The 254,382-nt window shown below is 41.1% G+C and overlaps 4 protein-coding genes across 9 annotated transcripts in view; 2 read left to right on the top strand and 2 right to left on the bottom strand.

Annotated features, from left to right (window-relative positions):
- The first annotated feature begins 11,271 nt into the window (after positions 1-11,271).
- On the top strand, positions 11,272-36,984 carry ttr (transthyretin (prealbumin, amyloidosis type I)). Its single transcript, XM_059977211.1, has 4 exons — positions 11,272-11,410; positions 26,271-26,407; positions 29,968-30,103; positions 36,510-36,984. Exons 1-4 carry the CDS (start codon positions 11,330-11,332, stop codon positions 36,612-36,614), a joined length of 459 nt encoding a protein of 152 aa, XP_059833194.1. The 5' UTR covers positions 11,272-11,329; the 3' UTR covers positions 36,615-36,984.
- Positions 36,985-37,123: 139 nt separating this feature from the next.
- On the bottom strand, positions 37,124-140,562 carry b4galt6 (UDP-Gal:betaGlcNAc beta 1,4- galactosyltransferase, polypeptide 6). Of its 2 annotated transcripts, none has more exons than XM_059977197.1 (9): positions 140,062-140,562; positions 79,289-79,408; positions 70,975-71,088; positions 69,350-69,474; positions 68,272-68,388; positions 66,926-67,113; positions 53,054-53,176; positions 44,943-45,044; positions 37,124-38,311 (listed from the first exon to the last, which is right to left on the bottom strand). In XM_059977197.1, exons 1-9 carry the CDS (start codon positions 140,168-140,170, stop codon positions 38,230-38,232), a joined length of 1,080 nt encoding a protein of 359 aa, XP_059833180.1. In that variant the 5' UTR covers positions 140,171-140,562; the 3' UTR covers positions 37,124-38,229. The 2 variants fall into 2 exon arrangements, with proteins under 2 accessions (XP_059833180.1, XP_059833171.1); XM_059977188.1 differs by having other exon boundaries at positions 37,124-41,318; positions 140,062-140,560.
- On the top strand, positions 103,129-104,642 carry LOC132379935 (general transcription factor II-I repeat domain-containing protein 2-like). The gene has a single exon (XM_059948351.1). It carries the CDS (start codon positions 103,483-103,485, stop codon positions 104,314-104,316), a length of 834 nt encoding a protein of 277 aa, XP_059804334.1. The 5' UTR covers positions 103,129-103,482; the 3' UTR covers positions 104,317-104,642.
- A 54,782-nt stretch (positions 140,563-195,344) lies between the features above and the next one.
- trappc8 (trafficking protein particle complex subunit 8) overlaps positions 195,345-254,382 on the bottom strand; it is a 167,772-nt gene continuing 108,734 nt past the window's right edge. For all 5 annotated transcript variants that reach the window (XM_059977137.1, XM_059977153.1, XM_059977162.1 and 2 more), the window contains 16 exons: positions 252,382-252,576; positions 251,804-251,964; positions 249,997-250,062; positions 242,848-242,977; positions 242,346-242,474; positions 240,690-240,844; positions 237,174-237,616; positions 228,427-228,577; positions 222,951-223,047; positions 214,590-214,658; positions 214,435-214,493; positions 211,907-212,083; positions 208,666-208,767; positions 200,877-201,022; positions 199,380-199,469; positions 195,345-196,496 (listed from right to left, as the gene is read on the bottom strand). In XM_059977137.1, coding sequence (XP_059833120.1) covers positions 196,262-196,496; positions 199,380-199,469; positions 200,877-201,022; positions 208,666-208,767; positions 211,907-212,083; positions 214,435-214,493; positions 214,590-214,658; positions 222,951-223,047; positions 228,427-228,577; positions 237,174-237,616; positions 240,690-240,844; positions 242,346-242,474; positions 242,848-242,977; positions 249,997-250,062; positions 251,804-251,964; positions 252,382-252,576 — 2,405 coding nt within the window. In that variant the 3' untranslated portion in view covers positions 195,345-196,261. The remainder of the gene's footprint in view (positions 196,497-199,379; positions 199,470-200,876; positions 201,023-208,665; positions 208,768-211,906; positions 212,084-214,434; positions 214,494-214,589; positions 214,659-222,950; positions 223,048-228,426; positions 228,578-237,173; positions 237,617-240,689; positions 240,845-242,345; positions 242,475-242,847; positions 242,978-249,996; positions 250,063-251,803; positions 251,965-252,381; positions 252,577-254,382) is intronic.

Here is a 254,382-nt window from a genome sequence, read left to right as displayed (position 1 = left end):
ATATACATGTGACAAATAAAGCGAATCAGTTCCAATTCAACTTAGCGCCATCTTGTCCTGGGGATAATGACTTTGAGCAATTTAGATGTGTCGTCATTCCAGCCGCGCACAACACGAGCTCCAAATTATCGCTTTCTCTTCTGTTCTAGTCTTTCAAATTCTGTTGGTTAACACTTCCCCATTTTAGCCCAGACACATACACAACACACTTGCTCTCAGCCAGAACTACCGAGAATAGTATCTGATCTCTACACTTTGGCTTCTCTCTATGTATCTCTGTTCCTCACCTGGAGCACTCCCTGTGGGAATATGCTCGACGTTCATACCACTTCATAGGGAAGGGGGTTCCAACTGAGTTTCCCTTTGACTGTAGTTATATACTGACGTCCTCTGACTCTAGTGTCACCATGGAGAGCATTCTGACCAGTTGCATCACAGTCTAGTGTGCAGGCTTCAGGGCACAAGATCACAAGAAGCTGCAAAGGTTGTAGCCTCAGCCAGCTCCATCAAGGGTAGGACCTTCCCCACTACTGAGGACATCTTCAAAAGGCAGCGCTTGAAGAAGGCAGCATTTATCATTAAGGACCCTCATCATCCAGGACACCTCATTAGTACCATCAGCAAGGAAGTACAGGAGCCTGAAGACATTTTAGGAATTACAAGCATTCACCAGGATGTTCTTCAATGAGTACAGCTCAACATTATCATCCTCTCAAAATTGATCAATAAACTAGACCTAGGCATCGATACCTCCATGTTCAAATGGATCCTGAATTTCCTCACTTTCAAACACCAGTCTGTTCAGATTGGCAACAACATTTCCACAATCACCAACAGCACAGGTCCACCATAAGGCTGCGTGCTTAGCCTCTGTTCTACTCTCTTTATACTTACGTCTGTGTGGCTAAGTACTGCTCCAATGTCATATTAAAGTTTGCTGAAAATACCACTGCTTTTGGCCAGATCAAAGGTGATGATGAACCAGCATATAGGGAGGAGGTTGAAAGTCTGGCTGAGTGGTGTCACAACAACAATTTCTCACTCGATGTCAATGATGCACCATCAATAACTCTCGGAGACGGGAGGCAAACGATAGGTTTTTATTAGCTGCAAGAGACCACCACACAACATCCTGGAGACTGAGGGAGGAGCAGTGCCTCCAATCGCCTTTATACAGGGGTCTGTGGGAGAAGCCACAGGAGCAGTCAGCAGAGGGTGTGTCCAGACAGGTATATGTAGTTCACCACGGTCAGCAGAGGGCCGTGTCCAGACAGGTATATGTAGTTCACCACGGTCAGCAGAGGGGCGTGTCCAGACAGGTATATGTAGTTCACCACGGTCAGCAGAGGGGCGTGTCCAGACAGGTATATGTAGTTCACCACGGTCAGCAGAGGGCCGTGTCCAGACAGGTATATGTAGTTCACCACGGTCAGCAGAGGGGCGTGTCCAGACAGGTATATGTAGTTCACCACGGTCAGCAGAGGGGCGTGTCCAGACAGGTATATGTAGTTCACCACGGTCAGCAGAGGGATGTGTCCAGTCAGGTATATGTAGTTCACCACGGTCAGCAGAGGGATGTGTCCAGACAGGTATATGTAGTTCACCACGGTCAGCAGAGGGGTGTGTCCAGACAGGTATATGTAGTTCACCACGGTCAGCAGAGGGGCGTGTCCAGACAGGTATATGTAGTTCACCACGGTCAGCAGAGGGGCGTGTCCAGACAGGTATATGTAGTTCACCACAGTCAGCAGAGGGGCGTGTCCAGTCAGGTATATGTAGTTCACCACGGTCAGCAGAGGGGCGTGTCCAGACAGGTATATGTAGTTCACCACAGTCAGCAGAGGGGCGTGTCCAGACAGGTATATGTAGTTCACCACAGTCAGCAGAGGGGCGTGTCCAGACAGGTATATGTAGTTCACCACGGTCAGCAGAGGGGTGTGTCCAGACAGGTATATGTAGTTCACCACGGTCAGCAGAGGGGCGTGTCCAGAAAGGTATATGTACTTCACCACGGTCAGCAGAGGGGGTGTGTCCAGACAGGTATATGTAGTTCACCACGGTCAGCAGAGGGGTGTGTCCAGTCAAGTATATGTAGTTCACCACGGTCAGCAGAGGGGGCGTGTCCAGACAGGTATATGTAGTTCACCACGGTCAGCAGAGGGGTGTGTCCAGACAGGTATATGTAGTTCACCACGGTCAGCAGAGGGGTGTGTCCAGACAGGTATATGTAGTTCACCACAGTCAGCAGAGGGGCGTGTCCAGTCAGGTATATGTAGTTCACCACAGTCAGCAGAGGGGTGTGTCCAGACAGGTATATGTAGTTCACCACGGTCAGCAGAGGGGCATGTCCAGTCAGGTATATGTAGTTCACCACAGTCAGCAGAGGGGTGTGTCCAGACAGGTATATGTAGTTCACCACGGTCAGCAGAGGGGCGTGTCCAGACAGGTATATGTAGTTCACCACAGTCAGCAGAGGGGCGTGTCCAGTCAGGTATATGTAGTTCACCACAGTCAGCAGAGGGGCGTGTCCAGTCAGGTATATGTAGTTCACCACAGTCAGCAGAGGGGCGTGTCCAGACAGGTATATGTAGTTCACCACGGTCAGCAGAGGGGTGTGTCCAGTCAGGTATATGTAGTTCACCACAGTCAGCAGAGGGGTGTGTCCCGACAGGTATATGTAGTTCACCAGGGTCAGCAGAGGGGTGTGTCCAGACAGGTATATGTAGTTCACCACGGTCAGCAGAGGGGTGTGTCCAGACAGGTATATGTAGTTCACCACGGTCAGCAGAGGGGTGTGTCCAGACAGGTATATGTAGTTCACCACGGTCAGCAGAGGGGCATGTCCAGTCAGGTATATGTAGTTCACAGTCAGCAGAGGGGCATGTCCAGTCAGGTATATGTAGTTCACAGTCAGCAGAGGGGCGTGTCCAGTCAGGTATATGTAGTTCACCACGGTCAGCAGAGGGGCGTGTCCAGACAGGTATATGTAGTTCACCACAGTCAGCAGAGGGGTGTGTCCAGTCAGGTATATGTAGTTCACAGTCAGCAGAGGGGTGTGTCCAGTCAGGTATATGTAGTTCACCACAGTCAGCAGAGGGGTGTGTCCAGACAGGTATATGTAGTTCACCACAGTCAGCAGAGGGGCGTGTCCAGACAGGTATATGTAGTTCACCACAGTCAGCAGAGGGGCGTGTCCAGACAGGTATATGTAGTTCACCACAGTCAGCAGAGGGGTGTGTCCAGACAGGTATATATAGTTCACCACAGTCAGCAGAGGGGCGTGTCCAGTCAGGTATATGTAGTTCACCACAGTCAGCAGAGGGGTGTGTCCAGACAGGTATATGTAGTTCACCACGGTCAGCAGAGGGGTGTGTCCAGTCAAGTATATGTAGTTCACCACAGTCAGCAGAGGGGTGTGTCCAGACAGGTATATGTAGTTCACCACGGTCAGCAGAGGGGCGTGTCCAGTCAGGTATATGTAGTTCACCACGGTCAGCAGAGGGGCGTGTCCAGTCAGGTATATGTAGTTCACCACGGTCAGCAGAGGGGTGTGTCCAGACAGGTATATGTAGTTCACCACGGTCAGCAGAGGGGCGTGTCCAGACAGGTATATGTAGTTCACCACAGTCAGCAGAGGGGCGTGTCCAGTCAGGTATATGTAGTTCACCACAGTCAGCAGAGGGGCGTGTCCAGTCAGGTATATGTAGTTCACCACAGTCAGCAGAGGGGCGTGTCCAGACAGGTATATGTAGTTCACCACGGTCAGCAGAGGGGCGTGTCCAGACAGGTATATGTAGTTCACCACGGTCAGCAGAGGGGCGTGTCCAGACAGGTATATGTAGTTCACCACGGTCAGCAGAGGGGCGTGTCCAGACAGGTATATGTAGTTCACCATGGTCAGCAGAGGGGCGTGTCCAGACAGGTATATGTAGTTCACCACAGTCAGCAGAGGGGTGTGTCCAGACAGGTATATGTAGTTCATCACGGTCAGCACGACCGTGGAGACGGATCTCCTCTTGTAATCGTGAGCTAGTCCTCATCAGGAAATCAGAAGTGGAGAGAGTTAGCAACTTCAAATTTTTTGGTAGTATTATTTCAGAGAATCTGTCCTGGGATCAGCATGTAAGTGCCATTACAAAAAAGGCACGGTAGCACATCTACTTCCTTAGAAACTTGCACAGATTCAGTATGTCATCTAAAACTTTGACAATCCTGTATGGATGCACAGTGGAGAGTACCCTGACTGGTTGCATCATGGCCTGGCATGGAAACCCCAATACCCATGAACGGAAAAGCCTACAAAAAGTAGTGGGTACAGCCCAGCCTGTCACAGGAAAAGCCCTCCCTGTCATTGAGCACAACCACTAGAAAGCAGCAACCATCTTCAGGGGCCCTCACCATTGGAAGTGAGTCACAGGAACTTGAGTCCCACACGACCAGGTTCAGGAACAGTTATTAACCTTCAGCCATCCAGCATGGATAACTTCACTCACCTCAACACTGAACTGATTCCACAACCTATGGGCTCACTTTCAAGGACTCTACAACTTATGTTCTCAGTATTATTTATTACTTATTTATATTATTATTTGATTTTTGTATTTGTTCAGTTTGTCTTTGCTCATTGGTCATTTGTTTATCTTTGTGTATGTATTTTCTCATTGATTCTATTGTGCTTCTCTGTATCTACTGTGAATGCCTACAAGAAAATAAATCTCAGAGTAGTATATAGTGACATATACATACTTCGATAATTTTCCTTTTGAACCTCTGCCATCAGAGTACAGGTACCCATGAACAATTCCTCCTTTGTACTGTTTATTTATTTTATTGTCATTTATAATAATTTTTGTGTCTGCAAACAACAACTTTCACAATATATTTCATTGATAGAAAAAGTTGATTCTGAATGTCCCTGGATCATTAACTCAGGTCTCCGGTACACAGGCATAATCATTGCACACTAACCCTTCCTTTATATCAGCAAGGACTGGCTCAATATCATCTAGCAAGAGAAGAGACATCAACTATGTAGCTCCCAAAGAGATAGTAGCTAGTAGCACGTTTGAAACATTATCTGACTGTAATGTAAGCAAACATGAGAGACTATCTGCACAGAGCAAGGTCCCACAAACATTAAAGAGATAAATAACAGATAATCATTTGTTTTTCTGTGGTGCTCAGAGAATGATAAATATTGGCCAGAGTTTTTGAAGGTTTGCAGTGACACTTGTGGCATCAGCCTCCAAAAGCATTCAGGGTAACTCGGTTGGCTATGGGTCAAGGATAGGCACTGTGATCTACAACTTAAGTGGGAAAGTCACAGACAGTACAAGATGAAAAAATAGGCAATTAAAATTAAGGTGTGTTGGAGTTGCCTCTTTCAGAGGATGATGAGACCCTGGAACTCTCTGCTCCCAAGGGTGGTGGCAGCTGGATCGTTAGGTGTATTTAAGTTGGAGGCAGATGAATATTTGAAAGATTTGAGGTGTCTGAGGTCATAGGGCATAAATGAAGTAGGCAGCCAGAAGCCTTTTCCCAGGGTGAAAATGCTATCTAATTTCTGCCCCCTTTCCTTCCAGCCCTGATGAAAGGTCTCGGCCCAAAACATCAGCTATTTATTCCCTTCCATACATGGTGCCTGAGCTGTTGAATTTCCCCTGCATTTTGTGTGTGTGATGCTCAAGATTTCTAGATTTGCAGAATCTCTTGTCTCTAGGGCTATGAGGGACTAGCACTGAAGAGGAGCAATGCTGATCAGTCATGGGTCAGTCTCCAACAGCCTACTCCTACTCCTATGTTCTTTTGTCCTTGTGTCTGACAGTTTTCTCCAATCCAGCAAAATGGGCAGCAGGCACTTGGAAATACTACTGCCTACAGCTCCTCTCCAAGGCTCAACTCAGAAAAATATCTGTCATTCATCATCACAACTTGGTATAGTAATCGTTTTGCCTAGAGCTCTGCAGAAACTGCAGAGAGCTGTGGACACAGCTCAGTACATCATGGAAACCAGCCTCCCCTCCATGAACCTCTCACAGCCTCAATAAAGCAACCAATATGATCAAAGATGCCACCCACCCCACTCATTATTTTTTTCCTCTCCTTTCCATTGGGAAGTAGACCCAAAAACTTCAAAACATGTACTACCAGACTCAAGGACAGCTTCTATCCTCTTGAATATACTTTTATGATAAAGGTGAAATCATGACTTCACTGTCTATCTCGCCATAACCTTGCACCTTATTGTCTAGGCTGCACTGCACTTTTTCTGTAAATGTAATACTTCATTCTGCTTTCTCTTGGTGCTCTTCCCTCACACTGCCTCAATGTACTTACAGAATCACAGAACAATACAAATGGAAACAGGCCCTTTGGCCCAACTGGTCCTTGCTGACCCTACTAGTCCCAGTTGCCCACATTCAGCCCATGATCCTCCAAGCCTCTCCCTTCCATGTACCTATCAAAGTGCCCCTTAAATGCTGTTGTGAAATGAACTGTATGGACAACATGCAAAACAGCGCTTTTCACTGTATCCCACTGCATGTGACCATATTAAACAACTTATCAGTAAGCAATCACTACTAGGTCTAAATCATGGGACTCCCTCCCCAACGTCATTCTGAGGGCTCCTTCACCAGAAGGACTGCACTTGCTCAAAAAGGCAGCTCAGCCCTACCCTCTCAACAGTGTAGACTTGTGCTTTTCTATTGTTGTATTGTGTTACAACAAATTTCACAACTTAAGTCAGTGATAATCAATCTGATTCTGATTCTGTCCTTGCTAAGAGCACTGTCTATATTTTTCCTTGGAGAGTGGACATTTCTGAGCTTACATATTCCCAATGAAGTTAATCACAATTATAATTGTCAATAGGGAAACTATAGTGCAGGGGCAATGAATTCTGGCCCCACCATTGATATCCACACCCCATGATGTTCTGAGATGTGTAAACACCAGTGAAGAAATGGAGCAAAATTAATATAGAACATAGCACAGCACAACACAGGAAAAGACCCCTTGGCCCACCATGTTTGTACCAAACTTGAATTAAACTAAATCCCTTCTGCCTGCATATGATCCATATCTCCCCATTCACTGCATATTCATGCCTATCTTGAACATCACTATTGTATTTGTTTACACCACCATCCCTGGTTATTCCAGGAATCTATCACACTCTGTAAAAACTTACTCGACACATTCCCGTTAAACTTTCCTCCTCTGACCTTGAAGCTATGCCCTCTAATATTTGATGGTTCTACCTTGGAACAAAGATATTAGCTATCCACCCTATCTCATTATTGTATAAAATTCCATCAGGTCTCCCTCAGCCTCTGATACTTCAAAGAAAATAATGCATGTTTGTTCAACTACTACTTGTAACTCAGACCTTCTTCTCCAGGCAGCATCCTGGTGAACCTTTTCGGACCCTCTCCAAAGTTTCCACATCCTTCCTGCAATGAGATGACCCAATATTCCAAATGCAGCCTAATCAAAGTCTTATACGATTGCATCATTCTGACTCTTGTAGTCAGTGCCCCAGAGAAGAAGGCAAACATGACATGTACCATCCTACACACGTCTGTTGCCACTTTCAGGGGGCTGTGGATCTGGACCCCAAGATCCCTCATTGCTTTGTAACTGCACAAACTGTGAACTTTCCCCTTACATTTGACCTCCTGAAGTGTAACAGTTCACACTTCCCCTGATTGACTCGGTCTGCCATTTCCCTGTCCATAACTGTAACTGAGCTATATCCTGCTGAATTCTTTGATGGCCTGTTCACAACTCCACCAATCTTTGTGCCAGCATAACTCAAAAGAGCAGAACTCGTCCTGGACCTGCTCCTTCCCAGATTAATCTCCCTGGTACTACCCTATGCTTTGGAGCAGGAGCCAGACAATCAGAAACACCGAACACACCACAGGTGAGCCACCCCTCTCCCCCACCCCACCACCATTGGATGGCCCTGACATTTGGTGAGGCCACACCTCCAGGCTCACCGGCTGTGAAAACTCTCACAGAAATTGAATGTTCACCAACTCAATCCATGATCAAAAAGAAACTTGCATTAAACAAACTAAAAATAGTCAAGCATTTGAATGCTGTAAAATCCACTGAACTGAAGGAAGAGAAGAGGAATTGAGGTTCAGCCAGGTTGCTTGCTCAGTGCTGCAGCTTCCCATTGAACTGATGGAACTCAGAGGCTTCTGATTGAAAGTGTGGTTTACCACAGGTAATTGGCATTCATGACTGTACAGGGATAATTAATAAGTCTGTAAATGACAGGAAAGCTCGTGGTGGTTTTGAGAGATAATACGATGAGATGTCGACAGAGTGGACAACCAATGCCTTTCTCCCAGGGCGGACGTGGCTAATACAAGAGAGCAGAATTTTAAGATGACTGGAGGAATGTCGTGGGGGTGGTTTGGGAAGTCAGAAGGAGGTTTTTTACACAGAGCAAGGTGGGGGTGTAGAGCATGCACTCAGGACTGGCGGTAGAGAAATACATTTGGGACATTTCAAAGGTTCTTCGATAAGTATATGAATGAAATAAAAATGTAGGTTTATGTGGGAGGGAAGAGTGAGATTAAAAGGTCACAACAGCATCATGGGTCCAAGAGCCTGCACTGTGCTGTACTGTTCTATGTTCCATATTGTAGATGGTGAGGAAGGGTTTCTAAAACTGTAGAAGAAAATGGATTAGCTAGAGATGAGAGGAATCAGAATCAAGTTTATTACTATATCTGTCGTGAAATGCAGTGCAGTGTAAGACAGATAAATTACTATAAATTACAACAAAAGTAAATATCTAGTGTCAAAAGGAAGAGTGAGGTAGTGTTCATGGGTTCACCATTCTGAAATCCGATGGCGGAGGGGAAAAAGCTGCAGTCAGTTCAGCACCGAGGTGAGTAAAGCCTCAAAGAGAAATGAGCTGTACAGCTGTTCACCCTCTCCACCCTCAGCCTTGACGTTTCAATCTTTTTAACCGGCTCGGTGCTTAAATCAGCCAGACATCGGTTCGTTATCATTTTTTGGGCCTAGGCCCGCTGCCTCAGTCTGGCCTGAAGTTTCAGCCTAGCCCCAAGTCTGCTCCAGCAGTGGCCACCGTGGGTGTCCTTGCACTCACAGGCACTTTGCATCATATAAGCAGCATTCACAAATAAGCATCAATTATACACAATTCCTACAAGAAAAACACAATTGGAACAAGGAAATCCATTTTTAAATGTGTATAGTGTTTCTATACTCGGGTGTATGGGGTGTCCAGGGATTGGTAGCACCTCTGGTGAAGGAGCTTGTATTGTCCATTCTGGGGTGGCTCACTCATCTTTGGTCCTCACTGGACACTCAGCTCTCACCTGTGGCTCCAAGTAGCTGTTTGCATGTGACCCTGATACACCACTTCGACAGGTGGGGGTAGCAGACAGCCTCGTACCCCAGTGAGATGGGGGTATGCCTGAACTAAAATGTAAAAGTCAGCTCCGGCAGACTGGGTGGATGAGATGCAACCGCCAGGAAGACGGTACTGTAATGCTTGTAATGGAGAGCGAAGGGCATGGCAAGGTTAGTTATTCACACCACTGAACCCAGACTTGGGGTCGAGAGAGTAGAACTGCCCCAGTGCAACAAATTTTCCTCTTTAAAATCTCTCCCGCACTGTTTCCTGTCTTCATCAGACACAATGGACAACCACCACTGAGGTAGTGATAAGGGTTGTGCTAGTTGGTTAAGGAACTGAATGATTGAAAGGAAGTAGCCTTCCTGAAGCTGGTGGTGCAGGACTTAAGGGTTCTGTATCTCCTGCCTGATGGTAGCTGTAAGATGGCATGGCCTGGCTGGTGGAGATCTTTGATGATGCATGTTGCCTCCTGTATATCAATGGTGGCCAGGGAGGTGCCTGTGATGTTTTGGGCAGAGTCTAATACTCTTTGTAGCTTCATGCATTCTTGTGCATTTGAATTAATAGGTTGATGAAGAAGGCAAATGGCATGCTTGCCTTTTATAGTCATGGGAGGCAGTATAAGGATTGGGATGTTATGTTCTAACTTGACATTATCAGGCCACACTTGGAGTATTGTGTGTAGTTCTGGTCTCCAAACCACAGGAAAGATATGGTTGTAGTGGATTTGAGGACTTAAGTTAAATTTGATAGGCTGGGTTTGTTTTTCCTGGAATGAGGGATGATCCAATAGAGGTAAATAAAATTATATGAGGCATAAACAGGGTAGATAGTCAGAATCATTTTCCCATATTAGGATATCAAACACAAGTGGGCATTGTTCTAAGGTGAAAGGTAGAAGATTTTAAAAGGCTTTCAGGGATAAGTTTTTGAAACAGTGGTTAATATCTGGAACGTGCAGCTAGAGGAGTTGGTGGAACCAGACACAGTTTCTGTGTTTAAGAGAGATTTAGACAGATATTTAAATAGGCAGGCACAGAAGGCTACAGTCTTAATGTGGGCAAATGGGATTAGTGTACATGAGTAAAAAGGTCAGCATAGATGTGATGATCTGAAGGGTTGTTTCTGTGCCATACTACTCCTCTGACTCTGCTAAATTTGGCAGGACTTGGTGAGAGAATAAATCAGAGAAATATCAAGGGAGAGGGATCTATAACCTGTAATGTTACATCCTCCAGCAGTCTAGATCTGTTGGCATAAGAGTCCTCCTTTGATTTCAGAATCTAGCCTGAGACAGGCACACAGAATCCCAGGTACACGTCGACACTAATCCCGTCTTACTCTCCCCATGTTCCTAACAATGCCCCCCGATTCCTCCTCTCACTCACACACTCGGGGACAGCTTACAGCAGCCAATTTACCAATCAACTTTGGGGTGTGTGAGGAAACCAGAGCCCCAGAGGAAAATTACGTGCTCGCAGGGAGAAAATGTAAACACTGCACAGACGGTGCCCAAAATTCAGAATCGAACCTGGGTCTCTGGAGCTGTGAGACGGTGGCTAACTGTGCCAGTGTTGCATGCACTAATTCTATGTTACTTCGCTAGCATTTTAAAATAAAGTCATTACAGATTTGTTGGAAAAGCAACAACACCAAAAGCTGTTTTAAACATTTTGCATTAACCAACTGTGCAAACCATTTATCACAGCTTTGCCTTGCTAAAGCTGCTCTGAACTCAGAGGCTGCATTAAAGGGGGAGACTTTCGTTGTTGACCAATGAACACCCCGTTCCATGAGTTACTGATTTGCCCAGTGTTTATTGAGATAATAATCCGAGTCAGCAGTTTGGAGGTCAGTGATTAGGTGACCGCTGCCTGGGTGAACTATAAAGTCGGCCCTCAGACACAGTAGCTCCACCTTGTATTGATGTACAGAGCGTGCAAAATGCTCCATGCACTGTTGTTATTTGTGTTCGCCCTCACTGCCTCCAGTGCAGCCACAAGTGTGGTAAGTGTTTCCGATAAGGCGGTAAGTCTTTCTTTTAAGGGAATACTTATTGGTGATTGCATTGGTATTGGCAGAATTGGTTTTAATATTGTCATATGTCCCAGTGGAAAGTTTGTCTTGCATACTGTTTATTCAGATCAAATTATTACACAATGCATTGAGCTAAAATAAGGTAAAACAATAATGATGCAGAATAAAGTGTAAAAACTACTGAAAAAGTGCAGTAGAGCTAAATGATAAAGTTTAAGGTCATGTGAGACTAAGAGTCAATATTACAATACAAAAGATCTGTTCCCAGAGTCTAATAACAGTGAGATTGAAGCTATCCTTTTCTCAGGTGGCACATACTTTCAGGCTTTTGTGTCTTCTGCCTGACTGCATTGGCATCTGTACAGAATATTTTCTTTTCGGCTTCACCTGGGATGAAACAACAGTAATTTATGTAAATCTTGTGTACAGAAAGGAAAAATATGGATCTCATGCAGGCAGAAGTTTAACATTATTTGGCAATGTATTCAGCACAGACATTGTGTGCTGTGCCGAATTATGTTTTAGTTCATTATTGCCCAATGACTGACAACTAAAACCTGCAGCCAATATGTTCTATGTACTAAATTGTTTGAAGCCAAAACCAAAATTATTGTCAGATGCACAAATACATATGTGAACAGGTGCAATGAAAATTTCACAGCAGCATCACAGGCGTATACCATCAAATAAGCAGCATTTAAGCTGGACATAAATTATACACAGGTTTTGCAAGAAAGAGCAGAGTGGAGAGAGTAAGCAATTTCAAATTCCGGAGTCCCAGTATCTCTGAGGAACTAACCTGGACACAACATATTGATGCAGCTATAAAGAAGGCAAGACAACAGCTATTAGAAGTCTGAAGAGATTTGGTTTGTCAACTAAAACACTCAATCCTCTATACATGCACCATGGAAAGCATTCTGACAGGCTGCATCACTGTCTGGTATGGGGAGGGACTACTGCACAGGACCGAAAGAAGCTACAGAAAGTCATAAAACTAGTCAGCTCCATCTCGGGTATTAGCCTCCATAGAAAGGTGACGTCCATTATTGAGGACCTCCAGCACCCAGGTCATGCCCTTTCCTCACTGTTACCATCAGGTAGGAGGTACAGAAGCCTGAAGGTACATGCTCAGCAATTCAGGAACAGCTTCTTCCCCTCAGCCATTCAATTCCTAAATGGACATTGAACCCATGAACACTACCTCACTTTTTTTAGTATATAATATTTCTGGTTTTGCATTATTTTTAATCTATTCAATGTACTGTTACGAACCCCGTAACGGGGTCATTTACCAGCAAAAATAGAGAGGTCCATTGAAGTCTGATGGTACTATTTTTAACAGTATTTATTGATAAAGAGACACAGAAATAAGATCAATGCAATCATACAGGTAATATACATCATCAATACTAAATCTAAAAGTGCGGGTATAATAATAATCAATAAGAAATAGCTCTATCGTTGCCTAGGGGCTAATGTATTGTCCGATGGAAATATAAAAGTCACTGTTAGTTCGTTCAAACTGCAGCGTTTTGGGGTTGAGAGAGAGACGGGTTAAACTTACCTAGTTCTTTGATGATGCCAATCCTTCGAGTCGTGGGGAGTTGGTTTCCCCGTTGTTAGCTAACAGCTGTTTTTCTGTGGTAAAAGCCACCGGTTCCGGGGCAAATGGAACCGAACGCACGTGGCCTCCTCCCAATGGCTTCCGCTATTACGGGATCGCTAGCATTTCTTCTGGTGCATCTGAGGGGTTGTTCCCACAGACCCTCTTTTATCCTGACTCACAGGGTCTCAGATGTCAATCAGGTTGGGGGTGATGCAGTCCCTCCCTCAACCAGCCCACTTTGCCTGAGGGCTTCCACGTAGCACGGTATTGCAATACACAAGTTTGTCTTCAAGAGACAATGGCCGTGTCCCGTAGCTTTATATCGCCGGGGGAACGAGACATTCCGCACGTGTCTCTCTCATTTCCTGGGTCTCCTGACCCAAATCAATAGTGATCTTGCGATCCTCACAAAGGAGGGGGCTACCCCTCATCCTTCGGCCTCTCAGAGCTGTGGTACATGCATAACACCCCCTTTCTTCAAAGCGTTTTCACCAGCGGTGAAACAAAGTAGTACAGAGTCTTACAGGATTTTAGAATCTTAACACAATACAAAAGCTTTTCCTTTTCACTACAGAGTAATACAGTTATACATTCAGTTCGGCATCTAAACAGTTAACGATTACAGTGTCACTTCCTTTAATATCTTAACATCTTGTACCTTACTAAAGCCTTGTAGCATCAGACTTCTATTACTAACCACCTATTTTTATTTCTTTCCTTCTGCAAACAAAAACTAAGGAGTTGTGATCTTAGCTTACGTGTATCTACAGAAGTTCATGCAAATACTAATCTTTCGGTTGCTTTCAAACTTAACAGGCAGGCTTCCATGGGGTTGTCTTTATTATTCACATGCTTTGTCGAAATCCCGTAAAACCAGCTTTTGCTATTTTAAAAATGGCGTCCCCATTAACCGTCGCCTCTTTTCTGGTTAGTTCCCACGGGGGGAGCTTGGGTACCCTGGCGAAATAAGCTCTTGCTCGCTTCTTTCATAGGAGTTATTTTATCAACACCGTGTCCCAAACTTATTGGTTGATTGGTCCTATTCTCTCACGTCTTATCCTCTTGCTCTTCACATATTTGTAGAATGCCTTGGGGTTTTCCTTAATGGCCCCTTCTGGCTCTCCTAATTTCTTTCTTAGGTTAGCCTTATAATTTTCCAGATCTCTATCATTACCTAGTTTTTTGAACCTTTCATAAGCTCTTCTTTTCATGACTAGACTTAAAACAACCTTTGTACATCATGGGTCCTGTATCCTACCATGCTTTCCCTGTCTCATTGGAACATACCCATGCAGAACTTCACATTTGCCACATTTCTTCTGTATGTTTCCCTGAGAACATCTGTCCCAATTAATGCTTCCAAGTTCCTGCCTGATAGCCTCATATTTTTCCTCACTCTGGTTAAACGCTTTCCTAACTTGACTGTTCCTATTCCTCTCCAATGCTATGGTAAAGGAGATAACATTGTGATCACTATCTCCAAAATGCTCTCCCACTGAGAGACCTGACAACTGACCAGGTTCATTTCCCAATACCAAGTCAAGTACAGCCTCTGCTCTTGTAGGCTTATCTACATATTGTGTAAAAATACCTTCCTGAACACACCTAACAAACTCCACCCCATCTAAACCCCTTCGACATTTGCCAAATGCCAATCGACATTTGGGAAACTAAAATCTCCCACCACCGACAACCCTGTTATTATTACACCTTTCCAGAATCTATCTCCCTATCTGCTCCTTGATGTCCCTGTTACTATTGGGTAGTCTATAGAAAACACCCAGTAGAGTTATCTCCTCTCAAACTTCTTTGATCTAAGGGATAAAGTCCTAACCTCTTATGACTCAGGTCCTCCAGACCCAGAAACACACCTTGTAAATACTCTTTCAACCTTATTTACATCATTTCTGTCAGTGGTGTACCAAACGCTTTTTTCACAACCCTATCTACCAGCTACACCACTTTCAAGGAACTATGGACCAGTATTCCCAGATCCCTTTGTTCTACCACCCTCCTTAGTGCCCCCAAATTCACTGTGTAAGACCTACCCTGGTTGGTCCTACTGAAGTGCAACATCTTGTAATTGGCAGTATTAAATTAAATTCCATCTGCCATATTTTAGCCCATTTTTCTACCTGATGCAGATTCCTCTGCAAGCCATGATAGCCATCTTCACTGTCCACCACATCCCCAGTATTTGTGTCATCCATAAACTTGCTGTTCCAGTTAATCACATTATCATCCAGGTAATTGATACAGATGACAAACAACAATGGACCCACCACTGATCCTTGTGGCACTGTACTAGTTATGGGCCTGAAGTCAGAGAGGCAACCATCTACTCCTACCACTCTCTGGCTTCTCTCACAAAGCCCAAGTCTAATCCAATTTACTACCTCATCTTGCATGCAGAGTGACTGAACCTTCTTGACCAACCTCCAATGCGGGACCTTGGCAAAGGTCTTGGTAAAGTCCATATAGACAACATCCACTGCCTTGTCTTCATCCACTTGCCTGACAACTTCCTTGAAAAACTCTGTTAGATTGGTTATACATGACCTACCATGCATGAAGCCATGCAGACTATCCTTAATCAGTCCGTCTCTATCCAAATATATATACAGTCCCTTAGAACACCTTCCATTACAATTACTGCTACAGTTATGGAGAAAGTGTAGTGCAAGCAGAGAGAGTACTGGGGCCACGATGTGAAAGAGTGGGAGATTAGAGGTTCATTTTTTTTAATGTCTGATAACAATGGGATAGAAGCTGTCCTTGAACCTGCTGGTGTGTGCTTTCATGCTTTCCTATCTTCCATCCAATAGGAGGGAGAGAAGATAGAATATCTGGGATGAGTGGGACTTGCGCCCACGCTGGTTGCTTTACTGAAGAAGTGAGAAGTATAGACTAAGCCCATAGATGGAAGGCTGATTTCCATGATGTGCTGAGCTGTGTTCACAGCTCTGCAGTTTTTTGTGGTCATGACAGAGTCGTTGCCATACCAAGCTGAGGTGCATACAGATAGAATGCTTTCTATGGTATGTTTATAAAAATTGGTGAGAATCACCAGGGACATGCCAAATCTCCCTAATATCTAAAAATAAACATATCTACCTTTTCCTGCACTGACCACTTGGGTAGATAACTCCAGAGATCACCACCCTCTGGTTGAAGAAATTTCACCCCACCTCATCCTGAGTGATCAATCCTTTGCTTTAAGAATGTGACCACTGGTTCAAGGCCAATAAGCAAGAGGAACATTGTCCCTGCATTTACATAGATCGATGAGATCTATAAGATTTGTACACCTCTCCTTTCACAGTTCCAAGTTCTAGAGAATATAGGCCCAGTCTGCTTCCACTCTGCTTATTTGATGTACCCTCTAGCCCAGGAGTCACCCTGGCTGATCCAAGTCAACGTGTTGCATTCTTGATTATCTAAATATGACCAAAGATTTCATTGGCCTCCCTCTGTCTCTATGTCAAGAACTCAAGGCACCCAGTATACTGAGCCTGTTGTCTAGTAGATCAGGCATCAGCCAATCCACACACAGCAACTTACCACAAAACTACATGACCATAAAACATAGGAGCAGAAATAAGCCATTTGGCCCATCAAGTCTGCTTCAGCCTTCGATCATGGTTGATATATTTCTCCTCTCAACCCCATTCTCCCTAACAAAAGAAAATCTGTAGATGCTGGAAATCCAATGAATACACACACTCCCTGTAAGCTTTGACAGTCTTACTAACCGAGAACCTGTAGGCTTCTGCTTTAAATATACATGGCCTCCTCGGCCATCTGAGGCAGTGAATTCCACAGATTTAACACCCTCCAGCTAAAGAAATTCCTCCTTATCTAATGGGATATCCTTTTATTCTGAGACAGTGCCTTTTCATCCTAGACACTGCTGCTAATGGAAACATCCTCTCCATGCACATTCTATTCAGTCCATAAGAATGAGCACTGACCATAAAGTTTGCAAGTCCATAGATGCTTGAAAGTGGCAACTTAGGGATGCAAGTAAGGTGTACAGCATGCTTGCCTGCCCCAGTCGGGGTGCTGAGGATAAAGGTCAGGAAGTCATGTTGCAGTTGTTCAGATATTTAGTCAGGCTGCAAGTGGAGTACTGTGTGTGCAACACAGGAAGGATGTGGGGCTCTGAAGAAGGTGTATAAGGGGTTCTTCAGGAATTTGCGTGGATTAGTGACAATTATAAGGAGAGGTTGGGCAAACTTGGGCTTTTTTCCCTGGAACTTTGGAGGCTGAGGGGAGACCTGATGGAAGTTTAAAAAACTATGGGAGACATAAATAGGGTAGACAATCCAAGTCATTTCCCCCTGTGGAAATGCCAAATACTAGAGGGCATAGGTTTATGTTAAAGGAGACATACGAGACAAGTTTTTGTACACCAGTTGTAAGTGCCTGGAACCCACTGACAGGGGAAGATAAAACAATAGCACTGTTTAAGAGGCGTTTAGACAAACAAAGTCACTGAATTAAACAGCATGGTAACAGTCCTCTTGGTCCAACTCATCCATGCCAACCAAAAGTCTAATCCCTTTTGCCAACATTTGGCCCATATCCCTCTGCACCTTTCCTATCCATGTACCTGTTCAAATGTATTTTAAATGTCATTACTTTGTTACGAATTCCCGTAACTGGATCACTTACAAGCAAAGATAGAGAGGTCTGTTGAAGTCTGATGGTACTATTTTTTAAAAGTATTTATTGATAAAGGGCACAAAAATAAGATTAAGGCAAACATACAGATAATATACGTTGTCAATACTAAATCTAAGTGCGGGTATAATAATAACCAATAAGAAATAACTCTATCGTTGTCTAGGGGTTAATGTATTGTCCGATGGAAAGATAACAGTCACTATCAGTTCGTTCAAGCTGCAGCGTTGTTGGGTTTAAAAGTGATGTGGTTTAAACTTGCCCCAGGTCTTTTAAGATGCCGATCCGTTGAGTCAGGGGAGCGGGTTTCCCCGTTGTTAGCTAAAAGCTATTTTCCCGTGGTTCCAGCCACGGAATCAAACGCATGTGGCTTCCTTCAGCTGACTTCCTGCTGTTAGGTGGTCGCTTAACGTTTTTTCTGGTGCGTCTGAAGGGGTTGTTCCCCAGACCCTCTTTTATACTTCCTCACTGGGTCTCAGATGTCAATCCCTCAACCAGCCCACTCTGGTCATCCCCTGAGGTGCTTCAATGAATAGTACAGTACTCAATACACAACTTGGTCTTCCGGAGACAATGGCCATGTCCCGTAGCTTTACATCGCCAGGGAAACGAGCCAGCCTACACGTCTCTTTTTCCATTTCCTGGGCCCCTTGACCCAACCCAACAGTGATCTTGCGATTCTCACAAAGGAGGGGGCTACAGACGTAACAGTATCCACCTCTTCCACTTCCTCTAGCAGCTCATTCCATAAAACCAGCACAGTCTGAATGAAAAGTTTTCTTCTCAGTCTCTCAAATCTTTTCTCTTTCATGAACCGATGAACAAGGAGGATGGAGGGGGTGGGGTATATGGATCTTGCGCATGTAAGTAGGATTAGCTTTGACTGGTATCATAGTCAGCACAGTCATGTTGAGCCTAAAGGTCTGTTCCTGGTTTAGCATTGTCACATGGGCAGTGGAAAGCTTGACTTACATATTGTTCATACAGATCAGATCATTACACAGTGGCATGAGGTAGAACAAGGTAAAACAATAACAGAATGCAGAATAAAATGTAAAAACTACAGAGAAAATGCAGGTTAAAAAATAAAGGTGCAAGATCAATAATGAGATAGATTGTGAGGTCAAGAGTCCATTTTATCGTTCAATCAAGAGTCTGATCTCTGTACTTTGCTCTAACTTTCTTCATGAGAAGAAATCTGATCCTCTTTCTGAGTTGGTGTCTAGCAGATGCACGAGGGAAGTTTTTTCTCCTGTGAACAATTTACTTTGAAAAAGACAGCCTATGATGCTGTACCAACCACTTAGCCTACTCCAAGATCAATCTTATTCCCCCCCCCCAACAGATACAGTAGCCCTCCTTTTTTTTAACTTTTCATTCTTTCACCCATGTGCCAATCTAAGAGTCTCTTAAAAGTCCCTGAGAGAAATGATTCTTAAGGAATCCATTTAGAATGTGCTGACACAGAAAGAACGTGCAAAGCAACTTGCAGGGCAACGTATAAACCAATTTGCAAAATCAGGATGAAACAATAGCTTGCTGATTAAAGAAGCGATACGGGTAACGGGAAGACATGCTTAACGGTTGAACAATAACGGTGTTAATGCGCTGAGGCTGATAAGTGGGCCAAAGGGGTAATCACATTTGTAATTTTGTAATGAGATTAAAGAAGAATGTAGGGTATAAAAAACTGTGCAAAGTGTAATTCGGCACTCAATCTAGCAGGAGCTGGTTGGGTCCGACTCTGCAGACTCGAAAAATAAAGTTTACCGTTCTGCAAATTGCTGAGACTCAGTGTGTTTCTGACAACGTGGGGGCTCGTCCGGGATCCACACTCCGGCCGCGGTGGACACGAGGAAGGACATCGGAGACGGTGCACCCCGCCGAGTTTGGCGGTCCCTGACTCCTTGCTCGTCGCTCCAGCGCGGCTTGAGCGAGTGATATCCGGACAGCGCAGAGCGGTAAACGGGGAGAAGGGGACAGTACCTGGTACTGGAAGTCCCCAGGACGCACCGGGTAAGTGCCTACTATTATAGTAGAACGGTGCGGGAATAAGTAAGGACGGAGAAGACCGGGATCGCTACCTGGGGGTCCTCCTGATTAAGTAAGAGCGGAATAAGATGGGAGGGGGTGGCTCTAAAAAGAAAGAGGAGACGGAGAAGACCGGGACCATACCCGGGGGTTCCTCCTGATAGCCCCCTCGGTAGAATGTTTGAGAATTGGGGATGTGGAAGACTAAAAGGGAAACAAAAGAAAAAGGGTGGACCCACGCCGCGAGAATCAAGGGACCCGTAAAGCCCGAAGAAGGTGCAGAATGGACTTGCGTCCAGGGAGAAGACCCGATGGTGCTAAAGCTCAAAAGACGGACAGAATGAACTTTGGGACTGTAATGTATATACTGCTATTGTTGAGAAGCGCTGAAGGGGGATGTGATAAGTGCAGGACGACGGTAAGGGTGGGCATGACGGTTTTTCCAGGGTCCTTTGTGTCACACTCGCATGTAAACGAGAAATGTTATGACTACAACAAAAAGGAGGAGTATGTGGAAAGTTTAATCTAACCAACTGCTGCTTAAAGATAGATGACAACGGAAAGGTTGTTCAAAAAATATCAGATAAAATAAGGAAACTGGCCCACGTGCCGGTACAGACCTGGAAGCTGCTGGGGTATTGGGACTGGCTGGACGGATGGTTGAAAGGAGGCTGGTGGCGAACCGCTTTAGGGGTTATAGGAGGGGGATTGATGGTCCTCCTTCTGCTACCATGTCTGATCCCCTGCTTGCGGGAGCTAGTAGCTCGGGTGGCAAGACAAGTCATGCAACCAGGGGCCCCGGCTGATCCTGTTCAGGTACTCCTACAAAGGGAAATAGAGCTAGAGGAAGAAGCCTATGTAAACCCGTGGCAAAAGCCCAACTGATAGCACATTCTAAAAAGAAAAAGGGTGGATTGAGAGAAATGATTCTTAAGGAATCCATTTAGAATGTGCTGACACAGAAAGAACGTGCAAAGCAACTTGCAGGGCAACGTATAAACCAATTTGCAAAATCAGGATGAAACAATAGCTTGCTGATTAAAGAAGCGATACGGGTAACGGGAAGACATGCTTAACGGTTGAACAATAACGGTGTTAATGCGCTGAGGCTGATAAGTGGGCCAAAGGGGTAATCACATTTGTAATTTTGTAATGAGATTAAAGAAGAATGTAGGGTATAAAAAACTGTGCAAAGTGTAATTCGGCACTCAATCTAGCAGGAGCTGGTTGGGTCCGACTCTGCAGACTCGAAAAATAAAGTTTACCGTTCTGCAAATTGCTGAGACTCAGTGTGTTTCTGACAGTCCCTAATGTATCTGCCTCTACCACCACCCTGGCAGTGTGTTCCACATACCTAACACTCTCCTTAGAAAAATCTTACCTCTGAGCCCTATACTTTTATCCAAGCACCTTAAAATTATACCCTTTTGTATTAGCCAGATCTGTCCTGGGGAAAGGACAGTCCCTTTATCAATGCCTCTTATCTTCTTGTGCACCCCTATCAAATCACCTCTCATTTTCCTTCACTCCAAAGGAAAAAAAGGAGCTGGATGAACTACTGATCATTCAGGAGGCAGAGACAGAGATAGATAAGAGTTATCGGGAGGTAGTCACACCGAAAAGACAGGAGGTAGGCAAATGGGTGACAGTCAAGAGAGGCAGGGGGAGCAGACAGAGAGAGCAGAGCACCCCTGTGGCCGTTCCCATCAACAATAAGTATACCGTTTTGGATACTGTTGGTGGGGATGACCTACCAGGAACAAGTTGCAGTGGACCTGTCTCTGGCACTGAGGTTGGACCCTCGACTAAGAAGGGGAGGAGGGAAGAGAAGACAGCGGTAGTGATAGGGGATTCTATAGTCGGGGGCAGATAGGAGATTTTGTGGGGAAGATCGGGAGTCTCGGATGGTATGTTGCCTCCCTGGTGCCAGGGTCCGGGACATCTCAGATCGGGTGCAGGTTATTCTCGAGAGGGAGGGCAAGAACCCAGATGTTGTGGTCCATGTAGGGACCAATGACGTGGGTAGGATGAGTGAGGGGGTCCTGCGTAGAGAGTTCAGGGAGTTAGGTGCGAAGCTGAAGGGCAGGACCTCCAGGGTAACAATCTCAGGATTGCTACCTGTGCCACGTGCGAGTGAGGCAAGGAACAGAAGGATAATACAGATTAATATGTGGCTGAAAGAATGGTGCAGGAGGGAGGGCTTCGGTTTTTTAGATAATTGGGCTTTGTTCCAGGGAAGGTGGGATCTGTTCCGACGGGATGGTTTACACCTGAACTGGAGCGGTACTAACATTCTTGCAGGAAAATTTGCTAGTGTTGCTCGGGGGGTTTAAACTAAATTTGCAGGGGGCAGGGATCCAGAATGTGAGATAGGATAGTGAGATGAAGAATAAAGGACAGGTGGGGACTACACAGTTCCGGAATATTAAGTGTGTCGTAGAGAAAGGTGAAGCGGAACAAGTGATAAGGAGGACACATGTACAGAGGGATGGTCTGACAGAATGTGGAGTTAAATGTGCAGAAAGAATAAGTAAATTTAGGAAGGACAACAAAATTCAAGGGGCGTATAGCCCGATGGGAATTCAGGGAGCTGGGTTAAGCACTATAGGCAGCGATTTAAACAGAGAGAGGAGAAATGGGCAAAAAATTCTATATCTGAATGTACGAAGTGTTAGAAATAAGGCAGATGAGCTTGAAGCTCAGGTGCGAATAGGTAACTATGATATTGTTGGGATAACGGAGACATGACTGCAGGGAGATCAGACCTGGGAAATGAATATACAAGGGTATACGTGCTATCATAGGGACAGAAATGTGGGCAGAGGGGGTGGGGTGGCCCTGTTGGTGAGGGATGAAATTCAGTCGTTTGCAAGGGGGGACATAGGATCAGGAGAAGTAGAGTCTGTGTGGATAGAACTGAGGAACAGTAAGGGCAAAAAGACCCTAATGGTCTTTTAGCATGGATATTGGGTGCAAGTTGAATAGGGAGTTAACATTGGCATGTGGCAAAGGTAATGTCGCAGTAGTTATGGGGGATTTCAACATTCAGGTGAACTGGGAGAATCAGGTTGGTGCTGGACCACAGGATAGGGAGTTTGTAGAGTGCCTACAGGATGCATTCTTGGAACAGCTTGTACAAGAGCCGACCAGAGACAAGACTATCCTGGATTTAGTGTTGTGTAATGAACAGGATTTGATAAGCGATCTTGAAGTAAAAGAGCCATTAGGAGGTAGTGACCATAATATGATAAGTTTTCATCTGCAACGAGAACGATAAGGGCAGATCGGAGGTGTTAGTGTTGCAGTTGAACAAAGGAGACTATGGAGCCATGAGGCAGGAGCTGGCCAAAGTTAAATGGACGGATATCCTAGCAGAACAGCAATGGCAGGTATTCTTGGAAATAATGCACAAGGTGCAAAATCAGTTCATCCCCCGGAGAAGGAAGAATTCAAAGGGGGGAAAGGGGCCACAGTGGTTGATAAAGGAAGTCTGAGATTGCATAGCATTAAAAAAAAGTATGACAGAGCTAAGGTGAGTGGGAAGACAGATGATTGGGAAATTTTTAAGGAACAACAGAACTTAACTAAAAAGGCAATAGGGGGAGAGAAAATGAAGTATGAACGCAAGCTAGCCAGGAATATAAAGGAGGATAGCAAAAGCTTTTTTAGATATGTGAAGAGAAAGAAGATAGTTAAGAACAATGTTGGGCCCTTGAAGAATGAATTGGGTGAAATTGTTATGGGAAACAGAGAAATGGCAGAAGAATTTAATAAGTGCTTTAGATCTGTCTTCACTAGGGAAGACACAAGCAATCTCCCAGATGTATGGATGGGCCAAGGACATAGGGTAACAGAGGAAATGAAACAGATTGACATTCGGAAGGAAACGGTGATGAGTAGACTGATGGGACTGAAGGCTAACAAATCCCCAGGTCCAATTGGTCTGCATCCTAGGGTACTAAAGGAGGTGGCCCTGGAAACTGCGGATGCATTGGTAATCATTTTCCAATGTTCCTTAGATTCAGGATCAGTTCCTGAGGATTGGAGAATGGCTAATGTTATCCCACTTTTTAAGAAAGGAGGGAGGGAGAAAACAGAGAACTATCGTCCTGTCAGCCTAACATCAGTAGCGGGGAAGATGCTAGAGTCCATTATTAAAGATGAAATAGCGTCATATCTAGATAGCAATGATAGGATTGGGCCCAGCCAGCATGGATTTACCAAGGGTAAATCATGCTTGACTAATCTATTGGAGTTTTTCAAGGATGTAACCAGGAAGTTAGACAAGGGAGATCCAGTGGATGTAGTGTACCTTGATTTTCAGAAGGCATTTGATAAGGTCCCACATAGGAGATTGGTGGGTAAAATCAGGACTCATGGCATTGGGGGGAAGATATTGACATGGATAGAAAACTGGTTGGCAGATAGAAAGCAAAGGATAGCAGTGAATGGGCGTTTCTTGGAATGGCAGGTGGTGACTAGTGGGGTGCTACAGGGCTCGGTATTGGGACCACAGCTGTTTACAATTTACATCAAAGATTTAGATAAAGGCATTGAGATAACATCAGCAAGTTTGCTGATGATACTAAGCTGAGTGGCAGTGTGACATGTGATGATGTTAGGAGAATTCAGGGTGACTTGGATAGGCTGGGTGAGTGGGCAGATACTTGGCAGATGACGTTTAAAGTGAATAAGTGTGAGGTTATCCACTTTGGGAGTAAGAACAGGAAGGCAGATTATTATCTGAATGGTGTAGAGTTATGTAAGGGACAAATACAAAGAGATCTAGGAGTCCTTGTTCATCAGTCACTGAAGGTGAAGCAGGCAGTGAAGAAGGCTAATGGAATGTTGCCCTTTATTACAAAGGGAATTGAGTACAAGAGCAAGGAAATCCTTTTGCATTTGTATAGGACCCTGGTGAGACCACATCTGGAGTATTGTGTACAGTTTTGGTCTCCAGGGTTAAGGAAGGACATCCTGGCTGTAGAGGACGTGCAGCGTAGATTCACAAGGTTAATTCCTGGGATGTCCGGACTGTCTTATGCAGAGAGGTTAGAGAGACTGGGCTTGTACACGCTGGATTTAAGGAGATTTGAGAGGGGATCTGATTGCAACATATAAGATTATTAAGGGATTGGACAAGATAGAGGCAGGAAATATGTTCCAGATATTGGGAGAGTCCAGTACCAGAGGGCATGGTTTGAGAATAAGGGGTAGGTCATTTAGGAGAGAGTTAAGGAAAAACTTCTTCACCCAGAGAGTTGTGGGGCTGTGGAATGCACTGCCGCGGAAGGTAGTGGAGGCCAATTCTCTGGATGCTTTCATGAAGGAGCTAGATAGGTATCTTATGGATAGGGGAATCAAGGGATATGAGGACAAGACAGGAACTGGGTATTGATACTAGATGATCAGCCATGATCTCAAAATGGCGGTGCAGGCTCAAAGGGCCGAATGGTCTACTTCTGCACCTATTGTCTATTGTCTGTATAAAAAAGTCTTAGCTTGTTTAGCTTTGTTAAAACGTGCTCTCTAACCCAGGCAGTGTACTGGTAATTTTATTTGCACCCTGCTCTAAAGCTTCCACATCCATGTTATATTGAGGGACAAGAACTGCACAATTTCTTGTTTTTTAACTGTACCCTAGTTTTCAATCTAAACTATAGGACCCATTGTCCAAAGGCATCTTCGCCACACTAATGTAGCAATTCAGGAGACAGCCTGCACTGTCCTCCCAAGTACATTTGGGAATTGACATTGGATGTTGGTAATATTTGTGACTGCCAGGTTCAATAAATCAACAAGAAAAATAAAAGCACTTTGGACTTTGCCCAAAGCTGCAGTGCCAGCAGTGAAGGACTGCTTGCTTTCATCCAAAGCAAAACAATCAGCTTGATTGATGCACGATTCAGCAGTCAGGATCCTTAGGGGGTATCAAGATGAGAGGGTATAAGTTTAATGTGAGTGGAAGGTGTTTTAAAGAGGATTTCAGGGGAGATTTTTTTCTGAGATCTGGAACGCAGTGCCAGAGAGCATGGGTCAGATACAACGACCCATGAGATACAGAGATGCAGTGTGCAAGACCAGCTTTGCACTGTATCTCTGTACAGGTCACAATAATAAACCAATTCCAAATCCATTTCAGTTCAAGAGTCTGATAACAGCAGGATAGAACCTGTTAGTATAGTCAAGTACAAAGATTTCACCCAATCATTGTTGCAGTAGTGGGATCTTGCTATGCACATCTTGACTGCTGCATTTCCTATATAACAACAGAGACTGTTATTTCATTGGCTGCAAGGTGATTTGGAAACATTCAAAGGGCCTATAGAAGAGCAAGTTTTTCTATTAATTTCATTTACGTTTATCTTGGTTCTTCATTTCAATTTGTGACCAGTTAAATTGCACTCTTAAAGAATCCATTGATATTAATTGCATCTCCACTTCAGGATGCTTTTGACTTGAGGAAGTCTCAATTTTCCATCACTTGTCTGTTTCCTTTGAATGTAGAGTCATGGTGCCCATGATGACAAGTGCCCAATCCTCATCAAAGTTCTGGATTCTGTGAGTGGTACACCGGCTGCAAACCTGCACATCCAAATGCAGAGGCAAGGTGATGATCAAACCTGGCAGCAGCTCTCCACAGCGTGAGTACAATATCTGACCACCCCTTCGCAGGCCTCTGCAACCAATGCTCAATGTTTTTTTTCAAATATTGATTAGAGCATCTTTTGGGATAATTTATATAGGTTTATAGGGTCGGGGAGTTATACAGTAGAGAAACAGGCCCTTCAGCCCAAGTTGTCCATGTCTACAAAGGTGTCTACCTGAGCTAGTCCCATTTGCCTGGGTTTGAGCCAGATTCCTCTAAACCTTTCCCATCCGCCCTTCTATGGACGCAAATGGAGACTTGATATTTCTCTGACATGAAAAGATGGCTCCACACTTCCCTCCACAAATGCTGTGCTGCTGAGTTCATCCAGCTTTTTAGATAGGCAATTTGAATTCCAGGCAAAAGGTACCTAGATGTGGGAATGGACCAGAAAAGATGGACACGCATAGAGCTACAGAGCGTGACCCTGGGATGTGTGCCTCTTTAATTCTCATTCCTTCTCCTCATTCTGTTGGTGGTGCTGGTTTAATGGGCCAAATGGCCTGATTCTGCTCTTGTGTCTTATGGTCAATCCTACTCATCTGTGGCCTCCTCCAATCCCATAAGGAAGCCCAACCAGAGGAAGTCATCTAGGCACCTTGCAACCTTCTGGAACATTGTTTTTCCCAACTTTAACTTGCTCCATCTTCATTTTACACTATCAATCCCTTTCTCATCCTGTTTCCTTAAAATGTCTTCCTAGTGGTCAGTAATCATAAAGCCATAGAGTCATAGAAAAATATAGCGCAGAAACAGACCCCTGGGTTCATCTAGGCTGGGCTGAACCACTTAACCTGCCTACTCCCAACAATCTGCACCGGGGCCATAGCTCTCCACACCCCTACCATCCTGTTCCTACCCAAACCTCACTTAAAGGTTGAAATCAAGCTTTCATGCACCACTTGTGCTGGCAATGTTCCACATTCTCACAAGCCTCTGAGTGAAAAACTTTACCCTTGTGTTGCCCTTAAACTTTTCACCCTTAACCCATAATCTATTTATAGTCCCACCCAATCTCAAAGGAAAAAACCTGTTTGCATTTACCCTATCTATACCCTCATGATTTTGTATATCTCTATCAAATCCCCTCTCAATCTTCTACGTTTCAAGGAAAAAAAGAAGTCCTAACCTATTCAATGTTTCCTTGTAACTCAGATCCTCCAGACCTGGCAACATCCTTGTAAATTTTCTCTGTACTCTTTGTACCTTATTTAAATCTTTCCCGTCGGTAGGTGGCCAAAACTGCACACAATACCCAAATTAGTCTCTTGCATTCCTTTTGCTATTATTCCTTATCACTCAATCTGTCTTCACCAACCTCCAAATAATCTTGTACTTTACACCTTCCTGCCCCCTCCCCAGCTCTGCAATAAAAACTGAAGACTACGCTACCCCCAGCCCACTCTATCCCAGATCTGAGGAAGGATCCTTAACCTGAACCATTAACTAATTATTCTTTCAACAGATTCTACCTGACTGACCGAGGTTTCACAGCATTTCTGCTTTTGCTTTGGATTCCACCATTTGCCATTTGTTTCCCAGTTTGGACTTGTTGGGCCAAACAGCCGCCTTCTGTCCCATATCTTAGTTCACACTGACCAACTTTACAAAGCACTGGTTAGGCCACCCTTAGAATACCGTGCACAGTTCCAGTCATCACACTATCATAATGATATGTGAGGGGCAAAGAAGATTCACTTGAATCGGAGTATTTTAGTGATGGAGAGAGACTGGAAAGGCTGGGCTTGTTTTTTTCCCCAGCAGCAAAAGCAGCTGAGGAGTGACATGATAGATGTTCCCAGGTTTTGACAGGGCTGTGTTGCTGATAACTGTTGATAACAGACAGCACAGTAGCAGTGGAACTGAACCTGGGTTACTGTTTGTGTGTGCTCCCCATGACTGTGTGGGTTTCTTCTGGGTGCTCTGGTTTCCTGCCTCATTTCAAAGATGTATGGGTTATTAGGTTAATTGGTCAGATGGGTGTAATTGAGCAGAAGGGGCTCATTGGACCTAAAGTCCCTGTTACTGTGCTGCATCTCTAAATCAAAAAGTTCACAATTGCAGCCTCCTGCCAATATATTTAAATAAAAACAGAGCAATGTGCACTTAATCCAATCATTCAGATATTACCATGAACTGAGTTCCTACATGGCAGGATCTCCTTGCAACCCTTCAATACGTAACAGCCGCCAAGCCCATCCCACCAGTCTCCAAATGCTTGTACGCATGTGTAGGCTGTACATAAGTCGGAGGAAAACCTGAGGAGAACCTGTATATAAGATTACAAGGGGCATAGAGAAGATGAACAGTCAGAATCTGTTTTAGAACATAGAACAGTACCGCACGCAATGTTATGCCAACCTTTTAATCTACTTCAAAATTAGTCTTCCCTATTGCCCTTGATTTTTCTCTCATCCATGTGCCTATCCAAGATCATCTTAAATTTCCCAAATGTATCTGTCTTTACTACCATCACTGAGATCTCATTCCATGCACCAATGACTGTAAAAAAAAATGCCTGCCTCTGACATCCTCCCTATATTTCCTCCAATCACCTTAAAATAATGCCCCTTCCTTATATTAGCCATTTTGTCCTGGATAGAAGCCTCTGGCTGACCATTCTGTCTATGACTTATCACCCTATATACTGTGATGCTTTGGGCAGGGGAAGGGAGGTTCCAGTTGACAGCCTGCCCCTGCATTTCTAATGACCTGTTCTAATGAACTGTTTATTGTTCTTGTGTTAGAATGCTTTTGTGGGATAATGGTTCCAGTTAATTTATTGTTACATTTTAGCTTGGGTTATATAGCTATTTGCTTGTGTATTTGTGGGTCACCCTCATTGTAACCAGGATGTGTGATGGTCACCTCTCCCGTCGGTGTGAGACTGGTGGAGTTCACTATCAAGGTCATGGTGCCCAGTCTGTTTTCTGTTTATCACAACAAAATGGTTGTTAATGAGCTTCCTCGACTGTCGTTATGGATCAAATGCTCACCACAATATTTCTATCGCATCACCCTTACTCCAAAGAAAACAGTCCTAGCTCACTCAACCTTATCTTATACGACATGTTCTCCAATCGAGGCAGCATCCTGGCAAATTTCCTCTGTACCCTCTCTAAAGCTTCCACATCCTTCCTACAATGAAGGGACCACTAGTGAACACTAGAACTGAACTTATTTTCCATTGGAGGAGCACCAAAATAATGGGTGTAAGGAGTGTTAAAGGGGACCTAAGGGGTGAACTTGTTTTTTGACACAGTGAGTAGTTGGTATTTGGAAGACATTGCCAGAGGAAGCAATGGAATCGGATACAATGACTACATTTAAAGGGCACTTGGACAGACACAGATAGGCAAGGCATAGAGAGATACAAAACTAATGCAGATAAATAGGACTGTTGGAATAAAGGTTAGCATGAGAGTGCTGAGAGGAAGGGCTCATTGCTGTGCTGTATGACACCATGACACTAAAGAGCTGGTTTTTAACTCCATTTACAGCTCACACAATAGAACCATTGACAAGTAGTCCTTACTCCATTGGCTTCTTTTGTAGGGTCACAGGAATAAGTGGAGAAGTCCACAATCTTACTTCCGAGGAGCATCTACCAGCTGGTCTGTACAAAGTCCATTTCGACACTGGTGCCTACTGGAGGAACAAAGGAATTAACCACTTCCATGAATGTGCTGATGTAAGTTCCACTTTAATGAATACTTTATATGTAAGAACATAAGGTATCAGAGCAGAATTAAGCCATTCAGCCCATTGAGTCTGTTCCGCCATTCAATCATGGCCGATTTATTTTTCAAGTCCATTCTCCCACCTTCTCCAAATAAACTTCAATCCCCTTGCCAATCAAGAGCCTATCAATCTCTGCTTTAAATATACCCAATGATTTGGCCTTCACAGTTCGCTCCAGAGACGAATTCCATAGATTCACTCTCCTCTGGCTAAATAGATTTGTCCTTACCTCAGTTATGAAGTGATGTCCCTTTATTCTGAAAAAGTTCTTTTGGATCCTAGATCCTGATGGAAATATCATCTGCACATCAACTCCACCCAGAACTTTTTTAGTATCAAGTAGGTTTCAATAAGATCCACACCTCTTCTCCCCATCCTTCTGAACTCCATTGAGAACAGGCCCAGATGCATCAAACATTCTCATACATTAAGTCTTTCATTCCTGGGATCATTCAACTCCTGAGAATAATCTGTGCAAGAAAAATTGCAGGCTTCCATTCCAGTACAACCCATTTCACACAAAATTCCAGCATTCATCAATTCATATGCAAACTTAATAAAGAGAAATGCTGCATTTCTCCAGACACACAAGATTCTGCAAATGCTAGAAACCTGAACCAGCACATGCACAGTACTGGAGGAACTCAGCAGGTCAGGCAACATCTATGGAGAGAAATAAACAGTTAACCCATGATCTCAGCCTGAAATGGCTGACTGAGTTCCTTCACCATTTTTTTTTTGTCTCCAGTGACTTGGGAGATCCCAAAGGCATTTTTCAGCTTATGAAGTTGTTGAAATGTCATTTTTGGAATGCCACCAATTTTTGTGCAGTATGGTCCCACAATAGGTAATGTGATAATCTGGTTTACTGACATTGATTGGGAGAGCATGATCAGGTCCACAGAGACAGCACCAACTCACCCTATCCTGGCCTCAGAATCATACGGGCAAGAGTACAACATTAAATGCCTAGGACATGGTTCACCAGTTTATATGACCACAGGCTATCAACCACTTCACTCCATTATCGCCACATCCTTTGAACCTATTACTATCTAGAAACATATTCACTTCCCCTTTATCTATATTTAATAATGATATTTATGATCTTTAGGTGAATATATCTCTACTGACCTTTACCAAGATAATGAAGAGTAAGCCATTTGGCCACTCATGCCTGTCCCACCATTGTGTATAATATTCCCCAGGCCTCATCTCTTGTGCACTGGTTCCCCATCGCCCTCAGTCTCCAATCTTTCAAAAATGAACCTCCCAGTGCTTCCAATGATTCAGTCTCCACAATAGTCAGAGTTCTCCATCCGCTGAGGGCTGAGTTGCTGAGCTGTCTAGTTTTGGACACTCTATCTGGTCCCATTACAGGTGCAGTCATTCTATGAGGACACTTCTCATCCTTTGAAACTCCAGTTTACTTCAGCTGAATCAATGCAATACAATTAAGTTTGGATAGGTACATGGATGGTAGGGATATGGAGGGCTATAGTCTGACTGCAGGTCAATGGGACTTGGCAGTTTAAATGGTTCAATACAGATTGGATGGGCCAAAGGGCCTATTTCTGGCTGTATTTTTATAAGACACTAATACTAATGGTTACAAGTTTAGATCAGCTCCCTCAGAAATGCAAACATCACTACCACATCACTATCAACCATTGAAAATGGCCTTCAATGTTAAATGGTGTTAAAGTATTAATGTACCGATTCCTTGAAGGTTTATACACTATAGGTGTTGTTGCAGTATATTGACAATTATGTTTGATTCAGTTTAGTGAGCTGTGAATAAAAGATGCATTGTCTGACTACAAATCCTAGGGTTTAGTGGTTTATTTAGCTGGTATTCTCCAGTATTCCACTCTGCCATTCCACTGCCCACCCCGCCCCACCACCTGTGAATACTCTTTCCACTAATCTAGATAAGTTAGTGAAATAAAACTCAAATATAACATGCCTTGTACTGGGGCAAAGTTGAATGGAATATTACTTGTTTACGTCTTTATAAATGCTTCACATTGTACAACAACTTGTTACTCTTGCTTTCCTTTGTGCATAACCGATTGAACAGTTACCAGTGTAGGAATTTTGGCAAAGAACACTGAAGTCTATTGGCACACACAATGCAACTGCCAAATCTGCTTACTGATTAACTAGACTCTGATTCAGCAAAAAAAGTCCTCTGGGTGTAAGATGCTTATTAAGCATTCCCACTTTACTGAGCATTATTAATGAAACATAGACATGCGTAGCAAAGGAGAGCCACAAACTCCAAAGCCAGCATTAGCCATGTGGAATACTCATATAATTAGTCCCATTCCCTCTTCGTTTCCCCAGATCCCTGCTCTTCTCCCATTTTAAGTCAAGTTTCCCTACGCTTCCCCCATTTGTTTTCAGGTAATAGAGTACAATCAACACAAGTCAAATTTGAGATTGTCATGTGAACGGGGCATTGAAAAGCTTACTTGCAGCAGCTTCACAGGCACATGGTATCCGATAAGCAGCATTCACAAGAAAAACATAACTTAAAACATAAATTATGCATAATTTTACAAGAACATAATTGAAACCAAAAATTAAGTTTATTGTAGTGCAAAGGGGCCAACTATGAGTGAAAGCTCTGCTTTTGTATTGTAATGATGTATGGCTGATATACAAGCACTTTACTTCATTTAAATCTTTGCTGCGCTTTGAAAATAATTTTGCTTGTCCAAGGTGCAAAAAGCAGCAAATCAGAAGTTGGAAACATGCACTGATTTTCATTTCCATAAACTGCAAAATCTAACAGCCTCTCAATTCAGTCCAATCTCTTTTTACACAACTGCTCAAACTGCTTCATGGGTAAAGGCGACAAACATTCCTTTCATGTTCTGAACCAGTGGCCCAGTCAATATCATTAGTGCAGCCTCCCACTCTCACTACTTTGGTGGCCCTCATTAACATTGAGGTGCATGACTGAAGGCAATGATGTGACAAAAGTGAAGGCAAGAGAGAAAGTAGCAAGCAAGGAGAGAGTAGGAACTAGTGAGAAAGAGGTACAGAGGGAGAGAGATGTAAAGGTTGAATTCGAAAGAGGAGAAGGTAGATCTGAAGAGGCATAAGTTAGATCTGTAAAGGGGAGGGTAAAGAAGGCAAATGTAGAGAGAGGGAAGAGGTAACGAGAGGAGAAATGCAGAGAGAAGAAGGGTAGACAGAAAGCTTACAGTGAGTGAGTCTGCTCCACTGTTCAATAAGACCATAACTGATTGGAATTTGCCCTCCGATTCAATTTCCTCAGAATCAGAACCACTTTATTGCCAGTGTGTGAAACATACCAGAATTGATCATGGTTTGGTGCCAAGCATAAAGCACAGGACAAAAGAAATCAACAATTTGCAAGACAATAGTGCAAACAGACATGAGCAGTTTAATTTATGTAATCAAACTTAAACAAATGTGAACATATGAACAGACTAAATAATTATCAACAAGGACAGCAGGAAAGACCATTTAATAGAAATTGTGCAGGGACAGTTAGGGTATTACACCTGAGTGAGTTTTGTTGAGAAGCTGGATAACTACAGGGAAAGCTTCCCAGATGAAAAGCCCTGTCCATCATCACAACCCTCAACTCCTTTAAATTCCAAAAATCTATCTCAGTTCCGCATACCTGTCACTTGAGCCTCCAGAGCACTCAGGGGGAGGGGATTCCAAAGTTCAAAAGTCCTCATCAAAGCTGTTCCTCTCATCTCCCAAAAGTGACCTCTTACTCTTGTATTTCTATATCATGAATGGGAACATCCTCTTGCTGCTCAGCTTAACAGGACTCCATGTGCTTTGTGTTTCAAAAGGATCACAATATGCCTTGGTGAGTCTGTGGAATTTTGTCACAGGCAGCTACAGAGGCCAAGTCTTCATGTATATTTAAGGCAGAGGTTCATAGAATTTTGATTGGTCAGATCATGAAGGGATACAAGATTGGTAGAGGGGGGAGGGTAGGAGACAGAAGATTGGGGCCGAGAGGAAAATTTGATCAGCTATGATTAAATGGTGGAGCAGACTCAATGGGCCAAACAGCCTAATTCTGCTCCTATATTTTATGGTCTTGTTTCTCCAAGGCTCTTTATAATTGTAGTAAGACCTCCCATTGCCCAACAATCCATTTACCTTTTGGGAATGTGTTAAGAACAAGCAATAAAATTGGCGTAGGATTAGTAATTGGTTGGTTGATGATGGGTATGGATTCTGTTGGGCTGAAAAACTTGTGCCATCTCTGAATCATACACTTAATTACATGTACCCAGCTGGTCAATTGGTTTATTGTCACATGTACCAAGATACAGTGAGAAACTTGCCTTGCACATGGCTCATACCTATCAATCCATTACAACATTGCATTGCTGTAGACAAGGTAAAACAGAAACAGAATGCAGAATAGTGTTAGTTACAGAGAAAATGCAGTGAAGGTAGACAATAAGATGAAAGGTCATAATGAGCTAGATTGAGAGGTCAAGAATCTATTCTTCTTGTACCAGGGAAAGGTTCAATTGATATAACCATCTTCAGCCCAGTGTGCTTTCAGGCTTTTGGAACTTCTGCCCGATGGAATGTCATGGGGGAGGGGGTGTTGAAGAGAGGATGTCTGGAGTGGGTAGGGTCTTTTATTCAGCAGACTGCCTTACAGAAGGAACAAGAGGAGTAGACATGCTAACTGTGTTCCCTCTGCTCAGACACCTTTTGTAGTACACACAGCAGCTTGCTTTGTACGTGTTGATTTGACCACAGCATCTGCAGTGTACTTTTGTGTTTGCTTTGTACTGAGACTGCACATTGATCATTCCATAATCCAGCTAATATTTATTCACAAGGATCTGTTCACTACAGGGTCTGGAAGCTGCAGTGCACAAATTGACAGCCACCATCACCATTGTAATTCAGGGAATAAATTGTCAAAAGTACCTCACTGGTTTGCATAGTGATTTAGGATATCAGAGGGACATAGAATTCACCATACAAATGGCACACTCATTGAACAGAAAATGCTGGATTTACAAAGTCAGTCAGCTTCTGCAGGGAGAGGAATAGCTAATATTTCCAGCTGGAGATCCTTTAATGGGTGGGTCTTCAGACAGTAGTCTTCAGGAGTAGTCAAATATTTTAAGACCAAGATTTTGGAATCTAGCAGAGTCAAGGGTTTAAAGACAAAGTCAGAGATAAGATACTAGAGTCTGAAGACACACACTCAATGTTTTAGCAACTTCTTTCCCTCCATGATCAGATTTTAGGATGGACAATGAACACATTATTTATTTGACTGCTCTTTTGCTACTTAATTTTATATATTATAATCTTTCTATTTTTATGTAGTGTACTGCTGCTGCAAAACAAATTTGATGACATGTCAATGACAATAAGCCTGATTCACAAGTTAAATTTGTCATTAAGTACAGATGTAATGAAAAATATACCTGCAGTAGCATCAAGGGCACAGAGAACCAGATAGACAATATTTGCAAGAAACAAGACATTAAAAATATACAAAAATAACACCATTACAAAAACAAAATCCATTTTAGTGCAAAGGGATCAATGTGGCCATAGGGTTACTAGTGATTGGGGATGTGTAAGTTGTTTCAAGAACCAATTGGTTGAAAGGAAGTTACTGTTTTTGAACCTAGTGGTGTGGGGTTCCTGTTGGATAATAGCTGCAAGAAAATGGCACGGTCTAGATGATATAGATCTTTGATGATATATGTTACCTACTTGAGGCAGTACTTCCAACACGTAGTACTGAAGATGGAGGGGGATATGCCCAAGACAGACAGTCCTGTGATTGCAGGTTTGTGTGGGTAGGTGGGACGAAGAAACTGGGCTAACTTGCTGCTTTTGTTCTCTTTTTGATATTGTTGCTGATTGCATTGTCCTGTGAACATTGTGGACATGCAATGCTGGTGCCGAATATATGGTGACTCTTACAGCACATCCTTGGGTTGTGTTGGTTGTTAGCGCAAACAATGCATTTCACTATGTTCCAATAAATGAATCTGATATATTGAGCTGAAACCACTCATCTCTGCAGTTTCTTATGTTCCTGCACTTCAAAATGCATTACTTCAAAGCTGGAACTGGGTTTATGGGGATCACTTGTGGGTGGAGCAAGATAGTATCTTCAATCTGAAGTGTTCACTCTGTTTCCCTTCTAGATGTTAAGTGCTTTCAGGATATTAAATGATTTATTTCATATTTCCAGCATCTGCATGATTTAAAAAATTTACTAACCATTAGTCTGTTGGTAAAATCTCAAATGCCAAAGGCTGACAGGAAGAGTTCACATTAAGTTGATAATCTGTTGTTGCTTTTCATTTCAGGTGGTCTTCCGTGTACCAAGTGCAAGCCAGCAACACTACATTCTTGCAGTTCTTCTCAGTCCCTACTCCTACTCCTCTACAGGGCTGACTAGAAATCCACATTAGAATGAATGTGTGGCACCCAGTAAAGGCTGTTCACCCTTCATATGTGAAAATGATTCAGAAACTAATAAATTAAAGGTCAATGTTGTGATTTGTGCAAACAAAACTAAATTAAAACTTTGGCTTGCATTTTGAATATATTTCTAACTGATCATAAACTAATTAAAACATTGCTTAGATAAAAAATGTAAACTAACACTGATTTTGTACTTCAACAGGTTAGACGTTTTTGAATGCTATTCTTTTTAGCTTATGTTATTCTTTATCTCTGTAGACATCCATAAGGGAGTTTTTCTTCAGTATGTTGTACTCATCGCTTAAAGGCAGAGTTTTTTTTTAAACTTCTGCCAATTTATATTAGATGTTTATTTTACCAAGGATGGTAACCGAAACTGCTTTATGTAAAATCTGGAATCCTAGTTCATTATTGTTCCACCTTTCTATTTCAAATACCAGTGAACACCAAACTGCAAGTACACTTGCTTTAAAACCAAGGTAGAGGTACACAAAGATTAGAGGCTGGTATTGTTTATTTTCATAAAATGATACAAAATGTACAAATATTACCAAAACGTCACTAAATAGATACTTAAATCAATTAGCTGACTGTGCAATGTACAAATTAGCATGCCTTTTCATTCCTCCTGGAGCATACTACAATCAATTTTTGCCTATAAACCAATGTTTTTTGAAAGTAAATGTGATTTATAGCATCTTACATAAACGTATTATGATTAGCAACATGGACTTTTGCACAGAAAACAATTTCTGCCACTATTACAGGTTTTTAAGTTTTGAAATGAGGTTTACACCCCTCCAATTTAAAATCCAATACATATAGATTTAAATATATCAAATATATAAGAGATAATGTATAGATAAAAGTTAAAGTGCACAATACTTTCAGTTAATACTGAAAAATAAAAGATACAGGAGAGGGTTAAATTAAAATGTACATTGTTGGTTAAGTTTTACAAGGATAAAATCTCAAAAATTAGGATGCATCCTGCACAAAGGTTTCATTTTACTTTTTTAAACAACAGAACCAACTAGATTTCAGATATTAACTCTTTGGATAACCTGACATTTCTTTCAGTGACTTTTAACCAAATGTATGAGTAGACAAAGTGCAATTTCAAAGCTAAATAAGGCAGCAAAATAATAGCGCTAACTTGCACATATTTGGCTTAATTTATAGTGGTTGGATATTGCAGTTAGTAAGTGGTTAAATTTCAAGTCTTATTTTAGTCGTTACATTTGATATAATAACATGGCTTTTAATCAGAGGCATAAACCAATTGCGTACATCACATCATCAGATGCCCACCCGCTTCCCATCAAACCTCCACACATCTTAAACTCCCCAGGCAGGAGGATAATCAGATAGAATTAACACGTCCGTGTTCCTTCCGCTCTAAAAGGGAAAGAATGCCTCAGAAATGACACCCTGACTACTCCTCATTGTAGGAGAATCCTACATTCCAAAGACTTGAGATCTTGTCAAATTTATTGTCCATTGCTTAACAAATGTCCTAGTAAATGTACAGAATTATCACTGGGAAGGGAGAATATCTGTTTCGGATAAGATCAGATATATTAATAAAACAAATTTCATACTTCATTTCCTTTGAGAAGCAAAATACTTTGCAGTCTCTTCCCTCTTGAAGAAACAAAACTTGCAGAAGCACATACAAACAGATCTACAAAAAAAATCACAATGTCAGGTTATTATAAGTTATGAAAAGTATTCCTTAGAAGCTGAAGCAGGCTAATTGTTGGTGGGATTAATACATATTATATTCCACAACAGTGACAGACACTCTATATTTCATGCTGAGAAACAGAGAAAATTTAAACATTTTTACTCATTCATCCAATAATGTGAACATTACCATTCATACCAGCATTTTAACACACATCCACAAGTTATCCCAAAACCAAAAAGGGAATTAAGAATCAACTATACTGATGGACCTGGAATGCATGTTACAAAGATTTTAGATATCATACTTTGCAATGCTTTAATATATCAAATCAGCTTTTAAGGACAATATGGAAGTTGCTGGTCCTAAGATTGGCTTTATTTCAATAAAATCCTGAATTAAGTTACTCAAATTTAAATTTCCCAGTTGCCAAGCGATCTCTATACCAATTTATGGTCTGGGATTTGATTTTAACTCCAGAGATTTAACCAGTGTGTTACTCTGCCTAAAGTCACTTGAAAGGAAGCAATGGAAGGAATGGAGAGTACAGGCAACAAACCCAAAAAATAGGTAAAATTCAAATCAAAACTGATCTAGAATCACTGCTGGAACTTCAAACTCTAGGTTAACTTTGGCTGGATTAAACAAAACTCAACAAGCTCAATAAGATTAGTGCATTTGATTTTCCCCATATAATTTCAGAATAATTCTTCTGGACCCCACTCTTCAGTACTGAATCAGGGCTTTAATGGTTCACTTAAGCAAATACTGAACAGAAAAAGATTAAGGCAATCAATAGGCAAAATATACATCAATGACATAATGACCAGAAGGCAGTCACTAGTAACAGCAACTCAGTATGTTTGATGCTGACATCTCAAGTCTTTCTCTCCCTCTTGCTGGATGACATCCAAATTTACTGCAAGGACATCTTTTTTTTTAAATTATTTGTATTTTTTGAAACGCACTTTCTTTTCCAAGTCATAGCTAGTTTGTAATATAGTAATACAAATCCCTACTGTAACCAGATAAGTTTATAACTATCGGAGACCCAGATAATATACTGGAATTTTTTCCACTACACAGTAGGGAAAGTAAACGATGTGTCTTAGACTTTCTACATTTCCATATACAAAACTATTCTCCCTTACTATTTGTGGCAAGGTATTTTGTATGCCTTACAAGGTACCTGGTTTATACACTTCAAATACATTCAGCAGTAACACACAACTCAAGCCAAAACACCTGAAGTTCCCAACTGTGGTTAGTGGCAATTGTGGAAAGTTATAGAGCAAAGATCTGCAAATGTACAATGAAAAAATAAACAATACCAGGCTCATCCACAACTAAAGAACTGTAGTCCACAAATGAGGATTCCTTTTCAGTCTACTCAGTGAAACAGCCCATTTTGAACCAAATTAAATTCAAAAACTACTATCCTCTTTGAAGAGCAAAAATGCTCTCTTCCCTTGGTGTTGAAGTCTAGCAATTACATCAACATCCCATCAGATTAAAATCAATGTAACTGCAGATTCATAAAGCGCTTATAAATCACAATTTTTAAAAAAATCAAAAAACAAAACATTACCAAAATCTATGTTCACAGAATAATCTGTCTTTTCAGTGGTACTGGCATATATACAATGGTCCAATGAAATACATTTTAAAAAATTATACCTAGCTACTCTGCTTTGACCCATGCTTTTATATCTATTGGCATACACTAAATTTTATAATGCTTCCTTTGCAAGGTTAACAAAAAAAATCAGAAAACAGGGTCTCAAGTTCCACATCTGAATGAGGACTGCGATCTTACAAATAGCAAACTTGAAAACATGCAGGAAATCCACAGGGTAACGGATTTGCCACTGCTTTGAGTCAGATGAGCATGGTGGCTATAGAACTACTCAGGCAACTGATAACAGTTTCTGAAGAGTTTGCACACACAAAACCCTACAAGATAACATCTTAGTTTAGCTACTAGTTTATTTTCAACCACTTTAAAGAGATTTAAAAAACACACATCTCCCTCACTTTGACTTTTGCAAGCAGTTGCCCATTTACGAAATGCTCTGGAGAGCACCATTCCATTCTGAAATTAATCTCAGGCTAAACTAATATTACTTTCAAGAGTATTTGGGTCATAACTAGATGATGTGATTTAGTAATATAAACTGCTACTGTAACCAAGTAAATTAATAGCTACCAGAGACCAGATATTACACTGGAATTCTTTCCACTATTCCATAGGGAAAGTAAATGATGTGTCTTAGACTATATACACTTTGATCTTACATGCCAAGTTAAATACATACATATACATACTTCCTTTTTAAAAGGAACATCACATATGCATTAGTTCAATAGTATAAAAAGAGTGGCAAAGTGCACAATTTTACAGTATATTTACAAATCCATAGCATTATTTGAAGTAGACCACAAGCCTTCATTTGAGCTAAAAATTACAATAGGTTATACAACACCTACAAATGGGAATTCCATTGGCATTAATAACTTTGTACAGGAACAGCTAACCATGACAAGAAAGCTAATACAAGAATGGCAGGACCTAATAATAAGCAGCCCTGCTGTATGCACCTCTTGATTTTTGAATGATTTGGAGTGCTCTCTCTCAAAACGCATGATGAACTCATTAGCAAAGCTAGTGCACACACATGCAGATAACAATCAGCTGTTCAAACTTCAGGACTTGAGCCGTCATTAAAAAACCACATCCGCGGTGCTTTGGCAGTTTCTCAAGACCCTCAAAAGCCTTTCACTGAACCGCCAGAACAAAATATGCTGAAATTCAATATTCCAGCGAAGCTGTTAAAATTCAGGGTGGTCTCATCCTCTTTAATCATCAGCCACGGGGGCCAACTCTGGTGTAAGGTTCACAGTTATGTTTTTGTACAAAAAGTGGAGAGTTATATTTGGAGTATACTTTAAGTTGTTCAACCCATCCAGGGGTTGGCGTTCTTTAGAGTACCTCAACAATTTATATCTGCCAAGGAAAAAAGACATGGGAATGATTAAATGAGCAGTGAAGCAAACCAAAGAGAGACAACCAATCAGATGACAATGCAAAAGGTTTATACAAGCTCTGAAGGAACTTTCCAATTAATCCCACATTTTCAAGAGGCTTCAATATTTCTCATTTTCCAGTACCTTTGACAAAGTTTCTTATGACTCTGCTTCCACCACCCACTCTCTACAGTATCCAAACTCATTAAACAGAAAGAAAATCTTCACAATTCAAAAACACAAGAGATTCTGCAGATGCTGGAAATCTAGAGTAACACACACAAATTGCTCAAGTAACTCACCAGTTCAGGTAGTATCTATGGAGAGCAATAAAAAGCCAATGTTTTGGGCTGAGACCCTTCATGATTCAATTTTCTTTTGGTAATCATTTTAAATATATTTTGTTATCTTTAATCATTGGGAAGTTTTTCCCATGCACCCTCATCTACCCCAGCATAGCAGCTCAATATTGAACCAAGCTATTGCCCCTTTTCTTAAACTGCTTTAAAGGAGAATTAAATCCTATCATTTTTAATCTACCTACAAAAGCCCAAATATCAGCATCCCACATACATATTATGATAAGAAGCATTGATCATGTGGATAGTCAGAGGCTTTTCCCACAGCTGAAATGGCTAACACAAGTTGCATAAAGGTGCTTGAAAGTAGGTAGAAAGGGGACGTCAGAGGTGCGTGGAATGCACTACCAATGACAGTGGTAGAGGCGGATACAATAGGGTCTTTTAAGAGACTCTCAGATAGGTACAAGGAGATTAGAAAAATAGAGGGCTATGTGGTAGGGAAATTCTAGGCAATTTCTAGAGTAGGTTACATGGTCAGCACAACATTGTGGACCAAAGGGCCTATAATGTGCTGTTGATTTCTCTTCTTCAGCTGTCCATGGATTTCGATGTTGACTGTGCTGAGAGTTTAGGCACGTTTATGGGCCACCAGACCAGCACTGGATCAGCACTGTCTCCCACATCGGTTGCATTTGTGACTTGACTTGTTTAGCACTGAATGTCTGCGTTCATGACCTACTTCATATTTCTTCTGCCTTTTCTCCTCAATAGCTGGGATTAACTTCTTGACAATGCAGCGCCAACAACTTCTGTCCAAAGCATCTTTCTCCTAGGTGTTGACATTCATGTCAGTGTTCTTCATATGGCGCTTGAGCTCATCTTTGTAGCACAGCTTCTGAGCACCATGCTTCCTGTTTCCTTCATGTAGCTCGCCATAGAAAACAGCTTTGGGTAAACGATCATCGCTCATTCTTGTGACATGACCAGTCCAACGCAGCTGAGAAGCTGTGATGAGTGATTCTGCGCTGACTGTCCCAGCATGTTTGAGTACCTGTACATTGGGTACCCTCTCTTGCCTCTTGATGTGTAATATTTGGCGTAAATGCCTGAGTTGTGTCTTGGTCAACTTCTTGATGTGCTTCTGATACAATGTCATTGTTTCAGTTGAATAAAACAGAGATGGTAAAACAGCTGTGTTATACACTTCGACCTTGGTTGCCATTTTAATGTCGTGGCAAGACCAAAGTTGCTTCTGCAAAGCACTAAAGACTTTAGTAGCTGATTGAATTCTCCTCTCAACTTCCAGATCTGATGAGTTGGTGTTGGTCACAGCGCTTCCTAAGTTTGTGAAAGAATCAGAACGTTTCAGTGCTACCCCATTGACCTAGGCCAAAAAGAGTGGGAGCAAACGAGAAGTGGTCTACAATTTCTTGAATCACATTAACATCAGTAGCAACCAGGGCCGAGTCATCTGCATACAGAAGCTCTCTGATAGATATCTCTCTTGATTTGGTTGAGGCTTTGAGTCTTGACAGGTTGAACAATTTTCCAAATGAGCGAGTCCCGATGTACACACCTTTGTCCAAATTAAGGTCAATTATTTCCAAAACTGCTGCAAGATATAGTGCAACAAAGTTGGAGCAAGATCGCATCTGTTTTACCCTGTGGTTGATGGTGAAGGCTTCACTAATGTCTCCTCCGATAGATACTTTGCCAGACATGTTCTCATGAAACAACTTGATCATCGTAACCAGCCTATCTGGACAGCCATAAGTTTTGAGCACTTCCCAGAATGTTTCTCTGTCCACCGTTTCAAATGCTTGTGAGAAATCAACAAAGACAATGTACAATGGTCACTGCTGTACTTTAAACGTCATGTGTATGCTTGGATGTTAAGCTCTGACCCTTGAACTCAGACCATAAGAAATAGGAGCAGAATTAGGACATTTGGCCCATCACACCTGCTTCACCTTTCTATCATGGCTGATTTGTTATCGCTCTCAATCCCATTTTCCTGCTTTCTCCTTATAACCTCACAAACTCTACTTTAATTTGAGAGGTAATATTGCAGCTATATAGGACCCTGATCAGACCCCACTTGGAGTACTGTGCTCAGTTCCGGTCGCCTCAATACAGGAAGGATGTGGAAACCATAGAAAGGGTGCAGAGGAGATTTACAAAAGGTTGCCTGGATTGGGAGCGTGCCTTATGAGAATAGGTTGCGTGAACTCAGCCTTTTTTCCTTGGAGCGACAGAGGATGAGAGGTGACCTGATTGAGGTGTATAAGATGATGAGAAGCATTGATCGTGTGGATAGTCAGAGGGTTCTTCCCAGGCTGAAATGGCTAGCATGAGTGGGCACAGTTTTAAGGTGCTTGGAAGTAGATACAGAGGAGATATCAGGGGTAAGTTGTTTGTGTTTTTTTTTATATAAAACACAGAGAGTGGTGAGTGCGTGGAATGGGCTGCCAGTGACGGTGGTGGAGGTGGATACAACAGGGTCTTTTAAGAGACTCCTGGACAGGTGTATGGAGCTCAGTAAAATAGAGGACTATGGATAACCCTAGGTAATTTCTCAGGTAAGGACACGTTCGGCACAGCTTTGTGAGCCAAAGGGCCTGTATTGTGCTGTAGGTTTTCTGTGTGCCTATGTTTCTAAATATACCAATGACTTGGCCTCCACAGTTGTCTGTGGCAATGACTTCCACAGATACACCACCCTCTGGCTAAAGAAATTCCTCCTCATCCCTGTTCAAAAGGGACATTCTTGTACTCTGTGAGACTGTGCCCCATGGTTCTAGACTTTCTCCACTAAAGGGAAAGACAAGAAATGAAAGACGAGAAATAATAAATGACATACTTCATTTATTCTCTCCATGTCCACTCTATCTAGACCTTTCAATATTCAGTAAGTTTCAATGTCATCTCTAGTGAATACAGGCCCAGAAGAATCAAATACTGCTGATACATTAACCCTTTCATTCCCAGGATCATTCTCATGGAACTTTTCTGTACCCTCTACAGTGCCAGCACATTCTTTGAGACAAGGAACCCAGAACAGTTCACAATACTCCATGTGCGGTCTGTCCAATGCGTTATACTGTCTCACGATTACCTCATCTTTCAGCCCACCAAGTCATACCTGCTAATTTCTAACTATGCTACAAGAACATCTATCTTATTTCATATACTACTTACACTCAAATATGTTCAGTCCTTTATTCATCACCTCAATTAGCCCAGTAGACATAATAGAAACTCTGCATCTCAAATGTGAAAATGCCTGCACATTGAATACTCGCCTGCCTAAGAACTGAACTTCCCCTCGATGATGATGGGGTATAGATTTGTACTTTCCCAGATCTCCTTCTGGTCTCGTCACATTGTATCCTGCATAAAGAACTCTGCAAAATGAAAGACAAGAAATAATAAATGACATACTTCATTTAAGTATAAAGTATTGAAGTTTCTCATGTTAGATTCAGTGAATTTAGCAATTGTAACTGCAGCTTTTTTTTAAAAAAAAGTGCCCAATACAAAACGTGAAATAGTTGGATTACAATTTTCTTTTTTTTTCTTTTTTTTTGTAATTTATTTTTTATTAAAGTTCATCATCAAACAAACATTTCTATAAGATGTATTTCAGACATTGTAACTATATATCATATAATTATCACAAATCTCCACAAAGTATTTATCTGAGGTACACACTTATAGAAAAGAGTGGAGAGAAAAAACAAACAAAAGGGAAGAACTATGTACAAGTAGGGAGTGATCTTTTGTTTTTACAACAGATTCATTGATTTGTGAGAATAAAGTCATGCCTATGAGGCATTATTTAGTTAAACCATTTTCCAAATTGTTCCAAATTGGATAAAATTCTCTTACATTTGATTGGATTTAATAGCCCATTGACATTAAAAGAAATGAATTTTACCTTGTCCTTAGCCATCTGTATTTATCTGTCAATGTACCACTGAAATTAGAATAAAACTTAATCGATCTACTCCTTGAACAAATACGAACCAAGAAATGCAGATAATAACCAAAATGGCAACAAACGTGTGATTCTAAGGCTGAGGTCACTAGTAGATGACCCTGCGTTGAGCTAGAGGAAATGTCTAGCTGTGGGGGATAACCCCTTCCTACTTATGAGTTGAGGGCCCCCAATGCAGTATTCATAAAAGTCAGTGAACAAATCCATTACACAGAAAAGATTTCCCTGTGTACTACATACATATATATTCATTCTCATTTTGGTGGGGAGAAAGGAGTAAGTGAGCGAATGAAGAACAACTACTAAGTAATATAAAATCCACATTATAATAAGTATTTCTCGAGATAGGTATATCACCGTGTACTTTTGCTTTCATTTAGCTTCTCAACATTTTAAAAGTTAGCCAAACCTTATGGCTCTTCTGAAGGGGGTGAGGACGGTCTTTGGGAAACTCCTGGTCTCTTCCTGATATATTTCTCTCGGCCTCCTCCCGTCTCCTGCCTTCTCGATTCTCGCACTATATCCTAAGCGGAGTGGGACAGTTCCTCGGTCAGGCTTTCCCTGATTTTGGTGACACTGATGGGCAAACCTCTGGCCATCATGTCTGTAGTCGCCTCTTCCACCACCTGGTCCCGTTGTAATAAAACACTCAAAATTTAGCAGGGTATGGAGTTTGAAATCTAATCGTATTTTGCTTTAGTACTCGCTTTACTTCAGAGTTTTCTTTGCATTTCTGCAGGACGGCGGTGGGGGGGATAATCTTGGTCGAAATATATTAATTTATCATCGAAAAACACTCTCTCCTTGCCCCCAGGGCCCTTTGTAGAATCTGCATCTTGGTGCTGTACCGAAGGAATTTAATTATTATAGAGCATGGCTTTCTGTCCTGGGTAGGTTTCAAAACCAGCGTGCAGTGCGTCCTCTCGATTTCCAGCTCCATAGTTGAGGGAAGATCCAGCGTGTCCCGCAGTAACTTTTCAACAAACTCCGTCATAGACGTGCCCTCCACTCCTTCAGGAACGTTGTAGATTCTGATATTTTTCCACCGTGATCATCCCTCCAGATCAACCAGTTTACCTTCTTGGTGATGTATTATTTTTATTGTCTTGCTGGGTATCTGTTCCACGTTTTGAACGTGATCTTCCACCCTCTCAATTCGAGTCTCTGCCACCGCTATTTTTTGATTAACGCTGGCGAGCTCTGCCTTAATATCCCGGAGTTGCTGCTTTATTTCTTTCTGGACCTCCATTATCTCTTTCAGGATTTCAAACATGTTCGCCACTTCGACTGAGTGAGGCCCAGTAGCCACCTCGCTAGCACACGGTCGAGTCAGAGAGCTGCTCGCTGTACTCCTCTCGGACACATGCTCCGCAGTGCCACTTTTTTTTTTATTTCCGTTCCTTTTCCCCATTCTTGCCCCTCTTTCCAGTTCAAATATTTTTCAAAAAATATTATATTTGATGGAATAACAGGGGCTTAATACGTGCTTTTCCGGAGGAGCTAGTGACTTAAGCTGCCATTCTCGACGATGACGTCACCGGAACCCCCGGATTACAATTTTCAATTTTGTTTAAAAAAAATCAATTTATTCTAAGCAAAATCTGGCTGGGCTGCAATTTTTTTGCACTCTAATGAAGCAATAAATTCATTTACAAGGAATTATGTGGTTACTTGGCCTAACAACCATTGTTCTGGAACAAGTTCATATACCCCTATGTGAAGCTTTTGAAGTTTGCAGATGACACCGTCATCGGACTCATCCAGAACAGTGATGAGTCTGCATATCGACAGCAGGTGGACCAACTGGCGCTCTGGTGCAGTCGGAACAATCTGGAGCTGAACACGCTCAAGACAAAGGAGATGATAGTGGATTTCAGGAGACATCCCCCCGTTATGTCCCCCCTCACAGTCCTCGGCAGCCCTGTGTCCACCGTGGAGAACTTCAGGTTCCTGGGAACCACCATCTCTCAGGATCTGAAGTGGGAGCAGAACATCAGCTCCATCCTGAAGAAGGCCCAGCAGCGGATGTACTTCCTGCGGCTCTTGAGGAAATATGGTATGCCTCAGGAATTGCTGCTGCAGTTCTATACTGCAGTCATTGAGTCTGTCCTGTGCACCTCCATCACTGTGTGGTTTGCAGCCACCACCAAGCAGGATAGAACCAGACTACAGCGCACAGTGAGGACTCCCTGCCCTCTAGTGTGGACCTGTACTTTTCCAGGTTGAAGAAGAGGGCGGGGAACATCATAAAGGACTCCTTCCATCCTGTGCACGGACTGTTTGAACTACTTCCGTCTGGTAGGCGCTTCAGATCCCTCCAGACTAAGACTAATAGGCACTGGAGAAGTTTTTTCCCTACTGCGGTCACTTTGCTGAACAGTTAACTGCCGGTTAACTGTCGGCTAACTATTACTTGGATTGCACTACTTGTATGTATAATCTATATTTTCATTTATATTTATCATTATTATTGTTATGAGCAGAGAGACAACATCTGCCGGAAGTAAATTCCTTGTATGTGCACAGGTACTTGGCGATTAAAGTCTGATTCTGATTTTAATAGCAGCTGGTAAATAGTCATATACATCAAGGTACAGTGAAAAACTTGCATTGCATTCTGTTCATACAGATTGATTCATTGCAACAGTACAATTAGGTAGTAAAAGTAAAATAATAACAGTACTGAGACATCAATTTGAGTAACAAAATAAATTCTATTTCTAATAAGGCTAGTGTTAAAAATAAACAATTAAAATTAAAATATTTTAAATCAAAAAGAAAAATTCTGCAAATGCTGAAAATATGAAACAGAAAATGTTGAAGGTAGGTCAGGCAGCATCTATAGAGATAAAAGGTTAACATTTCAGATCAATGATCTTTTATCAGAACATTTGTCAATGGACTACAAGAAATGAGTTTTCCAACCACATCCACAATACATTAACAAATCATTAAAAACCTGTTACAGCATATTTAGGTCCAGTATCAAAACATGATGAAGCAATCTCATCAGCATCATGTACCTGGAGACAGACAAGACTGTAGCTGTTGAAATCTGCAGCAAAATGCTGGAGGAGCAGCACTTGTGGAGTGAAATGGACAGGCAGCAGTTTGGATCGTGATCCCTCCAATTCCACTTAAAGTTCTGACTAATTGTTTCCACTTGCTGTGCACAGTGAATTCCAGTTAATATTTTCTCATGTCCCCCTTGCAACTTCTAAGCAAAATCTTAAATGATCTACTAATCAGAACTCCATTTGCCCACTTTAAATCAAGCATGATCTTGTTAACTTTATCAAATACCTTGAAATTGATTTTAAGTCCAGCTTCTCCATTTAATCTTACAAAAGAAATCCTTCATCCTCAAGTAAGGTTTCCTTTGCCATCTTTCTGGGTCCTTCACACTGCTTTAAGGTCCAGTGACAAGATTCTCCAATGAGGTACATTGGCTTTTGTACTCCATGCTTCAATTCATGAACCCAGACTACAGCTGCCCCGTCAAATCACTGCCACTTTCAAGGATTATGTAAATATGCATTCAGATCCCTGTATCTGCACTCTTTATAACAGTCCTATTTATGACACATTGTCTCTCCTCTTTCCGCCAGTATCACTTTACGCTTCTGAACTTAAACTTCAACTGCCACTTGTTTGCCCATTCAGCCAAAAACAGTCTTCTTGCAGTCTATTTATATCAACCTCACTTTATTTATACATAATCAAACTCTGTGCCCTCATTAATTGAAATTTTTTACCCAACCATCACCTATCAAAATAGTCAATATGCATCAAAGAGAGTGGTGGTTCTGGCAGTGAACCCAGGATACATCTGTTTACCATGCTCTTGTCTTATTTACCTCTAAACTGACATGGCTTTAAATTAATTCTCTATCCATGGTACTGTTGGATTTTGAATTCTGTGAACCTCAGATGTGTTCATTAGAAATAGGAGCAGGGCATTTAACCCTTCAAGCCTACTGTACATTGCCATTCTCCTTCATGATCACAGCTGACCTGTTCCCTCAGCACCATTTTCCTATACAATTCCTACATTCCCCAAGCCAACACATCTCTTGATCTGTTTTGAATGAATGTAGTATTGGAGTTACTATAGGTATCTGTGGTGAAGAATTCCAGAAGTTCACTATCTCTGACTGAAGGAATTTCTTTCAGACTTAGTTTTCTCCTTACTCTGAAATATTGCCCAATCCTAGACTCCTTGGTCAAGGGAAACATCCTCCTTGCTACTACTGTCAAGTTCTTTACAAATTTTAAGGTTCCACAAGATCTCCTCTTATCCACCCAAATTATAAAGAATAACACCTCAATCTCTCCTCATACAATAAACCTGTCACTCAGGACCAGTCCAGTGAATATTGACTGTACTTTCTCAATGACAAGTAACCTCTCATGGAGAACTTGATTCAATACCTCCTTACCTCAACAACATGTGCAACTTGATCGTCGATTTCCATACTTGCAGAACCCAGCCAGTTCAGATTGACAACATCTCCTCAGCAATCTCCAGCAGCAAAGGTATACTACAAGACTGTGTGCTTAGCTTCTGCTCTACTCACTTTACACTTATGACTGTGTAACCACAGCTTCAATGCAATATTTAAATTGCTCCAAATCAAAAGTGGTGACGAATCAGCATATAGGAGGGAGATTGAAAATCTGGCTGAGCCGTGCCACAACAAGAAGCTCCTTCTCAATGTCATCAAGATGAAGGAGCTGATTATTGACTTCAGGAGGAGAAAAATGGAGGTTCATGAGCTAGTCCTCATCAGGGGAATTGGAGGTGGAGAGATTTCAGAGGAAATCTCCTGGGCCCTGTTCACAAGTACCATTATGAAGAAAGCATGGCAGCACCTCTACTTCCACAGAAGTTTGCAAAGATTCAGCATGACATCTAAAACTTCGACGAACTTCTTCAAAAGTGTGGTGCAGAATATATTGACTGGTTTATTGACTGGCTGCATCATAGCCTGGTATGGAAACACCAATACCCTTGAACAAAAAATGCTACGAAAGGTAGAGGATATGGCTAGGACCATCGCAGGTAAAGCTCTCCACACAAGTGAGCACATCTACATGGAGCATTGGTGCAGCAAAGCAGCAGTCATCACCAGGGAACCTCCCCATTACCCAGGTCATGCTCCAAGGTGGCGGCACAGGAACCACAGGACTCACATCACCAGGTTCAGGAACAGTTATTACTCCTCAGCCATCAGGATCTTGAACCAGAGGGGATAACTTCATTCAACTTCACATACCCTATCACTGAACTGGGTAAAATACTAGTGCAAGATGCAGTATCAGAAATTCATAAGGTTTAACTCTCAAACAGTACAATGTTGACGTATTGATGACATGTCACATGATGCTGAAGAGGTTTTGTGATAAAACAGAGAAACAACAGTTTCTCTATCCAGATTTCACCAATAAATGTCATGTTGCAGCATTTGTAAGATATGCAAATGATAATGAAATTCAAGAAAAGTTTTTCTATTGCAAAGAGCTGCCAGAAACAAGCAAAGGCCAATGTGCATTTAATGTTTTGTCTTCATATCTGGAAACAAAAGGTCTGTCTTGGCATTGGTGTCCCATCAATGGTTGGCTTCATGAGAGGTTTTCTTTCTCTTGTTGAAAGACATCCTGACATTGCTACAACACACTGCTTTCTTCACAGAGAGGTCCTGATGTCAAAAATTCTTGGAGATGAAATAAATTCTGGATGATGCTACAAAAATGGTTAACTTCATTAAACAAAGACCTGTTTACTTGAGAATGTTTAAAAAACTGTGAATACCTGGACAAGAGGATAACAATCTCCTGCTACATACAGAAATCCAGAGGCTTAGCAGAGGAAGAGTTCTCAACAGGGTGTTTGAGCTGAAAGGTGATTTGCAGTACTTTCCAGAAAATAGTAGTCCAGATTTTGCTGAGTGCTTTGAATGTATAGAATGGCTGAAGAAACTAGCCTATTTAGTAAACATTTTTCAATCTATGAACCAGTTAAACAAGTCTCTGCCAGGCCCTGGTGAAAATGTTTTGACGTCAAGTAACAAGATCACTGGATTTAAAAGGAAACTGAACCCTTGTAAGAATCATATTACAAAAGAAAATCTTGAAATGTTTCCACTTGAGAGTGAGGAAGGATATCAAAGTCTCGAATCGTATTGTAAATCACCTGGAAGAATTGCAGAACAAAATTGAGCAAGCATCTTCCTCCCCTGCAACACAAGTGATGGACCCTTTCTCTGAATCTTCTGCTCAGCCTGAGACCCTGACTTTGACAGAAGAGGAAGAACTTTGTGAGCTGCAGTCTGATCATGCACCCAAGATGAGATTTACTGACCTACCCTCTGGACAGGTTATGGACTTCTGTGGTTAAAAAAAGTATCCTGCCATTCATAGGAAAAAAATTAACATTTTGCTGCAGTTTTCAACTTCTCACCTGTGTGAACAAGTTTTTTCTTGTTTAACAAGCATCAAGAGTAAGGATAGAAACAGTATTTCAGTTGAAGGTGAAATTTGTGTGTACTTACCTCAAGTTCGACCCAGAATTGAGTATTTGTGCAGCAAAAAACAAGCACAGGTTTCACATGATAGACCTATCACGTCACGTAGTAAAAAAATGTTTTTTCAAAGTTTTGTATAAAATTGTGTCAGGCTATATTTTTATTAATATCGTTTTGGCTAATGGTTTTTAGTAACTTTACCATTCAGTATTGTCAATAAATTTTCATGCTGCAAATAGCATTAATTAAAATCAATTTACCACCTTTACTTAAATTAAATCTACCAAGCCTAACCTTAAAAAAATTAAATCCCATTTTGGCTTAAACTGATTAGTTAACAGAAACTTATTATGTTTGCCTTATGAGCTTTTAAAATTTATGAAAGGGAAAAAACAAATAATTTCAAGAAAGGCAAGCTGTTAACTACCTGTTTTTTTCAAGAAAGACTGGCTAAAAACTCATTTTCTACTCAAACGAGCATTGACAATTATTTTTAGATTATTACATCTACAACTTACTGATCGTGCTAATGTTCCATGAGCTGTAGATACAATAATTTTTATGCAGGGTTTTCCTGAGACCTGAAATTTATCTCAAGGGTTCCCCCAGGGCAAGAAGGTTGAGAAAGGCTGCTCTAACATCCCAACACACAATCTCCCCAGATGTTCCTGTTCCAAAAGTATTCCAAAAATTCAAGTATCTTTTCATAACCAATCTAGGGATTAAGAAAGTGCAGTTTCATCCATTTGCAACTATTAAAAAACTTTCTCCTCCAGCTTAAGTATTGATTATCCTTGGCAATTTGCCAAACAGCAACAGTAGTGTCAGCCTCGTCCCATTCAATCAGCATATCCAACTACAAATACGTACATACTTCAGAATGGCTTCTTACCTTCGCCAAAGGTCATCATCTTCTCCACCCCATCCCCAGAAAGCATTGGGAAACCCATTGATTTTTCTGAACTGTTCCACTGTTAGACCACTAACTCCACCAAAGAATTCATTGTACGGGAGGCTAGAAAATAACAGGTGGGAGAGGGGTCAAGTGGAAGAAAAAGACAGGAATAACTACTCATGGATTGCCGGTTTGAAATATTAAAATAATCAAAAACTTGAGATTTAAAGCAGAAAAAAACTCCCATTTAGCTTAACAGTGCATAAAAATTACATTTCTACATGAGCAAATAACAAGGTTAAAATGAAAGCAAGTGCAAAAACAAACTTTAAAAAATTTAACAAAACCATTATACATGATCATTAGAACGCAGCGAGAGAAAATGTCAGTTCTTTTTTTCATTTGCAAGATCACAGCATTGCCAGCCTGACCAACATTTGTTATCCACCCAACACCTTCTTGAACCACTGTTGTCTGTCTGATGGAAGTACTTCCACAGTTCTGCATGGAGCAAGCATTTCGCATTTACAGTCAGCAACAATGAAGGTCTGGCTTTTGTTCCCAAATCAGAAAGGCATGCAAATTGAAGGCAGACCAAGAGTTAATTTCTTTCCATGCACCTGCTGCCTCTGCTCTTCTTCTTTTTATAAGTCATAGTTTCAACAGATACAATTGGGATGTCCTGGGTGAGTAATCACAGTCTATAGGTAGTGCACACAGCAGCTATGATACTGGCAGTAAACTGGATAAATTCACTGCCAGTCCAGCAGGCTGCTTTGCTCTGAACAGAATCCAGTTTAAGTGTTAAAAGTACAGCACTCATCCAAATGAGGAGAATTTAAACACACATCTGACTAGTTTCTTATAGATGGTAAAAGCCTCGAGTGTCAGGAATTGAGTCACTTAGTGATGTAGAGTCTGATCTGTTTATGTAGTCATATCATGTATAAAATCAGAATTAGGTTTATTAGCACTTGCATAAGACATTAAACTTGTTGTTTTGTGGCAACTGTATTGTATACCACATAAAAATATTGCAAGTTACAAGAAGTGTAAAAAATAATTTGGTGCAAAAAGAGAGCAAAATAGTGAAGTAGTGTTCATGGACAGAACAAAAATTTGATGGCAGAGAAGATGCTGCTCCTGTACCACTTCCCTGATGGTAGTATCGAATGTAGGGCATGTCCTGAACGGTGAGGGTCCTCAATGACGGATGCTACTTTCTTGAGGCATTGCCTTTTGAAGATATTCTCGATAGTGGTCTATCTGAGTCCTTAATGGGACTTTCAGAATATCGATGATGTGTTGGTAATGGTCATGCCACTGAACGTTAAGGTTGATGGTTAGACCCTCTTAATGGAAGCAGTTGTATAATTGTGTACAGTTCTAGTCACCGAATTATAGGAAAGATATCAATAAATTAGAGAGAGTGCAGAGACAATTTACTAGGATGTTACCTGGGTTTCAGCACTTAAGTTACAGAGAAAGGTTGAACAAGTTAGGTCTCTGTTCATTGGAGCGTAGAAGGTTGAGGGGGGATTTGATCGAGGTATTTAAAATTTTGAGAGGGATAGATAGAGTTGACGTGAATAGGCTGTTTCCATTAAGAGTAGGGGAGATTCAAACAAGAGGACATGATTTGAGAGTTAGGGGGCAAAAGTTTAAGGGAAACACGAGGGGGTATTTCTTTACTCAGAGAGTGATAGCTGTGTGGAATGAGCTTCCTGTAGAAGTAGTAGAGGCCAGTTCAGTTGTGTCATTTAAGGTAAAATTGGATAGGTATATGGACAGGAAAGGAGTGGAGGGTTATGGGCTGAGTGCGAGTAGGTGGGACTAGGTGAGATTAAGAGTTCGGCACGGACTAGGAGGGCCGAGATGGCCTGTTTCCGTGCTGTGATTGTTATATGGTTATAATAAAGCTAATTTTCATGGTACTTTTACCCCAAGTATGTATGCCTCTGGCAATAAAACTGTCCAGCATGTTTCAAGTGCAAATAATATTTGCCACTTATCAGTCCAATCCTGATCAGATACAAACTGGTAAAAATAAATTTGTCCTACATTTTATAAATAAGCCATATATGGGTAATTTTCCACATTGTTGAGTAAGTGACAGTGTTGTAACAGTACTATATACTTTGGCTGGGGCATTGCATAGCTTGCAGGTGAATTCCACAACTATTGTAGTGGATTTTAAATCTGCTCTGGAGGTTGTTAGTGTGGATATGAAACCAGAGTACAGCCACTCCACCCCTTGATCAGTTATGTCTCCTGATACATCCAAAGATGATAATAGTAAAAAGTTCCAGCTGAAACAAAGGAATCAATGCATTTTCAGGGAAAGGGGGAAGAAAATATAAAAGGAATAATGGCTAGAAGAGGAATATATCTAAGAATGCATTTGCTGGCGTTGGAAAGGATCCTAAGGAGGTTTACGAGAATGATCTCAGGAGTGAAAAGATTAATGAAAGAAGCATTTCATGGCTCTGCCCTGTACTTGTTAATTTAGAAGAATGGGGGGTGGGGGGGGGGGGAATCTCATTGAAACATCAAACATTGCAAGGCCTAGATAGAATGGATGTGGAGAGGAGAGTCAAACACCAAAAGTCAAAGCCTCAGAATACAAGGATGTCCCTTTGTAACAAATGTGTTGAGTAAAGAACCCAGAGGGTTCCCTGGAATACACTGACAAAGATAGCTATAGAACCCAAGTCATTGGGTAAATTAAAAGCAGCCGATGGTAATTTTTTTTTCATTAGTAAAGGTGTCAAAGGTTATGGGAAGGGAAAAGAATGGGATTGAGAGGGGCGAATAAATTAGCCATGATTGAATGAACCAGGCAAGCTAGATGGGCCCAATAGCCAAATTATGTTCCTATGGTCTTAAAGAAATATGTAATCATAAAATTGGGAACATGTAATAGGCTGTCCAAATGATCGTTTCTCTATTATTTCCAGATACATGTGTGTGCTAACTTGCAAAAGCATCAAGATATCCTGATTTATCAAACACTACAAATCTTCTTGTTACAGAAAGAGGTTTATGTCCTAACATAACACCATGTGACAAGATATGGAAATGAAAATGAAGAAAAGCGCTGGGTTTAATATTTAATAGTGGTGGAATGGTTCAAAAATTGAACTTGAGATTCACCACGAAGTACCTGTGCTGTTCAAGTTACCTGATCCTTTATCCATAAAAGTATTTAGATTTAGTACTCATATAAAAGACTATAATATATAAGAGCAGAATTAGGCCATTTAGCCCAATGAGCCTTCTCCAACATTCCATCATGGCTGATTTATTATCACTCTCAATCCTGGCCAATCCAGAAACTATCAACCTTCGCTTCAAATACACCCATGAGACTTGGCCTCCACAGGTGTCTGTGGCAATGATTTCCACAGATTCACTACTCTCTGGCTCAAATAGTTCCTCATCTGTTCTAAATGGACATCCCCTTCTATTCAGAGACTGCAGCCTCTGATCCTCCCCCACCTTTCCACATCCACCATATATTCCAAGTCTTGCAATATTCAATAGGTTTCAATGAGACTTCCCCCCCCCCCTTCTTCTAAACTCCAGCAAGTATAGGCCCCAAACACGCCTCATATACTAACAATTTCATTTCCAAAATCAATCTCATGAAGCTCCTCTAGTCACCACCCAATGCCAGCACATAAGGGGCCCACAGCTGCTCATTATACTCCAAGTGCAGTCTGACCAATGTCTTATGAAGCCTCAACAATGCATCATTGATTTTATACTAGAGCCCTCTTGAAATTAATACAATTCAGCGGTTTGAACAGAGCACGACTGCTCAAGTGCGTGGAGGTCGCCCAATGAGAACAGCAGGAAGAGTTTAAAAGCAAGCAAAATTGAAAAGGTGACGATTATTTCTTCAGCGGTTTGAACGAGGCATCAGTGCGCAAGCATGTGGAGGTTGGCCAGTGAGAACAGCTGAAAGTGTTTAAAAAGACAGATTTACAGAGCGGGTGTCGGAGTACTGGGAGACAGAGTAGGAAGGCAGGCTATCTGTTTAAAATAAAGACAGACAGAAAGTATGTGTGTGAGGCCAGTTTTCTTTGCTCAGTGTCAGATGTGGGAGGTCCTGGAGACTCCCAGACGACTACATCTGCGTTGAGCTGCAGCTCTTTAGAGACCGCATTAGGGAACTGGAGCTGCAGCTCGATGACCTTTGTCTGGTCAGGGAGAGTGAAGAGGTAATAGAGAGGAGCTATAGGCAGGTAGTCACCCTGGGACCACAGGAGACAGAGAAGTGGGTAACAGTCAGGGGAGGGAAGGGCAAGAAACAGGTGCTACAGAGTACCGCAGTGGCTGTCCCCCTTAATAATAAGCATCCCTGCTTGAGTACTGTTGGGGGAATGGGGGAATGGGGAAGCAACAGTGGTTGCGCCTCTGGCACAGCGTCTGGTCCTGTGGGTTTGAAGGGTAGGGTAAGGAAAAGGATGGCAGCAGTAATAGGGGACTTTATAGTAAGGGGGGGGGGAACAAGCAATTCTGTAGACACAAGAAAGAAACACAGATGGTAGTTTGCCTCCCAGGTGCCAGGGTCCGGGACGTTTCTGATCATGTCCACAACATCCTGAAGTGGGAAGAACAGGTAGAGGTTGTGGTACATATTGGTAACAACTACATAGGTAGGAAATGGGAGACGGTCCTGAAAGCAGACTACAGGGAGTTAGGAAAGAAGTTGAGAAGCAGGACCTCAAAGGTAGTAATCTCGGGATTACTGCCTGTGTCATGTGACAGTGAGACTAGGAATAGAATGAGGTGGAGGATAAATGCATGGCTGAGGGATTGGAGCAGGGAGCAGGGATTCAGACTTCTAGATCATTGGGACCTCTTCTGGGGCAGTTCTGACCTGTACAAAAAGGACTGATTGCACTTGAATCCAAGGGGGACCAATATCCTAGTGGGAAGGTATGCTAAGGCTACTGGGGAGAGTTTAAACTTGATTTGCTGGGGGGCTGGGAACCGAACTGAAGTGACAAGGGAAAGGGAGGTTGGCTCACAAATAGCGAAAGCTTGAAGACAGTGTGGATGGGAGGATAGGCAGGTGATAGACAAGGGACACGCTTAGACCGATGGTTTGAGACAAGTCTATTTTAATGCGAGGAGTATTATGAATAAAGCAGATGAGCTTAGAGTGTGGATCAGCACTTGGAGCTATGATGCTGTGGCCATTACAGAGACTAGGATGGTGCAGGAACAGGAATGGCTACTTAGATGTTTCAGAAAAGATAGGGAGGGAGGCAAAAGAGGTGGGGGTGTGGCACTGTTGATCAGAGATAGTGTCACAGCTACAGAAAAGGAGGAAGTCATGGAGGGGTTTACTATAGAGTCTCTGTGGATGGAAGTTTGGAATAGCAAGGGGTCAATAACTCTACTGGGTGTTTTTTTATAGACCACCCAATTGTAACAGGGACATCAAGGAGCAGATAGGGAGACAGATTCTGGAAAGGAGTAATAATAACAGGTTTGTTGTGGTGGGAGATTTCAATTTCCCAAATATTGATTGGCATCTCCCTAGAGCGAGGGGTTTAGATGGGGTAGAGTTTGTTAGATGTGTTCAGGAAGGTTTCTTGACAATATGTAGATAAGCCTACAAGAGGAGAGGCTGTACTTGATCTGGTATTGGGAAATGAACCTGGTCAGATGTCAGGTGTCTCAGTGGGAGAGCATTTTGGAGATGGTGATCAAAATTCTATCTCCTTTACCATAACACTGGAGGGGGATAGGAACAGACAAGTTAGGGAAACATTTAATTAGAGTAAGGGGAACTATGAGGCTATCAGGCAGGAACTTGAAAGCATAAATTGGAAACAGATGTTCTTAGGGACAACGTTCCCTCTAATTTTTAGTAGTGAGTGTGACCAAAAATCTTCTTGTGCAAATTTTTTTCCTGTGACAAAAGTATGTGTGCACTGAGTTTATGGAGGTTTACAAAATATTTGACATAAAACTGCACAGAATAACAACAAAATAACACACATATTTAAGTCATTCAGTTATTTTTTCTCTCTCCTGTCTTTGGCATTTACCCATTCTTTGTAAACTCTATCTAGACTAATAGAACTTCCATCTAATTAATAGTTTTTGATTCTCATTAACATATCTAAATGACATTCACCTAAACGGTTTCTCAGCTTGTTTTTGTGTTGATTCATTAGGCCAAAACCTTGCTCGCAGTCCACACTAGATGCAAGAAAGGTTTCCCCAATGTTCATCAACTGTGCAAGGTCACAAAACTGTTCATTTTGAAGTACAAATGCCACCGTTTGAGCAAAGTTTTAAAACAGTTTGGATTTAATTTTTTCTTGCATGGAAAATCTGAAATCATTAAACAATTACAGTATTTTTAGCTAGAAAATCTTGGTATTTTAGAGATAAGGCATTAAGTTGCTCATTGGCAAATGTGAAGTTTACAATGTGAACACTGTCCGCCAAAGATGGTTGCCGCTGTGATGCAGCTGTACAAACCTGAACAGGAAAGGTGGGGTGATGTAAATTAGTGACGTACATTGTGGTATTTGAAAAACCAACCAACTAGTTAACAGAAATATTCTAAAAGAATATTTTCAATAAATATAATTATTAATTACTACATTATTTTAGGTAACTAACCTTCAGTGCACACATTAATTTCCTGTGTGAGCTGGCTGAAAAACGTGTGTGCGTGCACACAGCTTAGAGGGAACATAACTCAGGGAAACATACAGAAGAAATGTGGCAAATGTTCAGGGGATATTTTCATGGGATTGAGTAGGTACATTCCAATAAGACATGGAAAGGATGGTAGGGTACAAGATCCGTGGTGTACAAAGGCTGTTGTAAATCTAGTCAAGAAGAAGAGCTTATGAAAGGTTCAAAAAAACTAGGTAATGATAGGAATCTAGAAAATTATAAGGCTAGCAAAAAGGAGCTTAAGAATGAAATTAGGAGAGCCAGAAAGGGTCATGAGAAGGCATTGGCAGACAGGATTAAGGAAAATCCCAAGGCATTCTACAAGTATGTGAAGAGCAAGAGGATAAGACGCGAGAGATTAGGACCAATCAAGTGTGACAGTGGAAAAGTGTGTATGGAACCGGAGGAAATAGCGGAGGTACTTAATGAATACTTTGCTTCAGTATTCACTACAGAAAAGGATATTGGCGATTGTAGGGATGACTTGCAGTGGACTTAAAAGCTTGAGCATGTAGATATTAAGAAAGAGGACGTGCTGGAACTTTTGGAAAGCATCAAGTTGGATAAGTCATCAGGACCAGACGAAATGTACCCCAGGCTACTGAGGGAAGCGAGGGAGGAGATGGCTGAGCCTCTGGCAAAGATCTTTGCATCATCAATGAGGACAGGAGAAGTTCCAGAGGATTGGAGAGTTGTGGATGTTACACTCGCTGTCTCATGCCTGTTAGCCATTCCTCTATCCAGGCCAGTAACTTTCCTGTAATGCCATATGATGTTATCTTGTTAAATAGCCTCACATTTGGCATTTTATCAAACTCCTTCTGAAAATCTAAGTAAATGACATCCAGTGCCTGTCCCCCCTGCTTGTTACCTCCTTGAAGAACCCTAACAGATTTGTCAGGCAAGATTTCCCTTGACAGAAACCATGCTGACTTTGACTTATATTATCATTTGTCTCCAAGTACCTATCCTTAATAATAAACTCCAACACTTCTTTAGCCACTGAGGTTATTGGCCTATAATTTCCTTTCTTTAGCCTTCCTCCCTTCTTAAAATAGTGGAGTGATATTTGTAATCTTCCAGTCCTCCAGGACTATCATATGAATTCAATCATATTAAGATCACTGCCTCCTTAACATTAAGCTCCCTAATAATATCTGAGTTATTACACAACACCCAATCTAAGATAGCTTTTCCCCAAATAGACTCAAACACAAGCTGCTTTAAAAAGCCATCTTGTAGGTGTAATGCGTTGTAAGGTTTCACAGCTAACATAATAGTTTCACTGTAGTAGCAATGCTTGGGTTATGACTAGAGATAATAGGGCTTTGGAATGTGGGATGTCCAGTGAGAGGGATACAATATTGCTCTTTCTTGTGGGTCTGGGTGCAGGGATTTTGTGATCTTTTGCCAGGGAGAGAAGATGCAAATGGAGAGAGTTGGTAATCTGCCGAATGGAGTGGACTTGGATCGAGGGTCCGAGGGTTGGCTACACTCAAAGGAGGTCAACAGGAAACCAGATGTCTGAACTGTGAGCTTCAACGTTGCGCATTAGACTGTTTCATAAGAATGGGCCCTTTTCTTATTTTTGTTTCTTTACTAACCATATAGTAAAATTAAGAATTATAAAGCTTATTCATTTCATCGCCTATTGTGCATTGTTTGTTATTTCATATCACACAGCATCCACCCAAACAAAATTTCTTAAGTTTGGCTGGACTGAGGGCTGTCTTCCCCTAGATCAGGGGTCGGCAACCCGTGGCTCCGGAGCCGCTTTGGAAAATAAATGATGATTATTTAATTAAAATGTATTTTATGTTAGTTTGTTAGTTTTTGAAATGTAATTCTAAATTTGAAGATTATGGTGATCTTGTACAATCTAAATAAAACGTGTTTTTGTCGCTATTAATATACTTCACCACTGTCAATGCCTGACACCCGCCAGTGCGCGATTTCTTAAATTTTTCGATCCAAGGTAGGCTGACTATGGAGAATCCTAAAAAAAGAAAAGTGACTGAAGAAAACAGAACGTTTAATGATACGTGGGCAGATTCATTTGCTTTCACTGCTGACGAGACTGGTTTACCGGTATGCTTAATATACAATGAGAAACTAGCAAACAACAAAAAGTCAAATGTCACAAGTCATTTCCAAAATAAACACGAAGCCTTTGCTCAAAAATATCCGGATGGAGATGAGAGAAAAAAAGCCGTTTCAGAACTGATGCGGAAGGTTGATCTGAGCAAAAATCATTTCAAGAAGTGGATGAAGTCTGGAAAATCAACTACATATGCTAGTTTTGTTGCCGCTCAGGAAATAGTCAGGCACGGGAAGCAGTTTACAGATGGTGAATATATAAAATAATCTTTCATTAAGATTTCAGAACATCTATTCACGGACTTTAAAAACAAGAGTGAAACTGTGGAGAAAATCAGGGATATGCTCCTCTCTGCAAAGACTGTCAAAGACAGAACCATAAAAATGGCAGGAGACATCACAAGGCAGCAAATTAAAGACATCAATTCAGCTGTGGCCTACTCGATTGCCTGTGACGAGTCTAAAGACAAAGGTGATATTGAACAAATAGCGCTGTTCTGCCGGTATGTAAACTCTGCCGGGCCACAGGAAGAAATGATTGAGTTGATACCTCTAAAAGGCCAAACATGGGGGGAGGACATCTGTGAGGCTGTCTTGAATTGTTTAAGAGCCAAAGGAATAAAGACCACCCACCTGGTGTCAGTATCTACTGATGGGGCACCAAGTATGACAGGAGCGCACAAGGAATTTGTGGCTTCACTGCAGAAGTCGCTGGACAGAAAGCTGCTGACTTTTCACTGCATCTTGCACCAAGAGGCACTGTGCGCTCAAACATTTCCTCCGGAATGCACAGAAGTAATGGATGTTGTCATTCAGATTGTCAATAAAATAATGGCAAAAAGTTTAAATCACCATCAATTCCGTTTGTTACTGGACGAGCTGGAAAGCGCATATTCTGATCTCCTGCTGCACAACAAAGTCCGGTGCTGTCCAGAGGGGAGGTGCTGATACGCTTTGTCGCGTGTCTGGAAGAAGTGAAAACTTTCCTGGGCAGCAAAGGGCTCACCTTTCCTGAGCTGGAACAGCCAGAGTGGCTGGAAAAGCTACACTTCATGGTAGACATGACAGCGCACCTGAACACGCTGAACACAGGTCTTCAGGGGAAAGGACGCACAGCCCTGCACATGTTGGAGGATGTTTTGGCATTCGAGCGCAAGTTGACAGTGCTTGCCAGAGATTTACAGAAAGGCACATTGTCTCACTTCCCCAATTTGAGTGAGTTCAAACAAGCTCACGACATGATAAATTCGGAGTATTTACATTCTGCAATCATCGCAATGCAAACATCATTTGGGAAACGCTTCTGTGAGTTCAGAGAGGAAAAAAACACATTATCCTTCCCGGTCACTCCCCTAAGCATCGATCCATCCTTACTGAATACGACTGCATTGGCAGGTGTGAGTCAACCTGATCTTGAGATGGAATTGGCCGACATAGCCGACAAAGACATATGGGTGTCCAAGTTTAGACGCTTGACAGCAGACCTTGAAGATGTTGCCCGTCAGAAGGCCGTTCTTGCTCAGAATCACAAATGGAGTGATATTGAAAACCTCTCCAAATTGGACAAGCTTGTGTACGAAACATGGAATGCCATCCCCGACATTTATGTAAACATTAAAAAGTATGCGCTTGGAGTCCTGTCGATCTTTGGATCCACATATGTATGTGAGCAGGTGTTCTCCAACATGAACTTTATTAAAAACAAACATCGCACACGCCTCACAGATGAAGGTGACGTCATACAGCCCTGATGTGCAGATGCTGTGCGCTGAGGTCCTGGAGCAGAAATCCCATTAACCAAGTATGATAAATATTGTAATTGCCTATTATTTTACATATATTCATATTTTTTCATTGTTCAGTGAAATAGTCCTTTTATTTTTCAGGTTGACAGCTGGCTGACGTTATTTTTGGTTTGCTGCTGGCGGACAATTTAAGTTCGGCGTTTTTCATAAATACCAGAAGGACTCAAACAGACATTGAGTATTTTACTTAAAAGTAACCTTCAACTCAACGTCTTTTTCTCGGAGTTCAAAATGTTTTTGTTGCATGCAGAAATGTAATTTCGTTTTCTCTGCAGGAGTCCATCGATTTCATAAATGCAACACATTATAGTTTGTTTATACATAGCATAAAGGCAAAAAAAACCTTTGTATGCAGTGTTATTTCATTTTAAATGTCAAACGGGTTTTGTGGCTCCCAGTATTTTATTTTCTGTGGGAAACGGGTCCAAATGGCTCTTTCAGTGGTAAAGGTTGCCGACCCCTGCCCTAGATTAAGCTGCTAGCCAAACCGAGAGTTACATAGGTATTCAACAAATTCCCTTTCTTGTGATCCGCCAATCCGATTTTCCCAGTCCCCTTGCATATTGAAGTCCCCCATTGAAATTGAGTCATTACTCTTATTACATGCATTTTTCAGTTCCCTTTGCAATCTGAACCCCACAGCTTGGCTACTATTTGGAGGCCTATATGATTCCATAATACTTTTTTTTTTACCCTTGCAATTTAACTGCACCCAGAAAGACTCTACATTTTCTGACCCTATATCACTTCTTTCTAAAGATGTAATTCCATCTCTTCCCAAAAGAGCCATACCACCGCCTATGATTAATGCCTGTTCTTTCAATACAAAATATATCCTTTGATACTAAGCTCTCAACTATGGCTTTCTTTCAGCCACAATTCAGTGATGCCCACAACGTCATACGAATCGGTGTCTACTTGTGCCACAGGTTCTGAACGCTAAACACACTTTAATACACAGCATCTTCATTCCTGCATTCATTGCCCTTTTGAATTTTGCCTCTGTGGTACAGTTTAACTCTTTGCTCTATTTGCATTTGTCCCCCAATCATTGGCTTATCCTTTCTTATATTCCTGTTACGCCTATCATCTACTTGTAAACTATCATACTGACTCCCATTCCTCTGCTATATTAGTTTAAACCACTCCCAACAGCTCTAATAAATCTGCCTGCAAGAATCCCTCACAGATTTACATGTAACCCGTCCCTTTTGTACAAGTCCCACCTATCCCAGAAGAGGTCCCAATTATCAAGAAATCGGAATCTCTGCCCCTGCTCCAATTCTTCAGCCACACATTTATCTGCCACCTCAGTCTAGACACTAGAATACTACAGCACAGTACAGGCCCTTTGGCCCTCGATGTTGTGCCGACCCCTATATTCCTTAAAAAAGTACTAAACCCACACTATCCCGTAACACTTTTTCTTTCATCCATGTGCATGTCCAAGAGGCTCTTAAATACTCCTAATGTTTTAGCCTCCACCACCATCCCTGGCAAGTCATTCCAGGCACCCACAATCCTCTGTGTAAAAAAACTTACCCCTGATAGAGGGTAAAAAAAAACTTCCCTCCCTTAACTTTGTACTTATGCCCTCTGGTGTTTGCTATTCGTGCCCTGGGAAACAGGTACTGGCTATCCACCCTATCTATGCCTCTCATAATCTGGTAGACCTATCAAGTCCCCTCTCATCCTATGCTCCAAAGAGAAAAGCCCCAGCTCTGCTAACCTCACGTCTTAAGACTCGTCGTCCAATCCAGGCAACATCCTGGTAAATCTCCTCTGCACCCTCTCTATAGCTTCCACATTCTTCCTGTAATGAGGTGACCAGAACTGAACACAATACTCTAAGTGTGGTCTTACCAGAGATTTGTAGAGTTGCAACATGACCTCTCTACTCTTGATCTCAACCCCCCTATTAATGAAGCCTAGCATACCATAGGCTTTCTTAACTATCCTATCAACCTGTGCAGCAACCTTGAGGGATACATGGATTCAAACCCTAAGGGCCCTCTGTTCATCCACACTCTCAAGTAACCAACCATTAACCCTGTACTCAGCCTTCTGGTTTGTCCTTCCAAAATACATCACCTTACACTTATCCGGATTGAACTCCATTTGCCACTTTTTTGCCCAACTCTGCATGCTGTCTATATCCTCTTGTAACCTTTGACAACCTACAGCTCCATCCACAACTTCTCCAATCTTCATGTCATCCGCAAACTTACTCACCCATCCTTCTGCCTCTACATCCAAGTAATTTATAAAAATCACGTAGAGTAGGACAGATCCTTGCAGCACTCCACTAGTCACCAACCTCCAGGCAGAATACTTTCCTTCCACTGCCATCCTCTACTTTCTTCCTGTAAGCCAATATTTTATCCAAACAGCCAAGGTTCCACTGATCCCTTGCCTCATGACTTTCTGGATGAGTCTCTCATGGGGGATTCCTATCCTCACTGTCACATGGCACAAGCAGCAATCAAGATTACTACCTTAGAGGTCCTGCTTCTCAGCTTACTTCATAACTCCCTGTATTCAGGTCCTCATCCCTCTTTCTTCCATGTCATTGGTACCAATATGTATTGTGACTTCTGACTGCTCACTCTCCCTTTCAGGATATCGTGGATGCATCTAGGAACATGTTGAACCCTGGCACCTGGGAGGCAAACTACCATTTGTATTTCCTTTTCATGTCCACAGATCACCTATCTGTCCCCCTGACAATGGAGTCCCCTATTACTGCTGCCATCCTCTTCAGTTCCCTACCCTTCTAAGCCACAGGACCAGACTCAGTACCAGGGGCATGGCCACTGTTGCTTCCCCCAAATAGATCATCCCCCCTGCCCCAATAGTACTCAAAAAGGAGTACTTATTGTTGAGGGGTACAGCCACAAGGGTGCTCTCCGCTATCTGATGTTCTCCCTTCCTTCTCCTGACAGTCACCCATTTATCTGTCTGCTGTAGCCTTGGGGTGACCTACCAGTGCTTCACTTGTCCCAACATGCCTTAAGTCATCAAACTGCAGCTCCAGTTCCCTAAGAAGCTGCATCTGGATGCACCTGGTGCAGATGTAGCCATTGAAGCTGGGAGTCTCCTGGAAATCCTTCATCTGACACCCAGAGCAGAACACTGGCTTTGTAGACATACCCCGTATTCTCTCTACAGTTGAATAAGAAACGAGGAATGAACTTAACCAACCTCTGCCTGTTCTCACCAAAGCCTTTTAAGGATAAAAGTGGAAAGTGCAGACACTTACATGTACATGTACTTGTCCAGCTTTGATGCAAAATGTCGTGGCATCTGTCCACATCCATAATAGTTACGATCACTTTCTGGTATGTGGTCAACATCATGAAAAATAAGGCAGTCCCAATCTAGATCTTTGATAGCCTCCAAAAAACCAACGTTGAACAGCATTGCACGATTAAAGGGGTAGTTACCAGCCTGGGTAAACAAAGGAAGAGAAACAATAGCACTTAAGAGTTACAACAAATTAAATATTAAAGTATTATACCATAAAGCTGGTGTACATTAGAATGGATGTCAATGGTAACAAAGGCCTAAATGAGGACTTCAGCAACAGATGAAGTAAGGTAGAAGCAAGATTTGCACAACATTAGGGTGACAGAAATAGGCAGTCACTGATGGTTTGGATATAGACATGAAACTAAACTCTGAGCCAACTCTCAAGTTGCCTTGTCCATGGCTGGGAACATTAGTAACAAGGAAAGCAAACTGCTTTGGTTTTGAAGATTTGGTTGGAAGTTTCCATTTGTTCGTTGTTGAATGGAAATCCAATTGCTGCCAGCTTGAGGGAAAAGAGGCATCAAGGGAAGTAAAGCACAATATCACCCACCAGCACACTCACAAGTTATTGCTTCTTCCTTTCCACACAAGCACTTAATTGTAGAAAAGCAATTAAGGATGATATATTCAGATGACATTTGGGGAATGAAGATAATTCCTTCCTCTGTCTTCTTCCATACCATATGCAATGATCTGGAAATAAAGCCTGCTAAAAATTACAAAGCCTTCTGTAACAACTCAAAACAGTCCAGAATGCCTTGTGTTCAGTCAGATCAATAGACATGCAGCCATAGTAATACATTATGCAATTAGAATGGCTTAGAAGGTTATGGGTCAAACTCCAGCAAATGGGACTAGCTTGGATGTGTCATCTTAGTCGGCTTGGACCAGTTGGGTGAAAGGAAGCCATGGTGTGATCAAAATATTAGCAATAGAAGCTATTGAGAATGTTATGTGTACCAGTCATATTAAGAGAGAAACAAGTGGTCTCTTGTCACTCCTGGATTTCATTGCTTCTTCATGCCCATCATTCTTACTCCAAATTCAACGTATATCACTCCCGATGTGGTAGTTGATGCTCCACCAGAAATCAAGCAATATTCTTAATAGTGCAGGAATCCCATATTAACTAATCTTGAACACATTACCACATTCAGCATGGGAGGAATGGCTATTCAAATTATTTCACCCAAATGGCACATTTTTGGGCTGCAGCCTGACTTTACGAATGAAAAAGAATCATAAATGACTTGGTATCCAGTCGCATTCTACATCAGGAACTATGAAAGAATTTACCTGCTCAATAACATAGAAACCAAACTGTACATGCTGCCGCTGAAGCATTGGAATCAGATGCCGAAATAGGATCGGAAGATGTTCATGACGATTGCGGAATGGAATAAGGATTGCCACCTAGAAAACAATTAACTTAGCAACTTTATAGAGAATTTGGAAGTAAGAGTTTTTTTTTAAAATCATGAGTATTGATAAGATAGGATGGTCAGTCTTTCCCCTGGGGTTGGGAAGTTCAAAACTACAGTGAACAAATACAACATGGGTAAGAGATTGGAATGGTAGCTTCTTTACACAAAGGGTATACCACCTGGAATGAGCTGCCAGAGGAAGTGGCTGAGGTGGATACTATTGAAACATTTAAGAGGCATTTATGTAGGCACATGAAAGAGAAGTGCTTGAAGGCCTGTTTCCATGGTGTTTTACTAAATATTACTAAATATTCACCATACATTATATAGTTGAATGAACTTTGGGAGAATAGTTGAAAAACCATTCAACTTATTATATTAGGGCTGAACACATCAATGATTTACTTGCTAAAAATCAAAACATACCTCCTACCTGCCAGTCCCAATATTCACCACACATTAGAATCTAAATCATTATTATAAGGCGGTGCCCTTAGCTACCAAATGCTATGATTTTGGAAGTTACATGCAAATGTCTGGAAAGATAAACTAATCCCAATTTTACCATCCTACTAGAATAAACCTAAAGGAGTTTCATGTTGAGCTGTAAGCCAATTACTCATACTGTAATAATTCCTCCTAGATTGTTGGGATTTGTACTTTGATAAAAGAGGGAACTAAATAATGTTATCTGTGATGTGGATGACAGTGTTAATTCAGTATTTATTGTCTTTCACTGGTTTCCTTCCAAATTCAAAGATTACTTGAGCCAGTTAAATAATGGAACTGGAATCACTCATCAGCTAGAGTGGTTAAAGGTGGTTTCTTTCCTCAAATTTTAGCAACCAATTAAGAATGCAGCAAGTTGGGCAATTTTCTTGGAAAGATTTATTTTCTTTAGAACCCACTACAAAGGTACATGGATTTGGATCAACACTTCAACATCTCACCTTCCATCGGGGCTTGCAATCACCTGGCTTCCAGTGACCTCCATATTTTATATCTATATCTTTTGAAAATAAATGCTGGATTTCTTCCATGCTGATTTCGCTCATGTTAACATCTATAAGCCCCTCTGAAAAGACAAAAATATATTAAAACAAGCAGGCTTCCAGATATAAAATGAGCCAATATTCCAAATATATCAGGTGATTGAAGAAGTTCTTAGAAGTTTTCTTCTATAACAAAATTTGTTCAAACTGTTCCATAATTTTGCTCCTACTGCACCAATTATTTCCACTTTGCATAGTTCCTTCTGGTCCACAAACACAAAATGGCCCAGTTAGATACTCTGTTATAAAGCAATGCTCAGCACTTGGAATAGGACTGACAAGTGCTGTCACATTCTACCAACCCAGAAAAAATGTCCGATTTCCAGGAAATATCTCCTCAAAACCCTATCCACAATCTGTCTGTGGAAATAGGTACATGTCTTTAATATAAAACAGTCCAGAATCAGATAGCATGGCTCAGAATATGGGCTATCTGGTTAAGACTAAGATATGGATGTATTTCTTCTCTCAGAAACTTCTTGGTCACAGTGTTGTGGGTCAATCCTAGTGTTTTAAACCCAACACATTCCAATCAGCAAGGCAGTGAACAGTTATGGGAAAAGGGTAGGAATGTGAACTTCAAGAATATCTGATCAGCCATGATTCTAATGAAAGGTAGAGCAATACCTCTCCTTATGGTACACGACCACTCTGCAAGTCTTTGAATAACTGACCCTTCGTCAGTCTCGGCCCAAAACGTCAACAGTGTTCCTTCCTATAGATGCTGCCTGGCCTGCTGTGTTCCACCAGCATTTTGTGTGAGTTTATCCAAAAAAGGTTTCTGTGCAAGTTTTATTCTCCAATTGCTTTCATTATCACTCATTCATGTTCATTCCAGATCTGGCAATGACTATTTAAAATTCCTTCTTTGGTGACAAATCCCAAGGCTTTTCTTCCAGTTTCTTTCTTTCTACATTTCTCCTAAATAACTGGATTCAAATTCTGGCCAATTGCACATCACCAATTCAGATATCCATCATTAATTGTCATGCTTCATCAGCCAGAACCCATACCTAATTGTTGTACTTCAGCTCTGAAGGGACAAGTATCTAGGCTAGTTTCCTGCCTAAGCGATTATCCTGAAACATGCCTCTCCAGTCAGGCGTTCAGTCAACCATTGCTGCATCACCTGAAATAGACTGGTTTGGTACTTGGTTTGCTATCTCCAAGTAGGTGGCACAGGATACGTGTAGTAAATTGTAAAATTCTATACGAACAATTTTCCATCATTATTTCAGAGGGAGGTTCAACTTAATCATTGTTAGCTCAAGATGTGAATATCAAAGGTTCACTACTCACAAGGTGAAATAATCACATCCCTCCCCAACATTAATATACAATAGCCAACAGAAGGGTATAGGCCCCAGCTGACATCTCATGCAGTCACTAAAATAATCTGTTGACAAGACGGATTACTGAATAAAGCAATAGTTGGAGAAATAAAATTCTACTGTAAATCTTCCCTTTTCTCCCCCACACATGAAATATTGCAAATGTTTTTTTTTAATTCAGAGATGACTCACTCATTGACGGTAGCTTTTCTGGACAAGGCAAGCCTGGAGAGTAAGTGAAGTCTTCTGGAAGATACGTTCCACCCTGACCAAGGTATTCACTTGAATTATATCCTTCAAGATAATCTACATGAAAATCAATAAAGTGACAAAGTCAACAAACATACTAGAACTCAGGAGTGCATCTTAAATAATGCACTGGAATAACATTAATACCTTTTATCAAGAACACAACTATTTGATGCTGTAATTTATTAACTATTTTACATGCAGAGAACTAATAAATTAAAAATGTCATACAATCAGACAGCACACCAAGATCAGGAAAGTTGGTTATTTAGAATTGAAACATAGAACAGTACAGCACAGGAGCAGCCATTTCAGCACAAAAAGTTTGTCTGATCATGATGCCAACCCCCATCTACCTGTACATGGGGTGCATCCTTTCATTTCCTGCTTGTCCATGTGTCTATATAAAAGGTTTTTAAAAGTTGCTATTGTATCTGTTTCCACTACATCCCCCCAATCTTTATAATCATTAGCTCAGAAGGCCATCAATGCTTAATCCTTGAACACAGGGAATCAGGGCTTGTAGGGATATGATGATAAATGAATTTCAGGCACAGGTTCAACCTCATCTTGGGGAATACCAGTAAATTCAAAGAATTATAGCCTATTTCTACTTTAACATGGTGTGGTTTTAAAGTGAGAGACCTTCACTGACAAGGAACAGAAGTTCAATGTATTTTATTATCGAAGTACGTACACTTTATACAACCTTGAGATCCGTCTCCTTACAGGCAACCACAAAACTCAGAACCCCAATAGAACTCATTAAAAACAAAAGACAACCATCAAACACCCAATGTGCAGAGAGGAAAAAAAAACAAAACAAATTGTGCAAACAATAAAGCAAACAGCATTCAGAACTGAAGTTCACAACGCCAGGTATCACTGCAGCCAATTCAGAAGTCCACTAGTTGCAGGCCACAGCCTCACTCCAGCAGAGCCCAGCAAACCCCTCAGCAGTGAACCGAACAGGCCTGTCCCTCACTTCCGAAACCAACACTGGGACCATTTCCATCTGGCCCGGTGCTTAAGTCATCCAAACTTCAGGTTGTTCCTTGCTCACAGGTGTTGTTCCGTCACCTCAATATGGCAAGTATCCCCACTTTTCCATTTGGGCACCGCTCTTACAATCAATCAACCTCGGATCTTTCCATGCCTTGCCTCGGCTCAACCTCATCAAATTGCCTCCGTCCACTAGCAACTCTAGCTCTGATATGCTGCAACTGCCCCGCCCCAGCAAGATTCCAGCTACACCATAAAAATGCCAGACTGTATAGATGTTTCAGCTCAACACGGACAAAAAGGTCACAGGCCACTGTTTGCAGCAATCATTTCCAGAGAAAGTGCGAACAACAAAGCATTTAGTTGCTTTTTCTGTTTCACAGAACCATAAAACATCACAGCACAGAAACAGGCCTTTTGGCCCTTCTTGGCTATGTCAAACCACTTTTCTGCCTAGTCCCACTGACCAGCACCTGGACCATAGCCCTCCATACACCTTTCATCCATGTACCTGTCCAAGTTTTTTTTTAATGTTAAAAGTGAGCCCACATTTACCACTTCATCTGGCAGCTCATTTCACACTCCCACCATTCTGTGTGAAGAAGCCCCCCCTAATGTTCCCTTTAAACTTCTCTCCCTATACCCTTAACCCATGTCCTTTGGTTTTTTTCTCCCCTAGTCTCAGTGGAAAAAGCCTGCTTGCGTTCACTCTATCCATACCCATCATAACTTTATACACGTCTAACAAATCTCCCCTCATTCTTCTACACACCAGGGTATAAAGTCCTAACCTATTCAACCTTTCTCTGCAACTCAGTTTCTCAAGTCCTGGCAAAATCCTTGTAAACCTTCTCTGCACTCTTTCAACCTTATTAATATCCTTCCTGTAATACGGTGACCAAAACTGCAAACAATACTCCAAACGGCCTCACTAATGCTTTATACAACCTCACCATAACATTCCAACTCTTATACTCAATACTTTGATTTATGAAGGCCAATGTACCAAAAGCTCTCTTTACAACCCTATCTACCTATGACGCCACTTTTAGGGAATTTTGTATATGTTTTCCCAGATCCCTCTGTTCTATTGCACTCCTCAGTGCCCTACCATTTACCTTGTATGTTCTACCTTGGTTTGTCCTTCTAAAGTGCAATACCTCACACTTGTCTGTACTAAACTTCGTCTAACATTTTTCAGCCCATTTTTCCAGCTAGTCCAAATCCCTCCGCAAGCTTTGAAAACCTTCCTTGGCCACTAGCAAGTTGTTGATTAAACCAGTAAGTAGCACCATCTTAAACTGGGGGAGAAAACACCCAGGAGCAAAGTTACAATCGCTACTTCACTACAAAGTTACATACATTAACACAACTGTAGGGTTACGTCACTTGGAAAAATTGCCATTCTAATTTGGAACTTGCATCTCAAAAAAAAAGAAGTGTCAGAATTTCAAAGTCTGGATTCAGAGGCTGATTAACTTAAATACTGGGCTCAGAGGCTGATTAACTTAAATACTGGGCTCAGAGGCTGATTAACAAATACTGGGCTCAGAACTGCAATGTTTCCCTTCTATTAATCATAATAGTCTTTGGACTCTCATCTTGTTTAGCAGCCTCACATGCTGTACCTTGTCAAGACATTCTGATAATCCAAATAAACAACATCCACTATCTATCCTGCCTGTTATTTCCTCAAAGAATTGCAACAGATTTGTCAGGGAAGACTTCCCCTTAAGGAATACATGCTGATTTTGATCTATTTTATCATGTGCCTCCAAGTACCCAGAAACCACATCCTTAATAATGGACTCCAACATCTTCCCAACCACTGGTCAACCTAAATGGCCTATAATTTCCTTTTTTAGTCTCCATCTCTCAAAGTGTGGAATAACATTTGCAATTTTCTAGTCCTCTGGATCTATTCTAGAATCTAGTGATTCTTGAAAGATCACTAATGCCTGCACAATCTCTTCTGCTACCTCTTTCAGAAGTCTGGAGTGTAGTCCATTGGGTCCAGGTGACTTATCCACCTTCAGACCTATATCTATTTCTATAGATGCAACATGAGATCATTCTGACTGGTTGCATCACAGCCTGGTACGAAGGCTTCACTGCACAGGATTGCAACAGGCTGCAGACTGTTGTTGACTTATCCAGGTCCATCACAGTCACAACCCGCCCCACCACTGAGGACACTTTCAAAAGGCAGTGTTTCAATAAGGCAGCATCCATCACCAAGGACCCTCACCATCTGGAACATGCCCTCTTCCTGTTACTACAATCAAGGTGGTGGTAAAGGAATCTGAAAACCCACATTCAACAAATCAGAAACAGCTTCTTCCCCTCTGCCATCTCAGACTTTTGAATGGTTCATGAAGACTACCTTGTTATTCCTGATTTTTGCACTACTTCTTTATTTTTGTAATGAATAGTAAAAATGTCTTTGCACTGTGTTGCTGCCATGAAACAACTAACTTCAAAGGGTGTTATAATAAGAGGCAGAGAATAAATGAGTTGGGATGTTACATTGCAACAGTGAGGACAGACAGACCATTGAGTGCAGTTCTGGTCACCACAGTTCAAGAAGGATGTGACTGCACTGGAGAGAACAGAGGAGATTCACCAGTAAGTTGCCTGGGTAGAAGGACTTCAACAATGCAAAATACTGGATAGGTTGGGCTCATTATCCCTAGAGAGATGATGACTTGAGTATGATCTAATAGATGTATACAAGATTATAAGCAGCATGGACAGAGCAGATGGTTAAAATCTTTTTTCCAGGCTGCAATGAAAAGAAACAGAGTTTGAAGGGAAATGTTTGTCTGATTCTCACACATATACAAATATACACCACTCACACAGCGATTGATACCTAGAACATGCTACCAGAAGTAGTGGTGGAATAAAATACAATTACTACATTTAAAAGGCCTTTGGACAGGCAAGAAATGGAATGATATGGTGTTAATGCAAACAAATGAAGCGAGAGCTGAGTACAGATGCGCACAAAGATCAGCAAGGGTGTGTTGGGCCCTATGACTCATTTCATTGCCATTTGACTATTGGCTCCAATATTTACTGACAGTTGCCTGCAAGGCCACTAAGGTATTTCATTAAGGTTAACCACCAACACCCAGCCTCCCTCCCAAATAACAAACATTTTGTAGGAAATAGTGCAAGGAAAAGCCTGATAATTACACACCTGTGAGGGAACCTAATGGAAATAATTCTGACAGACAGAATAAATGATCACTTGGAAAGGTAGGGACTCAGATAACCATCAAGGAAATACAGAAGATTGCAGATATTGGAATCTACAGCATCAAGCAGAATGCTGGAAGAACTCGGCATATCAGGCGGTATCTGTAGAGGAAAATGGATAGCTAATGTTGCTGGGTCAAGACCTTTAATCTCATATCCAGCTTGGCTCTGTCAAGAGCAAATCCTGACTGAATCTTTTGAAGGTAAAACATGTATGATGAGGATAGTGCAGTAGATGTAGCTTGCATGGACCTTAGCAAGGCATTTATGAGATCCCATATAGCAGAAGGGTTCCAAAGTAAATTACCGTAAATTCTGGACTATAAGCCGCTACTTTTTTCCCACGCTTTGAACACTGCGGCCTATACTACGGTGCGGCTAATGCATGTTTTTTTTTCATGCCGCCAAAAACATTTTGCCTCGTAACAGTAGACCAATAAAATTGATGAGTAGTTCACAGAGGTCCAATGAAATTGTACGATAAATCAAGTGCACTTTCACAATTAAATTATTGTAAATCAGTCATTTGTACTCACCCTCATCAACATGGAAAACACTCGAAGAAAAGCATATGATGCAGCTTTTAAGTTAAAAGCGATCAATCTGGCGGTTGAAGAAGGAAATCGAGCTGCTGCACATAATCTTGACATAAATGAATCGATGATGAGACGGTGGAGATGCCAGCATGAAGAACTGAGTCAATGCAAAAAGACGACAAAAGCTTTCTGAGGTAATCATAGCAGATGGCCCGAACTTGAAAACTTTCTTGAAGACTGGGTTAACACACAGAGAGCAGGCGGCCGTGGTGATTCCACCGTGCAGATCAGACTGAAGGCTAAAGCAATCGCTACCAAAATGAAAATCGAAGATTTTAGAGGTGGGCCATCGTGGTGTTTTAGATTTATGAGACGAAAAGGCCTGTCCGTAGGGTACGCACGACTCTGTATCAGCAGCTCCCTCCCAACACCACGAGGAAAAACTTGCTAACTTCCGCACATTCACTCAAACAAAGATAGCAGAGAATTCCATCGGGCCAGATGATATCATAAATATGGATGAAGTACCTTTGACGTTTGACCTGCCTCTCACTCGGACTGTTAATAAAAAAGGTGACTCGTCCATCACACTGAAAACAAGTGGCCATGAGAGAACGCATTTTACTTGTGTTCTGAGCTGCACAGCATCCGGACTAAAGCTTCCACCGATGGTGATTTTTTAAGCGGCTGACAATGAAAGTTCAGTGAAAGCTGCCATCAAGAGTACAAACTCAATTCCAGCTGTGATTCCTGGGGGCACCATGAAGTATTTGCAGCCACTGGACATCAGCGTGAACCGGGCATTTAAAGTGGCGCTGCGCATTGAGTGGGAGGCTTGGATGACGAGCGGCGAGAAATCCTTTACCAAAACAGGACGCATGCGAAGAGCATCTTTAACTCAAGTCTGCCAGTGGATCCTAAATGCATGGAGCCGTGTCACAACATCCACCATCACCAACGGGTTTCGAAAGGCTGGACTGCTGCGTGATGAAGAGGACCGCATGCGCTCAAGTGAGAGCGACAACGAAGAGACTGAAGTGAGTGACGAGATCCTGAGGTTGTTCAATTCGGACACTGAAGGACTTTGATGGTTTTAGTGCGCAGGAGGAAGATGAAGAAGGCAATCAATAATTTTTCCTGGTAGGCTGCAGTATATATATTTTTTTTACCAGTTGTTAGGAGATATTGGAAATGTTGTTCGTGCACTGTTCAGTAAAAAAGTATACGCAACGTAATTTGTGTGTTACCGATACGTATGTATATTTAAAAGTAGCTGTGTTACAGGCACTGTTCGAAAAAAAGCATTTGCAATATGTATTTGTTTATGTTACCATACGGATTTAATTAAAAGTTAAAAAATTCTCACGTGTAATATCTTTCTGTGTAAATATCTCATATTACAACGTGGGACACCTGCGGCTTAAAATCCGGTGCAGCTTGTACAAGTACAAAATTGACTTTCTTTCTAAAATTAGAGCGTGCGGCTTTTAATCAGGTGCGCTCTGTAGTCCGGAATCTACGGTAGTAAACTGGATCCAAACTTGACCTGGCATTAGGATTCAGAGGGACAGTAGAGGGCAGTCTTGCAACTGGATGCTTGCAATTGGTGGTTTTCCACAGGAATCAGTGGCAAGCCCTTTTATCTAACAAACGTTAATGACCTGGACGTGGATATAGCAGGCATTATCAGCAAGTTCACAGATGATGAAAATTGGTGGAGTTGTTGATAATATGGAGGTTAATCCCAGGTTGTAGAAAAGATAAACTGTTTAGCAGCAAACATCCCTGGGTTAATTTCTACTCATTCAATATCTGCAACCAATAAATGCTGGAATTATCAAAACACACATCCTTGCAAGAAAAGCAACACTGGATACAGTTAAGGAAATAGAAATCTGATCTTATTGATCAGAAAACATTGTCAATTAATAATATCTACTGCAAGTACAACAAATGAATTGTGTGAATGTACATAACAGCAAGTACTCTTTGAAGTCTGTCAATCATACACGTTAGGATTAGGCATTAGTTAACATGAATGTTTTGAAAGTGGTCAATCACACAGTAAGAATTTGGTAGAATGAAGTACATTTCCCATCCAGATTCATATCTGGAGAGTGACCAGTGAATTGAGATAGAACCACAAGAGTTCTGATCTCAACAGCATACTGCTCACAACACTGTGGTCTAAAGGGCCTGTTCCTCGGTTGTACTGTTCTACATTCTAAAAGAACAATAAATTATTAACTCATTTCACAAAGCCATTTTGCTAACTAAGCCTACTCCTGCTATATTTTCTAATACAAGATAGCCTACCAAAGGATTTTGGGGCAGAAAGGCTAAGACTTAGGAGCAGAATTAGGCCATGCGATCTATTAAGACTATTCCAGCATTCAATCATTGCTGATATTCTTTCTCAACCAAATTCTCCTGCCTTCTCCTTGTATCCTTGACACCTTTACTAATCAAGAACCTATCAACCTTCGCTTTAAATATATCCACTGACTTGGCATCCACAGCTGTCTGTGGCAATGAATTCCAGAATCATCACTCTCCTAAATAAATTCCTCTTCATCACTGTTTTAAATGGACATCCTATTCTGAGACTGAGCCCTCTGGACCTCGACTCCCCCACTATAGGAAATAGCCTCTCAACATCCATTCTACCTACCATTGGCCTTTCAATATTCGGTAGGTTTCAATGAGACCCCTTTCCATTCTTCTAAACAGCATGTACAAAGCCAAAGCCATTAAATGTTCCTCATATGTTAACCCTTTAAGTCTCTAATACCAACACATCTTTTCTTAGAAGTGCAGTCCAAAACTGCTCACATTACACTAAATGTGGAGTGACTAAAATCTTAGGGTCTCTTACATCTTCGCTTTTATACAGGTGTTCCCCATCCCCCCTTTCCAAGGGTAGAGTATTCCTATGAAACCTTTCTTAAGCCAAAATGGCGTAACACAAAGAACCATTAATTTATATGGGAAAAATTTTCATAGAAGTGAAAATCCTCTTTGTAATGTGAAAACAGGTTACTAATGTAGGTCTTTCATTAAAGTGAAGTGGAATAAAGCGAACATTTGTACAGCAGGGGACACCTGTATTGTCCTCTCAAAATAAATACTAACATTGTATTTGCCTTCCTTACTGCTGACTCAACATGAAAGTTAAAGAAGGAAACTGCAAAGGAAGAGCTAACTTGCCTGATTCAGCAACAACTTTGCAACAGGCTGTGACCATGCCTTAAGTGTAAAGGCAAGATTCGCAACTTGTAATTTGAGCCATGTAATTGGAGCAAATTTAGTTCATTTCATTTGCAGTTTCACATCACCATTTTGACCATGCAAATTATTTGGATGGCTGCAGCAGTCTCTATTTTAAAAGACACACTGTATGGGAAATTTGATGTTCCAGCTCTTTAAACAGTTGCGTCACAATAATAAAATCTGCCCACCTGTACCATTCAGAGTATTATTCCTTTTTGTATAGTGGTCTCGAATCAAGATGCCAATAGTTCTCACATTATCCCTCAACATCTTGCCTCGTGCTTGCATCATGAAGAGGTAGGTATTTGCTGAAAGATAGCATGGTTAAACAAATTACTTGACATTTAGCACCAACTTTTAAGTAAACAATCAAATATAAAACTGATTATTACCATTATAATCTACAAAATTTTTTATCCAATTTAAAAACAAGTGCACCAATTGCCTGTTTTTTTTTAAATAGGTTGACCGATCCATTTGAGAAATCAGTAGTCTAACAAGTAGACCAAACACAAGTCAACTGCTTTCAGAATGTTAGAAGCACACTTCCCCACCAACAACTTCTCCGCCCAATCCATGTTGCTGTGCTCTTGGAAATTCTTAAATTATTTTAATGTTTATTTTTACTTTAAATTTGGAAATGTCCTAGAAGCACCTCTTAAACTGATCAACCTTGATTAGCTTTTAGTAAATTTAGTCCATTTCAATTTTCAGCAAATATTTAAAGATTTAAGTTGGTTCATCAGGGTAAGACAATATTGTACTATCCAAAAAAATCCAGTATTAGTGGAAAGTGATCTTAAAGTGATGAACCATGTTTCCTAGACTGCCCCAAGCACTTTAGATGGTCATCGTTTCCACATACATTACATTCCACATACATTTTATTACACAAAGTGATACAGTCAACTAACCATTACAATGCAACATCCAAGTACCTCTAAAGAGTGAGACAGGTCCTAAAAAGACAGCTGAATGCAAAGAACAAGATCAGAGCCATCAACACATTTGCCCTACCAGTCATCAATAGTGTGCTGGCCAAGGAATGAACTGGAAGCTGCTGACATCAAAACCCGGAAACTACTAACAATACATGAAGGATTCCATCCAAGGTTGAGTGACTCAATACCTGCTTGAATAAAGGAGGTCGGGGTCTTAGAAGTGTCAAGGCCACAGTCCTTGAAGAATACCTCAGACAGCAGATAGGGGATACAGAAATGGAAATGTGTGAAGCAGAGCCAGAGGACCACAGGCCATGGCAGGATCAGCCACTGCACGGAATGTACCATCACCAGATATCAGAAGTGGCCGATATAAAAATCCTACCAATGGATGGAAATGGCAGGGCTGAGTGACAGCACAGAGGCATTGCTCATGGCTGCACAAGAGCAAAAGAAATAGGTGTCTATCACACCACAAAATGCAGACTGTGCAAGGAATCGGCTGAAACCATCCAGCGGATAGTAGCAGGGTACAAAACCGGGCAAGGACAGCATACACTGAATAAAAAACAAAGCTGCAAAAATTTTGTACAGGAACATCTGTACTGAGAATGGATTGGACACTCCCAAATCCAAATGGGAAACACTAGAGATAGTAGAGAATGACTGAACTAAGGTCTATGGGACTTCCAAATACAGTCTGATAGGCAGGTACTGGCTAAACAAACAATAGTAATACTGGACAAGGAAGAGAAGAAAGCATTAATAATAGATATGGCAATCCCAAATATCAGTAACATCAGGATAAAGTCAGAGTAATCATAGTGGTGACAGGAGCAATTGGAGCTGTGCCACCTGGACTGGGAGAGTGGCTCAAACAAATCCCGGGAACAACATCTGAGATCTCATTCCAGAAGAGCGCATTACTTGGAACAAGGATACTGTGCCGAACCCTCAAACTCCATAGAGAATCATTGATTCAGGGAAAAATACACATACACACCAGCCATATGGGATGAGAAAAACATATGTATATTAAATAGTTAAATTTAAAATAGTGCAAAACAGAAATTAATTATATGTATGTACCTCCTTCCTTATGGCAACAGCGAGAAGAGGGCATGTCCTGGGTGATGGTGGTCCTTAATGGACGCTACCTTTCTGAAGCATCAATCCTTGAAGATGTCTTGGATACTACAGAGTATACTACCCAAGATGGAGCTGACTAGTTTTACAACTTCCTGTAACTTCTTTCAGTCCTGTGTCGTAGCCACCCCACCCCCCCCCACACACACCAGAATGCTCTCCACAGTACATCTATAGAAGTTTGTGTCTTAAGTGACAACGTTATTTATTACATCCAGTTCTGTCAATGTCATCTCCTCTACATCAACGAGACCAGACACAGACTGGCTAACTATCTTGCTAAAACTGCTGCACTTGTCTGTACCTCCCAGCTGCCAGCCATTTTGATTATCTTGCATATTCCCACAATGGCCTGTCTTGTCCTTAGCCTCCTCTAGTGCCAAGGTAAGGCCAAACATAGATGAAAGAACATCACAACCTTGCAAAACATTGAATTTTCCAACTACCAGTGACTGCTACCCCTGTCCCTTTCTCTCTCCGCCTAAACTACATAACCCCATCACCATGATTGACATGAAGTAACTGACCCCTCCCATGCCTTTGCCATCTGATCATCACCCTGCTCATAACTCATACACACTTACCATTGGGTCCACTCACCATTGCCCACCTTGCTCCACTGTAGCTTTGAGGTTTAATGTGATGCTACTGCAGCTCGGAGCTTGGAGTTCAACTCCAGCATCCTCCAAGAAGTTTGTATGACATTCCTGTGAGCATGTGGGCTTCCTCTGAGTGGGCCACTTTCCTCCCACAGTCTAAAGACATTTCAGTAAGTAGGTTAATGGGTCACTGTAAATTGTCCTGTGATTAAGCTAGGGTTAAGTAAGTGGGTTGCTGGGCAATGCAGCTCACTGGGCCTGTACTAGGCTGTATCTCCAAATAAGACAAGATAAAATAAATTTGATTCCATCCTCCAATTCCTTCAATCAGATTCCATCACTTGCAGCTCTTAGCTGCCTCCACCTATCATTTCTCAGCTTCTGCCAGTACTTCCACTTTCCCCTCCGCCATATGTCTATCAACCCTTCCTCACCTGGATCATCCTGTCAACCTGCCAGCTCTTGCTCCATCACCCGCTTCCTCCTTTTTATACAGGCCACCTCCCCTCTATCTTCCAGTTCAGATAAAGAGTCTAAACTTGAAACATCAAGTGTGTACATCTCTCTACCAATGTTGCTCAACCCACTGAGATCCTCAAGCTTTTACTGTGTTAGTGAAGGCCTTCATTAGTTGGAATGCCAGACTCTGAACTATCTTTGCATAAAGGTATGACTTCAATCAGTGGAGAGTTTTTGCCCTTGATGCCCTCTTACCTGTGCAACTTGATGCCAAACCTGCCAAAAAAATGTATCAAAGGCATCGCTGTCACTTTTTTGAACACCTTTGGACTAAGAGGGCAGTAGTCCTGGTAAAGTCAAGAATCTATACAGGATTTTTAAATGCTACAACAGCACTGTCAATAATGTATTTTTTAAAAAATGATATAGGAATTCAGTGTAGACCCACTGGGCAGCAACTAGCTGGAATGAATTTGCACTGCTGTTTTTGTTTTGGACAAATCTGCACAATTTCTCAATATGTGGAAGATGCTAATGTTACATTGTCGCATATGTCTCTTGATAATTTAAAATTCATGCAAATCAGCAACAATCCCTCAGTTGACTTGAGGGACTTGAGGGTTACAGAGTTATTAATACTGTTCTCACAGGTCCAAATACCCATTGTTATATAAAAAAAATCCTCCATTAAGTAGCTGAAAGCACAGCAAGTTCTGGTGCCAACAATTTGCATTTGCCTGCTAACAAGTAGCAAAGTCTAGCCCGGGGGTCGGCAACCCGCGGCTCCGGAGCCACATGTGGCTCTTTTACGTCTGTGCTGCAGCTCCCTGTTGCTTTGGGAAATAATTGGTCAGTATTTAATTAAAATGTATTTTATGTTAGTTTGTTAGTTTTTGAAATGTAATTCTAAATTTGAAGATTATGGTGATCTTGTACAATCTAAATAAGACGTTGTGGCGACCCATTTCCTGACACATCCGAACCGGCTCACAATTAGCCAGCGTTCAGGCTAAGGGAGATAGCCTACGGGGGTTTGTGAGTACGTGTCTTTTGCAGCATCCGCGCCCATGGGTGGCGGGATGAGGGAGGCTTAAAAGCAAGGCTGTTTAGTTCGAATAAAGCTATCTTTGACTGCAGTTTACTGACTGCGTGTAGCACACCGCTACAACGTGTTTTTATCGCTGGCTGTCCAGAGGGGAGGTGCTGAAACGCTTTGTCGCATGTCTGGAAGAAGTGAAAACTTTCCTGGGCAGCAAAGGGCTCACCTTTCCTGAGCTGGAACAGCCAGAGTGGCTGGAAAAGCTACACTTCATGGTAGACATGACAGCGCACCTGAACACGCTGAACACAGGTCTTCAGGGGAAAGGACGCACAGCCCTGCACATGTTGGAGGATGTTTTGGCATTCGAGCGCAAGTTGACAGTGCTTGCCAGAGATTTACAGAAAGGCACATTGTCTCACTTCCCCAATTTGAGAGAGTTCAAACAAGGTCACGACATGATAAATTCGGAGTATTTACATTCTGCAATCATCGCAATGCAAACATCGTTTGGGAAACGCTTCTGTGAGTTCAGAGAGGAAAAAAACACATTATCCTTCCCGGTCACTCCCCTAAGCATCGATCCATCCCTACTGAATACGACTGCATTGTCAGGTGTGAGTCAACCTGACCAAGTATGATAAATATTTTAATTGCCTATTATTTTACGTATATTCATATGTTTTCATTGTTCAGTGAAATAGTCCTTTTATTTTTCAGGTTGGCAGCTGGCTGACGTTATTTTTGGTTTGCTGCTGGCTGTAAATTTAAGTTTGGCGTTTTTCATAAATACAAGAAGGACTCAAATAGACGTTGAGTATTTTACTTAAAAGTAACCTTCAACCCAACGTCTTTTTTTCGGAGTTCAAAATGTTTTTGTGGCATGCAGAAATGTAATTTCGTTTTCTCTGCAGGAGTTCATCAATTTCATAAATGCAACACATTATAGTTTGTTTATACATAGCATAAAGGCAAAACAAGAAGTTGTATGCAGTGTTATTTCATTTTAAATGTCAAATGGGTTTTGCGGCTCCCAGTGTTTTCTTTTCTGTGGGAAACGGGTCCAAGTGGCTCTTTCAGTGGTAAAGGTTGCTGACCCCTGGTCTAGCCTTAGGCAAAAGATCAACTAATGGTGTTCCCCCTTAGCTTTGAGTGCATAACATAGATACCATTGTTCAGGAGTTACAGAAGCAAGTACAACACCATTCGTTATTTGTTGTATCTATCGTATGACTTGCGCAATCATGACCTTCCATCTGTTTTTAAATCTGAAGTTCTACTAAGCTCTTCCAAACTTTTGCTTGTCCACCTCTTGATGTAACTCATGAATGTCATGCGTCGTTGACTGCGACTTGTTCTTCCATCAATTTTTACCTGTTACTGCAAGATGGTCTAAGGAAAGAGAAGCTTGAACATGTCCTAGAAATTCCAGTTGCCATTTCCTGATTGATGATATCAGCTCTCCTCTTATTCTAGCTTTTCACAACACATCATTTGTTACTGTCCTTCCACAATATTTTCATCATTCGTCTCAAAAACATTTCTGCAGTCTTACTTCATTTTGCTTTGATATTGTCCAATAGTCGCTTCCATGTTAATGTGTAATAAACATGACACCACAACAATGAGTTTCATACCCATAGAAATTATGTTATTCTTCAGTATCTTGTTCAAGTGTGCAGTTAGCACTCCCAATCTCCAAATTTCAACATCTACTATCATACACCTTAAGTACTTGAACGTCCATGTTTATTTAATTGTTTCATTGCCTCCTTTCAGTTCACATTTCTGTATTTCTTTCTTCTTTGCGACAACCATGCATTCAGTCTTCTTGTAGTTGGTCAATCCTCTCTTTGCACTTTGATAACTTTATCCAGTATTTCTTGGATACTTCTAAAGAGAAGCTCCATCAGCACTGTGTCATCTGCTTATCGTAGATTGTTCAAGTTGTAATCACCAATTATCATGCCTGGAATACTCCCAATTCTCTTAGAATCTTCTTGTTATAAAGGTTGAATAGGTTGGGTGGCAGAACACAACCCTGTCTGACTTCCCCTTTAATCTGGACAAAATTACTTGTCATTTTATCTCTCACTCCTCCAGTTTGCTCCCAACAAAAATTCCTGATGATTCTGATATCTTTCCCATCAATGTCTAAATGCCACAAGCTCTTCAAAGCTTATCAAAAACTTTGGCATAATCTTTGATATAGGTCTTTCTGGATCTCTATAGCACACTCACAAATCATTCTAAGAATTAAGATTGCATTTTGCGTTCTACTATCATCCCATACCATCACGTTCCATAACAGCTATTAAAATTAAAAGGACAAAAGCACGAAAACTAAACATGTAAATTGTAACAAATCATTTTTTCCATTACAAGTCAGCCCCATTATCTGGTTACAAAAATATTATTAAAACAGCTCCAGGGAAATGGAAATATTAATATATTTGCATCTAAATATATATACCTTAATATAAACACAATAACAATACAAAATGATGGATTTGTAATGACAGAAGCAAAAACTACCTCCAGAATTTAAACACATATAAGTTTGGGGTTTAGCTGTTTATTATCAAATATGAGACAAAGAGAAAGCCATTTCAAAGTCAAGCACAATCTAAACTTTCATACAACATGCATCATAATAGTTCTTGACTTTGTCTTATAGATCAAATCTATCTTTGATTTTTGCTGAGTAAAAATCTAGTCACAGTACAAAACCAGGCTCTTTAGCCCAACTCATCCATACCAAGGCTCCTTTCTGAGCAAGTCTCATTACTGCATTTGATTACTGATTGTGCACTCATTCAAATAATTAATGTACATGGCAAACCAAAGGGAAGCCAGCACTGATTTCTTGGCTCAAAGGCCTCCATTATTAAAAAAAAGCCTTCCACTACTATCCTCTGACTCATTCCACTAAGCCAATTTTGTAAAAATTGGGTAGATCGTCCTTCATCTTATGTGATCTGCTGTTCTAGATCAGCCTATAAAGTAGACCTCATCAATTCCTAACTTCCTTGATTGCAAATATTCAACTGTGGACAATGATATGCCAAGATTTCCAGTAAAACCAGTAACTTTAATTGGAGTATAGGAAACATGGGGCATTCATGGTAGTGTAGTGGTTAATATAATGCTATTAGAACATTAGTGACTCAGGTTCAATTCCTTCCACTTTCTCCAGGGAGTTTATAAAGTTGTGCTTCACGGTTGTATGCAGTTGCCACAATGCTATTACAGCTTGGGGTACTGGCATTCAATCCCTGCATCCTCTGTAAGCAGCTTGTATGTTCTCCCCATGGAATGCATGGATTTTCTACGGGTGCTCCAGTTTCACCACACAATCCAAAGATGTACGAGTTAATAGGTTAATTTGTCATCATAAATTATCCTGTAATTGGCTTCGGGTTAAATCTGGATTGGTTTGGAGTTGCTAGGTGACATGTCTTGAAGGGCCAGAAGGACCTATTCTGTATTACATCTATAAAGTAAACAGAAGTTCAGTGAGCAAGACACCAAATAGCTTGGATTTCCAAAAAATCAGATACCGTTTATCTGAGTTTTACAGTAATGGGATTTCTGGAGAAAGACATAATCCCATTTGTGACTGCTTAATAGGGGATACCTATCAGAACTACAGGTCAACCTCAGCTTATGATACTGTAGGTTTCTGTTCCTAACTCAAACAATTTGCAAAACCGATAGAAGCACAACTACAAACAGAGCCCACAGCAACCAGAAAACCAGTCCCACCAATCCCTCAACCACCCATAAATGTGATTGCAGGACTGTCACAGCAGGAGGAGGAGCGAGGGGCTCGGGAGAGCACTGAGTGCTGGGAAGCAGTTGAGGAGCTAAGGTGAGTGTGCTTTAAAAGGAGCGTGGAGCGGGGACTCGAGACAGTGTGATCGCAGGACCATCGCAGCAGGAGGAGGAGCGAGGGGCTCGGGAGAGCGCTGAGTGCTGGGAAGTAGCTGAGGTAAGTGTGCTTTAAAAGGAGCTTGGAGGGCAATTGAAGGGTTAAACAGAGTGTTGATTAGTTGATCAGAGGGAGTGAGTACTGGAGATAATTGGCAGGGACAAATAAGAAGAAGGGTAACTGAAAAGGAGCGGCCAGTGTGTAAGTAACTCAGGGTAGGAGTGGAGCTTTGAGGCTTTGGCTTCAGAGGCTGAGGACGAAATTGCTCCCAGTGAGGTAAGGCTGGGTAAGTTCCTTTAATTAATCTAACTAATTTAGGAGTAGGTAATGGAGGCAGCATTAAGGGCAGTCAAGTGCTCCGTATGCAGTATGTGGGAAGTCAGCACAATTGTCCTTGATGACTACACCTGTAAAAGGTGCATCCAGCTGCAGCTCCTGACAAACCGAGTTAAGGAACTGGAGCTGGATGAACTTCGGATCATTCGTGAGGCAGAGGCAGAAATAGACAAGAGTTTCAGGGAGACAGTCACCCCTGTAAGTCAGGAGGCAGATAGTTGGGTGACTGTCAGGAGAGGAAAGGAGAATAGACAGAAAGAGCAAAGCACCCCTGTGGCCATTCCCATCAACAATAAGTATACCGTTTTGGATACTGTTGGTGGGGACGACTTACCAGGGGCAAATTGTAGTGGTCGTGTCTCTGGCACTGAGACTGGACCCTCAGCTCAGAAAGGAAGAAGGGAAAAGAGGAGAGCAGTAGTGATAAGGGATTCAATAGTTAAGGGGACAGATAAGAGGTTCTGAAGGAGAGATCAAGAACCCCGGATGGTCTGTTGCCTCCCTGGTGCCATGGTCCGTGATATCTCAGATCGAGTTCTTGGTATTCTCAGGAGGGAGGGTGAGCAGCCAGATGTTGCGGTCCATGTAGGGACCAATGACATGGATAGGAAGGAGGAGGAGGTCCTGCAAAGAGAGTTTAGGGAGTTAGCTGCAAAGTTAAAGGACAGGACCTCCAGGGTTGCAATCTCAAGATTGCTACCTGTGCCACATGCTAGTGAGGCTAGAAATAGGAAGATAATGCAGATAAATATGTGGCTAAGGAGATGGTGCAGGAGGGAGGGCTTCATGTTTCTGGACAATTGAGCTTTGTTCCATGGAAGGTGGAACCTGTTCCGACAGGATGGTTTGCACCTGAACTGGAGGGGGACTAAATCCTTCTGGGTAGATTTGCTAGTACTGCTCCGGGGTGGGGGGGCGGTTAAACTAAATTTGCAGGGGGAGGGAACCAGAGTGTTACAGCAGATAGTGAGGTAGGGGAGGATAAAGGTCATGCAAGGACTGCATGTATAGACAGAAATCAAAAGTTTGTAAGTGATAGAAATGTTCTCAGGTGCATCTATTTCAATGCAAAGAGTATTGTAGTTAAGGCAGATGAGCTTAGGCGTGGATTGGCACATGGGATTATGACATTCTTGCTATTACTGAGACTTGGTTGCAGGAGCGGCTGGACTGGCAGCTTAGTGTTCTGGGTTTCCGTTGTTTCAGACATGATAAAAGGGGAGGGATGAAAAGGGGAGCAGTGGCATTACAGCCCAGAGGGCTTGTCTACAGAGGCCATAAGGGTGGAGCTGAGGAATGGGAAAGGTGTGACCACACTAATAGGGTTTAAGACCGCCCAATAGTCAGAGAGAATTGAAGGAGCAAATCTGTAGAGAGATAGCAGACTAATGTAAGAAACAAAGTTATATTAGTAGGGGATTTTAATTTTCCACATATTGACTGGGACTCCCACACTGTGATAGGGCTAGATAGCTTGGAGTTTGTGAAATGTGTTCAGGAAAGTTTTCTAAATCAATATATAGAAGTAGCTATGAGGGAGAATGCAATACTTGATCTCCTATAAGGGAACCAGCCAGGCCAGGTGACAGAAGTATGTGTAGGCGAACATCTTGGGTCCAGTGACCATAATATCATTAGTTTCAAGTTAATTATGGATAAGGATAGGTCCGGTCCTCGAGTTGAGGTTCTAAATTGGAGAGGGGCAATTTTGTGGAAATGACAAAGGATCTAGAAAGAGTGGATTGGGATTAGTTGGTTTTTGGCAAGAATGTGTTCAGTAAGTGGAAAGCCTTCAAAAGCACAATTTTGAGAGTGCAGTTTGCATGTTCCTGCCAGGATTAAGGGCAAAGTTAACAGGCATAGGGAATCTTGGTTTTCAAGGGATATTGTCAATCTGTTTAAGAAAAAGAGGTGTATAGCAGGTATAGGCAACAAGGAACAAATGAAGTACTTGAAGAGTATAAAAAATGTAACAGAATACTAAAGAAGGAAATCAGGAAGGCAATAAGACATGAGGTTGCTTTGACAAATAATGTGAAGGTAAACCCAAACAGTTTCTACAAGTATATTAAGAGTAAAAGGATAGTAAGGGACAAAATTGGTCCCTTAAAAAATCAGTGGTCATCTATGTGTGGAGCCTCACAAGATGGGGGAGATCTTAGAGTTTTTTTTTGCATCAGTATTTACTCAGGAAACTGGCATAGCATATATGGAAGGAAGGAAAACAAGCAGTAGTGTCATGGAACATATAGAGATTAAAGAGGTGCTTGCTACCTTACAGCGAATGAAGGTAGATAAATCCCCCAGGCCTGACATGGTATTTCCTCAGACCTTGAGAGAGACTAGCATAGGAATTGCAGAGGCCCTGGCAGAAATATTTAAAATGTCCTTAGCCACGGGTGCAGTGCCAGAGGATTGGAGGGTAGCTCATGTTCTGTTGTTTTAAAAAAAGGCTCCAAAAGTAAACCAGGTAATTACATGTTGGTGAGGCTGACATCAATAGTAGGTAAGTTATTGGAAGGTGTTCTGAGAGATCAGATAAACAAGTATTTGGATAGCCAAGGGCTGAATAAGGATAGTCAGCATGGCTTTGTGCGTGGTAGATCATGTTTAACAAATCTTATATAGTTTTTCCAAGGAGGTTACCAAGAAAGTAGATGAAGGAAAGCTTGTGAATGTTGTCTACATGGACTTTAGTAAGGCATTTGACAAGGTCCCACATGGGAGTTTAGTTCAGAAGGTTCAGACACTAGGTATCCATGGAGAGGCTGTAAACTGGATTTGAAATTGGCTGTGTGGGAGAAGACAAAGTGGTAGTGGATGATTACTTCTCAGACTGGAGGCCTGTGACTATTAGTGTGCCTCTGGGATCTGTCTGGGACCATTGTTGTTTGTTGTCTATATCAATGATAAAAATGATAATGTGGTAAATTGGATCAGCAAGTTTGCTGATGATACTAAGATTGGAAGTGTTGTGGACAGTGAGGAAGGCTTTCAAAGCTTGCAAAGGGATCTGGACCAACTGGAAAAATGGCAGATGGAATTTAATGCAGACAAGTGGGAGGTGTTGCATTTTGTAAGGACAAATCAAGGTAGGAAATACACAGTAAATGGGAGGGCACTGAGGAGTGCGGAGGAACAAAGGGATCTGGGAGTTCAGATACATAATCCCCAGAAAGTGACATCACAGATTGACAGGGTTGTAAAGAAGGCTTTTGGCATCCTGGCATTCATAAATCAAAGTGCAGTTGGCCCTCCTTATCCACGGATTCCACATGCGTGAATTCAACCAACCGCGAATCGCAAAAACCCAAAAGTGCTCTTCCAGCACTTGTTGTTCAAACATGTACAGACTTCTTTTCCTTGTCATTATTCACTAAACAATGTAGTATAACAACCATTTTACATAGCATTTACATTGTATTAGGTATAATAAGTAATCTAGAGATGATTTAAAGTATATGGGAGGATGTGTGTGGGTTATCGTGCATCAGGATGGAAAAAAATCAGAAGTTTGCTTACTGAGTAAGTCAGAACAGGTACATCCAGTATTATTTAGTGTCAGTTAGTCAAACATTTGTCTTGGTATATAGTATATATTTTGCCTTTCTATGCATATAAACACTTAAGGACATGTTTCAGCGCTGGGCTCGGGAACAGTAGTTCTCGGGACTTGGGACAGATTGCTCCTGAGCAAGGATCAAAAACCCAAAACCCCAGAACCCAATAATTAAACCACTGCGTTGCTTAGTAATAATTGTAGCTTTCATCGGGGCAGAGCCTTTCTCACTTTATCCTTTAAAATTGTTCCGAATGTTGACCAACGTAGCCTAATGCTTTTCCAATGACCGACGGTGTTTCACTTCTTTCCGATTGCTTTATTATTTCCACTTTATTTTCAATTGTGATTGTGATTATTTGCGTGAATAGAAACACTGCGCATTCAGAGCTCTGGCAGAATAGAAACACTCTGGCAGAGCTCTGGTTAAATAAGGTCTGGGGTTCCGCTGGGTCCTAAATCCACCGCATTGAGCCAGGTTGAATAAGGGACTTGAGCATCCGCGAATTTTGGTATCCACGAGGGGTCCCAGAACCAATCCCCTGTGGATAAGGAGGGCCGACTGTACTGAGTATAGGAGTTGGGATGTTATACTGAGGTTGTACAAGACATTGCTGAGGTAAAATTTGGAGTATTGTGTGCAGTTCTGGTCACCTAACTCTAGGAAGGATATCAGTAAGATTAAAATAGTGCAGAGAAGATTTACTAGGATGTTGCCCGGTCTTCAGGAGTTGAGTTACAGGGAAAGATTGAACAGGTTAGGACTTTATTCCTTGGAGCGTAGAAGAATGAGGGGGGATTTGATAGAGGTTTACAAAATTGAGGGGTATAGACAGAGAAACTGTGAGTAGGCTCTTTCCACTTAGAATAGGAGAGATAAATACGAGAGGACATGACTTTAGGGTGAAGGGGGAAAGGTTTAGGGGAACTTCTTCACTCAGAGTGGTGGGAGTGTGGAACGAGCTGCCATCTGACATGGTAAATGTGGGCTCTCTTAAGTTTTAAGAATAAATTGGATAGATACATGGATGGGAGAGATCTGGAGTTACGGACTAGGTGCAGGTCAATGGAACTAGCGGAATAAAGTTTCAGCACAGACTAGAAGGGCCGAATGGCCTGTTTTCTGAGTAATGCTCTACGATTCTAAGTACAGGCTATACACAAGTCCAGCATATACAAAGTGAGCGAGACCTGAATGATGCTTGCAAGATTTGTAAGTATTTAGCTCATCTTACTGGATTAAAAGTGGCTCAAATAATGTTTCACATCTACACTAGTTTTGTGATTCAGTTGATTTGTTCACTTGAAAAATCATTCTGTCGAAGCAATACACACAAAATGCTGGTGGAACTCAGCAGGCCAGGCAGCATCTATCAAAAAGAGCAAACTGTTGATGTTTCAAGCTCTGACCCTTCATTGAAGCACATGGTCCTGTATATTTCAAAAAAAGCTTCAAGCTTGCTTAGAATTTCAATGATCCACAACAATTCAATAGAATGTAGAACATCACAGTACATCACAGTCCATCATGTGGTGTTAACCTTTTAACCTACTCCAAGATAAGCCTTCCCTCATACATAACCCTCAATTTTTCTATCAAAGTGCCTATCTAAGAGTCTCTTAGGTGCCCCTAATATATCTGCTTCTACCACTACCCCAGCAAGACACTCCATGCACCTACCTCAGTGCAAAGAACTCACTGACAGCTCCCCTGTAATTTACTCCAATCACCTTAAAATTATGCTCCCTTGTGTTATTTGATACTTCAGTATTAGTTGAGTAATACTGTAAATTTATTAAGCATTCTTTGCCATTTAAATAATTCATTACAGGTTATATATAAAAATGTGAACAGCATACATCATTACGCCATCACTTCATAAGTGCGCACCTCAAAGTAAAAACAAAATGAAGACATCAATTCTTGGCTCCATGTTTTTGCTTTCATTTAGTTTCATGTTTTGGCCTTACAAAACATAACAATAACATCAAGGAAACTGAGATAACTACCTACCTGTTGAAGTGCAGTGAGATGATGCCAAATTTTACCAATATTTTTTAGATGTACAAGAGTAAAAGAGAGGCAAGAGTAGATATTGGAACTCTGGAAAATAATGCTGGAGAGAGTAATAGGGACAAGGAAATGATGGACAAACTAAGTATTTTGCATCATTCTTCACTGTGGAACACACTGGTAGCATTCTGGAAGTTCGAGTGTGTCAAGGGGTAGAAGTGAATGCAGTTGCTATTATTCTGGAAATGGCACTTGGGAATCTGAAAAGCCTGAAGGTACATAAGTCACTTAGACATAATGGACTAAAAGCCAGGGTTCTTAAAAGAGGTAGCTAAAGAAATTGTGAAGACATTAGTAATGATCTGTCAAGAATCAATAGAATCTGACATAATTCCAGAGGACTGGAAAACTGTAATTGTCATTCCGCTCTTCAAGAAGGGAGGGAGGCAGAAGAAGGGACATTATAGGCCAGTTAGTCTAAACTCAGGTTGGGAAGATGTTAAAAGTCCATTATTAAGGATGTGGTTTTGGGGTACTTGAAGGCACATGACAAAAGAGACCAATCTCATCTTGTACACCTGTATCAAATCACCAGTACATGCCCTCTATTTCATGCAGCATCCTGGTAAATCTCCTCTGCACCTTCGCTAAAGATTCTATATTGAAATGGATTGCATTTTCAAGCTCATTTTTGTATTCCATATTTTGAATCAATATTTCTAATAAAATTTAGCACATTTCTGGTCACGAATATCATCTATGTAAATTTTTCCTCATATTTGGGGATCAATATACATCCAAGGTTTATTAACAAAAAGCACTTTGCAATCATAGATTCGAAGTAATACCAGGTCCTGAACTTCTGTCAGTTCTGCTTCTCAATTTCTAAGGCAAGTTTAACAGGCCAAGTAACACATAAAAATACACAGCCTATATAAAGTAGAAATAATGTATGTACAGTGTAGTTTCACTTACTGGAATTGGGAAGACAGTGAGCATAGTGATGATGGTGTGTTAGGCTGAGTCGTCGAAGGTTGGGATGGTGGGAGACTGGGGTGTCATCTCATCGTCGTCTGTTTTCATCAGGGCAGGCAGGTCACCTTCTTCTATATCTGCCTGCCTCGAAGTCGAAGTTCATCCTCTTCTGTGGCTGATGTGGAAGGCTTGAAAAACGTCACTATGCTTGACTGCTTAGCCTCGCACGTTTTTCTATCATGTAGTTCTTTGTAAACACTCAAACCATTCTGCAAATATGCCCTAAACCTACGTACCCTTTCAAAATTAAAGTCGTACTTCTCTGCAATCATTGCAGCGTTGTCAATTGCAGCAAAAATGTCATGCAGTTGCTTCACGTTCAGTTCTTGGATGACTTCATTTTCGGGCTGTTCGCTACTGCGTTTGGTTTCTATTGTTATCCTTTCCTCTTCCATTTGTGTCAGCTTATCATTTATCAGTACTTGGTCATGGGATGCCAAAACCTCTTCAACATCATCTTCGTTAACTTCCACAAGCCAAACTCACTTTGTGCTTACTTAGTTCACCATGATTGAAACGCTTAATTATGTCTAGTTTTACCTTTAGTGCAACACCCTTAGGAGCTCTTTTAGGCTTTTCCAATACCTTAGAACGCATCTTGCTAACGGATGCATAAAATAAATTGACAAAGAACAGATACTCACAGGCACATGTTTAAGCAATGCCGGCTAGAATGCAGTTCCGGGGGAGGAGCTCAGCTGCTCAGGGCACGCGCTGCCTTTTTTCATAACAGTGAAAACACCTTCTATTAGCAAAAACGGGTAACTAATGTAGATCATTCATAACAGCAAGGTGTTGTAAAGAAAACATTCAAAAAAATGGGGGACACCTGTATTTTCATTCTGAAATCTGCAAAGCTTGCTCAATTCAACCACAAGTATAGTGTTCCTTGAGACATGCTAACAGTCCCATTACTGAGGCTACCTTAAACAAAACACTGCAGGTGAGGGAAATCTGAAAAAGAATGCTGTTTCTCTCTTCACCAAAGCTGCCTGACCTGAAAACATTTAGCATTTTCTGTTCATATAGCAATTTATCATTGGTGGAAACAAGCATTATTAATACTGTATTTTTGCGGTAACCCAGTCTCCTTGACGCATTTTAATTCAGTAAACTAAAATTCTGAATGCACAAATACTTTACAGTTGGCTCACTTTATGTAGGATGTTGCTTTCATATTAATTATTAACCCTTTCCTATTAAATATCTGACAAACATGACAGCTTCAGTCTCAATATAGTGTATAATGATCATATTTATAACAGAAGATGCAGTATGCAATAGATGTGAGCAAATACAATATTTGTGTTGCGAAGCGTAATGACAAAAGCAGGTTTAATAATTTGAAAATAAGAGACAAAATTGTTCAGATAGGAACCACACTGCAGAGCAGCTGGTACAAAAATGAAGCTGTGTGAATTTAGCATGTTCTCCATGATGTTTTCCAGATCGTGCGGTTCCCTTCCACATAACAAAGATGTGTGATTAGGTAGGTTAATTTGCACTAGCGTGTAAGTGAATGATTGAATCTCCAAGTGATGGGAATATAGGAAGAATATTTCATCCTCACTTCCTCAGGAGGCTAAAAAAAAATTGGTGTGTCCTACTGACCCTTGAACAACATTGGTTTGACTGCGAGAATGCGACAAGTGTGCCTGAACTGCTTAATCACATGGTGAATCAATTGGGCTTCCTACACATGGGAGTTACGCACTTTTAGCATAGGCTTTTGAGTGCACTTTTTGTGTCTCAGCAGGCTCAGCATGTAGCATCCACACTGCAAGTTGCCCGGCACTTAACTAACAAGACTCAGTAAAAACATTTAATCATACTACTGTTATTGTTCTTGCTCCATGCACATGGAACAACTCTTACCAATTTTTAATCAATGCACCAGAGAAAGCATCTTATCTAGATGTCTCACAGTACATTGCCCTGCCTGCAATCACAAAAAAAACTAGAGTTGTGGGCAGAGCTCAGCATAACACAGAAAACAACTTCCTACCATGTACTCTTATACTTCCTTCTGCCTTGGTAAAGCAGACAAAATAATAAGCCCCCTGACATTCTCTCTTCTTCCGCTGGGCAGAAGGTAGAAAAGCCTGTAACACCAAGCTCAAGGACAAGAACATTGATCTTGTCTCTGCAACAGCAGGGACTTCTGATTAGTTTACCATGTCAGACAAGTACTGACAGCAGGAAAGTAATGAAGTTGTGCTGTTTTTCATGCAAATCAAGAGAAGCTGGTAGAGTGCAACATTCACAGAGGAGACAACAGACTGTAGATACTCTATTGGGGGCAACAAACAAAATACTGGAGGAACTCAATCAAACAGCACATGTTGAGGGAAGAGGACAGCTGACATTTTAGATCATTATGGATAACTTCACTCACCTCAAATCTGAACTGATACCATAACCTACAGATTCCCATTCAAAGACTTTATAACTCATGCTCTTGGTAGTATTTACTTATTATCATTATTAGTATTTGCATAGATGATCTTTTTTGCACATTGGTTGTCAGTATTTGTGTAATTTTTCACTGATTCTATTTTATTTCTTTATCCCACTATGAATGCCTACAAGAAAAACTCAGGGTAGTATATAACACATATCACTTTAAAAATAGATTTATCATTGTGCAGGAGTTACAGAAGCAAGTCCAACACCATTCGTTATTTGTTGTATCTATCGTATGACTTGCGCAATCATGACCTTCCGTCTGTTTTTAAATCTGAAGTTCTACTAAGCTCTTCCAAACTTTTGCTCATCCACCTCTTGATGTAACTCATGAATGTCATGCGTCGTTGACTGCGACTTGTTCTTCCATCAATTTTTACCTGTCACTGCAAGATGGGCTGAGGAAAGAGAAGCTTGAACATGTCCTAGAAATTCCAGTTGCCATTTCCTGATTGATGATATCAGCTCTCCTCTTATTCTAGCTTTTCACAACACATCATTTGTTACTGTCCTTCCACAATATTTTTATCATTCTTTTCAAAAACATTTCTGCAGCCAGTCTTGCTTCATTTTGCTTTGATATTGTCCAATAGTCGCTTCCATGTAAATGTGTAATAAACATAACACGAGTTTCATACCCATAGAAATTGTTATTCTTCAGTATCTTATTCAAGTGTGTATTTAGCACTCCCAATCTCCTAATTTCAACATCTACTATCATACTCCCTAAGTACTTGAACTTCAATGTTTACTTAATTGTTTCATTGCCTCCTTTCAGTTCACATTTCTGTATTTCTTTCTTCCTTGTGACAACCATGCATTCAATCTTCTTGTAGTTGGTCAATCCTCTCTTTGCACTTTAATAACTTTATCCAGTATTTCTTAGATACTTCTAAAGAGAACCTCCATCAGCACTGTGTCATCTGCTTATCGTAGGTTGTTCAAGTTGTAATCACCAATTATCATGCCTGGAATACTCCCAATTCTCTTAGAATCTTCTTGTTATAAAGGTTGAATAGGTTGGGTGGGAGAACACAACCCTGTCCGACTTCCCCCTTAATCTGGGCAAAATTACGTCATTTTCATCTCTCACTCCTCCAGTTTGCTCCCAACACAAATTCCTTTGAACTTTATTCCCCTCCATTGATGCTACCTAACTTGCTCAGTTCCTTCAGTATTGCACTCAAGGTTTGAAAATTCAAGTAAATTTATTACCAAAGTACTTATGTGTTACTATATACAACCCCGAGATTCATTTTCTTTTAAGGCATGCTCAATAAATTCAGGAACCATAATAGAATCAATGAAAGACTACACGCAACAGGTTAGACAAACAGCCAATGCAGAAAAGACAAAATGTGCAAATGTACGAGAGAAAATGAGGGGTGACCTGATAGAGGTGTACAAGATGATGAGAGGCATTGATCGTGTGGATAGTCAGAGGCTTTTTCCCAGGGCTGAAATGGCTGTCACAAGAGGGCACATGTTTAAGATGCTTGGGAGTAGATACAGAGGGGATGTCAGGGTAAGTTGTTTTCACAGAGACAGTGGTGAGTGCATGGAATGGGCTGCCGGCAACAGTGGTGGAGTTGGATACAATAGGGTCTTGCAAGAGACTTTTGGATAGGTACATGGAGCTTAGAAAAATAGAGGGCTATGGGTAACCCTAGTAATTTCTAAGGTAGGGACATGTTCGGCATAACTTTGTGGGCTGAAGGGCCTGTATTGTGCTGTAGGTTTTCTATGTTTCTAAAAATGATAACAAATAAGCAATAGAGAACAGGAGATGAAGAGAGTATATAGGTTGGTGAAACGTCTTACTTTTTGGTATGTGAAGCTGAATGAAGGTATTCCCACTTGCTCAAGAGCCTGGTTGAGGGGTAATAACTGTTACTAAACCTGGTGGTGCAAATGCTGAGGCTCCTGTACCTTCCATCTACCGGCAGCAACAAGAGAGCTTGACCTGGGTGGGGGTAGGTCCCTGATGATGGATGCATGCTGCTTTCTTGCAACAGTACTCCATGTAGATGGATTCAATGGAAAGGAGAGCTTTATCTATGATGGATTGGACTGCATCCACTACTTTTGTTAAGATTTTCAATTCAAAGGTATTGGTGTTTCCAAACCAGACTGTGATGCAACTAGTCAATATACTCTCCACTACACATCTAGAGGTTTGTGGAAGTATTTAATGACATGACGAGTTTTTGCAAACTTCCAAGAAGAGGTGCTGCCATGATTTCATTGTAATTTTACCTACAGTTCCTTTTAAAAAAAATATTCTCTCCTCTTGGATATTTTCATGTTTTATTGCTTTACAACATTGAATCACAGTGGATTTAATTTGGCTTTTTTTAAAACACTAATCAACAGAAAAAGACTTGAATTGAATTGACTATATTCAGATTTATTATCACCGGCATGTGACGTGAAATTTGTTAACTTCGCAGCAGCAGCAGTTCAATTAAATACATAATACTGCAGAAAAAAATTATGTAAACCTTATTCCATACACTTTATACAGTATATGTATATTGAATAGATTTAAAATCATGCAAAAAACAGAAATACTATATATTAAAAACTGTGAGGTAGTGTTCAAGGGTTCAATGTCCATTTAAGAATTGGATGGCAAAGGGGAAGATGCTTTGAATCCTGAATCGCTAAATGTGTGCCTTCAGACTTCTGTACCTCCTATCCAATTGTAACAGTGAGAAAAGGGCATGCCCTGGGTGCTGGGGTTCCTTAATAATGGACGCTGCCTTTCTGAGACACTACTCTTTGAAGATGTCCTAGGTACTTTGTAGGCTGGTACTCAAGATGGAGATGACTAAATTTACAACCCTCTGCAACTTTTTTCAGTCCTGTAGAGCAACCTCTCCCCCCCCCCCCCCACATACCAGATGGTGATGCAGCCTGTCAGAATGCTCTCCACGGTACATCTATAGAATTTTTTGAGTGTATTTGTTGACAGACCAAATCGCCTCAAACTCTTAATAAAGTATAGCCACTGTCTTGCCTTCTTTATAATTACATTGATATGTTGGGACCAGGTTAGATCCTCAGATCTTGACATCCAAGAACTTAAAATTGCTCACTTTCTCCACTTCTGATCCCTCGATGAAGATTGGTATGTGTTCTTTTGTCTTACCCTTCCTGAAGTCCACAATCAGCATTTTCGTCTGACATTGAGTGCCAGGTTGTTGCTGCAGCATCACTCCACTAGTTGGCTTATCTCAGGGGACCCCAACCTTTTTTGCACCATGGACCAGTTTGATATTGACAATATTCTTACGGACTGGCCGACTGTTTGGGGGTTGGGGGGGGGGAGGTGTTAATCACTACCGGAGTTTTGGTGATAAGTCAACTAAGTCACTTATAAGTGGCTAATACACTCAATTTTGTTTCTAAAAAGGTTTATCTAACAGATTTAATATTAAACACACAGCACATATTTTCCCCATATGAACATAAAAAATCATTGCAACACACCAATATTGATGAATCAGTGGAGCCCTGGGCTTGTTTCCCTGCAATAAGACAGACCCATCAAGGTGTGATGGGAGACAGCGATATTCAAAGGGGGTTCCTTGTGTCCAGTCTATTCTGCAATTTAGTTTTCGTTGCATTCATTGCAGAAAAGCCCGCTTCGCAGAGACATGATGTAGGAAATGGAAGCAACTTTTTCAGTGCTTTCGTGGCTACCTCAGGATATTCAACCTTTATTTTGATCCAGAATGCCAACAGAGATGTTATGTCAAACATACTTGTCAGCCCACCATCATTTGTAAGCTCAAGGAGTTGATCTTCTTCCCGCGCTGACATGGACAATGCGTGGGTAATGACCTTGCGTGCGTTCAAGTTCCAACAGTGGGCATGACAGGGAATGAGGAAAGGTGCAACTGACTCACATCGTTTCATATCACCAAATCATATTCTGTCCTCGCGGCCCGGTAGCACATGCTTTGCGACCTGGTGGTTGGGGACCACTGGCTTATCTCACTCCCGTACATCAGCAAATTTATAGATGGTATTTCAGGTACGCCTAGCCACACAGTCATGGGTATATAGAGAGTTGAGCAGTGGGCTAAGCACATACTGAATTGCATCAGTGTTGATCGTCAGCACGGAGGAGATGTTATCACCAGTCCACACAGATTATGGTCTTCCAGTTAGGTAGTTGAGGATCCAATTACAGAGGGAGTTGCAGAGGCCCAGGTTCTGCAACTTCTCATTCAGGATTGTGGGAATGATGGTATTAAATGTTGAGCTATAAATCAATAAACTGCATCCATAAATAGGCGTTTGTGGTGTCCAGGTGGTCTAAAGGTGCATGGCGAGCCATTGAGATTGCTCTATTGCTCTTGACCTATTGTGGCAATAGGCAAATTGCAATGGGTCCAGGTCCTTGCTGAGGCAGAAATTCAGTCTAGTCAAGACCAACTTCTCAAAACATTTCATCACTGTAGATGTGAGTGCTACTGAGTTATAGTCATTAAGGCAGCTCACTTTATTCTTCCACTGATATAATTGTTGCCTTTTTGAAGCAAGTTATTACTTACATCCTTCAATACATGAGGAGCAAAATCTTTACATTAAACCTGTCTAAATGTGCAATTACAGTAACTTATAATAAATATTATGCACAACAGGATAGTCAATATAATACAGTTGTGTCAGCAGGAGTTAAGCAGTCTGATGGCCTGCATGGAAGACGCTATCCTGGAACCTGTTGGTCCTGGCTTTTATGCTGCAGTACTGTTTCCTGGATGATAGCAGCTGGAACAGTTTGTGGTTGGGGTGATTTGAATCCCCAATGATCCTTCAGGCCCATTTTATACACCCATCTTTGTAAATGTCCTGAATAGTGGGAAGTTCACATCAAGAGATGCACTGGGCTGTCCACATCACTCTCTGCAGAATCCTGCAGTTGACAGTTCCCATAACAGGCAATGATGCAGTCAGTCAGGATGCTCTCAATTGTGCCCCTGTAGAAAGTTCTTAGGATTTGGGGGCCCACACCAAACTTCTTCAACTGTCTGAGGTCAAAGAAATGCTGTTGTGCCTTTTTCACCATAGTGCCAGTATGTTACAGACCACAAGATTCTCGGTGATGCTTATACCAAGGAACTTAAAGCTGTTCACCCCCTCAACCCTAGATCCAATGATGTCAATATGGGCTAGCCTGTCTCCATTCCTCCTGCAGTCCACAACCAGTTCCCCTGTTTTTTAAACACTGAAGGAGTTTTCTTGACACCACTGTGTCAGGGAATTTTGTGTCAGAGTGAAAACCGATCTCTACATAGGTGATCTAAATTACAAACATAAAATACAAAATAACTGATTGCATCATTCACCCCATTCAAGTCAATATTTAGTACCTTTGGTAGCAATGACAGCCTTGAGTCTGTGTGGATAAGTCTCTATCAGCTCTGCACATCTGGACTGCAATTTTTCCCCATCCTTCTTTACAAAACTGCACAAGCTCTGTCAGAATGCATGGGGATCACGAGTGAACAGCGTTTTTCAAGTCCAGCCACAAATACTCAATTGGATTGAGGTCTGGACTCTCACTTGGCCACTCCAGGACATTAACTTTGTTGTCCTTAAGCCATTCCTGTGTAGCTTCAGCTTTATGCTTGGGGTCACTGTCTTGTTGGGAAACATCTCCCAAATTGCAGATCACTTGCAGACTACATCATGTTTTCCTCTGGGATTTCCCTGTATTTTGCTGCATTCATTTTACCCTCTATCCCAGGCATGGGCAAACTACGGCCCGCGGGCCATATGCGGCCCGTTAAGCTTTTTAATCCGGCCTGCAAAACTTGATGAAATTATATTAATAAACCTTGTTAACGTTTTTTCCCCGCAATTCTGGCGTTTTCCCAATAGATGACGCACTCTATATACATTGACCTTTGTTGAGGTGCAGCGTATTACTCCACATTTGCGCTTTACTTTGTGACCTTGTGGCGACCCATTTCCTGGCACATCCGAACCGGCTCACAATTAGCCAGCGTTCCGGCTAAGGGAAATAGCCTGCGGGGATTTGCGAGCACAGAGCTTTGGAGCCTCTGCGCCACGGGGGGCAGGTTGAGGGATGCTTAAAAGTGAGGCTGGGGATTTCAAATAAAGTTTTTTCCTTCAACTGCAGTTACCGACTCCGTGTCATAATTTTAGCGCTGCGTGTAGCACACCGCTACAACCTCTCACCCCTTCTGTAAAGATGAGTGGAGCTAAGAAAAGAAAAGTGGATAGAGAATGTTGGGTGTTTAATAAGGAGAGGACAACTAAATATCTTTTTACCAAACACAGATCAACTGCTGTATGCCTGATATGCCAAGAGACTGTGGCGGTTTTTAAAGAATATAATATCAGCCGTCACTTTGCCACAAAACATGCCAACTATGCTAGCGACCAGTCAACGAAAGAACGGGAAGCTAATGCTCAGAGGTTGTCAGCTAATTTACAGGCTCAACAAAATTTTTTTCATCGTCAAACTGCCATTCATGACTCAAGTACCAAGGCGAGTTTTATGCTGTCATTCAAATTAGCAAAGGCCAGCAAGCCTCTGTCTGAAGGCGAGTTTTTAAAAGAATGTATGGTGGAGACAGCAGGTGTATTGTGTCCGGAGAGCAAAGACAAATTTTAAAAAAATCAGTTTATCACGCAGGACAGTGACTCGCCGTGTGGAACTGATAGATGAAGATATAACCAGCGACTTAAATAAAAAGGCAGAGTCGTTCACGTTATATTCATTAGCACTGGATGAAAGCAACGATGTAAAAGACACTGCTCAGCTCCTCATTTTTATCCGAGGAATTAACAATACTTTTGAAATAACGGAGGAGTTTTTGACAATGGAGTCTCTGAAAGGAAAAACATGGGGAGAGGACTTGTATGACCAGGTGTCTGCTGTCATCGAAAATATGAAGCTCTCTTGGAGTAAACTTATCAACGTCACCACAGATGGATCTCCTAATTTGACGGGGAAAAATGTCGGCCTGCTGAGGAGAATACAGAATAAAGTGAAAGGTGAAAATCCTGACCAGGATGTTATTTTCCTTCACTGCATCATCCACCAGGAATCTCTATGTAAATCGGTATTACAGCTGAATCATGTTGTGAATCCTGTCGTAAAACTTGTCAACTTTATACGTGCAAGGGGACTTCAGCACCGTCAGTTCATCACATTCCTGGAGGAAACTGATGCGGATCACCAGGACCTACTTTATCACTCCCGTGTCCGCTGGTTAAGTTTGGGCAAAGTGTTTCAACGAGTATGGGAGCTCAAAGAGGAGATCGGTGCATTTTTGGAGTTACTGAGGAAGGCCGGCAAATTTCCTGAGCTGAGCAACAAGAGCTGGCTTTGTTACTTTGCGTTTGCTGTGGATATATTTTCACACATGAATGAACTGAACGTGAAGCTACAGGGGAAGGATCAGTTAGTGCATGACATGTACACAAACGTGAAAGCCTTTAAATCCAAGCTGGCTTTTTCCTCCAGGCAAATTTCGAATAAGTTATTCACTCATTTTCCCACACTAGCCACGCTGGAAGAGGCCGGCGCAAATGTGAAAAAATACAGCGAGTCACTGGATGCGCTGCACAGAGAATTCTGCCATTGCTTTTCTGATTTTGAAAAAATTGACAAGTCACTTCAGTTGGTGGCCTGTCCCGTCACAAGATCCTGAAACAGCACCAGAGGAGCTACAGCTGGAACTGATCGACCTTCAGTCTGACCCCGTCTTAAAAGAGAAGTTCAACTCTCTTAAACTGAATGACTTTTATGCTTCACTTGGTAAAGAGGTGTTTCCAAACCTCCGGAGGACGGCACAGAAGATGCTGGCGTTGTTCGGCTCGACCTATTTGTGTGAACAGGCGTACAGCGTCATAAACATCAACAAAGCCAGCCACAGATCCAAGTGAACTGACCAACACCTCAGATCCATCCTGAGAATCGCCACAACAAAACTAAATCCAGACTTTGATGCGCTGGCTAAAAAGGGAGACCAACAACACTTCCCACTGAAATTAAAAATAAGTTTCTTCGTTGTGTTATGTAAAAAATGCATTTGAAAATATTTTTTTCAATAAGCCTTACATGTTACGTCAATTCTGTTAAGTGATGGACAGATGGACATGAGTAGTGCGCAGGTGCATGTACATTCTCAAAATAAAAAATGCGCTCCAGATCAAATAACGCGCTCCGCATACTGCCGCGCTCTCACTGTTCTGTCATTGTGCGGGTCGTTGTTGAGTTTTGGCACAGGGGACAATTGAATAAGAAGCAGCAGGACAAGTAGACCTGCATCTCCTACCGTTTTTGAAATAAAGCCAGTCAGGAGGAGAGTGATGATGATAATATCTTGAAGGATAACAGAATTTTCAGTGCTTTAAAATAATAACTGTTATTATTAAAAAAGCTGTATTTTATTCATTTAGTTTTCAGTGTTTTAAAAGTCATTTCAATAAATAGCTAAATACCATGGGACTTCAAAGACAGATATTTTGTTGTAATGCATTTGTTCATTTTCAATTGAAATTAAAGCACATGTTTTCTACATATCCCATGATATTTTATTTTCTCTTATGAGGTGTATTACCAAAACACTCCATCCATCTGCTCCTGGTCCGGCCCCCCTGTCAAATTTTAGAACCCTTTGTGGCCCTCAAGTCAAAAAGTTTGCCCACCCCTGCTCTATCCTCACAAGCCTTTCAGGGCCTGCTGCAGTGATGCATCCTCAGAGCATGATGCAGCCACCACCATGCTTCAAATAGCAATGGTACATTTTTGATTATGTGTGATGTTTGGCTTACACCACACATAGTGTTTAGTCTAAAGGCCAGAAAGCTCAATTTTGGTTTCATCAGATCATAAAACCTTTTTCCAGCTGATTTCAGAGTTGCCCACATGCCTTCTGACTGCGATTTTATGTGAGGTTTTTTCCAACAGTGGCTTTCTCTTTGCTATTCTCCCATAAAGCTATTACTGGTGAAACACCCGGGCAACAGTTGTATGCACAGTCTCAGCCACTGAAGCTTGCAACTCTTCGAGAGTTGTCATAGGCCTCTTGGAGGCCTCCCTCATTAGTCCCCTTTATGCACAGTCAGTATCTAAGGATTGCCTACTGTGCCATATTCTTTCCATTTCTTGATGATTGACTTAATTGTACTCTAAGAGATATTCAATGACTTGGATATTTTCTTGTATCCATCTGCTGACTTCTGCTTTTCAATAACCTTTTCACGGAGTTGCTTGGAGTGTGCTTTTGTCTTCATGGTGCAGTTTTTGTCAGGATACTGACTCACCAGCAGTTGGACCTTCTAGATGCTGGTGTATTTTTACTCCAATCAACTGAAACACAGGTCTCCAATTAATTATATGACCTCTAAAGAAGGCTGCACCAGTAAGGATTTGGGTGTCATATTAAAGGTGGGGTGGGGGGGGGGGGGGAAGAGAAGAGGAGAATACTTATGCAATCAATTATTTTGTGTTTTATATTTATTAATTTAGATTACTTTTAGAGATCTGCTTTCCCTTTGACATGAAAGTCTTCTGTTGATCAGTGTCAAAAAAGCCAAATTAAATCCACTATAATTCAGTGTTGTAAATTGATAAAACAGATCAAGGAGGTGAATACTTTTTATAAGTAATGTGCTGGGCCAAGGACACATTTTCTGAATTGATAACACATGAATTTAAAGTTGTTGACCCTCTCCCGTGATAGGACTGACTCATGGACCTCCTGTTTCCAACTCATTAAGTTAATAATCATCTGCTTGGTTTTGCTGACATTGAGTGAGGTGGTTGTATGGCACCACTCAGCCAGATTTTCAATCACTCTCCTATATGTTGAATCATCACCATCTTTGATTCGGCCAAAGATAGTAGTGCCATTAACAAACTTAAATATGGCATTGGAGCTGTAAAGCAGGTAGAGCAGGGGATTAAGCACGCAGCCTTATGGTGCACCTGTGCTGACTGAGGTCGTGAACAAGATGTTGTTGCCAATCCAAACTGACTCGGGTCTGCAAGTGAGAAAAAAAATCGAGGATCCAATTGTTCAAGAAAATATTGAGGCCAAGGTTTTGACACTTAATTACCTTTAAAGGGATGATAGTACTGAATGCCGAGCTGCCGCCGATAAAGAGCATCCCAATGAATTGCTGTCCAGATGTTGCAAGGTTGAGTGAAGAGCCAATGAACTGGCGTCTGCTGTATACCTGTTTTGACAGTAGGCAAATTGGAGCAGATTTCCAGCATCTGCAGAATTATTGTGTTCAGTTCAACATACTGTGGATTCCTTTAAAGTTTCTCAGATGTTGAAAAACTGGGATGTTGCAGTAATTCCTTCTCAGCACCAAACCAAATGGATGATTCACATGAGAAGCTACTGGCATGCAGTATTAACTGCAGATGCCACACAACCAGTTAAGTACAGTATTTTTGATTCAATTTGATTTCCAGCATCTGCAATTAGTAATATGGTAAATTTACCATCTCCTAATTTTAAAAAGGAGCTGCAAGTCAGATATTGTTCAATGAAGGACAACTTCATCTTGTGTTCAGCTATTGAAACTGACCAAACCCTTCTATGTCCCACAAGGAAGCATCACATAGATGGAGCATGTTTTGTTGATCATGCAGTGAAGCAACTTCTGTTAATTGTCTCACTATGAATCCATAACCACACAAAATACAAACTGCATAAACGATTAATGAATAAAATTAGTGGTGTATTAAACATCCAAAAAGCAAACTCTAGTCATAATTATTTATAATAAATTCTTCAAATACAGATTTTATCTTTAGAAAGCATAGTTTACCTTTGATTTAATACAGTTTTGAACTTATTCAGTTATTCAGAGGATGAAATGAAAGGTTTATGGAATAAAGGTTAAGGAAGTTGTGCATGTTCACCAACAAAAATAAACTTCTACAAACATGCTGTTGAAGTATCCTCACTGTTGACATCATGAAATGGTACAGCAACTCAATACACAATAACACAATAAGCTGCACTGGGTAGTGTACTCTACCAATACATTATGGATACATCACTACCTACTATCCTAAGTGGCTACATAAGGTCTATAGCAACATCATCAAGGATCCCACCAATCAGACCATTCATTTTTTTCTGGCTACCATCAGGCAGAAGGTACAGAAGGCTTTAGTCTTAGACCACTAGGTTCAAAAACAGCTGCTTACAGCTGCTTCCCTTCAACCAACCGATTCTTGAACCAACATGCATAATTCTAATAATTACCTCACTGTAGCAATACTATGACCATTTTGATCACTTTGTACTACAATGGACTTTGTTTTAGCCCAATTGTGTTCTTGAAAAACTTATGTACAATTCATGTTTTCCTTGTGTACACTGCTTTATCGGATGCTATGTACCTCTAATGGTGCTGCAACTTTATCCAATGCACCTGTGCATATCTGTACCCGTGCATGTGACAAACCTGATTTTGACTTCTTACTGTCAGTCTGCAAGAAGGACCACTGTACAATGAAGCATGGAATTTTATTTTTAAGTTCTCAGCATTACATTCCTAATTCACACACAAAGCCCTCTCCATTGAGTACATGCACAAGGAGTGCTGTCACAAGAAAGCAGCATCCACATCGCTCCTAATCTGGCCTCCTGTATATCTGTGAGCCCTGACATAGATTGGGATACACTTCAAGGAACACTTTCACTCCGTCTGCCACAAAAAGCAGGATTTCCCGGTGCCTATTTCAACTCCATTTCCCATTCTTATTCCAACGTCAATCCACAGCTTCTACTGCCACGATGAAACCACACTCAGGTTGGAGGAGCAATACCTTATATTGTCTGGGTAGCCTGCAACCAGATGCTATGAACACCAATTTCTCAAACTTCTGGTAATTGGCCCCCTCCTCTCCTCCACTATTCTCATTTCCCTCACAGCTTCTCCTTTTAACTGCCTGTCACCTCCCTCTGGTGCCCCTCCCACTTCCCTTCCTTCCATGGTCTTCTGTCCTCGCCCATCAGATTCCCCCTTCTCCAGCCCTTTATCTCTTTCACCAATCAACTTCCCAGCTCTTTACTTCACCTCCTCCCCTAGTCTCACCATTATGTGCCACCTATGCTTCTTCCTCCCCTTTTCTCCCCACCTCCTTGTTTAACTTCTTCCCTTCCTTTCCATTCCTGATAAAGGGTCTCCACCTGAAACATTGACTGTTTATTCTTTTCCATAGATGCTGCCTGGCCTGCTGCTCTTCCAGCATCGTGTGTTGCTTTGGACTTCCAACATCTTCAGATTTTCTCATGTCCATATTAAGACCACCACCATTCAGGCCAGGCACCCTTCTCACTGCTGCCATCAGTGAGGAGGCACAGGAGCCTTAGGTCCCACACCACCAGGTTCAGGAACAGTTGTTACACTACAGTCATCAGGTTCCTGAACTGGTGTGGATAGTTCCATGACCTCATCACTGAAATTAATTCCACAACCTATGGACTCACTTTCAAGGACTCTACATCTTATTTTCTCAGTATTATTTACTTATTCTTGTTTGCACAATTTATTTTGTCCAGTCTGTTTGTCAGTCTTTCACTGATTTTGTTTGTTTTCCTTCGAACACCGACAAGAAAATAAATCTCAAGGCAGCATATGGTGACACATGTACTTTGCTAATAAATTTACTTTGAACGTTGAATTGTCATTGAACCTAGAAACAGTAAAATTTATTTTCAAATACTTGTGCTAGGTAATTACTTCAAAAATTAGCTGGCATTGAGTGCTTTGACTCGTGAAATGGGAAGAAGTTTGATAAATGAAATAATGTGTGAAGTGATAAGTTTGATAAAACAGTGTAAAGTTAATGGAGTCGCTGGAACAGAAATATGACTATTTATACAAATCTGTGAAGCTGGTAGGACAAGCTGAACATACAGGTTATAAGTTGTTCCAGATTCTTGGCTTTGAAGGAACACGAAGTACAAAAGCAGATAAGGTAAAATAAAAAGCAAACACGAGGAAATCTGCAGATGCTGGAAATTCAAACAACACACACAAAATGCTGGTGGAACACTGCAGGCCAGGCAGCATCTATAGGGAGAAGCGCTGTCGACGTTTCGGGCCAAGACCCTTCATCAGGACTAACTGAAAGGAAAGATACTAAGAGATTTGAAAATAGGAAGGGGAGGGGGAAATGCAAAATGATAGGAGAAGACTGGAGGGGGTGGGATGAAGCTAAGAGCTGGAAAGGTGATTGGCAAAAATGATACAGAGCTGGAGAAGGGAAAGGATCATGGGACAGGAGGCCCAAGGAGAAAGAAAGGGGGAGGGGAGCACCAGAGGGAAATAGAGAACAGGCAGAGTGATGGGGGAGGGAGAGGGAGAGAGGGAGAGAGGGAGAGAGGGAGAGAGGGAGAGAGGGAGAGAGGGAGAGAGGGAGAGAGGGAGAGAGGGAGAGAGGGAGAGAGGGAGAGAGGGAGAGAGGGAGGGAGAGAGGGAGGGAGGGAGGGAGGGAGGGAGGGAGGGAGGGAGGGAGGGAGGGAGGGAGAGAGGGAGAGAGGGAGAGAGGGAGAGAGGGAGGGGGAGGGAGAGAGAGAGAGAGAGAGAGAGAGAGAGAGAGAGAGAGAGAGAGAGAGAGAACAACTAAATATAGGAGTGGCGACACTTCACCTGTGAGTCGGCTGGTGTGGTATACTGTGTCCAGTGCTCCCAGTGTGGCATTTTATATATTTGTAAGACTCGAAGCAGACTGGGAGGCTATTTCGCTGAACACCTACGCTCGGTCCGCCAGAGAAAGCAGGATCTCCCAGTGGCCACACATTTTAATTCCACGTCCCATTCCCAATCTGATATGTCTATCCATGGCCTCCTCTACTGTTAAGATGAAACCACACTCAGGTTGGAGGAACAACACCTTATATACTGGCTGGGTAGCCTCCAACCTGATGGCACGAACATTGACTTCTCTAACTTCAGTTAATGCCCCTCCTCCCCTTCTTACCCCATCCCTGACATTTAGTTTGTTTTTTCCCCCTCTCTCTGCCCATCACTCTGTCTGTTCTCCATCTCCCTCTGGTGCTCCCCTCACCCTTTCTTTCTCCCAAGGCCTCCAGTCCCATGATCCTTTCCCCTTCTCCAACTCTGTATCACTTTTGCCAAATACCTTTCCAGCTCTTAGCTTCATCCCACCCCCTCCGGTCTTCTATCATTTCACATTTCCTCCTCCCTCTCCTACTTTCAAATCTCTTAGTATCTTTCCTTTCAGTTAGTCCTGACGAAGGGTCTCTGCCCAAAACGTTGACAGCGCTTCTCCCTTCAGATGCTGCCTGGCCTGCTGTGTTCCACCAGCATTTTGTGTGTGTTGAAGGTAAAATAAAATGCAGGTTGGGTTCAGTTGGAATAACGTGACATTTCTGTGCACACTTTGAGCACATTCACTATATTGAGAAATGTAAACCTCTCCTTTGTAATGCAGAGGTTTGACCAGAAATTGCTGTAGCTAAACACTGCAGAAGAGGTCTACCAGGATGCTGCTTCAATTACGAGGTATGAGCTATATAGACAGTTTGGACAAATTTGAGTTACCTTCCCTGGAGCAGGGGAGGCTGATAGAAGTTCATAAAATTAGTAGACAGCTAGTATATTTTCCTCCATGGTTGAAATGGCTATAATAGAGGCCATCCATTTAAGACAAGAGTGGGCAAGTTCAAAGAACAAGTGCAGGGCACTTATTTTATTTTATTTTAAAACATGAAGTGGCGTGTGATTGGAGTGTGCTGTCAGGGTGGTGGTGGATTTAAGGGGCTCTTAGGTATGTGAATGCGCAAAGAATCGAGGGATATGGACATTGCACAAACTGAAGGGATTAGTGTAGTTGGGTATTTGGTTACCAGTTTAATTAATTCAGTGGAATATTGCCAGCTATAAGACCTATTCCTGTGCTGCACTGTTCCATGCTCCAAAAAGGATGAAGAAATTAAGTTGAAAACAAGAGGAGCATTAGCAGTTGATGAATGTGAATTTTACAAGACTAAAAAAATGAACATTGAATAGTAATGTTAAAACAGCAAGGGCTTTACAGTTATGAAAAAATAGGTAGCTAGGGTATGTGTGGGATCCCCTAGTGAGGCTACACTGATACAGACAGGTTTGGAAAACAACGACCTTCATTGCAAGAGCATTGGTGTTTAGAAATAGGGAAGTAATTGTATTAGTAAGGCCACACCTAGAATACTGTACAGTTTTAATTCCTTAATTTGAGAAAGAATATATTTGCATCTAGGCTAATCAAAAAGGGATTCACTGTACTAATTGCTGGGATATAAGAGCTGATCCACCATGAATGGCTAAAGAAAATAGATTTACTTTAAAAGCTTCACAGAAGGAGTGATCTTAATGATATGCAAGATCCTTAAGGGCTGCATGGGCTAGATGTTGAGCAGTTTTCACTGGCAGGAGAACACTGAACAAGGAGCCATAGCTAAAATATTAGGGGGTTGTTCAAAAGTGACTCACGGAGGATAGTAGTAGAATTCTGTATCCCTGTGCATTGTGGAAACAAGGAGTTGAAAGACCAGGAAGTTGAGGACTATGGAGAAGTGACACAGAAGAGAAGTTGAGGTCTGAGACAGATAAGCCATGACCATATTGCATGGTGGGGCAGGTTTAAGGGATCAAGTGGCCTATTCCTACTCCTATTGCCGATTTCCTTTCTAGCAGTTTATCAGATGGATTTTTACATTAACCAAGTAATTTCATGATCATTGTTACTTTTATTTTTATAACCAAATGTTAATTTTTTTCCTTGAAATTAAATTCAGTTGCTTAGGTCAGAGTTCAATTCATACCTTACACAGAACTTCACATACTCGACCATTAACAATCATTTTGTTACTCTAACCCACAACTTTTAAAAAAATTCAATTTAGTTTCAGCACCATTGGCCTTCTGCTTCACCTAATTTACTGTTTACCAGCGGTTTGCTTTCCTAGCACAAGAGTTTGTCATCCTAGTACGTCTAACATCATTTGAGCTTTCAATAATGCTTTTAAAACACATCTTTCTGTAGCTTCTTTTTAACTGACCATTTAAAATATTCCCCCAGTTCAATAACTGCCCTTTTGTGGGAAAGTTGGGCAAATAGCTATTATCATATTTCCTGGGTAGCTAGCTATTCTTGGCTCAACATCTGTTAACTCCAGCACTTTCTGACTTTGTTGCCAAACTCTAGCTCCTGCCACGCTAGCTATTTATTCTCCTTCAAAGCTTTCTTTTAGCCTGAAAAAGTCCACTGGTAATTTGTAGAAGACTGTTCTAGTTGGCTTAATATATTCTGCTGTGAGACAAAGTTGGCTTCAATCATCTGTATTGTTATTTTCTTTTATATTATGCATTTCTTGAATTATTTTTTCAAGAAATGGTTCTCTCATATTTCAAGACAAGGTTTACGTCTCTAAATTGCTTGCTCTAAATGTATCAACCATTTACAGAGACAACTCTGCTTTGCATTGTTAAAAAAAGACTTTACATTTATTGGCTGCTTCTAGCTTACCTACTACTATCCAAGGTTATCACCAACAGAACATACTTTTGCAGACTTTAATGACTTTAATTTGGTCACTGCTGGTATTTTAAATGTGACCCGTACAAACGCAGAAAAAAATATTAGATCTTAAGTAAGGGTCAAAGACATTAAAATGGTTGGAACCCCTGGATTAGATTGATATTGGAGTAGGAAGCAGGTTGGCACAACATTGTGGGCTGAAAGGCCTGTACAGTACCATGCAGTACACCATGTTTGACGTCGCAGTAAAAATCAGCATTCATCTTCCACCTTGTAAAAAGTCTAGTGAGCCAATTATTTCAAATGAAATCAAGTACTCATTTCTTAATGATGAGAATTTCTCCACAGATCTTAAGACACAGATGTCTATCTGGTACTCGTCATTGAGACCTAGTTAAATATGCAAGGGTAATGAAATTTGTAGATTTTCTCCACTCAACTGATTTTATGGAAATACAACTGTGACCCACAGAGGGTTCATTCATGCAGAATTCTGCTCCATGTACTCAGAAATCCAATTGAAACAGAACAAATACATCAGTATACATAAAGCAGTCAATGAAAGAGGACCACCAATTTGGTTTACATCATTGGAGGCTTCTTACATGGCACCAGAGATGCCGAGGGATCAAACCATGCAATGTAAGAAAAGGCATTACTAACTATCGACTCATTGATGCTGGAGGACGATTATCAGCAAGGCAGGCCTCTCTAGCCCCAGAGGTCAACAGTTTTGAAAATTAATCATCTAAGAGCATTGAAAACAGGCCCTGTGGACGTTGTCTAAGCCAGTCACATTTGCCAGTGTTTGGCTGTTATGCCTCTATCTATCCCAACCATGTAACTATCCAAATACCTTTCAAATGCATGAAGTAGTAAAGCCAGTTTAAATTCGATCTGCTTCTACCACTTTCACTGCCAGCTCATTCCATATACCCAGTACCATCTGCGTGGAAAAAGTTGCTCCCCAGTTCCCTTTTAAATCTTTCTTCTATCACTTTAAATTCATGTCCTTTAGTTTTAGATTCTTAAACTCTAGGAAAATATTGTTCCCGCAGTCTGCTGTTAAGATGTTTAGATGGCAACTTTATGAAAAATATTACTGCTTCTTTCCCCCAACCACCTCAGGAAATAGAAAAAGCTACCTATTCGGAATGAACTGCACTATACACTAACTTTACTAATCTAAAATAAATGGCTAAAACAAGAGGTCTATTAAAAACAGATGTTTTGTTGAATGCCAGATTTTGAGATGCTATGCATATTTTAATGGTTAAATGAAATAATACTATCCAACCATACTGCCCATAGCATTATTAAAATCCAAAAGTTCACAAAGAGCTGATCACCCATAAGGCTCGACAGACCTTATTTTGTTGACAAATCAACCCTTGTTATTAAACTTTGAAAGTGGCTTCATTTGCAGCTCCACTGACAGGCAAGAAACTCATAATCATGTCACATGTTAAAAACACACTTAAATCCCACTCTAGTGAAGGATGGTAGAAAATACAAGGATTGAGTAAATGTTCAATATGCTAAGCCTCATGTTCATTTAGCATTCATGATGCAATTAGTGAATTTAAATGTTTCCAACAAGCTCAGTTTCCAGATAGTATCAGCTTCACACATTACCCTCTTCCAAAGTAAATGTTCTCACATTAATTACCCCTTAAATTGATTTGGGCAGACTATTGACAACATGTAATCTGTAAATATCTTTTTTCTCTCCAGTCCTGCTGAAAGGATGTCAGCCGAAATGTCAACTGTACTCTTCTCCATAGATGCTACCTGGCCTGCTGAGTTCCTCCAGCATTTTGTGTATGTGGCATATAATCTGTAAAATTCATTTAGGATTTCATGGTATAAAGCATTATTCCTCCAGTTCTCAAACAATAGCTTGGGATTGATAATACCTTTGTTCCATTTCTGTTGTGGTAACTCATGAAGCCAAAATGAGTGTAATCTGGTCTCTATTGTTTACACTTCTGACAAGTGGACTCAAGGATTTCAAAGCTTTTCCAAATGCCCTTCTCCATTTCAAAGTATTGAAGACTTGGTTAGGATATTACAATTATTCTAAGGTTTTGAGAATATTCTTAGACACGTCTGAAGACAAAACCTTGCAGAAGCTGAAATCTGCAAGCTCTATCTGCAGTATCTTGCGGATACTGTTGTGGGCTGTATCAAAGGGGTGATGAATCAGCATACAGAAGGGAGATTGAAAACTTGGCAGAATGGTGTAACACCACCAAATTCTTGCTCAGTGTCAATAAGGAGCTGATTGTAGACTTCAGGAGAGAGAAAAAAAGGTCCACGAGCCTGTAAATGGAGGATCAGAAGTGGAGAGAGTCAGTAACTTTATATTCCTAGGTGTCACTATCTCAGAGGACCTGTCCTGGACTATCATATAAATATTATTGCAAATGTAACCCTCAGGTTAATTTAGAGGAAGACAGCCTCCGGACGGGCCAAACATGAGAAATCTTGTTTGGGTGGATACTGCTTGATGTGTTCCCCTGTTAGAAATCAATACTACGAAATAACAAACAGTACACAATATACAATTAAACAATTTAGCTTTATAATTCTTAATTTGACTATATGATTAGTAAAGAAACAAAAAAGAAAAAGGGGCCATTGTCATGAAACAGTCTAATATGCAACGTTGAAGCTCAGTTGATGTCCCATTCTGGCATCTCCTCTCTCCATCTTCCATTGAACAAAAGACCACAAAATCTTTGCTCAGTCACACAAGAAAAACATCTCCCCTCATTGGCCAGCGCACATACCAAAGCCCCCATTATGTCTAGTCATAACCCAAACACTGCACTACAGAGAAACCATTACATTAGCAGGTTGTTACCTAAAGAAAGCATTACAGCGCCTCTACTTCCTCAGGAGCCTGTGGAAGTTCAGCATGTCATTGAAAATCTAGGCAAATTTCTATAGATGTGTGGTGGAAAGTGTGCTGACTGGCTGCATTACAGCCTACGACGGGAATATCAATGCCTTTAAGTGGAATATCCAACACAAGGTAGTGGATTTGGTCCAGTACATCACAGGCAAAACCCTCCCAGCCATTAAGCATATCTACATGAAATGTTGCCATAGAAAAAGGCATCCAAAGATCCTCACCACCCAGACTATGCTCTTTTCTCACTGCTGTCATCAGGTAGAAGATACAAGAGCCCCAGGACTCACACCACCAAAATCAAGCACAGTTACAACCCCTCAACCATTAGGCTCTCAAACAAAAGGGATAGCTACACTCATTTAAGGACTATTACATTGTTATTTCATGCTCCTTATTTATTGCTACAGGCAGTCCCCAGGTTACGTACAAGTTCTGTTCCTGAGTCCGTCTTTAAGTCTGATTTGTACGCAAGTCGGAACAAGTACATCCAGTATTATTTAGCGTCAGTTAGTCAAACGTCTGTCTAAGTATATAGTATACATTTTACCTTTCTATGCATATAAAACATTTAAGAAACGCATGTATTCCAATAATTAAAACACTGTGCTGCTTAGTAATAATTGCAGCTTTCATCAGGGAAGGGCCTTTCATATGCTCCATTATTCTCACTTTATCCATTATCCTTTAAAATTGTTCTGATCGTTGACCGACTGTAGCCTAATGCTTTTCCAATGACCGATGGCGTTTCACCTCTTTCCAAATGCTTTATTACTTCCACCTTATTTTCAATCGCGATCGCTTCCTGTCAATGGAACAGAAACACTGTGGGTGGCGGGTCCTGAGCTGCACCAGGTCCTAAGGACCACCGCACTGAATTCCCTGGGTCCGAAACTCCACCGCACTGAGACAGATTAAATGAGATAAGTGGGGGCTGTGCTGGGTTTGGGTATTTTATCCTCCACAATATTCAGCGTGGGGGGTGGAGTTTCAAGATGGCGACGTAAGCATCTGCCTTTTAGGCGCTCTTTATTCTTTTAACTATAATCACCCTTTAATTAGATCTTTTCGAACTTAATCATATGAGTTGCTACCTTTGATTGACCCTTTTTTCCTAAAATAATAGTTGATCTAATCTTGTCAAACTTAAAATGGCTACAAGTAAGAAATCGGCTAAGGATCCTGTACCCATCGACGCAATTTCTGGTCTTTTGGACATTAAACTGGATGTTAAATTTGCGGGTATGGAAGGTAAATTGGACAATAAACTGGATGCTAAATTTGCGGGTCTGGAAGGCAGACTAGAAGGTAAATTGGACAGTAAACTGTTAAGTTTGGAAAGGAGGATTACTTTGAAAATATCCGATCTTGAAGGAGTTGTTAAATCGCTTGAAACTAAGTTTCAGTCGCAGGCGTTAGAGGTTCAACAGCATGGAAATAAGATCACGACTCTTGAACAATCAATTTGTGAAAAAGCACGTACAATTGAAGTGTTAGAGAAGAAGATAGAGTCGACTGCTAAAGCTTTAGATCAGTACAAGTTTAAAATTACTGATCTTGAAAATCGTTCTCGCAGACAGAATTTGCGCATCATCGGAATTCCCGAAAAAGTTGAGTCCGGTGATTTAACTGAATTTTTCTCTAAATTACTGTGGGAAATTTTCGGTGGTGAAGGTTTGAAAAATGAACCTGTTATTGACCGCGCTCATAGAGTTGCGAGGCTTTCGTCTGTGCCTGATAAACCACGAGCGGTGATTGTTCGCCTTCATTATCCTCGTGAGAAAGAGCTTCTAATTCGATTAGCTCGTAAAAAAGGTATGATCTCCTACAGAAATTACTCATTTCGAATAGTTGAGGACTACTCGTATGAAGTAATGAAAGCCAGGATCGCTTTTAAACCAGTGATGGCAGAGATTCATTCGATTGGATTTAAACAAGCTTTAATGTATCCAGCGAAGCTTAGAATGGTGCTGCCCGACAACAGTCTACACTTTTTTAACACTCCTGAAGAAGCGAAGAAATTTGTTGAAGAATATCGATCCTCTAGTGCAACTTGAACTATGAGTTACATTGAAGATTTTTTTTTGGAGAGAGGATGTCATTTCATTTTAAGTTTTAACCCTGGAAGTTGGGTTATAACTTTTTATTTTGAACTATGGGTCTGGGTCTTTTTTTTTACTACTATTATTATTGCTTATAGATGCTGTTTTAATTTTTATAATATCCTTTTTTATACACGTTTGTATTTTGTAATAATGAATTATTTTTTCAAAATGTCGTTTCTTCTTCCCATAAGTCTTTACTTTTTATAAGCGTTTATTTGCTTGCCTGTATTTAGAAGTGGAACAAAGGTTTTGAATTCTTTTTTTTTAGTTTTTTTTTATATATGTTGTAGTGTCTATTAAATCTTTTTTTAAAAAAATTCTATTTTGATAACTTTTTTACTAAATTTTCTTATTAGATTGCTGAATTTATATTCATATTTTGTAATATGGCTTTCTCAAAATGTCGTTTCTTCTTCCCATAAGTCTTGGCTTGTGAAACGTCATCTTTGTATCTGAATATGGAATTTCTTTTTTAAAGATGTATTACATTTTTAAACTTTAATGTTCATTTTTTTTATTAATGATTTTTCTGGTTTTACTATTTTAGTTTTTTTTTGATTTGTCTGATATGTGTGTGTATGTGTATGTGTATATATATATATGTAGGTATATATATATATATATATATTTTTTTTTTTGCAACTCTATATTTTAATTAGGGTGTTATATAGTTTTTTCTTAAAAAATTTTCTTATGGAGCTGACATCTTGAAATGGGGGTAATATTAGTATTAGTTTATGCGCCTGCCGCTTGGCTTTCTTTCAAAGGGTGGGGGGAGGGGGGAGGGATCTTTTTTCATGCTTTTGCTTTTTATTTTTTTGCTTTTAGTTTATGGGCTGACTTTAAATTGTTAATATTGTTGAGGTGTCAGGATCTCCGGTTGCTCCTGAATCAATTTTCCTTCTTCCTAAATTGTGGGTTATGTGTCTTTTTAACCTTTTATGATACACACAATTAATATTGGTATGATGGATAAATCTATTAACTTTATCTCGTGGAATACTAAAGGTTTAAATCATCCGATTAAACGTAAAAAAATATTTAAAGTATTCCATAGATTGAACGCTAATATTATTTTTGCACAGGAGACCCATATTAGGAGGGAGGATAATCAACGTTTTTTTAGGTTCTGGAAAGGAAAACAATTTCACTCAAATTGTACCGCTAAAATTAGGGGTGTGTCTATTTTTATAGACGCCTCAATTTCGTTTACACATTATGAAATTATTTCTGATCCACAGGGTAGATTTTTGTTGATAACTGGTTCACTTTTTAATCGGAAAGTTGTTTTAGTTAATATTTATGCTCCAAACTTTGATTGTCCTGAATTTTTTAAACGTTTATTTACTTCTCTTCCTAATTTGAATGAATATATGTTGATTATGGGTGGAGACTTTAATTGTTGTTTGAATCCTTTGATGGATAGATCTAAACCTATTCGAACTCTTCCGAATAGATCAGCTTTACTTATTAATTCTTTTATGGTTGATTCTGGAATTACTGAAATATGGCGGTTTTTGAACCCTAAAGATAAAGAATTTTCATTTTTTTCACATGTATATCATAGTTATTCTAGAATTGATTACTTTCTTATTGATCATCGTTTATTAACAGATGTTATTGATTGTAAATACGATTCTATTGCTATTTCGGATCATGCGCCTTTGAAGTTATCTATCAAGATTTCGGACTCTTCTATCAATACTAGATCTTGGAGACTTAATGCTACTTTACTTCAAGATCCAGAATTTATTACCTTCATAAAACAACAAATTGACTTATTTTTTTCAACAAACTATAATGAAGAGATTGATAAAGGAATACTTTGGGACTCTTTCAAGGCTTTTATTCGTGGACAAATTATTTCATATTCCGCTGGTAAAAGAAAACAAAGATATTCAGATATAGCTTTATTGGTGGATAAAATTAAAGAAATTGATAAGATTTATTCCGTTACTCCTACCAAAGAACTTTATAAGAAGAGAGTTGAGCTTCAAATGGAACATAGTTTATTATTATCTTCTTCAATTGAGAATCAATTAATTAAGACTAGGGCTCAATTTTATATTCATAGTGATCGAACTGGTAAATTGTTAGCTAATCAATTAAAAGCTATTTCGACTAAGCGACAAATTATTAAAATTCGTAAACAAGACGGTAATTTAACTACTGATTATAAAGAAATCAATAACACTTTTCAAGATTTTTATAAATCTTTATATCAATCAGAATTTGACGGTGACCGGTTTACGATGGATAATTTTTTTAATAATTTGAATATTCCTAAACTGATAGATGAAGATTGTAGCTTGCTTGATGCTCCTATTTCTATGGATGAAATAAGAGAGGCTATCTCATCAATGAATTCAGGGAAAGCTCCTGGTCCTGATGGTTTTATTGTAGAATTTTTTAAAACTTTTTCTTTATTGCTTTCTCCTTGGCTATGTGAAATCTTTAATGATGCGTTCGTTAAGAAGAGACTACCTCAATCGTTTTATGAAGCTACTATCTCTTTAATTCTTAAAAAAGATAAAGATCCTACTTTATGTGCATCTTATCGCCCTATATCATTATTAAATGTAGACTCTAAGATTCTTACAAAAATTTTAGCCATTAGATTAGAAAAGGTATTACCACAGATTATTTCAGAAGATCAAACTGGTTTTATTAGGAATCGATATTCCTTTTTTAATATTAGAAAATTGATTAACATAATTTATACTTCATCACCTACAACCCCAGAATGTGTTATCTCATTAGATGCTGAAAAAGCCTTTGATAGAGTTGAATGGACATATTTATTTAATGCATTGAGAAACTTTAATTTTAGTCCTAATTTTATATCATGGATTAAATTAATATATTATAAACCTGTTGCTTCTGTTCTTACAAATAATTATAGATCCTCTTTTTTTCAATTATCTCGTGGTACGAGACAAGGTTGTCCTTTAAGTCCTTTATTATTTAATATTGCATTAGAACCTTTAGCTATTGCTATTCGTGAGTCTCCTAATATTTTTGGTATTACCCGTAATGAGAAGTTATACAAATTATCGCTTTATGCTGATGATTTGTTGTTATATATTTCTAATCCTAGTAGGTCTATTCCTGCTATTTTATCCTTGTTGGCTCAATTTGGTAGCTTTTCTGGTTATAAGTTAAACTTAGATAAGAGTGAGTTATTCCCTTTAAACGCGCAAACTTTATTGAGTGATAGGATGCCATTTAAAGTTGTTACTGATAACTTTATCTATTTAGGTATAAAAATCACCAAGAAATATAAAGATTTATTTGGACTGAATTTTTTACCTATGCTTCATCAAATTCAGCAACTTACTACTAGATGGTCTCCCTTATTTTTATCATTAGTTGGTCGGATTAATGCTATTAAAATGATGATTTTACCGAAATTTTTATATTTATTCCAAGCTTTACCAATTTTTATTCCTAAATCTTTTTTTGATAATATTGATTCAAAAATTTCCTCATTTGTGTGGCAAAATAAAAATCCTAGGTTAAGCAAAAGGCAATTACAAAAGTCTAAAAAAGATGGTGGTCTAGCTTTACCTAACTTTAGATTTTATTATTGGGCGAATAATATTCGTAACCTAATGTACTGGAAACTAGATTTGGATTCACCTGTGTGCCCACAGTGGGTAAATTTGGAATGTAGTGAGGTTAAGGGATATTCTATATTTTCCGTTCTTGGTTCTTTTCTTCCTATTGATTTAGCCAAATTCAATAAACAGATATCTAACCCTGTTGTTAAACATACACTACGAATTTGGTTTCAATTTCGCAAATTCTTTAATCTGAAAAACTTTGCTCTGGACAGCCCTATTTTATGTAATTTTTTTTTTAAACCTTCATTGACAGATCAAGCTTTTAGTATATGGAAAAGGAAAGGTATAAAATGTTTTCGTGATCTTTTTTTTGAAGGTACTTTGATGTCTTTTGATCAACTATCCAACAAATTTGAATTACCTAAATCTAATTTTTTTAGATACTTACAAATTAGAAATTTCTTACATAAAATTCTTCCATCTTTTCCTAACTCAACTCCATCGGATTTTTCAGATTTGATTTTTACTTTTAATCCTTGTCAGAAGGGATTAGTAGCTTTTATTTATAACATGATTACGAAGATACAGCCAGAAATATCGGATAGAATTAGACAAGAATGGGAAAAAGAACTTCGATGTAATATATCAACAGATAAATGGGAAAAAATTTTACAAATGGTTAATTCCTCCTCTATTTGTGCTAAACATGCTTTAATACAATTTAAAATTGTACATAGAGCTTATATGTCTAAAGATAAGCTTGCCCGATTTTATTCGCATATTAATCCTCAATGTGACAGATGTCACTTAGAAGTGGCTTCATTGACTCACATGTTTTGGACATGTCCCACTTTACATAACTATTGGAAGGACATTTTTGATGTCATTTCCTCACTATGGAATATCGATTTACAACCCCATTTTATTACTGCAATTTTCGGTATACCAAATGAAGATGGCAATCAGCTTTCCCCTTCAATCAGACGAATGATTGCCTTTGTAACATTAATTGCCAGAAGGTCTATATTACAAAACTGGAAAGAAGTAAATCCTCCTACTACATTTCAGTGGTTCTCCCAAACTATTTCTTATTTGAGTTTGGAAAAAATCAGAAGCACTATCTTTGATTCTTCAATTAAATTTGAAGAAACCTGGGGACCATTTATTCGACACTTTCATATGAATTAATTTGGCCTATTTCAGATCCTTTTCTCTACTTATACTTGTTCAGGTATGGAGTTCCGGAGTTCTTTTCTTGACACCTTTATATATTTATAAAGTGCTATTATTGCCCATGTTAGTTTTAGTTTAGTATTTTTTTTTCAATATATATTTTTTCTCATATATAATTTCAATTTTTTTTTCTTCTTTTTTCAACGATTATTTTTGTTTTTTTTTCATATATATTTATATAGACTTGATTGATTTATGTACCTTTTGTTGATGGATGTTTTAATAGGATATTATTATCCTATTACTAATGTAATCTCAAGTTTATTGAATCTGTAATCTATTCATTATTATGTGCTGTTTTTTTTATATATGAAATTTAATAAAAAGATTGAAAAAGAAAGAAAAAGAATATTCAGCGTGGGAATTAAAACTGGAGATGGCAGTGTTTTTTTCAAAAATGAGGTCGAGTTGCTAGCTCGACATCAACCCGGCACAGGAGCGGTCTGTCACTGGATCAAACTCGGGAACCTCTGTTTTCAAACCTGGCGTTAATCCCACTGCGCCACCAGCCGACCGGAATGGTGGGGGGGGGGGGGAGGGGGTGTGTCAGGGTGAATCTTGCCAAGAAAAATTTAAGCCAAATACAAAGTTACACACTCACAGCGTCAACAGCAATGATTTAAAATGGCAGACGGCGTCGCAATCCGGCTTATAATGGCGGATGGCATTCTCCTTCCTCGGTTCGTAAGTACGAGTTATCCATAAGTCGGACGTTTGTAACTCAGGGACTACCTGTATTTATATCTGCATTTGTATAATTTGTTCACAGTTCCTGATGTTTACAGTTACTATTCTATAGACAGGGAGGGAGGCAAAAGAGGTGGGGACATCGCACTGTTGATCAGAGATAGCGTCATGGCTGCAGAAAAGGTGGACACCATGGCTACAGAGTCCTGTGGGTGGAGGTTAGGAACAGGAAGGGGTCAATAAAGTCACTAACTTTACTGGTTGTTTTTTTTTTAGGCTGCCCAATATTAACAGGAATGTCGAGGAGCAGAAAGGGAAACAGTTCCTGGAAAGGTGTAATAATAACAGAGTTGTCATAATGGGAGATTTTAATTTCCCAAATATCGACTGGCAACTCCCAAAAGCAAGGGGGTTAGATGGTGTGGTTTGTTAGGTGTGTTCAGGAAGGTATTTTTACACAATATGTAGATAAGCCTACAAGAGGAGAGGCTGTACTTGATTTGGTATTGGGAAATGAATCTGGTCAGGTGTCAGATCTCTCAGTGGGAGAGCATTTTGGAGATAGTGATCATAATTCTATTTCCTTTACAATAGCATTGGAGAGAGATAGGAACAGACAAGTTAGAAAAGTGTTTAATTGGAGTAAGGGGAATTATGAGGCTATCAGGCAGGAATCTGGAGGCTTAAATTGGAAACAGATGTTCTCGGGAAAACTACGGAAGAAATGGGGCAAATATTCAGGGGATATTTGTGTAGAGCTCGTATAGGTACATTCCAATGAGACAGGGAAGTTATGGTAGGGTACAGGAAATGGTGTACAAAGGCTGTAATAAATCTAGTCAAGAAGAAAAGCTTACAAAAGGTTCAGAGAGCTAGGTAATGTTAGAGATCTAGAAGATTATAAGGCTAACAGGGAAGGAGCTTAAGACTGAAATTAGGAAAGCTGGAAGGTGCCATGAGAAAAGCAACAGGGTAAGACATGAAAAAATAGGACCTATCAAATGTGACAGTGGGAAAGTGTGTATGGAACCGGAGGAAATAGCAGAGGTACTTAATGAATACTTTATTTCAGTATTCACTATGGAGAAGGATCTTTGTGATTGTAGTGATAACTTGCAGCAGACTGAAAAGCGTGAGCATGTAGATATTAAGAAAAAGGATGTGCTGGAGCTTTTGGAAAGCATCAATTTGGGTAAGTCGCTGGGACCAGGCGAGATATACCCCAGGCTACTGTGGGAGGCGAGGGAGGAGATTGCTGAGCCTCTGCATCATCAATGGGGACAGGAGAGGTTCCCAAGGATTGGAGGGTTGCAGATGTTGTTTCTTTATTCAAGAAGGGGAGTAGAGATAGACCAGTAAATTATAGACCAGTGAGTCTTACCTCAGTGGTTGGTAAGTTGATGGAGAAGATCCTGAGAGGCAGGATTTATGAACATTTGGAGAGGTATAATATGATTAGGAGTAGTCAGTATGGCTTTGTGAAGGGCAGGTAATGCCTTATGAGCCCGACTGAATTTTTTGAGGATGTGACTAAACACATTGATGAAGGAAGAGCAGTAGATGTAGTGTATATGGATTTCAGCAAGGCATTTGATGAGGTACCCCATTGCAAGGCTCATTGAGGAGGCATGGGATCCAAGGGGACATTGTTTTGAGGATCCAGAACTGGCTTGCCCACAGAAGGAAAAGTGTGGTTGGAGATGGGTCATATTCTGCATGGAGGTCGGTCACCAGTGGTATGCCTCAGGGATGTGTTCTGGGACCTTTACTCTTCGTGACTTTTATAAATGACCTGGATGAGGAAGCGGAGGGATGGGTTGGTAAGTTTGCTGATGACACAAAGGTTGGAGCCATTGTGGATAGTGTAGACGGCTGTCAGAGGTTACAGCAAGACATTGATAGGATGCAAAACTGGGCTGAGAAGTGGCAGATGGAGATCAATACAGTTAAGTGTGAAGTGGTTCACTTTGGTAGGTCAAATATTTTGACAGAATATAGTATTAATGGTAAGATTCTTGGCAGTGTGGAGGATCAGAGGGATCTTGGGGTCCGGGTCAACAGGACGCTCAAAGCAGCTGCGCAGGTTGACTCTGTGGTTAAGAAGGTGAACGGTGTATTGGCCTTCATCAATCATGGAATTGAATTTAGGAGCCGAGTTGTAATGTTACAGTGATTATAGGACCCTGGTCAGACCCCACTTGGAGAACTGTGCTCAGTTCTGGTTGCCTCACTGTAGGAAGGATGTGGAAGCCTTAGACAGGGTGCAGAGGAGATTTACAAGGATGTTGCCTGGATTGGGGAGCATGTCTTATGAGAATAGGTTGAGTGAACTCACCCTTTTCTCCTTGGAGCGAAGGAGGATGAGAGGTGACCTGATAGAGGTGTAAAAGATGAGAGGCATTGATTCTGTGGATAGTCAGAGGCTTTTTCCCAGGGCTGAATTGATTGCCACAAGAGGACATGGGTTTAAGGTGCTGGGGAGTAGGTACAGAGGAGATGTCAGGGGTAAGTTTTTTTACTCAGAGAGTGGTGAGTGCGTGGAACGGGCTGCCGTCAATGGCAGATATGATAAGGTCTTTTAAGAGGCTTTTAGATAGGTACATGGAGCTTAGTAAAATAGAGGGCTTATAGGTAAGCCTAGTAATTTCTGAGGTAGGGACGTGTTCGGCACAACTCTGTGCGCCGTAGGGCCTGTTTTGTGCTGTAGGTTTTCTATGTTTCTATGTATACATTTGCTAAGTATGACTGCAGAAAAAGAACCTCAGGGTTGTATGTGGTGACATGTATATACCCTGATAATAAAGTTACTTTGAACTTTGATCTGGTTCAAAAAATAAACAAACTGCTGGAGAATTCCATAGGTCAAGCAGCATTTGTGGAGGCAAAAGGGTTCTGCAAAAACCAACATGGACTCAATGAGCCAAATGCCCCTTGGAATGAAAAATGAGATTATGCACTGGAAGGCCTGATAAGCACTGCCCACAGATAAGTACTCATCAAAATGTTTCTGACATAATACGAAATAATCAGGTTTTGTGAGCCTTCACTGTCAGGTTTTTTGAGTGGTGAGAGGTTGCAAGGAGACCTTTATTTTGCAAATGTTTCATGCGACACCAATTCTTATTCGACCTTAGAATGAATCCATGACTTAGACATCTATCTCTGAAAGCAAACCAACAAAAATGTTGCTTGCAGACTGCAATCACCGAGTTGGCCTGACTTTGGCTCAGGAGAGGAAGCAACTGTTGTGGAGATTCCCATCTGCTCCGAAAGGGCATTATACCAGTGACCAAGAGCAGCTTCAGCAGGTTACATCACTATCGCTAGGTTGCTCTCAAATCTATCATGAAGATGTTAATCATGGCTAGAATTAAATTCTGCCTGAACAAGAACCTGGACCCATGTCTACAGCAGATGCTATCTTAATGATTCACAGCTCAGCTTTGGGCACCTAGACAACAGCAATACATACATCAGGCTGATGTTTATTAATTAGAGCTCAGCATTCAACACCATCACTATTAATCATCAACAGGCTTCAAAATTTGGGCCTCTATCTCCCTCTGCAACTGGATCCTCAAGACCAGTCAGTGCGGATCAATAACATCTCCTCACTGACAATCAATACAGGTCACATGCTTAGCACACTGCTCTACTCTCTGCACACTCATGACTGCGTGGCTAAGCACAGCTCAAATGACATCTATAAATTCGTTGATGAGAAGGCATACGGGAATGAGACAGATTAGCTGGTTGAATGGTGTCACAACAACAAACTCGCACTCACCATCAGTGAGACTAAAGCATTCGATTATGGATGTCAGGAAGGGGAAGTTAGGAGGTACACAGAGTCTTCACTGAAGGACCAGTGGTAGAAAATGTAAACAGCTTTCAAGTTCCTGAGCATCAGCATCTCAAAGGAGATATTTTAAGCCCAGCACATTGATGTAATCATGAAGGCTTAACAATAGTTCTACTTCTTTAGGAGAAGGTACCTAAAGATGTACAGTGGAGAGCATTTTGACTGATTGCATTACAACCTGATATTGAATCTCCAATGCACAGGATTATCAAGGTTGTAGACTCTGCCAGTTCTATTATGAGCACAACCCTCCCCACTATCAAGGGCATCCTCAGGAGATGGTGCCTCAAGAAGGTGGCATCCATCATTAAAGGTGCTACAGAAGCCTAAAGACTCCATTGCTTTTTGCCCTATATTACTGCAACAAAACATAATTCAGGATATGTCAGTAATAATAAAGCTGATGATGAAACCTGATTCTGAACACAAGTGTTCAGAACAATTTTTCATTTGGCTTATGCACAACTTCTATTTCAGTAGGAAACATGTTGGAAGTTAAGTGTAACACTGCAACAAGACTGAGAAAAGGGTTAGGGCAACATTGCAGCCTTGTACTAGTCTATACTAATATTGAGTTTGCAGTAATCTCCAACTAGCTTGGGCTCACTTACCACCAGATAAAGACCTTACGCTGGCAAGACTGGTACAATGAACTTTCTGAATTTCAAAAAGTTTCCCCATAGGTGACTCTTGCTCCTCAATAGAAAGCTAGAAACTTGGGTGTCAGAACCTTTGTGGGCAATTCCAAATGCAGACCTAAAAACTTGTCTGACGATATACAACTCAGGCTTTGAAGCAAGCTGATGTAGATCAAACAAACTGCCTTTTAGTTTCAAAGGCACTATTGAATCAGAATAAGGAATGTGTCTTGGGAGCTGCCTCTTAATAAAAATGTGTGGATGCTAGAAATCTGAAGCGAAAAAAAAACAACACTGGAAATACTTAGTATGTCAGGCAGCACCAGTGCAGAATTAAAAGAGCTGCTTTTAAAACCCAGCCAACAACTGGGTGGGGGGGTAGGGCTATTTATCTGGAATCCATGTTAGAACACAAATCATATGCAAATAAAGTAACACAAAAGATTTGTAATTATAATAGAAAAAGCTGTTTATTTTCAGCAGTTCAAGTAGAACTAGTATTTTCCTGGCCACACCATTCATTTTACACACCCTTGAGAAATATGCTTCATCCTTACTTATCCAACAACTGCCCACTCTGGAAATGGGTGCACACTTAGACCCAGCTTTAGAATCTAGAATGTATTTAAATCTTACATACATCCTGAAACATGAGGGAGTAAAAATCATTGTGTTATTACTATTGCAATGTACAAACATATGTATTTAAGAATCTAATGGCTTGTAAAAAGAATCTGTCCCACAGCCTGTTGTTCTTGGTTTTAATACTATGGTAGCATTTGCCGAACGGAAGCAGCTGAAACAGTTTATGGTTGGGGTGACTGGTGTCCCCGATGATCTTCCAGGCCTTCTTTCTGCACCAGCTGCCGTAGATGTCCTCAATGGAGGGAAGTTCACATCCACAGATGTGCTGGGCTGCTCATACCACTATCCACAGTACCCAGCGATTAAGGTTGGTGCAGTTTCTGTACCAGGCAGTGATACAGCCAGTCAGTATGCTCTCATAGACGGTCTTAAGGATTTGGGGGCCAATGCTGAACTTCTCCAGTCGCCTCAGGTGGAAGAGACGCTGTTGTGCTTTTTTTTGCCACAAAGCCAGAGTGTACAGGTGAGATTATCAATGATGTGTATACCAAGGAACTTGAAATCACTCACCCTCTTGAACTGCAGACCCATTGATGTTGACCAAGCCAAGCCAGTCTCCGTTCCTCCTGTAATCCACAATCAGCTCTTTTGTTTTTTGGACATTGAGGGAGAGGCTGTTAGCCTCGTGTCATTGTGTCAGGGTGTCTCATTACCGCTAGAAATAAGGCCGTTCAAAGTCGTGCTGTCTGTGAGTTTGATCAGCAGATTGGAGCAGTACAGTCGTGGATGTAAAGGGAGTAGAGAAGGGGACTCAGAACACAACCCTGGGGTTACCTGTGTTGAGGTCAGAAGGGCATAGGTGAAGGACCCCATCCTTACCACCTGCTGGCAATCTGATAGGAAGTCTAGGATCCAGCCGCACAAGGTGGGGTGCAGGTCCCTGAGCTTCTTGTCGAGCCTGGAGGGAACTACGGTGTTGAATGCTGTACTGCAGTCCAGGAACAGTTTTCTAAAATATGCATCCCTCTTCTCCAGGTGAGTGAGATCATTGTGTAGTGCTGTGGCTATGCCATCATCGGCAGACCAGTTCCAAATGGTATGCGAATGGTAGGGGTCCAGTGTGGGTGGCAGAATGCTCAAGATGTAGTCTTTAACCAGCCTTTCAAAGCATTTGCTTATTATTGAGGTGAGAGCGACAGAACACCAATTGTTCAGGCATGCTACCTTGGTTTTCTTAGGTACAGGGACAATGATGGATGATTTGAAATAGGAGGGCATAACACACTGGGAGAGGAAGAGATTAAAAATATCCGTGAACACCAGCCAGTTGTTTAGCACATACTTTAAGGACATGCCCTGGGATGCCATCCAGCCCCATTGCCTTATGGCTGTTGACACATTAGAATGTTCTATGTACCTCGGCCAAGGTGCAGGTCTCATCAGCGGCTCTCCTTGGTGGTTCAGTCCTATCGACCTCAAATTGAGCGTAAAAACCATTTAGCTGGAACCAAGGCAGCAATGCTGGCTGAACTGCTGCATTTCCTCTTGAAGTCCACGATGGTGTGCAGTCTTTGCCATATGCTGCATGTGTCATTGTCAGAGTTGTGACGGGATTTTGTCCATGTGCCGCTTTGCCACCTTGATGGCTCTATATAAATTATAGGGGTATCTTGAGTTCCTGTTGGTCTCCGGAGGTGAAGGCTTTATCCCTTGTGTCGACAGCAACACACACTGAACTATTTATCCAAAGCTTCTGAGTTTGGGTAGACCCGGATCAATTTTTGGGGAACAATGTCTTCAATGCACATCCAAATGAAGCTTGTGACCACCTCTGTGTATTTGGATACTCTCAGCTTGAAATATCTCTCAGGTGACGCTATCAAAGCAGTCTTGTAACATTGAGTATCATTGGGTTGGACCAGCAGTGGGTAGTTTTCACTATGGCCATTTTCTGCTTCAATTTCTGCCCATAGGCAGGCAGAAGCAAGATAGAGGAATGGTCAAAGTTTCTAAACAGAAGGCGAAGTACTTTATAGGCATTGCAGAAGGGAGAGTAGCAGTGGTCGAGCAGTGTGTTGGCAGAACTTTGGTTAAGCTCTGATCATTGATGCTTGCTTAAAGTCTCCAATGATGATGACAGCAGCCTCTGAGTGTGTGGTTTCACGGATATTGATAGTTTTGCAAAGTTCACTAAGAGCCAGGTTGGCATCGGCCTGTGGTGGGATGTACACAGCTGCAATAATAATAGACATAAATTCTCTAGGCAGCCAGAAAGGTCGATATAGCAGCATAAAGTACTCCAGATCCAGGGAGCAAAAGGATTTGACAGTGTGCACACACCTTGAAACATACTCCTCCACCTTTACTTTTCCCAGAGAGGTCATTAGCCTTATCCACTCGGAACAGGGAACCCGATGGATTCGATGGCTTGGTCTGGCATTTGCTCCGACAACCAGTTTTCAGTAAAGCACAGATATTACAGTGCTTTGTTTCCTGTTGTGAGGATATTCTGGCTCATAGCTTGAACATCTTGTTGTCCAGGGACTGTACATTGGCCAGGAGTATGGTAGGGCGCGGCTGCCAATTTGCACACCATCTTAACCTAGTCAAGACTTCACCTTTTCTTCCTTGCCTCTGGCAACACTGCCTTGGTAATACCAGTGTGGTGAATGAACCTCTTGTGGTTCGTAGTTTCTTTTGATGGTTAAATCAGGACCATTCTTGAATTATTTATTTTGTTTTTGCTAAATTGAGTGTGCTGCTTCTTTTTAAGCAATTTGTCAGGTTCTGCCCCACCATATTGTCTGTGCACAATGTTCTGTGCTATCAGTTTCGATCAAATAACTTATGAAATATTGCATAACAGACCCCTAATGCAATGAAAAAGATGAATCACACCTTTACTGAACAACACTACACTAGTAACATTGTCAGGAATAGGTTCTCCAATTATCCATGTGGAGATGAATCATAGGATACCTATCTTTGACTCAATAATTTCCCTCAGCCACAGATAAAGGTTTTTAGAGCACTTCTATTTTCCCAATTTTTTTTTCAGAAATGAGGTAGACAGATTTAAAAACACAAGCAGAAAGCACCAGAATATCATGTTTTCAAATTAGGAAAAAAAATGGATTTCCACAGTAATGCAAGATAGCAAAAGGGACCAGTAGTAGGAAGAGCATCAGATTTCAAATATCAAATTATATACATTTTGTTCACACTCTTTTGTGCCTTTCTATTAACCTGACACAGACTATTCAAGTTGATCTATTTAGCAAAGTTTTCTTGTTATTACCATCTGAGGTAGGGAGCCTGAAGAATCACATTCAACATTTCAGAAACAGCTACTCCTGCATCAGATTTCTGAACAGTCCTTGAAAAACTACTTTGTTATTCCTTTTGTTTTTTCACTATTTTTGTAATTTATTGTAATTTTGCCTGCCACAAAACAAATTTCACATCCAAGTCAGTGGTAATAAATCTGATTTTTAAAAGGAGTGAGCACAAATTAAAGAATTTTTTTCCCCTGCTACCAAAGCCTGTATGGTCCACCAGGCTCAAGAAGAGCTTCTATCCCACTTTTGGCTTTGAATGGATCTCTTATACAAGATGGACTCTTGACCTCACAATCTATCTCATTATGATCTTGTATGTCATCATTTACCTGCAATAAGCTCGCTCGGTAGCTTTTACACTTTATTATGTATTGATATAGTTTTATCTTATTCCACCTCAATGCACTGTGTAGTGATTTTATCTGTATGAACAGTAAGTAAGACAAGCTTTTCATTATCTAGGTATATGTGAAAATAATAAACTGGTACAATTTTTTTTAAATACCACATGCACATGCATTGAGGAAAACAGGAATTTGATATTCTCCAGCAAAAGCCGGCTATTCATTCAGTTTCTTTTAAATGGAGAAATGAACATTTATTTAATTGAAAGACACTAGGTACAGATAAAGAAGTACCACTGATCTAGAAAACCAATGAAGATACAACTTCCATCCACAATGGAACAAACAGCTTGCTTCTGTAAGGTAGCTTCATAAGAAATGAAGTACCACTACCAGGGGTTCATAAGAACATAAATAAAATCAGGAGTAGGCCATCTGGCCTGTCAAGTCTGTTTCACCATTCAGTAAGATCATGGCTGATGTGGCTATGGACACATCTCTACCTACCTTTTCTCCATAACCCTTAATTCCCCCACTATGCGAAAATCTAACCAACCTTGTCTTAAATATACTTACTGCAATAGCCTCCGCTGCTTCATTAGGCAGAGAATTCCACAGATTCATCACCCTCTGGGAAAAGCAGTTCCTCATCTCCGTCCTAAATCTACTCTTCTGAATCTTGAAGCCGTGACCTCGAGTTCTAGTCTCACCTATCAGTGGGAACTTTCCTTCCTCTATCTTAGCTATCCCTTTCATAATTTCATATGTTTCTGTAAGATCTCCTCTCATTCTTCTGAATTCCAGTCAGTACAATCCCAGGTGCCTCAATCTCTCCTCATAGTTTAACCCCCTATCTCTGGAATCAACCTGGTGAAACTCCTCTACACAGCTTCCAAAGCCAGTGCATCCTTCCTCAAGTAAGACCAGAACTGCACACAGTACTCCAACTGCGGCCTCACCAGTACTCTGTACAGTTGCAGCATAAACTCCCTGCTCTTAAATTCAATCCCTCTAGCAATGAAGGCCAACATCACACTTGCCTTCTTGATAGCATGCTATACCTGCAAACCTTTTGTGACTTATGCACGAGCACTCCCAAGTCCCTCTGCACAGCAGCATGCTGCAATTTTTACCATTTAAATAATAAACTGCTCTTCCAGTTTTCCTTCCAAAGTGGATGGCCTCGCATTTACGAACATTGTACTCCATCTGCCAGACCCTTGCCCACTCACTTAACCTATGTTTCTCTGAAACTTCTGCACAATTTCCTTTGCCACTCAATTTAGTATCAGCAAACTTAGATACACTACACTTGGTCACCTCTTCCAGATCATTTATATCATGAACAGTTGCAAGCCCAGCCCCGACCCCTGCAGCACACCACTCACCACTGATTGCCAACCAGAGTAACACCCAGGTATCCCAACACTGCTTTCTATTAGTTAACCAATCCTCTATCCATGCTAATACATCACCCCCAACTCCATGCATCCTTATCTTACAGATAAGTCTTTTACATGGCACCTAATCAAACACCTTCTGGAAATCCAAGTAAATCAAGTCCATCTGTTCCCCTCTATCCGCTGTGCTCATTATATCCTCAAAGAACTCCAGTAAGTTTGTCAAACAGGACCTGCCTTTGCTGAATCCATATTGCATCTGCCTGATGGATCCATTTCTTTCCAGATGCCTCGCTATTTCTTCTTTAGTAATAGCTTCAAGCATTTTCCCAACTACAGATGTTAAACTAACTGGCCTATAGTTACCTGCCTTTGGCCGACTTCCTTTTTTTGGACAGTGCCTTGACATTCACCATCTTCCAATCCGCCAGACCCTGCCCAGAGTCCAGTGAATTTAAGTAAATTATCACCAAAGCTTCTACTATAACTTCTGCAATTTCTTTCAGTACCCTGGGATGCATTTCATCAGGACTTTCCTTCAGGCTCATAAGTTTAATCAGCACTATCTCTTTAGTGATAACTTTTATCAAGATCTTCACCTCCCATTGCATCCATAACATCTCTCTTTGGCATGTTAGACATGTCAGCCATCATGAAGACCGACATAGACATTCAAAGCCTCTGCTATTTCCTCATTACCCAATATCAATTCCCCCTTCTTGCCCTCCAAGGAACCTAACTTTAGCCACCCTTTTCCACTTTATATAACTACAAAAACTTTTACTATCCGTTTTTATATTTTGTACTAGTTTTTCCATAATCCATCTTCCCTTCCTTTATTGCTTACTTAGTGGTTCTTTGTTGCTTTTTAAAGTTTTCCCATCTTCCAGTTTCCCACTACTCTTGGCAACTTTGTAAACACAAGCTTTTAGTTTGATGTCTTATTTTATTTCCTTAGTTATCCAAGGCTGGCTCTCCCCAGCCTTACTGCTCTTGCTTTTAACTGGAATATACTTCTGTTGAGCACTCGTGAAAAGTCTTCCACTGTTCCACCAGACAGCCTGTGTTCTCAGCCTGCACTAGCCAAGTCCTCTTTCCTCCCATTGTAGTCACCATTGTTTAGGCATAATACACTGGTTTTCAATAGAAACTCAATCATACTGTGATCACTCTTTCCAAGAGGATCCCTAATTTTACCAGTCTCATTGCACAGGACCAGCTCTAAGATAGCACTTTTTTTTTAATGCCATGGACTCCTACCATTAACCAAGAGGGTCCATGAACCCCAGGCTGGGGATCCTGGAACTACACAGAATTAGCTTTTTATTACTTCTCGAATCTGCAGGGGGAAAAAAAACAGGTAAAGCACTTGGTCATCTTGATTACAGCTATCTCTGTGTTGTTATATCACAGAAGGCATGAAAAGAAAGGAAATATAGTCTTATAAACAGGTAAAGGAAATAAGCAGTTTGAGTCTAGTCTCTGAGACCAGTTAATTATTAATTTAACTGAATGGGGAATGATAACTTGGTAATTAGGAACAGCTGGTTATGGAGATAAAAGAAAGGACAATGAACCTTGGAGCTTACTGAAAGCTGCAAAACAGGAAAAATGTAAGAGGAAAATATCTAAAAAATATACAAGAGATTTCTACCAATGCTAGAAATCTTGAGCATTACAAAATTCTGGAGGAACTTAGAAAGTCCGGCAGCATCTATGGAAGGGAATAAACAGTTAACTTTTCAGGCAAGACCCTTTATCAGGACTGGAAAGAGTATCAGAAGCCAGAACAAGGTGAAGGGTAGAGAAATACAAGCTCTGGAAATGTTTACTGTTATTACCCTCCATAGATGCTGTCTGACATGTTGAGTTCCTCCAGCATTTTTTGTCTATTACTTGAGAAAAAATTACTTTTGAGTTGGAAGCCAGGACAACAGATATTGGCCAAAAGAAACATCTGATTGCTGAGGAAGATTTGCACATTTGGGAATTAAGAAAAACTGATCAGTTCTTAATATCTGATGTTAACTGTGGAATGGTATTGTTTGGAAAGAGGGAGATGGAAATGAAGTTATTAATGACAGGTAAGAGGTAAACTTCAGTGTTTCCAGACCTCCAAAGTAATTCTGGAATAAACTGCTGACTTTATTAGATGGCAAGGTAAGATATTGCATCTGAAGTGAAACCCCAGCAGTTAGTTATGTTGTAAAGTATCACAGGAAAGCAGGAACATTTTTTTACTTATAAGAGCTGTGGCATAATAGATAGAACTACTGGTTTTGGCTCCAGTGAACCATGTTCAGAATCTAAATCACTGACATACATCATGAATATTGTTGTTTTCGTGGCAGTGGTATGGTGCAAGGTACAAAATTTACTACATATCAAATCAATGATTTGATTTACTACATCTCAAATGGTAAGGGTCCTTAATTATGGAAGATGCCCTCCGTTGTGGAAGAGTTCCGTCTGTTATGTAGCTGGTTGAGCCTACAACCTTATACAGCCTCTTTGATCCTGCACATCGGAGCTTCTATACTAGTCATAATGCACATCTGCAGAAAACCGCTGGAATCTGTAGTGACATACCAAATGTCCTCCAAAGAAGGGAACTGGCACACCTTTTCTGTGATTACATCAGTGTGTTGGGTCCCTGATCTTAAACATGACCTTGGGTGCAGTTTGCACAGAGTTGTTAGACACACGAGATAATGGATTGCTGGGCTACGCAGAAAGGGGAAAAGAAAAGGAAGGATGGGATTGTTCCAGCACGAATGCAAATAGGCCAAATGACCTCCTGCATTATATCCTACAAGCAAATAGAGTGGATTACTGTTTTTAGTACAGCTTGTTAATTTTCATACTAAACCAAAGATTATATAGGACCTTAGAAGCTAATCCTTTAGAAAATTTATTCTTACATAATGCAAATTATTAATTACTTAATTTAAAAATACAGAAAAACAGTGAATCATGGCCAAGTTATATAGGCCTCCACTGAGAAACATGAGGAGGAAATGGCAGCACGACTGCTGGTAACCAAAAAAAGCTTTCAGTTAATGAGGAATGAACAAAAGAATTGAAGTACATGGTTTCTTCTTATTGTAATTTGAAACAAAATACAACCATCCCCTGTATATAGCTCCCTAATAACTGATGTAACCTTGGACATCATCCCCTCCTCAAAAAAACATTGATATCGAGTGTTAATTTGGGAACAATAAGTAAAGCTTGTGAACTTAAAGCAGGGAGCCACGAGCAGACAAAATATAAAATTATTACTAGGCCAACACAGTGCCAGTCAGCATAAAATAGATTGATACCTAGAGTAAGACATCTGTGATAATCAAGATTATTTCCAATCTTCCAGAATTCACTTTTTGCCAAGCACCTATGCTCCACCCACCAGAAAAAAAATGGGATCTCCTGGTGACCACCCATTTTAATTCTACTTCCCATTCCAACATGTTAGTTTATGGCCATCTCTACTGCCGCAATGAAGCCACACTCAGGTTGGAGGAGCAACTGCTTGTATGCAATCTGGGTAGCCTCCAACCTGGTGGCATGAACATTGATTTCTTGAACTTCTGATAATTGCCACCCCAACCCCACCCCTTTAACCATTCCCATTTCCCTCTCACCTTATTTCCTTACTTGCCCATCACCTCCCTTTTGTATTCCTCCCCTTCCCTTTCTTCCTTGATCTATGCTTTCCTATCAGATTCCCCCTTCTGCAGCTTTGTCTCTTTCACCAATTAACTTTCCAGCTCTCTACTTCACCCCTCCCCCTCCCAGTTTCCCTATCATCTACTACCCTGTATTTCTTCCTCCCATCCCCCACCTTCTCACTCTGACCTCATTTTTCCTCCAGTCCTGGTGAAGGGTCTCAGCCCAAACCATCAACTTTTCCATAGATGCTCCCTGACCTGCTGTTCCTTCAGCATTTTGTGTGTGTTGCTCTTGGTTTCCAGTATCTGCAGGTTTTCTCATTTGAAATATTATGTAGTTAATGTCATGAGAGGTCTAATTTGCAAACAATACATTATCACAACTTCCATGAAAAAAATATGAATGAGGCCACTCAACTCAAACCTTCAGAGAGTTCTATGAATGAGATCATCTGTTTAAATGACGCTGCTAATGGATAAATATTGGTCAGGTCATACTCTTTGTCTTAAAGTCTTTTTCCCCATTTGTTCAGAGGGTGTGGATGTCATTAGCAACAATATTTACTGCCTCTCACTGATAGCACTTGAACCGAGGAGGAAGTTAAAAGTCAACTGAATAGGAGAGTTTGGCAGATTCCCTTCACTAAAGAACAGTGAACAAGACAGAATTTCAACATTCCAATGGTTTTGAGCTTGCCATCACCTACAGTATATTGCCATGGTAGACTTTGAACCCGTCCATAGATCAATGGTCAGAACTTGGCTATTAGTCCAGCAACTTAACTGCTACACTACCCAACCCAACTGTGTGACAGAATCGTTCACATCAACCCAAGAGGATAAAGCTTCAGTTAATTCTTCTTACTGATGAGACAATGCTGAATGTTAGTAAATCAGTAATGCACTCATGCGTAAGCATGGATTGCATTCTCAAGTTTTTAGACTCGATTACAGACTACTGAACCAAATGCAAACACTTAAGGTAATATTGGACTTTTAAATTCCAGACTAATAAAGTTTACAATTATTGCACGTCCAATAACTAAGATTAGTCTCCATTTATCAGAGAATCAAGGTCCCAACTCTTCTGCTGTAATGTTAATATATTTTAAAACATGTAAATATATATTTAAATTTTCCATATTCAATAGGTCTTAAAGTATTTAACAAGTCTCCAGGTACAATTTTAAATGGATGCACCAACTTTTCAATGCAGTGGAATCTGGTTAATAGGTTCATCAGTTAATCAGGTAGCTGTTTATTTGGGTCAAAAACAAAATCTAATTGAGAAAACAGCCAAGATTCCCATTGTTTATTTGGGACACTATGCTGCTTAATTGAGACAGGACACTATGGCCAAACAGTTTCTAAATAGTGGCAGTCGTGTGAACAGGTAGGTAATACAAAATGCTAGATGAAATTGGCAAGCCAGGCAGCATCTCTGGAAAAAAGTAGTAAAGATTTCGGGCAGACCCTTTGGCAGCGCTCGGCCCAAAACATCGACTATACAGTACTTTTATCCCCCATAGACGCTGCCTGGCCTGCTGAGTTCCTCCAGCATTTTGAGTGTGTTACTTGGATTTCCAGCATCTTCAGATTTCCTTTTGTTTCAGGTAGGCGTTAGGTGGACCGAGGAGGAGTGAGGAGCTGATGGGGAGAAGAGGAGGGCGAAATTGACAGACAGAGGCGGATAAGTGATCGGTATACTTGGACAAAGAAATGTAGTGAAGTGGTTAGCGTACACTATTACAGCTTGGGACATTCTGGAGTTCAGAGTTCATTTCCGGCACTGTTCTGAAGAAGTCCATGTACATCCCCATGGAATGAGTGGGTTTTCTTCAGGTCTTCCGGTTTCCTCCCACAGTCCAAAGACATACAAGGTAGGTTAGTTGGTTATTGTAATTTGTCCCGTGATTAAGTTGGGTTAATAGTGGGACAGGAGCCCGAGGAAACAATTCCTTACCCTTCCACTGATACTACTCTACCTGTTGAGTTACAGTACTCCAAATTCCATCTACAGTCCCTTGCAGTTACAACATTTTTTCCCTATACATAATTTCACCCAACTGAAAAATAGCAAGAAAACACCGAGTCAGCAAGATGTTTTACAAACCATTTTTTTAAACTGCTGACCATTTTGGCTCAGGTAAATACTTAATGAAACACCACCGCCACAATCTTTTGCACCATTCTGCGGTTTCGCACTTGTCACTATATTTATTACCATGTATTGTTCGCCTGTTGAACAAGGAATTCACATCGCACCTTGTTCGATACAAACTGAATTCCTCCGCCGAACAAGGCGATGTCTGCGCCTGATACAACTTCGCTGGTGAGCCTCCCCTTAACACAGTGCAACCTGCACATCACCGCTTTCCTTTGCAAAGGGCTGCAACAATTAAAACACTGGCAGGCCAGCAAAAACCGTGTATGTCAAGTGTGGCAGTCAAATGGCAAGTGTCCCCCTTCCCCTCACGTACGCTGCAGTAATAAAAACCTGCCCTGCGCATACCCCGGTATGAGTGAGACCCCGGTGCTTACCTATTCCGGGCGCCACATAGATAAAATAGAGGCAAGAGGAGGAGAGGGAGAAGAGGAAGATGAAGGCGAAGAAGGAGCGGTTGGAGAGACGCAGGACTTTCTTTAGCATGCTGCCAGACGGGTGTGGCCCAGCCCGTGGGTTACAGCCTAGAAGGCGACGACAGAGACGGGGCTGGGTGAGGAGGGGTTAATACTGCGGAGGGAGCGAAAGTGGGCAATCCGGCAGCATGTTGGCCGGAGCGACGACAGGTTGGTCTTCTTCTTCTTCTCCCCCTCCTCCTCTTGTTCTTCTTCTTCTCCCCCCTCACCACCGGGGAAGGCAGAGAGCGATTCAGCCGCACACTCGGCGCCTTCCAGCGACCGGCAACGTCGTCTCCCCTGCCGGCCTCGGCTTGATGGAGGGAGAAGGCGGAGTACCGGCCCGGTCGTCATAGAGACCCTCGCGAATTCGTGACCTCACAGAGCGCACGCTGACGTCGTAGCCCGCAGCTGTGCGTACGCGCGCGACCGCCTTCGCTCCATTTTTTTCGCAGCTGGTCGAGAGGCGTGCGCAGCGAGAGCACGTGATTAGCGTTGGACGCACAGGCGCAGAGAGCCGCCGTTCGCCCAATGACATTTCCTGATTTGAGCAACATTTGAGTTGATCTTTGTGTCTCGTTTCTGTCACGATTTCGTGACTGTTTGCATTTACTCAGGCAGCCCAAGGTGTTAGACTAGATAGCTCACTAGGTTCAACAACCAGTGTTCTGCAAACCTTGAGTTTGATTCCCACCATGCCATTTAAATTCAATACAACATAGAACAGTACAGCACGGGATGGGCCCTTTGGTCCACAAAGTCTCTATCAACCATGACATCTGTGTAATTCCAATGTGCCTGCACATGGTCCATATCACTGTATTACTTTCAAGTTCATGTTTTTATCAAGAAGCTTCTTAAAATGTTACTATCATATCTAAATCCATCCTGGGAGCCCTTCCAGGCACCCATCACTGTGGGGTGGAGGGGGGAGACGTGCTTAGACATCTCACTGAACTTTCTCCTAGGGATAACATTGGTCTCTATCCACTGTCTACAAAATGTACTTTGAGCAATCTATGAAACATAGAGGCAGCACTGTTGATCTTTTGGGCAATAGGAACAGGATGCCATGATATAGCGACTCATAACCTCTCTTTGCTTTCTGTCACAGCCAAACTGACTTGGATGTACAAGGCCCTTCCTTCATCATCACTGAATTGATTTATAATGTTTAAAATTATTAAAGACTAAGGAGATTAGCCTATGAGAAGACATTAAGATGCCTGGGACTACACAAGTTCAAGATAAATGATCATTCAACAGTACATGAATACAGCAAAATGGAACAGTGCTCCTCTGGCACCAAGGTACCAACAGTCATACAAAGCACATATAACAGCAGTGAATACAAAAAGGTATAGCCTAAATCCCTAAGTAATATGTTGAATAGATTGATATGGCATGAATGTTGTCGGCAAGAACAAGCTGTCAGCAGTCCACAGCTGAATGCATGGATGTATGCACACAATCCAGCTTATCTTCCACTGAGCGAACACAGCAGCACAGGCAGGAGGAGCTTGCCCCCAGTCCAGCATAGTAGCATCATAGATACCATCTCCATAGTGTGAGGTTATCATTGGAGGAATTTAAAAGAATGAGGGCGGATCTTATATGAACATAAAATAATGAAAGACTAGAATGCCTGGACATACTCTCAAGATTCAGGGAATAGGTTTAAAGTCAAAGTCATAGAACACTACAGCACAGAAACAGGCCCTTTGGCCATCTATACTGTTTTGAACCATTGATCTACCTAGTCCCATGAACCTGCACCCAAACTATACCCCTCCCATCCATGTACTTATCCAAATATCCCTTAAATGTTGAAATTGATCCCACATCCACCTCTTGTGCTAGCAGCTCATTCCACACTCACGCTACCCTCTGAGTAAGAAACTTCCCCTCAAGTTTCCTTTAAACCTTTCACCCTTAACCCATGATCTTTAGTTGTAGTCTCACCCAACCTCAGTGGAAAAAGGCTGCTTGCATTTACCCTATCTATATCCCTCATAATTTTCTATACCTCTATCAAATTTTTCCTCAATCATCTATGTTCTAGGGAATGAAGTCCTAACCAATCCAAACTTTCCCTATAACTGTCAACAGCCTTGTATATTTTCTCTGCACTCTCAATCTTTTTACATCTTGCCTATAGGTAGGTGACCCAAACTGGACACTATTCTTGAAATTAAGCCTCACCAATGTCTTATACAATTTCAACATAACATCCCAACTCCTGTACTCAATATATTAATTTATGAAGGCCAATGTGCCAAAAACTTTTTTTATAACCCCATCTATTCCCAGATTCCTCTGTCCAACTGCTCACTTTGTCAGACCTACCCTGGTTGGTCCTCACAAAGCGCAATACCTCATATTTCTCAGCATTAAGTTCCATCTGCCATTCTTCAGCCCATTTTACCATCTGGTCCAGATCTTGCTGCAAGCTTTGATAGTCTTCTTCACTGTCCATGACACCCCCAATTTTGGTGTCATCTACAAATTTGCTGATCCAGTTCACCGTATTATCATCCAGATCCTTGATATATTTGACAAACAACAATGGACCCAGCACTGATCCCTCTGGCACACCACCAGTCGCAGGCCTCCATTCATAGAGGCAACCATCCACTGCCACTCTCTAGCTTTTCCCGTGAAGCCAATGCCTAACTCTATTTACTACCTCATCTTGAATGACAAAGGACTCTACCTTCTTGACCAATCTCCCACGTTAGAATTTATCAAAAGCCTTTCTAAAGTCCATGTAGACAACATCAACTGCCTTGCCTTCATCAACTTTCCTGGTAACTTCCTCGAAAAACTGTATAAGTTTGGTTAGACATAACTTACCGTGCACAACGCCATGCTGACTATCCCTAATCAGTCCCTGTCTATCCAATTACCTATATATCCAGTCTCTTAGAATACCTTCCAGTAGCTTTCCCACTACTGATGTCAGGTTCACTGGCTTATAATTTCTTGTCCTATTCTGAGAGCCTTTCTCAAATAACGGAACAACAGTAGCTATCCTCCTATCCTCTGGCATCTTACTCCTGGCTAACAATGTTTTAAATATCTCTGCTAAGGTCCTTACAATTTCTACTCGAGCCTCCCAGAGGGCCTGAGGGAACACCTCAGGATTTATCCACCCTAATTGCCTCAAGATAGCAAGAACCTTCTGCAACCTGTCTAGGGTCCATGACCCTGGTGCTACAGTGCCTCACATCTATAGACTGTGTCCATTCCCTCAGTAAATACAAATCTCCCCCATCTCTTCTGGCTCCACACATCGATTACCACTCTGATCTTCCAGATGACCAATTTTGTCTCTTGCTATTTTTTTGCTCTTAATACATCTGTGGAAGCCCTTAGGATCCTCCTTCACCTTGTCTGTAAGACCAACCTCGTGTCTTCTTCGAGCCCTCCTGATTTCTTTCTTTAGTATTCTCTTGCATTTCTTATGTATGCAAGAGAACACCAAAGTATCTCATTTGCTTCTACCTGTCTATACCTGCTATGCACCTCTTCTTTTTCTTAACCAGGGCCTTGATATCTCTCAAAAACCAAAGTTCTCAAAAGCTGCTATCACTGCCTTTCATTCTGACAGGCACATACAAACTCTGTACTCTCAAAATCTCACTGTTGAAGGCCTCCTACTTACTAAGTATACATTTGTCAGAAAACAACCGGTCCCAATCCACATTTGTAAGATACTTTCTGATACCATTGAAATTGGCCTTTCCCCAATTAAGAATCTCACACAAGCACCGGATCTATCGATATTCATAATGGCATTAAGATCATAGATGTAAAGTGTTCCCCTACTCAAACTTCTGTCACTTGCCCTGTCTCATTCCCAAACAGGAGATCTAGTATCACACTTGCTTTAGTTGGATCTTCTATGTACTGATTAAGGGAACATTACTGAACACATTTGACAAACACTTTTACAGTATGGGAAACCCAGTCAATATCTGGAAAGTTAAAATCACCTACTACGACAACCTTACGTTTTTCGCAACAGTCTGCGATATGACTGAGATTGAAAAAAAGGAGTGCTCGTGGGCTTTTGCCATTTTTTCCAGCAGCCCAATGGAATAAGGAGAGACAGGAGAGGTAACTCATAGGACCTTGAGTGAGATTTTAAAAAAGAACATTCACAGGCTTTCAGCATATTCCACTGGCTCAATCAAAGAGCAATTCATTAGCAAGGACCAATAAAAATAAGTCAGGGACAAGAAGAGCAGCCATTATGAGAATGGACCGGTGGGGCAGTTTTGGCTCATCAGGCTTCAGTGAATACAGGCTTGTAAATTTCTTCTTCATTCTTCATCTGTTAGTACAGTTAGGGAGGATGGCTCCATGGGCTGTGATGTGTCCTTTGTGGGGAAATTCTGGGAGACTTCCAGCCTCCCGGATAACCACACCTGCACTAGGTGCACCGAGCTGCAGCTCCTCAGAGAACAGGTTAAGGAACTGGAGCTGCAGCTCATATGGGAAACTGAGGAGGTGACAGATAGGAGCTAAAGAGAGGTGGTCAGCCCTACATTATAGGAAGCAGGTATTGGGGTAGCCGTCAGAAGAGAGAAAGGAAATGGGCAGCCAGTGCAGAGTATCCCTGTGGCCTTTCCTCTCAATAATAAGTATACGATTTTGGATACTGTTGGGAGAGTGACCTACCAAGGGGAAAGCTGCAGCAACCGTGTCTCTGGCACTGTGACCAGAAAGGTAAGGGAAAAGAAGAGGACTACGGTAGTGATAGGGAATTCCATAATTAGAGGAGCACACACGAGATTCTGTGAACATGATAGAGACACACAGATTTTAACCACGTGAACCTTAAGTCAGTGCTCCCCAAATTCCATCAGTATATGGACTTTGCAACGAGGGGGGAAGAACGCATTGGACCTGGTTTACACAAACATTCCGGATGTGTACTGGGCAGAGCCCCGCCCCCACCTGGGATACTCAGACCACATCTCTGTTATGCTAATCCCAGCATACAGACCGTTGGTCAGGCACTCCAGACCAGTTCAGAAGCAGGTGAAAACCTGGTCAGCAGGAGCCATCTCTGCTCTTCAAGTCTGCTTTGAGAACACTGACTGGCACATGTTCAGGGAGGCTGCAACCGATGGCAACTTAGAGGAGTACACAGCAGCAGTGACCAACTACATCAGCAGGTACATTGATGATGTTACTCTGTCCAAGACCATCACTATACGTGCCAAACAGAAGCCATGGATGACCACAGAGGTGCGTGCGCTGCTGAGGTCCCGCGGCTCCGCCTTCAGAGCAGGCAACAAGGCAGCTTTAACAACAGCAAGGGCCAAGCTGTCCCGAGCCATCAGGGGGCAAAGCGTGCACATGCCCAGCTAATCCACAGTTACTTCCAGGACAACGGTGACACACGACGCATGTGGAAGGGCATCCAGGACATCACCAATTACAGGACAAAATCACCTGACTGTGCAGGTGATGCCTCCCTCCCAAATGTGCTGAATAACTTCTATGCCCAGTTTGAGGTGGAAAATGACATGGTGGCGAGGAAGTCCACTCATCCTGCGAATGACCAGGTGCTGTGTCTCACCATGGCCGACGTGAGAAGAACCCTATGCAGGGTCAACCCATGGAAAACTGCTGGACCAGACAACATCCTTGGTAGAGTGCCCAGAGGATGTGCAGACCAGCTAGCAGATGTTCTCACTGATATCTTAAACATCTCCCTGAGCAGCGCCACCATTCCAACGTGCTTCAAGGCCGCCACCATTGTCCCCATGCCGAAGAAGTCTTCAGTGTTCTGCCTAAATGACTACCGTCCCATTGCACATCCATCATCATGAAGTGTTTTGAGAGGCTCGTCATGAGTCATAAAAAGACCCTGCTGCCCCCCTCACTCGACCCCCTGCAGTTTGTGTACCATCCCAACCGCTCAACAGATGACACCATTGCCACCACCCTCCACCTGGCCCTAACCCACCTGGACAAAAAAGACACATATGTTCGGATGCTGTTCATAGACTTTAGTTCAGCATTCAACACAATCATCCCTCAGAAACTGCTTGGAAAGCTGAGCCTATTGGGCCTGAACACCTCCCTCTGCAACTGGATCCTAGACTTCCTGACTGAGAGATCTCAGTCAGTCCGGATCAGGAGCAACATCTCCAACACCATCACACTGAGCACAGGGGCCCCACAGGGCTGTGTGCTCAGTCCACTGCTGTTCACTCTGCTGACCCACAACTGTGCTGCAACACACAGCTTGAACCACATCATCAAGTTCGTCAATGACACCACCGTGGTTAGTCTCATCAGCAAGAACGACGAGTCAGTTTACAGAGAGGAGGTGCAGCAGCTAACAGGCTGGTGCAGTGCCAACAACCTGTCTCTTAATGTGAACAAAACAAAAGAGATGGTTGTTGACTTCAGGAGGGCACAGAGCGACCACTCCCCACTGAACATTGACGGCTCCTTGGTAGAGATTATAAAGAGCACCAAATTTCTTGGTGTTCACCTAACAGAGAATCTCACCTGATCCCTCAACACCAGCTCCATACCAAAGAAAGCCCAGCAGCGTCTCTACTTTTTGCAAAGGCTGAGGAAAGTCCATCTCCCACCCCCCATCCTCATCACATTCTACAGGGGTTGTATTGAGAGCGTCCTGAGCAACTGCATCACTGCCTGGTTCAGAAATTGTATCATCTCGGATCACAAGATAGTGAGGTCAGCTGAGAAGATCATTGGGGTCTCTCTTCCCACCATCACGGACACGCTGATTACACTACACGCTGCATCCGCAAAGGAAACAGCATTATGAAGGACCCCATGCACCCCTCTTACAATCTATTCTCCCTCCTGCTGTCTGGTAAAAGGCTCCGAAGCATTCGGGCTCTCATGACCAGACTATGTAACAGTTTCTTCCCCCAAGCCATCAGACTCCTCAATACCCAGAGCCTGGACTGACACCTCGCCCTATTGTCCTGTTTATTATTTATTGTAATGCCGGTACTGTTTTTGTGCACTTTATGCAGTCCAGTGTAGGTCTGTATTCTATTATAGCTTTCTCTGTGTTTTTTTAATTACATAGTTCAGTCTAGTTTTTGTACTGTGTCATGTAAACCATGGTCCTGAAAAGCGTTGTCTCATTTTTACTATGCACTGTACCAGCAGTTATGGTCAAAATGACAATAAAAGTTGACTTGACTTGACTTGAGATGGTATGTGGTCTCCCAGGTGCCTAGGTCAGGGATATGTTGGATTGGGGTGACTGCGTTCTAAGGGGGGGGGAGGGATGTGTGAGCAGCCAGAAGCCTTGGTACATATTGGCACCAATGACATTGGTAGGGAAAGGGGGAACCCCCGAAGGAAGAATTTAGCAAGCGAGGTATTGAGGGTAAGATTAGGATGATTTGGCAGATGAATGCCTGGCTGAGGAACTGGTGCAGGGGACAGGGTTTCTGATTTCTGGACCTCTTATGGGGAAGGTATGACCTGTACAAAATGGGCGGATTATACCTGAACCCGAGGGGGACTAATACCCTTGTGGACAGGTTTTCTAGAGCTGTTGGGGAAGGTTTAACCCAATTTGGCAGGGGGGATGGGAAACTGAGTGATAGAGCTGAGTGTGAGTGAATTGGTATACAAGCAGAAGCAATGTGCAGTGAGATTATCAGGAAGGACGGACAAAAGATAGGGCAAAACTGCTGTCCGTGGGATGAGTTGCACTGTAGCAGGGGATAAAATCGAAAAGGGAGATGAAAACAGGGCTGAAGGTGTTATATTTGAATGCACACCTGTGTATGGAATAAGATATTGATGATCTTTGAGTGCAGTTAGAGATTGGCAGGTATGACGGGGTATCTAGGACAAGAGGGCATAGCAGAGGGGTGTCCATTTTGATTGGAAATGAGAAGGAATTTCTTTAGCCAGAGGGTTGAGAATCTGTGGAATTTGTTGCCACAGGTGGCTTTGGAGTTCATTTAAGTATTTAAGGCAGAGGTTGGCAATTCTTGATAATCAGGGTATAAGAGGTTACAGGGAGACTGGTATTGTGAGGGAAATGGATCAGCCATATCCTTCCTGATGATCTCAAATGGCAGAGCAGACTCGAAGGGGAAAATGGCCCATCTCTGCTCCTATTATCTTCTGGTCTTATATGACTCTATTGAAACTCACAACCCAATGCAGTGGTAGGAGGTCAGAATCTGCAATGCTTCTGAGAAAACTCTCAAATGACCTTCCAAGTTGAAGTGCATCTTTCTTTACTTAACTGCTATTTTATACCCAGTAACAAATTCCTGATATGGTTTTAAAAAGAAGGAAATCAGAAACAAATGACTTGCTTCCTGACCAGCTGAGTTTTCTCTGAACAGCTTTTTATTAGTTTCACTGATATTATCACATCAAAGTCTCTTCTGAATTAACTCACAGCAATTTGGCAAAGTTTCAAGTGTCTTTGTTTATTCTGAGCACGTGCCAAATGCAGACTATCTTAATATGCGGTGTATCCATCAATAAAAGCTGAAGTCTAGATGGATGTGTCCACTCAGAAGATCTAAAGGGCCTTTGATCATATTTCTGTTGGTTTGTTTCTTCTGCCATTTAATGGAATTGCCCTTTTTGTATTCCTTCCTTTTATGTTCAAAATCAAAATAAATATTAATGTTAAAACATAACTCAAAATCAAAATATTTTGAAATTGAGTATTTCTGCTAAATCATTTGGTAATCATTCAATAACTAAATTTTGAAACCAGGCTCAAGAACAGCTTTACCTCCCCAAACAACCCTCCCCACCATTTTCAAAAGATGGTGCCTCACAAAGGCATTAAGAGCCCTAACCATCTGGAACGTGTCTTCTTCTCATTACTACCATCAGGGAGGAGGTACAGGGGCTTGAAGATCAGCACTCAATGTTTCAGGAATAACTTCTTCCTTTGTGTTATCAGATTTCTGAACACTACCTTTCTATTCCTCTTTTGCACTATGTATTTATTTTATGATAACATACAGTACATTTTGTGTTTTGCTCTGTACTGCTGCTATAAAACAACATTTCACACTATGCAGTATGTCAGTGATATCAACCTTATTCTACCCAACTGTTACAAGATTATTGAATGGTTCCCTAGTATAAAAAGGATGGACTCTTAACCTCACACCTACCATGTTATGATCCTGCATTTTATTGTCTACCTGCAGTGCACTTTCTCTATAACTGTTACACTTTATTCTGTTGTTACCTCTTCCTGCCTCAATGCACTGTGTAATGATTTGATCTGTATGAACAGTGTACAAGGCAAGCTTTCCACCATACCTTGGTACATATGACAATAATAAAACCATTTCCAATTCCAAAATGAAATACTTTGTAATTCATGGGTGTCAGTCATTGCCTTTGGTATCCATGCCTGTACCATCAATTACAAGGTCACGTCAGCACATCAAATAGGCTAATGCCCAATGCAACAAGGGCAGAATGCATATATAATTTAGGAGCAGGAATAGACCCCTCACATTGTTAAGCCTGCTGCATTACTTGTTAATGTCATGACAGATCCACAAGAGTGTAAGCTATAGGAACAGACTTAGGCCATGGAAATGTCATGGAATAATTTCTGAATTCGCTCCCAATGTAATTAGCTACACTTCTCGCAGTCTCATTAAACTAGACAACATAATTAAAGACCCCACCCATCCCAGACATTTACGCTTCTCCCCTCCCATTTGGCAGAAGATACAGAAGCCTTAAAGCATGTACTTACTATGCTCAAGGACAGCTTCTATTGCACTATAAGACTATGGACAATACCCGAGTACAATAAGGTGAACTCTTGACCTCACAGTCTACCTTGTTACAGCCTTGCACCTTATTGTCTACCTGCACTGCTTTCTCTCTATTACTGTAATGCTTTATTCTGCATTCTGTTATTACATTTCCCTTGTACTACCATAACGCACTGATGTGATTAAAATAATCTGTACGTATGGCATTCAAAACAAAGTTTTTCACTGTATCTCAGTACATGTGACAATAATAAACCAATTAATTTAACCTCAACTTCACGTTTTCACCTTCTGAGGTAATCTTTTACACTTTGTCAAACGCTGGCTTAAAAGTATTCAAAGACTCTGCTTCTATCTCTCCTTAGGGAAGAAAGTTCTAAAGACTCAAAACTCTTGGGAGATGAAACCCTACCTCATTTGTCGCACCAGATTCCAGCATCTGCAGTCTCTCATGTTTTCACCTCATCCCTGTCTTAATTGGTTTATCCTGTCTCTAGAATGTTCCATAGGAAGAAATTTCCTTTTCATATCACTTTGTCAAGATCCCATTTTTGATTGTAATTACTATGTTTTATTCTGGGAAGTCAAAATTGAACTATAAACTCAGTGATTGATCTACTTTTGTTTATGTAATACCCCTGGTTTAAGACCATGCTCTTATTGTATTAATACAGTAACATTTCACTTTCTGCAAATTTTCTTAAAATGCAATGTGTTCCTTTAATTACATTATACAAAAGAGTGATTCAATTGATTAATAAGTTAGGCTTGTTGAATTAGCCAATGGGATTTGTCTTGTTAACTTTGGCCAATAAGATGTCCTGAAACATTCTAGAGGGAATGGGGTAGTCATTTTCCAGAGGAAGAGGGAGAGGGATAGACAAATGTAGATGGATGGCATACATGAGTGAAAAATATGGTGAAATGCTCTCAGAATCTATTTGGAAGGATAGATGCTGCTGTCAGAAAATCCTCATGTAGACAATTATCTCATGGAGACTATACAAATAACTTTTAATTATCTGGTTATCACATGACTTACAATGCCTTGTCCTTGGATATTTTGCTTGGACTGTGTCTTCAGGCAGAATTGTTTGGCACTGTGAGTTAACAAAGTGAAGTAAACCAGATTGACTACATGTCAATGAGCTCCAATGATGATGAGCACAACATAACTAATATATGTGTAATGGGACCTTTTTCTTTATTTTGTTTGTTATAGTTTACAATATTATGTCAATACAATTTCAATTTAAGTCTACACTAATGTGAGTTAAAATATTGCTTCCTAGTGAGTGGTAAATTTGCATAGGTGTGTCAATATTCATTCAAGTGGTAGTTTCATTTTCCCTTAAAGGAAACTTCAGGCTGTTATGTTTTGTTTGCCTGAATCATATTTACCCTAGATGTGTTTATTTATTGGAAATGGCCTTTTCATTGTGATTCCCATGCACTCTCAAATTATACTGCTGTTGGCTTGTATTAGCTAACACATTAGAAGCCTACATTGAGAAAGCTGCATTCTGGGGGACTTAGCTTTGATGGATGTTTCCATGATTTAAATGCTGAATGAATGCTGTATTATGGCTGTATAATGATTGGATAGCTTATTTATTTGTATTCAAGCTATTGTTGTTAAGTGTCATAATTAAGGTATTGTACTGTGATATTGATGCTGCTGAAGGTGACAATTTTCAGTTAAAGTTGCTCTCTGTTCTGAGGAATGAAGGAAAAACTGACTAATGTAATTTTAAAAATCTGCTAAGTCCTTTAGCTGTTAATCTAAATTCTGCGCTTGCTTCTGCTGTCACATCACCGGTTGATAAATGCCACAGTGTACCTACTGAGATCCAAGGTTATTGTAAGCTGAGAATGCTCTCTGGAGTCAAGCCCACGCCAAATGGAGTATGAGCCTTAGGCTAAGCAGACATCTCACTTACCAGATGAATGGCAATTTTCAGACAATAAAAGGAAGCAGAGACTGGTAGATAGTTTAAAGGGTCCTGCCACTGACTGTGATTTTCCTAAAGGCAAAAGTACCCTTTAGCTAAAGCAGGCTCTGGAAAATGCTTTGTGCACTACTGGAAGTTCAGCTGATCGTATAGAAGGAGAGAAGCTGTCGACCTACCTTTGCAGGTTAGGTAAACCACTGCATTGTTTGTGCCACAAAGGGCCATTCAATTGTGAGAGAAACTGCTTGAGAGTGGAGCAAGTTGTGAAGGGTGCACGGTCACAAGATTGTTGTACATATTCAAATGGCCCACAAAATGCGTGACCACTACCTTTTACTGAGCCTCTTGGAAGCTGAAGAGGAGAAAAATGTGACTGAGGAGTGAAATATTTCCAAAAGCAGAACAATCTCTTCAGTTGTAGCCTCTGTGGTTAAAGTGACCCCTGATGCCACAGATATAGAGCTTTTGAGAAAGGAGGTGAAAAGCATGAGAGCTGAGAGGACTCAGCTGATGTCTGCTAACGTTGTCGGTAAAGGTGAAATGTCCACTTGAAAACCCAACCCACCTGTGAAAATCACAAAGCAGAGGAGTGCTGCTGTAAAGGGTTTCCTGACTGTGGATAAGGCTGGTATTTTCTGTTCCAAATGTGGAGAAGATGGACATTTCAAGCAAGATTGTGAAGGACCGGAAGACCTTTTGAAAAGTAAACCAGTGGTTAATTAAAAAGAAAAGTTGACGAGAACCTACAGAGGGACCCAGTAAAGAAATGGCCCGGCATCCTGGAGAAATATGTTCCAATCAGTGTATCAAGAGAAATACTAAAGTGCAAAACATTATTTCTGAAGGTTTAGTGGGGCCAAGTTCTGATGTTACCATACAGATTGAAGGCATTCATGTTAGATCCTTTCGCAACAGATACTTGATGCATTTACCATTGAGTCCTATCAGTGCTCTTGAGATTTGAGGGCTTAGTACTGATGATTACCCATATGATGGCTATTTGTCATTGAAACTGAGTTTTTAGAAGCAGATATTGGAGTAGCTGAGAATATTGATACACTAGTGTCGGTCTGCCAAAATCCAGTTGTAAAAGGTAAAGCTTCCATTCTTGTGGGAACAAACACTTCCATTGTGAGGAGGCTCATGGGAGCGTGTAACGTGTTCAGAGCCACTTTTGAGAATGTGAAAGTTGATAAGCATAAAGGAGGAACTGTGTGGTGTACTCAGTGTAACCCAGTCACTTTACGTCCTGGCGGAGTAGCTAGAGTGAAGGGAACACCCAGATTTTTAGGAGTGCCCAGCACCCTGACTATTCTTGTGAATGCTCCTGACGATCAGGAAGAAGAGTCACTCTTAGCAGCAGGAGCACTGGTGAGTCCTGAACTGCAGAAATCTTTGGCTGTCTCCTCTGACTGGATAACAGTGACTGTCAGGAACACATCAGGAAGAGATGTCACCCTCAATCGTGGCATGCAGATGCACATCTCATTCCTAAGGCAGTAATTTCTAGTATTCCAGTGAAGAAAAAGGAAGAGAAACTGTCTTCTGAATCAAAAATTTTACATCAAAGTTATTCAACTTTGACTCAGCAATACCAGAAAAATTTTAAAAGAGACTAACTCGTAAGATGTTGGAAGGCGAAGGGGTCTCCTCCACTGATGAATCTGATGTTGGTTGATCCGTGAATACTTACCACATGATCCGAGTGGCAGAAGACGCGTTTCTGAGAGTGGCCATGCCGGTTAGCACCAGTGCAGGCCAAACGATGTTAAGCGGCAGCTGCTGAAACTGGAATTATCACTGAGTCGGAGTTCCTATGCGTCGTCTGTAGTTGTGAGGAGAAAAATAACGGGAAAATAAAAATGTGTGTTAATGATAGAACACTGAACGGATGTACAATCCCAGACCAATATACAGTTCCATGGATCAAGGATGCTCTGGTCTGCTGAAGTGGAAGAAATAGTTCAGCATTGTGACACTCTTGGTGGCGGGGGGGGGGGGGTGCGATGTGGTCAACAGCCCGCCCCTACATTTCTAATGAACAGTACTGTTTATTGTTCTTGTGTTAAAATGCTTTCGTGGGATTATGGTGGGAAGTTCCAGTTCATTTATTGTTACATTTTAGCAGGTTATACAGTTATTTGCTTGTGTATTTGTGGATCACCCCAACTGTAACCGGGGTGGGTGATGGTCACCTCTCACATCGGTGTGAGACCAGTTGGGTTCACTCTCCAGGTCATGCTGCCTGGTCTGTTTTGTGTTTATCACAACAAAACGGTTGTTGAGCTAAAAAGCTTCCTCGTCTGTCATTATGGACCAAATGCTTGCCACACTATGTTGGATCTAAGAAGTGGGTAGTATTGGATACCAAGGAGTGAATCTGATAGAGATTCATATTCCTCTTGGATTATTTTTCAGTTTGAAAGGATGCCTTGGGGCCTAGCAGGAGACTGGCTCCTTTCTTGCATATAATGGAGCAGACTGTTGGAGATGTGAAGTACTTGTTTACTTGGATGATCTCATAAGTGTTTGGGTTAACACTGGAGGAGTCGGAGACGAGACTAATGAAGGTGTTGGACTGCCTGAAACCTGAAGGTTTAAAAATGTGTAAAGTGCCAGTTGTGTAAAATGTTGGTCAACTATGTAGGACACCAATTGGACTGAAGCCAATGTCCTAGGGGGAGCGTTTGCTACTGCTGTTCAGGAAGCTTTTAAACTAATGTGGCAGGGGGATGGAAACAAGTGCAGAGACAGAGGGGTATAAAATGAGGGTAGAAGCAAAAAGTAGTAAGCTGAAAAGTAAAAGTGGCAGGCAGGCAAATCCAGGGCAAAAAGCAAAAAGAGCCACTTTTCAACATAATTGTATAAGGGCTAAGAGTGCTGTAAAAACAAGCCTGAAAGGCTTTGTGTGTCAATGCGAGGAGCATTCATAACAAGGTGGATGAATTAAATGTGCAGATAGTTATTAATGAATATGATATAGTTGGGATCACAGAGACATGGCTCCAGGGTGACCAAGGATGAGAGAACATCCAGGGATATTCAATATTCAGGAGGGATAGACAGGAAAGAAACGGAGGTGGGGTAGCATTGCTGGTTAGAGAGGAGATTAATGCAATAGAAAGGAAGGACATTAGTCTGGAGGATGTGGAATCAATATGGGTAGAGCTGTATAACACTAAGGGGCAGAAAATGCTGGTGGGAGTTGTGTACAGGCCACCTAACAGTAGTAGTGAGATTGGGGATGGCATTAAACAGGAAATTAGAAATGCGTGCAATAAAGGAACAGTAGTTATAATGGGTGACTTCAATCTACATATAGATTGGGTGAACCAAATTGGTAAGGGTGCTGAGGAAGAGGATTTCTTGGAATGTATGCGGGATGGTTTTCTGAACCAACAAATTGAGGAACCAACTAGAGAGCAGCCCATTCTAGTTTGGATATTGAGCAATGAGGAAGGGTTAGTTAGCAATCTTGTCGTGCAAGGCCCATTGGGTAAGAGTGACCATAATATGGTGGAATTCTTCATTAAGATGGAGAGTGACATAGTTAATTCAGAAACAAAGGTTCTGAACTTAAAGGAAGGTAACTTTGAAGGTATGAGACGTGAATTAGCTAAGGTAGACTGGCAAATGATACTTAAAGGGTTGACAGAGGATATGCAATGGCAATCATTTAAAGATCACATGGATGAAATACAACAATTGTTCATCCCAGTTTGGCAAAAGAATAAACCAGGGAAGGTAGTGCACCCATGGCTAACAAGGGAAATTAGGGATAGCATCAAGTCCAAAGAAGAAACATATAAATTAGCCAGAAAAAGCAGCACACCTGAGGACTGGGAGAAATTCAGAGTCCAGCAGAGGAGGACAAAGGGCTTAATTAGGAAAGGGAAAAAAGATTGAGAGAAAGCTGGCAGGGAACATAAAAGCTTTTATAGATACATGAAAAGAAAAAGATTGGTCAAGACAAATGTAGGTCCTTTACAGTCAGAAACAGGTGAATTGATCATAGGGAACAAAGACATGGCAGACCAATTGAATAACTACTTTGGTTCTGTCTTCACTAAGGAGGACATAAATAATCTTCCGGAAATAGTAGGGGACCGAGGGTCTAGTGAGATGGAGGAACTGAGGGAAATACATGTTAGTAGGGAAGTGGTGTTAGGTAAATTGAAGGGATTACAGGCAGATAAATCCCCAGGGCCAGATGGTCTGCATTCCAGAGTGCTTAAGGAAGTAGCCCAAGAAATAGTGGATGCATTAGTGATAATATTTCAAAACTCCTTAGATTCTGGATTAGTTCCTGAGGATTGTAGGGTGGCTAATGTAACCCCACTTTTTAAAAAAGGAGGGAGAGAAAAACTGGGGAATTATAGACCAGTTAGTCTGACATCGGTGGTGGGGAAAATGCTAAAGTCTGTTATGAAAGATGTGATAACTGCACATTTGGAAAGAGGTGAAATCATCGGACGAAGTCAGCATGGATTTGTGAAAGGAAAATCATGTCTGACAAATCTTATAGAATTTTTTGAAGATGTAACTAGTAGAGTGGATAGGGGAGAGCCAGTGGATGTGGTATATTTAGATTTTCAAAAGGCTTTTGACACGGTCCCACACAGGAGATTAGTGTGCAAACTTAAGCACACGGTATTGGGATTATGGTATTGATGTGGATAGAGAATTGGTTGGCAGACAGGAAGCAAAGAGTGTGAGTAAACGGGACCTTTTCAGAATGGCAGGCAGTGACTAGTGGGGTACCGCAAGGCTCAGTGCTGGGACCCCAGTTGTTTACAATACATATTAATGATTTAGATGAGGGAACTAAATGCAGCATCTCCAAGTTTGCGGATGACACGAAGCTGGGCGGTGGTGTTAGCTGTGAGGAGGATGCAGGGTGACTTGGATAGGTCAGGTGAGTGGGCAAATTCATAGCAGATGCAATTTAATGTGGATAAATGTGAGGTTATCCATTTTGGTTGCAAGAACAGGAAAACAGATTATTATCTGAATGGTGGCCGATTAGGAAAAGGGGAGGTGCAACGAGACCTGGGTATCATTGTACATCAGTCATTGAAGGTGGGCATGCAGGTACAGCAGGCGGTGAAAAAGGCAAATGGTATGTTGGCATTCATAGCAAAAGGATTTGAGTACTTGAGCAGGGAATTTCTACTGCAGTTGTACAAGGCCTTGGTGAGACCGCACCTAGAATATTGTGTGCAGTTTTGGTCCCCTAATCTGAGGAAAGACATTCTTACCATAGAGAGAGTACGAAGAAGGTTCACCAGATTGATTCCTGGGATGGCAGGACTTTCATATGAAGAAAGACTGGATTGACTAGGCTTATACTCACTGGAATTTAGAAGATTGAGGGGGGATCTTATCGAAAAGTATAAAATTCTAAAGGGATTAGACAGGCTAGATGCAGGAAGATTGTTTCTGATGTTGGGGGAGTCCAAAACGAGGGGTCACAATTTAAGGATAAAGGGGAAGCCTTTTAGGACCGAGATGAGGAGAAACTTCTTCACACAGAGGGTGGTGATTCTGTGGAATTCTCTGCCACAGGAAACAGTTGAGGCCGGTTCATTGGCTATATTTAAGAGGAAGTTAGATTTGGCCCTTGTGGGTAAAGGGATCAGGGGGTATGGAGAGAAAGCAGGTACAGGGTTCTGAATTGAATGATCAGCCATGATCATACTGAATGGTGGTGCAGGCTCGACGGGCCGAATGGCCTACTCCTGCACCTATTTTCCATGTTTCTATGACATGTAGTCTCTCAGAATAGAGTGGATGGAGATCTGTCTAAGATAGTCAAGTAACTACTTGGCCAAGACCCAGGACTGTGAGTGCTCTACACTCATTCCTCAGATTCTGGATACTACAGAAGATTTGTGAAGAACTACTCCAGTGTGAGACACCCTTTGACTCAACTGTTGTGTGGTTATCTTCCCTTGGAGAAGAAAGCAAAAGCCAAAGGGAGAAGAAGCCAAGACCTGTCTTTCTCTCAGAGAAAAATGGGATGCAAAGTGTGAAGAGATATTTCAAACACTTAGAGATGCTGACTAAAGAATCCATGCTTACCTTTGCAAACCCCCATTTGCTGGATGTCTTGCACACAGACATGAACCGCAAAAGGTTAGGCAGTGTTTTATATCAAGACCAAGGTAAAGGTCTGAGACCTCTTGCTTTCACTCACTGTTGTTTCAGCTTAAAATTAAAATATTAAAGAATAACTCTTAAAACAGGAGAAGGTCTGCAGATGCTGGAAATCCAAAACAACATGCACACAGTTCTGGCGGAACTCAGCAGGTCAGGAAATGAATAAGCAGTCGATGTTTCGAGCTAAAACCCTTCTTCAGGACTGGAAAGTAAAGGGGAAGATGCCAGAATAACTCTGATATCTCCATCAATATTTTATTTGCCTGTTTTTGGGTTTATTAAAGATGGTTTTTAAAAAAGGTAATTCAACTTGGCATTAGAACAGGTGGTCAGTATATACTGTGTCTATCAGCTTGACTGAAGTAGGTAGAGAAAATAAAATCAGAGTGATGGAAGGGATAATAAATATTTCAGGTGAGTCTTAGGTACCGATTCAGCCTTCTGCCAAAGATTGCCATGGACTGAATTCCTGCCAGGAAAAAGGCTCTCAAAAAGGGATATCAAATAGCAATAGTGTTTGCATATAATTCGAGAAGTGATATTAACAATCAACCTTTAATGTGTTGGAGTTCATCATTAGCAGCAATCCAGAAAGTTTCTGTTCAGAATGCTACAATGTCCAATAGAGAAAGGAAAAATTAATCAGGAGGGAATAGGAGTATAAATCATTCATTTTCACTTCAGTGGCACCTGCATCTACAAAAGCCAAAATAAGGATTTGTCGAAACAGTAAGTCAGAATGTATAACATTGGACAGTACAGCACAGGAACAAACCTTCAGACCACAATATTGTGCTGAACCAAATGGCCAACTAAAATAATCCCTTCTGCGTACACAATGTCCACATCCTTTCAATTTCTTCACATTTATGTGCCTGCTTAACATTTCTGAATATCCCTAATATATCTGCCTCTACCATTGAATTGACTTTATTACTTATATTCTTCACATACATGAGGAATAAAAATATTTGTTAAGTTTCTGTTTCAATGTGTAACTTGTAGTAATTTGTTGTAAATAGTATGTACAACAGGACCATGAGCACCACATCCTTGCATCTCTTTTGAACCTACCCCCTCTCAACTTAAATGCATGCCACCTGGTATTAGACTTTTCAACCCTAGGGAAAAGATTCTGCCCATCTATGCTATAATCTCGTGAACACTAGTCAGATCTCCTCTCAACTCCCAACGCTCCAGAAAAAACTACCCAAGTTTGTTCAACAACTTGTTATAGCACATATCCTATAATCCAGGTGGCATACTGGTGTAACTCTTGCTTCGGTAAGTGGCTTAATATACGGGGTGATAGTCCCCAGCCCGGCCATCCTTGAGAAATCCCATTTGGGTGGATGCTGTACGATGTGTCCCCTGTTACAATTCAGTACCCCGAAATAACAAACTGCACAATATGCGATTAAACGATTAAGTTTTATAATTCTTACTTTGACTATATGGTTAGTAAAGAAAATGAGATAAAAGAAAAAGGGCCCAATGTTATGACACAGTCTATTGTGCCATGTTGGAGCTCACTGATAAGTCAATCATCTACCATCGACCTCTGATCGTCACTGCCCTTCAAACCCTCACTCCAAGTCCACAATGTCCAGTGATCTACCAACTCTCTCCATTTGTTTCTTCTCTCCTCATCCCTCCCCGACAAAAGACCGCAAAAATCTTTCTTTCAGACTCACAAGAAAGAACAGCAGCATTCCACACCCCATTATCTCTAGTCGTAACCCAAACATTGCTGCAACAGAGAAACCATTACGTTATCAGTGAAACCTTACAACATGTTACACTGGTAAACCACTAATGCACCCTCTCCAAAGCCGTGTCATCATTCCTATAATGGGGCAACCAGAACTGTATGCAATACTCCAGATACGGCCTACCCAGAGTTTTAGAAAGCTGCAACATAACTTCCTTTTGAACGCGATGGCTCAACTAATAAAAGCAAACATGCCATGCCTTCTTAACCACTCTGTCAATTTGTATAGGCGCTTGCAGGGAACCATGAACTTGGACCTCAAGATCCCTCTTTTTATCAACACTGTTAAGTTCCTTGCCCTTAACAGTGTACAGTCTCTTCAAGCATACCATGTGCCTTCTAAATCTCCGTCAACCTGTGTAGACACAAGGAGCTATGAACCCTGGACGCCAAGTTCCCTCTGCTCCTCAACACTGTTAAGGGTCATGTGCTTAACAGTGTACTGTCTCTTTATATTTGACCGGGTTAAACTCCATCTGCCATTTCTCTGCCTGTACTATATAATCTATTTATTTTTCGAGCAATGACTACACTTAGCACTATGTATGGACTGATAATTTACCTATGCGCATTGATCTGTTGTCTATGCATGCATGTTGATCTGCCCTCTCACTGTAATGTGAATGCACCAGTTAAAGCCATCTTCTGCATGTGTGCTTTTATTTAATTGATATGTTGTTGCACAGACTCAACAAATTGGCATCGAGTATGAATCTGAATTTTAAAGAATATCACCAACTGCACCAACAGTTGTGGGACGTTACAGTGAGAGGAAAGAGTTAAACAGTATGAAGAAGGCTGTCATGAACGGACACGTGAGTAACTGCACGTTACACAATGAAAGATATACAACTAGCAAAGTTAAAGTGAAAATAACATGGCGATGGCCTTGGTCGGGAAAGTCCTCATTAACACTGAGGACTGGAATCATATATCAAGTCAGTTGAACTGTATTGATTCACAAACTACATGGACAAGGAAAAGAAAGTATCCACTTAATGGGTGCTAAAAAGTACAGTCTTATACACGATTTAGTAACATCTGAAAAAGCAGCAAGCAAGACATTCAATGAAATTGTTACCTTTTTTACAAAATCACTTGAGTCCTGAACCATTGATGATAGCTGAGAGATCTAGATTTTTTAAAAAGAAACTGGTCAAAGGTTGGAAGCATTTCTGAAGAACTGTGCAAACTTTACAAGTACTGTGACTTCAGAGATAGACTTCCTGATACATTACTGGACAGGCTTGTATATAGTATGCATTGTCAAAGCACTCAAAAGAGGTCAGAAAGAGACCTCACCTTAGAACAGGCATTGACCATTGCAATTTTAGAGACTGCAGAACTACAGAAAGTTCAGAACGTGAAATGCACAAATATCCCTGAAAGGTGAAAAAAATCTAAAAATGTTATTGATGTGGCAAATCCTCCCATGATGCTAATGACTGTAGATTCAAACAAAGTTTGCAGGAAGTGTTACAGACAAGGTCACATAGGGTGTGTAAGGCAGCCACACAGCACAACCAAAGAGAAAAACCACACCGAGTGAAAAGTTTCAAACACAAAACTAAGCAAGTGTATAAAATAGCTGAATATGAAACAGAATCAGACAACAGAGTCTAGCAAAAGATGAGTTGTCGTGCCTGGAACTGCATAGTATTACTGAAGCAGATAAAAAAAAATCACATGGATCACAATGGACATCTGGTGTAAAACTGAAAATGGAGCTGGATACAGGGTCAGCTTTGTCAAACTATTTTCTAAGCTATCATTACTGAAGACTTTAGTGATGCTAAAGACCTACATGGGCGGAAAAACTGTTTCCTAAAGACATATTGAAAGTAATTGTGACATATGGACGCCAAACACAGCAGTTAGAGCTTTATGTTGAAAACTGGAGGGCCAGAACTTTTTGGATGTGAATAGTTAAGAAAAATCCAACTAGACTGGCACGCAGTCAAAGCTTTCAATGTGTTGTCAACAGATAACTGCAGCCCAAATGGTAGCACTAACCAGACTGTCACAGTTGCTTAAAGCTAATGAGAAGCTGTTTGAGAAGGGTATTGCTAAACTCCTGAAGGCCTGAATTGAACTGGATGAAGCAGCAACATTAAAATTCCATAAAGTGCAGTGGAAGCTGAACCACAGAGCTTGGATTTTGCTTCCTTTGCAGGTGAGGAGAGGTTTTCATAGATTGACTTGTCACAAGCCTGTCTGCATGTAGAGATTGAGGAGTCAAGCAGAAAGTTCCTCACAATCAACATCCACAAGGGACTGTTCCAGTATAATCATCTTGTCTTTAACATTGCATCAGCTCCAGCATTTTAGCAAAGGACATGGACCAAGTGCTCCGTGGTGTTACCTTGATGACATCATCATGACAGGCAAGAATGATGAAAAACGCCTCCAGAACCTTGGTAAAGTACTTGCCAGGCTGAATGACTATGGTCTGCATACAAAGAGAGAAATGTAAGTTTTTTGTTTTTTTTCTTTTTTTTGTAATTTTTTTTATTGAAGTTCATCAAACAAACATTTCCATAAGATGTATTTCAGACATTGTACATATATATTATAAAATCTCCACAAAGTATTTATCTGGGGTATACACTTATAGAAAAGAGTGGAAAGAAAAAACAAGCAAAAGGAAAGAACTATGTACAAGTAGGGAGTGATTTTTTTTTTGCAATAGATTCATTGATTTGTGAGAATAAAATCAGGCCTATGAGGCATTATGTAGTTAAACTATTTTTCCCAGTATGAATCAAATTGTTCCAGCTGATGATTAACAGATGCTGTTATCTTCTCCATTTTGTAAATGTCCATTGTAATTTCCATCCATGTATTTCAAGTTGGGCTCTCCTGTGATAACCGTTTCCTAGTAAGAGTCTTTTTACCAGCCACCAACAGTATATTCATTAAATATTTATCTCTTTTCAACCATTCTTGAGGTATATATCCAAAATATATGGTCTTACTCTCCAAGGGTATTTCACATTTAAAGATGTCTTGTAGAGCATTGTGTATTCCCCTCCAATAGCTTTTGATAACAGGGCAGTCCCAAAAAATATGATAATGATTTGCAATTTGATTTCCACAATTTCTCCAGCAAACAGGGAGGTTACCATCATAATGGGATTTCTGAGAGGGTGTAATAAAATATCTTTTCAGGTTTTTCCATCCAAACTCCCTCCATTTCTGTGAATTGGTACACTTCCGTTGATATCTCCATATTGTTGTCCATTCTTCCTCAGATATAATTATCCCTCTTCCCTTCTCTCATTTTGTTTTAATGTATGAAGTCGAATGTGTCTTAAGATTTGACAACCCTTAATACATGCTTGAAATGATTCTACTACCATTATCTGAATTATATGCTTTTCGAAAGAGCTCTATCAAGCATGTATTTGCCTTGGTTACATTTTTAAGCGTCTTATTAACATATTGTCGCATCCGTAAATACCGATAAAAATCTTGTTTTCCTGATGTGTTTTTCTTTAAGCATTTCAAAACTGAACAGTGTTCCTTCTTTCATTATGTTGCAAAGAACTGTTATTCCTTTAGCTGTCCAGACCTTAAATCTAGCATCCAATTTATTTGGTGTAAAATCAGAGTCATATGCACACCATTTAAGAATTGCAATATCTCCCTCTAGATTATATTCTTTTATAGTAGTTTTCCATATTTTAAGAGTCAATTTCACCCATGGGTTATCAGTAGTATTTATGTAACTTTGCAGGTTGTTATCAGACAAAATTGCCTGTATGGGGATGGGAAGTATCCCCTCCTCAATGTTTTTCCATTGAGCGTCATATGATGGGTTGCACCAACATATCACAGCTCTCAACTGTGCTGCAAAATAATAATCTCTAAGAGAAGGTAGGCCCCATCCCCCCTTATCCTTTGCTAATTGCAAAGTTTTGAGACAAACTCTAGGCCTTTTAACCTGACAAATATACCTTGATAGCATCTTGTTCCATTCATTGAATTGATTTTGATTAATCTCTATTGGTAGGGTCTGAAAGAGATATAACAGCCTGGGCAGTATATTCATTTTAATAGACTCAATCCTTGAACTGAGACTGAAAAAAGGAATCAGGCTCCATTTTGCCACATCTTCCTTAATTTTTTTTTAATATAAAGGTTAATAATTACATTCTGATAATTTTGCCAAATCTTTTGGCATAATGATGCCCAAATATTTGAAAGACTCTGTGTGCCATGCCCAGGGGTATCGACTTTCAATTTCTCTTGGTGGGCTATAGTAATATGAAAGTAATTGGGTTTTATCTACGTTGACCTTGTATCCTGATAATTGACCATATTGTTCAAAGGATTGCATCAATTTAGGTAAAGAGTATGTTGGTTGCCCTATCAGGGGTCAGCAACCTTTACCACTGAAAGAGCCACTTGGACCCGTTTCCCACAGAAAAGAAAACACTGGGAGCCGCAAAACCCGTTTGACATTTAAAATGAAATAACACTGCATACAACGTTTTGTTTTGCCTTTATGCTATGTATAAATAAACTATAATGTGTTGCATTTATGAAATTGATGAACTCCTGCAGAGAAAACGAAATTACATTTCTGCATGCAACAAAAACATTTTGAACTCCGAAAAAAAGACGTTGGGTTGAAGGTTACTTTTAAGTAAAATACTCAACGTCTATTTGAGTCCTTGTATTTATGAAAAACGCCAAACTTAAATTTGCCGCCAGCAGCAAACCAAAAATAACGTCAGCCAGCTGTCAACCTGAAAAATAAAAGGACTATTTCACTGAACAATGAAAACATATGAATATACGTAAAATAATACGCAATTAAAATATTTATCATACTTCTTCAGGTTGACTCACACCTGACAATGCAGTCGTATTCAGTAGGGATGGATCGATGCTTAGGGGAGTGACCGGGAAGGATAATGTGTTTTTTTCCTCTCTGAACTCACAGAAGCGTTTCCCAAACGATGTTTGCATTGCGATGATTGCAGAATGTAAATACTCCGAATTTATCATGTCGTGACATTGTTTGAACTCTCTCAAATTGGGGAAGTGAGACAATGTGCCTTTCTGTAAATCTCTGGCAAGCAACGTCAACTTGCGCTCGAATGCAAAACATCCCCCAACATGTGCAGGGCTGTACGTCCTTACCCCGTTGAAGAGCTGTGTTCAGCGTGTTCAGGTGCGCTGTCATGTCTACCATGAAGTGTAGCTTTTCCAGCCACTCTGGCTGTTCCAGCTCAGGAAAGTTGAGCCCTTTGCTGCCCAGGAAAGTTTTCACTTCTTCCAGACGCGCGACAAAGCGTTTCAGCACCTCCCCTCTGGACAGCCAGCGATAAAAACACGTTGTAGCGGTTGCTACACGCAGTCAGTAAACTGCAGTCAAAGATAGCTTTATTCGAACTAAACAGCCTTGCTTTTAAGCCTCCCTCAACCCGCCCCCCATGGGCGCGGATGCTGCAAAAGACACGTACTCACAAACCCCCGTAGGCTATCTCCCTTAGCCTGAACGCTGGCTAATTGTGAGCCGGTTCGGATGTGTCAGGAAATGGGTCGCCCGCCACAACGTCTTATTTAGATTGTACAAGATCACCATAATCTTCAAATTTAGATTTACATTTCAAAAACTAACAAACTAACATAAAAAACATATTAATTAAATACTGACCATGTAGCGGTGTGCTACACGCAGCGCTAAAATTACGACACGGAGTCGGTAACTGCAGTCGAAGGAAAAAAACTTTATTCGAAATCTTCAGCCTCACTTTTAAGCCTCCCTCAACCTGCCCCCCCCCCCATGGCGCAGAGGCTCCAAAGCTCTGTGCTCGCAAACCCCCGTAGGCTATCTTATTGTGAGTCGGTTCGGATGTGCCAGGAAAAGGGTCGCCACAACCAATTATTTCCCAAAGCAACAGGGAGCCGCAGCACAGACCTAAAAGAGCCACATGTGGCTCCGGAGCCGCGGGTTGCCGACCCCCGCCCTAGATAGATCAAAATGTCATCCGCATAACAAGCCAATTTATGCTCTGTCCCTTTAATAGTAATTCCCATGATATCTTCATTTTGTCTGATGTATTGAGCTAATGGTTCCAGGTATAACGCGAAGAGTAGTGGTGACCATGCAGAACCCTGTCTCGTGCCCCTTTCTAGGGTAAGACTATTTGATAAATCTCCACTGATTTTAATCCTAGCAGTAGGATTGTCATATAATGTCTGTATAGTTTTAATAATTATGTCTTAGAAACCAATTCTATGTAAAACTCTGTAAAGAAGCTTCCAATTAACCAAATCAAATGCTTTTTCAGCGTCGATGCTTAACACTATTGCTTCGATTTTATTTTTTTGTATATGATCCATAATGTAAAGTGTCCATATATTGTCTTGAGTCTGGCTTTGCCATATAAAACTTGTCTGATCACTACGTATCAGTATGGGTAGAAACTCCTCTAATTGTTTGGCCATGATGGAGGTAAGTAACCAATAATCTACATTAAGAATGGATATTGGTCTAGATGACCCGCATTCCGTTTTATCCTTGCCTTCTTTCGGTATAGCTGAGATTATCACTTCCTTCCAACTGGGTGGCATTTGTGCCTTTTTTAGAGCCCAGTTCACTGTGAGGAGTAAAACAGGAATTAATTCATTTTTAAATTCTTTGTACCACTCTGCCGTATACCCATCTGATCCTGGTGACTTGCTTAATTTAAGCCTACTAATTGCAGCTTTTAATTCAACTTCAGTTATGTCAGCAGTCATCCTTCTATTTTGTTCTTCGCTTAAAGTGGGTAACTCTAGAGAATTCAAGAAGGTGTCAATTTGTGTTATGCTTCCCCCTGGAACTTTGGAATATAGTGTTTTGTAAAACACTTCAAAAGCTTCTTGAATTTCACTTAGCTTATTTTTTATCATTTTCGTCCCTAATTCTATGAATTGTATTTTCTGCTATCTTTTTTTTCAATTTCCATGCCAGTATTTTCAAAGATTTTGATGCACTTTCATAATGTCTCTGTTTCAGAAACATTAAATTTTTCCTGATTTCTTGCATAGCCAAATTATTTATTTCATTCTTAATTCTTTTAATTTCCCTTACTGTATCCTGTACCAAATTCAATTTGTGTTTTTTCTCTAGTTCCTTCAGCCTATTTTGTAATTCCTCTAATGTTTTATTCCTTATTTTTTTCTTATATGATATCGCTATAATTTTCCCTCTTAAGACCGCCTTCAGAGTATCCCATAAAATGGGAGGTGAAACCTCTCCATTATCATTAAATTCTAAGTAGAGACCAATTTCTTTTTTTACTTTGTTCCTTAAAGTACAGATCATTGAGTAGACTTGAATTTAGTTTCCAAATAGTATTCCTTGGTTGTAGGTCAAAATCAACAGATAAATATACAGGTGCATGGTCACTTATATCTATTGTCCCAATTCCACAGGTGTTTATTTTGTCTTTGTCTTTTCCAAATGTTACGAAATAGTCTATTCTTGTATATACAGAATGTGGAGCAGAATAATGAGTGTAATCCTTTCTGTCAGGGAAAAGGTCCCTCCATATATCAATTAAACCAACATCCTCAAAAAGTGTATTAACTTTCTTATGTAAAGATTTTGTTTCATAGGTTTTTCTATTGGAAGAGTGTAAGTTTGGTTGTAATTGTAAATTTAAGTCTCCCCCACATATCAGGAGACCTTCTGTTTCTGTTACCATAATATCAGTAATTTTCTGAAAGAAACTAATATCACTTCCTGGAGGTACGTATATATTCAATAGAGTAACTGAATTGCCATCTATATTCCCCCTTTCCAGAATATATCTGCCTTCTTTATCTCCCATTTCAAATATTTTTTCAAAATTTAGCTTACTTGAGATAAGAATAACAACTCCTCTCCTATGTCCTGATTTATATGAGGAGAAAAACAGATTAGTGAAGCCCATTTTCTTTAGTTTTTTTATGCTCATTATCACTTAATGAGTTTCCTGTAAATATACTACATGGGCTTGTTCTTTTTTCATTTTGGATAAAATTCTCTTATGTTTGATTGGATTTAATAGCCCATTGACATTAAAAGAAATGAATTTTACCTTGTCCTTAGCCATCTGTATTTATCTGTCAATGTATCATTGAAATTAGAATAAAACTTAATCGACCTACTCCCTGAACAAATAAGAACCAAGAAACTCAAATAATAACAAAAATGGCAACGAATGTGTGATTCCAAGGCTGAGGTCTTTAGTAAATGACCCTGCATTGAGCTAGAGGAAATGTCTAGCTGTAGGGGATAATCCCTCCTATTTGTGAGTTGAGGGCCCCCATTGCAGTATTCATTAAAGTCAGTGAACAAATCCATTACACAGAAAAGATTTCCCTGTGTACTCCTCATATATATATATATACACACACATACACACATGTATATATATTCTCATTTAGGTGGGGAGAAAGGAGTAAATGAGCAAATAAAGAATAACAACTAAGTAATATAAAATCCACATTATAATAAATATTTCTTGAGATAGGTATATCCATGTACTTTGGCTTCTGTTTAGCTTCTCAACATTTTTAAAGTTACGCAAACCTTATGGCTCTTCTGAAGGGGGTGAGGACTGTCTTTGGGAAACTCCCGGTCTCTTCCTGATATGTTTCTCTCTGTCTCCTCCTGTCTCCTGACTTCTCGATTCTCACACTATTTCCCAAGCAGAGCAGGATAATTCCTCAGCCAGGCTTTCTTTCATTTTGGTCATGCTGACAGGCAACCCTCTGGCCTTCATGTCTGTAGTCGCCTCTTCCGCTGTCTGGTACAACTGCGTCCCGTTGTCATAAAACACTTGAAGCTTAGCAGGGTATGGGGATTGAAATCTAATCTTATTTTGCTTTAGTACTTGCTTTACTTTGGAGTATTCTTTGCGTTTCTGGAAGACCGTGGGGGGGGGGGGTAATCTTGGATGAAATATAGTAATTTATCCTCTAAAAACACTCTCTTCTTACCCCAGGCCCTTCGTAGAATCTCCACCTTGGTGCTGTACCAAAGGAATTTAATTATAATTGAGCGTGGCTTTCTATCCTGGGTAGGTTTTGGGACTAACGCGCAGTGGGCTCTTTTGACTTCCAGCTCCATAGCCGGGGGAAGATCCAGCGCGTCCCACAGTAACTTTCCGACAAACTCCATCATAGACTCCGCTCCTTCGGGAACTTTGTAGATTCTGATATTTTTCCGCCGTGATCTTCCCTCCAGTTCAAGCAGTTTACCTTCTTGGTTATGTATCATTTTTATTGCCTTGCTCAGTATCCGTTCCATGTTTTGAACGCGATTTTCCATCTTCTCAATGCGAGTTTCTGCCACCGCTATTTTTTGATTAACACTGGCGAGCTCTGCCTTAATGTCACGGAGCTACTGCTTTATATCTTTCTGGACCTCCATTATTTCTTTCAGGATTACGAAGACATTCACCGCTTTGACTGAACGAGGCCCAGCAGCCGCCTCGCTAGCACGCGGTCGGGTCGGAGAGCCGCTCGCTGCACTCCTCTTGGACGCAGGCTCCGCAGTGTCGCTTTCTTAATTTCCATTTCTTCTCCCCATTCTTGCCCCTCTTTTCAGTTCAAATATTTTTCAAAAAATATTATATTTGACGGGTTAATGGGGCTTAATACGCGTTTTTCTGGAGGAGCTAGTGACTTAAGCTGCCATTCTCGACGATGACATCACCGGAAACTGAAATGTAAGCTTTTCAAGAATAAAATCTCATATTGTGGACATGTCGTGCTTAACAATGACTTGCTTAAGTTGCGAGAAGACTGAGGCAGTGCTACAGGCACTCGAACCAGAAAATATGTCACAACTCAGGTCATACTTGTGCCTGGTAAACTACTACCACCAGTTTCTCCCAAACATTACCACAGTGTTGCATGCATTGCTGCAGACAGGAGCAAAGAGGGAGTGGTCAGAAAGATATGAAAGAGCATTCAAGGAAACAAAGAGACTAATAACATCAGATGACCTGCTCACCTATTATAACCCACCTCTGACCATCAGTGGCATGCGACGCTCCCCCTTATGGCATTGGAGCATTTTGTCACACATTATGAAAGATGGATCTGAATGTCCAATTGCATTTGCTTCAAGGTCGCTGACAAGCACAGAACACAACTACACGCAGATTGATGGAGGTGCCCTTAGTGTAGTATGGGGAGATCCAGCCCTACCTCTATAGACAACATTTATGCCAGTGACAGATCACCAGCCTCTTGTGCCCATTTTCAATCCCAGGAAGGGAATCCCAGTGATGTCTGCTACCCGGTTACCACATTGGGCAATGCCGTCAGTTTGTCATGTCTTCCATGGTTGGCAACTGAAGAAGAAAGTCTTCATACTGTGACCCAGCAGAAGTGCTTCACACAGCATTGGCGGAACAGTCGCCGGTAACAAATTCGGAAATACAAAAGGGAACAAGGAATGACCTAACATTGTCAAAAGTGTATGAAATCACCACATAAGGATGGCCAGCTCATGGTAATCCTGTGGTTCCAGAGTTCTCAGTGACGTGAGACCAACTGTTGGTATGTCAAAGAACACTGTGTGGATCTTGTGTTGTGGTTCCCTCTAAACGGCATACCAGAGTGTTAGAGAAACTGCATGAAGAACACCTGGGTACAGTTAAGATGAAGTGTCTCACCCACAGCTTTGCATGGTGGCTGGGAATAGATGGGCAGGTTGAAGACTTGACCAAAAGCTGTTCAGGATGCCAAAAAGTTCAGTATGCGCCCCCACAAGCACCATTACACCTGCAGGAGTGGCCATCGTCACCAAGGGAAAAAGTACATTATATTGACTTTGCTGGGCCATTTGTGGACTCCATGTTTCTGATTGCTGTGGATGCTCATTCGAAGTGGCCTGAGATTATACCAATTAAGTCAACCACCTCAGCAAAGACTGTCTCTGTCCTGAGGGCTATCTTCACCAGAAACAGCTTACCTGAACAAATTGTGAGTGACAATGGAGCCCAATGTATGTCAGAAGAGTTTGGACTAACCCTGAAGAAAAATGGTATCAGATGTTTAAAATCGGCTCCTCACCACCCAGCAATGAATGGGTTAGCTGAAAGGTTTATCCAAATATTCAATGTCCATCAAAGCAATGGGTAAGGAGGACATTTCTCTTCAGCACGAAGTGGACAACTTCCTTGTGTGTATCGGAACTCTGTTCATGGGATGACAAATCAAACACCTGCAGTGCTGTTCATGAGCGGGAATCTGCGATCTCACATAGACCTCCTGAAACTAGACTTATGAAGGGAAGTGTAAAATAAACAGTTCAACTAGTTGCCAAGTGAATCAGCATGGAGCTCTGAGGTTGTCGTAGTATATTATTACAGAGAAGACGAGTAGACGAGTATTTCTACAATAAATAGACAACTGATGTACACAGCGGATGTTGGACATCTTACATGGAGACGTCATGTGGACCAGATACTGAATGCTCAACCGAAGAACACACCTGAGTCAACTGCGTCCAAAAAGACAAACACACCACAGCCACAGGACTTGCCTCTCAGTGATGGTCATGTCACTGACAGCAACGTGCCACCAGCAACTGAGAGCGTTGTCCTTGACAAGACACCTGCTAAACATGATGCCACTCCAGAGGTCCAGAGGCTCTATCCTGAAAGAAACAGAGTGCCACCCAAAGGAATGATTCTTTAGTATAGTGAAGTTAGTTGTGGACTTGAAAGAATGTTTATTTAAATATGGTTTATGAAAGTTGTTGTACTTGTTCAGTTTTATGTTGCATTAATCTAAAGGGGGAGGAAGTGTAATGTGTGGATCTATTTCTTCCAGAGCGATGACTCCCCTTAGCAATATGTATGGACTGATAACCTGCCTGTGCACATTGATCAATTGTCTACATATGCGTATTGATTCACCCACCCTCACCGCAATGTGAATACACCAGTTAATGCCATCTCCCACATGCGTGTTTTTACTTAATTGATATGTAGTTGCACAGAAACAGCACCTATATCTGCAATTGATATATATCCTGCTGTATTTTTGCCAGTCTTCTATGCCAACAACACCACCACCACCAATCTTCATATCAATTGCAAACTTACATGTCATAGAGGTCCCAGTACAGGTCTATGTGGAACACCACTAATTACATACCTGGGCTAGAGTAAGTCCCTTGGGCAAATTGCAGCCAAAAAGCCACAGACATTCCTTCTAATTGAAAATACTGTCATATCTAGATTCTACAGTACAGTATATACTGTAAGGATTAGCATATCAGAATCAGTCTTACTATTACAGACATGTTTTACAGAAGTAGTAAAATGCAAAGTCACAATTACTATAAACTACAAAATAAACCAATAGGTCAAAGAAAAGGAATAACAAGATGGTGTTCATGGACCATCTATGATGGTGGAGGGGAAGAAGCTGTTCCTGAGTCATTGAGTTTGGGTCTTCAGGCTCCTGTACCTCCTCCCTGATGGTAATCTGAGGGCATGTCTCAGATGGTGAGGGTCTTTAGTGTAGGTGGATGCTTGTTGGCCATTGTGGATCCAGGCGATGGAATGACCATCCATGTTTCTGTGCTGTATGACCCTCTGACTCCATACCTATTTAAGCATCAGGGAGCCAGGCAACTTCCGTGTGATAGAGTGAATCCCAAGCTTCCTAACAGGTACACATTGCAATTTTGCTTGCTACAACTCTTACATATTTGCTGCTCTTCCACAGTACCAATGAAACATGGAACAGTACCAGTAGAACAGTACCATACAGGCACAGACCCTTTGGTCCATAATGTCTGTTGTAAAGCAGTTGAAATGGTTCATCTGCCTGCACATGGTCTATATTCCCTGCCTGTTCTTCAGTCTGTCAAAATGCCTCTTTCTTCTCTGTTTCCATCACTTACCCTGGCACTTGCCACTCTGGTTTTTAAAAATAACTTGCCACATAAATTATTTTTGAACTTTCCTCTTTTCACCTTAATGCTATGCTTTTATATTTTCAGCCTGGGGGGCGGGGGGGGAAGATTTTGATTATCTATCTACAATGCTCATTTTTATATACTTCAATTGGAATCAGAATCAGAATTATTTTCACTGGTATATGTTGTGAAATTTGTTAACTTAGCATCAGCAGTTTAATGAAATACATAATATACAAGAAGAAAAATAATAATAAGTAAATCAATTACAGTGTAGGCCTCCGTTAGTCTCGATAGACCATGGATTTGCACCTTGGAAAGTTTCCAGGGTACAAGCCTGGGCAGGGTTTTTTTTTTATGGAAGTCAGGCAGTTGCCCAAGCTGCAAGTCTCCCCTCTCCATGCCACCAATGTTGTCCAAGGGAAGGGCATCAGGACCCATACAGCTTGGCACCAGTGTCGTCGCAGAGCAATGTGTGGTTAAGTGCTTTGTTCAAGGACACACACGCAGCCTCAGTCAAGGCTTGAACTAGCGACCTTCAGATCACTAGATGAACACCTTAATTACTTGGCCACGTATATTGAATTGATTAAAAATCATGCAAAAACAGAAATAATATATACAGTATTTAAAAAGGTGAGGTCATGTTCAAGGGTTCAAAGTCCAATCAGGAGTCAGATGGCAAAGGGGAGGAAGCTGTTCCTGAATCACTGAGTGTGTGCCTTCAGGTTTCTGTACCTCCTAACTGATGGTAACAGTGAGAAAAGGGCATTTTCAGGGTGCTGAATTTGTTGATATACCAAATCTCTTCAAGCTCCTAATGAAGTATAGTCGCTGTCTTGCCTTCTTTCTAACTACATTGATTTGTTGGGACAAGGTTAAATCCACACAGATCTTGACACCCAGGAACTTGAAACTGATCACTCTCTCTACTTCTGATTTTTCTATGAGGATTGGTATGTGTTCCTTTGTCTTGTACTTCCGAAAGTCCACAATCAGCTCTTTCATCTTCCTAATGTTGAGTTCCAGGTTGTTGCTGCGGCACCACTCCACTAGTTGGCATATCTTGCTCCTGTATGCCCTCTTATCTGCATCTGAGATTCTACCAACAATGTCATTGGCAAATTTATAGATGGTATTTGAGCTTTGCCTAGCCACACAGATATGGGTATAGAGAGAGTAGAGCAGTGGGCTAAGCATGCACCCGAGGTGCACCAGTGTTGTCAGCGAGGAGAACATGTTATCACCAACCTGCACAGATTGTGGTCTTCCAGACAAGATCCAAATGCAGAGGGAGGTACAGAGGCTCATGTTCTGTAACTTCTCTGTTAGGATTGTGGGAATGATGGTATTAAGTGCTGAGCTGTAGTTGATGAACATCATCCAGACATGGGTGTTTGTGTTGTCCAGGTGGTCTAACGCCGTGTGGTGAGGCATTGAGATTGTATCTGCCGTTGACCTATTGCAATGGATCCAGGTCCTTACTGAGGCAGGAGTTCAGTCTAGTCATAACCAACCTCTCAAAGCATTTTATCACTGTAGATGTGAGTGCGATAGTCAATAAGGCAGTTCAAGTTATTCTTCTTGGGCACTGGTGTAATTGTTGCCTTTTTGAAGCAAGTGGGAACTTCCGCCCATAGCAGTGAGAGTTTCTCCTCAGCCTTCACCACTCTAGAGAAAATGATGCAAAGTTGTCCAACCAATGCCAAGCATCATCCTGGTGAATGCATTCTGCACCCTTTCCGAAGTATTTATATCCTAACTGTAATGCAGTTACCAGAACTGCACCCCATACACCAAATATGATCTGCCACATTAAAAACTGTTATCCAGCTGCCATTTTACCCACTGAGTCTATGCACAATTGAGTTCAAAGTAACTATATTATTAAGTACATGTATGTCACCATATACAACCCTGAGATTCATTTTCTTGTGGGCATATTCAATAAATCCTTAATAAAATAGAAACCATAATAGAATCAATGAAAGACCACACCAATGTGGACATTCAATCAGTGTGCAAAAGACAACAAACTGTGCTAGTACATAAATAAAGTAAATAAATATCAAGATCATTAGATGAAGAGTCCCTGAGTCCATAGGTTGTGGGAACATCTCAGTGATGGGCAAGTGAAGTTGAGTGAGGTTATCCCCTTTGGTTCAGGAACCTGATGATTGATGGGTAATAACTGTTCCTCAATCTGGTGAAGTGAGTCCAGAGCCGCCTTCCTGATAGCAGCAGTGAGAAGAGAGCATGACCCGGGAAGCGGGGGTCACTGGTGATGGATGCTGCTTTCCTGCAACTGTGTAGATGTGCTCAATGATGGGGAGAGCTTTACTCATGATGGACTGGGCCATGATGGACTTTTCGTATGAATTTTCTGTTCATGAGCATTGGTGTTTCCATACCAGGCTGTGATGCAACCAGTCAATATACTCTCCACTGCACATCTATAGAGGTTTGCCAGAAGTTTAATTGTCATGCTAAATCTACACAAACTACTGAAGAAGGAGAGGCACTTACTTTCTTTTTCCATAATTGCACCTACAGGCTGAGACCAAGACAGGTTCTTCAAAATAATAGCACTGAATAATTTAAACTTGTTTGCCTTCTCCACCTCTGATCCTCAGATGAGTACTGACTTATGGACCTCTGGTTTCCTCCTCCTGAAATCAATAATCAGCTCCTTGGTCTTGCTGACAGTGAGTAAGAGGTTGTTATGGCACTTCTCAGTCTAAATTTCCATCTCCCTCTAATATGCTGATTCATTACCACTTCTGTTTTGGCCTACGACGGCAAACTTGAATCTGGCATTGGGGCTGTGCAGTCAAAAGTGTAAAGTGCATAGAACAGGGGACTAAGCACAGTCTTATGGTTCACCTGTGCTGATGGACATTGTGGAGGTGACGTTTTTGTCAACGCAGGTGACTGGGATTTGCAAGTGAGGAGATCAAGTATCCAAATGCACACAGGGAACTGAGGTCAAGGTCTTGAAGCTTATTGATTAGTTTTGAGGGGATGATGGTATTGTATGCTGAGCTGTAGTCGATAAAGGGGATCCTGATGTATACACCTTTGTTATCCAGCTGTTCCAGGGTTGAGTGAAGAGCCAATGAATGGTAATTGCTGTGCATCTGTTGTCCAGGAACAACAAGTTCAATGGAGAAAAGAGGCTGCTAGAAACTCAACTAAATGGGTAGTTTGCAATCTTTTTAAAACATTGAGTTAACTTAAATGGTTGTAAATGTTTTAAGTGCTTTCATTTTTACCTTGTTCTATGCTTTTTCATGGTTTTTAAAATAATTTAACCTGTGTAGCCTACCAAGTTTTTTGATGTCAGGAAGCAGTGCAAATAGTCACCAGAGAAAGACAGAAATGTTGCCCCAGATTCTCCTACTTTAGTCTCGATACACTCACAAATGAGTGTCCAGCTTTTGCTCTGACTCCATCTGCAAGGTTGCAGATGATATCATTGATGGTGGGCATCATCTCAAATTATGATATCAGAGTATAGGGAGGAGATGGAGAGCTTAATAGCATGGTGTTATGACAACAATCTTTCTCTTAATGTCAACAAAACAGAAGAGCAGGTCATTCACTTCAGAAAGATGCTGGGGTGGGGGGGGATGGGAAGTTGTGTGCAGTAGCTGAGGTTTTAAGCAGATAGAGAACATAGACCAGTACAGCACAGTACAGATACTTCTGCCCAGTATGTTGTGCTGACCTTTTAATCCACCCCACGGTCAATCTAACCCTTTTCAGCTGCACAGCTCTCCATTCTTCTTTCATCTTTATTTTGTCTAAGACTCTTAAATGCCCCTAAAGTACCTGCCTCTACAACCAGTCCTGACAGTGAGTTCCACACACCACCAATCTCTGCCTCTGACATTCCCACCTGTACCTACACACCCCTATCCGTCACCTTTCATCTTCCTTTGCTCCAATGAGCAATAAAATAACCATGATGGGTTTTACGATTATAATCAAGTCATGGAGAAACACAGGCCCTTTGGCCCACAAGTCTGTGCTGACCATCAGCACTCTAATCCCATTTTATCCTCCCATCATCTCTCTCCAGATTCTACCCCTCATACACACGCTGGGAATCGTTTATACTGGCTAATTAACCAAACAACCCTCAAATCTTTGGGATATGGAAGAAAGCCAAAGATATCTATGTGGTCACAGGGAGAACATGAAAAAATCCACAGAACCTGCGCTGGAGTGTAGGATTGGATTCTGGTCTCGGGCATTGTGAGTCACGAGCTGTGCCACAGCTGCCTGAATTCTCCATGGAAGGCATCTCTTGTCCTTTTCTTGTTTGGGCCACATGTGACTTCAGACCCAGTAATATGGCTCATGTTTAGCTTCCTCTTCAGCTCAGGGACAATGAGGGATGGACAATAAATGTAGGCATTCTCCAGGACGTCCACAACCTGTGAGTGAATAAGTCTTTAAAAAAAATCCTCAATTTTCCTTCAATCCTTTTACAATTGCTAATGTCTCTAAAAGACAGAGTAGGAGACAATCCCAGGATTCTGAAACCATAAGACTCCACCCTGAATTTGGTATTCGGCAGGGTGAGATGTCCCAGCTTTTATCCTGTTCAAAAACCCCTTAGATGCTGTGGTGAGCTAGACCTGGATGGATCTTTCACTCACTCTCTCCACACATGGGTGTACATTTTTCCTCCTGTTGTTTTTAACTGCTGATTTAAAAATGGTTATTATTCTGATAACTTTGGTCTGAAGTTGGGTTTATTGTCATGTGCACAAGTACGGTGAGATACAGGTACAATGGAAACTTCCTTGCAGCAGTATCACAGGCACATAGGGACTGACAGCACAGAATATAAATTATACCAAACTCTGAAATAAAGATGAAAGCAAGACATTAGCAAAACAAACTCACAGTTAAAGACAAGTCCATGGCAGTGGAAGAGGCAGTTGCTCGTGGTCCATTGCTGAGGTAGGACTAGGGTTAGGCAGGTCAGTTCAAGAATCAGAATTGGGTTTATTATCACTGACTTGTATGACATAAAGTTTATTGTTTTGCAGCAGCAGTACAGTGCCAAGATATAAACTTACTATAAATTTCAAAGCAATGGAATATAGAACATTAAAACAAAGTTCAGACCCTTCAGCCCACAATGTTGTGCCTACTCTAAGATCAATTTAATCCTCCCCTCCCAAATAGCCCTACATTTTTCTTTCTACCATGTGCCTAAGGGTCTTTTATTTGCCTCTAATGTATGTGCCTTTACCACCACTCCTGATAGCACATGCCATGCACCCTCACAGTCTTAAAAAAAAACTTGCCTTTGACCACCTTGGCCCCATACTTTCTTCCAATAGCCTTAAAATTAAGCCCTTTTGAATTAGCTATTTTGTTCCTGGGTAAAAAGGCACTGACTGTCCATTCAATCAATGCTTCTTATCATCTCATTCACCTTTATCAAGTTACTTCTCATCCTGCTTCAGTCCAAAGAGAAAAGTCCTCATTCTATCCTGATAAGACATCCTATCTAACCCAAGCAGCATCCTTTTCAATCTACCCAAACCATCCCTGAAGCTTCCACATCCTTCCTATAATGAGGTGACTAGAACTGAACATACAATTCCAAGTGTGGTCTAATCAGGTTTACAGAGCTGCAACATTACCTTGCAGCTTTCAAACTCAATGCTCCAACTAATGAAAGCCAAAATAAACCTCCTTAAGCACTCTGTCCACTTGCATGGCAACTTTGAGGGATCTATGGATGTGGACTCCAATATCCCTCTATTCTTTTCAGGCACCTTGGGCTGAAACACCAAGCACAAGCAATATTCTGACCCCATGAATGTCACTCAACACGCTGAGTACTTCCAGTGTTTGCAACACCTGGAGACTTTTAACTACTGCAGTCCTGGCAAAGGACTGGTGACCATGGGAGTGGCAAAGATATAGGGCACAAAGGGAAAGTCAAGCTACCCTATTGTAAAATAACTTTTCATTTATTGAATGTGACCACTTTTCATTAAAAACATATTTAGCTGATTTTAGAGACTGTTTAAAATGATTTTATGAGAACAGTTCAAGGGATGAGAAGCATTTGATGAATTTAAGCCTGTACTCACTGGTGTTTAGAAGATTGAGGGGTGGATCGCATTGAAACCTTTTTGAAAGCCCTAGATCAGGGGTTCCCAACCTGAGGTTCATGGATCCCTTGTTTAATGGTATTGGTCCTTGAAAGAATGGTTGGGAACACCTGGATAGAGTGGATTTGGAGAGGATGTTACCCATAGTGGGAGAGTTTAGAACCAGAGGGCACAGGCTCAGAATAGAAGGACATCTCTTTAGAACAGAGATAAGAAGAAATTTCTTTAGCCAAAGATGATTAACCTGAGGCCCACAGAGTCCCTGAGGAGAGCCGCCGAAGTGACCCGCACCTTGGTCATCTCTGAAGGTGAAACACAAGTGTGTTGCCTTTATGGCAGTTATTTAGTTTATAATATTTTCGCTTAGTAATTCGCTTGTTAGCATTCTAGTTAAAGTTAGGATTGTTTAAAGTAAATTCGTTGTCTGTGATATATCGCGGCATGCGATGACGTCACATCCGGTTTCGCCACGTCTTGTGGGAAAATACCGGTTTGGGAGAAACGGAAAGGTGGGGGCAGATATGTGCGAGTCCAGCACAAGTGCCAGCAAAGTTTTCTCTCTACACACTAGGAACATAGTGAAGGCAACGCTGTAAATCATGAGATAATCGATATGTTGAATTAAAATGTTAACGCCGATCCTGTTAAAAGTAACGACGGTTGATAAGGTTTATGTTTTCGTTAGTTAAAGAGTTGTGGATAGTTTGTGTTGAAGTGTATTTAAAGCAGTCAATGGCGTAGGTAGATTCTGACTGTATGCTGCACTTTAATGTAATGTAGTTGTTGTAGTTTTACTTTTGCAAGTATTTACAATGTAAATGTAATATCAAGAAGGAAACAAATGCTGTACAAATCTTGTATTGTTTTATCAACAGTTTTCACCATACATTAATGTGGAAGAGTGAACAGTAAATGGTTAATCTTACTGTGATCCTGTCGTCGTTGACAAAGGTTTAACTCGGTGTTTAGTTTGGCGTTCCGTTACACCCGAGCGAGAACACTACAACAAGTGTTTTCAAAGAGTGGATAGTCGCAAGGCTGCGGGTCCAGATGGCATCTCAGGACGGGTACTCAGAGTGTGCACAGCACAACTGGCAGCTGTGTTTACAGACTTTCTTAATCTCTCCCTCTCCCAGTGTAGAGTGCCCTCCTGCTTCAAAACATCCACCATTGTTCCGGTACCTAAAAAAACCAAGGTAACATGTCTGAACGACTGGTGTCCTGTCACACTCTCCTCAATAAGCATATGCTTTGAGAGGCTGGTCAAAGACTATATCTGCAGCATGCTGCCACCCACACTGAACCCCCTACAGTTTGCCTACTGACACAACCGATCGACAGATGATGCAATAGCCACAGCTCTACACATTGTCCTTAGACATCTGGAGAAGAATTTTTTTTATGTGATAATGCTGTTCTTGGACTACAGTTCAGCATTCAGCACCATAATTCCTTCCAAGCTCGACAAGAAAATCAGAGACCTCGGCCTTCAGCCTGCCTTGTGTACCTGGATCCTGGACTTCCTGTCAGATCACCAGCAGGTGGTAAGAGTGGGCTCCCTCAACTCTGCCCCTCTGACCCTTAACACAGGTACCCCTCAAGGCTGTGTCCTAAGCCTCCTCTTTCTATTCCCATGACCGTGTCTCCACCCACAGCTCCAATCTGCTAATTAAATTTGCTGATGACACTATACTGATTGGCCTAATCTCAAATAACAATGAGTCAGCCTACAGAGAAATCACAGTGGTGACACAGTGGTGTCAAGAAAACAAACTCTCCCTCAATGTTGCAAAAACAAAGGAGCTGGTTTTGGACTACAGGAGGAATGGAGACAGGCTAACCCCTATTGACATCAATGGATCTGGGGCTGAGAGAGTGAACAGCTTTAAGTTCCTCAGCATAAACATCCCCGAGGATTTCATGTGGTTTCTACATACTGGCTGTGTGGTGAAAAAGGCACAACAACGCCTCTTTCACCTCAGACGGTTGAAGGAGTTTGGTATAAGCCCCCAAATCCTAAGAACTTTCTACAGAGGCACAATTGAAAGCAGCCTGGCTGGCTGCATCACTGCCTGGTATGGCAACTGTACTTCCCTCAATCACAGGACTCTGCAGAGAGTGGTGTGGACAGCCCAGCGCATCTGTAGATGTGAACTTCCCACTATTCAGGACATTTACAAAAACTGGTGTGTTGTTGTTCATCCTTTCGAGTAGAAGACGACCACGACTTCTGTTAGGTGGAGGGTTTGTGACTGTGGGTCCGGAGGTGACTGGTGAGGCCAATCCGGGCTCTGAAAGCTCACCCACATGTGGGACACATGAGTGGAGGTGTTGCAGTGGAAGTGGAGGTAGTTCGAGCCTTGCGCGCGGCATGTTTCCTCTGAGCCTCTGCGGTGCGACTGATTTCTGCTGCACACGCTCCTTTAGTGGTCCTGCTCCACCAGGTTGGGCGGTTCAGAGCAAGCGATTCCCAGCTACTGGGATTGATGTTGAGGTCTTTGAGGGACACTTTGAGGCAGTCTTTGAAACGTTTCTTCTGCCCTCCAACTGAGCGCTTGCCCTGGCTCAGCTCTCCATACAGCAGCTGTTTTGGTAGCTGACTGTCAGACATCCTGACGACATGGCCAGCCCATCTGGCTTGGGCTTTCTGTAGGAGGGTGTAGACGCTGTGGGTGCTAGCCCGCTCCAGGACCTCCGTGTCTGGGACTTCGTCTTGCCATCGTACGTGGAGAAGTCTTCAGAGGCAGCTCAACTGGAAGTGGTTGAGCTGTTTAGTGTGTCTGCTGTAGACAGTCCAGGTCTCGCTGGCATAGAGGAGGGTGGTGAGAACCACTGCTCGGTAGACCTTTAGCTTGGTGGTAAGGCCGAGTCCTCTCCGCTCCCATACGTTCTCACGGAGTCTCCCAAAGGTGGCACTGGCTTTGGCAATTCTGTTGCTGATCTCTGCATCTATATTCACCGCTTGTGATAGAGCACTGCCCAGATAAGTAAAGCTGTTGATTGCCAGTAGCTTCTGCCCCTTTACTGTGATGTGTGGTTCCTGGTAGGGCTTTCTGGGTGCGGGCTGGTACATAACTTTGGTCTCTTTGGTGCTGATTATAATTCCAAATTTGTCACAGGCTCGTGAGAAGCAGTCCATTTCTCGCTGCATCTTCTGCTCTGTGCTGGCGTTGAGGGCACAATCATCAGCGAATAAGAGGTCTCCGACGACAGTCTCCTTTACCTTTGTAACAGCCTGTAGATGCTGGAGGTTGAACAGCCTACCGCCAGTCCTGTATCTGACGTGTATACCATCCTGACAATCGTCGATCTGACCAAGGCATTTGATACGGTCAGCAGAGATGGCTTATGGAAGATAATGGAGAAGTTTGGCTGCCCTAGCAGGTTCATCATGATTGTTCGGCAGTTCCACGATGGCATGATGGTGTAAGTTTTGGATGATGGTGTCGAGTCAGAAGCCTTCCCAGTGACGAACGGTGTGAAGCAAGGATGCGTTCTTGCCCCTACACTCTTTAGCATAGTCTTCTCTGCTACGCTGAATGATGCCTTCCGTGACAGATGTGTAAAAAGGAACTAAAGGATCATTGGGGACCCGAGTCACCCCTAACCACAAACAGTTCCAGCTGTTACCATACAGGAAAGAGTACTGCAGCATAAAAGCCAGGACAACAGGCTCTAGGACAGCTTTTTCCACCAGGCCATCAGACTGAATACTTTAGCTTCTTCTCAAATTCCAGGGCAATTTGGATCATATAATGATCAGTTACCCCCAGGGGTTCCTTTACATTAAGTTCTCTAATCAATTCTAGTTCTTTGCACCACACCCCTATCCTGAATAGCTGGTTCCTCGAGAGGGCTCAAAAATGAGCTGCTCTAAGAAGTCATCTCATCGGGATTCCAGAAAATCCCCTACTAGTACCAACCTGATTTTCTACCTGCATATTGAAGTCACCTGTTCCTGTTGTAGAATTGCCTGTTTGGCATGCATTTTCTAACACATTATAATTTGTAGCCCACATCCTTACTGTCATTTGGTGGGGGGGGGGGGGGGGGTCAATATACAGCTCTCTTCAGGGTCTTTCTACCCTTGCAGTTCCTTAGCTCTATCCACAATTCAAAGCTTTCTGACCCTATGTCACCTCTTTCTAATGATTTGGTTGCATTTTTATCAACAGAGACATACCACCTCCTTAGCCCACCTGTCTGTCCTTTTGATACAATGTGTATCCTTGGACATTAAGCTCCCAGCTATACTCTTCTTTGAGCCATGATACAGCAATGCCTACAACATGCCAATCTGTAACTGCGCTACAAGTTCATCTGCTTTATTCCATATACTATGCACATTCAGAAAAAAACACTTTCAGTCTTGTATTCACCCTTTTCAATTTTTGGCCCCTATTACATTGAAACTCGTCTTTTTGCTGCAATTTTGTCATCATTAGCCTCTCCTTGTTAGGAGTCTCATTACAGATTGTCTTTGTTTGTAAACCAACTACCTCATCCTCAGTACTATCATTTTAGTTTCCATGCCTGTCAAATTAGTTTAAACCCTCCTGAACAACCCCAGGAAACCTGTCTGTAAGGATATTGGAACCCCTAGGGTTCAGGTGTAACCCACCCTTTTTGTACTGGTCATAGCTTCCCCAGAAGAGATCTCAAAGATCCATAAATCTGAGCCGCTGCCTGCGCATTCACCTGCCAAATCAACCCATTTTTACCCTCATTGGCACATGGCACAGGCAGAGTTTACTACCCTGGAGGCTCCGTTTTTCAGCTTTCTACCTAGCTCCCTAAAATCTCTCTTCAGGACCTCCTCACCTTGTCTACCTATGTCACCGGTGCCAATATACGCCGAGAATTCTGGCTTATCACCCACCCCACTGAAATGCCACGGACCCAATCTGAGACATTCCTGACCCAGGCACCAGAGAGGAAACATACAGTTATGTCTGTGCACAACTACACATCAATTAAATAAAAGCACACACATGGTAGATGGCTTTAACTGGCGTATTCACATTGCAGCGAGAGAGAGCAAGTCGCATATATAGACAACATCGCACACGCAGACAACAGATCAACATGTAGTGCCAAGAGGGATCATTGCTCTAAAAGAAATAGATCCATACATTACACTTCCTCCCTTTACGATTAATACAACATAAAACTGTATATATAGAAAAAATTCAATTTCCCTTTCCTAAACCCATATTCCAAACAAACATGCTTTCACAATAACAGTCCATAACAAATTTCACAGTTCTAAAGGTTCAGTCTTTTGGGTGGCAGTCTGTTTCTTTCAGGAGAGCACCTCTGTACTTCTGGTGGCATCAGGTTTTGGCATCAGAATGTTATTATTAATATTCTCGGCGTGCCTCTGGACCTGTAGAGAAATTTTCCCTCCTTGTCCATTACTTTAATGGACTTCTTGAAGGTCTGGATAAACCTTTCAGCTAACCTATTCGTTGCTGGGTGGTGAGGAACTGACTTGAAATGTCTGATGCCATTTTTCTTCATGAACAGTTGGAATTCTTCTGACATGTATTGTGGTCCGTTGTCACTCACAATTTTTCCTGGTAAGCTGTTTCTGGCAAAAATCGTCTTTAGAGCAGAGACAGTCTTTGCTGAGGTGGTTGATGTCTTTGGTATAACCTCCAGCCACTACGAATGAGCATCCACAGCAATCAGGAACATTGAGACCATGTAACAGTGCCTGTGGGGGTGCAATTTGAACATTTTGGCATCCTAAAGAGCTTTGGGCCAACTCTTCAATCTGTTTATCTATTCCCAACAACCACGCAACTCCAGGCGAGACTCTTCATCTTAACTGTATCCAGATGCCCTTCATGCAGATTTTCTAACTCTGGTGCACAGCTGAGAGGGAGCCACAACACAAGATCCACACATCAGCATTCTTTGACACACCAGTCTTGTCTCACTGAGAATGTTGGAAATATAGGGTACCATGAGCTGGCCATCCTTGCACGGTGATGTCATAGACAATGTCGGGTCATTCCTTGTTTCTTTTTGTATTTTAGAATTTGTTACTGTCAACTGCACCACCAAGGCAATGTGGAACACTTCTACTGGGTCACAGTATGAAGACTTCTCTTCTTCAGTTGCCGATAGTGGAACACATGTCAAGCCATCAGCATTGCTGTGTTGTTTGGTACCCTTGAACCCTATGCCATAAGCGTTGGTTCCTAGGAATAGTGCCGAGTATGACCTGAGTTGTGACACACTTTCCGGTTTGGATGCCTGTATCACTGCTTCAGTCTTCTCCAGAAACTAACATAAGCTATGCTTGTCAATGACATGTCCACAATGCGAGATGTCTTTCTTGAAAAACTCATTTTTTTTCTCTCTTTATGCACAGACCATACAAACTCAGCCTGGTAAGTACTTTACCAAGGCTCTGGAGTACTCTTCATCATTCTTGCCAGTCACAATGATGTCATCATGGTTACATCATGTTCCTGCGGCACTTGGTCCATTGCCCTTTGCCAAACTGCTGGGGCTGATGTGATGCCAAAGACAAGATGAATATAGAACAACAGAACATTACAGCACAGAAACAGTCCCTAGTGAGTATTGATTGTGAAGGACCTCCTGCTTGACTCCTCAATCTCCACTTGCAGATAGGCATGTGACAAGTCAGTCTATGAAAACCTCTGCCAAAGATACAAAAATGTCTTCTGTTCATAGCAGGGGAAACTGTACAGTGCGCAGCAGAGCATTGATGTTCACTTTGAAGTCTCCGCATATATGAACAGCTCTGGCCTTCTCTTTCTTGATCACCGGGACAGTGGGCATTGCCCCATCACTCCACTCAACCTTGGAGAGAATTCCAGATGCCTCCAAGCTCTGCGGTTCAGCATCCACTTAAGGCCGTAGTGCGTAAGGCTCTGGATGCACTTTATGGAATCTTGATGTTGCTGCTTCATCCAGTTCAATTCTAGTCTTCATGCCTTTGAGTTTACCAGTACCCTTCTCAATAGCATTATGCAGCTGTGACAGTTTCTGGTTAGTTCAGTTGCCTGTGGGTGAGCATTGAGAGCTTTGATTGTGTGTCAGTTTAGTTGGATCTTTCTGAACTATTCATGTCCACAAAGTGCTGGCCCTCCAATTTTCAACACAAAGTTTTAACTGCTGAGTTTGACCTCCATACATCACACTTACTTTCAGTTTGCCTTTGGGAGACAGTTTTCCACCTGTGTAGGTCTTCAGCATCACTGAGGGAGAGAGAGAGAACAGTGTGCATGTGCAGACAACAGATCAATATGTAGTGCTGAGGTGGGTGGGAGGGAAGGTAGTCATTGCTCTAAGAGAAATAAATCAATACATAACACATACCATCTGGGTGTCTCTGCTCCTCTAACTATGTGATCTCCAGTCAACACTGTAGCCATCTTCACTTCACTGCCCTTCTGAGCCACAGCACCAGGCTCAGTGCCAAAGACCGGTCATCGTGGCTCCCTCCCCCCCCCCCCCCCCCCCCCACCCAGTAGTCATCACTCTCAACAGTATCTACTTATTATTGAGGGCAATAGCAACAAGTCTACTCTGCACTAGCTATGCATTTCCCCATTTCCCTTCCTTCTCCTGGCAGTCGCCCAGTTACCTGTCTTCTGCAATCTAGGGGTAACTACCTCCCTGTAACTCCTGTCTATCACCTCCTGATTCTCTCATATGAGTCAAAGGTCATCAACCTGCAGCTCCAGTTCCTTAATATGTTCTCTCAGGAACTGTAGCTCACAGCACTTGCTACAGATATGTTTATCTGGTGGACCTCCAGTCTCCCAGACTTTCCACATACTAGTTCCCATTCCCCTGCCAACTCTTCCCAACAGCTCCAGCAAACCTGCCTGCAAGGACATAGCTCCCTCTTGGGTTCAGGTGCACCGATCCTTTTTGTGCAGTTCATACCTTCCCCAGAAGAATTCCCAATTATCTAGAAATCTGAAACCCTGCCCCTGCACCACTTCCTCAGCCACTCATTCATCTGCATCATCATCCTATTCCGGCCCTGACTAGCACATGGCACTAGGATTAATCCAGGGATTACTACCTTGGAGATCCTGTTCTTCAGCATTTTTCCCTAACTCCCTATACTCACTGCACAGGATTCTTCCCCCTTTCTGCCTTGAGAAAATGGTGGTGAATTGCATTCCTGAACCACTGCCATCCTTGGGGAGGGAGTTCCAGGATCCTGTCCCAGGAGCAGTGATATATTCCAAGTCAGGGTGGTACGTTGCTTGGCAGGCAGCTTCCATCTTGTGCTTCTGCTGTCCTTGTCCTTTCAGCTTGTAGAGGTGGTGGATTTGGAAGCTGCTGTCTTAGATGTTTTGGTGAGTTGCTGCAATGCTGTCTGTAGCTAGTATAAACTGCTGCTCCCATGTGTCAATGGGGCACCCATCAGGCAGGCTGGTGTTCCCTGGATGATGTTGAGCTTCTTGTGTTGAAGCTGTGCTCATCCAGACAGGTGGAGAGTGTCACATCACACTCATTTGTTGAACTTTCCACTGTTCAATCTAAATGTATTGATGTAATTAAATGAAGCAGAATAAGGCCATTTGACCCATCAAGTCTGCTCCAACATTTGATCACAGCTGACTTATTTTCCCTCTCAATCCTGCTCTCCAGCCTCTGGCTAAAGTAATTCCTCCTTACCTCTGCTCCAATGGAACAGCTTTGTATTCTGGGGCTGTGGCCTTTCTCCCATTATTGGAAATAATCTCTTCATATTCACCCAGTCTAAGCCTTCCAATATTTGAAAGGTTTCTATGAGATCCTCACTTGTTCTACTAAACTCCAATAAGTACATGCTCAAAGCCATTAAATGCTCATGTTAACCCTTTCACTTCTAGGTGAAAGGGGTCTGGACGTAAAAGGGGAGAGTGAGATAGGTGGGACATCCTGCATTTCATCAGTCATTACAATTATAATTAGCTCTCCAGCCAGTCAAGGTATAGTATTTCCTATGTTTCATCATTATTTTTGTTTTCAATGATGTTTTCAGGATTACGAGGAAAAAATACAGTTAACTTGTCGGTCACTGCAGTTACTAAAAAGAAGGACGTGATCATGGTTTGAAACAGAATAGGTGCAAGTGAAGGTCAAGCAATATTAGTAGTCAAACCTGTTCTCAGTGAGGCAGACGTTGACTAAATGGAAATCCACTGGAGCAGCCAGTTAGTTATGGATCTTCCTGTTCTCATTACTGAGGAACCTCAAAAAATTATTAGCTTTACTGTATTTGTTACTAGTACATCAAAACAGTGAAATGTGTCATTTGCTGTGAGACTGTGCTGGGAGAATACCGTCACAAATTCAGTCTAGTCTCACACCACTAAAACAAAGCCTTTGGCCCAACTAGCTCCACCAGAGCTAGTCCCTCTTGCTTCACTCCTCTGTTTCATGCAAAATCACCCCTTAACTGCAGAGTCCATGACAAGGCTCTTTACCTTCAGCACATTCATAGCATGAACAATAATTGACTCGATTACTGGGGATGTTTTCTACAGAGAACTGACCTAGGAGAAAATGCCATTTCTTAGATATTAACATAGTAAATGAGTTGTCCTGAACTCAACACATATATGCAATCACATCAGCATCAATACTTTCTTAGGAGGCTCGGCATGTCACCAAACACTCTACCAAACTTCTGCAGATGTATCATTGAAAGTTTCCTAATTTGTTGCATCATTGTCTGGAATGGCATTCCGAATGAGGAGGAATGGAAGAAGCTACAGAGAGCAGTGTACTCTGCTCAATACATCAAATGCACATCCTTCTCCACTGAAGTATCGACCTGAGCACTGCTTCAAGGTGGTAACATCCATCAAAAACCAGGTCATGCCAACTTTTTGCAGCTACCAACTGGTAGGAAGTTACAGGAGTCTGAAGTCCCACACTACTGAGTTCAAAACAGCTACTACCATTTTGTTCTTGTACCAACCAACACAACTCTAATCAGAACCCAGAACTTCAGCAAATTGCTTAATTTTGATCATTAAAAATCTGTTGGCATTAGATTTGTGGAATTTATTGGTAAGTTGTAAAAACAATGGTATGGGATTATTATTGTCACATGTGCCATGATACAGTGAAAAGCTTGTCTTGCACACTGCCTCTACAGATCTATTCATTACACAGTATATTGAGTTAGATTAAGATAAAACAGTAACAATGCAGAGTAAAAGTATAGAAGCTATCAAAAAAGGAGTGCAGGAAAATGATAAAATGAAAGATAATAATGAGGTAGATTGTGAGGCCAAAAGTCCATCTTATCATACAAGAGGTCCATTCAAGAGTTTGATAAGTGAGATTTGAGCCGTCCTTGATTCATGTGAGACTTCTGAATTTTACAGCAATTTTCAAAATCCAAAGGGTTTCACAGCCAATTACATACTTGGATCTCTTTTGTAAATGTAGCCACAGCAAGATTTTACAAGTGACTGTTATTAACAAGATGAGTGTGGGTTCAGGTATAAAATATTGCCCAGCACACCAAAGAGGATGTCAAAGTAGAATCATGGAATCTATTACATCCACAATAGTCCCATGGATTTATCCAAACATTAAATTCACAAGGCAATGGGAAAAGTGGTAAAGAATGGAATCTGCTGTAACAACTCCTGTGAAGCAGCAACCGTGGAGGCAGAGGATAGTCAGGTTAATGCCCTGCATCAGGACTGAGAGTATAGAGGGAAGAGAGCTAGTATACAACCTTGCCACAGGCAGCTTTGGAGGACAAGTTTATATGTGCATTTAAGGCAGAGGTTGATAGATTCTTGATTAGTCAGGGCAGGAAGAGACACAGGGCACAGGCAGGAGATTGGAGCTGAAAGAAAAAATTGGATTGGCTATGATGAAATAGTGGAGCAGACTTGATGAACCAAATGGCCTAAATCTGCTCCTATATCTTATGATTTTATAAAGGGATGAGACAGAGGAGTGAGGGAAGGGCTGGTTGGTGATAGGCAGATTCAGATGAGGAGGGGGGTGGTGGTAAAGGGAAGGTATGGAGTTGGGAGACAAGCTGATGGTGATAGGTAAGAGAAATAAGGGACACTTGGAGGGCGGTGGAAGCAGGCTGGAAGGTGATGTGAAAATACAAGAGGCTGTGGGTGCTAATTCAGGCTTAAAAAGTCAAAGTAAAATTAGCAATGTACACTCTTTGACCACTTTATTAGGTACTTCCTGTACCTAATGAACTGGCCACTGAGAAAACGTTCATGCTCCTCTGTTGCTGGAGCACATCCACATCAAGGTTCAGCTTAAGTAGCACTTACATTCACAGTGATGAAGTGTCTTCTGAGGTTGGTGATGAAATATGAACCCTTGTCTGAGAAACGACTTGGAGCCGCTCCAATGTGCTTACCGTCAGCATGTCAACAGTTGATGCCATTTCTTTGGCTCTTCACTCAACCCTGGAACATCTGGACAGCAAAGATCCATACATCAAGATGCTCTTCGTTGACTACAGCTCTGCATTCAATGCTATCATCTCTTCAAAGCTAACTTTCAACTACTTGGCCTCAATGCCTCCTCCTGCAACTAGATCCTTGCATTCCTCACTTGCAGACCTGAGTCTGTTCACATTGGCAACATCTCCTCGATGATTTCCATCAGGACAGGTGCCTTGCAGAGCTGTGTGCTTAGTCCCCCTCCTCTACTCACTTTACACATATGACTGTGAGGTTAAATATAGCTCCAATGCAATATACAGGTTTGCAGACAACATTGCTGTCATTGGCTGAATCAAAGGTGGTGATGAATCTGATGGAGGGAGGTTAAAATAAATCCAACTGCGTGGTGCCACAACAATTTCTCGTTCAAAGTCAGCAAGACAAGGAGCTGATTATTGTCTTCAGCAGGAAACCACAGGTCCATGAGCCAGTCCTTATTGGGATCAGAAGGTAGTCAGTAACTTTAAATTCCTCATGGTTTTCATTTCAGAGATTCTGTCCTGGGTCCAACACATAAATGCCACTACAAAGAAAGCACAAGAGCACCTCTACTTCCTTAGAAATTTGCAAAGATTTGGCATGACATCTGAAACTTTGACAACCATCTATAGATGTGTGGTGGAGAGTTACACATCTATATGACTGGTTGCATCATGGCCTGGTACAGTAAAGTCTACAAAAAGTAGTGGATATGGCCCAATCCTTCACAGGTGATGCACTCCCCACCACTGAGCACATCTATGTCAGGAAAAACAGAAAACCTACAGCACAATATAGGAATTTCAGCCAACAATGCTGTGCTGAACATGTACTTACTTTAAAAATTGCCTAGGGTTACCTGTAACCCTCTGTTTTTCTAAGCTCCATGTACCTGTCTAAGAGTCCCTTAAAAGACCCTATTGTATTCGCCTCCATCACTGTCGCCAGCAGTCCATTCCATGCATCCACTGCTCTGCGTAAAAAACTTACCCCTGACATCTTCTCTGTACCTCCTTCCAAGCACCTTAAAATTGTGTCCTCTCATATTAGCTATTTCAGCCCTGGGAAAAAAGCCTCTGACTATCCACACAATCAATGCCTCTAACCACCTTATACACCTCTTTCAGGCCACTTCTCATCTTCCATCGCTCCAAGGAGAAAAGGCCAAATTCACGCAACCTATTCTCAAAAGGCATGCTCCCCAATCCAGGCAACATCCTTGTAAATCTCCTCTGCACCCTTTCTATAGTTTCCACATCCTTCCTGTAGTGAGGTGACCAGAACTGAGCACAGTACTCCAAGTGGGGTCAAACCAGGGTCCTAAAGAGCTGTAACATTACCTCTCAGCTTGAACTCAATCCCATGATTGATGAAGGTCAACGCACCATTTGCCTTCTTAACCACACAGTCCACCTGCGCAGCAGCTTTGAGTGACCAATGGAGATGGAGTTGGACCCCAAGATCCCTCTGATCCTCCACACTGCCAAGATCTTACCATTAATACTATATTCTGCCATCATATTTGACCTACCAAAATGAACCATCTCACACTTCTCAGCCTAGTTTTGCATCCTATCAATGTCCTGATTGTAGCCCAGCAGCCCTCCACACTATCCACAACACCCCCAACCTTTGCATCTTCAGCAAATTTACTAACCCATCCCTCCACTTCCTCAGCCAGGTCATTTATAAAAATCACAAAGAGAAGGGGTCCTAGAACAGATCCCTGAGGCACACCACTGGTCACCAACTTCCATGCAAAAAATGACACATCTACAACTGCTCTTTGCCTTCTGTGGGCAAGCCAATTCTGGATCCACAAAGCAAGGTCCCCTTGGATCCCATGCATCCTTACTTTCTCAATAAGCCTTGCATAGGGTACCTTATCAAATGCCTTGCTGAAATCCACATACACTACAACTACGGCTCTACCTTTAATGTGTTTAGTCACATGCTCAAACAATTCAATCAGGCTCATAAAGCACAACCTGTCTTTCACAAAGTTATGCTGACTACTCCTAATCATATTATGCCTCTCCAAATGTTCATAAATCCTGCCTCTCAAGATCTTCTCCATCAATTTACCAACCATTTAAGTAAGACAAACTGGTCTATAATTCCCTGGGCTATCTCTACTCCTTTTCTTGAATAAGGGAACATCTACAATCCTCCGGAACCTCTCCTGTTCCCATTGATGATCATTGCCAGAGGCTCAGTGATCTCCTTTCCTAGTTTGCCACAGTAGCCTGGGGTACATCTCATCCAGTTCAGGTGACTTATTCAACGACGCTTTCCAAAAGCTCCTGCACATCCTCTTTCTTAATGTCTACACGCTCAAGCTTTTCAGTCCGGTGTAAGTCATCCCTACAATTGCCAAGGTCCATTTCTGTAGTGAATACTGAAGCAAAGTATTCATTAAGTACCTCTGCTACCTCCTCCAGTTCCATACACACTTTTCCACTGTCACACTTGATTGGTCCTATTCTTTCACATCTTATCCTCTTGCTCTTCATACTTGTAGAATGCTTTGGGGTATTTCTTAATCCTGTGCGCCAAGGCCTTCTCATGGTCCCTTCTCACTCTCCTAATTTCTTTTTTAAGCTCCTACCTGCTCACCTTGTAATTTTCCAGGTCTCTATCATACTTAAGTTTTTTTGAACCTTCCATCAGCTTTTCTCTCTTCTCAACTAGATTTGCAATAGCCTTTGTACACCATAGTTGCTGCACCCTACCATCCTTTCCGTCTCGTAGGAACGTACCTATGCAGAACACCATGCAAATATCCCCTGAACATTTCCCTGAGAACAGCTGCTTCCAAATTCCTGCCTGATAGCTTCATATTTCCCCTTAGTCCAATTAAACATTTTCCTAACTTGTCTGCTCCTCTCCAAATTGCTCTCCCACTGAGAGACCTGACACCTGACCAGGTTCATTTCCCCAATACCAGATCAAGTACAGTCTCTCCTCTTGTAGGCTTATCTACATATTGTGTCAGAAAACCTTCCTGAACATACCTAACAAACTCCACTCCGTCTAAACCCCTTGCTCAAAGGAGATGCCATTCAATATTTGGGAAATTAAAATCTCCCATCACAACAACCCTGTTCTTATTGCACCGTTCCAGAATCTGTCTCCCTATCTGCTCCTCGATGTCTCTGTTACTATTGGATGGCCTATAAAAAGAACACCCAGTAATTAACCCCTTCCTGTTACTTCCACAAAGAGAATCAATAGACAAACCCTCCATGACTTACTCCTTTTCTACAGCTGTGACACTATCTCCGATTAGCAGTGCCACACCCCCATCTCTTTTACCCCCCTCCCTGTCCATTCTGAAACATCTGAAGCCTTGCACTCTAAGTAGCCATTCCTTCTCCCGTGCCATCCAAGTCACTGTTTTGGCCACGTCATAGATCCAAGGAAAGCAGCATCCATCAAGGACTCCTACTATCCAGGCTATGCTCTTCTCACTGTTGCCTTCAAGAAGGTGGTACAGAAGCCTCAGAACCCACACTACCAGGTTCAAGACCAGTTATTAGCCCACAAACATCAGGTTTTGAACCAGAGAGAATAATTTCACTCGCCCCATAACTGAACAGTTCCCACAACCCATGGGCTCACTTTCAAGGATTCTTCATCTCATGTTCTTGACATTTATTGCTTATATATTTGTAATTTCATTTTTTCTTTTGTATTTGCAGTTTTTTTTGCACATTGTTTGTTGTCTATCCTGTTGGGTGCAGTCGTTCCTTGATTCTATTGTGTTTCTCATTTATTGTGGTTGTCCACAAGAAAATGAATCTGTGTTGCATATGGTGACACATTTATACTTCGATAATGAATGTACTTGAACTCAAGTATTGTGCATTGAGAAATGCTCTTGTGCAAAATGCTATTGTGTTATGTAATTATTTGAGTTACTGTTGCCTTCCCATTAGCTTGAATCAATCTTGTCTGACCTATCTCATTAATGAGGTATTTTTGCCCACAGAACTACCACTCAGTGGACATCTTTTGGGTGTTTCCCCCCCCCCCCCATTATTCTCTGTAGAGATTATTGTATGTGAAAAATGCAGGCGATTAGCAGTTTCTGAGATACTCATACCGCTCATCTGGTTCCAACAATCATTCCATGGTCAAAGTCACTTAAATCACATTTCTTCCCCATTCTGTTTGGTCTGAATAACTGAACCTCTTGACCGTATCTGCAAACTGACACATGATTAGTTGATTAGAGACATATTTGCATTAATATGCAGGTGTACCTAATAAAATGGCCACTGAGTGTATGTTACTATATCTTACCGTGAAGATTCATTCTCTTTCGGGCATTTACAAAATGAAGAAATACAATAGAATTTATTAAAAACTATAAATGAACAAAGGCTGATGAACAACCAATTAGCAAAATACATACAATTATACAAACAAAACAGTACTGAGAACACAAGTTGCAAAGAGTCCTTGGAAGTGAGTCTGTAGGATTCAGTTCAGTTGTGGTGGGTGAAAGTATACATGCTATTCAGGAACCTGATGCTTATAGGGAAATAACTGTTCCTGAACCGGGTGGTGTGGGACCTAAGGCTTCTGGATCGTAGTAGCGAGAAGAGAGCATGGCATGAATGGGGGGATTCTTTGTTGACGGACGCTGCTTTCATTTGACACCATTTGAATGGTGGGGAGGCTTTGTCTGCGATGTTTTAGTCTATACCCACCACTTTCTGTAGACTTGCCTGTTCCTGGGCATTGCTGTTTCCATACCAGATTGTGATGCTACCAGTTAGGATACTCTCCCATGTGCTGTCAAAGATTTTGCTGACATGCTGAATCTACACAAACTGAAAATAGAGGGGCTGCTGTGTCTTCTCTGTGATGGCACTTACATGCTGGTCCAATGATTCTCTGATATGATGATGTCAAAGAACTTAAAGCTACTGATGCTCTTCACCTCCATTCTCCTGATGAGGGTGGAAAGATGTTATTTATGAGTTAAAGTTATCAGAATACAAAACAGCCAGAAGCAAACATTTTTGTATGGGTTATGTTTTATTCTATTTACAGACATTACCTATAAATATAATACATCATTTCTTGAAAAGACATTTGTTTTCATTTAAGTTTGTTACACATTAAATAACACATTGAATTTGAAAAGTTCCATTATAATGTAGCTAGCTGGATCCACTTCACGTTAACACCCTGTGGCTGTGGAAAAAGACAAACTTTCAATTGAATTAAACCAACTGAGAGAAAAATCAAAGTAGATACTTGCTCCATTATTCAGCTTGTTGTAAACCTGAGATAGTGAGAATCGCGTCAGGAGGTAAAAAGGGGCAAAAATCCAAGACATCAAGCAATATTTAATTTTATACTTCAAAAGGTTGAACACAAAACAATTGATTTGGAAATTTGTTGTAGCAGTGAATTGTTAGTTCGTGCAATTAATGCATACCCACCCCCCCACCACAAACTATACCCGAGTGATCAACACCTTTTGGTTCAGTCACCAAGCACGTGAGGCTGACAAATTAAGCCAAAGATGCAAATGCCCCCACCTTTCAGATGTGCTGGAATAGGTGACAGCATTTTTAAACAAAGCATTTACTAACAGATGCCCCACCTTATACCCAATGCTCACATTTAAAAAAAATAGGTCCAACTATAAGCAGAGGTGAATGATAAATATATTCAAACCCATATTACATACAGAGAATACACAGAGTGCCTTTTATTGTGAAAGACTTAAAAAATAATTTTGAGTCTGTTTTAAGCTCTATTCCCCTTCCCAATTACCCCTCATCCAATCCCTCATCTGTACTGTACAATTTCTCAATATTAGTTCTGAATTTAAGGTGCAAAGTAGAACTGCAGGATATCTCAAACATAGCTACAAAAGAGAATGACCATTATGATTCCATCTGAGATTCATGACTATCAGACATTGTTGATGATGATCAGGGCTGGAGTGGTGTTCTGCTGGCTGGTTTCACACTGCACACTCTGATCAGCCAGTTTGGCAAAGACCCGGGGAGTGCCAAGGTTGTAGACCCCGGCGTGGATGAAACAAGCCTTCAGTGGAACTGTGTGGACCTCCTGCCCTTTCAGCTGAAATTTGTACTGAGTCTGCCCAAGCCACGTGAAAGAACCATGAACCTCCAGCATTTCCGGGCTGCAAGAAAGGAGAAAAATATACTGATAAAAGACAGGCCTTCTCTTCTCCTTTAGGGAAAGTCTTTCTGACACAGATTAGAATAGCAGCACTGTGTCAGAAATGAAGGAGAGCACTAGAGAATAAAGAACTAGAGGGCACAGGTTTAAGATGAGAGAGGAGAAATTTAAAAGGAACCTGAGGGGCAAATTTTTGGCCAGAGAGTGGTTAATATATGGAATGTACCAACATGTGGTAGAGGCAGGTACATTAATATTACTAGACAGCTACAGGATTTGAATCAAACATGAGTAAATGGGACCAGCTTAGATGGGAATCTTGGGTGGCATGGACCAGTTGGGCAGAAGGGCCTGTTTCTGTGTTGTATGACCATGACACTGATTGTTGACTGATGACAGCTGCTCCAATGATTCTATTGGCAGTGGTGCTAATTTTCCCCTTCCCAATGCGACCAAATCTGGCAGGGGTCTGAAAACAGCACACACTGAGCAGTGAAACAAATTAAACACAGTCTGTTACTCAGCACCAGCAACCTGGGCTCGGTCTTGGCATTTAAGAGGCTCTTCGATAGACAGATATGCAGAGGATGGAGGAATGTGGCCACTATATAGGCAGAAGATATTAGTTTGCTCAGATTCAGATTTAGATTTATCACATGTACATTGAAACACACAATGTAATGTCATGCGTTAACAACTAAGGATGTGCCCATAAGTTCTGCCGTATATTCCTGCGACAACATAGCATGCTCACAATGCTCAGTATTGAAAGTGGAGCATTTAATTTTCAGCATAAGTGACTGAAGGACCTGCTCCTGTATTGCACTGTTCTATGTTCAACATAAAGTTGTACTTCACATCAAAATGTCTGATTGTTACCGTGCATGTGAAGAGTGCAACAGCACAGACCGTAGATGACCAAGATATTGCTGACAGCAACTCCTGGATTCCCATGTGAAACAGTAGATGGGAAGAACCCAGGACTGGGTTTTTTGACAATGACAGTGTGCACTGCAAGCATACCATCATGACACTGATCAGCTCCAGGAGGCTGCGTCTTAAGCTTTACCCTTACTGTGGGGTACACGCATGGTCCCCCAGTAGAAAATGAACTTCAAAAGTAGTTAATAATTATCAACAACTAAGACTAAAAAGAAATGAAAGCTGATTAGCAGTGGTGATATCCACTGAGGATAAAGTACAATGAAGCTGGGCAAAGGGTAGAACAAAATCTGAATTTATGCACCAGCTCTAGAGTCTTAAATGGCCAATGAACTGAATTCAAGCTGTCAAATTGGAAGAGGCTTTGTATTTAGTCAGCCACTGACAACGTCATGCATTAAAGGGCTTGAAGAACAAACCTAGGAAAATAGCAAAATTTCACCTGCTGATAGATGAGTGCAGAGAATAACAGTGTTTAAGTTATTATATTTATATTAAAATAGTTGAAATATTTAGGAACACAAGTTCAACATTGAAAGAGGGAAAACAACTGAGTGAGAAGGAAGCAGGGGAGAACCAAAAACAAGAGGGAAGCCAGAGGAAAAGCAGGGAGGCAGGCTCAAAGAACTTGAAAGTGGGTAGTAGGAAAGGACGATGGTCCCAAGTATCAGTGAAATCTTCGGGTGTGGGCCAGCGGTGCCAAGGTAAAAGATCAAACAAGATCTCACTAAATAGCAGTAATAAATAGACATTACACCTCCCTATTTATATTCCGATTCAAGGAAGGTGTATTTAGTAGCCACAGGGTGGGTGGAGGAAAGGAACCACTAGTAATGGGAGAGTGGGGGCAATAGCAGGTAAGGCAGAAGATAAAGGTGATATTTATATTGTGTAAAATCTTGAAACAGTCCTAAAGGCAACAAAGTAATTTTGAAGTGCCATCATTGCTGTACTATCATGGGTATGGTACTTATGCTCATGAACTGGAAGCTCTCACAAGTAGTTTGTGACCAATTACCTATAAATATTGACTGGAGTGAAAATATTGGTCAGAGTAGCAAGGATAACAGTCATTTGTCTTTGAAATGGTGCACTTACCCTCATGAATGGACAAGGGGCTTGACTAAGCATCTCCTTTCAGTCACAGCCAGTGCAGCATTCTCGCAGTTTGCTCAAGCTAATGGTGTGGCACTAGAATGCATGACCTGGCTTGAAAAGTGCCTGCCCACTTAGCCATGTGATAATTTAGTAAACTGGATGGAAAAGTAGATTCAGACCAGTGTATCCTACTAACCCTGAGAATAAGCAGGAAAAACTAGCAAAATATAAATTTAAAAAGTTGAGAAGCTTCATACAAGTTCTTCATGTTATGAATGGGCTCCTAGATAGAAACCTTGGGATTAGAACGGTACAGGCTCTTCAGCCCACAATGTTTTGCCAACCTTTTAACTTACTCCAAGATCAATCTACCTCTTCTGATAGCCCTCTATTTTTCTTTTCTTAAATGTCTCTAATGTGTCTGCATCACCACCACTCCTGGCAGCATGTGCCATGTAATCACTGCTCTAAAGCAAAACCTACTTCTGACGTCCCCCTACACTTCCCTCCAATCACCTTAAAATTATGCTCTCTTGTATTAGCCATGTCCACCCTGGGATTATAATTATAATGTATATCAATATGAATATAATTACAAAGTGGACAACAATGCAGGGCACATTTCCAAACTGTTATTAGTGAACTGAGTTTGCAAACAAAATTTTGGATATGTTATTGCTCCAGCCTTACTTTCAAATTCCTGCTGTCAAAGTCTGAATTATATTCACATGCTTTGAATCATTTGTCCTAAATATCTCCAATGTGGCATCTAACTAGATATCAATGTGGAAAAACGTCAAGCGTCTCTTGGCCAAATAAATGTGTTTGCAGAGTGTGACCTTACCTTGTGGCCTTGTGCCGTAGATCAACGATAATGTCCACTTCAATCTGACAGCAGTTGAAAAGAACAAGGGTAACTGGTACTAAACACAAACTGTGGAACAGGGGAAAAAAAAAATTCTTAACAAGAGTTAAGCAAATGCCTGTGCACAAATAATTGAATTTAAATATGCACAAATATTAAGCTAAAAGTTGTGTAAGTACAAAAACTATTTCCACCTGAGCATCAAAAACACAGGGAAGAAAATGAACAGAATATTTCTTTTAACATCTAATAATACAATTTTTTTGCATTATCGTTCAGTTCATGAATGATCACATAAACCAACAAAAACTCTTGTGGTTTTACCTTTAATATTTTATTTTCTTTATGGTCCTTCATTCCAATATTATTTTCCTTCACTAACTTGCTTTTCAGCTCAAAATGTTACCCCATTTTGATAAATTTGACTTAGCTCATAACCTGGAAAAAGACACCGACAATCTACTCTGATATCCTTCTGATGGAAAAAAGCCTGCAAGCATACACCATATCGATTCCCTTCAATTTTGTATACTCCGAGAAGACCTCAATCTCATTCTCCTGTGCTTTAGGGAATAAAGTCCTGACCTATTGAACCTCTCCATGTAACTTAGGTCCTCAAGTCTTGTCAACATCAATAGAAGTTTTCTGTATTGTCAAGTTATTGTTCCTGTAGGGAGATGACCAACTTCATACAACATTGTACAACTTCAACATAACCTGTGCTCAATGCCCTGATTTATGAAGGAATTGTCAAGGAGTTATGGATCTGTATTCCCAGGTCCCTTTATTCTACTGCACTCCATAATGCCATACCAGTAACAGTGCAAGTCTTATCCCTGGTTTGCTCTCCCAAGGGAGAACAATCACACTTGTCTCCATTAAATTCTATCTGCCATTTTTCATCCCATTTACCCAGTTGGTCCAAATCACTTTGCAAGCTTTGATAGCCTTACCTACTGTGCACTACACCCCCAATATCTTGTGATGTTATCAACAAGTTTGCTGATCCAGTTTGTCATTTTACCCAAATCATTAATATAGGTGACGAACAACACTGATCTGCAGCACAGCACAGGCCTCTAATCAATGACAACCATTTGCTTTCATTTTCTGGCTTCTCCTGCTAAGCAAACATTGAATCCAATTACTACTTCACCCTGAGATCAAGATATCCTCACCTTGCCCTCACTAACCTTCCTCAGAAACTCCATAAAAACTAAGATTAGTTACACATGACCTGCCACACACGAAGCCAGGTTGGCTATCCCTATTCAGGCCATCTATCCAAATACTTAAATATGCTGTCCTTTACAATACCTTCCAATAATTTACCCTATAATCTCCCAGCTTTTCATTAGAGCCTTTCTTAAACAACAGAACAATGGAACTTTATAAACTCGCTTCTGGAATAAAGGTTAAAGTTTGGATGTTTTTTTACCCACATAACTTTGAATTAAGTCTCAATGATTTACAAACCTCTTTCGATGGAATGAATGGTCATAGCATTCAGGGTAGTGAAGGCTGATCTTAATGAGATGTGAAAGCTGTTCCAGGCTTGGTCGTGCAGGCAACTGTGGCTGCTCTGGCCGTATGAATTTCAACAGAACCATTTCCTGTGCCTCCTGGAACATACAAGATAAAAATACACATTCCATACAGCCTCTACACCACTTCACTCATATTCACACTTTCACTCATATTCACACTTTTAAGGTGCTTCAGTCTGCACCTATTACACTTTAATAAAAAGTATCATAGAAAAAGTGAATATGCTTTTTTGCCCTCCTGATTTGCTTCTTCAGTGTCCTCTTGTATACCTTATACTCAAGTACCTCATTTGCTCCGTTCTGTTTACAGCTCTGTACCTCCTCCTTTTTCTTAACCAGGGCCTCAATCTCTCTTGAAATTCAAGGTTCTCTAAACCATTATTCTTGCATTTTATTCTGACAGGATCATACAAAATTTCACTTTGAAGACTTCCCACTTACCAAGTATACCATTGGCAGAAAACAACCCTTCCCAATCCACACCTGCCAGATCCTTTCTGATACCATCAAAATTGGTCTTTCTCTAATTTAGAGTATCAACTGAGGACTAGGTGCATCCTTTTCCATAATTATCTTGAAAATAATAGCATTATGATCACTAGATGCAAAGCATTCCCCTACACAAACTTCTGTCACCTGCCCTCTCGCATTCCCTAATACGAGATGTAGGATTACACCCTCTGCGGTTGGGATGTGTAACTATTAAGGAAACTTTCCGGAACATATTTGATAAACTCAATCCCATCCAGCCTTTTTACAGTAAGGGAGTCCCAGTCAAGATATGTAAAGTTAAAATCACCTATCACAACCTTGCGTTTCTTACAACAGATGTCTCAACAAATTTACTCCTCTGGCATTGGGTAGTCAATAACAATCAGTTTATTGTGGTCATCCCTTCCTTATTTCTTAGCTCCACCCACATAGCCTCAGTTGATGAGCTCTCCCGTCTGTCCTGAGCACTGCCATGAGAAAGCTGGCAGGGAACATAAAAACTGACTGTAAAAGCTTTTACAGATATGTAAAAAGAAAAAGATTGGCCAAGACAAATGTAGGTCCTTTACAGTCAGAAACAGGTGAATTGATCATAGGGAACAAAGTCATGGCAGACCAATTGAATAACTACTTTGGTTCTGTCTTCACTAAGGAGGACATAAATAATCTTCCAGAAATAGTAGGGGACCGAGGGTCTAGTGAGATGGAGGAACTGAGGGAAATACATGTTAGTAGGGAAGTGGTGTTAGGCAAAGTGAAGGGATTAAAGGCAGATAAATCCCCAGGGCCAGATGGTCTGCATTCCAGAGTGCATAAGGAAGTAGCCCAAGAAATAGTGGATGCATTAGTGATAATTTTTCAGAACTCCTTAGATTCTGGATTAGTTCATGAGGATTGGAGGGTGGCTAATGTAACCCCACTTTTTTAAAAAAAGGAGGGAGAGAGAAATCGGGGAATTATAGACCGGTTATTCTGACATCGGTGGCGGGGAAAATGCTAGAGTCCGTTATCAAAGATGTGATAACAGCACATTTGGAAAGAGGTGAAATCATCGGACAAAGTCAGCATGGATTTGTGAAAGAAAAATCATGTCTGATGAATCTTATAGAATTTTTTGAAGATGTAACTAGTAGAGTGGAATGGGGAGAGCCAGTGGATGTGGTATATTTAGATTTTCAAAAAGCTTTTGACAAAGTCCCACACAGGAGATTAGTGTGCAAACTTAAAGCACACGGTATTGGGGGTATGGTATTGATGTGGATAGAGAATTGGTTGGCAGACAGGAAGCAAAGAGTGGGAGTAAACGGGACCTTTTCAGAATGGCAGGCAGTGACTAGTAGGGTACCGCAAGGCTCAGTGCTGGGACCCCAGTTGTTTACAATATATATTAATGATTTAGACGAGGGAATTAAATGCAGCATCTCCAAGTTTGTGGATGACATGAAGCTGGGTGGCGGTGTTAGCTGTGAGGAGGATGCCAAGAGGATGCAGGGTGACCTGGATAGGTTAGGTGAGTGGGCAAGTTCATGGCAGATGCAATTTAATGTGGATAAATGTGAGGTTATCCACTTTGGTTGCAAGAACAGGAAAACAGTTTATTATCTGAACGGTGACCGATTAGAAAAAGGGGAGATGCAACGAGACCTGGGTGTCATTGTACACCAGTCATTGAAGGTGGGCATACAGGTACAGCAGGCGGTGAAAAAGGCAAATGGTATGTTGGCATTCATAGCAAAAGGATTTGAGTATAGGAGCAGGGAGGTCCTACTGCAGTTGTACAAGGCCTTGGTGAGACCGCACCTAGAATATTGTGTGCAGTTTTGGTCCCCTAATCTGAGGAAAGACATTCTTGCCATAGAGGGAGTACAGAGGAGGTTCACCAGATTGATTCCTGGGATGGCAGGACTTTCATATGAAGAAAGGCTAGATCGATTAGGCTTATTCTCACTGGAATTTAGAAGATTGAGGGGGGATCTTATTGAAACGTATAAAATTCTAAAGGGATTGGACAGGCTAGATGCAGGAAGATTGTTTCCGATGTTGGGGAAGTCCAGAACGAGGGGTCTGGAACGAGGGGTTTAAGGATAAAGGGGAAGCCTTTTAGGACCGAGATGAGGAAAAACTTCTTTACACAGAGAGTGGTGAATCTGTGGAATTCTCTGCCACAGGAAACAGTTGAGGCTGGTTCATTGGCTAAATTTAAGAGGAAGTTAGATATGGCCCTTGTGGCTAAAGGGATCAGGGGATATGGAGCGAAAGCAGGTACAGGGTTCTGAGTTGGATGATCAGCCATGATCATACTGAATGGCGGTGCAGGCTCAAAGGGCCAAATGGCCTACTCCTGCACCTATTTTCTATGTTTCTATAATTTCCCTTCACTAGTGATACCAACCACCCCCCACCCCTTGATCCTTCCCCCTCTATCAAGACTAAAACAATGGAACCCAGGAACATTGACCTGCCAATCCTGCCCCTCCTGTAACCATGTCTCACTTATGGCTTCAATGTCATAATTCCACATGCTGATCCACACCTCAAGCTCTCTACCTTTCCTACGATACTCCTTGCATTGAAATACACACAGCTCAGAATATTAGTCCCACCATGCTCAGCCTTTTGTTTCCTGACTGTATGTAGGCTTAACATTTTCCCCCACAGACACTGTAGTATCTGCTCCAGTGCTCTGGTTCCCATCCCCTACAACTCCTATTTCAAACACCCCTCTCCCCCCAGTGCAGCACCAGTAAACATTCCCCAAGGACATGAGTCCCCCTCCAGTTCAGGTGAAAAATGCCCTGCCTGTACAACAGGTTCCACCTTCCTTGGACGAGAGCCTAACGATCCAAAAATCTGAAGCCCTCCCTCCTGTACCATCTCCTTTGCTACATGGTAAACTGCATTATTTTCCTGTTCTTGGCCTCACTAGCACATGGCATGGATCTCAATCCTGAGATCACAACCCTGGAGGTCCTGTCCTCTAACTTAGCACCTAACTCCCTGAACTCACTTTGCAGAACCTCATCACCCATGTCATTGGTACTGATGTAGACCTGATCTCTGGTTGCTCACCCACCCATTCAAGAAAGCTGTGGACGCAATCAGAGATATCCCTAACTCTGGCACCCAGGAGTAACAAACTAGCTTGGAATCTTGATCCCATCCACAGAACCTCCTTTCTAGTCCACATCACTACAGCTTGCCTATTCTCCCCCCTTCTTTTATAAGCCACAGAAACAGACTCAGTGCCAGAGACTTAACTGCAGTAACTTTCTTCTACTAGGTCATGCCTCCCTGTAGCACCTACTATTAAGGGGAATGGCCACAGGAGTACTACACTGGCTGACCATCTCTTTACCTCCTCTTGACAATCACCCAGTTACTTGTCCTGTACCTTGGGGCATAACGATTTCCCTGTACATCCTGTTGATCAGCCCCTCAGCCACGTGAATGATTCAGAATTCATCCAGGTTCAGCTTCAATTCCTTAACACAGGCTGAAAAAAAATGGCAGATGGATGCACTTCTTGCAGGTGTCATCATCTGGGACACTGGAGGTCTTCCTGACATCCCACATCCTACAAAAGGAGCATTCCACTATCCTATCTGACATCCCCACTGCTCTACTGTGTAATAACAAAGAAAAATTAAATGAAGCCTCTATAAGCCAAAGGCTCAACGCTCCACTCTAACAATGCAATGGCCGCTTAAACCTAACATTTTCATTGGCACTTAAGTGCCATATTATGCACAATCCAACATCTCCAAGGGATCTGTGGTGTGCAGAATATTCAGACTGTTCCCACTCACTTCTTTTGAAATCTCTCCTTTTACAAATGTAATTTGCTAATCTGCTGGGATCATTCCAGAATCCAAGGACGTGGTTGAAAAAAAATCACAGCCGATGTACCCTCAATCTCTGCAGCCACTTCTTTAACAACTTCATGATGAGATCATCCTGTCCAGAGGACTTGTTAACCTTCAGTTTGCCTGGAATCTTTTCATTTTCACCTATCATTAAAAGCATCATCTTCTATCAAGTTGAAAAACTTCTCCAAAATCTCTTCCTGCTCATTTGTTCTTATTAATACTTAAGTTTCATCTTCCAAGGGACCAAATTTAGCTACTCTCTTCCTTTTTGTACCCTTGAAGGGTTCTAAGTAAATTAGCAAGAAGTACAAAAACTATTTTCTATACTTTATTAGTAATTTGATGGATTTTAAACATGTTTGCCAATATTTTGCTTTACCATTGATCTTCATAACAGTCTCTCAATGATACAGTCATAACTTAATCATCCAGTACAGAAATATGCACTTCAACCCAACTGGTGCATGCTGACCAAGACATCTCATTCCAGGTGATTCCACTTACAGTTTTGGGTTCATAACCTTCTAAACCTTTGCTAGCCACATACCTGTCCAAGTATCTTTTAGAAGTTGTTATTGTACCTACTTATCGAGTTCCTCTCACAGTTCACACCATCTTTCGTTTAAAGTTACTATTAAATATTGCACTCAGAGTATAATCCACAAGCTCAGGTTTAAGCTCATAACCTTAAACACATGCTCTATAGTTACTGATTCTCAAAACCTGGGAAGACTGAGCATTCATCCTATCAACATCCCGCATGATTTCATATATCTCTCTCAGTCTCCTGTCCTCATCCAGTTAAACATGAAGGGTCTTGTTTGTTAGTTATCATCTACCGTCTCTCATACACTTGTCACAGTCTCACACCCTTTACACGTTCTCATTCTTTGAAGACCTGCTAATCTTCCATTTGTTAAACTCAGACAATGGGAATATCCCAACCAATTTGTACACCAATTCTTATTTACCTCATTGCCCCTTAATTGCCAGTGAACCTCATCATTACCACAGGAATTGCAGTAATTCGAGGAGTCACCTTGCATCAATTTGGGATGAGCAAAGGCAGCTCATTCAATAGACAATAGACAGTAGGTGCAGGAGTAGGCCATTCGGCCCTTCTAGCCAGCATCACCATTCACTGTGATCATGGCTGATCATACACAATCAGTACCCTGTTCCTGCCCTCTCCCCATATCCCTTGACCCCGCTACCTATAAGAGCTCTATCTAACTCTCTTGAATGCATCTAGAGACTTGGCCTCCACTGCCTTCTGGGGCAGAGCATTCCATATATCCACCACTCTCTGGGTGAAAACTTTTTTCCGCATCTCTGTTCTAAATGGCCTACCCCTTATTCTTAAACTGTGGCCTCTAGTTCTGGACTCACCCATCAGCGGGAACATGCTTCCTGCCTCCAGCATGTCCAATCCCTTAATAATCTTATATGTTTCAATCAGATCCCCTCTCATCCTTCTAAATTCCAGTGTATACAAGCCCAGTCGCTCCAACCTTTCACCATATGACAGTCCTGCCATTCCGGGAATTAACCTTGCAAACCTACGCTGCACTCCCTCAATAGCAAGAATGTCCTTCCTCAGATTTGGAGACCAAAACTGCACACAATACTCCAGGTGGGGTCTCACCAGGGCCCTGTACAGCTGCAGAAGGACCTCTTTACTCCTATACTCAATTCCTCTTGTTATAAAGGCCAGCATGCCATTAGCTTTCTTCACTGCCTGCTGTACCTGCATGCTTGCTTTCATTGACTGATGTACAAGAACACCTAGATCTCGTTGTATTTCCCCTTTTCCTAACTCACATTTCCTAACCTCACATTTATCCACAGTAAACTGCATCTGCCATACATTTGCCCACTCACCCAACCTGTCCAAGTCACCTGCATTCTCATAACATCCTCCTGACATTTCACACTGCCACCCAGCTTTGTGTCATCAGCAAATTTGCTAATGTTATTTTTAATTCCTTCATCTAAATCATTAATGTATATTGTAAACAGCTGCAGTCCCAGCACCGAATCTTGCGGTACCCCACTGGTCACAGCCTGCCATTCCGAAAGGGACCTGTTAATCGCTACTCTTTGTTTCCTGTCAGCCAGCCAATTTTCAATCCATGTCAATACTCTGTCCCCAATACCATGTGCCCTAATTTTGCCCACTAATCTCCTATGTGGGACTTTATCAAAAGCTTTCTGGAAGTCCAGGTACACTATATCCACTGGCTCTCCCTTGTCCATAGTTACATCCTCAAAAAACTCCAGAAGATTAGTCAAGCATGATTTTCCCTTCATAAATCCATGCTGACTCAGACTGATTCTTCTACTGCTATCCAAATGTGTCATAATTTCATCTTTTATAATTGACTCCAGCATCTTTCCCACCACTGACGTCAGGCTAACCGGTCTATAATTCCCTGTTTTCTCTCTCCCTCCTTTCTTGAAAAGTGGGACAACATTAGCCACTCTCCAGCCAGCAGGAACTGTTCCTGAATCTATAGAATTGGAAAATGATTACCAATGTGTTCACGATTTCTAGAGCCATCTCTTTAAGTACCCTGGGATGCAGACAATCAGGTCCCGGGGACTTATCAGCCTTCAGACTCAACAGTCTATCCAACACCGCTTCTTGCCTAATATAAATTTCCTTCAGTTCATCCTTTACTCTAGTTCCTTTGGCCACTATTACATCTGGGAGATTGTTTGTGTCTTCCCTAGTGAAGACAGATCCAACTCGTTCAACTCGTCTGCCATTTCCTTGTTTCCCATAATAAATTCACCCGTTTCTGTCTTCAATGGCCCAATTTTGGTCTTAACTATTTTATTTGCTATTCACATACCTAAAGAAGCTTTTACTATCCTCCTTTATATTCTTGGCTAGGTTACCTTCATACCTCATTTTTTCTTGGCGTATTGCCTTTTTTATTATCTTCTGTTGCTCTTTAAAAGCTTCTCAGTCCTCCGGTTTCCCGCTCAACTTTGCTATGTTATACTTCTCTGTTATTTTTATACTGCCCTTTACTTCCCTCGTCAGCCACTGCCACCCCTTACTCCCCTTAGGATCTTTCTTCCTCTTTGGAATGAACCAATGCTGCACCTTCTGCATTATTCCCAGAAATTCATTTTAAATTGTTTGAGCAACACTCAAACAAATTAAAATATAAAATTAGAAAATATTGACACTAGCGTTTAAGTTGAAATACATTTAAATTAGACCCCCCCCCCCCCCAATGCCATGGAGATGTTCCTTATTTTGGCGCCACTGGCAAGAACTGATCCAACTTAATAGCCTGTAATAAACTGATACAGTTTTCAAAAACTCTCAAAACAGAGCAGTGGGTCTACCTGTACTTGAGGTAAAGAACAGGCTTCTTTCCCAATTGACTGGAGAGCAACATGAAGCTGGCCTTCCAAAATAAGTTGTTTATTATCCTCCACAACATAAGCCTGTAACGAAAAATTTAAAAAAAACTTTACACACTGGCATTAGAATCTTACTCCCTCCCAGCAATTATACAGTGCCAGAGGACACTATACCATTAAACACTAATGTCAACTGAGAATGGGTCAGGAATACATCACCTGAATCAAACCTTTGCTTTCTATTATATACCATTTGTCCAACAGTAAAGACCCAGTCATTGCCGCAGGACAACTGACTGCTTTGCAGTTAAGATTTTTAAAGTCTAGTCACTGTTGCAGTGCAGTGTTTCTAGAAGCCTAACTGAACACGACAATCTGCCACAAAAATACAATACTGACCAGATGTTTTAGTGAAACAAAATGGTATGCTAACTTCCCTGGTATTCTTCAAGAATGAAGAAATTTTTTATATCCACTTCAGGAGGAAGATTACCTTTTATTTAACATCTAATCCAAAAGAGAGCAGTTGAGTGCTTAGAGTTTCCCCTCATTGCTGCACTTCAATGCTGACCTAAAATTTTGTGCTCACCTCTGGGATTTGAACTCACAACTTACCAACTCAGGAGTGAACCCTCACTTGTCAAGTTATCAATTAATCACAATCACCACAAACACCCCTTGGGCTTGAAAGAATGAAGAAAATTTCATGTTTAAAATAATTATCAAGCAAAATATAACATGGCTATGTAAGGAGGTATCAAGGAAGCTGAACTCAAGCTTGTTTAAAGTATTACATTAAAGAATCTAAGAAGTGCTGCAAATACTGGAAATCTTGCTCAACACACAAAATGCTGGAGGAACTCAGCAAGTCAGGCAGCTTCTATGAAGGGGAGTAAACAGTTGACATTTCAGCTAAAATCCTTCTTCAGGGCAGAAATCAGACTGCTGATGAAAGGTCTTGGCCCAAAGTGTCGTCTGTTTACTCTTTTCCATAGATACTGCCTGGCCTGCTGAGTTCCTCCAGCATTTTGTCTATATTGCTTCAGATTTCCAGCATCTGCAGATTTTCACATGACAGGAATCATAGATGCCACCTGATTTGCCAAGTGAAAGTGAAATAGAGTTCAACCAGGGTTGAGGGAAGAAATTCCAAAGAGACAAAGTTGGACAGAATAACAGAATATCAGGGTACAAGGAACTCGGATTTGGGAGAAAATGGGTATAGCTTAGAATAGACTTCAGAGAGGAGGGACAGGCTGAACCTTGGAAGGATTTAAAAAAAAACGGGATGAGAACTTTAAAAAAAATACATGGCTGTTTAATGCAAGGTTGAACACAAGATTTGCCAATGACCTGCCCATTTCAAGCAAGAGCCAAGAACATATTGGTTGCAAGATATACTGCTGGAAGAACAAATTACGTGTGTGGGATAAAGGTCACATGAGGAACCATCGTACCATTGGCCTAAGAGGTAATATTATGATAACATGCAAGAATCGGAGAGCTTGATAGTATGGATGCAGAGAAGATGTTTGACATCAAAAGGGCCTCAAACTTTGAATCAGTTCTGCTGAAAGGTCATTGAACCTGAAATGTTGGTTACATTTTTCTCTAAACTGGCTGTACAATTCCTATACTTTATTTTTCTTTCAGATTTCCAACATCTGTGGATATTTGCTTTTCATTCCAGAGTAGCATCTACTATGAGCAACAGATCAAGGTTAACCAACTTCGTGCAACACACACAAAATATTGGAGGAATTGTGCAGATCAGGCAGTATCAATGGAGAGGAATAAACAGTGTGTTCGGGCCAAAACTCCATCAGGAATTGATCAGTCCCAATGAAGGATCTCGGCCTGAAAAGTCAACTGTTCGCTCCCCTCCAGATGCCACTCAATTTGCTGAGAATCCCCCACCATTTGTTGTATGTTGCTCAAAATTTTCAGCATCTGCAGAATCTTGTGTTTGTAACAGCATTGTTACTGTTTTTTTTAAATTAATGTCATGAACCTAACGGGTAGTTATTACATTAGCCTGTATCAGGGTTGACCACTGAAGTAGGACATTTCTACAGCCTGAGCTTCTATCCAGTTCTGCATGATACTTGATCTATTACAATACAAGCAGTTTTTGATAAGCAGACAGGCAAGATTGCTAGCTTCCACATCTCTATCCATCTGCCAAAACATTATGCACACTTCTGTATCTATTTCAATGCACTCAAGCTTAACATCACATACCTATAAGATTTCAGCTTAACTATAGCTCCAACACTGATATTTTAACTCCAATACCAACCCTCATTCCTTCTTTATTCATCACTACGAACATCAAAAACATCTGACTCATGTAATTGTACCAATTCAAATTCTGATTCTCATATTCAAATTTTTCCATCTATTCCAATCTCCACCTACTGCCAACCAGCTCTTTCCAATTCTGCATTTCTCATATTCTCACCTGGTATTCCCACTTGCCTTTCATCCAACAGACGTCAAACATGTTAGCTGTATCATCAGTTATCTTTCAAAACTCAACTTGAATTATAAATCTTCTTTAGTTTGTTTCTAATCAACTGCCTCAATATCCACTTATCTTATTTTGGAATATTTTTCGACACTGGAGTTGCTGCTGTAATGGTAAATAATTGCAGAGAATTCAACTATGATAATGGGACAGAAGAATGAAAATTCCAATGTGGGAAAGCTGAGGTAATAGGAGACACAAGAAATGACGAATTATTGGGATATCAGGAAGGTAAGTGTCAGCTGCAACAAAACAATCCATATGGAATCTTCTATAGTGAAATATCAATCACCAGGTTCTCAACGAAGGTCTTGGCTGGAAACATATGCTTGTAGTTCACATGCACTACCTGACTTACCAAGCATTTCCAGCAGTTTACTTTTAATGCAGTAATGAAGCCATTGAGTTCCCCAAATTGAATGGACCTTTAGATCAATGGGAAGATGATGTTGTATTAAGGAACCATTCACATACCAGCAGGAATTACTAAACCTCTGAAGTCATTCTCTCGATTTTTGTCATTGTTTTGTATCTTATTGTGGCATGCTTGTGGCATACTTGAAGGTTGAAGAAAAACATCATAAAGTCACTGCATTAATTTAGAAAGCGAACTAAGTATGTTAAGTTTCCTCTAAGTTATAATCATCAATATTTGCAAATGTACAACTCTTCAGCACAAATGTTAATTATACCAACCTTCCATAATACTATAATGTTCAGGTCTACTTCATTACATTTTTGCACTAATTTCATAACGTTGCCAGATTTTGATCTCCCAGCTCCCATTGTTGCCTGCAATGCAGTCTTTCGAGACTGTCCAGTGCTGCAACTTTGAAAGAAGAAGTCAGCACAGGGAGTGGTGGAACTGATTATCTTAAAAAAAAACACAAAACGGAAATAACTCAGTGATGCAATCCAAACAAAAGTGTTATCACAAACTCACAAGCATCATAACACCCAAAAATAAAACTACAGAAGTTTATAACATCCCATGAGTGGCACAAAATGAAGTAAAATCTCTTGCTAAATATAAATGAAAATGTAAACAGCACTGGAATAACTAAAAAATAGACGTGCAAAAGTGTGCATCACTGAAGAAGACAGATTAAAATTAACAGCCTCTTTATTCCCAGGTCCACAGTAACAGATGCACAGAGGTCAGCTGATAAGGAGTTAACAATTTAATGAACTTGAAAATACATCTTTGAAATGAAAATTGTTTTATTTAGGAAGAGCTACATTTATCTTCATAGTATACTACTCAATTATATGAAAAATGCCACACCTTGTGAATAATTGATCAAATCAGCAACAAATTATGGTATTTTATGAGTTGCTGAGCTTCTAAGAGTTCAAGGTCAACATGTTCCTGTAAGGGCAAAAGGTAGGGGTAACAATTACAGAGAAACTCTTGATTTTGATAGATATTGAGGGATGTATCGAGTGAAAATGGATAGGGAACTAATGAAGAGAGAGGCCCATCAATTGTAGGGGCATAAAAATGAAATTAGGAAGGTTAGGTAGATCACACAAAAAAAACCCACTAGCAGACAATGTTCAGATAAATCTGAAATCATCTCTTAGTACGTTAAGGGCAAAATGTGGAGCTCATTAGGGACATCATAGGTATTCTGTAGCTGGAGCCAGAAAGTATAGGTGAGGTTGAATACATTTTACTGCTGTTCACAGAGGAAACTGTGCTTGTAGCTGGAGACCTCAGTTAACAGGTGTGGGTAGGTGCCTAGTGTGGGCCTCCTAGTTCAATGGCTAGGTGGGCTTGAAGGTGGATAAATTCCCAGGATCAGATGATATCTGCTATGGGAGGCAGGGGAAGAGATTGCTGGAGTACAGGGCAGAGATTTTTAAATCTTTGCTGAACACAAGCAAGGTTCCAGGTGACTGGAGGATAGCAAATGTGGTCTCTCTTTTCAAGAAAGGCAGCAGGGGAAAAAGCCTATAACTACAGACCAGTGATAGGGAATGTAATTGAAAAAAAAACAGGGCGAAGCTTGTTCACTTGAAAAGGCAGGGTGACAAACAAAAGGAGCTGGAAGAATTCAATTAGTCAGGCAGCATCTAAGGAAGGAAATGGATCAATGTTTCAGGTTGAGACGCTTCAGCTGGACAACCAAAGGTCTTAATGCAAAACATTCACTATCCATTTCCTTTTATAGATGCTGCCTTAACCACTGAGTTCCTGCAGCTCCTTTGTGTGTTGCTCAAACCTTCCAGCATCTGCAATTTTCTTTTGTTAACCAGAGAAGGCCAATATGCCTTTGTCAAGGGCAGACTCAATCACAACTTGAATGAATATTTCTGAACTGGTAACAAACTGAATTGCAGCAACACAATAAATATGGTTTATGGTTTATACAAGTTTTAGAGTGACTTGACAAAATCCCACATGGTTCACTGTATCTAAAACTGGATATTAGTAGCAAGATCAAGTTTAGTATGTGGGATGCTTTTTAAAAGTGAAATTTTGAGAGTTGAGTTTGCATGTTCCAGTCAAAATAAAAGGGATAACAGGTTTAGGGAATCTTGATTTTCAAAAGACAGAGGGCCTGTTTAAGAAAAATGGAGGTACACAGACAAGAAAGAGCAAATGAAGTACTCAAAGTATAAGAAATTAAAAACAGAAAAGGAGAGTGAAGTGCAGTGAAAACATGGATTTGAAAGCAAGTCTGAGAGATTCAAAATTGCTAAAATTGATGTGTTGATCAGCAAGATGGAAAGAAGAGTGTGCATTTATCGGAATATGCTGGAGGAACTCAGCAGGTTGAGCAAGAAGAAACTTAATGACTCTGTTTGAAACCCTGCAGGGTTTCAAGATTGACAAGTTGCAGAAAATGAGATTCTAACAAACGTTAACAATCATTTCCCTCCCACAGACAAGCAGAACTCGTCCTGTAGATCGTTGCACTTGAAAAGTGAAGATGGGAAGATTAAAGAGATAGGCAGGAACATTGTGTTGAAATTGCAATCAGAAGAGAGCCAAGTTGCTGCTTGCGTCATGAATAGAAAAATAAAGATGATCATGGTCCATCTGACATGGCCTAAAAAATCAACCTATTTTGTCTTAAAATGTTAGCCATTCAATATAAAAAAACCCTGTAGCTACATCAAGACCTATCAGAATACCCAATTAATGTTCAATTGCTGCTTAACATCCCATGATTCATTGAAAGTAACACTCAATGACAGACAGAGCTAAGGCTACTCACCTGCTCATTTCCCAAAACGATATCTGCAAATATATACCTTCCTTCTGTACATGAGGTAGCTATGGAAGCAAAAACATTGTCATGATTGCCTTTCATTTTGTGATTACAAATGCAGACACATCAAGACATGAGAAAAATCACTGTAATGAGCTCACCTTCTGAATGTTGACATCTTGTTGCCCTAAAACATAGTTTTGCCCTCTCCCGATTGCTGAGCTTTGCACCTGTAATTTAATAATCAATGCTATTTACATTGTTTGACTAGCCACACTTTGTCGCAGTGCTCATTTTACTCTGCAGTTTATTCTAACTGAATAAAGACACACAACGGAAAAATGCATATTTTTAAAACAGTATTAGAGAAGTTACAAGGTCTAATTTACCCAACACCGTAGGCTGACCTCACCCATGTGCTTACCATGGAAGGTTAGCAGAAAAACTTTTTATGAAATGGGTGTTACCTCAGTGGCTAATTTAACTTTCCAACCCCGACGACATTGTGTTGTGGGAATAGAGTGCAGCAGTCAGGGGAACATGAAAACTCTGCAAAGCCAGCACCTCAGGTTAGGATTCAAGTCGTCACTGGAGCTGTGAGATAGCAACTCTATGAGCCGCACCACCTTCCTGCTCATCTACCATCTTATGCCACTCAATCATGTATACTACCAACAGGATTCTGCTCAGCCTCCTCTGCTTAAAAAAAACAAACCCAGCCTATCCGAGTCTCTCAGTTAAAACCCTCAAACCCCATACACCAACCTGGTGAAGTTCCCCGCACCCTTTCCAGTGAGATGTCATCCTTCCTAGAGGGTGACTACCAAAAGTGTACACAGCTCTGGCCTCACTGTTGTTCCACCATAACATCCCTGTTCTCATATTCTGTGCCATGACTATCGGAGGCAAGTACTTCATTATGCCTTAGAACCCAGAACAGTACAGCACAGGAACAGGTCCTTCAGCCCACAATGTTGTCCTTAATTAAATTAGCACAAATGCTCAATTCAACTAATCTCTTTGCCTACACAGTGTCATATCCTTCCATCTACTGCACATTCATGTGCCTGTCTAAGGGCCTCCAAAACACTCCTAGCATATTTGCCTCCACCACCACGTCAGACAGCGCATTCCAGGCCTCCACCAACTGATCTGTGCTGTCACCTTCAGAATGCTGGAACAAACTCAGAGGTCCTTCTACTGGTGGGGTGAACATTTTTCAGTGTGTCCCCAAAACTGGCAATAAGCTTCTAAAAGATTATCTCACATGCCATGGTAATTTTGAGCAGAAATTATTGATTAATGAATTTGTAACAATAATTATGGACTTTAAGGAAAAAGGATGAGTTATAGAGTATTCATTGTTTTAACATTAAAAGTATAAGTGATTGAAATAAATGAAGCATTTTAGAAACCCTTTTTGAAAATTATTAATATGAAGTTTTTAAAATTAAAAATAACCATTTCTAAATAGTATTGCTCACAGTCATAAGCACAAAGTCATACCCACTACAGTCATAAACACAAAGTCTGCAGCTGCTGGAAATCCAAAGAAACAGCAGGCTAGGCAACATCTACAGAAAAGAGTAAGCAGTCGACATTTCGGGCTAAGACAATTCATCAGACTGCATTCATATCCAGGTTGTTAATGAATGTAGCAAAGAGCAAGCTTCCCAACAGTAGTCCCTTTCCTACACTACAGACCACAAGCCACCAGTCACAAAAATAACTCTCCACCATCATCATGCCTCTCATCTGCAAGCTAATTTTAAAACCACTTTCGCAGATCCAAATGTGCCCTAACCTTTCAGGCCAGTTTTCCATGTAGGACCTGGGTGAAGCCCATTGCACAAAGCCACGTGAATAAATTTTGTTATCTTTAAATCTTTAATCCAATTGGTCAGGCAGGACCCTCCATTAAGCTAACTGATTAATCCTTGCCCTTTCAGCTGCAGTTGATCCAGACTAGAACTTTCTCCAATAGCTTCACTTTCTCTGACATTAGACTTACAGGTCTGTCATATCCTGAAACTTTTACTTCAATAAGGTACCATATTTTCTATCCTCCAATCATTTGCACTTTGTCTTTGGCAAGAGAGCCTGAGAAAATAAGAGCAGGAGTGGGCCGTGGGCCCTTCGAGTTTGCTCTGGTTTACTCCCACATTGCAAAGGTGACCAGGTTAGGGTTATTTAGTTGTAGGCATGCTATGATGGTGCCAGAAGTGTGGCAATACTTGTGAGTTGTGCCCAGCACAATCCTTCCTGATCTGACTTGACACAAACATCACTATGTTTGATGTACATATGACAAGGCTAATCTTCCTTCCAATATGATGGCTGATCTGCCTTGGCCTTAACATGTCTCCTGTGTCACTATCCCCACATTCTTCGATCTATCAAATATATATCCACCTCCACTTAAAATGATTCCGCCTCCACCACCTGATTTACCACCCTATGTGAGAATAAATTTCTCCATATCAGCCTTAAATAACTAGTTATTTTAAAAAAGATTTTTTTTAAAAAGCAGGACCAAAACTGGACACAATGGCCTCAACAGCAATGTGTCCAATTGTAACAAACCCACCCTGTTTTTAAACTTCAAATTTGCAACAAAGGCCAAAATGCCATTCACCTTAACTTCTTGTATAGCCTGTCTGACCATAAGCCACGGGAGCAGAACTAGCTGACTTGGCCCATCAAGTCGGCTCTACCATTCCATCATGGCTGATTTATTATCTCCCTCAACCCAATTTGCCTGCCTTCTCACAGTAACCTTTGATATCCTGATTAATCAAGAACCAATCAACATCCGTCTTAAATACACCCAATGATGTGGCTGACATAGCTGCCCACGGCAATGAATTCCACCATATTCACCATGGTCTGGTTTTAGAAAATTTCCCTCTTCTCTGTTCTAAATGGACATATCTCAATTCTGAATCTGTGCCCTTTGGTCCTAGACTCTCCCAATATAGGAAACATCCTCTCCACATCTACTTTATCTAGGTCTTTCAATATTCAATGGGTTTCAATGAGATCCCACTTCATACTTCTAAACACCAGCAAGTATAGGCCCAGTGCCATCAAACAGTTCACATACATTAACCCTTTCATTCCTCCGATCATCCTTGTGAACCTCCACTAGACCCTCTACAATACCAGTACATTGTTTCTCAGATAAGGGGCCCAAAACTGCTCATGACACTCCGTGTGGTCTGAGCTAAGCTTTACAAGGCCTCAACATTAAATCCCGTCTGCTAGCCTTGTGATTCATACACTAGAACACCAAGATCCCTCAAGTACTTCACTCACTTGCAGTCTTTCCCATTTAGATAATAATGTGCCTTTTGGGTTTCTCTTACCAAAGTGCACAATCTCACATGTCACCCACGTTAAACATCATTTGCCAGTCTTTTGACCACTCAAGACAATCTGAATACCAATACAGAATCACAACAGCCTTACCACAAAATATTTTTACTTCCACCAACTGTTATGTAATCAGCAAATCTGGATGTTGCACATCTTTTTTTGCCACAATATGTTTATTTGCATTTTAATACCATGAAATACAGTTTTTACCTTCCTATACTTTCTTATATTATTCAGAAAATACATAAGTTGCTGCATTAACACAACAAACAACACACACAAAAAACACGAAAAAATGCTTCTCCTATTTCAACAAGTGGTAATCTATATATTAAAAATGTGTAAAATTTAACAGGTATTTATAATACAATTCAAAAGCAATAAATAAATAAATTTTCTACAAATTTTGGAAGCTGCATTGTTTACAGAAGGTAATACTCTTTTAATCTTCTGTTAAGTCCAAATCCTTGACATAGTTAATAAAGGGTCTCCATATATTCTCAAATATCTGCTGTTTAGACCTTAACATATAGGTTATCCTTTCCAATGAGAGACTTCATAACATCTGCCTTATCCATTGAGTAGTGCTTGGTCTATGAGTTTTTTTCCATAATAGTGCAATACATTTTTTAGCATGAAGTAAGCTGAGATCTACAAATGTTTGTTCATTTTTACTGTAATTATGTTTCTGTAGGTACAAACCCAACAGAAAGAGTTCAGGGTCCAATGAAACTTGTTTTGAAATAATTTTCTCAATTGTAGTTCGTACCTCTTCCCAAAATGCTCCAATCTCTCACTACATTGCCACATACAATGAAACAATGTACCTCTGGCTTCTGTACATTTTGTGCATATGTCTGATATGTTTTTGTTGTATCCGTTTAATTCCACTGGTGTGACATATGTCAACATTAACCATTTGTACTGTATCAATTTAAGGCAAGTGGTTGTTGACTTGGTACGAGCATTGGTACAAGCTGTTTTCCACACTTCGTCCGAAATTTTAAGCTGCAAATTTTCCTCCCAAGTTTTCAATTTGTATTGTGAATTTTCAGACGAGCAAGATACCAGCAAATTATAAAATTCCGAAATGATACCCTTTCTCAAACTGTCCTTTATCAGAATTTTTTCCAAGTGTGAATGTCTGGTAAGTGTGTTGTTTTGGTTTACCTTAACGAAACTTCTTAGCTGGAGGTATTTGTAGCAATGTTTACTACTGAGGTTAAAGGTACACCTCAGCTCCTCAAAAGACATCATAATGTGTGAGTCTGCTAAATAAAGGTTTCGAATCATTTGAAGTCCCTTGGATTTCCATTCTTTAAATGTTGCATCTGCTCTTCCTGGTAAAAATAACTGATTGCCCCATATTGGACTATATTGTGATAATACATATGGTTCCTTTAAATTTTTTTTACATCATACCATACCTTTATCATGTGCTTTACAATTGGATTTTTAGTTTGCTTCTGTAATTTTTTAACTGTATCTGAGTATGTGTGTGTGTATATATATATATAAATAAAGGAAGAGGTAATTTTAGACCGTGAGATTCCATTTCTATCCAATGAGGAGAATCATTTGTTGAAAAATAGAACATAATAGTTCTCAACTGTATAGCCCAATAATACCACATGATGTTTGGACATTTTAGACCCCCTCGATCAAGTGGCAAATACAATAAAGATAAACAAAGTCTTGCTCTCCTACTGTTCCATATAAATCTCAAACATATCCTTTTGATTTTTGAGAACAGGTCTAAAGGTGGTGGCAAAGGAATATTTTGGAATAAATAGAGTAGCTTTGGTAGTATATTCATTTTTAGAATGTTGATTCTCCCAATTGCAGATATTGGTAGAGCCACCCATCTTTCAATTGACATTAATATCTATCATCAAGGGGTCATAATTAGCATTAACAATATGTTCTAACCTAGGCAGAATCTCTGCTCCCAAATACTTAAACTGTTGTACAACATTAAATTGGATTACCTCTGAAATTGGATCTCTTCTTTCATTAGTGTTGAGCAGTAATATAGGATTTAGTATTATTCACTTTGTATCCTGAAATCTCACCAAATTATTTAATTAGCTGTAGCAAGGTTGGGATCGATTTATTTAAATTGGATATAAATAAAATTATATCATCAGCATACAAGGCAATTCTGTGTTCTATCTGTCCTGTTGTTATTCCACAGAACTGCGGGTGTACTGCTATTGCTAGAGGTTCAATTGCCATTGTAAATAATAAGGGCGAGAGTGGACAACCTTGTCAGCAACCTTTACCGATTGTTATTGGTTTTGAAATGTTTCTATTTGTTAAGATTTCTGCTGTAGAATTTTTGTATATTACCTGAACCCATTTTATGAAGTTACTTCCACATCCAAATCTTTCTAAGACATTGAAAAGATAAGGCCATTTAACCCTATCAAAGGCCTTTTCCGCATCCAATGATAGAAGTGCTGTATCTAGTGCTTCTTTGTTATTGTGAATAATATTCAATACCCTTCTTACATTATGGAAACCTTGCCTTCCCATTATAAATCCATTTTGATCTCTACTTATGCTATTAGGCAGTAAGTTTTGTAAACATTTTGCTAAAATTTATAGATTATCTTAAGATCAGAATTTAACAAACTGATGGGTCTCATGTTCTTACACCTGTTGGGCAGTAAAGTAATCAAAGTGTTATTCATAGAGGGTAGAATGCCTCTAGAAACATTTCCAAAAGTGGAATTAGCAATTTATTCTTGAATTTTTTTTAATACAGATCAATTGGAAGGCCATCTGGTCCTGCCCTTTCTCCTGATTTCAAATTATCAATGGCGTGCCCAACTTCTTTGTTGATGTCTAATCCCAGATCTTCTTTATATTCCTTTGAGATATGTGGTATAGGTAGCTCTTCCAAAAACCTATTTAGGGTTTGCAAATTGATTTCATTTTTTGTATTATATAATTCTTCATAATAGTCTCTAAAAGCATCATTAATTTCTGTGGGATCCACAACTTCGTGCCTGTTGAATATGATGGTTGTAATTGATGTCTTAATTTCTAATTGTTTGATCTGCCATGCTAATAATTTGCCTCATCTGTTCATAAAATGATAGCTTTAGTCTAAGAAAACTAGAAGCAGCCCTAAATGCAGACATCTTCTCATATTCAGCTTTCAAAACTAGTTATTCTTTTTCCAATTGTGGGTTTCGGTTTTCAAAGACTTTTTCCTGGAAAGTCTTTATTTTGTATTCCAAATGTACTCTCTCCTCTTGCACCTTTTTTGATTTTGAGCCTGTATAACTGATATGCCTTCTAAGAAAAGCTTTAAATGCCTCCCACTTTGTACACGCAGATGTTTGTGTAGTATTAATTTCAAAGAACTCATCTGTTTCCCCAAATATTTTACAAATTCTTCATCTTGTAACCACTTGTGTTGAAAGTGCCATCTAGAAGAATCTTTTGACAGCTTTTTATTCTTGGCAACATGGTGCATGATCTGAGATCACAATATTGTTATAGTAGCAGTTCTGAATTTTGGTCCGTAATCCTGAGGAAATTAAGAAATAATCTATAGTCTGTAATGTACTAGAGTAACAAGAGTAGGTTTTGATATTTTGTTTCAATTCTCTCTATAATTTAATTCTTTGATAAAGTGATGAATAACTGTCCTACACCCGTTATGTGTTTGATCTATCCCTGTGGCCCTATCCATACTGGGGTTCAACGTGCAGTTAAAATCTCCTGCTATTATGTAACACTGCAAATGTTGATAAATTAAGAAACACGTCTTCAAAAAAACTAGGGTCATCTATATTATATTGTTTATAGATATATATATATATAAAAACAAGCTTACTAAGTTTAAGTTTTCAGTTAGTAGAGAACCTTGGATTATTAAATATATTCCCTTTCTATTTTTAATTACATTTTTCACTTAGAATGGGACTGTTTTATGAATAAGAATAACTCCTCTAGCCCTAGATGACAGTAATGCTGTATATCCACTACCCTGCCACCTCCTTTTAATTTTTATACTGTCCTCATCTAAGAGATGAGTTTCTTGTAGAAATACAATTTTGGAGATCATATCGTTTATCTTGTTCATGACTTGTTTAATTTTTGTAAGCTGCTGCAGACCTCTGCAGTTCCAAGAAACAAATTAAGATTTACACCTTCCAACAAAAAAGAATAGATTACCTTGCAATATAAGAATACATTTAAAGAGAAGCCTAACAAACCTAAATGATTGAACCCACATCCAACACAACGAACATGAACATATCTTTAATACAGTGAGCAATTATGGACCTAAAACTGATCTCTGTGGTACTCCATCAGTTATGGCCTTCCAACTATTTTATGAGATTATCCAGTTTTTAATCCATGCTAATACACCTCCAATATCTTGAGCTCTTAACTGATAGACAAGTCTCTTATGAGATACTTTGACAAATGTCTTTTGGAAATCTAAATACACTACATCATGTTTCTTTCTACCAATTCTCTCAATTACTTCCTCAAATAAGGACATTTACCAAACATGATAAACTTGCAGAAAATGCTGTCAACAAGGTTTAAATATAAAGGTGATTCGCACATTATGGACAGTGATACTTTCCAAGAAAACTATCCTCAAAGTTCTGCACATTGAAGCTTGTCATCTGCGCATGAGTTATTTGAAAATATAAATGTTTACTTCTGTTTACAGTTTTATTCTCCTAAATTCTGAAATCAAATTTTACTTCCGAAGGATTTTTTTCTCAAATTCTCATCTATTCTACCAAATGAAGAATCTCCAGCTGAAATGCAGACTTGCCATTTCACTCCATGGACACTGCCTGCACACCGAGTAGCTCAAGCAGTTTATTTTTACTTTAGATTCATCCACTTACAGTCTGTGTCTCAAATCTACTGCCCACCTACACCAAGGGCAATTCACAGCGGCAAGCCACTGACCTGAATATCTACAGCATGTGGGAGAAAACCAGGGAACCCCAGGGAATCCCACACTGTCACTTCAAATATGCAAACCCTACACAAGAGATCAGAACTTAAACTCTTACACTATGGCATCACAGCTCCACAAACTTCACTACCAGAATAATACAAAAACATCAAAAATAAAATAATTATACAAATAGGTAAAAATCACCAACCTTTATCTTCAGCTGGATTTATACATTTCTGTAGTTTCCAATGCTTGCTACAGCTCGACACCTGAATTATGTGGAATTCCCTTACACCTGCTTCACTCTGAAAGATTAAGCACCAATGTTAACATGATACTTACACTGTTTTTAAAATAAATGCCTATTGTTCACACCAGAAAATATGTAGATTTTTAGAACGGGGGCATATTTTCCATTTGCTTACTTTTCTCCCTTCAGGGACTATGTCCCAGAATTTCTCCCATTCCAGTATTTGGCCCATAAACCGTTCCAATTCAAATGCTCTTGTAAACTGATCAGTTTGAAATTACATGTTAATATTTTCACAGTGTGTAGATCAAGTTCCAAACCATTGTACCCAAAAACCACCAAAATTTTCAGTGCAGCTTGACATTTGTTCCCTCTCAAAAATTAAAACACAAACATGTAATCACAATTTTCTTTAAACTGCATTTGATGAGAAGACCAAACTCGTCAGTTTACAGAAGAAATATTCAGCTTCTCTCCTTCCACTTCTTAATCTGCTTAAAGGTCTTTTCTGGTATGCTAAGACTGAACCCATTTTTTTTTTTGCAGACTTTCCATAGCACTTTGGGCAAGGGGAATGCTTTCAGTCTGCTCTGTTTCCTTTGTGGTATGTTACAAAGGACGATTAACAATTTTAAACTATGGACAAATCTGACTAATTTTTCTGTGTCTGGATTCCCAATTCTATGCACTAATGCATCCTTTATTCCTCAAGTTAATCAAATTGTAATATAAAGCCAAAAGCACAATTTTAAGTTTTTAATATGTGAATACAGCTCCATGTAAGTGCTGTCCTAATTAGCTGAAGTTTCATGGAAATGGTTAAAAGTTATAAAAAGGATAAACTACCTGTTTACTGAGTAACAAATTATGTACTTAACAAAATACAGAATAAATTAGAACACGATCAAAACTTCTACAGCACTATAAAACTGAATATCAGTTCCTAATAGATTTTGACCAAGGAATTCATTCAGTGCACGTTTATGTGCTCTTTTGAATGAATAAGATGTAAATGAACAAAATTAGCACAGACAACTGGTGCAGATAGTGTTTCGCATAACACAGATTTTATAATTTTTAGACAGAATTTAGGATTTGATTTTCAATGAGTGAGTGGGCTAGTGAAGGAGTGGAGATTTGATGCTTTGACTCGAGCGGCTTCGACGAGAAGAGGTGGAGGACAAGCCTGTTCCCAGTTAGTCTTTGCAATGCCTCCTGAGACGGTGATGTGCCTCTCCTGTGAGATGTGGCAGTCTTGGGGGAACTCCCCTCTCCCGCAGAGTCACATCTGCCAGAAGTGCTTGTGGCTGGAGAATCTGGAAGACCGTGTGAGGAATCTGGAGCAGCAGCTGGATGACCTTCGACTCATAAGGGAGAATGAGGCGGTCATAGATGAGAGCTACAGGGAGGTAGTCACACCTAGGCTGCCGGAAGCAGGTCGTTGGGTGACAGTCAGAGGGGGGAAAGCAAAGGACAGTAGACAGGTAGTGCAGAGCACCCCTGTAGCCATTCCCCTGAACAATAAGTTTACCGTCCTGGATGCTGTTGGTGAGCAGGTGACCAACCAGGTGTGAGCCACGGTGGCAGAGCCTCTGGCACTGAGTCTGACCCTGTGGTGCAGAAGGATGGGACGGAGAGGAGGAGAGCTGTCATCATTGGAGACTCTATAGTCAGGGGAGCAGACAAAAGATTTTGAGGACGTGAGAAGGAAACCCATATGGTTTGTTGCCTCCCGGGTGCCAGGGTCCGGGATGTCTCTGATAGGGTGCATGACATCCTGGTACGAGAGGGAAAGCAACCAGAAGTCGTGATGCATGTACAACATCGGCAGGAAGAGGGATGAGGTCCTAAAGTGTGAGTTTCAGGAACTAGGCAGAAGGCTGGAGAACAAGACCTCAAGGGTGGTGTTCTCAGGATTGCTGCCAGTACTACATGATAGTGGTGGTAAGAATCGGAGGAGATGGCAGTTAAATGCGTGACTGAGGAGTTGGTGCAGGGGACAGGGTTTTAGATTTTTGGACCATTGGGATCTCTTCTGTTGAAGGTGGGACCTGTACAGATTGGACGGGTTACACCTGAACTCGAGGGGGAGCAATATCCTCGCTGGTAGGTTTGCTATCATGGGACCCGGAGCGATAGAGCAGTGAAAGAAGTGCATGGAGTAAAGCCAGATCTAACATATAGAGAGGCTTTGAGGAAAGAGCAGCAGAATAAAGAGTATAAAGGTAGTAAGGTCGAAGGGCTAAAGTGTGTGTACTTCAATGAAAGAAGCATCAGGAACAAAGGTGATGAACTGAGAGCTGGGATACATACATGGAATTATGATGTAGTGGCCATTACGGAGACTTGGGTGGCACCAGGGCAGGAATGGGTTCTCAATATTCCTGGATTTCAGTGCTTTAAAAGAGACGGGGGGGGGGGGGGGGGAGGGGAGGAGGGGTGGCATTACTGGTCAGGGATACTATTACAGCTGCAGAAAGGGTGGGTAATGTAGCAGGATCCTCTTTTGAGTCAGTATGGGTGGAAGTCAGGAACAGGAAGGGAGCAGTCACTCTACTGGGGGTATTCTATAGGCCCCTGGTAGCAGCAGAGATACCGAGGAGCAGATTGGGAGGCAGATTTTGGAAAGGTGCAAAAAATAACAGGGTTGTTATCATGGTTGACTTTAACTTCCCTAATATTGATTGGCACTTGATTAGTTCCAAGGGTTTAGATGGTGCAGAATTTGTTAAGTGTGTCCAGGATGGATTCCTGTCACAGTATGTTGACAGGCCAACTAAGGGGAATGCCATACTAAATCTAGTATTAGGTAATGAACCGTGTCAGGTCACAGATCTGTCAGTGGGTGAGCATCTGGGGGACAGTGATCACCGCTCCCTGACCTTTAGCATTATCATGGAAAAGGATTGAATCAGAGAGAACAGGAAAATTTTTAATTGGGGAAGGGCAAATTATGAGGCTATAAAGCTAGAACGTGCGGGTGTGAATTGGGATGATGTTTTTCCAGGGAAATGTACTATGGATATGTGGTGGATGTTTAGGGATATCTTGCAGGATGTTAGGGATAAATTTGTTCTGGTGAGGAAGATAAAGAATGGTAGGGTGAAGGAACTATGGGTGACAAGTGAAGTGGAAAATCTAGTCAGGTGGAAGGAGGCAGCATACATGAGGTTTAGGAAGCAAGGATCAGATGGGTCTATTGAGGAATCTAGGGTAGCAAGAAAGCAGCTTAAGAAGGGGCTGAGAAGAGCAAGAAGGGGGCATGAGAATGCCTTGGCGAGAATGGTAAAGGAAAACCCCAAAGCATTCTTCAATTATGTGAAGAACAAAAGGATGACAGGAATGAAGGTAGGACCGATTAGAGATAAAATTGGGAAGATGTGCCTGGAGGCTGTGGAAGTGAGCGAGGTCCTCAATGAATACCACTCTTCGGTATTCACCACTGAGAGGGAACTTGATGATGGTGAGGACAATATGAGTGAGGTTAATGTTCTGGAGCATGTTGATATTAAGGGAGAGGAGGTGTTGGAGTTGTTAAAATACATTAGGACGGATAAGTCCCCGGGGCCTGACGGAATATTTCCCAGGCTGCTCCACGAGGCAAGGGAAGAGAATGCTGAGCCTCTGGCTAGGATCTTTATGTCCTCGTTGTCCACGGGAATGGTACCAGAAGATTGGAGGGAGCAAATGTCGTCCTCTTGTTCAAAAAAGGTAGTAGGGATAGTCCAGGCAATTATAGACCAGTGAGCCTTACGTCTGTGGTGGGAAAGTTGTTGGAAAAGATTCTTAGAGATAGGATCTATGGGCATTTAGAGAATCATGGTCTGATCAGGGACAGTCAGCATGGCTTCGTGAAGGGCAGATCGTGCCTAACAAGCCTGATAAGAGTTCTTTGAGGAGGTGACCAGGCATATAGATGAGGGTAGTGCAGTGGATGTGATCTACATGGATTTTAGTAAGGCATTTGACAAGGTTCCACACAGTAGGCTTATTCAGAAAGTCAGAAGGCATGGGATCCAGGGAAGTTTGGCCAGGTGGATTCAGAATTGGCTTGCCTGCAGAAGGGAGAGGGTTGTGGTGGAGGGAGTACATTCAGATTGGAGGGTTGTGACTAGTGGTGTCCCACAAGAATCTGTTCTGGGACCTCTACTTTTTGTGAATTTTATTAATGACCTGGATGTGGGGATAGAAGGGTAGGTTGGCAAGTTTGCAGACGACACAAAGGTTGGTGGTGTTGTAGATAGTGTAGATGATTGTCGAAGATTGCAGAGACATTGATAGGACGCAGAAGTGGGCTGAGAAGTGGCAGATGGAGTTCAACCCGGAGAAGTGTGAGGTGGTACACTTTGGAAGGACAAACTCCAAGGCAGAGTACAAAGTAAATGGCAGGATACTTGGTAGTGTGTAGGTGCAGAGGGATCTGGGGGTACATCTCCACAGATACCTGAAAGTTGCCTCACAGGTAGATAAGGTAGTTAAAAAAGCTTATGGAGTGTTAGCTTTCGTAAGTCAAGCAATAGAGTTTAAGAGACGTGATGTAATGATGCAGCTCTATAAAACTCTAGTTAGACCACACTTGGAGTACTGTGTCCAGTTCTGGTCGCCTCACTATAGGAAGGATGTGGAAGCATTGGAAAAGAGTACAAAGGAGATTTACCAGGATGCTGCCTGGTTTAGAGAGTATGGATTATGATCAGAGATTAAGGGAGCGAGGGCTTTATTCTTTGGAGAGAAGGAGGATGAGAGGAGACATGATAGAGGTGTACAAGGTATTAAGAGGAATAGACAGAGTGGACAGCCAGCGCCTCTTCCACAGGACACCGCTGCTCGGTACAAGAGGACATGGCTTTAAGATAAGGGGAGGAAAGTTCAAGGGGGATATTAGAGGAAGGTTTTTCACTTAGACAGTGGATGGTGCGTGGAATGCACTGCCTGAGTCAGTGGTGGAGGCAGATACACTAGTGAAGTTTAAGAGACTACTGGACAGGTATATGGAGGAACTTAAGGTGGGGGGTTATATGGGAGGCAGGGATTGAGGGTCGGCACAACATTGTGGGCTGAAGGACCTGTAATGTGCTGAACTGTTCTATGTAATACACCACTGGCAGCAGGAAAACAATGTTAAGGTTTTCTGAAGCAAAGTTCATTCAACTAGTCAAATTATCATTGCAATAATTGCTATGAATCCTGACAACCACAATGGAATTTAAGTCTGAGCTAAGTTGATTGGGATGTTAAACATAAAACAGCACAATATTTATTTTGTGTTTTACACACTTGAAATAGAGCTTCAATTCTTTCTTTGGAAGGCAGCTTATTTTGATATTGATTTTTTTCCGGTATCCATGAAAACTGCAAGTAATAAATTAACCAAATTTCTTCATCCATTGACAGTTATGTTCAAAATCCCAGTGCATATTTAATGAAAACTCACTGTATTAATATTGGCAACATCCAGAAACACTAGGAGATTATCAATGTCGCTCTTTGCTTCAGCATCAAGGGCATTACTTCTGCATGCCATAGCTCTCACACTTAGAGAACGGCTTGTGCATATTATCGCTGTGTGTCTCAGCACTCGGTGGCTGTGGGCAGAAAGGCAGAAGTTTCACAATGAAATTTCATTTGAAGATGCATTGTACACAATACTTTTACTTTTTGGTCAGTGTGTGGCATACTGCACAGAAACAGCCCACACAGTACAAATCATCTGTACTATTATTTAGGTCTGCATCTTTCACCTCTCAATAACCCTAAAGATTTATCTGAAAAGTTTTGCTTAAGAGTAATCAGCTCTATTCCTCAATGAAGTACAGAAATCGAAGTGCCAATTCTACATTCACTCATCCAGCAATCCTTAAATTTATTCTGCAATTACTTCCAACTGCATAGATTCTGCTACTCAAAGTTAGAAATTTTGATTCAGGACATCTTGTTTTTAATTCCCTTCACAGCTTCACCACCCTGCCCCCCGCCCCCGCCCCCACCATCTCGTATGTACAATCAACCAGCTCTAACCCTCAACACCTCTAAAGCATTTCCCAAATCTTACCTAATCTCTTGCTTTCTTTATCTGTCTTTATGAGTCTAGAGGCTGAAGCCTTTTGATCATGGTTTTTAATCTGCCTGGAACACTAACTATGACAACAAGTCTTGCTTTGGTGCTTTGCACTTTTTACTTGTACACAAAGATACTGCCACATTCAAGGACCTGAGGGGAATGAAAGCTTGAAGGCAAAGTGACATTTTACAAAGTTGGCAGTTTTGATCATAATTTGCAATGTACCATGCAGAAAAATGTGGTCAGTCAGCATTCTGTTACAAATAAAGATGAGGAAGCAGCTGACTGATTCAAGCCTGTGTTAGGTAGAAGCTGGGGTTTCTTGGTTTCAGAGCGGTAGTGTAGAATCACAAACACCTAATACGTATAATTAAACTTTTTCAATTACATATTCTCAGTCTGGATCATTTCCCACTCTGTTGCAGTTCACGTGCCCTCAACCTGCACCCCAACTTCCACATACTTCTCTCCATAAACAAGAATATCAAAAAAAACTTTGCTGGCCAACACCAGATCCCCACCAAACAATGGCTCGATTGCTTAATCATGAAAAACAACCAGTCCTAATTGGACTCTATCTGTATTTTCTCACTGCTTGGGAAAACAGTTAAAATAATCAAAGAGCACTCCCATTCCAGATATTCTCTCCCAAACCTCCATTGATTAGAAGATACAAAAGCCTGAAAGCATGTACCACCCGGCTTCTATCCTGCTGTTATTAGAACCTTGAATACACGATAGACTCTTGACTGCACTATCTGGGACATGCCCTCTTCTTATTAATACCAGTGGGGAGGTGATACAGGAGCCTGAAGACAATGTTTCAGGACAGCTTCTTCCCCATGGCAGTTTTCAGAAAGGTCCACTATCAAATTACTCCTTTTATTTAACTCACAGCAAGCGAGTTAAATAAAATTGAGTTATGTATTTCACAGCAAGTTCTGTCTTCGCACTGTACTGTTGCCACAAAACAACAAATTTTTTTACGTTATACAAGTGTGATAATAATCCTAATTCTAACAATCTATCTCTTGGCCTTAAACTTCACTGACTGTAGCAGAATGCAATACATCCTACATTCTGTAATTGCTTTTCCCTTGTACTACTCCTGTGTACTGATGTGATAAAATTATGTGTGGATGGCATACAAGTTTTTAAACTGTACTGCTTGTACAACAATTTTGAAATTCTCAAAGTTGCTTTCAGATCCATGCTTTCACTGCTGCCTTCATCTAATCATCTCGAGCTCTATAGTTACTCCTCCAGTACATCTTACCCTCTCTCCTCATTGACTTCTGACTCCTCGCTTTCTAATGCTGATGAAGGGCCTGAGTCTGACTATTCATTCCCCTTCATGGATGAGGCATAACTTGGTGAGTTCCTTCAGCACTTTATGAGTTACTGAAAATGCAATTGCCTCTCCAAACCCACTTACTCTCAAGACAATTTAAAACCCAAGCTCTTCAAGTTATGTCTCAATTTCTTTACATGGCTCAGGGTCAATCTTTTGCTGCTTGTTCTTCTGCAATTTTAAAAGGTGCTATGGTGGGTGCTAAATGTGGTGGAGAATGGAGAATCAATGAATTATTTCTGCTGGACAGAGACCAGCATCAAGGACATCCAGTACATGCAGAAAAGCACAGCCACAAAAACAGTTACTTTCCCCAACCAGAAAAGCTGATCAACACCTCCACCCACTAACCTGCCACCTTATCATTTCCTGTCAAAGTCACTTATGCACAGACACATCATTTTGTGGACATACAGTGGTGCCAGAAAGTCTGTGAACCCTTTAGAATTTTCTCTATTTCTGCATAAATATGACCTACAATGTGATCGGTTCTTCACACAAGACCTAAAACTAGATAAAGAGAATCCAATTAAATAAGCAATACAAAAAGCATTATACTTGTTCATTTATTTATTGAGAAAAATGATCCAATATTACATGCATTTGTTGGAAAAAGTTATGAGCCTTTGCTTTCAGTTACTCGTGTAACCCTGTACAGCATTAACTTCAGCCAAACTTTTCTGGTAACTGTTCATCAGTCCTGCACGAGGTTGGAGGAATATTAGGCCATTCCTTCTTACAAAACTGCTTCAACTCTGGGATGCTGGTAGGTTTCCTCGCTTGAACTGCTTGCTTCAGGTTCTTCCACATTTCGATAGGATTAAGGTCAGGACTTTGACTCGGCCATTCCAAAGTGTGCAATTTCTTCTGCTTTAACTATTCTTTGGTAGACTGACTTGTATGCTTAGTGTTGTTGTCTTGCTGTACAACCCACTTTCCTGAGCTTCAGACCATAGATACCCTGACATTTTCCTGTACAATTCAGAACTCAGTTTCATCAATGATGGCAAGCTGTCCTGGTCCACCAGCCCCAACCTATCCTCTTTCTCCTCCCTTACTCCGCAGTTTAGCGGGCAAGTTACCCAACTCCCCTTGCATTAAGAAATAAAGGCACAGACATTGTCTAAACAGGGAGAAATTTTTTTTTAAAAAAAAAAGACGTTTCAGGGGACTTGAAGCCATCATGCAGGATTCCCTAAAGATTAACTTGCAGGTTGAATTGTTGGTATGGAAGGTAATTGCAATGTTAATATTCATTTCAAGAGTATTAGAATGTAAGAGTAGGGATGAAGATGCCAGACGATAGTGAATCTGGAATTCTGCTCCTGTCTTACACACACTCATTTATCATTTACCTCTAACAAGCGGTAATTCACAGAACAACAACACACACAAAATGCTGCCTGGCCTGCTGTGTTCCACCAGCATTTTGTGTGTTGTTGTTGTTTGAATTTCCAGCATCTGCAGATTTCCTCATATTTGCTCTAGTAATTCAGAGTCCAGTTACCCTCCCAGCATGTCCTTTGCATTCTCTTACCTAGACAAGACTGCATATCAGACTATTTTAATTAGTTCCCGGACAATATTCAAGCCTCAGCCAGTATTTCCCACATTCTGCATACTCATAAGACTCTGACCAAGGGGCAAAGAAAAGAACTGCCAACAGAAAAGAATGTTCATCAATAATTTCTAATAGCCAACCACTGCAATTTGTTCGAATTGGCCTGTTGTAATCCATCTGCAATGATGACTCATATTTTCCTCTGTCCAGATGCCAAACTCTTCCAATATTGTTTCACTTCAGGTCTCTAGCAACTGCTGTGTTCTGTATCTTAATTGTCACATTTTCCTTCTCCAAACTTCTCTCATTTATTCCTTCACACAGACCAGCTTTGATACACAGGTATTCATCACACTCTTTGGAACCATTAGTTCCCACTCTTCTAATAGGAACTAGTGATTATTTGTGTCGTGCAAGTAATGCAAATCTACATTAATTTGTTGATGTAATTTCTATTCACCATGCTTGAAATCTACTGCTGTTAATTTTCATTCCATTCATAACCTGAATATGTATGCCTCTGGTAATAAACTTGAACTGCCTGTATAGTCCAGTCACAGCATAAAAAATTTCCATTATAGGTCATGGAGTCTGTCAGAACCAAGAATAAATTGGACCATGTTTCATTTATATTATGAACATAACTAATCTGTGTCACCACGTGAATTTGGCAAAGCCACTGAATTTTGAAGTTTGATGTACAGATCACAGATACCTTAGGTATTTTATTAATGAAAAGCAATTGCTCCAGAATGCTAATTTCACAAGTGATGAAACTATGGAATGATGGTATCAAGAGCAGTGCTCATTCAGAACAAGAACAAAAATTAATGCAGTTCTCAACCGAATATGTTGACCATCCCTTTGCCCAATACTGTCAGCTCATTCAGCAGTTCTGTTTTCTAGATTACAGTGCCTGAAACCTTGTGTCACTAGGACAGAAATTATTTGATAATCTGACAAATCTGTTGGAATTATTTGAGGCTAGATTAATGAGTTGGTGGATGTTAATTGATTTGGATTTTCAGGTCTTTGACAAGATGCCACACACAAGGTTGCTAAACAAAGTAAGAGCCCATGGCATTGGAAGCAAGACAGTGGCATGGACAGAAGCCTAGCTGACTGGCAGAAAGGAGAGAGTGAGGATAAAGGGGTCTTGTTAAATAAAGATAGATTCTACAAGGATCTGTGTTGGGACAACTTTTCACTTTATACACTCAGATGAAGGAAATGATAGCACTGTAGCCAATAAAAACACAAAATGCTGGCAGAACTCAGCAGGCCAGACAGCATCTATGGGAGGAGGTAGTGACGTTTTAGGCCGAAACCCTTCATCAGGAGTGAAGTAACATGGGATGGTCAAGGGGGGATAAGAAGTGGGGGGAGGGATAAAATAGAGAGCTAGGAAGTGATAGGCTGGAGGGAAATGGGCTAGGGGGAGGGTGGAGAATTATGGAAAATAAAAGAGAACCAGACTAAAATAATAGATAGGGATGGGGGAAAGGGGTATCAACGGAGGTCTGTGAGTTGGATGTTCATGCCGGCAGGTAGGAGGCTGCCTAAGCTCTAAGCACTGTGGCCAAGTTTACAGACAATACCAAGATAGGCAGTGGAACAGGTAGAGTCACAAAGGCAGGGTGCCTGCAGAAGCATGTGACAGGTTGGTAGAATGAGCAGAGGAATGGCAGATGGAATACAGCATAGGGAAGGGTGGTATTATGCACTTTGGTAGAAAGAGTATAGGGATAGACTATTGTCTGAGGAGAATTTAGAAATATGAGGTGCAAAGAGACCTGGGAATCCTAGTTCAGGATTCCCTCAACACTGGCTTGCAGGTTGAGTCGGCATTAAAGGCGGTAAAGACAGTAAAAGCAGCAAATGTAATGTTACCATTATTTTGATGGGACTAAAGTCAGAACAACAATACAGAAACAGACTCTTTTGTCCATTTAGACTATGCTGAACTACAGTTCTGTTTAGTCCCTTCAAATTTTACATGGAGCATAGCACTCCATACCCCTCCCGTCTATGTACTTATCCAAATATCACTTAAATGTTGAATCAAACCTGCATTCACCAGTTCTGCTTGCCTTTTATTCTAAAAGGAACATACACACTCTGTACTTAAATTTTACTTCTGAAGGCCTTCAGAGTTCTCGGTATGCCTTTGCCGGCCCCAACCCATAATTAGAATCTTAATCCGAAGACCAGACCTATGCTTCTTCAAATTATCTTGAAACCAATAAAAGGATGTACTGTTGATGCTTCATTAGGCACGGATCAGATTCCATTTGGAATACCGTGGGCTTTGTATTAAGATATGCTGACCTGGAGAGGACCCTGATGAGATTCATAAGAATGATTGCAGGAGTGAAAGAACTAAAGTATGAAGAGAATTTGATGACTTTTGGGCTTGTACTTGTTCATGGTGGGGTGGGGGCAGGGAGAGAGAAGGTAGCGGAACACTTACAAGACTGCTTTGAGTCGGTGGACTGGTTGATATTCAGTGATTCATCTTTGGATCTGAACGAATACACTATAGTTGCCACTGAATGAAAATTGGAAGTATGGATAGAGTGGACAAGAGGATATTTCCATACTGAATATCTAAGATAGCACTGATAAGTGGCAACTTTTTGTGTGCATCTCCGTTTAGGACTAACACAGCTGAAATTCACAGTCACAGTCAGTAAGCAACATTGTTTTAAGACATTTTAAAAATCTATCAATCCTGAAAAAAAAATCGACAAACTCCAGAAAACAGACACAGGTCACAAGTGCAGTTCTACTTTAAGAAAACATAAGTGGGGAAGGTGTACTGGTCTAAAGACACGACTGAAACGCAGAGGCCTTGGACCCCAACCCCCACTACGCCTGACTATCCTGTTGTCTAGTTGCTGGAAAATACAACTGAAGAACTCAGAGCAAAATCACAGTACCAGAGGGACATTAGGGATTGCTGTACACTTTGCTTGCCTCTGATATTTTGCACATAGCAAGGCAGCCTGAGGGCTTCACCATTCTCTACAAAGACAGCTCAGTTGAGTCTTCTGAAGGTAGAGGAAGAGTAGCATGCTTCATGATTAACTCATTGTGGTGCACAAATGTGATGGTTGTGTCATTCTGCTCACCCAACCTGGAATATTGAGCAGTTAAGTGTCATCCATTTTATCTACTGAGGAAGTTTTCTGCCATCATCCTGGTAGCGATGTACAATACACCTCAGGCCAACGTCCAGCAGCACTGGAGAAGCTGAGGACCATGATCAGAGTCATGAAACAGCACATCATGATGTGCTGTCTCCCTACCACTGCAAGAGATTTCAAACAGGTCAGCTTCAAGAAGTCTCTGAATAACTACCACCAATATATCACCAGTAAAACCAGAGGAGCCAACACACCTGATCATTGTTATCCCACCATCAAGAAACTTTGGTAAGTCCAATCATTTGCTGTACTTCTACTCCCGGCAAAAAGGCAGAAACTAAAGACCACAGCACCAGTGGTGGGGACCAAGGTATGGTGAAGGGAGGCAAGAGGAGCACTTACAGGACTGCTTTGAGTCGATGGACTGGTTAATATTCAGGGACTAATCTTCAGATCTGTATGAAAAGTACAGGTCACAGTTGTCACCAACTTCATCAAGACCTGAGTGGATGTGCACTCAGTACCTTTGAGAACATACTGGATAAACCCAAACCAAAAACTGTGGATGAACTAGAAGATTTGGAGTCTGCTGAGGGCTAGAACTGTGACATTCAAACTCAGTGATTCATAACTATAGAAGTAGTAAGTTACGATATACAGAAGACTATTTTAAGAACAAAAAAAAACCCAGTTCTGATTGAAGTTAGAGATGGAATCAGATGCTAGTCAGCTCTGGCAGGGTTTGCAGGTTATTACTTCCTACAAAGTGAAACCTAACATCATGAATGACTGTGGTGCTTCATTCCTAGATGAGCTAAGCGCCTTTTATACACGTTTTGAAAGACTAAAAAAGCTACCCTGTGCATAACCCTCCAACATCTGGTGACCTGATAATCTGTCATGGATGCCAAAGTCAGAACAGCTTTCATGAGAATGAACCATTGCAAGGCTTCAGATAGTGTACCTGGTAGAGCACCGTAAACCTGCAAAAACCAACTGGCTAGACTCTTTAATCTTTCACATGCCGGAAGTTTCCACCTGCTTCAAAAGGATGACAATCACTCCAGTGCCCAAGAAGAACAGTGTGATCTGCCTCATTAATTACTAGTTACACTCACATCTACTATGAAGTGCTTTGAGAGGTTGGTCGTGGTTAGAATTAACTTCTGCCTAAGCAAGGATCTGAGCCCAATGCAATTTGCCTATTGCCACAAAAGGTCTACAGCAAATGAAATCTCACTGGCTCTCCACCTGATCTTGGATCACTTGGACAAAAGCAATACCTGTGACAGGTTGCTGTTCATTGATTACAGCTCAGTGTCAACACCATCACACCCTCAGTACTTATCAATGAGCTCCAAAATGTGGGCCTCTATACCTCCCTCTGCTACTGGATTCTTTACTTCATCACCAGGAGACCAAAGTCAGTGCAGATCAGAAATAACATCTCCTTGCTGACAATCCACAATGGTATACCCAAGGATGTGTGCTTAGCCCTCGGCTCTACTGTCTACACCCACAACTGTATGGCTAGACACAGCTTAAAGGCGTCTTTAAATTTGTACGACGACACAACTATTGTTGGCAGAATTTCAGAAGGTGATGAGAAAGTGTCCAGGAGTGAGACTTATCAGATGGTTGAGTGGTGTCGCAACAACAATCTTACACTCAACATCATTAAGACCAAGGAACTGATTGGAGGGGAAGTTGAGGGGGAAAAGACAAAGAAGCACAAGATCCTGCAAAACGCAAGGCTATGGGATGTATCACTCATTTTAAATAGCCTTTACACATTAATGAAAGGCACACAGATAAAAAAGATATAACCTGTAGCAAAGTACATATCTACAGGATCACAAGAAAAACATAAGAAATGAAACATTAGTTTCTGGTTAATCAATTAGAAGCTTATCTTTAAAACTGGAAGAAAAGAACTTTGAAATAAGTTTAAAATATACTTATATGATACTTAACATTGTAAATATAAACTTTTTAAAATTACCAGTTCCAACAGATTTATGTGAAATATGTTTCACTGGTAGAAAAAAATACGGAAACTCACCTCAGTTTTGAATGTGGTTTTGTACTTTCGTAGTAAAATAAAAAGTTTATTTCATGTACTCCTTCATCATCGGGTCCACGCAACCACATGGGCAGCTGCACAGAAGCCCCTGGTAACAGTACAGTGTCAGGAAGAGGCACATCAATTACCCACTGTGGATTTCCAGAGTCTACTCCAAAGTCTACTGGGGAAACTGAAGACGTGATGGCTGAGGATATGCCCGCACAGTCAGTTATAACAGTCTTGTAAGCGCTACAGTTTTCCGAACCAGTTGGACTTGATGGCGTTAATGCTGCAGTTTTACACCCAAAGGAAAAGAAGTCTGGGTCCTTGCATACAACTTTCAATCCAGTAAGTGGGCACTGGCTTACATTCACAAACTCCACGTAAGTTTTTCTCAATTCACCACAAAGCAATCCAGTGGGAAAGTTAATGAAAAATACCTGCCAGCACAAAAAAGGTAATATAAATCAATGATATACATTCCAAGATGCACAAATATCACAGCACTTATCAGCTTAAATCAAAGATAAGGGCATTCTCTCTTTTCCCCACACCTAACAGACAAACGATACAGAAGTCTGAAAGTACCATCAGGCTCAAAGGCACTATCTATCCTGCTGTTAGAGAAGACTTTTGAACAGTTCCCTCATACAGTAATGTGGACTCTTGACTGCTCAGTCTACATCAGCATGGCCTTGAACCTTACTGTCAACACTTCACTTATAACACCTTAATTCTGAATTTATTGCTTTTCCCTGTACTGTTGTAATGAAATTATCAATATAGATGGCATGCAAAAAAGATCTTCACTGCACCTTAATACATATAATACTAAATCAATTTACAAAGAAACTTCAAAGTTCGTTAGATGAAGGAAATCAAAAAGTAGAGTCAACAACCCCACAGAGAAGCAGCCAGCACATCTGAACTGCTCAGAACTTCTATTTTGTTTTTACAAGGCATTAGATCTTTCTCACCTTCATCTAAGTCTGTCAGATGTAATGCTGTAGTTGCCCCATAATGTGTGTTATTACAGGTAAGAACGACATTGATAATCCCATATTTGCTGAGCTACAGATTTTAAAAATACTCTGCTGCAGTATTTCATAGATGCATGCTTTAAAGTTTAGCGTCCTTTCTTCTGCAGCTTATGGCAACAATAAACTGCAACACATCACACTGAAAGCTCCAATTGCCATTTTTCAATCCAAAGTGTATCATATTGTGGCAGCGGAGATTTGAAGGACACAGCACAAATTAACTTCAGTCTTTTGAATCTGTCTTTTCTTTCTCTCAATACTGGCAAGTAAAACAAACGTCAAAATGTATAGTTCAATTTTCAAAATCATAAAAGAACTGGATGAAAATAATTGCAATTATTCAGCAACTCAAAATATTTGTTTGACAATGTCTTTGAAAGGTTGGACAATCCATTTTTTTTACTGCTTCATGGGGTCAGCAGTTACAGGCATTTTCCTGACTTTTGATGGTTAGTCAAATCAGATGTTAATAGACTAGAGCTCATCCTTTTGAAGACAAGCACCATGTTTTTCCATTTAGCTGTTCCAGCTAATTTATTAAATCTTCCTGATGTATAGTATTCCAAGCCCACTTTATAGCAGCACTTAACTAGCAAACTCTGTAATATGTCTTCAGAGAAAGCACTGAGCTGGAGTGATCTGTGAGCAACAGGCCTAGATTCCTCACTGGCCTCTGGTCACCAAAGAGCTGAAGTTCAAAGGAATTATACAGAAAGAATTATTTCAGAACAATGAGAGGGGATCTTATAGAAACGTACAAAATTTTGAAAGAGATAGATAAGATAGAAGTAGGGAAGTTGTTTCCATTGGTAGGTGAAACTAGAACTAGGGGACACTGCCTCAAGATTCAGGGGATAAGATTTAGGACAGAGATGAGGAGAAACAGTTTTTCCTAGGGAGTGGTGAATCTGTGGAATTTTCTGCCTAGGGAAGCTATTGAGGCTTCTTTACTAAATATATTTAAAGATACAGTTAGATGGGTTTTTACATAGTAGGGGAATTAAGGGTTATGGGGAAAAGATGGAGCTGAGTTTATGGACAGATCAGCCATGATCTTGTTGAGTGACGGGGCAGGCTCAATGGGCCGGATGGCCTACTCCCGCTCCTATTTCTTATGGTATTAAGGAAACTAAAATTTAATTTTACTTGATATATACACTGAAATAAAGCCATTTACCTTTTCAGTTCAGGATGGTGATTCCAACTGAATGAATGGCAGCGTATTATATATGCCAACTATAGTTGAAATGCAGCCAGGTCCATCCTGTCTGCCAATCAGGGTATTTGTCCTAGCACTGATGTACACATCTCTTCCAATCAAGACAATTTGATAATTTTAACTTCTCAAATCCATAGAGCAGATACTACCTCAACAGGATATTTGTATTTTATAATATTAGCTCAACACCCAGTCATTCAACACATTACTCACTTCCTGTTTACATTCAACTCTCTATGAGCTCCTCCAAATGTCAATTTCCTCTCCATATAATCTAGTGCAAGTTGTTTTTATTTTTACCTTTCTACTTTATCGTTGACAACCACTACATTTTTAATGTTATATATCAACAGTTGTACCATGGTTGTAACACGACAGCATTGAAACTTGAACTACCATATTATAAATAAAATACAGTTTTAAAAATGAAATTAGTCATACTCAGAAGTACCGCAAATCATAAACATTTGTCCTGACAAAGAGTTTCAGCCCGAAATGTTCAGTTTATTCTACTCTACAGGTGCTGCTTGGCTTGCTGAGTTCCTCCAGCAGTTTCTGTGTTGCTTAGAAGTGCAGCAGCCTATCCAGAACTTTAGCATTTAAATTCAAATTTGAATGCTTAAAAACATAAACAAGAGCTGAGGAGGACCAATAAGGTCACTCAAGCCTGCCCTACAATTTTTGAATATCATTGCTGATCCAATCGTAGCTTCATTAGTACTTTTTTGCTCTCTCTACACCAATCCATTTCCTTGCTGTTTATATATGTGCCAAATTCCATCCATTAATGCACCACTTTTGTAAAAATGTCTAATATTTTCCACTTGGAGTTGATCAATATCACATTAAATTCAGAGATCATGTAAAGTATATAATGTTAAGATGATAATAAAAGGAACAAACTAAAACTCTGAAAGTTGACTCCTGGTTCAAGGATCCTAGAGCTTTCATTCCCTTCACACATTGTGCCACCATGTAGCAGCGCCATGAGAACTGATTTCAAAGGAGCAAATACCATTCAACACACTACAGACTTATCAGATAGACCATTGCCACTGCTGTATTCAGAATAAAGTGGCATGAACCTTGTCCCAGATCCTTAATTAATGGAACACTAAAAATGTTTTAAGATAACACTTCAAGGCAGATTATAATTCCACATTCAAGTTGCAAACACAAATATGAAGAAAAGTCTTTTAATTCTGGAGAGTGCAAAGTTGATAATCAGTGTTAAAATTATACATAGACCTGTACCTCTAACAAAGGCATTGCCTCCGTGATGATGGGATCTAACCGCCGATCTGATCCATACTTCACAGAAGTTTTCTCTTCTTTAGTGTAATTGAGTCTAGGTCCCTGGATTTCCAGATTTTGGCGACCTCTTACTGATAACCCATGAGGAACTTTACCTGAAATATTTTTATAAGGAAAATGAGTTTGGATGCTTAGAAAAAAAAAGGCCACATTAACATTCCGTAAAATAGGAATTATTTCTATATGAATGGTAAATATTTTAGAACAGTATAACATAGTTGGTGACTATTGGGACCACTGCATCTTTAACGAAGTCCAATGAGTGTGACATTCTGCTTTTATGCTACAGCCTTGCAGCTATTTGTTTTTCTTTCAACTATTTTCAGGAGCAGGACAGTGGAGCTAATTGGAGAGTTATTTCAAATAGCTGCTATAAAGATAACTGGCCTTTCTGCATGACAATGTACGTTTCTTAAATTACTCATTAGAAATTAGTAATTTTACATAGTTACACTGTAAAGTAAATTTCACATTTTACATAAGAGTGATTAACAAACTTGATTCTAAGTGCACAGATGGAAGCTGTGAAATTGTATATCGATTTGTACAGATATAGAGAAAGCAGAGCAATGGGGCAGTTTGTATAACTTCAGAGAGTTGAATTAGAGTGGTACTTTTCCGAGGCATAACTTAAGATCACATTGTGGCAAGATTTTAAATGGTGCTTCTGGAAACATTATAAACTGAGTGCAAGTATTTCCCCAAAGCTATGAGAAAACTGTATTTACTGGAAAAAGTTATTTATTTTCTCTCCTTCCCAGTTCTGACAATGGACTTTCAGCATGACATTATAACTCTTCCACCGTATATATTGCCTGACCTGAGCACTTCTTGGATTTACAACATAGGCAGTTTATAATTGACTTTCACTTGAAGCTGGTTATGGTTAAATCAATTGAAAATGACAAATATCCTGGTACATTTAACCTTTAGAAAACAAAGCAGGAGTTCAGTGGGGCAGGGGGAATATTCATCTGGAAAGTTCTTTCCAAGCATGGACACAATGACCATTTCAGTTCTAAATGGCTCCACAGAGGGCTAAAATAAATTGGTTGAGAAATTAAACTGACAAACTAGCACACTACTGATTAAGGACCAGTTATTGTGAAAGCAAAAGCCAGCCTTAAAATAGCACCGGGGGGGTGGCGTGGGGAGAGATGGTCAGTCAATGTTTTGGGACTGGAAATGTCTGATCTCCATTTCCCTCCTGAGATGTTTAACCCACTAAGTTCCTCCAGCAGTTTGGTGTTGCTCTATATATTTCAGCATCTACAGTCTCTTGGTTCTTTAATATAACCATTACTTATTTGGAAATTTGGATCCATAATTATAGTTGACTTTCTGCAATCGTCTTCAACGTGTTGAAGAATAAATCTTATTTCTAGCAACCAAATAGCACAACAGCCCCCACTGTCCCCCATATATTACAAGAACATCATTCAGTGACTTAGCTGCTAATATTAGAAAAATATTGGGTGAGGCTAAAGTAGCAGTCAATCTTCACACATGTAAATTGAGCAAAACTGCATCACAAAAACATAACCGATCCCTGCATAGCACAATCTGCTTGCTTTCCACATGCACTCCCCAACTGACCTTCAGTCCAGCTTAGCCCATGGTAATACTCCAGTTGATCTGTTGAACTGGATTGTTGGAGGTTATGAGTTGTTTGCGGCTTGATTCCAGATTTTGACAAGTAAGGGCTGCTGACATTGAGGCAATTGGCTGCAGGAACAGGTTAAACAGGGGGAATTGGCACAGTCTTCACTAAAGCAAAATTGAAATAAAATGCTCAAAACATTGAACAACTCAGGAATTAAAAAGAAAAGGGGACTAATATTTCCAAAATTTTCAAAGTTCTCCCCCAACCCAATCTGGCAGAAATTGCCCAGCAATTTCTCCAATTTACATGACCAGCATCTGCAGAATCTTGTTTTACAAGTCTAAGTATTCAAATTATTGTCCTTGGTTTTACCATGTTTGTCATTGACCTTGTCTATTCTACTTTGCATACATTATTTGATTCTTTAAATAATATTTTGCAATTTATTTCTAATATTCATTGCAAATACAGAAACAGACAAATAGATCATCTCACCTGCTGCCTGCGGTCCAGGACCAGAGTCCATTCCATCGTGTTTAGCAGCTGGCAGCACTGTGCTGAGATTGTAAACAATTCCGAGAATGTGCAGCTCTCCTGTCTGGCAAGGAAGTAGCTTTAGTCTTGCCTAAAGAAAAGGCAGAAATTACTTCAAAATGCATCATTGAGACTAAAACACTTGCTAATTTCACAACTGTCAATAATTTTATTTCAGATTTTAAGATTCAAAGGCACTTTTCTTTTGCATTCAAGAGTCACAATTATTTTATAGTGCAGCATTGCAATTTAACAGCTAACACCTACAAGTACATTCTCACTGAGACAGATTACATTACAGCATTGTGGCATGGTATGTCTCCCAACAGTCTTAAAGCGAGGCCAAAACTGACGTGGAGATGTGTGCTCCCCAGAGGTGGCCTCTTGCTGATTTGTAAATGACTGTTGTCCAACTTTTCCTCCGTGATAATCCTTAAAATAAACTTCTGACTTAGCATGGGATCAGGTTGGGCATATGTTTGGAGAAAAACAGCTGATAATTTGGGTTGACACCACTCATTTGCACCAGAAAGAAAATGGTAAACTATAATGTGGACCAGTCCAGATGAAGGGTCTCCCTCACAATTGTCCATTCCCTGCACCCCTCAACAAATGCAGCCTTACCGGAGTTCCTCTTACCCCAGATTCCAACATCTGAAATCTTGTGTCTCTATGGAAACTGCTCTACAACCCATCAAGTCCTCAACAACCCTCAAGTTGTCATCAACACTAATCCCTTCTTATTCTCCTCATGTTCCCATAACCTCTCACCAGTTTCTACCATTCACCTGCATAGTCAGGGCAATTTACACAGGCCAATTAATCTGCCAACTTGCACATGACATGTGGGTAGAAACCACAGCACCCAGAGAAAATACACACAGTCATAGGGAGAACGTACAAACTCTTTACGGACATCACCGGAAATCAGGATTGGCCTAGGTCCCTGAAGCAGCGGTTCTATCAGTATGCCACTGTAATGTTTTTATCCCAATATAATCTAATGATATGCAGTGTTAAATTCCATTCAACAACAATCATAAAATTCCTTGGATTGTTTTTGTTACTTTCAGGAAGTACAAACTATGGATGCTTCAATCAGAAGACCCTGTGGCATTGTTCCCTGAGGAAAGGGAAACTGTCAGCCTCTTAACCAAATACCATCCCATAAATTATCACACTAGATCACTCATTCAACCGATTGCTTTGTGCAACTTGATGACAATGCCTTCTTTGTAAACAAGTTAATTGTGCCAAAGTTACTTGTATCACAAGAACTGGGGTGTGTGGACTCAGAACTTTCCCCATTGGTGGAAGTAATCCCCATACCTAAAGTATGTGCCCAAAACATTATCACTGAAACCCAAAATTTTCAGATACTTCAATTAGTATCAGCAATACTCACTAAATATAGTGTCAAGTAATAGATGTTGAATCAAAGCTCAGGAAACATTTCATCACACAGGATTATTTCAAAGTGCACCTGAGCCAAAGAGCACCACACAAGTCACCTGATCACCAGTCATCTAGTTAAATGAGGTAACAGAATGTGGAGAATATGCACTTCAAGATCTGCTCTCAAAGTGCAGCACTCAACAGTGATGCAACTAATGGAGCTTCAGCCTCACAATGCTAGAGACCAAGGTCCAAACACGATTTCCAGTACTGCGTGGAGTTTGCATGTTCTCTTTGTGACTGTGCATGTCTTCTCCAGGTGTTCTGGTTTCTTCCCAGATTGCAAAGGCTCAGAGCCTGGCTGGTTAATTGGCCACTATAAATTTAGCCAGTGTGCAGGTGAGGGGAATAACTTGGAAAGAGATTATGAAAATGTGGGAATAATTAAACAAAATATGATTAATGTAGGCTAATAGTACAAACTCAGTAGGCAACACAGCACATAGCAAAAAAATTCAAACATGCTCTCAATATCCACTTTGGTTGCAATAACAGGAAAACAGATTATTATCTGAACGGTGGCCGATTAGGAAATGTAACGAGACCTGGGTGTCATTGTACACCAGTCATTGAAGGTGGGCATGCAGGTACAGCAGGCAATGAAAAAGGCAAATGGTATGTTGGCATTCATAGCAAAAGGATTTGAGTACAGGAGCAGGGAGGTTCTACTGCAGTTGTACAAGGCCTTGGTGAGACCACACCTAGAATATTGTGTGCAGTTTTGGTCCCCTAATCTGAGGAAGGACATTCTTGCCATAGAGGGAGTACAGAGGAGGTTCACCAGATTGATTCCTGGGATGGCAGGACTTTCATATGAAGAAAGACTGGATTGACTAGGCTTATACTCACTGGAATTTAGAAGATTGAGGGGGGATCGTATTGAAACGTATAAAATTCTAAAGGGATTGGACAGGCGAGATGCAGGAAGATTGTTTCTGATTTTGGGGAAGTCCAGAACGAGGGGTCACAGTTTAAGGATAAAGGGGAAGCCTTTTAGGACTGAGATGAGGAAAAACTTCTTCATACAGAGAGTGGTGAATCTGTGGAATTCTCTGCCATAGGAAACAGTTGAGGCCGGTTCACTGGCTATACTTAAGAGGAAGTCAGATATGGCCCTTGTGGCTAAAGGGATCAGGGGGTATGGAGAGAAAGCAGGTACAGGGTTCTGAGTTAGATGATCAGCCATGATCATACTGAATGGCGGTGCAGGCTCGAAGGACCGAATGGCCTTCTCCTGCACCTATTTTCTATGTTTCTATTTGAATGTGTTCTTTTGTTGTTGTTTCATGTGGCAAGTGTTTTTTCCCTCTTCACATTAATTGTTTTTTGTCAAACCACTCCTTCAGCTTCTGGTCTCATCGACGAATCGCAGCAAAGCAGTCTTCAGCATTTTGACTTCTGATTCTATTTGCAGCTGTCCAGTTTTTTCTGATACTGTGGTAAAGCCTGGGAGGCGAGGCGGGGGCATGTTGGTGTGCCAGTACTGGTGCCATTCAGTGTGTCCGTCATAAGAGTTGAGGTTTTTCAAGTTGTAGAAATGTTTTCGGGATTTGAGTCAGATAGTTAGAGGAGTACTTTCGATGAGCTTACAAACTGGAAAGTTGCTGGGCATATTTTGGATACGCATGTAGAATTTTGCTGAAGCTACTGTTCCACAGATCTCAGGGGGCACTATTCTGCTCATTAAGACGTACAAAAATGCTTTTTGTATGTCTTGATTTGACCACAGCATCTGCAGTGTACTTTGTGTTTACTATTGTTGGGAGCCATTGGCCAGCTGTGATTTTAGGGCTCCTGAGATTATTCTCATGGAAGTATGGAGCTGTGTATTGATGATGTTTGTGTGAGCACTTCTAACTAGCTCCCATTTCTTTCAAACACTATTTTCACAAACCTTAAATAATGGTGCAAAAGTTCTGGCAGAACCAAGCCAAAACTAAATTGATTTCATCTTGAACAATGAACAATAGTATTTGTTAACCTGAAAGTGAATTTTGTTCATTAATACCCTAACCAGTGAATTGTGTTTCATTGTCCAATACAAATTCAAAATTGGCTCCAAATGATTGGACACAGCTTAATACATCGCAGGCACACCTTCACGTACAGTACTGTACAGAAATCATAGGCACACGTAAAATAATCTGTAACGCGAAAATGATTTCAAAAATAATGAAAAGTTTCTAAATATCAAAATTTACTATAGAGAACAGTAAACAGTAAAAAAAATTAAATCAAATCAATATTTGATGCGAGCACCCTTTGCCTTTAAAACTGCAACAATTTCTCTTATCAGAAAATTGGCTGGCAGGTTGTTTCAAGCATCTTTGAGAACTTGTCACAGTTCTTGTGGAGATTTTAACCACCTCACTTGCTTCTGTCTCTTCAGGTAGTCCAAGACTGCCTCAATGATGTTGAGATCACAGGTTTGTGGAGGCCATACCATCTAAACCCATATAAAAGATCTAGGGTGTCTAAATATTGGCATAGTACTGTATGTACATGAGGCACTGCCTGAAGACAGCAAAATCTACCAAAGAACTCTACCAATCATTCTGTCTTCTAACAGCTACCATCAGGCAGGAGGTATAGTAACTTGAAGTCCTACACCATCAGGTTCAAGAACAACTACTTGCCTTCAATCACTTGTTTTTTGAACTAACCAGCACAACCCTCATCACTAACTGTCAAGCAACAGGCCGACCTCCTTCAAGTACAATGGACTGTTTCTTTAGCTCTAATTGTGTCCTCTCATTTTATTTGTCAATAATTATGTTACTTGCATGATGGAATTGACTGCTTTGTGGCCAAGTCTGCCGACAATATGAAGATGGAGAGGCAGGAATTGTTGAGGAAGCAGGGAATCTGCAGGACTTAGATTAGGAGAATGGGCAAAGAAGTGGCAGAAAGAATACAGTGTAGGGAAGTATATGGTCATGCACTTTGGTAGAACAAATAAAGGTGTAGACTATTTTCTAAACAGGGAGAAAAATTCAGAAATCCAAGGCACAAAGCGATGTGGGAATCTTTGTGCAGGATTCGCTAAAGGTTAACTTGCAGGTGCAGTCTGTGGTAAGGAAGGCAAAGACAATGTTATCAATCATTTTGGAGAGGATTAGAATATAAAAGGATGTAATGTTGAGGCTCTATAAGGCATTGCTTGACTAATCTGTTGGAGTTTTTTGAGGGTATAACAAGGATGTTAGACGAGGGTAAGCCAGTAGATGTTGTGTACCTAGATTTTCAGAAGGCATTCGATAAGGTGCCACATAGGAGATTGGTGAGTAAAATCAGAGCTCATGGCATTGGGGGCAGGGTTTCAACATGGATAGAAAACTGGTTGGCAGATAGAAAGCAAAGGGTAGCAGTGAATGGGTGTTTCTCAGACTGGCTGGAGGTGACTAGTGGGGTACCACAGGGCTCTGTATTGGGACCACAGCTCTTTACGATTTATGTCAATGATTTAGATGAGGGCATTGAAAACTATATCAGCAAGTTTGCTGACGATACTAAACTGGGTGGCAGTGTGACATGCGAAGAGGACGTTAGGAGAATACAGGGAGACTTGGATAGGCTGAGTGAGTGGGCAGATACTTGGCAGATGTCATTCAATGTGAATAAATGTGAAGTTATCCACTTTGGAAGCTGGAACATGAGGGCAGAGTATTGTCTGAATGGTGTCGAGTTAGGTAAGGGAGAAATGCAAAGAGGCCTAGGAGTCCTAGTTCACCAGTCAATGAAGGTGAATGAGCAAGTGCAACAGGCAGTGAAGAGGGCAAATGGAATGTTGGCCTTTGTTACAAGGGGAATTGAATACAAGAGCAAGGATGTTCTTTTGCATTTGTACAGGGCCCTGGTGAGACCACACCTGGAATATTGTGTACAGTTTTGGTCTCCAGGTTTAAGGAAGGACATTCTGGCAATTGAGGAAGTGCAGCGTAGATTCACTAGGTTGATTCCTGGGATGGCAGGGCTGTCTTACGCAGAGAGATTGGAGAGATTGGGCTTGTACACGCTGGAATTGAGGAGATTGAGAGGGGATCTGATTGAAACGTTTAAGATAATTAAAGGATTTGATAGGATTGAGGCAGGAAATATGTTCCAGATGTTGGGAGAGTCCAGTACCAGAGGGCATGGATTGAGAATAAGAGGTCAGTTATTTAAAACAGAGTTGAGGAAGAGCTTCTTCTCCCAGAGAGTTGTGGAGGTGTGGAATGCACTGCCTCGGAAGACGGTGGAGGCCAATTCTCTGGATGCTTTCAAGAAGGAGCTGGATAGATATCTGATGGATAGGGGATTCAAGGGATATGGGGACAAGGCAGGGACTGGGTATTGATAGTGAATGATCAGCCATGATCTCAGAATGGCGGTGCAGACTCGAGGGGCCGAATGGTCTACTTCTGCACCAATTGTCTATTACAAACTTGGAGAATTGAACAGTTTTGGGTCCCATACCCAAGCAAAGATGAACTGGCATTATAGAGGGTCCAGAGGAGGGTCATAAGAAAGATCCAGGGAATAAAGGGGTTAACACACAAGGACCATTTGAAAGCTCTGGGCCTGTACTCACCAGAGTTTAGAAGAATCTCACTGAAACCTATTGAAAATTGAAAGGCCCAGATAGAACAGATGTGGAGAGAATGTTTCCTATAGTGGGGGAATCTAGGACCAGAGGGCACAGCCTCAGAATCGAGGGACTTCCATTTTGACTAGAGATACGGCGGAATTTCTTTAGAGGGTAGTGAATTGTGGAATTGTCGAGGACAAGTCACTAAAGTGGAGTTTGCTAAGTTCTTGATTAATCAAAGGTTATGGGGAAAAAGCAGGAGAATGGGCTTGAGAAGGATAATAGATCAACCCTGACAGAATGGCAGAGCAAGCTCAATAGGCTGAATGGCCTAGTTCAGCTCCTGTCTTATCATCTTTATGCTTAACAACCTATGCTTTTCTCATTAAGGCCGTCTCTGATGCTATGTGCCTGTAATGCTGATGCAGGCAAGTTTTTCCACTGACTTGTGCATACATGTACTTGTGCATATAACAATAAACATGACTTGATCATTCTGAAATCCAGTTCTGAACAGATGCCTGAAATATGTGAAGGTGATAAATACTGTGTAACCGTGACTAGTAACTTCAGTGCCAAGCTCAGATTCTCTTCCTGGCTTATGTTGAGTGAGTCAATCTCAGTCTATTCCTTCCCCACCCTCATTCAATTTTTAGGATGTAGGCATCCTGGGCCATTTCAGAGGGCACTGTGGACTCAACCATATGGGTGGTCAAAGATGGTTTTTTCCGTCTAGAAGAACACTGTTTTATTTTTACAACAACCAAAGATTACTAGTGAATATTTTGAATAAGAGTATGGGATCAGAGTCCACAGCTGCCGTTGTAAGATTCAATCTCAAGCCTCTGGAGTGTTACAGCCCGGGTCTCTAGGTTAGTGATCAAGTCATTTAATTGTTGAACCACCATTGTTCCCTTTAACAGCTGCAGATATTCCACAATCAACTTGTGTGTGTGAGAGATCAGGACATGGGTTTCATTATGTATTCTCTTCCCTTAATGGAGCTGCCTCTAAGGGAAGAGGAGGAAAAAGAAAGGGGATTATTTTTGCGAGGTTAAATTTATTGCAGAACAAGTATAAATACTCACCACTTTGGTTTCTTCACCACTTATTTGGAATTCATTTATTACTTCCGTGACAATGCTCTGAGATGCCTGAAAACATGAAAACCACGTTTTATTTAAATGGTATGTTATTTTTCAAATAAATCCCCGAAGGGTGAATTAGTTGATTTATACAGTTATGAAGAGTTAGCTCTATGTAAAACTACTTTCCATTTCTTGTATTCAACAGCTGGAGCTACCTAGGTCAAGCACTAGCTGTAGTGAGAAATATTTCAAGTCAATGCCCTTTGATCAGAACAGTTCAGCATTTTTAATACTAATTGTATTTCAGGTCAGAATCAGATTTGACATCACTAATGTACACACAGAGGTCACTTTATTAGGTATGTCTTGTAACTACTCGCGGAAACCAAAATTCGCAGATGCTCAAGTCCCTTATTCAACCTGTCTCCATGCACTGGATCTTAGGACCCAGCAGAACCCAAGACCTTATTTAGCCTGTTCAGTGCAGTGGATATTAGGACCCAGCGGCAGAGAACTGAATCCGCAGTGTTTCTGTTCACAAAAATAATCACGATGACAATTGAAAATAAAGTGGAAATAATAAAGCGATTGGAAAGAGGTGAAACGCCATTGGTCATTAGAAAAGTGTTAGGTCACGTCGGTCAACAATCAGAACAATTTTAAAGGATAAAGTGAGAAAGGCTGTGCCCCGATGAAAGCTACAATTATTACTGGGGGGGGGGGGGGGGGGTTGGGCTTTTGATCCTCCACATCAACCAGCCATGGTGGAGAGAGTATTCGATAGCGATCTATCACTAGATTGAACTCGGGAACATCCTGAGCCCAGCGCTGAAACATGTGTTGTGTTTTATATGCACAGAAAGTTAAAATATATACTATATATGAATGCAAACGTTTGACTAATTGACACTACATAATACTGGATGTACCTGTTCCAACTTACTTAGTAAGAGAACTTGCGATTTTTTTCGATCCTGATCCACGATAACCCATGCACATCCTCCTGTATACTTTATATCATCTCTAGATTACTTATAATACCTAATACAATGTAAATGCTATGTAAAATAGTTGTTATACTGCATTGTTTAGGGAATAATGACAAGAAAAAAGTCTGTACATGCTCAAACAGCAAATGCTGGAAGAGCACTTCCGGGTTTTCACAATTCACGGTTGGTTGAATTCGTGGATAAGGAGGGCCAACTGTATACCATGAAATGTGTTATTTTGTGATTGCAGTATATTGCAAAAAATAAAATTGCTGTGAATTACAAAAATAGTGCAAAATATAATGAGGGGGACAGAGGGGGAAGAAGCTATTTCTGAATGGTTGAGTTTGGGTTGCATGAGTGAAGTTTAGAGCATCTGTGGTGACTTGCATTCAGTGATTTTTGTTCTGACTTAGTTGCTACTGATCTGTAATCCCAGACCCAAAATGTTTCGCTTCTACAGATCCTACCAGACCTGCTGAATTTTGAGTATTTCCTGGATTTATAGCAGATTTGTTTCTATTTATAATTTCTCTTATGCCATTAAACCATGTCAATAGTGAAGAATGGGCAGAAGCTATTTCCATAGAATAAAAGGAAACTTTGGCAGTTCAAGCTGTGGCAAAAGAGATGAAATAAATTGGCTGAAACACATTAAACCTGTCACTTTGGTATGTAGACAATGAATTAAACAATTAAAGAGTGGAATAGCCATTGAAAATTGGCAATGAAAATAGTTAGTTTTCAAACTAGTCCAATAATTACAGAACATCGTAACAATTAGCTCAACACCAATTATTCCAAAAACACATCATTACCTTTGGATGTAAATCTTTCTCATTGTTGATCGACTCTCTTATATCTTCCTCTGAATCTTTAGTAAAGTCTCTAAAGTTAAATTTCCACAACAACGACAGATCACTCAACAACAGAGGGACCTTCAAAGGATTTTTGAACACTACTTCAACTGTAACTGGTTCTAGAAACAATAACAGAAAGATAGTAAGAATGACAAAACACTACAGTGTGTCGCACTGGACTAAACTCTAAAATCACTTCAGCAGGATGCAAAAAACAGGCTATTTTGAAGGGAAATAATAAATTCTAAGTAACATTAAACAAAAGTAGCCACAAAAGTTTACAGTAATTTAAGAAAGCAATAAAAGTATAAAACCTTAACCCAAAGTTAGCATATAGGTAGATAAGGTGATGAACGAGGCATAATTGGAGCACAACTATAAAAATTTAAGACAAGATTAAAACTATTGATTGAAAGACAGTAGTAAGCAGCAAATCAGAGAGATTAATAATTTAAAGCTTACATTAATTGGCTAAGAGTTTTACAGTCAGTATACCAGCAGTTTCCTTCGAGGACTAATTATGTGAACAGACTTACCTTTTACCACAGCCACAGGAAGGCGCAAGTTGTCAGTCTGGCTGTTGAGACAATACTGAGTGTGCTGAAAATTCTGAGGGATTATTCCTTTGTTCACCACAGTTACAACCCGCTCCTCAAGCTCTTTCCATTGCTGGGAAGCTTCTCGTTCATATTCCTGGTCCAAGCTGACATGGGTGGCTGCTTGCTTTTCTCCTAACGGGAAGTGAAACAAAATGTTATATATAATTATCAGCACCTGTTAAATAGACTTGTTGGCCCAAGTCATCCATACCAACCATGATGCCTACTTGAGCTAGTCCCATTTGCCTCAAAAAACCTCTTAACCTTTCCTATCCATGAACTAGTCCATATGCCTGCCTCTAATTATTCCTCTGGCAGCTCAATGCACAAATCCATCACACTGTATGGAAAACATGTCACAATATTCTGAAGTGTGTTGTCACCAACAACTTGTATAGCTGTAACATAACATATCAGCTTTTGTACTCAAGAATTAGGACATCCAACGAAGGCAAGTGTGTCATACGCCTTCTTCACCACCTTATCTACCTGTATCACCATTTTCATGGGAAAAAGTACAGCACTCCCCATACTAGATTCTTTTGCCTGCAGATCCTGGCTTGTCCTTCATGACTTTCTTAAATACAGGTACAACATAATACATCCTCTGGTCCTCCAGTACTCCGGCTAAGGCAAATACAAACATCCGTCAGGGTCCCAGCAATTTCTTCCTTCGTTTCTCACAACCTTGGAGTACAGTTAGGTTTCAGTGATTTAGTCACCCTTATGCATCTCAAAATCACCTCTTTTGTAATGTTGATCTGTTTCTGGACATCTGCTCTGAGTTCTAGTTTCTATAACTTTCTCCATGGCAAATATAGGTGAGGTATTTAAAACATTGTCCTTATTCCAAGCATTCAAGCAAGTACATTGTCTCTCAAGACCTATTCACTCCCTAGTTACCATCTAGCCTATCTCCACTATTATTGTTGAACACTGGGGCAAAATTAGCTGTGTACTTTTACAGCCTTAGCCAAAATGCTGAGTATGTACAGAAATGAAATATAACCCACTGATTCTCATAGCTCCCTGGACTATACCTCTTCCCACCCTGTCACTTGCAAAAATATAACTTCCTTCTCTCAGTTTCTTTATCTTCACCACATCCACACTCAGAATGAGTTTTCATTCCAGAATTAATGAGATGTCCTTCTTCAAAGAAAGGGACTTTCCTTCCTCCTCCATCAACTCTGCCCTCCCCCCACATCTCTTCCATTTCTCAAACGTCTGCCCTCACCCCATCCTCCCAACAGCCCACCAGGAACAGGGTTCCTCTCGTCCTGATCTACCACCCCAGTACCCTCCACGGCCAACACATAACTCTCTGCAGATTCTGCCATTAACAAAGGGATCCCACCACTGAGCATACATTTCTCAAACCTCCCCCAACTTTCCACAGGAATCACTCCCCACGCAACTCCCTTGCCTTTTCATCAATCCCCACTGATCTCCCTCCTGGTACTTATCCTTGCAAGCGGAACAAGTGCCACACCTGCCCCTACACCACCTCCCTATCATTCAGTCCCAAACAGTCCTTCCAGGTGAGGCAACACTTCACCAGTCTGTTGGCGTCATCTACAGTATCCAGTGCTCCCAGTATGGCCTCCTGTATATTGGGGAGACCCAAAATAGATTTGGAGATCACTTTGCCAAGCACCTACGCTCCATCCACCAGAAAAGGTGCGATCTCCCGTTGGTCACCCACTTCAATTCTACTTCCCATTCTGACATGTCAGTTCATGGCCGCCCCTACTGCCGCAATGAGGCCACACCCAGGTTGGAGGAGCAATACCTTATATTCCATGTGGGTAGCCTCAAACTTGACAGCATGAACACAGATTTCTCAAACTTCCTGAAATTGCCCCATTCTCCATTCCCATTTCCCTCTCTCAGCCTATCTCCTCATCTGCCCATCACCTCTGTGTGGTGGTCCTCCCT

The sequence above is a fragment of the Hypanus sabinus genome, chromosome 1 (assembly GCF_030144855.1).
Source record: "Hypanus sabinus isolate sHypSab1 chromosome 1, sHypSab1.hap1, whole genome shotgun sequence".
NCBI classification, from domain to species: domain Eukaryota; kingdom Metazoa; phylum Chordata; class Chondrichthyes; order Myliobatiformes; family Dasyatidae; genus Hypanus; species Hypanus sabinus.
This window is presented reverse-complemented; position numbering and strand designations above follow the sequence as displayed.

What these genes read in the sequence shown, in the direction of transcription:
- LOC132379935 (XM_059948351.1), top strand. Translation starts at nt 103,483, where the DNA reads ATGGAGTCTCTGAAAGGAAAAACATGGGGAGAGGACTTGTATGACCAG.
- b4galt6 (XM_059977188.1), bottom strand. Translation starts at nt 140,170, where the DNA reads ATGCTAAAGAAAGTCCTGCGTCTCTCCAACCGCTCCTTCTTCGCCTTC. An exon ending in AGAAAAGCTACCGTCAATGA is followed by an intron (nt 69,475 to 70,974) that starts GTGAGTCATCTC and finishes TTGTCTTTTCAG; the next exon opens with AGGGGCTTATAGATGTTAAC. An exon ending in ATTGCAAGCCCCGATGGAAG is followed by an intron (nt 68,389 to 69,349) that starts GTGAGATGTTGA and finishes ATTGTTTTCTAG; the next exon opens with GTGGCAATCCTTATTCCATT.
- ttr (XM_059977211.1), top strand. Translation starts at nt 11,330, where the DNA reads ATGTACAGAGCGTGCAAAATGCTCCATGCACTGTTGTTATTTGTGTTC. An exon ending in TGGCAGCAGCTCTCCACAGC is followed by an intron (nt 26,408 to 29,967) that starts GTGAGTACAATA and finishes CTTCTTTTGTAG; the next exon opens with GGTCACAGGAATAAGTGGAG. An exon ending in ACTTCCATGAATGTGCTGAT is followed by an intron (nt 30,104 to 36,509) that starts GTAAGTTCCACT and finishes TTTTCATTTCAG; the next exon opens with GTGGTCTTCCGTGTACCAAG.